Source organism: Dromiciops gliroides, chromosome 1, assembly GCF_019393635.1.
Source record: "Dromiciops gliroides isolate mDroGli1 chromosome 1, mDroGli1.pri, whole genome shotgun sequence".
Lineage (NCBI taxonomy): Eukaryota > Metazoa > Chordata > Mammalia > Microbiotheria > Microbiotheriidae > Dromiciops > Dromiciops gliroides.
In genome coordinates this window covers 704,515,002-704,758,794 of record NC_057861.1, presented here as the reverse complement: position 1 = coordinate 704,758,794, position 243,793 = coordinate 704,515,002, and the positions used below count along the sequence as shown (strand labels likewise).

Below are 243,793 nucleotides of genomic sequence, written 5' to 3'. Positions count from 1 at the left end.
TTTATTTTATGCATTTCAAAACACGATTCTGAGAAGGAGTCCGTGGGCTCTACCAGACTGATGGCCACAGGGGCCCAGGACACAAGAAGATCTAAGCATCCCCAGGCTGATGCATCTGAGGTCATATGGGTCCTTAGCAGTAGAACTAACATTCTAATTCTGGCCTTTTGCATCTTAAAGAATGTCCAGAGCAGCTCGTGGCACAGTGGATAAAGCACTGGCCCTGGGTTCAAGAGGACCTGAGTTCAAATCTGACCTCAGACTCTTGACACTTACTAGCTGTGTGACCCTGGGCAAGTCATTTAACCCTCGCTGCCCCACAAAAAATAAACAGATAGAAGATAGATAGATAAGTAAATAAATAATGAATGAATGATGGATAAATTAATTAATAAAGTGAATGAATGAATGAATAAATAAAGACAAGTAGACAAATAAGTAAGTAAATAGATAAATAATTAAATAAAGAGTGTCTTTTCCTCTACACCAAGGAGTCAGGGCCCCCCGAGTTCTAGTCCCACCTTTGAAGTCTAGATGGTCAATTCCCTCTGAAAGCAGCACTGGGTCAACCCTCAGCCCAAATCAGGCATCTGGCTGTCTTTCAGAAGTGGCCGGGCAAGTCTTCCTTTATCCTTATTTATGGTCTATTCATTCTTACTTTGCAGATAATGGCCCTAGGGTTGTTGTGGCTTTGGCACCAGCTCTTTTGGCCCTGGCCCGGCCGGGGAATTGTGGTAGAGGGGGTGCTCGAGTTTTCCTGAGAAAGTCAACATCTTTGGAAGGCACGAAGGCCTGGGAAAGACAGTAGTGACATCCCTGCCTCACAGAGAGAGAGTGATACTGGTAACAATAGGGAGAGAGCAAGAACTTGAGCCAGGGTAATCCCAGACAATCTGCCGGCTCAGCATTGAAGTTCTTTAGGTAGCGAGAAGCCCTATCAAAGACTGTCAACAGGGGACTTACAACAGGAGCAACCTCTGTTTGGTGTCAGGAAGACCTGGGTTCAAATCCTACCTCATACACTTGCTGCACTTGGGTTTTTCAGCTAACCTCAGCCTCCATCTCTTCATTTCTAAAATAGGGATAATACTTGTATTACTACACTCCTTATAACACTGAAATCATCATTCTGGTAAAAAAAAAATTTTAGTGGACCTCCCTCACAGGGTTAGTGGTACAAATGAGTTTTATACAAAACACTTTGCAAATCTAATGTGCTGTTATAAAAGTCAATTATTGGGGCAGCTAGGTGGCGCAGTGGATAGAGCACCGGCCCTGGAGTCAGGAGTACCTGAGTTCAAATCCAGCCTCAGACACTTAACACACACTTACTAGCTGTGTGACCCTGGGCAAGTCACTTAACCCCAATTGCCTCACTTAAAAAAAAAAGTCAATTATTGTGAAAGACATGTTTCTGGCTCTGTAAGAGCTAAATGTCTAATTCTTTAGAGGAAACTGAGGCCTGAGGAATTAAGTGACTAAGGTCATGCAGACGCAGCAGCCACTAAAATGAAGTAGACTACCGCAAGTCATAACAAATCAAGCCAGTATTTGAACCCAAGTCCTGACTCTAGAACTAGTGTTCTTTCCACTGTACTACAATTAAATTGGGGTCGGGAAGGGGAGGGGGAACCAGGAATAGTTTAGTCAAATCACTGACCCTAAGAATATCCTCCAAACCTCCTCAAGAGGAGTAAGAAACCCATCCCTTCTGCCTTCTCCCTCCCACTGGACCACCTGGCCCTCATACCTGGGACTGTACTGCTCTTCCTAGTCTCTTCCAGTAGTTCCTACAGACAATTTGGCTGCCATTGCAGGCCAATGTGGGTGTATGTTTATGTACTGAGATTATAATTTCCCATTGCATAAAAGCCCTTCCCAATTTTTGGCATGTTGCCCTTGGGAGGTCAGTATAGCGGAAAGGACACTGGACCTGGACAGGCATCCTGGCTCCAGCTCTTACCTAGCTGTGATCCTGCTCTGGGAGGCCCAGCTCCCTCATCTCTCAATTGGAATGCTTGCCCTTCCTATGAGGCAGGCAGGAGTTTGGTGAGGAGCCTGCTTGCAAAGAAATGGGAATCTGTATTATTTTTGCAGGTTGGCAGTTCCTGGGCTACATCAGGGCCACAGCCTGTGGCCTCGGGTTTCCAGAATGCTTCTTTGGAATAAACAAAAGAAATACATGAATACACACGGCCACAGTCCCAAATGACAACCTTCTGTCCCTAGTATAAACTAGATCAATCAAAAGCTTTGGCTCCAAATGAAAACAATTCCATTTGGGGGAGAGGAGAGGCTTAACGGTATACACATTAATTCATCACCCACTGAGAGCCAAGAGTGGTGGTATGTCCAAAAGATCATTGGATTTGGGTCTCTCTTGGCTCTGCTGACTTACTAGATGACTTTGGGTAAGTCACATTTACCTCTTCTATAAATGTCAGCCTAAATACCCCCAAAATATTACTTAACTTACAGGAATGCTATGAAAAAAGCACTTTGTAAACTTTAAGGTATTATAAGTATGGAGACCATTATAGCTAAAAAAAAAAAATTGAGTTGGAAGAAGTCTTAGAAGGAGTCTAGTCCCAAGACTCTCATTATACAGAAGAGAAAACTGAGACCTGAGGAGGTTTGCTTTCCTTGTGGCAGCACATAGTAGGAGTTTAATGACTAATCCAGTCAGTCAAGTAGATATCGAAGGATTAATCTTCTGATTTCAAAGTCAGTGGTTACTCAAGAACGTCCTCTAGTCTGTGAAAAAGCCAGAGCCTTAACTAGGAATTTTTACAGCTAGGCATTGCAAAGGGAGAAATGAGGGGGAAGGAACAAAGAGAGGCAGGAAGGAGAATCCATTTTTTTCCCCTTCTGTTTCTGTTTTTCATTTTTTTTTTTTTACTTTTTATCCGACACAAAATTATTTACAACACCCACACAGAATCCGATTCCAAAATTGAGATTTCCTAAAACCTGGTTACATGCAAAAAAAGATCTATGTTATCCAGAGGAAGAAAGCATACCCTCATATCAAATGAATAGATGGGAAAGGCTGAAGATGCTGAGGATATCCTCTGAATATGAGCAAAGTCCCAGTTGCCCTGCCCTAGTTACAACTCCAAGGATAACTATCTTATTAAGAATCTGATTTCTGAAAGTAAGCTGTACCATTTTTTTTTTACAACAACTTTAAGATCCATTGGATTTATAAAGGAAAAGTTTATTTTTATCTGTTATAAGGTGATTACAAACTTCTCTAAAAAAAAAAAGAAAACAATGACTTAAAAATATCGATATACATATTATCTAAAAAGCAAAACAGAAAAAAAACCTGCCAACTACAAACAGAGATTCATATCATCAAACATTTAAACACAAAGCTTGTATACTGCAAGACTGAATTACATGCCAAAAATCTTGTTCAAATACAAATAGTCCTGTTTGGAACAGTCTCTCATGGATTTTTTTTCTTAATTTAAAAAAAGCTGAAAATGTCTTAAAAATATCTTTAAAGTTTTAAAAAAGTTCAGATTATCCAGACAGATTCATGTTTGAAAGGAGGAAATAGGAAGATCCCCACTTTCCGATGTGCTAATCATATAGTCCCAGTTGCTATGATTTTTTTTAAAGGAACCCACATTTATTTTTTTAAGCCAAATACATAGACGAGATGTCACATCTGATGTAGCAAAACTCTGGAAGCATCAGTGGTACATTCACAATGCAACAATGAAGAAACAGTTTCCTATTGAAACGGGCTTTCGAGGGAGAACTTGGCCTGGCTGCCTCCAGCACCCGGGGAGGTCACCTCCTGGTGTTTCTTGTGGTTTTCTGCCCTTGGAGTCCTCAGTTCTCTGTCTCTGATCAGCCCCCAAATCCTCCGATTTGAGTGTCTTTTAGTCCATTTTTTTCCTTCTGTTTCTGTTTTTTGTTTTTTTGTTTTTTTTTACTTTTTGTCCGACGCAAAATTATTTACAACACCCACACAGAATCTGATTCCAAAATTGAGATTTCCTAAAAGCTGGTTACATGCGAAAAAAGATCTATGTCAGTTCAGTTTCATGCTTGCTTTATGCCTTGGATCCCCACTCTGGGAAGGCCTTCTCTGTCCTGAGTCTGATCCTTTCTAAATAATGAATGTCCAGTGGGGAAGGTATTTAGGTCTTACTAGGTGGGTCTTCCCTCATTTGCAATTGAAAGTACACCTGGAGATGCTGGTTGGAGATTGTTTCAAAAGTTCTGCCTCTGTGTCCCTGTTCTGTCTTCCATGACCCTTAATGGGTCCATGACATCTTAAAAACACAGGGACAAAATGGGGAGCCCTGAGGGCAAGGGTGGGTGGGCATAGGCCCACTAGCACTGAAGAGAATGCTCAGAGAAATACAACTTCCCAGTTTAGATTTGTTGCCTTAAGATGGGGAAGGGATACAGAAGAGCTGAGGGTGATAGGATCACTAGGAGTAGGAAGGGTATGAGGCAAGACAGGGGGCCTGGGGCTGGAATCCAATGGGAGGAGAAAAGAACAGAGTTCAAGAAGAGGCAAAGAAAGCATGGGAAGGGGTCCCATCAAATAGAGCCATATGGAGCATCAGAGAAGTGATCCTGAAGAGCTTGTAGAGAATGGCAGGTATACAGCTATTTTTAGTGGGCAATGAACTTGAACCACAGACAGGTCCACGCACAGGCAGACATAGTGGTGTAGATTATAATCAGCACCTCGTATCAAAACAGATAAGTAGGGAGCTATAACACTCCACTTTCTAATCACTACTCATTTTTTTTCCCAATGTTTGTCAGGCTTTTTCATTTGAACCACTCATGTTTTCCTCTTGTCACTGGGGTTATTAGTTGGACCTTACTTGGGTATATTATTTATTCCAGCTTCTGCAAAAGATGATTAATCACCTGGGCACTTTGGTTACAGTGACTGGTAGGACTGTGGAAGTGAATGAGCATCCATAGGGGGAAAAATGGAATAATAAATTCTAGCTTCAAGGAGAAGGCAGTCTAGCAAATCACAAAACCACGGTGCTTGCCAAGCTGGAGGGAACCCAACAGTAGATCAAAATCTACCAGCAGATCTTGAAGGCTTACATGTCCTAACAGGTACACTACATTACCATTTCTGGGGGTTGCCAGGATTCTCATTCTGCGGGAAGTGTCAGAAGCAAATTTCTTCCCCCTCTGCTTGCTGGTTGGCACTCTCCTTTCCATGAAATGAGACTTTTCCCATCTAGCTCTCACATTCTAAGATTTCTTTTGGTTCTAACATTCTCTATAGAAATATTCTCTGTTTTAAGGTTCCTTCTGGCTCAAACATTCCCTGTTCTAACATTCCTTCTAGAACTAACATTTTATGTTCTCAGGTCCCTTTGAGCATTAACATTCTAGAGTTTTAAAGCTATTTACTAACCATTTTTCAACTAATTCACTTTGTCTCAGTCCAATTTTCAATAGTATTAGGTGACAGCAACAAGAAGGCATTTGCAAAACGAATGAATGAGAAATAAGAATTGTGCTGTTTCATGGGACTTCTGATTTCAGATCAGGATCAAGCATCATTACCATGAAGACAGAGGTAGAGTGGTGGGGGAAATAAAAAAGCCTTGGACCCATCAATAGGAGACAGGAGACCTAAGTTCTAGGCCTGGGTCTAGCACTAACTTGATGTAGGACACTGAACAAGTCACTCCTCTCCCCATCTCTGAGCCTCAGTTCCCTCATCTGCAAATTGAGGGCTTGAACCAGATCATTTTCCAAGTCTCTTCCTTACAAGTTCTGACATTCTATGGATCTCTGGACCCTCTCTTTCTTTCTTTCTTTCTTTCTTTTTTTTTTTTTAGTGAGGCAATTGGGGTTAAGTGACTTGCCCAGGGTCACACAGCTAGTAAGTGTTAAATGTCTGAGGCCGGATTTGAACTCAGGTACTCCTGACTCCAGGGCTGGTGCTCTATCCACTGCGCCATCTAGCTGTCCCTTTGGACCCTCTGTAAAAGAGAAAGCTACTCATCTCATTTGATCAAGTTCATTTCAGCTAAGATTTGTTCCAGCGTCTATCTTTGATTTTCTTTTCTCTTCCCTGCCCCAATTATTCTCTTCCTACCTTGTAAGATCTCAAAACCTGGGGGCATCTCCCTAAAAGGAAAAATGATGAAGGCAGTGCATTCCTTTGGCTTATGGTGTTTCAACCATATCTGGGCCCCACACTATCCAGAAGGCCTATATATCTTATGTACTTAGACAGAGTTGGACCAGACTCATCAAAATGCTAATTTAAAGATTGATTTATGTGGATAAATGAATATATAAAAATTGACCATTATTACACATACTATCCAAGGAGTCATATTCTATACAGAAAGAACTGTGTAAAAGAGATCATGTTTGATGATGGGCAAAAACACCAAGGTTTCTGAAAATATCATCATCTGAGTAGCCAACCTTCCAGGTGCCGGCTGAGAGCTTTGTCTAGAAATCTTTGGTCTAGAAAAATGGCTGGCCTGAGGATCTTGAAAGATGAGATCTTCCTCAAGCCAGTCGCAGAATGTGCGAATTTAGGAAGGGCTCAGAACACCGCCATTTTCCACCCCATGTTTCTTACTTCCTGACCAGCGTGGTCAAAAGCAGTGGCTTGCCAGGTATAGATCTGGCTTGGGGGTGAAAGGGGATAGCAGAAGGGGCAACTTTTGTAGATGATTCACCCATCCCCAATCATGATGAAGAGTTAGATCACTGAAGTTTCACACAACAAATAGGTCACATTTCTACAAAGGAAACCAAGCTGGAGGGGAGGGGGGGAGGGAGAGGTGTTGACACATTTACAATCATAAATACCTAGAAAAATATAAACATAGTAGAATTGTTAAAGAGTTTGGATTATAAGTTACATTTGGCAGAATATCATTTTGGGAGGGTGGGTAAATTTTTAATGGGTGACATTTAAAACAGATAAAAGTATTTGAAAAGCACTGCCCTCCCTCCTTGAGCACCCCTCCAACAGAACATGCTCCAAACAGCTATCTGCATCTGGAGTCAGGGATGGGGGGCAGGTTTTCTTAGTGAGATCCTGCTTTCTGAGAATCCAGCCTTGTCTCAAAGTCAGGCTGGACTCTGCTACCAGGGCCAGAGTACCTTATCCCAGGAAAAACAGAAACAAAAACAAAAACACTTAATTTCATACAATGAGGTCATTGCATATGTGTGTGACACTTAAGAATTTTTTTTTGGTAATATACTCTGAACTTGGAAGAAATTGATTTGAATGGCACAGTTCAAGTTAGAAATGGGGCTGGTGTCTCCTTAGTGATGATTTTAAAGGTGTAGTACCATCTCTTTTGGTTCATAGTGGAACACAATTATTCACCCCGGAGGGGGTTGGGGAAATATCATCTTGCAGGTATTGGCTCCACTGAAAATCTTAATGCAAAAAAATTTTTTTTTCATTCTCCCAATCCTCGGTTCTTCTCTTTCCCCCTCTCCCACTTCTTTCCATCCACTATCTTGCTATGTAGTGTACGTCTAAATAACACATCATAAAAATTAGCGTTTTGCTACTGTAGCATCTACCTAAGGCTACCAAGGACTTTCACTTTAGGATGGGAATTTAGGCTGGATGCCTGCTCCCAAGTCCTCTTCTGTAGCTGTGAAATGGATCATGGTTACCCCCTATGACATTCCATTTTCTCTGGGACTGGGTAGGGCCAGGAGCACAGGCAAACCAGGAGGCTACTTCTTAGAAAGATTCTTTTAGCACTGCTGCTTAGAAGACTGAGTTGCAACACACTGCCTTCTGGCTGTGGCTAGATTTTGGTGGCCACTGGCTGTGGCTAGATTTTGGTGGGTGTCCAATGAATAACCCAAACAACCAGGAGGTAAGGAAATGACTATGCCAAAGTGTCTTACTAATCACTGGGGCATACGGCAGCTGCCTTCCCCTCCTCCAAACTCCAAGAAGACTTAGTTACAGATTCTGCTGAGAGGCTTCTATTTCCAAGTCTTTTAAACAAATACTTGGAGGTGGAAAGAGGAAGAGGATGAAATAAGACAGGGAAATGCTAGAAAGAGTAACAGCACATTGGCTTTTAGTGACTGCCATATCCCCAAAACCCCACTCAAAACCTCCCAACCCAAGGAAGGTCCCAAATGCACATATCATACTTCCTTTGGTCCACTCGCACTCTTCTCCATCATCCCTGCATCCATGTGACTCATCAAATGCATGGTTTGGTTTAAGAAAGCCACACCGTAATGGCGGGTTAGAGATTTATGATTTTTTAGGAATGTCAAGAACCAGGTATATTTCCATTAAAAAAAAGTAAAAACAAATTTAACAACAACAAGAATAAATGGGATGGTATGGAAGCAGATCTGGACCCTGCAGCTGAGACAAAACCCTTCAAGAAGCGAGGTGGTCCCCAATGATTTAGCAAAACCACCCCCTCCTCTTCCCTAGGGCTTCCTGAAACCTAAGCACACTAGAAGAAAGACAATTACTTGAATGTCAAGGCTGAATATGGACGAGCAATTCTAGAATAGCCTGAAAATTATAAGTGGGTCAGCCTGACAGTTGCCACCAAAACCCCAAGAGTTCTAGTCCCTGCCACTTGCTATCCTTTCTCCCCTAGCCCAGCCAGGAAGGCTGGTTCCATCAGGATGGAAGGAGGAGCCAATCTAGCAAAATGGCTTGTTAAGCAGAACTCAAGTGAGGGGAAAATCTTTGCCACTGATGAGTTATAGTAAATATCAGAAGACTACAATGCCTTTAATGGTTTCTAATTTCAAAGCATGATCACTATATTCAATTCAATTCTTTGAAACCATAGAGTATATTTTCTATTAATGAAAATTTCCAAAAGTCTAGGTTATGGTTCCTTTTTGACTTTATTTAAAAATATAGCTGAAACAGAGATTCTTACTACCCTTAGAAAGTCTTCAGTGACACTACTTCTGCTGTGAACTCCAAGACAAGTTCATTTCTTTTGCTGTTTTTGTTGGGGCTGGAGGTCTGTGTGTGTGTGTGTGTGTGTGTGTGTGTGTGTGTGTGTGTGTGCATCTCTGTACTCAGCTACAAATACAAGGATAATGAAGCTCTAACATTCAACCTTTTATTGGCTTTACTTCCAACGCCTCCTTGGCTCCTTCTGATGTGGCCCTGGCCAATGTGGCCTTGGCCAACAATGGCTGACGTGGCCGGCTGGCCAGGTCCTCTCCACCTGCCATTTTTGTTCTTGCCTGAACCACACTCAGAAGGTACTACACCTTTGAAATGCTCAGAATAGCGTTTTATTTTGCTCTTTGGGACAAATTTTAGCCCAGAGCTCTTGTGCATGACTCAACCACACCAGCACCTAGAGATTGCTTTAGAAACTGAATATATTGCTGGCAAGAAGATCGATTCAAGTGGTAAAGGTGTATAATCATAGCTAGGTATAAAAAATGACTAAATTCCTGTAATACAACATCTAATTTGATATGAAAGCTCAGTCTTCTTGGAGACGTCTGCATGTGGTTACCTTATAAAATAGTTTTTAAAAAAAATACAACACACACACGTGCGCACACATGAAAAATAACTTTCTCTGTGAGAATGAAAAAACAAACAAGGAAAAAAAATCCAATCCTAGTGCAAATATAAAGCTCTGTAAACCTGGTACTATGAGAATCTAAGGTTAGTAAACGGCAGTTAAAGCAGGTTTCTCCTCTCACAGAGAGAGCTCACATCATGGTCTCCACAATGATATGGGTGGGTTTCATGAGGTTGCCATTAGAGTTGTCCCTGGAACAGAATGGTGTGGACCCCTCAGGCTCATGGTGCCACCGATGTACATGCTTAGGGACAGTCGCTGCCTTCAACCTCTGAAAGAAGACACAAATACAAAGGCAGATCCATCAGAAAGGGAAACAAGATGAACTGAGGCCCTTGTTTGTGGAGCTCCCCTTATTCCTAATTTGACTAAGTCATAGCAACCATGGATGGAGTCTCCCTGTCCACCAGACCTCCCATTTAGAAACCTTCAATGACCACTGATTACCTAAATAAGAAAGCTCAACATTCTTTGCCTAGCATTCAAGGCCCCCCATAGCCCAGCTCCAGCTTATTCGATCTACAGGTTGGGTAGCCAGAGCAACTCAAGAAGCTCATAAAATCACCCAAGTCAGTGGTGGAAGATGTGTGCAAATCCAAGGCAGGGTTTCTTTCTCAGAGATGCTATTAGGGCCAAAGCATCAGCAAGATGATTGAATTTGAGTATGAAGATGTGCATTTAGCTTCCAAATGTGCCACTTAGCACCCATGTGACTCTGGGCAAATGAATCACTTGATCTGAGCCTTGGTTTCCCCCTTAGGAAAATGAAGGGATTGGACTTGAAGACCTTTATAAAGTCCCTTCTGGCTCTAACCCTGTGATCCTAAGAATTATTTTAAAATCTTAGGAATAATAACAACTTATTTTCTAAATTTCTAAATCACCTTAAGATTAACAAAATACTATCCTCAAAACCAACACACTTTAAGGTATATTGAAAAAATACTATCACTTCCATTTTCCAGAAGGAAAAATAGAGACACAATAAAGGAAATGACCTTTCCAAGGTTATAGAATTAGTGAGTATGAGGGAGTGAGCTGGGGAGTTCACTATATCCTAAAATAGCAGAGCTAAACGACATTTCTCATGGCAAATTCAATGGAGTGTAAACTATAAGCTGATCTCTTTCTCCAGTTCACACCTTCCCTTCCCACTTCCTCCCTCTCTCCTCCTTTGGATTTAAAGAGCAGCCACTTGGCTGGCAGATGACAAGTTGCCCCATGCTTTGTCTCAAAGCCAATCTCTAGCCTATTGGCTTCATGCCCCCCATACTCCAAACCCCATGCTATTTCCCAGAACAAGAAAACTGCTACTGTAAGCAGCTTTGCAGACTCTAATGAAAGAGATATCACAAGAAGGACTGGAAAGTCCAAGCCAAAGTCTATGCCACAGCTCTGCCTAAAGCAACAGAGAATAAACCCTAAGACCTCAGAGGCTAACCAAGCCTAAGTGTTCAAGGGAGGTTCTTAAGAAAAGTCAGGTTTCATTTTGCTTCTAGCAGGGGTCTCACTTTAACCAGAAACTGGAGCCCCAACAATTGTAAAGAAACCTCTTGAGGAAGACAAGAGGCAAAGGGGCTGCCCGGGAAATAAGAAAGGGCAGAGAGTACACAGTGTGATGCTGGCATGGATAAAAAGACCAGAGCTTCCTCTCACTCAGCCATGTGGGAATTGGAATAAGAATAACAAGAAAGAAAGGTCAGCTATTACTTTATTGCAGACTCACAAGAATTCAGTCCTTGGGGTCTGGAGGACTTGCAGGGTCACACAGCAAGTTAAAAGCAAAGCCAAGACTAGAACCAAGGTCTCTCCATCCAAGGTACTCTTCCCTCAAATAATTCTTTCTTTGAACCTCTAATTTTACCCTTGGTCATGGAACAGGACCTTTCTTGCAGGAGTAACAGGTCTACTTGCAGGTAGAGGGTGTTGTAGGGATGCCTGCCTGCTCCCCCCTGGGCTCTTACCTCAATGAGTGATCCACGTGACTGGGCAAGTCGGACAACCACCATGCCAGGGATGCATAACATGGAAGAGAGGGCTAAGCCCCAGCCTAAGCCAATGGCCCAGTCAGGGTAGATGTACACCTTGTTGTAGGTGAGTGGTGTATGTTCAACCAGAGAGAAAATGAAGCATCCCTGTGGAAGACAGAATAGAAGCATTAGGGAGGTAAGTTCTCCCAGGAATATTTTCAGGGGCTTATGGTAACCAAGACCATCCCTTAGTTCTACAATTCTTAACCTTTTTTGTATCATGGCTCCCACTGGCCATCTGGTGAACCCTATGAACATCTCAGAATCATGTTTTTAAATATATAAAATACAATATAGAAGTTTTCACAAGAAAACCAATTATACTGAAAGTTACCAAAATACTTTAAAAACAAATTCCCCAGGGGGCAGCTAGGTGGCGCAGTAGATAAAGCACCAGCCCTGGATTCAGGAGGACCTAAGTTCAAATCCAGCCTCAGACACTTGACACTGTGTGACCCTGGACAAGTCACTTAACCCTCATTGCCCCCAAAAAACAAACAAACAAAACCAAACAAGTTCCCCTTGGACCCCAGGTTACAAGGTTGTCCCAGGATAGGTATGGAACTTACTACTATTCCTAAAGAATGCTTGGCATTCCTTCTTGGAGAGGACCATGACATTGGGAGGTGATACCTTGACTTTCAGTGAATTGGATTTAAGCAAGGGAGGGCTGTGCAAAATCACCATCCTCACTCTCTCCTCCATAGCTTTCTGGGTCCAGTAGCAAGATATAGATCAGGATGATTGGAGATGGCCCCAAATGCAGTGGAGACCTTGGCCTTTTTAAGCTAAGATCTTCCCCAGGTCTCAGTTTTCCTGAGGCAGCACCCATTCAGTGATTAAAGCTGGGTAATAAATGAGGCAAACAGTGGCTTCCTTAATCAATATAAATAAATGAATAGAAGGGGCAGGGGCAAGAAAAGAGGAGAGGAGAGGAGAAGTAGACAAAGAGAAAGGAAAGGAAAAGAGAGGAGAGAAAAGAAGGGAAGGGAAGGGAAGGCCCTGAGGGTTTCTGGTCAAAGCAGAACCAATTGCTTATTTACACTCACTCTGAGCCATTAAGGGGCCAAACATTTTTTTGATAGAATGCTTAGTTTCACTGAATTCTTTTCTTGCTCTTCTTAAATTCCTTAGGGAGAGATGAAGGGAAGATACAGTGGGAAATGAAGCTTTTATAAAGATGAAAAATAATGAATAGATTTAGAAGCAATATGCTCCCTCATTTTATAGATGAAATAACTTAAGTCCTCACCAACTTTTGATCCTCCTAGTCCTGCTGAGGAACAGAAAGCCTAAGATGACTATTCGGATTCACTGGGACTCTAGGGACAACTTTTGAGCCAGACACATAGAATCTAGTTCATTCAGAGCATCAGAATGTAGTGTGTCTGGCTCAGGTCTAGATGGGAGATTTGACCAGAAAGCTACAATGCTCTATTCCTAGCTGCCAAGAGATCTAATGAGAGAAATGTGGATAACTCAATGCCAATCCATCCCAACCATTGAAGGATTTAAAGGGCCATGAGCAGATGGCAGGACAGAATAATTCAAACTTCCAGTTAGACCTGTGTCCCATTTGACCAAGTACCGTACTGAATTTCAATTATTTCCTGCTACCTTTGTCAGATCATGTTCAAAAAGAGAATCCTAAGACCACAGGCAGCTAGGTGGTACAGTGCAGAGAGTGCTAGACCCAGAGTCACAAGGACCTTAGCTCAAATCCTTCATGATTACCAGCTATGCGACCCTGGGCAAGTCAATTAATCTGTTTGCTTCAGTTTTCTCATCTGTAGAATGAGGATGATAAAAGCACCTACCCCTCAGAATTGTGGGGAGGATCAAATGAAAACATTTGGAAAGCACTTAGCCAACTGGAAAGCACTATGAAAATATTGGCTGTCATTAGTATTATTGAAAGGACCTCAGAAACCATCAAGTCCAATCTCTTCATTTGACAGATGAGGAAACTGTATCAAAGACAGATAAAATGACTTTACTGAAGGTGATAATTTGGTAATGATTATTTAATCTAATGCCCCCAATTCTGAGCTCTCCCTATTTTTGGTAGCAAAGCCCCCCACACTGAAAGAAATAATGATTAGCAGTATTGTTGGTACTTCAAAACAAAGCTATTTTTAAAAGCTATACCAGTGATTTCATCAGTGTTGGAAACTCTTGGGTGAGGAAAATTCCTCTACCAATGCCTATTAGCTCTTTCTCTAATGCACTTTTTTTTTTTGGTGGGGCAATTAGGGTTAAGTGACTTGCCCAGGGTCATGCAGTTAGTAAGCATCAAGTATCTGAGGCCAGATTTGAACTCAATCCAGGGCCAGTGCACCACCTAGCTGCCCCTTTCTAATGCTTGATAATCTTAGAATGTGGCCAAGGGCAATGAAATAGAGATTAAGAGATTTGACTGGGACTACCCAGATGGTACATGGAAAGGGTGGGACTTGAACTTGTCTTCGTGATTCTGAGCCCTGTTCCCTGTCAGGAGAAAATATGAAAGAAGATCTAGTAAGAAGAGCATCAATGAACCATTGTAAACCATCAAAATTTGTCAAGAGATTTTCTCAGCACTTTTGTACTGATTGCTTTCTCAAGAGCTAGAGAAAAGAGAACACTTAGAGACCCTTCTACAGAATGGTTCCCAGATTAAATGGACACAAAATTAGCAGCCACTGTTCTAAACCAACGAACACTCTTCCCTGTAGGTTTCTTGGACTTTTAAGTCCTGCCATGCTTTGTTGGAGCCTGGAGATGATCCTGGTTTCTTGAAAGCCATTCCAGTAGGGTACAAATTCTTCCAGAACCTATTCAATTAGAAAGGCTTCAAGCATGGGCTCAATGATGTCTGTCACCCATGGAAGAACCTAGTTAAGTGCAGAGGCTCATGAACTAGCATGGGGATCACAAATTCTTTTGACCATAGCAACTCTTGAATTTGAGTTGGCACAATGCCTGGTACCTAGCAGGAATATCATGAATATTTGTTCATTGGCTGATTTATAGCCTCCAACTAAGTCATGGAGGGAGAATGATACAAAGATCATTTAAGGCAAGTGTTCTTAACCTGAGATCTGAGAGTATTTTTTTAATAACTTGATAGCTGGATTTCAATATAAGCAGTTTGCTGGTTAATCCTGTGTATTTGATAGGGGGCAGCTAGGTGTTACAATAGATAAAACACCAGCCCTGGATTCAGAAGGACCTCCGTTCAAATCCAGCCTCAGACACTTGACACTTACTATCTGTGTGACCCTCATTGCCCTGCCTAAATAAATAAATCCTGTGTATTTGGTTTTGTTTATTTAAAACATTTTGAGAAAGGGTTCCTAGGTTTTACTGGACAGGTAAAGGAGTTGTGATGTTACAAAATGGGGGTGGAAGGGGGGCGATGAGTAAAAAGGTCTACTTTAAGGACCCAGGTATTTATAGATCTATGACAAGCCAGAGCTAATAAAAAACAACTTTAACGATCACTTACTTTCTACTGGATAATATAGTGTACATTTTTAGGTACACATAAAATCTACATGAAGTAAATATGAGGTGGTTTTGGTGGGGTAGTCATTAGCATCTGTGTTTGGAATAAGAAGCAGCTTCATGGAGGAAATGGCACTTGACCAGTTTTGAAGGTATACATGGGAAAAATTTTAAAAGGCTCTGGAGTCTGAGGACCACTTGGCCATTGACTACTCATGTGACTTTGGGGAAGTTATTTCCCCTCCTTGGCCCTTGATGATCTCATCTGTAAAGTGAGATGAAACATTTCTAGATGAATCTAGAAGACTTTGGAAGTCTTGTTCCAGCTCTGTTATCTCTTGATCCTAAGAAACTGGAGAATCTAAGGGAGGGGGAAGCTAAGGGGGTAAGGGGGAACAAGCATATATTAAGCACCTATAATATCAGGCACTGTGCTAAGTGATATATATATATAAACTCCTTTGATCTTCACAACAACCTTGGGCAATAGGGACTATCATTATTAATTATTATTATTATTATTATTATTATTCCCCTTTAAACAGTTGAGGAAACTAAAGCTCAATGACTTGTCCAAGGTCACAGAACAGGGAAATGTCTGAGACTAGATTTAAACTCATCTTTTTAACTCTAAGACCAGTGCTTTTCCACTACACTACTTAGCAGTCTAGGGATAGTGGTTGTTGTTGTTTGTCCTTCATTCTTGAAGAGGACTATGACACCAGGGTGATGTCATGACTTGCACTGAACTGGATTTAAGTGAGGAAGGGCTGTTCAAGGTCACCAACCTCACTCTCTCCTCCAGAACCATATGGGTCCCATGGAAAGCTATCTATCAGGATGACTAGAGATGGTCCTGGATATTTAAGGCAATTGGGGTTAGTGACTTGCTCAGGTGAGAATTGAACTCAGATCCTCCCTACTTCAGGACCAGTGCTTTATCCACTGTGCCACCTAGCTGCCCCAGGAATGGTGAAAGGTAGGGGTAAAGAAGGAGTGTACTCTAGGCCTAGGGGAGAGGTGGGGCAAAATCCCTGGAGATGGGTAATAAGCATATAAAAAATAGAAAGACCAGATTGTCTAGACCATGGATAGTAGTCCAGGAAGAGAAACTAGAGGCTATATTGGAGCCTAAGATTCACCTCTAACCCTAAGGTCCTCCATCAGGGAGTGAATGGTTGATTGAGACACAAAGGTCTCCTTCCAGAGATTCATAATTTTTGTTGTGGGCTTGGTCTTAAAAATGTAGAGAGCACCTAGTCACAGAGGGAGCAATATAATATCTGCCTGCTAAGCTTCCAAGCTCTTCTCTCTCTGACTGCCTTTGAAAATTTCATCAAACAACTCCATTTGGGCTCTTCAAATAGGAGCAGACAACTGGAAAGCAAATGTCTGCTCCCCTTACCAATAGTTGCAAAGGCAAGTGTTTGTTTCCATTGTGAAAATGAAGCCAATATTTAATATGAGTCTCTACTGGTGGGGAGCCCTGAAAGAACTCTGCTCATGACCTAGCAGAAAGGCTCATGAGCACAACAGAGTGACATTCCCCTGAATACAAATTTACCCTTCGAAGATGGCTGGCAAAGATAGCTTGCTTCTCTTTCAATGTACCAAAGTCAGGATGTGAGAAGAAGGTATTACCTAATCCCACTGATATAGAGGACTATGGTACATGTACAAAGATCATTTGAGTCCTCTTAACAACCAGGGGAACTTGGGTATTATAGCCCATAAAGAGTTGAACCTGGAGTCAGGATAGTCATTTAGTTGTTTCAGTCCTATCCAACTCTTCATGACCCTATTTGGGATTTTCTTTTCTTACTTTTTTTTGGGAGGCAATTGTAGTTAAGTGACTTGCCCAGGGTCACAGAGCTAGTAAGTATCTGAAACCAGATTTGAACTCAGGTCCTCCTGGCTCCAGAGCCAGTGCTCTATCTACTCTACCACCTAGGGGGTTTTCTTGGAAAGATACTGGAGTGGTTTGCCACTTCCTTTTCCAGCTCATAGACCTGAGTTCAAATACAGCCTCAGATACTTACTAGCTCTATGACCCTGGCATTTAACTTCTATCTGCCTCAGTTTTCCTCATCTGAAACTTGAGAATAACAACAACCTCCTTCACAAAGTGGTTGTGAGGATCAACTGAGATAATTGATGCAAAACTCTTTGCAAACCTTAAAGTGCTATAAAAATACATGCTATTATAGAATGCCATTTTTTGACCCAGCAGAAGGGACATGGTGACTTATAGCAGTGTCTTTTCCCAATTGGTATTCCCAGGGTAAACTTTTTAAAAATCATCATCAGGCTTTCAGCCAATGTAATCAAAACCTTTGGAGAAAGGGGTCCAATGGATCGGGAAGCTTTCAACTTACAGCGCAGAGAATTGGTGTGATGGCGCACCAGCTCCATTTCATCCAGGGGCTAGGTCTATATCCAATCATCTCCTCTATGCGATCATAAAGACGATCAGCGCCTGGAAGAGATACATTTTCAATTAATCGAAAAATATTCATTATATAGCACTTACTTACCATGCTCCAGGGCACTGTACTAGGTGCTAGGGAAATTAAGGAAGGAAGAAACAGGCCTTGTCTTCAAGGAACTTGCAATTCCATAGAGGAGAAATGCATATAGTAAAGAAAGGGCAGTGAGGTGGCACAGCAGACAGAGTGGATAGAGACCCATCTTTGTGAGTTCAAATCTGGCCTCAGATACTTACTAGCTGTGTGAACCTGGGCAAATCACTTAACTCTATTTGCCTCAGTTTCCTTATTTGTAAAATGAGCTAGAGAAAGGAAATGGCAAATCACTTGAGTATCTTTGCCAAGAAAACCCCAAAAGGGGTCATGAAGAGTCGAACCCAAGACTGAAACAACTGAACAACAATTAAAGTAACCTTAGACAAGAATGCACTAACTTTTTTCTCATTCATCTATTAAAGCAAAGTCTACTGTATTCATGAGTTGTGGGAAGAAGAAAATGTGTGACTGAACATCAACAGCCACAAAGCATTTGCCTATGTCTGACTCATGTATACATGGAATTAAAGGCTGCTGGGGTAGGTCTCTGCCCCTATGAGTATTACTGTCTCCAGAGGAGCTTGAGTAATATTGTGGAAAATGGCAAGCTCATTTGAATAAGTATATGGCTACATTGAAGGGGTCAGTCTTCATAGGGGTGGTGAATCCTGGTCTTTCTGTAAAATGTAAACCTGCTCAGACCACTTTCTAATCATATCTCTTCCCAATCAATCTTTGCCTTGGTAGTTTCTTATATAGCTTCTTAAAATGAGCTTTCTACCAAGGAATGGTAAGAAAGTGGTTTGGGCCTTTCACCCCAACTTGCCCTTCAATCTTTGACATAGCTGAGACTCAAGAGCCATGAGCTAAAACCGAAGACATCCTGAAACATTTTTTTTGCTGACAGTGAGCAGGTACCAGGTGGATTTCTTGAGTTCCAAAAGTTCCCAATACATCATGTAGTAATCCCTCCCCTTGACCTGACCACTTGGGGAGAGTGACATTTAAGACAACAGTTAATGTTTCGTACTCACCAAATACCCAGGCAATAGCAATACATTCAAAGAATGCAACCCACAAGAGGCATACACCGCTAGCTGCATAGTAGTCAAAGAGTTGAAACACATACATGCCACCCTGTGAGGAAATCACAAAGTAAGTAAATTTTCTGTGCATTGAGGACAAAGGGTGTAGTTCAGTGCCACCACCCCCTCCTATAGAAGCAAAAGCCTGATTATAGAGATAATTGTGATGACATGGGCTGAAAAGATATCCAAACCAATTTTTCTTTCCAAAAAAAAAAAACAAAAAACAAAACCTCAGATCAAACTTCTCTACTGAAGATCAGTTCTCATCTCAAAGTTTTCATGCACAAACTAGAGCCAAAATTAGGCTGCTTAGATTGTATGCTTCTCAGAGGAAGCTCAGGAGAAATATCTCCCTACCCCATGTTAAAAAAAAAATGTTCATTGTGGGATTTGAAGCAATTTGTTGATGTAATTAAATTGTTTTATGAAGGCTCTGAAGCAAGGAAATTCAGGAGGCAGGAAGCCAACTGTTAAACAGGACCAGAGATCGGCTCTCAGCATGAATATTTTCATTTCTCCTGTTTTAGTTTTTATTGAAAATATTGCTACTAAGCAGTTTGAAATAGATGAAAAGTGGTTTAAAAACATAAGAGTAAATTGACAGGCACATAGCTAGTTGAGAGGAAAGGAGGAAGGTGGAGAAAAGGAGAAGGAGGAAGATAAATGATAGACAAAGACAGAAATACAGAAAAACTAAGTAGAGAAATTTAGACAGGTAGATGGCTAGAGGATGAATTCCTTTTCTATTTTGCCACTTGGCTCACCTAACATAATACTGATCTATTATGCATCATTTCTCACCACATTGTCATTCATGCAATGGCTTTTGCCATTGTTCACAGAGGCAAAGGCATCCATTCATTCAGTTGCTTTTGCAAATGTCTGCAATTGGGATTTTACAGTGACTTTAAGATAAATATTCTAGGAAAGTATAGTGTCTCAAAAGCAGAGTCTGCCCTTGGTGTCTCTAGTTCGATTTCCCTCTTGGTACATTGCATCCTTCACTTTAAGGGAAGATTCAAACCATTCAATTAGTGATGCAATCTTCTAAGCACAATATTTTTTAGGGGAAATTATTTAAAAATTAAATTTCAACAGGAGATAGGTGCCTTCATCATGCAGCTGATTAGATACAAAAGAAGTATTCAGCTAATGACCCCTCATGGTGAAAAATGACACTTTGTGGGCTTTTTATGGACCCTGCAGGAGGCTTTAATCCTGTGAGATAGTTATAGTTGATGTAAGCCATCAGTACCAGACCCAAAGGATTATTTCAACTTTGATTTTTTTAAATGAATTTTGATAGTTCATGTTCTGATCAAAGAAATTTTCAATCACATTACAAAAAACTACCCACAGGATGCATTTCTCCCTGCAATGCAGCCCCAATTCAAAGAGAAGTGAAACAGATTTTATGTTTGAAAATTTGACTGGTATTTCGGGTCAGAAAGAGAAAAAAATCCAACTATAGGACTCAGTACCAGGGATGTTGAGTTATTTCAGCCAATTGTAATAGCAACTTGTAGCATGCTGAGGCTACAGTTATAGTGGCAAATTATATTTATATAGTGCTTTTTGTTCATTATCTCAGTTGGCTCTTAAGAACCAACAGTAGTTATCCAGCTGGCCAATTTCCCACCTCTAAGGAGATAAGACTTTAATCCCAGACTACATGAACTAAATGACTTTTGACAAAACAGAAATAGAATGTGTATCCACCAAGGACTGGAAGAAATAATGGAGTAGTAGGTAACCAAGAGTACTTACTTCAGTCACCATAGTAAGGCCCAGAAAGTAGCTAATGATACACACTATAGCAATGAAGATTTCCCGTCGGTAACCCTTCCTTAGGAAGGATGGGTACAGATCAACCAATGATGTGATCAGTCCTTCAACTTCAACAAACTAGAAGGAAGAGAAAAATGACAAAAATACATTGGATTGATTTTTTTCCTTTTCTTTTTATGCTGGGCAATGAGGGTTAAGTGACTTGCCCAGGGTCACACAGCTAGTAAGTGTCAAGTGTCTGAGGCCAGATTTGAATTCAGGTCCTCCTGAATCCAGGGCCAGTGCTTTATCCACTGTGCCACCCAGCTGCCCCCATATTGGATTGATTTTTGACTGTCCCTCAGTGATGTCTTCTAACATAATATCAGTACACTCCCTCTTCTTCTCAAGCCCACTCCAATCCCCAGCAAATCCAGTGTATTCGAAGGAAATTGGATTAGGCTAACAGAATCAGATCCCGAGGTTCTAATCCTGTTCTGCCCAAGATTTGCCCAATGGCCCTGGGGAAATTGCTCCACATTTTCTACCTCTACAAAATGAGGGAAGGGATGGATGGATGGATGGATGGATGGATGGATGGATGGATGGATGGATGGATGGATGGATGGATGGATGGATGGATGGATGGATGGGTGGGTGGATGGGTGGATGGATGGGTGGATGGGTGGATGGGTGGGTGGATGGATGGACAAAACAGTACTTACTAAATATTATCATGTGTCAGAAGCTATGCTAAAGTAGGGAGTAGAAATATAAACCAACAAACAGTCCTTACCCTCAAGGAGCTTATATTCTAATGGGGGAAGACAACATATATGAGAAGGTGGTAACCAGGGAGGAATGTAAGAGGGATGGGAAAAGAAAAGGCAAAGAGGGTTGGATTGAAAGATCTCTAAGGTCCCTTCCAGACCTGATAGTCTATGAACCTAATCAATCCATGTAATCCATGCCTTTTAAAGCTGGAAAATTCCAAGTCTAAACACATATGTTATTTAATTTGGAACCTGTTTTTCCATGAAAGAGAAAAAGGATTTCATGTAGTGCACGTTTTAGATAACTGAATAATTCCATGCCAGAAACACAGAAATATTATCATCTAAAGGTTATTTATGGGATGAAAATAGCAGGCTTCCCCCCCACTTTCTCTCTCTCTCTCTCTCTCTCTCTCACACACACACACACACACACACACACACACACACACACACACACACACACCCCAGGATCACTAGAAATTAAACCATTTCATCTAGGATTTGAAAGTAATTGTCCTCTCTCTGCTTGCCCTACTGACTTTGGAAAAACTGTATCCCTGTTCTGGGTTTCAATTTTAACATCTGCAAAATGTGAGAGTCGGGCCAAATGCTCTCTCAGGTTCCTTGCAGTTTTAACATGTAATGCTTTCATAGTCATGGTAATTAATCAATAAGGGTTTGTGCCTTTCTCAATATGAGGATATTAAGGTCGAGGAAAAGGAAGGTGAGAGTATTAAAACCCCAAAGAAAATGTCCTTACATTGCCTTAAAGCTTGAAGGGATTATAGTATCATACACTTAGAGCCACAAGGGACCTCTGAGGTCATCTAGTCCAATCCCCCACACATACATTTTACACATAAGGAATCAAGGCAGAAGGAAGTAAAATGACTTGTTCAGGGTCATGTAGCTAGTAAATATCTGAAGTGGGATTTGAACTTAGGTCTTCCCAATTAAAAGTCCAAGACTTCTATCTACCTCATCAAACAACATATTTTACCAAGGGGGCAACTGAGACCCAGAGAAGTTAAGGGACCTGCCCAAGATTACAATGATAGTGAGGGGCAAAGGCAGGACTAGAACCCAGATCTCCTAACTCCCAACTAAAGGTTTTCTACTACATGACACAGCCTCTCTCTTAAACACAAGATAGCATGAATTGCAGCAAACCATATGGTACAGGGCAGCTAGGTGGCACAGTGGATAAAGCACCAGCCCTGGATTCAGGAGGACCTGAGTTCAAATGCGGCCTCAGACACTTGACACTTACTAGCTGTGTGACCCTGGGCAAGTCACTTAACCCTCATTGCCTTGCCAAAACAAAGCAAAACAAAGCAAAACAAAAAAACATATGGTACATAGGGAAGGGGGAAATGGGCTATTTGTGCTGTTTAATCTGACAAACCATAAAGATAAAGCTTATTTCTTTGATCAGTTCTCATTTCTTAGAATTTGGTTCCTCATAAGCAGGAATTCTTACAATGAGAGCCGTTTCCCAGATATACATTCTGGGTGACTCAGTGGATGGAGCACTGAGTCTGGAATGAGGAGGACCTGAATTCATTCATATCCAACCTCAGGTACTTACTAGCTGTGCAACCCAGGGCAAGTCACTTAACCTCAGTTTCTCCGACTGTAAAACAGGGATAGTAACATCCCTTTACCTCATATAAGGTTATTTTAAGGATGTAAGAAGATAATATTTGTAAAGTTCCTGGCACGTAGTAGGAACTATATAAATGTTTGTATTTGAACGTGAGTTATTATAGTTTGCAAAGGAAACTTGGCTCTGACAATGGTTTAGTGAAAAACTGAGGGAGGCAAGAGTCCTTTAGGCTCACAGGAAGGAGAAATCACCATAATATAATTGTGGCTTGTGTTAACAGATGCCTTCAAAAATAAAGAGTTAGAGAATTAGCTGAGTCAATGGCAATGCACAAAAACCACAGGGCTTCGATTACTAGTGTGGAAGAGAAATCGCCAGACTGGGAACAAGGAGATTGGGCTCTTGAACTGACTCTTGTTATTTGCCCCATGCCTGGGTGACAGTTCCCTTATCTAGAAAATAAGGGAAACCCTTTCCCTTCCAACAGGCTATTTCACCTCTGTTCTGAGTCACCCTGCCCCCAGCTCTAAGGCTCCACATTCTCAGATCCATTCTAGCTCTGATATACTATGTTGTAAGGCATCCCCCAGCTTGAGTATTCTAAGTTCTTCGATTCCCTCCCTAAGTTGGTTTTAAATGTCTCTTTGGAGTTCATGTGAGATGTTCCCTGCTAAGCCCTAGACTGGACACACAAGGATGTTTACTTTGTTTGACGTTGGTAATTCTACTACACCTTCTGGCATCTTAAAAATGCCTGGGGTACATGGATTCCTAATGGTTATTTTAAAAAACCAACAGCCTGTGTGTTCACACTCTCCTGGAGCCTGTTCAGTCTTTTGCTCTCAGTAACACTTCACACAACTCCAAAAATGCAAGGAACACCAATGAGTAAAAATTGAGTTCTGCAAGGAGCAATTTCATTGTTACTGATCGCTTTCCATTCGCATAAGGGATTGGCTGTGAAGGGCCAGACTGGGCTTTTCAAAATGGAATTTGGAATAATCTGAAAGTTCTGGAGCTTCCGGATGAACAGAAGCGATACTGACAGCTCACATGGATATTGCAGACAGGTTAAATACTAGCTTTTCAGTTGTTGTTGAGGGGTGTGTGTGTGTGTGTGTGTGTGTGTGTGTGTGTGTGTGTGTGTGTGTGTGTTTTACCATTTTATAGATGAGGAAACTGAAGCCCAGAGAGATGAACTGAACTGTAGTATTGCTAAATGGATTAGCCAACATTACAATGGTAGTGGGTAGTGAGCAGGTCAAGAACAGTCCCTTCTAATTCTGGCATCCTTGGTTCTAAAGCCCTTTCTGGAGCAGTGGATAGAGTACCTAACCTGGAGTCAGGAAGACCTGAGTTCAAATCTGATCTTAGACACTTACTAGCTGTGTGACCCTGGGAAAGTCACTTAACCCTGTTTGCTTCAGTTCCCTTGTCTTTAAAATGAGCCGGAGAAGAAAATGGCAAACCATTCCAGTATCTTTGTAAGAAAATCCTAAATGGGTTCACAAAGAGTCAGACACAACCGAAATGACCGAAGAACAAAAGTCCTTTCTAACTCTGATAATGTATGGTCTAATGTTGGGTCCTAAAGTTCCTTCCGGCTCTAGACATTCTACAATCTAAGTTCCCTGAAGCTCTAATATTCAGTGTTCCTTGCCCCCTTCTGATTTTAACAAATCTGTCTTCTAAGTCCTCCTGTGGCTCTAATATTCTAGTATTCCCTAAATTGGTTAGAGAAGTGCTTCAGAAGGATTAACCATAAAGGTAGAAACATTTACAAATATCCAGTATGATGGGGAAAATCTGAAATGGAAAAATTCAGATTCTCAGAAGCATGTACCAACTATCCTTGGGAGATACCATATATATGTATGTATGTATGTATATCATAACACCCAATGTCAGATATGACTTAGGATCCAGGACAGCTTAATCTACCTGGAGCCAGGGTGTTTCCCTCTGCAGAGTTCCACAAATGTTTCAGCTTTCGTTGACTGTACTTCTGGCCAAATCCATCATTGTTCCCTATGCCCCTTCTTTGTGCCTTCTTTGTGCAGTTTGGAAACTTCTTTGCCACCACACCACCTCCTATTTACAGCACACTCTCTCCTGCCTTGGATTTCTGTGAAGCTGGATTTTCTTGTTTCTCCATCTGCTTGTTCTCTTTTGTCTAGTTGGCTCCTCTTCTCTCTCCAACTCTCTGTGAGTATTCCTCTCAAAGCTTGGCTTTTGGGTCTCTGTTCTCTTCACTCTTACCCTGTCCCTCCAGAGCTCATTCATCTTCAAAGCCATAAGGGTCATTTCTTAGCTCCCAAATCTCCATCTTTTGTCCTGACACCTGACGAGACCCTGTGATCTACAATCACACACTGGTCTTTTCTACTAGACTTTCCCATTGTCTTTAAACTCAATTTATACAGGCCCCTCTGTGCCAGCTTCTACTGTATGACTTTGGGCAAGTCATTTAGGAAGTGGCCATCAGGCTTCATCACTGGTCCTCTGGAATCAGGGCTTGTTATTGCATTGACTATACTTCTTAAGTCTTTCAAAGTTGTTTATCATTATGTTGTTTTGTATAATTTTTTCTCTTGTTTTTTTTTTTTTGCAGGGCAATGAGGAATAAGTTACTTGCCCAGGGTCACACAGCTAGTAAGTGTCAAGTGTCTGAGGCCAGATTTTAACTCAGGTCCTCCTGAATCCAGGGCTGGTGCTTTATCTACTGTGCCACCTAGCTGCCCCATCTCTTGGTTCTTCTTACTTCACTCTGGATCAGTTTATACAAGTCTCAGTTTTCTCTGATACCATTCATCATTTCTTAGAGCATAATAGACCATTATAATAGACCATTATGTACCTTATATACCATTATACACCTTTCTATGCCATCATATACCATTATATTCACATCCCCTAATTTGTTCATTATTCCCCAATTGTTGGGCACCCTCTTGGTTTTCAGTTCTTTGTTATTATAAAGAGAGGTACTGTAACTATTTTTATACATATGAGTCCTTTTCATCTTCCTTTGATCTCTGAGAATAAAGGCCTATTAGTGAGTGGTATTGTTGGGTCAGAGGCTATGCTCAATGGAACAACTTTGGGGGCATAGTTCCAAATTACTTTCCAAAATGCCTGCACCAGCTTTACCAACAAACAGTCCTAATGTCCCTGCCTCATTTTATACATGAATAAACTGAGGCTCTTTGCTGAATCTTTTCAGTCCTGTGCCAATTCTTCATGAACCCATCAGGGTTTCTCTTGGCAAAGATACTGAAGTGATTTGCCATTTCCTTCTTCAGCTTATTATTTTACAGATGAGGAAACTAAGGCAAACAGGGTTAAATGACTTGTCCAGGGTCACATAGCTAGTAAGTAGCCGAAGCTAGATTTGAATTCAGGAAGATGAGTCTTCCTAACTCCAGGCCAGGTGCTCTGTCCACTGTGCCACCTAACTTCCCTATAACTGAGGCCCAGAGAGTCACAAGAGAGGTGATGGACTCAAGGTACATTGGGCATGGCCAATGTGGGAATTTATTTTGCTTGACTATGCCTATTAGTTAAAAAGATTTTGCTTTCCTTTTTCTCTCATGGGGGAGAGGAGAAGTTGGAGGAGAAAACATAAATGTTAATTTGAAAAGTAAAATTATTAATTTATAAGGTAAACATTTTCATTTAAAAAGTAAAAATTTTAATTTATAAAGTAATTTTAATTAAAAAAATTTAATTTAAAAAGTAAAATCATTCATTTATAAAGTAAAATGAAGAGAGGGATTTGACTGAATGGCTTCTTCATTTCATCAATTCTTTGACTCCCTCAATAGCACTAGTGTTCTCTTAGACCTAGGCTTGAAACCCAGAGTCATTTTCAGTTCTTCCTTCTTCATTGGTACTGATATCTAAATCCTGTTGATTCTTCCTTTACTATGTCTCTTTTATATAGTCCTTCCCTTCTGTTCTCAATGCCAGATACCTCATTCAGAAATTAGGCCATTTCTGGATTACTACATCAGGTTCTTAACTGGTTCTTATATCTTCATTCTCTCCTTCCTCCAGTCCATCCTGTGTATTGCTGCCCATGAGTAGGAGTACAATGGCAAGCTCACTGGAGAAGATAAGGAGCCTTTGTTTAGCCTCTACTGCCTATTAAGACCTAAGGTGCCACAGCAAGTTCAGTTCTCTTTGGGTCAAAGAAACAGATGAGTCTCCAAGTCCCTTCCAGTTCTAATCTTCTTTGAAATCCATGTGGATCAATCTCCATACACATTCCTGCTGTTATATCAAATTCTTGTCCAAGGTCCTTGTCCAAGGACCAACCATGGTTTTCTATTTCCACTATATAAAATCTAAATTAAAATCCAAACAGTAGATAGACCATTGGATTTGGGGTCAGGAAGACAAGTTCAAATCCAGCCTCAGACACTTACCAGCTATGTAACCCTGGGCAAGTCATTTAAACCTTTGCCTCAGTTTCCTCATCTGCAAAATGGGGACAATAAGCAACACCTACCTCCCGGAAGTATTATAAGGACCAGATGAGATCATATTTTCTCATGTATTTAGCATAGTGCCAACATGTAGTATGCACTACATAAATCTTAGCTATTATTATTATTCAATAACAGCATTATTATTATCCGACTCTGCCTAGCTTTCAAGAGTCATAAACTGGCTCCATCCTACCTTATTTGAATACATTTCCTGACACTTTGGAAGGAATACGGACACATAGCAATGAGATAATCATTGTTTAAATTCAAATTTGAACAGTTTGATTCTACCTGAATGACCTTGGGCAAATCTCTTAGTTTTCCAGGGCTTGGTTTCCTTATCTATAAAATAAAGGGGGTGGGGCTGAATGACCTCTGAGATTCCTTCCATGAGTGGTGATCACTTCCATGTTGATACTTCCTCTAATGGTACTGATCACAACTTACCCACATAGCTTTTCCATGAGATCCCCTACCTCCTCCCCACTGGTCCCACTCAGTATTCTGGATGTCTTCTTCCTATTTGTATTTTCACATTGTACAGGGACCAGTAGAATGCCTATGCTACTTATCCATTATCCCTTGCTTTTATACATATCTAGCCCACCTCCCTTTAGAATTGTATACTTCCTGGGTGAAAGCACAAACATGTCTGACTCCAATAGAAAGAGAGGAATTTGGAATACCTGGGTTCAAATTCCAGCTCTGCTTCTTTCTACCACTATGATACACTGGATAAGGCTAAGTCACCTAACCTCTCTGGGCCTCAGTTTCATCTCTAAACATAGGATGCTATTGACAGCTATATAGAATCACAGGAAGAATCTTATTGTCACAAAAAGATGGGTCTTTTTTTTTCCAAAAAGATGTTGTCAAAATCTCTGTTCAGTTTCCTACTCTTCTTCCTACTCAATTTTGCATCCAGTTCATCTTCCATCTGCATAGTCTGGCCAAGGTATATGTACCAATGTGTAAACTCTGTAATTATAGCCTTCCAAATGTATGCCCAAATGTCTGGGCAGAGGTTATTCTTTATCCAATTGATTCTTCTGAAGAGGATTAGGCTGAACTTTTTGGAGTGATTATGGATCTCAGTTAGGAAGTTCTCCAGAATTCTAAGTCTTGATATAATCAATCATCCCAAGATTCTCTACAGATGAAACTATCTTTAAAACTTTGCTATCTGGGGGCAGCTGGGTGGTGTAGTGACTAAAGCACCAGCCCTGGATTCAGGAGGACCTGAGTTCAAATCCGGCCTCAGACACTTGATACTTACTAGCTGTGTAACCCTGGACAAGTCACTTAACCCTCATTGCCCAGCAAAAATAAATGGATGGATGGATGGATGGATGAATGAACAAATGAATGAATGAATGAGCAAGTAGATAGATAGATGATAGAGGATGGATGGATGAATGGATCCATGGATGCATGAAAGAATGAATGAATGAATAAGTAAATAAATAAGAAGCTTTGCTATCTTTTGGCCAATTCCTTTTTCCATTTGGAGTCTGGCTGGAAACCACCATAATAATGATAATGATGATAAGCATATTTGGCAAGCATGTCTCCTTATTAAACCTAAGTGTTAACAATATGAAAATTGATGGATAAAGTGATCTCTATTCTTGCATCTTCCCAAGAAATCTGGAATAACTATAACCATCCATGGGAGGACCTTGAAATGTGATCTTTTGCTTCAACAATTCAAATACTTTTTTATACTCAACAATTAATAAGCACAGAGGGATCTCACGTTCTCTGAGCCTTTCAGTCATAAAGAAATGGTACAGGGGACAGCTAGGTGGTGCAGTGGATAAAGCACTGGCCCTGGATTCAGGAGGACCTGAGTTCAAATCTGATCTCAGACACTTGACACTTACTAGCTGTGTGACCCTGGGCAAGTCACTTAACCCTTATTGCCCTGCAAAAAAAAAGAAAAAGAAAAAGAAATGGTACAACTGTAGAACTTCATTTATATAAGCTTGCTCATTTGTTGTATACTTTCATTAGGATGTATGCATTAAGTGTGGATGCTATCTTCATAAAGATTTTGCAGAGATGGGAGAGTATAGTTAATATTCTCTTAATAATCACTTTTGGGGGGTAGATAGAAAATCCTTCCTCATCCTCTTTCAGTGACCTGGAGAATCATCATTCAACTAATGGCCACAAAAGTATAGTATCCCTATAGGACTTTTTCTGGATATACTTGGTCTAGCTCAGCAGCTATTTCCATTTTTGTTTTCATTACTTAATTTTCTAAAGAATCCAGTATGGTTTCCTATGAGACATTGGCCAAGTATCTATGGCACACATTTCTCTACTCTACTCATCTATGCACTATGTACATGGGACACTTGTTTGTCTTCTAAGACCCACTTATCTGCATGGTGATTCCAAGGATGGTGATATGCCCTCCTAGCATTGACCATCTCCTACATCAGTCTGTTATGGTGCCTGGAATCATGGATGTTTAGTTATCTTCTGTCATGTCCAACTCTTTGCAACCCCACTGGGGTCTTGGCAAGTGAAGTAGTTTGCCATTTCCTTCTTCAGCTCATTTTACAGATGAGGAAACTGAGGCAAATGGGGTTAAGTGACTTGTCCAGGGTCACACAACTAATAAGTATCTGAAGCCAGATTTGAACTCAGGAAAATGAGTCTTCCTGACTCCAAGTTCAATAATCGTTCTACTGATGCCACCTAGGTGCCCTGTTATGGTATCTGGAATACTAATGATTCCTTCAGATCTAGAAGACCTTGAATTTGTAACCTGGAAGGGGTGATGTACTGCTAACATCTCAGAAAGGATTGGTTATTAGCCTATGAAGCTGGCCATGGGTGACATTTTGTTATGTTGAGGCATAAGACAATTACCTTTTCATCAGGGCATCAGGGAAAGAGTTCAGGGAAGCTCAAGAGTATGGATGATGTGTAGGAGAGCCTTATTCCCAGAAAAGAGGCACAGGAGGTGATCCTGGGTGTTTAGGTGCCCAGGAAGGGGGCATGAGAGAAGAGGTACACTCAAAGAGAAGAGTAGGGATTTCATTGCAGAACTGTCCCTTATTTCCCAATACCATCTATGTACAGTGCTATCTCTTACTAGAAGATATTTTGCTCATAAAGTGGTATAAGTCTCAGACAAATATTCATAGAGAGCACATGCGATAGCATAGGAATTCTTTGTTTATCTGGCATTCTGTGTATTACAGTTAAATAACTATTCTGCTCTTTAAACACTCAAAGTATGTCTATTTAAATCGCTTTAGATGTCTACCTTAGTAGATACTTAGTAGAGGATGTTGTCTACCATTTAATCTTTTCTTGATGGGTTCAGTGTTTTCATTATAGACATACATAATTCCTGTTATAGGAGATAGGAACTTAGATTATAATACAATGATACCCCTCAAGCCTTTCGAGATTTACAAGGCCATTTGTCCATACCCCAGATTGATATGCTTATATCCTCCCTCAAACTCTGCTAATCTTTTGTATACAAATGCTTGACCGAGGACTTGAGGCCATCTTGACCTCTAAATAAAGGGAACGGGCTTTGTAACAACTATTTCCATAGCTCAAGATCTTTTTAGGTTCTTGGTTGTGTTGCAGATGGTCAAAGTTGCAGGAGTGAAGAGGAGAGATAGTAACAAATAGTAGCCAAACTAGGGGCAGCTAGATGGTGCAGTGATAGAGCACGGGCCCTGGAGTCAGGAGTACCTGAGTTCAAATCCGGCCTTAGACACTTAACACTTACTAGCTGTGTGACCCTGGGCAAGTCACTTAACCCCAACTGCTTCACTAAAAAAACAAACAAAAAAAACCAAATAGTAGCCAAACTAAGAACCCTCCCACCTCCCATCAGACCCAGAGAATCTCACCTTTGCCCCCCAACCCCACTGTTCTTACTGACCTGGCTATCCAGTCCAAGCAACAGAAGCATAATAAAAAATAGAATGGCCCAAAACGTGGGCAGCGGCATCAACGACACAGCTTTCGGGTAGGCAATGAAGGCCAAGCCTGGACCTAAGGGAGTGAAAAAGAGAGAAGGGGAAGGGGGCAGAGGAGAGGAAAGTAGTCAGTAACCAAGCCTTTTGGAAAACCAAGACTTCCCCTGGAAGGTAGAAATCATTTGGGTCTGTTCAGCCACTCCCAACCCCTAGCAAGGGGAAGGACCAGGGGACCTCCCCTAGGGAAGAGGCTTGGCAAGCCCTAGCTGCAGACAGCATGAGATCAATTTGGAACCAGTCAGGGCCAGTTTTAGCATCTGTCTCCAACAGACCCCCATGAGACCCAAAGGAAGTAGCACACGTCACTCCAAGGTATGAGCTGGGATGGAGAAAATGAACCTGCTCCGCAGGAGAAGGTGGCTTTCAGGGAGAGACTGAAAAGGAGAAATCTAAGGCTGACTCCTAGGTCCTTTGCAAAGCAGGTTCTTCCTTTTACTAGGACAAACCAAGCTGTTTAACGAATGTAGTCTCTTGGTTTTCATTTTCCAGGAGGTGGAGATAAAAAAAAATCTGAAAATGATCTTGTGAGAGCCCTTCCCAATATTCAGAGGGAAAAAATGATACAAAGCCATTCTCTGGATAACTCAGGCTCTTGTTTAGTGGTGAAGAAGGCTCGTTGTTTCTGCCCTCTGCTTGTTGGGTCAGAGATCATTGTACAGGTTTTAACACACACACGCACACACTCTCTCCACCAGAGCAGAAAGACACACCACTGAGCCCTCTGGCCAAAGGACTAGCACATCCTAACAGATGTGACCGGATGTTTCTCTCTTCAGTCTCCTCTGCCACACCCACATCTGCCTGTCCTCAGCCCAAATCTCGGACTCTAGGCTCTGGGCCAAATGGTGAGATGCCGAGATCTACTCAGCAATAAAAACAGAGGTCACCAAAAAGTGAAATGTCAGGGTTAAGGGAGGTCACTCTCTCCTTTGCCCAATGGAAGAGGGGCACCCAGGTGATTCTTGGTGCCATGTCCCTGATTAAGGGTTTTGGGCTGGGAAGGAGAAGGGAAAATTTACAAATACAATAAGTTTGGGTTGTTTTGTTTTTTTTTTTAATTTAGGTGAGAGGAACTGAGCTGCTTGAATATAGGCTGTCCCAAAAGTCTTAGGGTGGTTTTAAGATAGTAAAGCTTAAAAGACTTTTGGAACTCCCTGTATTTTCTTGCCCTGGCTTGGGGAGGGGGAGAAAAATGAGAAATCTAAGGAAATGTGGATTTACTCCTCCTCTCACTTCCATGGACTTAGCTCAGTTGCAGGAAGAAGAGCAGATGCCCAGGAGTTCGGCCAACCAAGAGCCAGGAGAGAGGGATGCATGGAATTTAGGGGTGAAAAAGAGGGAGGAAGAAAGAGGGACAGAGAAAGAGAAATGAGTGGAAAGGGATGGTCAGATCAAGAAAGAAGAAAAACAAAGTTGCAATTAACAAGAAAAATATTTTAGGGAGACATGAATGGAGGAAGTCTGATGATCCAAGACAATTGGAAGATAAAATGAAGAGGGGAAAAAAAGCAAAGTTTTGGAAAATCAACAACCAGAATGAGTAAGAATAGAAAAGACAGACACTGAGAGGCTATACAATGTAAGAAAAATGTGACTCCTTTGGAAAGAGAAAGCACAACTTCCTAGGGGAATAAAGACAAAGTTCCTAAGGAAGGAGCCTTAGGGAGGCAAAGACCTCTAAATGGGAAGGAAAGGGTGGGGGTGGGGGTGGGGATGGCATTATTAGAGCAGAGGACATACTCGGGGGTGGGGTGACATAGTAGAGACAGCACTGGCTAAGATGAGAATCCATGTGGTACAATGAAAAGCAAAAGTTAGCTCAGAAGACCTGGATTCAAGTCCCACCCTCTCATGCTTATTGTCTATGTGAATGGGGACACTTAATGTTCCTAGCATTCAGTGTTCTCAAGAATAAAACTAGGAGATTGGACTAAATGGCTTCTAGCTATGTGACCTTGGACACGTCACTTCTCCTTCCATAAAAATAAACCAGGTGACTTTTTAGTTCCCCTTCCATAGCACCTTCCCATAATTCTGTCCTAGTAAAGGGAAAATAAGTCTCGCCCTTTCATTTAGGGAATAGTTGGTCTGAATGAAGCAGAGGAGAGAATGATTGAGCCCTGTAGCACTTTGACCCCATAGAATTTCAATCAAGAAAAAGGGAAGCAATCATATGAATTAAGCCCTTTGAGCACTGGACATGATTATATCACCTGGAAAATCAGTAAAAGGTCACCATAGCTAGAATTTCTATAGTGCTTTAAGAGTTTAAAAAGCATTTGAGATGTTACCTCGAGTGAAGTGATCCTCACAACAACCCTGTGAGGTAAGCACTCTAGGTGTTCTTATGCCCAGTCTAGGGAAGAGGAAACTAAGGCTCAGAGGAGTCCATCCATGGTCATGCAACCTGTGACTATGTAGGAGAGGTCAAATTCCAATCCACCTCTCTTCCTGACTCCAGAACCAGCCCTCTTTCCACAACACCATGACACCTTGCCAAAATGGGCATTTACTGATGAAAAGAAGCAAGGCTGCCATCTTGGAATGCACATCACATTAAAGATCTGACCATTCTGTGAAGTTAGAGGCAGTGTCTGATGGGGAAAGAATATCATGGTCTGGGTTCAAGTCTTGGTTCCTGGTTCCTTCTCCTCTCTGGCTTTAGTTTCCTCCTATGTCAAAGGAGTTGGTTGAATCAGATGGTCTCAGAGTTCCCTTCCAGCCCCCCAGCATGCTCAGATTCGAGGAATCTGTGCCTTCAGGGAATGCCTCTTACCTCAGTAGAAATCTAAATTTCCATTCAGGCTGTGGTAGTTAGATTGCACGTGTATAATCAATTCAAGCCAATTATGAGCCAGATGCCCAACATGTACCCCGCCCCCACCCCCAAACTCTGCACATTATCAACTCAATTGTTTCTGTATTTCCGTTTTGCAGTTTTTCTAGGAGAAGCCCCCTGAGCTTCTGAGTGGTTGGTTGTCTCTAGAAGCCAAGACTGCATTATCAAGAGAGAAGTCCATGTGAAGGAACCCAACCCCCTCCTGGTAACTCGAAAGACTGTGATGAGCATAAATCACTCCATGCTACATTTCATTTGAGTTCCCGTTCAGCTCAATAATTATCTCGTTCCAAGGCACTAGGCTCAATACGGAGCTTGTTAAAAGCTTATTAGAGAAATAATCAGACTCCATTTGTTGGCACTTCATAAATCACCAAGGAGAATAAATGATAAAGTCATAGCATGAAATCTTTGGCTAAGGATAGGAGGTGCTCAGACTGACACTGCATGGGGACATTCCTCCTCTCTACACCATCTTGCTGTGGAAGGAAACCCAGGAGGTTTTAGAAAGCTAAGCTCTTGCAGCTCCCAAGCTAGGAAGCACAGACCCAATGATGGGGATGTGCACCTATCATCTGAAGACCAACCAAGCCTTATCTGAGGATGGAGAGGCCCATCGTCACAGGACACCGATGATCAGCTGATGGATTCTTTTGACCAAAACAACCCATGATCATATCTGCTACACCATGAAGGATCTATTCACACTAGAAACCTCAAAAAACTTCAAAAATACTGGAGTGCCTCAACATCTTCACAATCTACACATATACTCACACATCTACCCATATGCATTATTTGTGCTTACACACACACACACACACACACACACACACACACACACACACACACACACACACCCCTACCCAAACCCTTTCCAGGTTCTCTAATGATGTTACATCATTAGCAAATTTTCTTGTAAAAAAAAAAAAAGCTGCCTTTATCTGATACTTCAATATAGAGACTTTCTCCATCTCTCTTGCACACAAATCCAGACAGACATTGAACAGATTCTCTGGATATAGCTAAACAATCACATGCTCTTGGCCTCATTTACTTGGAGTGTCCCAGCAACAACAAAGAGGCAGAAAATCTTGGAACCAAATGGATTAGAAAATACTCCCAACTTACAGTGTATTTCTATTATTGTTTTAAACTGGAGTTTACTAGGTAAAGACCAGGCAGCATTGCCTGGCCCAAATGGCAGATGAAAGCCAACTTTAAAGGAGACTGATAGATACTGGCCTCATCACCCACTGGAGCCTCATTTCAGGGGCAGGACTATGGAGCAAAAATTGGCCTTGGATTCACCAAGAAAATTCCAAGGAGGTCAATGAGAAAATAGCTTCCTCCTACAATGGTAAAGGTGGTTTGGAACCCCAGACTGGAGCAGTCAACAGGGGAATATCAGGAAGGAATTACGGAGATTTTTTGAATTCTTAGGATCTCAGACATCCTCAGACACCTTTGGGGAGTCGGGTATATCCCAGAGAGCCTCCCCTCAGTAAAGTGTTCCACTATGGAGGTAGAGTGCATGTCTATCACATGGGTGGGGGAAGTAGGAAAAAGAAGAGAATGGGGAGCTTTCCAACAGGAAAGATGGTTAGCATCCTTGGGGATTTGGAATGAGGAATTCATCATTTCAGGACATTTCTATATGAAATGACATGAGACTATGTGGGATAATAGAAAGAACATGAAGTCAGGAGATGCTCCTTCTTACCCCGTCTCATCCATTTGCTAGACTGGAACACATCTCTGTGCAAGAAGAGCTTGGAGAGACTTGAGAAGAAGTCGAGTGGGACAATAAGGCTGTCTAAATTTTTCCTGTGTACACCCCCCACTCCTTTAGAGTTGCAGCCAACCCTGTCCCCAGTTACTACCCCTGTGAGAGACAAACAACAGCACTAGCTTGATCACACTTTGAAACCACCTGTCTCTTGCCCAGAATACTCCTCAGCGGGGCCCTCCCTATCTGTCTACCTCTTAAACCTCAGAGGACCTTCAGGAAGGCAGCAGTTTCAACAGCAGATTAAGTTTCCTAGGGTGGATGGGTGCTGAGAAGCAATCAGAGAAATGGGCCCCCTCTGGGCTAGCTGACAACCTTCCTGAAGAAAAATTCTACCTGCCCATGGAAGGCGACGTTCTCCTTATAACCCATTTCAAAATGGACTTGTCACCAATAATACCAACTTCACGAGGGACGGCTCAAAGACAGACGGTGACCCTGAGAAGGTCTGATTTTCACAGCTAAAACGCCGAAAGCAAAGTGCAAAATACAGAAACCAAGGCTGAGAAAGTTGCGATCAAATTGCAGAACCGGCAGCTGATTTTGAGTTTCCAAATGGATTTACTTGAAGGCCCAGTAGGCAGCTGGGTGGCCTCTAGTTGACCTGATCGAGGGCTGACCCCAATTCCCTGAGTTGAGGAGAGGAAATCATCCTTTCTTCTCTGCCCCCACATCAACCAAACGGCTATTCAGATGTGCATTTTGAAGCAGTAGTCTCTCTGGTACTTAGGGGAAGTTTCTGGGGTTCATTTTGAAAACCTAAAATTTTCCTTTCCCCCCAGGCTAAATGCCTGCAGAAGTCGGCTCACACACTAGGTGGCAGTGCCCACCATCACTGCCACCGAAACCACCATACCTGACTCGGCCACATCTGCAATGTCCACCCCTTGTTCTTGTGCCATGAAGCCCAGGACGGAAAAAATTGCGAAGCCAGACACAAAACTGGTACCACTGTTCAGGCATCCCAGCAGCATACAGTCCCTAAGTCACACATATTTCATGGAGCAAGTTAATTCAAGGACGATTGAACCCCCGGTCCCTACTTCTTTTTTTTTTTTTTCTGTTTACACATCAGCGATTAGCTAAGTCACGAGCACCCCTGTGGAGGGAAAACTTGCCTGTAGCAGTTGTATTTGTAGTTGTTATAGCTCCCCAGTGAGATCATTGCCCCCAAGCAGATAGCATAGGAAAAGAAGATTTGGGTCCCAGCATCAATCCAGACCTGGAGGGAGAGAAAGGGAAGGGGAGAGAGACAGAACATTACAAGGGAGCTAGAAGTAGAGAAGGGACCAAAAAGAAAAAAGTTACCCAACCATCAGGAGAGAGGATCCGATGGGACTGGGGAGGCACCCAAGGGAGCTTTGGGCCCACCAAGCTGGCAACTGGGAATTATCTGAAGTCTTCACCAACAGCCCTCATTCTCCAAGCCACCCCCTTTCTCAGGCTCCCTTTTTCCCTAAACCAGGAAAAAACTCTAAGCCTGAACTCAGAACAGGCACTTCAGACTCAGGGCTCGATCTTGTCTTTATTAGTGACTTCAGACAGATGACAAGAGTGTTTGTCTCTCTCACTAGGACAAATAGGTATGGGGTGGGGGGGGGGGTTGCAAACCCCTTAATGTGTCTATGCCTTTTCAAGATCTTCTACTTTTGGATGACCTCAAGCAAGATGCTTCCCCTCTCCAGCCTCAGTTTCTTCCTCTGTAAAATGAGGAGCATGGGCTTGATGATCTGGAAGGGAATGCTCTAAATCCAATGAAATGCCCCATAGGCACTTAGAGTTACAAATCACATCTGCACAAGGCCACTGGGCCTATGACTCCATGAATTTCCTCCCTGTTTCTAGCAACAAGCCCTTCCAGTTGCCTTCCACGAAGCAAGAAAGAGGCATCGACCTCAAGCAGGCTGAGTAAGGGAAATCCACTCCTGTGTGTGTGTGTGTGTGTGTGTGTGTGTGTGTGTGTGTGTGTGTGTGTGTGTGTGTGTGGTTGTCTTGATTCAGCACTTCCCAAACTTCTGATGTTTTACTGAAAGAGAATTCAGTATTCTAGGGATCTGACAGAAAGCTGATTCTGAAGGAGGAGGTGAAAATTTAACCAGAATTTTCTCTACTTCCCATAACCTTTAGCAACTTTTTTTTCCAACTGAATTTTTACCCAAGTTGAGCTCTAAATAAATAAATAAATGAAAAAAAAAAAAGAGAAAATCCTATAGAATTTGAACCCAGGGCTTCAGAACGGAAAAAAAAAAAGCTGCCAAGCAAAACATGAGTGACCTGCCTGGGTCTCCCAAGACATTTCAGAAGATCGCCACACAAAAGGAAAGGGTAGGTTTCTCCCTGGGAAATAGGAAGAAGTGCATCAGAGAGAAGGGAAAAAAAAAAAAAGACTAGGCTGTGATTCGGGAGATCTGGGTTCAAATGCTGAATCTACCATTTCCTAGGTGTATGACCATGGCCAAGAAATTTTACCTCTAAAAACCTCAGTCTCTTCATCTGTAAAATGAAGCAGAAAAGAATAGGCCTCCAAAGCTGAAGTGGAGGTGTAGTCCCTGAATCCTAAAGCTCTTGTGATTCTGATGGGACACTGTAGAGACCACTGCCCTTTTCAGAGTTCCCCTTACCTCACTCAGCATCTTCCTCTGGAGGCCCCTGTATGGGATGAACTCCCATTCTTTCCTCCAAGCAAGGCTCTCTTTGTCCCCCTTTTTTTCTGGCTCTCCTTGGGATGGAGAAAGTTAGGGGGGAAAGGAGGGAAACCTATCCTCATAAAAAATGTTATCTCCCTTACCTTGTCCAGAGCCTAACCCAGATTCTATAATTGGACAGAGTCTACAGCCTCAGAATCCTTTGACATAAAAAGATATACACATGGAAAGATACATTAACACTTTCAACAATGACCTTTTCAATGAGACAGTGGAAAAACACAAGCCATTAGCATTCAGTGCTCTATTTGTGCCCAAGAGAGTAATGGAAAAAAAAAATAAAGTGCTCTCGACCACTCCACCTCCTCCCCAAAGCCCTGGAACCTGGTTCCCTTGCTCTTGGCTCCCTGAGTCTCAGGAGAGGCCATTGGGAGTTCCGACAGTACCTTACCTGTGGATCTACCAAACGGGAGACATCAGGATACAGATAAAACTTGATGCCAGACGCAGCTCCAGGAAGGGTGATTCCACGTAGTAACAGCACGAAAAGCATGAGGAAGGGGAATGTGGCTGTGAAGTATACAACCTTAAAATAGAAAAGAAACAGCAAGACATCCATGAGATGCCAATGGCTTTGAATCTTTTTATTCCCTCTTCCCTTGAGATGAACTCACCCATCTTTCATGACGGTTTGTCTTTCTGCACTGGGAGATTTGTGAGCACGTCATTTGTGAGCTCCCAAAGGAAAACACACACACACACACACACACACACACACACACACTTTTTTTTTTTTAATTCATTTAGGTGGAATTCAAAGAACCAAAGTTCTGGAAGGTCACTTTTTAAAATGTCATGTGAAATCAGAAGAAAAAAAAATTCCTCCAGTAATAGAGATGAGCAGCTCTTATAAACTCCCAGAGTTCCCTAAAAGTTGAAGGATCACACAACTAGTATATGTCAGGGACAGGACTTCAACCCAGATTTTTCTGACTCAAGGGTCATTGAGTCTGATTCCATTGAAGACAGTCTACCACCTCTCTGGAAGGAACCTTAAAACAAAGAACAGTAAGGCTGAAAAAGGAGCTAGGAGATCATCTCGTTGTTATCAGGAAAATTAAGACCTGAAAGATAGCTTCACAAGTGAGTGACACAGTTTGAACTTTAGCCCAAGTCTCTGGACTTCACTAAGTGAAATGTTGAGTAAAGAAGTTTTTGCTTTTGTTTTATTTGGGGGTTGTTGAGAGGGTTTTTTTTTTTTAAATTTGTTTGCTTTGGTTGTTGTTGTTGTTTGGGGGTTTTTTGGGTTTTTTTTGCGGGGCAATGGGGGTTAAGTGACTTGCCCAGGGTCACACAGCTAGTATGTGTCAAGTGTCTGAGGCCAGATTTGAACTCAGGTACTCCTGAATCCAGGGTTGGTGCTCTATCCACTGCACCGCCTAGCTGCCCCCAGTTGTTGTTGTTTTTAAGAAAGATCACTAGAGAAAAGGGTTTATAAGAGAAATTAAAAACAACCAAAAAGTCTTACTAACTTTCAGGAGAAGCCCTGGGGCCAAGACACATCAGTATCTCATTTCAGAGTTAGGTGGATATACCTAAGTGACCTTCTAGCTAGCTCAGGCTCTCATCTGATAGAGAATGCCTTTACTGTCCATCTGCCAAGTGGTCATCTTGAAGATCTTTATTGAGGGGGAGCCCACTAACCTCCCCCCCCCAACCCCAGGCAGTCCATTACATTCATGGATTACTACCACTGTCAGAACCCTCACTCCTCCCCTTTAGGCAATTAGGTAAGTGGATAGAGCCTTGGGCCTGGAGTCATGAAAACTTGAGTTCAAATACAGTCTCAGATACTTACTAGCTCTGGGCAAGTCACTTAACCTCAGTTTGCTTCAGTTTCCTCATGGGGATAATAAGAGCACCTGCCTTTCAGGATTGTTGTAAGGATTAAGTAAGATATTATTTGTAAAGTGCTTAGTACAATGTTTGGTACACAGTAAACGCCATATAAATGTTAGCTGTCATTATTTCCTAACTTCTAACCCATAGCTTTTAGGTCTCCCTTCCGAGACCAAATAGAACACATTTAAGCCCTCTATCATTCCACAGAACTTCAAATACCTGAAGATAGATATCATCTCCCACCCATCCTTCTCTTCTCCAGACTCAATTATTCCCACTTCCTTCAACCAATCCTCCCTCATATAGCAAGTGCTTATCTCTCCACCATCCTGGTCACCCCTCCTCTTTGTGGCAGGATATGAAAAACCTCCTTTTGCAGCTGTCTCTGGAAATATGAAATAATACCAAAAGCTGTTTCTAGACTTACATCTCTTCCCCCTTACAAAGAAGGGTATTGGATTGAAGACAAAAGGTCTATTCTTAAGGAAATGGATTAAGGATGAAAATTAAACTTTGGATACAGCCTAGCTCTTGTCTTGTTTAGATTGTTGCCTTCCTCAACCTGGCAGGTGACCGGACTTTTTGAGTCATCTTAAGAACGACTGTCTACATCTTTTCTGAACCACCTATCCCCATCTCCTGAAGGGGTGATGCTATGATTGCCTTCCCCTTACTTCTGCCCCTTGCCCCCCTCCCCACCACACACACACACACACACACACACACACACGTTTTCCTTTCAAAAAAGATCACACCGATAATGATCACTGGGAGGAGATTCCTTGAGGGGAGTGCTATAACTGGATAGTGAGTCTTTGTTAGGCAATGATTTTAAAACGCCTAAACTGTATTTTAAAGTATTGCGATTATTCTTCTTTAAAAGTCCCTATACCTCAAACTCTTTTGGGGGGCAGCTAGGTGGTGCAGTGGATAATGCACAGGCCCTGGATTCAGGGGATCTGAGTTCAAATCTGACCTCAGACAGTTGATACTTGCTAGCTGTGTGACCCTGGGCAAATCACTTAACCCTCATTGCCCAGCAAAAACCAAACCAAACCAAACCAAAACAAGCCCTTTTGGGAGAAGGGATATATCTGCAAACATAAGGAAACTCCAGTTCAGATCAATCTCTCTCCCCTCTCCCCTCTCTCCTCTCCCCTCTTCCCTCTCCCCTCTCTTCTCTCTCTTCTCTCTCTCTCTCTCTCTCTGCTCTTTTCTCCTCTCTCTCTCCTGCCCCTCTCCATCTCTGTGTCTCTCTCTTAAGCTAGAACTGACTTAGATATTAATATTAAACTAAATAAAATTGTTTCTGCCAAAGTCTAGCTAAAACCTGTTTTGTTGTTCAGTTGTGTCAGTTGTATCTGACTCTGTGACCCCATTTGGGGTTTTCAAAGCTACTGGAGCATTTTGCCATTTCTTTCTCCATTCATTTTATGGATGAGGAAACTGATACAAACAGGGGATAAGTGACTTGCTCAGGATCACACATCTAGGAAGTGTCTGAGGTTTTTCTTAATCCAGGCCCTCTATCCACTGCACCACCTAGCTGCCCTAAACACTTAATATGGTATCAATATATTTTTCCTTTGACATTTGTATACTCTCCACCTTTTGGGTATTCTTCCCAAAATTTAATTCCCAGGTTTTTAATCCAATACCCTAACCTTTTAAAATTCTGTCTTCTATCCTAGGCCATGAGAACACATGCTCAAAATGAGAACAATCTCATGAGGGAGGCAGAGAGGATAGCATTAGTTCCATCTTACAGATGAGGAAATGAAGTGATTTGGTCAACATCATAAAGGTAATTAGCGGTAGAGCTTACATTAGAGCCAGGGTCTCCTGAGACCCTGTGTGGCATCTGCCTCTAGCAGAGAGATTCCACTCCACATGTGACTATGAAGCAACGTGGAAATTTTAAACAGATTCCCAACAAGTAGTGAGACCAAAAGAAGTGCCTTCTTCAGCACTGAATTAACCCCCTAAATGCCACAGTCCTCTAGCCAGGAAATCCTGGAATCATCCTCCATTAGCCGAGTATACTTTGCTTAATTGAGGTAGGAACTGTTCACATGATCACATTATAATTCATATTCCATTCTTCTGCAAATTATTGATTTGGAGCTTCCACAGTGGACTTTAAATTAATTTAAAACATTTTGTTAAGCCTTATGCCTGCTCCATGTTTAGCACTGAACCTAGAAAGTAGATGTTGAGTATGTGTTGGAAGAATAAATACACATATTTATTTTAAAGAATTTACCATCTATCTGCTGTGACTTCTAGATGTATGGCCATTGGTATAAGCCATAACTCACAGGAAAAAACCCACAAACTTGACCAGACTAACAAAAGCCACTTGTGGTGAATGAGTCTGAGCAAGGAAGACTGATTCCTTCTCTAAATTAGGCTGATCTGAGATCCAAGTCTCTCGTCTAGTGCTTTGCACCTAAATGTTAGTCACTTTGCACTGCTCAGCAACTCCCTGACACTTGAATTTTGAGCTCCCCAATCAAATGAAATCAAAAGAGCCCTATTAAAATACAAATTTGTTAGGGGCAGCTAGATGGCGCAATGGATAGAGCAATGGCCCTAGAGTCAGGAGTACCTGAGTTCAAATCTGGCCTCCGACACTTGACACTTACTAGCTGTGTGACCCTGGGTCACTTAACCCCAATTGCCTCACAAAATAATAATAATAATAATAATAGTACAAATCTGTTAACCCACACTAGGTAACACACAACCCAAATAATCCTAAAACATTCAACAGGCAGCCATGTAAGGTGAAAAGACCTTGAACTGAAAGTCAGGAGACCTCTGTTTCTACCTTAATTCAGACTAACTTTCGATGTGACCAAGAAGACACTCGATCTCTCTGGCCCCCCATTTCCCTTATTTATAAGATGATGGGTTTAGACAGTATGATCTCATATCTCTTCCAGCTTTAAAATTCTCTAAGTCACCAAAAATCTGGTCAGAATAGTAACTTCACCCACTGCATGACTTTCTGCGGTCTCCATCTTTGAATATAGCACCACTGTTCTAGCTCTTACCCACCTCTCCTTGCAGAAAATCCTACCCTTAAAGGATTTAAGGCCCAGCTCAAATTTTAGTCCATGAAGCCATCCCTGAGAGCAGTAGCAAGAGTGGGTCTCTCCCCATTCTTGCCTTTGCATAGCACTTTATTGGCCCCTCCCTCACTTTCCTTTCTTTCTCTCTTTTGTATTATAGTTATATATCCAATATGTCATCCCCAGTTACTAGTCATAAAATCCTAATGGTCGGGGTTAGGTGGTGAAGTGGACAAAGGGCTGAAGTCAAGAAGATTCCTCTTCCTGAGTTCAAGTCTGGCCTCAGATACTTCCCAGTTGTGTGACCCTGGACAAGTCACTTAACCCTGTTTGCTTCAATTTCCTCTTGTGTAAAATAAACTGGAGAAGGAAATGGCAAGTCACTCCAGTATCTTTGCAAAAACAAAACAAAACCCAAATGGGGTCATGAAGAGTTGGACATGACTGAAAAAATAACTGAACAACAAAAACCCCAAATGTCTCATTTATCTTGTCTCTTCCTCCATGTCTAACACTATGGTTTAAATGGTGTAGGAAATTCATCCATGTCTACCATTTACATAGTTTCCCTTTCTCTAATGTTTTAATAATTCCAAAGTGCTTCCCATACAACCCCCTGTGAGGTATGGTAGCTTAGGTGTGCTGTTACCACTGTGTGTGTGTAGTGGTTAGGGAGGCTGTCTTTGAAGTCAGGAAGATACGGGTTCAAGTCCTACCTTAGACATTCATCAGCTCTGTGGCCAAAGACTAGCTGGTTAACATCTTAGTACCTCTGACAAATGGCTCAGACTCTAAGTTCTAAATGAGCCAGAATGGATCTCAGGATCCATTTAGTCCAGTCTTCCCATTAACAGGAAACAGAGATCCAGGAAACAAAAAAGCCTGACCAAGGTCATACAGTGGCCTCACAGGGAACCAGGAGTTCCCCAAGCTGATAAAAATCATGGGGAAAATTACAGATGCGGAAACGGGCCCAGAGAAGCGTGATAACTTGACCACGCACATACAGATGGTAAGTGACAGAGCAAGGAGTCAAACCTAAGTACCCTGACTCTAAGTTCAGGGTTCTTGCTATACCGCCATGCTGGCTCTGGCTGAATAAATGAATGAATTTTAAAAAACAAAAACAAAAACAAAACAATAAAACCCACTTTCTCTGAGCCATAAACAGAATGATCTCTAAGGCCCCTTCTGGCAACCAAATTCTATGGCTCCATTCTTCTTGGCTCTTGCAGGGTGGGGGGAACTCCCATAATTCCCTGAGGGGTAGCTGGGGTATCTTGCATAAACTTATGAAATGCTTGAGAGGAAAATAATCAGTAACACCCCCCCCCCTCAAGTCTCCTCCTCCCTTCCTGAGGACAGGCTTTGCCATCTCCATCAGTAGCCATCTCCTGCCCAGCCCCATCCCAGGAACCCTGGAGACAGGCAGACTGCCCAAAACAATGGCCTCTGGCCATGAATGGCCTCCTCAGCCGCTGCTGGGCAGGCACTTCAAAGCCCACAGGCTTCGAGGGCTCACCCCATTGTGCCAGGCAACCTCTGTCTGCAGTAAAAGGGTTTTGTGTCTAGGGTGAGGGGTGGTGGCGGCTGCAGTTATTGTTACTGGAGGGACAAGGGGGGCCGGAGAGCTTGTGATCATGAGCCTTCGGTTTTTAGCTTCTTCCGACTTGTGCGTGTGTGTGTGTGTGTGTGTGTGTGTTTAAACTGGAGTCAAATGGGCTCCCCTTTTGTAATTATATCCCCGTCGCCTCATTTAAAATATATTTTTGTTTTGCAAAATTTGCTGATCGGGAGGGAAAGCTCTTGAGATCCACTCTCCGGCTTTTTAAATACATCCTGGGGGAGTTGTGCCAGGAGAAGCCAAGGCCAGGGGCGCCACAATACCGGTGGCGTAAAGCCCATCAGGCTTTTGCACAGGGCATGGTATTTTTCCGTTCTATCAACCAATCCTTCACAGTGCTCTAAGTCTTTAGAATTGAAATACACGTGGCCCAGCTGAACAGGGAACTTACCAGGACTAGCTTTTACCCTGGTAATATGAAAAGGGAAGGACACCAGCTTGGGAGACAAGAGACTCGGGTCCAGTCCCAGGCTCGGCCAGTTACTGGCTGTGAGATTGGTTAGGTGAGTCATGGGAGTATGATGGACATTTGGAACTAGAGAGGACCCTTAGAGACCACCTGTTGCCATCCCCTCACTTTACAGGGTATGAAATAGTTTCACAGAAAGGAAATAACTGACACAAGATAACATGACTAATACAATAGAAGAGCTGGGGCTAGAACCCGTGTTATTAGTCACCATGTGATCTCTTCCAGCTACCTCCTGGGAGATAGAAGAGGGTTGGGATAGATTGGGGGTTCTTGGCATGGGGCCCACAAGGAACTATGATGGGGGGAGGGAGAATGCATCTGGATCTTCATTAACCTCTACTTTACAACATGATTCTGAGAAGAAAGGGGTCTGTAGGCATCCATCCACAGAATGCCAGAGGGGTCCAAGACACACGCGCGCGCGTGCACACACACACACACACACACACACAGAGTCCTTGGGCTCGAAGATGGATTCTTTCAATTTGAAAATTCTATGAAATATGAAGACTTGTGACTCCTCCTCTAGAGCTATTCTACCAATTGACTCTGAGTAAGTCACTTGCCCATTCTGGGTCTCCACCCCCACCCCCACCTACATCTGTTATTGTCGTTACTTGTCCTTTAATCCTGAAGAAGACCATGAAATTAGGTGATGTCATGACTTGCAGTGAATTGGATTTAAGTGAAGGGAGGCTGTGCAAAGTCACCAACTTCTCTCTCTCCTCCAGAGCCATCTGGGTTTAGTGGCGAGATATAGATCAGGATGACGGGAGATGGCCCCAGATGTTTGAGGCAATTGGGGTTAAGTGACTTGCCCAGGGTCACAAAGCTAGTAAGTATCTGAGGTGAGATTGGAACTCAGGTCCTCTTGACTCCAGGACCAGTGCTCTATCCACTGCACCACCTAGCTGCCCAAGTATAAAATGAGAGGGTTGGACCAGATGAGCTTTAAGGAGGCACTTGCTGGGTCTAAAATTCTATTCAAAGGGAGATGTGCCAAACTCACACCTGCCAAACCTCAGAGTGAAGCCCTAAAATCAGATAAAATATAACGGGGGGGGGGGGGGGCGCATGATTAACAAAATAAACAAAAACACAAGACAGATAATGGGATTTTGTGATTTCCCAAGCCTGCAGCCTGCTGGGATCATCTGTAGGAGTTTGGTACTAATGACCTCAGGCCTTTTCCAGTTCTAATATTCTGTCTTTTCAGGTCCCTTCTACCTCCAACATTTTGGTTTTCTGGGTCTACTCCAGCTCCAATATTCTCTGGTCTAAGGTTCCTTCAAGATTTACCATCCTATATTTCAAGGACTCTCCTAGTTCTATCATTCTAGTTTTCAAAGTCCCTTCTAGTTGGTGCAAGGTTCCTTCACACTGTAATTATTCTATAGTCTAAGGTCCCTTTCAGTTCTGACATTCTATGTTCTCATATACCTGTGTCAGGTCATTGAGATCCCATAATAGAATTTTTCAGGTGAACTGCCAATGTGCATTGGTAAAGGAAAGTTCCACACCTGGAGTTCCCTACATAGATAAATTCAAAGTCTTCGGGGGTTGGGGGGATCACTAGCCCCCACCACAATAATCAGTAATCTTTTGCATTCTTTTCACTTTCATTAAAACCCCAGAAAAGCCTTTAGGGTGTGAGAAGAAACAACTTAGTCAAACACATTCTTTTGTGTATATGTAACCACAAAGTCAAACCACACCCTTGTTTCCTAGGCCCAGGTTGCCAGAAGGTGAAGTAAGGAAGGATTGTGGGAAGGGATCTAGGGAGACATAAATTCACACCAGAGAGGGGCAGCAAAGCCTAGTGACTTCCTCTCTATAGTCATTTGTTCTCTGTTCCTGAGGCAGGTGGAGCGGAGCTTATCATCTGCGTTATTAGTTGTGGGGACTTTAAGGGCAGGCTGGTGCAATGTAATGAGCATGGGACTTGGCGTCAGAAGACCTGGGTCCTATCTCAGTTCTGCTGCTATCAGCTAACTATGTAGGGGCACACAATCCATTTACCACCCCCAGCACCTCAATTTCCTTATCTACCACTGGAAGAGAATGATATGTGTCCTTAGCACCCTTTTAAAGTAAAGACATGAGCTATTATTAATAAGTGACTTGCCCAAGGAGAATGAGGACTAGAACAATTCTCTATTAGCCCCTCTAAGGAGGCAGGAGCCTAGCAACTGCATCTCCCCCATGCCAAAGCAAGCGCGTGACTCCGAGAAGTCATTCACCTGGAGGAAAAAGATTTGTTGTCTGAACTCATGGGTCAGTTCAGATGCTGCCTTACTGAGGGCCAAGTATCTCACTTGGCAAATGAGCCAGCTCCAGCTGTTGTATGGTAGAAAGAGTCTTTACTCTAGAGTCAAATCTTTGACCATGAATACCTCTGACCCTGGGCAAGTGATGTAACTTCCTCTGGTTTCTGTTTCTTCATCTGAAAATTTAAATAGACTAAATGGCTTCCAGCATAGCACACAGTATGTGTCTTATCCCCACCATGCAGAATTAACTCCTATTTATGTAACATTTTAAAGTTTGCAATTTCATTTGACCCTCATTTTCACTGTGTGAAACAGGTGGCTCACAATAATCCCCAATTTACAGAGAAGGAAACTAAAATCATCCTCCCTCTCTGGGACTCAGCTTTCTCATCTGTAAAATGAAGTTGTCGCCTCTCAGTGCCCTTCCAGCTTCAAATCCAGGATGCTAAATGTCTGGGGCAAGAATCGATCCTAGATCTTTATGCTATGCATCTGCTCTGCCACATTTCCATGCTTTATTGAACCTTGCATCTCCCCATGTGCCCAGCATGGTACTAGGCACACTCACAAGAGCAGCTTGCTAAAGAACTCTTGGAAAAGAATGACATCCTATAGTCCTCTAGTAATCATGTAATGTTGGTGATGTAGTTTATTTTGCAAAAACACTTCACAAACCTTAAAGCTCTACATAAGTGTTAGTCGTTGTCAGGAGACCAGGGTGTGAATCCTGACACTGTTACTTGCTCCTTGGGTAAACTTAGGTCCCAAGTGCTGAGCTAAATGATCAATATACAATTGTCTTCTATCCTCACTTTACAGATGGGGAAACTGAGACTGAAGGAAATAAGGTAACTAGTCTGGTGTCCTATAATGAGTTAATGGTAGACAACTCCAACACCAGAACTCTTCGTTTCTGACCCTGAGCTTTGTTCACTACCTCAAACATTCAATTTCTCAAACTGTGGCTTTGCAAGAACTATTTGTTTTTAACACACAGTACCAATATGGGTCTCATTCTGTAGGTGAGAAATGCCACTTAGTCAAATATCTGTGACTCTCATAGCAGAAGAGTCAAGGTTAATTCCTTCTTTTAGCCAGTTTAGAGACCTCGAAGAACAGAAGTGTGCTTTAAGGCAAGTTCTGTAAAGAATCTAGTGTTTCTGGAGAGGAAAGGTTTAGCATGTTAACCAGTGGCAGGCAGATGATTGATTGCTCTCTGAGTGCAAGGAAATCCAAAGAACTCTGCTTGGATTTGTATTGGTCTTGCTCTACATAAGCAAAAGCAGAGTTATTGTTTGTTTCTTCCCAGAGGTAGCCATGAATGTGGGAAGCACACCCTTACCTCTGGGAGATTAGAATAGAAAATGCCCCCAGGGAGTCAGAGGAGGATACAGTGGAAAGGACTGGACCAGGAGCCCTAGGATCCAATCTTGGTTCATTATTAATTTGTGGTATAAGACCACGGACTTTGGCCAGTCATTACTATCCATCTTGTCTAGCATTTGACTTGTTTTTTCTTATCTTCCTATCTAGACCATAAGCTCCATGAAGACAGGCTATCCTATCCTTCTTTTAAATCCTTCTGAGCATCTAGCACATAGCCAGACAGAAGCATATGTTCCACAAATATTTTTCTTTGGTTTTATTTTTCTACAAGGTAGAAACTAGGGCACAGAGAGGATGGTACTTTAGCCAAGGGTTGTGGCACATCCACCACTAAGCAAGAAACAGAACCAGGCATCTTAAAGAGAAGAATTTTAGTAACCTTTAACTGTACTCTCAAATTTTTATGAAGAAAATCTAGGGCATTTAGAGAATCTGTGAATCTGTCTTGTGAGGTAGTGAGCACTCCATCATTGGACATGATCAGAGATTGGATGGCCATGGGTGGGTTATCATAGCCATTCAAGATAGAAGTGATCTTACAGTTTAAAAAATGAGGAAAATGGGGGGCGGCTAGGTGGTGCAGTGGATAAAGCACCGGCCCTGGATTCAGGAGTACCTGAGTTCAAATCCGGCCTCAGACACTTACTAGCTGTGTGACCCTGGGCAAGTCACTTAACCCCCATTGCCCTGCAAAAAAAAAAAATGAGGAAAACAATGTATAGAGTTATTCAATTATTTGTTCAAGGGAGATATGCCATCATAGCAGGTCCTGATTCCCAAGCAAGTATGATGTATCTTCTACATTATGCTGTCTCCCCTCAAGGTATGGAAGCAATTCCTTTACCTAGAGAAAAGTTGGATTAGATGACCTCTGGTTGCCCAGAAGCTGTGAGTCTAGGAATCTGGACTAGCCAGGCATTCTTAAACTTTGTGGTTTCCTGGACACCTTTGGCCATTTGAAGAGTCTTATGGGCCCCTTCTCAGAATCATGGTTTTAAATAATTGAAGGAAATGCTAGATTTTAGTTTGAAGCTGGTGAAGATCAAGATAGAATTCTTTCCCTATCAAAGTTCACAGAAATCCCTGAAATCTATTCAGGGATCCATTCTAGTTGAAAACCCCTATTCTCAATTTTGTGTGTGTCTGTGTGTGGGGGGCAATGAGGGTTAAGTGACTTGCCCACGGTCCCACAGCTAGTAAGTGTCAAGTGTGTGAGGCCAGAGTTGAACTGAGGTCCTCCCGAATCCAGGGCTGGTGCTTTAATCACTGCGCTACCTAGCTGCCCCCCTATTCTCAGTTCTTGCCATTCCAAAAGGCACTAGAGAATTTAGACTGGCAGATCTGTCTGGACTGGCCCATGTGTTGTGTGATCTGACTTACCCTAAGCCATTCCCACCACCCCCACCTCCCTCAGCTACCACTGGACAGGATAATTTACCCTTGGAGATATTAAAGGCCTTTCTTTTATTCTTATTAGGTTCCCCATCAGCAGGCAAATGTCCCCCCAAAGGTGAGCATCAGCTGAGTAGCCGGATCAATGAACATTTATTAAGTGCCTACTATGTGCCAGGCACTGTGCTAAGCCTCTGCATCATGGACACCAGGATGATTAGTGGGAGAAGGGCACTCACTGAAAATGAAGGTAAGAGAACACCAAATGCAGGTCACTCTTTACCTATGATTCTCCTACTGAGAATGTTGGCTTAAGATGACTCTCCTCAATGATCTGCTATCGAGAGTTATTTTATAAAGAGGTGTGTGTGTGTGTGTGTGTGGGGTGAATTAGAAGGAGATAAGAAGCAAATAACAAACAACCCCCCCAAAACAAAACAAAACAAAAGAAACACAGAAACCAAGCCAAGCATGACTTACTTTCCCAGTTGACTTGATTCCTTTCCAAATGCAGAAGAAACAAATTATCCAGACTAAGAGGAGGCAGAGTGCCAGGTCCCACTTCAGAACACCAACATGATCAATTCCCTTGGACAGGCTCAACACGTTTCGCCTTTAAGGTGTGAGAGAGAAACAGACAGAGCCAGAGAGAAAAGTCAGTTCATGCCCTTGGACAACTGGAAACATGATGAAGTCTCTGGGACCATCTGTGAGATGCCTAGAGTAAGTGCTTGCTGAGCCTCTGAGCCCACCCATGTTATCTTGCATATACTTTTGAATTTGCTCATCCATGTAGATGTTGTATTCCCCTGGAGGACTGTAATCTCTCTGAAGGCAAGAACTGCTTCTTCTAACTCCTAAACTCCTTCCTAGCACAGAGACATGATTAAAGTAAGCATTAAATGTTTGTTGAATTGATCTATGCAAACCAAATAAACGTTTAAGCTGGCAAAGACCTTGGAAGACATCTAGTTCTGTTGTTTTATTTCAGAGATGGTGGGGTTCGGGCCCAGAGAAGAGAAAGGATTAATCGCACAACTGCTTAACTAGATCACCTTAACTAAAGCCCCTTCCTACTCTAAATCTCTGAAGACTGTGACCCTAGTATTAGGGCTTGGATATGAACAGGGTATGGCCCCAAATATGTCATGTCACTTCATTCTTATCTATTTTTTGACAGTTGTTTGACTGATAGATCAGTAGACTATGGTAGACAGTTGGAATAACATTTTAACAAAGCTTTTGGTCAAGTCTCTACAGCCATTCTTGTGGGAAAAACAGAGCAATGTGGACTCAGTAGAAGTATTGATTGCAGAACCAGACCCAAGAAGCATAGAGGTCTCTCTAGTGTTACGGCCCAGGGACACGTGCTTGGCCCTTGGCTGGTTCACATTTTTAGTGATGACTTGGAAAAAGGGGCAATTAACATGCTTTGCAAATTACAGGCATACCTTGAAAATATTCTAGGCCAGCATAGTAAAACAAATATCAATGAGTTACATGAATTTTTTGGTTTCCCAGTATATATAAATATTGTTTGCACTATACTGTAGTCTGTGTGCAATAATATTATAGCTAAAGAAAACACGCATACCTTAATTAAAAACACTTTACTACTAAAAGTGAATTTTTAATCTCCTTCAAGAACTTTCCTTTGCATTCACAACAACTTGGCTAACTGTTCTTCACAAAAGGTCTAGCTTTTGGCCTGTCCCAGCTTTTGACATGGCTTCCTCACTGGGCTTAATCATTTCTAGCTTTTGATTTAAAATAAGAGATAGATGTATGGCTCTTCCTTTCACTTGAATACTTAAAGAGGCCATTGTAGGGTTATTAACTGGCCTAATTTCAACATTGTATCTAAGGGAATAGAGAGGCCTGAGGAGAGGGAGAGAGATGGGGAAGAGCCCATCAGTGGAGGAATCAGAACACAGACAATATTTATCAATTAAGTTCACTGTCTTATATGAATGCCATTCATAGCACCTCAAAACAATTTACAATAGCAATATTAAAGATCACTGATCACAGATCACCATAATAATAATAATGAAAAAATTGGACTATTGCAAGAATGACCAAAGTGTGACACAGAGTCACGATGTAATCAAATGCTGTTGGAAAAATGGCACCAACAGACTTGCTAGATGCAGGGTTGCCACAAACCTTCAATTTGTAAAAAAAAAAAAAAAGTATTATCTTCAAAGTACAATAAAGTGAAGGGCAATAAAGTGAGGTATATAGATAGCTAATGCACTGGATGACAGGATGCAAAATATATTGCAGGCTGCACTTCTGGGGAAGTGAAATGGGTGGATCCCTTGAGTTCCAGAGTTCAGAGCTGTAGTATGGCTAAATCTGACCTGTATCTATATTAAAAATCTAGCATCACTATGGTGAGCTCCACCCATACCCCAGCTCCCCAGGAGAGGACCACCAGTTTAGCTGGCCTCCTCAGGATGGGGCAGCTACGTGGTACAATGGATAGAGTGCTGGGCCTAGAGGCAAGAAGACTCATCTTCCCAAATTCAAATCTGGCCTCAGACACTTACTAGCTGTGTGACCCTGGACAAGTCACCTAACCTTGTTTTCCTCAGTTTCCTTATCTGCAAAATGAACTGGAGAAGGAAATGGGAAACCACCCAAGTATCTTTGCCAAGAAAACCCCAAATGGGATCAAGAATAGGTGGACACAACTGAAAATGACTAAACAACAACAACAAAAGAGGGGTAAACCCAGCCAGTGGAGAAGAAGAGCAGGTTAAAGTTTCTGTGCTTATCAATATCAGGAGCAGAGATGGGGGTGGCTGATATACTTCCAACCTTGGAGAACTAGGACACGGGGGCAATTCAAATCAGATGAAATTAAAAAAGAATAAATGTTTAAATTAAAGTCAGACACACTGTAGATGAAGGAAATACGGCTTGACAGCAGTTGGTCTGAAAAAGAGCAGGAGGTGTTCGTGGAACACAAATTCAGCAAGTACACAGTGATATAACAACTCCCAAATCCTAATGCAATATTAGGGAAGAGACAGTTCTATCGTTTGCTGCCCTCATGAGACCACACAGAGGGTACTGTTTTCAGGTCTAGGTCCTTTATTTTGAGACATCCAGACCAAACAGGGAGTGCCACTTTCAGTTCTGGGTCTCATATTTTAGGAAAGACATTGGTAAACTAGAGTGTCCAGATGAAGTTAACTAGGATGGAGGAGGACTTGACTTCTAGAACAAATGATTGTGGACCAGACGAAGGACATAGCCTGGAGACGACTTTGGAGGTCATAATAGCAGACTTAATCGCCCTCTTCAAGTATCTGAAGGTCTAGCCTTGGAAGAATAACGGGATTTGTTCTGCTTGGCAGAACCGGGGGTAATGGTTGGAAACTAAAAGGAGACAAACTTTAGGCTAAATGTCAAGGGGAAACTTACTGGTTATTGGAGCTGTCCAAAGTAGAATGGCCTGCCCTGAGAACTGGGAGCTTCCACCCCACTATAGCTCTTCAGGCACAGGTGACAAATGATCACCCATCAGTGATGGCATAGAAATTCTCAGTCAAGCACAGACAGGGCCAGCTGGCCTCTGAGGTCCCTTCTGGTTTGGAGATTCTATAACTCCCATTGCTAGAATTCAGGGATTCCAGCACAGTGCTCTTCACTCTTAAACAAGTCCAGGATGGAATTTTAGAATAAGCTTCTTAGAGAGGCGGGCACTTTCCAGATATAGTTAATATTACATTGCTAAAGTGATCAGTGATGGCTTGGCTCATCACTTGAGTAGGGAACAACTGGCTAGATGCCATTTGGTCCATGAAATCTCCAAGTGTCCTGTATTCCCCTCCCTGCCTAATTACCAAGACCCCAAGGGAGTAAGTCACCATCATCATTGTTTCCAATATTATCCTATTACCACTATGATGGGAAGTCCCAATCCTTAAGAGTTGGAAGGGACCCAAACAGTGCCATGGTTGGCTAGGCCTTCTTTTCCTATTTGGTTTTATTCAGATTCTCAGGGATAACTAATGAAAGTACAGGGTAGCCAAAGGATTATTTACATAGCCATATAAAGGCTTTAGAAAAGAAAAAAGGGGGGGAGACATTTACATAACTTTATTATGTATTTAAAAGGAATAGCAAATTGTACATAATGTACTAGGATACAGAAATATGTGTTTTATTCCATAATTTTAAAATAAAATAAAATATAAAAATTTAATTTAATTTAAAAAGCAGTCTACCCCTCACCCTTTTTGAATGTTCTCCCTTTCATCTTTTTTTTTTTTTTTTGGTGAGGTAATTGGGGTTAAGTGACTTGCCCAGGGTCACACAGCTAGTAAGTGTGTAAAGTGTCTGAGGCCGGATTTGAACTCAGGTCCTCCTGAATCCAGGACCAGTGCTCTATCCACTGTGCCACCTAGCTGCCCCTCTCCCTTTCATCTTGGCTTCCTAGAAGTTCTAGTTCCATTTGGGGTATAGTTCAAGCATTCCCTCCTTCATGAAACCTTTGCTAATCCCAAAGTATGTATTGTCCTATGCCAAGTAGGAAAGTAAGTTCATTAAGGTTGGAGCTGTTTTCATTTTCTATCTTCAGCACCTAAAACAGCACCTGAATTAAACTGAATTGAAGAAGTCAGCACAGGGCTTTGCAGGTCACCCGTTCTGATGGCCTCTTTTTTACAATGGAGATGCTCAAAGAAGGGAAGGGAGCAGCTTATCCAGGATCCCACAGGTAAATAAATAGTGGGCTAGAATTAGGATCCAGGTACTGGAACTCCAAACCTGGCCTACCTTCTACTCATCATATCACCTGTGGGGACCAATTTTTAATTGGATAAAAATTAATTCTTTACACACCTCTTCCTGGCACGCAGCCCTTACATGAAGGCCACCCCCAAGACTAGTTTTTCCAAATCCCCAAATGTATACACAAGTTGCAACCCACCTAAAAAGCAGTACAGGTCAATGCACTCTGAGGTTGTTGGCAAGTTAGCCAACTAAGCCTCAGTCTTCTCATCTGTGAAATGGCAATATTGATGTAGAACCACCTCTTTTCTAGGGGTGGGGGCGGGTAGAGTTTATTCTTAAGATAAACCAAGATAAGAGATGTAATAGAGTTTTGAAGTTAGAAAGTGCTCTGTGAATGAAAGGGAGTCTTTTTATAAAAATAAACAAATGAATGAACAGATAAATGAATAAATGAATAAATGAATGAATGAATAAATAAAAGAGCCTCTCCCTTGGTCAGACCCTGATACTGGTAGACAATATTTAAGAATTGAAAAGGACATTAAAGTTCCTCCTCCAGTAACCCATGTGTTGGTCTTGAGGCCCAAAGCCAGAAATAATTTATAGTTTCATAGGATTTAGAACTGGAAGGAGCCATTAAAGGCATCTAAAATTCTAGTCCAATCTCTTCATTTAACTGAAGAGGAAACTGTGGTTTTTGAATAGTTGGTTTAGCCAAGAGTCACATGGGAAGGACATAGCAGAGCTTGGGTTCAAAGTCAGGCAACTGTCTTCACATTCAGTGATCTTTCTGTGACACTAAACTGTCTTCCTAAGAATTCACCTAGAAGAAAGTGAGAAATCCCCCTTGGGTAACACCCCCTCCACTGAGGAGGGCTGACCACAACAGTGAACACAAACAAAAACCTCAAAGGTCCCTTCCTTTCTACCCAGGGGACCTGCACAGTGCATTTTAAAAATGGTTGGCCGGAATAACCCAGAGCAGCTGCCATTTACCCCAATTCTTCAAATAGCACATGTCACATGAGACACAGAAATACTATTGATTCTCGGGGTGGGGCAGCAGCCATTTCACAGAAACCTATGGTAGAGAGCAGAACACATCAACCCAGAGGCAGCTGGGGTACCTTGACTTCTGGGTAATGGAATATATAGCAAGCTCTGAGTAGAGTTGTGAAGATGGGTTAGTGAAGTTGGACTTTTCAAACTTCTGCACAGAATATTGGGTCTAGTTCACCATTTTTCAATGTAGTCATGCCTGCAGTCATGAATATCAGGAGTCATGCCTGCACCTTTTCCTGGAAATAAACAATCTGCATCAGCAATGATCCCAGAATGTTAGTACTAGAGGGGACTTGAGAGATGGTAGGATCATAGATCGCTATCTCCCTCAACCCTCTCACTATAAAGGAGACCAGTGGGGCCCAGAGGAAGGAAGGGACTTAGCCACAGTCACACCGTTGGTGCCAAAGCCAAAACTAGAATTGGGGTTTCCAGTGTGACGGCTGAAAGAGTCTCAGATATGACCCACTTTCTCTCTCCTTCCTCTCTGTGATCCTCTGCTCACTGCCAACTAAGTCATTTTCTTGATTCGGTGCTTTGGGGCCATTGGCTTTGATAAAGAGAATCCAGGTCTGAGAGTGGGCCAGATATTCATTCTGCTGCTGTATATGCAGTATTGGACTGGGCAGTCCCTTAAACCAAAATTGATGTACCATTCAATCCATCCTTCAAAGGAAAGCAAAGTGGTGCTTGTTAGGGAGAAAAAGCACTTTTTAAAAAATGGTAATAAAGCCAATTTCCATTTCAAGCTACTGAGGCTTTATTAGACATTCTCATGAGCATTACAGTGACCTTAGGGATTTCCAGAAGGCCCCCTTCCTTAAGAGAACTCAAAATTCTTTAGCCAGAAGCTTCTCATTTGATATACTCTTATCTACAATGGAATGCAGGGGAATCTCCCACATCCCCCATTCTTCTGAAAGACAACATCCAAAACTTATAGTCATCTCCTTCCAAGGAGACCATGTCTCCTATTTCTTGTTTTCCCCACCACCACCACCCACAGTTCCTAACACCGTACTGAGCTCACAGTAGGTGCTTGAAAAAAGGCTAGCTGAATAAGGACTGAGCTTAGCATTGACTGACCCAATGTTACATGTTTCTGAAAAAACAGTCCTGTAATCTACAGGATCCAGGATGGGAGGCAGGACACCTGACCTTTTCAAGAAAAGAACAAGGCCTCTTGTCCGCTGAGAGAGTCATAGAATCCTAAAGTTGGGATAGATCTTTGGGGTCACCCAATGGCAGCAGATAACATTTATAGGAAATTGGGTCTCCAGAGCCATAAGGAACCCTGAGAGATCTCACAATCCCAGATTTCAGATGAGGGAAGGGACATTTGGGGCCATCTAATGCAATCCTCCCATTTAACAGATGAAGAAACTAAGGCCTGAAGGAGATCAGGTGATTTTCCCAAGGTCAAAGGCAGGGTCTGAACCTTACTTAGGTACCCTGATTGCAGAATCAGTGACCATCCCCTTCTATCACAAAGTCTCCTTGGTTTCCTCCTAAGATACCACAATAGATGCTGAGATTGCAAATTTTTGAAAAAACACAATATTAACCCCCTGGCCTCAAGGAGTTTCTAGTTTAAGTCTACTGGGCTTGTGGAAGTTTACATAGTGGCCCAGTTCTCTACATGGGGGTGGAGAGGGTGGTCTTTGCTCTGCTCAAGGCACAGGTACCAGATGCAATGTTCTAAGAATCACCAGCCTTCCTCCTTAGCTATAGAAAGAGAGGCGAGAAAGCATCCCGGACTCCTGCCTGCCCTAGACAAGGGGCTGAGGACTTAGCTGTTTTCTTGTCCAAGAATAGTAATGATTCATCCCAGGGTGGATCCTGGAATAGTTTGAATGTCTGTTTTTAGTCGAATGGCTCAGCTGCCGTCCAGCGAGCACTCAACAATGTAAGTAAGTTCCAAGTATGGGTCAAATCGTTTCCTTTTGACCCCAATCCAGCCACATAATGGAGCCTGAGCTCCCCTGGAGAATAGCAGAGGTAACAATTGGAAAATACACACCCCGACCTCAAGGCAGTAAGTCTATACAATGTTTCCTCCCCACTCCGCCCGCCCTCCCCCCCCTTCCTAAAGTATCCAACAATTGGCTCGGCCTCCCAACAGCTGCAAGGGAAGATTGAGTATAATAAGAGCCGTTTGCAAATATGACTCACTCCTTTGATTCTAATAAAGCTAGCCTAATTATATGTGCACGTCTCTCCCCAGTGGCTTGTGGAAAGATCTTGGGATAAAGGACTCATGAGCTGCAGGTATTTCAAAGTCAGTTCCTTGGAGGGGTGGGGGTGGATGGGAGGGGGATGCACAGGCAACCCTGAGCATAAGGAAGGGTACCCAGTTAGCTTAGATGTGGTCATCGACTCCAAAGGAGGCCTTTTGGAGAGAAGGGAAAGGGGTCAGAAATCCTTGCCTGGGGGCCAGCTCTGTCCCCTGGCCGTGTGACCTTGACCAAGTTATTTCCCTTCTTTGGATCTCAGATTCCAACCTCTAGGGCTGGACTAGATTATCCCTTAAAGTACCCATGAATTCCAACATTCTGAGAGTTCCAGTGGCTTTAAGGATGGGATTAAACAGGATTAGGGAGAAGCAGGCTTCACACAGTAGGTGTGGCTTTGGGGGCTGAATTATAAAATCAGATGGGAACTGCTACCTTGTAGGCCCTGGGCATCAGAATATTGATGGTTTCAAGGTGAGAACTGGGGAAGAGGGCCTCCCCAAAGAATATGCAAATGATGTGGGGGATTATTTCTTTGGGAAGTGCTGATTTCCCTTAGAGAAGGGGGGATCCTCTCTGTTGGATATAGCTACTCCCCAGCACCCCTTCCTCAAAGGGGCTGTACTAATCAGGGTAGCAGAGCTACTGTCAAATCTCACAAAGAAAAAAAGCAGGATGGCAGCCATGCTTCACCACTATTTTCAGGCAAGTGTGAATAAATTATTCTCTTAACTAAGATTTCTCTATTTTCCCATGAAGCTACAGTCATGTGTCAACTTGCCAATTCTAACAATGCCCATTTATAGAGGGCTCAATTACTTTTGGGGATAGAGGAGAAGGAGCTTAATTATGATCACCCCATGTTCAGATGAGGGAACTGAAGCTCAGAAAGATTGAGGGGGTTGGCTAACACAGTTTGTAAGCAGCAGTGCCAGTTTTGGAACCCAGATCACCTGACCCAGTGGGTCTGAAGCTCTGCTAAGGTGCCTCTCAATAACTGGTCAATAATCATTTTCATGGTCTTAATGTGCACTTGACTATAATCGACAGGCATTTATTAAGCACCTTCTGTATGCCAAGAAAACTGCTATGGTCCACAGGATCAGCAAGGGTCAGACATGACTGAATGACTGAAAGATGACAACAATAAGCCAGCCACTGCTTATGTTGTATTATATGTTCCGTGTTGTGATGTGATGTTGAGCTGACTTCCAAGCCAGGTCCTATCTTTGACATGTATTGGCAGTGGGACCCTGGCAAAGTGTTGGGGTCAATGGTGAAAGGAGTTTCCTCACCTGGGAAGTCCCTAGACCAGTGAATCACAGGTCCAGTCACACTCTCTTTCGGTCACATAACTACAGTTTCACAAGCTACTTTGCTCACCCTTGGGAGCTCAAGAGTGCTAATATTTTTGTCCCCAATTTACAGAGGCAATGGAGGTCCAAGGACAGCCCTCACTGTTAGACAACTTGAGAGAGAGGGAGGAATGAGGCCAGATTTCCGGACCCCCAAACCCAGGTCTCCTCTCCGAGCTAACATCAGAGAGGAGCTCAGACTTGGCTGGAGTAGTGTTGACTTGGGTTCCCAGGCTGGCTGGAGCTTTGGTGGAGTGGAGCTCATGCCAGGCCAGGGGGGCCCAGCAGCCCTGATCCCATAATAGCAGGAGGATCCTTGATGTAAACATGAGAAAACAGGGTTGAGCAACTAACACAGAGTGTCCCTTTTCAGTGGATCATGTGAGAAAGAGAAGCCTTCCTCCCTCCTTCCTGATGAGAGAGATGTGTGAAGTGCTGGCCACCCAGGAAGGCCAATAAGGGAACGGCAGGACAGCCTCCCATGGAGGCTGGCCACTGTCAGAAATAGTGTCCTAACCCTCCTGCTTGTCTTTAAAGACAGCTTGCCCCCATCAGAAGAGGAACAAGAGAGCTCCAGCAAGTGTGTGACAGGCATTCTTGGATATGTTCAGACAAGGCCTGCTGGGAGTTCAGTCCCAAGCAGCCAGGAGGGTTGTGGGTTACGGGCACTTAGCCCCTAACTCAGTACCTTGCTGCAGGAGGACACTGGGGAGAAATTTTTTTTTCCCAAGCAGATGTCTGTCAGATGAGACACCAAAGGCAGGTTGTCTGACCCTTTCTGTTGGCAGCTCGCTCCCTGAGACTTAGTTGTTATTGGCATTGCAGTTAAAGGTTCTGCTGCCATCAACAGGAAACTTCACAGGGGCTGGTGTCCCTGAGCACTGTTTGCTGAAGGCACCTGGTGTCTCTGGAAGCCTGAAAGTGCTCCAATACACAAAGGTGGTGGCTTCCAGCCTGTACCTTTGGTTGTCCTTGGCAAGCTTCTCTGGGTCTCCTGACCCTCTCTAGGTTCATCGCCTCCAAGGCGGAGGAGGCGAGGGCACAAGTTAACAAAGCACACTCTCTGAGAACTGTGACCACAAGCGTCACCTGAGAGCAACAAATAAGAAAAGATGGAAACAGTGCAGGGACCACAAGGACATCCTCCAATCCAATGTGAATTCTTGGGAAATGACAAAAACAGCTTTCCAGAGCTACAAGAATCTCTCCATAATGATTATTTTTCAACTCTACCTAGATACAATTGTTTATAAAATAGGGAGCCATGTAATTACAATATTGAATGCATAGAAGCCTTCTGTCATATATTTTCCCCCTAAATCAAAGTTTACTATAAAAATAAATACTATCACATGAATTCTGAGATTTTTTTTTTTAATTTGTTGAGTTGTCTCAGGTGTGTCCTACTCTTTGTGATCCCATTTGGGGTTCTCTTGGCAAAGACACTGGGGTGGTTTGCCATTTCCTTCTCCAGCTCGTTTTTATGGATAAGGAACTAAGGCAAGCAGGGTTATGTGACTTGTCCAGGTTCACACAGCTGGTCATTTGCCTAGGCCCACACAGTTAGTAAGTGTCTGAAGCCACATTTGAACTCAGGTCCTCCTGACCCAGGGCTGGCACTCTATCCACTGCACTACCTAGCTGGCTACTTTTCTTTTTATGTCATCACACAAACATCCACATAAACATACACACAAAGTTGAGAACCAACAATACAGAAGGAAAAAATACTATTTAGAGTCAGAGGACCTGGGTTCAGTCCCTGGCTGTGTGACTTTAAGTGGCTTGTCATCCATGGAACTCATTTCCCAATCTGAAATCTGCGGGGACTCTCCTGAATGATTCTTCCTAGGTTTGCACTCCTAATCAAATGATAATAGAAACCCCATCAATGGCCAAAGCAAAGCTTAGGCCTTTTCCTCATTTCTCATCATTGGCAGCATTTAAGCAGAGGCTAGAAGACCACCAGTGAAGAATGCTGCAGGGTCAATTCCAACTCTGAGGGAAGTTGGACTTGATGACCTTTGAACTTCTTTCTAAGGTCCCCCAAAAATTCCATGGAGAAAAGTCCAGACACCAACAGTTTGGGGGCTGAGCTGACTGGGAAGCTAAGGATTTTCTTGAGGTCCATCCAAATTTGCCAAATCATACCAGTCCATTTGATCTTTTACTCAGCTATGATTGTGAAGCCTTGCTCAAGACAGAAGGGCTACTCCACTTTATCCTCCAGTAGCCAAGTGGGCTAAAAGTTGGCAGAGGAGCAGGACAACTCTATTGCTTGCCTCTCCTAACCCTTTTTGGACTTGACAAGGAGGTAAGATGAGGAAAGTGGCAAGAAGAGATTGTCATATTTCTGTAGTATAAACAAATCCAAGTCCAGTAAGACTATTGATGCCCACAAAGGATGAATGCTAGGAATAAAATGACAATGGGAGAAGGACTTGGGTTACAGCTATGGCCCCATGGTGGACTACCTTTTATGATCTTCCCAGTGTGATCCTTAGTCAAGGCTACTAGGTTTGTGGGGTGTTCAGTAGCAGAAGCAGGGCCAGGAGAAGGTGTCTGCAGAGAAAGACTTGGCCATGACCTTGGGGGACCTCTCCAGAGACTTTCACCAACTCTCCTTGGGTAAAAGACATTTCGGAGTGTGAGAAGGCAGGCCTACAGCTTATGCCAGAAAGGTCCAAGGGATAAAGATCTCAGGCTTAGATTTATGGCATGCAATATTAGTCTGCTGGGTCATTTATGGTTGGCTTTTTAACACTGAAGAGGAATGGAGAGTTTTCTAGTAAATCATTTCAGTTGTTCTGCAGGGTTTGAGAAGTTCTAAAATGTTCCCAGTGACCAGCAGGGGAGGGCTCGTCTTCCAGTGTCTGTGGGGGGTGGGCAGTGGATGGGTCGGGGTGAGGATGGAAGTGAATCTCAAGGATCAGCGAAGGACTTCCCTTATTTCTGGAAACCCCAGGGAATAGGTGGAGTGGGAAGCAGTAGGCCCACACACCCTTCCCTTTCTGTCTCTCAATTCTCCAAACTGACTCTTCTTAGGGAAAGGGCACTTCGGGTGGACAATAGCAGTTGCCCAGGCCTCAGGACTTGAGTCCCTTTTTCCCATGAGAGATCTTCTAAATCTCTCACAAAAGCAATCAAAAGAAGGAATGTATGACTTGACTTGTTGACTCCTGTAATGACACATTGGAAAATCCAGTGTGGAATGCCATCCCATTAACACCCTAACCTCCAACTGGGATCAACTTGCTTCCCTTCCTTGAAATGCCCTTGCTATTCCGCTCCACCTGCTAGATGCGGAGCCAGGGCAATTGGGTTCAAATCATGAATCTACCTCTCACTACCTCTACAGCCTTGGACAAGTCACTCATCCCTTCTTGACCTTAGGTCACCTATGGAGTAAAAAGGAGGGCTTTGGACTCACTTGGTGGACTCAACAGTATCTTCTAGTGCTAAATTTGTGATTGAGTGGTCTCATGAAACCTACTCATTCCTCAAATCCCTGCAGAGTCATCCCTGGCCCTTCCATCCTAGGCTGATCTCTCCCTTTTCTGCATATTTAAGCCTCACTATGTCTCTCTCTTCTGAAACCATAGCCTTTCTTGGCAGCATTTCACAAGTAATCAGGTATTACTTTAGAGTCATCTGTTTCATATACATGGAGCTAGCTTGGCAAATAAGAATTTAAATTCCCTGAGGACAAGGGGAGACAGTATGGTTTGGGGTATAGGGAGTACTGGAGTCAAAGACCTGATCTGAACACTATTTTCTGGTTATTTATTCAACTTTTGGCCAAATCACTTATTCTTTCTGGACCTCGGTTTCCTCCATTAGAACATGGACAGAGGACAGTGGGGGAGAGGTGATAAAATGATCACTAAGGTCTCTTCCTTCTCTAAATTCCCCCCTATCTTGCCCCCCTGCAACAGCTAACACAGGGCTGGGTACAGGATAAATGGGCAACAAATACTTGAATTGACCCATTAGAAGCTGTTGAGTTAATCTTCAGCTCATTCTACAGTATAGTCAGTTCATCTTGGAATTGGCTTGAGCTCTGACATAAGTCAGCCTTTTCCAAATCTAACATTTGCAGGATTTCTCTTGCATGGACACCATTCTTTGTCCAGCCTTTGGCTTATATTTATATATACAATTCAGAGGGACACTCAAGCTGTCTCAAGTAGTTGCCCTGGAATTCAAGTGGGGATTAAGGGCCCAACTGGGTGAGAATTGAGCACTGCGGTTATTCCTAATTGGCCAGAAGAACACAGCAAGTAAGGGGAGGAGGGGAGGTAGTTTCTGAACCTACTGTGTCCATCTGGATCTTAGAAGAGCTTCGGAGAATGTTTCCCAAGACTATCCAGTATCTAATGCCTCCCTTGTTAAGAGTGGGAGAGTAGGGACCTTTGGTGGGAACCCAGGAAGGCAAGGCCCACAAGAGTAAATGAGCTGAGTTCATCTGTGACTATAAGGAATAAAAGAGTTACATAGTGAGTCTCGGCTCGATTATTCCAGCCTCATTCCTATCAAACCAGATCAGAGTTGAATCCAAGTGGCCAAAAGAAGCATAACTGGGTCAATGGCTTTCTTCATCTTTGGAAGGGAGAGGCCAGGGGAGAGAAGAGGGATTGCGCTGCCTGGGAGAACTAAGAGGCTCCAAAGACAAGCAATAAATGAGGAGAAAGCCAAGGAGCTGGTTTAAGCCACTAAACAGGTAATAGGGTTTGAAATCATGAGCTGACTGTAGCTTAAAACAGATGACCCCTCCCCCCAACTATAAGGAGATGTAGGGGGGAGGGGGAGGCCAAATTCTTTCAAGAATTCAACAAAAGGTAGAAGAAAATTGCCTTTGGCCCCTTGCCCCAGTTGGGCAGGCACTATCCGTCTGTGCCAGCTTCCTGGGTGTGGTTCCCATCTCAGGTTATTGAGGCATTTGCCAGACCCGAACTGATGTGTTTATAAGAAAGGGAAGGGGTGAGGCCACCCAACCCCATTCAAGTGAAAAGAATTGATTGTCAACATTTCTATGAAAAATCTCTATTCTCTAGGCACATAAAAAAATGTTGGACCAAGGAGAAATATATATATATATACAAAATATTAATATGTAGACACATATAGATAAAATATATATTAATATGTAAACATTTATAGATAAAATATACAATGTTTTACATATATGGTATATAGATAAAATATATTTTACATATATGATATATAGATAAAATATATAATATTTTACATATATGATATATATTTAAATATATATGAACTAGCCTCTTGAAAGTTCCAAAGGAGAAATAAAAACCAGCCACCATTTGGAATGTTTCTTATAGGTTATAGTTTGGCTTGGGATGCAAACACTTTTTAAATCAGCTTATTCCTAAATCTTTCTCCTTAATGGTACCCTTCTCCCTTCTCCCTTCTCCCTCCCCCCTCCCCCCTCCCCCCTCCCCAGAAGAACAGTGCTGACAATGATATTTATCAAACAAAATGGAGGATGAATTCCAATGCAAGTAATTCATTCCACCCATTCCATCTGCAATGTCCCTCTCATTAGCCCCCAAAGGCGTCAGTGCTCCTGAGTGCCTGGGCCAGGGACAGGACCAGGGCCAGGGCCACTGATAAAGGCATCAGGAGACTTGGCTGTGCTCCCATGAGAGGGAGAGCAATCCCTGGTAAGAGGCCTGCTACGGGCTTCTGGGAGTCTCCCTGATTCCAGACGCCACATGAACATCAATAGAGTTATTCAGTAAAAGACAGCGCTCCTCACCTGGGAAAGAAAGGCCTCGGAGAACAGTTCCCCTCTAAAAGCCCGATAATTGCATCTGCTTTTTGGCATCCTTTGTAGTGGACTTACGGCAGGCACCTGGTGCTGGCCCCAGGGTGTTGGCTTCAAAGCTACCAACTCACCCTCACTGCTAGGGAAGGAAGGCATGTGCCCATCAGGACAACAGCATGGGGGAGGAAGGAAGAATATGCCTATTCCTGAAGCTGTGAGGGGGAAGCATGGGTGATAAGGGGAGGGGTCTGCAATGGTTCCTCTCTCCTATAAAGCCCATGTCTTGGACATTCAGAGGGATTTGATTTCCTGATAGACCTAAGGCCAAGGTGGATCCACGTTAAAGGGGCAGGGGTGGGGTGGGGTGAGATCAAAGGTGCTGTTGATGCCACTGGACTTCATCCCATTTCTGCTATGTCTTCCTGGGAATGGACATGGGTGCTTCTGGAAAGCCCTTGTTTTTATGAAACAGGTGGAAGGCACCAATTTTACACACCTCATTTTTTTTTTTCTGGGGCAATGAGGTTTAAGTGAGTAGCCCAGGGTCACACAGCTAGTAAATGTCAAGTGTCTGAGGCTGGATTTGAACTCAGATCCTCCTGAATCCAGGACTGGTGCTCTATCCACTGAACCACCTAGCTACCCTACACAACTCATTTTAGAAAAAGGGAGGAGGGAGGAGGAGGAGGAGAGAGAGGAGAAGAAGAAGGAGGAGGACAAGGAGGACGAGGGGGACAAGGAGGACGAGGGGGAGGAGGGGGACGAGGGGGAGGAAAAGGAGGGAAAGGAGGGAAAGGAGAAGGAGAAGGAGAAGAAGGAGAAAGAGAAGAAAATTAAACAGTGTGTCACAGAAAGGTTTTTGGACCAGATTACTGAGTGAGAACTAAATTGTTCCTGGTCTGGAGGGTGGTTGGGTTTTATTTGTTTTTTTAAATACACACAAGAAAAAAAAACCCAAACCAGTATTCCATAGAGACTCTATATTTAATGAGCAAGCCAGATCCTCTCCGAGAAAATCCAAGGGTGCTCATCTCCCCTGCTAAGATTCTGGGAAGGCAGCAGATTTGGCCTGTATTTCTCTGTGCCCCACTCTAATACCCCGTGTAAAAGCAGTCACCCAAGAAAACCATTTGTTGTCTGGGCAGCATTGTCTCTTGGGACAAACTCCACGTATGCCTAGTGCATTCCCCTGACCAGACAACAAAACCATCAAGTTACAAAGAGAATTTAAGTGTCTCCTAAGCAGGCTTGGCCTAGCTTCTTTGACAGACAGGGACACATTTTAAGAGCTTCTAAACATCCTGTTCTGGAAAGACAAAACATACCTGGATAGAGAGGCCTTGACAATTCACCAAGAAACCACTTAAAACAACCCTGTAAATAGGTGGTGCAACCTATATCATCCCCATTTTATAGATGAGGACAGCCAGGCTTGGAGAGTTTACGCAAAGGGTGACAGCACTATCAAATGAGGATTAGAACCAGTCCCCAGATGGAGGGCATCTAGCTCTCCCCACCTTAGGCTCTCCCTCTCCAGAATCTCTCTAGAGAAACCAGAGATGGTTTTTGTTCCCACCTGCCTTGCTTCATCTAGTTATTCTTAAGACCAAAATGATTCTTACTCCCAATATTCCGTGACAGGTGAAGTGTAGTTTGTATTATTGAGGGACATTAACGTCTTGTTCTTTCTCAGGTTGTCTTCCAAGCAATCTGGGGTGTTCCACTTCTGATGGCAGAGGGACCAGGGCAAATCTTTCTGAAATGAGTTAAACAGGTAGTAGACCGCCCATGCCAAGATGACGATGTAGTACACGTTCAGAAGGGAGACGATCACAATGGAGGCATAACCAATTCCTAGGGGGAGTGTGAGAGAGAGAAAGAGAGAGACAAGGAAACAATCAATTGCTGTGGCTCCCTATTGCATCCAAGAACAATTGGGGCCTTTCCCATTTGGCTTTTAAAGCTTTTCATTATCTGGCCCTTTCCTACCTATACCTGCCCAAGTCTTCTCGTGGCCCTGTCTGGTCCCTCACGCCCCTACCAGTCAATGCAAGTCAAGAGGTCACACTTGATGGTCTCTTGGATGCCTACCAGCTCCAAATTTGAGGATCCCAATGCCAGATGGCAGGGTTAGCCTATGTTCTAACTTAGCCCCTACCTGATAGAGTGGAAATAATAAATAAAACAGGGGTTCACATTCCATCTCCTACAAGTACTGCCTAGGTGACCACAAGGGAGTCAGCGGTCTTCTCTGCTCCTCATTTTCCTCACCTGTAACAGAAGTGGATCAAACTATTGAAATCTCTCCCAACCCTTAGTACATTCCTGATGTGTGTGCTCTTCTTTAAACAGTGTGACATGTAAAATTTAATGTGGTTACCTTATTTCTGTCCCAAGTTTGGGGAAAATTATCTGGGGTTTCTAACATATTTGTTACTTAGAAATTAGAAGCTTTAGCGCCAGTTTAGGGGCATTAAGCATTTATTAAAGCATACCAGGTATTAGTAAAAAGAGAACACCTGGATCAGAAAGTTAAGAAAAGGCCTATCTAGGCTAGAGATCCAGCCTGGCCTGCTTCTCCCTCCAAGTCCTCTGCCAGCACAAGAGCAGCTCAGAGAGCCTAAATGAAAGTAACTGCATGTGGAAATTACAATGACAACAGGCCTGTCATTTCCACACTCAAGTTACTTTCATTTAGGCTCTCTGAGCTGCTCTTGTGGTGGCAGAGGACTTAGAGGGAGAAGCAGGCCAGTTTGAGCTCTATTTTTCCTCTAGGCTATAAGGCCAGGCAGGTGTGGGGTTTTTTTTGTTTTTGGGTTTTTTTTTGGTGAGGCAATTGGGGTTAAGTGACTTGCCCAGGGTCACACAGCCTGTAAGTGTCAAATGTCTGAGGCTAGATTTGAACTCAGGTCCTCCTGAATCCAGGGCCGGTGCTCTATCCACTGCGCCACCTAGCTGCCCTAAGCAGGTGTGTTTTTTTTTTTTTTTTGAGATATTTTATTTTTTCCGTTACATGTAAAGATAGTTCTCAACTTTTGTTTATACATGCTTTACAATTTCAGATTTTTCTCCCTCCCTCCCCTCCCTCCCCCCTCCCCTAGACAGCAGGTAATCTGATATAGGTTATATCTATATATATCTATACATATACATATAGATATATATATATATACACACACATATATATATACTCATAATAACATTAATCCTATTTCTGCATTAATCCTGTTACAAGAGAAAGAATCAGAGCAGTGATGCAGAACCTCAAAATAGAAAAAAAAAAAAACAACAGCACCCAAAACAAAAGAAATAATATGGTTCAATCAGCATCTATACTCCACAGTTCTTTCTTTCTTTTTTTTTTTCTTGGATTTGGAGATCCTCTTCTATCATGAGTTCCCTGGAACTCTTCTGTACCATTGCATTGGTGAGAAGAATATAGTCCATCACAGTAGGTCAACACTCAATGTTGATGATACTGTGTACAATGTTCTTCTGGTTCTGCTCATCTCACTCATCATCAGCTCACGTAAGACCCTCCAGGTTTCTCTGAACTCTTCCTGCTCATCATTTCTTACAGCACAATAGTATTCCATTGTATTCATATACCACAACTTGTCCAGCCATTCCCCAATTGATGGGCACCCCCTCAACTTCCAATTCCTTGCTACCACGTAAAGAGCCGCTATAAATATTTTTGTACATGTGGGTCCCTTTCCCCCTTCCATGATTTCTTTGGGCAAAAGACCTAAAAGTGGGATTGCTGGGTCAAAGGGTATGCACAGCTTTATCGCCCTTTGGGCATAATTCCAAATTGCTCTCCAGAATGGTTGGATCAGCTCACAGCTCCACCAACAATGCATTAGTGTTCCAATTTTCCCACAGCCTCTCCAACATTTATTATCTTCCTTTTTTGTCATTTTAGCCAATCTGATAGGTGTCAGGTGGTACCTCAGAGTTGTTTTAATTTGCATCTCTCTAATCATTAGAGATTTAGAGCATTTTTTCATATGGGAATAGATAGCTTTGGTTTCTTCATCAGAAAACTGCCTGTTCATATCCTTTGACCATTTCTCAATTGGGGAATGACTTGGATTCTTATAAATTTGATTTAATTCCCTATATATTTTAGAGATGAGGCCTTTATCAGAAGCACTGGCCTCAAAAATTGTTTCCCAGCTTTCTGCCTCCCTTCTAATTTTGGATGCATTGCTTCTGTTTGTACAAAAATTTTTTAATTTAATATAATCAAAATCATCCACTTTTCATTTTATAATATACTCATATATATATATCTCATATATATATGAGTATATTATAAAATGCATTGATATATATACTCATATATATATCAATATATCTCATGTTTGGTCAAAAACTGTTCTCCTTTCCAAAGATCTGATAGGTACACTATTCCTTTCTCTCCTAATTTACCTATGGTATCACCTCTTATGTCTAAATCATGTATCCATTTTGACCTTATTTTAGTATAAGGTGTAAGATGTTGGTCTAAGCCTAATTTCTGCCATACTATCTTCCAGTTTTCCCAGCAGTTTTTGTCAAATACTGAGTTCCTATCCCAGAATCTGGAGTCTTTGGGTTTATCAAACACTACATTACTAGTGTCATTTACTACTGCATTTCCTGAGCCTAGCCTATTCCATTGATCTACCACTCTATTTTTTAGCCAGTACCAGATAGTTTTGATGACTGCCGCTTTATAGTAAAGCTCCAGGTTTGGTACCGCTAACCCACCTTCCTGTGAATTTTTTTTCATTATTTCCCTGGATATTCTTGATTTTTTGTTTTTCCAGATGAATTTTGTTATTATTTTTTCTAGCTGTATAAAATAATTTTTAGGTAGCCTGATTGGTATGGCACTGAATAAGTAAATTAATTTAGGCAGTATTGTCATTTTTACTATATTAGCTCTGCCTATCCATGAGCAATTGATATCTTTCCAATTATTTAGATCTGATTTGATTTGTGTGAAGAGTGTTTGGTAGTTGTGTTCATAGAGTTCCTGGGTTTGTCTTGGCAAGTAGACTCCCAAGTATTTTATATTACCTACTGTTACTTTAAATGGAATTTCTCTTTCTATCTCTTGCTGCTGGACTTTGTTGGTCATGTATAGAAATGCTGATGATTTATGTGGATTTATTTTATATCCTGCTACTTTGCTAAAGTTGTTAATTGTTTCAAGTAATTTTTGACTTGATTCTCGAGGATTCCTTAAGTATACCATCATATCATCTGCAAAGAGTGATAGTTTTGTTTCCTCCTTGCCTATTCTAATTCCTTTAATTCCTTTCTCTTCTCTGATTGCTAAAGCTAACATTTCTAGGACAATATTAAATAATAGGGGTGATAATGGACATCCCTGTTTCACCCCTGATCTTATTGGGAAGGCCTCTAATTTATCTCCATTGCATATAATACTTGCTGATGGCTTTAGGTAGATACTGTTTATTATTCTAAGGAAAGCTCCCCCTATTCCTAAACTCTCTAGTGTTTTTATTAGGAATGGGTGCTGTACTTTGTCAAAAGCTTTCTCTGCATCTATTGAGATAATCATATGATTTTGGTTGGTTTTCTTATTGATGTGGTTGATTATGTTAATAGTTTTCCTAATGTTGAACCAGCCCTGCATTCCTGGTATAAATCCCACCTGGTCGTAGTGTATTATCCTGGTGATCACTTGCTGTAATCTCCTTGCTAATATCTTATTTAAGATTTTAGCATCAATATTCATTAGGGAGATTGGTCTATAATTTTCTTTCTCTGTTTTTGCTTTGCCTGGTTTTGGTATCACCACCATATTTGTGTCATAAAACGAATTTGGTAGAACTCCTTCTTCACCTATTTTTCCAAATAATTTGTATAATATTGGAATTAATTGTTCTTTAAATGTTTGGTAAAATTCACCCGTAAACCCATCTGGCCCTGGGGATTTTTTCTTAGGGAGTTCATTAATAGCTTGTTCAATTTCTTTTTCTAATATGGGTTTATTTAAGGATTTTATTTCCTCTTCAGTTAACCTGGGCAGTTTGTATTTTTGTAAATATTCATCCATTTCATTTAGATTGTCAAATTTATTGGCATACAGTTGGGCAAAATATTTCCTAATTATTGCTTTAATTTCCACTTCATTGGTGGTAACATCACCCCTTTCATTTTTGATACTGGTAATTTGGTTTTCTTCTTTCTTTTTTTTAATCAAATTAACCAGTATTTTATCTATTTTATTGGTTTTTTCATAAAACCAGCTCTTAGTTTTATTGATTAATTCTATAGTTTTTTTGCTTTCAATCTTATTGATTTCTCCTTTAATTTTCAGGATCTCTAATTTAGTGTCTAATTGGGGATTTCTAATTTGTTCTTTTTCTAGCTTTTTAAGTTGCATGCCCAATTCATTAATCTCCTCTTTCTCTTTCTTATTCATGTAAGCATTTAGAGCTATAAATTTTCCCCTAAGCACTGCTTTGGCTGCATCCCATAGATTTTGGTATGTTGTCTCATTATTGTCATTCTCTTGGATAAAGTTATTGATTGTTTCTATGATTTCTTGTTTGGCCCATTCATTCTTTAGAATGAAATTATTTAGTTTCTAATTGATTTTCATTCTACTTTTCCCTGGCTCTTTCTTACATGTAATTTTTATTGCATCATGATCTGAGAAGGATGCATTTACTATTTCTGCCTTTCTACATTTGACTATGATGTTTTTGTGCCCTAATACATGGTCAATTTTTGAAAATGTTCCATGTACTGCTGAGAAAAAGGTATATTCCTTTCTATCCCCATTCAATTTTCTCCAGACATCTATCATGTCTAACTTTTCTAGTAATCTATTCACCTCTTTCACTTCTTTCTTATTTATTTTGTGGCTAGATTTATCTAATTCTGAGAGGGGGAGATTCAGATCCCCCACTAGTATAGTATTACTATCTAATTCCTCTTGTAACTCATTTAACTTCTCCTCTAAGAACTTGGATGCTATACCACTTGGCGCATACATATTCAATATTGATATTACTTCATTATCTATAGTACCTTTAAGTAAGATGTAATTTCCTTATCTCTTTTAATGAGATCTATTTTTGCCTGCACTTTGTCTGAGATAAGGATTGCTACCCCTGCTTTTTTTACTTTAGCTGAGGCATAATATATTCTGCTCCAGCCTTTTACCTTTACTCTGTGTGTATCTCTCTGCTTCAAATGTGTTTCTTGTAAACAGCATATTGTAGGGTTCTGGTTTTTAATCCACTCTGCAATTCGCTTCCGTTTTATAGCAGAGTTCATCCCATTCACATTCACAGTTATTATTACTGACTGTCTATTCCCCTCCATTCTATTTACCCCCTAGCAGGTGTGGTTTTAATTGGATTAACTAATGTGGTGCAGTGGACAAAGCACAGGCCCTCAATTCAGGAGGACCTGAGTTCAAATCCAACCTCAGACACTTGACACTTACTAGCTATGTGACCCTGGGCAAGTCACTTAACTCAGAAAAAGAAAAAAGAAAAAAAATTAACTTTAAGTGAGTTAATCAGTAAAGTCAGTCAATCCAATCAATCTTAACCCAATCAATCTCCTTGAACTGGGGCCTTTCTCACAATGGGAAGAATTGGTCTTGCTAACTGCTACCTTTCTGATGTGGTTTAAGAGCCCTCCCTGCCCCAAAATGTCTCCTTCACCAAACTACCAATGTCCCTTTAAAAAATTTTTTTTTAATCTCACTGTGAGAGTCTTCTGTGGAAAAGGGCATTCATGACCAATTTGTCAACACTTATTGCTGTCCTAAAGAGAGCTCTTGTCAGGGGTAGTAGAGGGAAGAAGTCAGGGGGAGGGGAATGGGGATGAAAATAATAATTAATTTACCTTCAAACAGAATTTTTTTTTTTTTGCAGGACAATGACAGTTAAGTGATTTGCCCAGGATCACACAGCTAGTAAGTGTTCAAGTTTCTGAATCCAGATTTGAACTCAGGTCCTTCTGAATCCAGGGCCGGTGCTTTATCCACTGCTCCACCCCCAGAACTTTCTTATAAAGTGTCTTCCTATCAATAGTCCTATGAGATAAGTCAGTTTAGCACTATTATGCCCATTTTGCAGATTTGAAAGTTGAGATTCAGAGAGGGAAAGCAGACTCAGATTTAGATTTCACAAGTAAGTAAACTTGAGGTACAACAAGGTTTAACTAAATAACCCAAAGGTCATGCAGAGCCTGAATTTGAATCCAAATCATGTGCCCCATGTCAAATACCCTTCTACCACACCATGACTTTCCTAGGGTCACATAGCTCTTTAGTCCTGTCCCTCATTCCTGTATAAAGTGCCCTTTCTACCACATCAAGTTGCTTCTCAAGTAGAGCCTGGAACGTGGTGCCCCTAGGCTTTAAGAGGTCTACTTGAAAACAAGGGAATGCTTTTTAAAGGAATCTCAGAAAAAGTGGGGCTACAATGCACTTACATGGTTAGTATTCTGAATCAACATTTGCCTTCTCTAGAGCTACTTAACAAGACCAAATATGTCACTTTCCCCCTCCCCCCCCCCTCCCCGAAGTCCAGGGTCAGGGGCAGATAAGTTTCTGTCCTTCATTACTTAAAACAGCAAAAAAAAGAAGGAATGGAATGTAACCCTTGACAGCTCAATTCAGTACAAAAGTACTCTGTACCTCACACAGAAATGGAGGTTCCCAGCCTTTGTAAGGAGAGGATCTCAAGTGGCTGTTCCCTCTTCAGATTATTGGCTAAACTAGGAGCAGAATACAAGAATCACAAAACTTACTGAATTTCAAAACCAGAGAGGTGGAGAATCGTGGGAACATAGAATCTGCTTATGAGGATTTCAGGAAAGAGTTGGAAGGAAGCTTACGAGGCCACCTTAGACAACTTTCCATCAAGAGAAGGAATGCCCTCCACAGGGTGGGTTGGGGATGGGGACGGTCAACCAGCATCAGTTTGTATGCTTCCAATGAAAAAGAATTCAAGGTGGGATCAGGACATAAAATGAAAAAGTGTCCTCCCTCTCTGTCCTTGCCATGGGCTCTATCTGCCTAGAATAGCTTTCTCCAGCCTCTCTCCCAGGGCTGACACATTCTTCAAGATCCCATTCATGAAAAGAGCATGTGACACACCGTGAGGACCTGGATTCAAATCTAGAGCCTTGTCATATAGCTTGTGTGACCTTAAGCTCGATGGGCCTCGGTTTCCTTGTCTGGAAAAAAAGGGCTTGGATTAGATGACCTCTAAGGTCTATACCAGCTTTTAAATCTATGATCTCAATAGCCTAACTCTCCCAAATGTTAGAACTCATGGGAAAGGGACTCTCGCACCTTAACCTGCCTACTGGGCCAAGGGAAATGAGGTCATGTTAGCTGCAGTGAGGAAGGCAGGGCAGTACATATGAAATGACACTAGGGAGCCTAGTCCTATTAACACATGCTACCCATACCCATAGCTCTATCTCTTAGCAGGCCCGGAGGCTCTCTGAGAAAGAACATAAGATTCTTGAGGAGAAGGGATGGTTTTATTTTGCTCTTTGTACCCCTAGGACCTGGACCACTTAATAAGTGGTAAGCACTTAATAAATGTTTGCTGATGGACTGTGGAAAGAGTGCTAGGCTTGGGGTCAGGAAGAACTGGGTTCAAATCTTGCTCTTCACATACTAGGCACATACTAGTGTTGCTAAGCACATAATGTGTTTATTCCCTTTGAGCCTCATGTTTCATCATCTGTAAACTGAGATAATAATAGCACCTACTTCATGGGGTTGGTGTGAGGACCAAATGGGACAATATATGTAAAATTCCTCTTTGTGGTTGTTCAGTCAGACCCCATTTGGGGTTTTCTTGGCAAAGATACTGGGGTGGTTTGCCATTTCCTTCGCCAGCTCATTTTACAGATGTGGAAACTGAGGCAACAAGGGTAAAGTGACTTGCCCAGGGTCACACAGCTAGTAAGTGTTTGAACTCAGATCTTTCTGACTCCAGGCCCAGGGCTCTATCCACTGAACCACACTTCTATACCTTGAAGCTATCCAGAAACAGGAGCTATTCTTAGTAGGACTATTCTCTTCTCTTGGAATGTGTCTCCTGGAATACATTCCCAAAGATTGCTCTTAATCTGAAGCATCTGGAATTTAGATGCTGCTGCTTAAACACCTTAAGGTAACCACACCTCCTAGAGCCTTTGAAAGGCACCTGTTTCAGTTGGATTCAAGAACAAAAATGTCCAGTGAGGCAGGAGCCAGTGGAGGGTCAGGGAGGGAGTTCTCTGCCTTACTAAGAGCTGCTGGACCAGTAGGAAAGGGTGATAAATCAGGAGCATAGAATGGTGGGAAGAGTTTTGGGCTGGGCATCAAAAAGTCCAAGATTCTCTAAACAGGCTTATGCCAACTGACTGACTGTGGGCAAGTCAAATTCCTTCTCTGAGACTCAGTTTCCTGCTCTGCAAAAGGAGGGGATTGGACTAGCTGATTTTCCTGCCTCCTCCTAGCTCTCAAATCCAAGAGTTAACAACCATCCCCAGCTAGTATACAAGCAAATGGTCACTTTTTGTCTTCATTGCTTCCTTAAAACATGCCAGCTGATTTAGGTCAGCAAAATGCCCATTTTCAAGGTCAAATATTTTGGAGTTCCATGGGATTACGGGAGAGCTGCTTCCAAAATTGATAGCTCTGTGTCTGCAGATGTGCACACACAAATTCACAATTTTCAGCATGGGGAGAGGTGATATCGAAAATGGTGTGCTATGTGTGTGGGGGGCAGGAAAAGCTCTACCCAATTCTCTTCTCTGGCACTTACTACAGTTCTAAGACCTTGGACAACTCTCAACTTTCCTAAATCCTGATTTCCTCATCATTAGCCCATAGCTGGGATAGGGGTCAGGAGGAACAAATAAAATGACATGTATAAAGCGTTTTTCAAACTTTACACATCAATTGTTATTATCCAAGACAGGTAAGTGTTGGCTGAGGTGATAGATGAGAAAGCCTATTTGACGAAATTCCTAACCGTGGTGAGATTGTCATTGCCAGCTACAAAAAGAATCAAGTAATGGGGAGAACTGGGTGTTGGTAACCCCGAATTTTCTCAAAACGATGTCTCACATTTCTCTTTTTCAAATATTGAAGCAGCTGTCCAATAAGTGGCCTTGGGTGAGTCCCTTTAATTTCCCTACATGTAAAATAAGGACCTAGATCTAAATGATCTCATAAATTCCTTTCTAATTTAAGAACCCAGAACTCAGAACTAGAGGAGACCTTTAAGAAATAATTAGTTCAAAAAAAAAAAAAAAGAAATGATTAGTTCAGGCCACTCGTTTTATGGAAAAGAAAAATGAGCTTCACAGAGGAAGATGATTTACTTAAGATCATACAGGGAGGCAGCAGCAAAGCTGAGATTCAAACACAGGACATTTATCCCCAAGTACAGAGCTCCTATCACTATACCAATTTTGCTCCCTACCATGAACTCACTTTATTCTGAAACTCTGAAATTCACTTAGTAATTTGAGTGACTTAATAACAGACATATATGTATATATACATATGTGCATATATGTGTGTATATATATATACACACACACATATAATAGGTCACTATGAAAATAAACACATATAAATTATATTTCTTGAGGTTGGCCAAGTAATTGCGATTTTATTTATTCTGTTTTTCTTAAAGCAAACTATAGACCCTTTTTTGGGGGGGGGAGGGCTGGGAAAGATCCACTATAGATCTTTTTTTTTTTTTTTTTGGTGAGGCAATTGGGGTTAAGTGACTTGCCCAGGGTCACACAGCTAGTAATTGTTAAGTGTCTGAGGCTGGATTTGAACTCAGGTCCTCCTGAATCCAGGGCCGGTGTGCTATCCACTGACCCACCTAGCTGCCCCTCACTATAGATCTTTAAAAAAAAAAAATTAAACATCTATTTGTTGTGCTAAAAGACTAGAGAGAGGCCAGCAGCTATCAGTTGGCTTTAAAAAATGGATTGGGAATGGGATGTCAATAAAAGTGTATTCCATGAATCTGTTGATCGTTTGGTGGATTTTAGCCTAAGAAAGCAGTGTGGTGTTCCAGTAAAATCCAGGGAGTCAGGAAATCCAGTATTTAACTCTGGTTTTGACAAAAGCTCTGTGTAACCTGAGGCAAAGATCTTTCCTGCTCTGGGCCTGTGCCCTCCTCACTTGGTATCATAATCTTTGGGATTGGTAAAGCTGACTTCTAAGGACCCTCCTTCCAGATATGACACCCTTCAGTGGGACGTAAGTCCACATTTCTACCTATCTGTGCATTTGAACCCATCTCCTCCTATGAAATGACATTCATTAATAAATAATTAACAATTAATAATTAATAATTAATTACTTAATTCTACGTGTACAGTCACCTCCCCAAGACCAGTCAGTAGGTGAAAGAACTAAAGCTTGACCACAAAGTCCTTTAAAAAAGGAAAAGTGGGATCTAAACACCGAAATGACCTTCCATTTCCTCAGTCAATAGCTACCTTTCCAGCCTTATCTCCCCATAATCAACAGAAGCACATACCCAACACTCCAAACAAAGAGTATTAACTTGTTAGGCTGTTCAAGCCTCCATTTGTCACCTTGTACCTTTGCTGTTGCCTCTCTAGCTGTTGAAATCCCACCAATCCTTAAAGGCTTAACTCAAGGCCAACCTTCTCTGAGAATAACCTCCAGTCTACTTCCACCCCTCCTTTCCCCCTTTTACTCTCCTAACATTTCTTTTTTGAACAACTGCTTCAGGATTTTCCACATTTTACCTAGTGTCATAGTTAATTATAAATAGAAATAATCACCCATATGTGGATAGAGAAGCCCTTGTGGCTTCTTAGGGTTTTGATATGGAAGAGACTCTTAGAGGGAGTGTACCTTAATCCCTACCCCTCACCCTTTCTTTCAAGGATAATGAAACCAAGGGTCATAGATGTTATGGGATTTGCCTCGTCATACACCTTGTCAGGTGAACCCATGTTGCTTTTGTATGTGTCGCCATCCTCAGGGAAAAGGACTGGATTCTTTGTCATCTTTTGATGATGGACACATGTGGATTGACAACACAAGCAACCACCCAATGGAGGTTGCCTCTTGAGAGTTTCCCATCCTTGGGCATTTTAGTCAAACCAAAAAGCTTTAGAACCCAGAGAAATGATGGTGATTACATTGCTCTGTCTCATCTGTGAAATATGCTAAGAGGATCGGACAGATGAAAAGAGAAGTCTCTGGTGGCCCACCACCCAGGGGAGGTCATGAATTAGAAGGAGAGAGGTCACTCACTGTCCATGCTGTCCTTCCTAACCCCTGCTTCCTGGCACAGGAAGCTCTCATGCCAAGTCTTTCACCCCCTTCTTGGTGCCTCCAGCTCCCTGTCACTGAACAAGCTGCAATTTATCTCTAAAATGACTTCATTGTTTACAGTGGTTTTGTTAACCTCGGATTGTTGTCTTCAGAGGTCCAGTTTATGGTGGCATCGGCCATTTAGGCAGCCATAAAGCCAGCCTCATCTTCCACGCGGGTGGTTTGCTCAGGCACCACCTATACAAGGTGATGAAATCAAACATTTTCAACTAAAATGGATTGCAAAACACAGATTTAGAATGGGAAGGGAACGTATGAGATCATGGGATCATAGGCTTGGAACTGGAAGGGACCCGAGTGCTCAGTTTCAAACTCCATTTTACAGATGGAAAAACTGAGCCATAGAGAGGTGAGCTGACTTAGGTCAGGACGACTAGGGTCATCCAAAGAGTAAATAGCAAGAGCTCAGATTGAGGATTAGGTCATCCTCTGGGTTCAAATCCAGGCCTCTTTCAACTGTACCCATCCACTTCTCAATCACTGGATCACTAGAGACAGACCCTGCTTTTCTCATGATCTTCCAAAGAAGAGTCTGTTCTTTGTAGCCTTTCCCTGCCCCCCTCCCCCCAATAGATTTTTACACAATTGAATTGCTCAGACAATTGATCTCACTCAGGGGTTAAAGGCCAAAAATATGGAATCTTTTTTTTAAATTTGAGTTGGGGTGAGGGTAGTGGTGAATGGGGATCAGGTCCAAAACTATAATAAAAGCTTCTCTCTAGGCCTGAGAGTCACTTTCCTACCTAAGAAGCATCAACACACTGACTCTACTCATTTAACTGGAAAGGAAGTTCCAGGAGCCCTTTGGAGTCAGGTAAAGCTGATGGATCCTTCTCTTAATGATGTTTTAAAATGCATAAAATAAAATATTTAGCATGACAATGGAAACCAGTTATATTGGGAGGGGAAAGTTGTATATAATGCATGTTTTTTAAAAGTTCATAGATCTCAAATTAAGATCCCCTGTTGTAGTACAGCTCTTAGCCTCAAATTGTTCAAGACACTCCCATAATAACAACCACTGACATTTATATAGCACTTTAAAGTTAGCAATATCTCCTTTTGATCCTGACGGCAACCCTGGGACTTAAGTGCTCCAGGTTTTATCATTCCCATTCGAGCAGTGAAAAGACTGAGGCTCTGGGATAGGGGTAGCTTGCCTGTGGACTAACTGCTTTCTCAAACTCTGCAGCTGACCTGGCCTCCTTTCTACTGGCCTCATCCTTCCTTGACTAAAATCAATGGAGCTGCTATAAATTACTGAGTGACCCTTAGTCAGTCCAGTTCTCAGTAGTCCATGTACTCATATAGGTACATTGCAAAGGGCTTTCTCCTCTATTTTCATGTCTTATCCTCAGAATGTGAAATGGATCCCCATCCTTTGCTTCCCCCACTGTGAGGAGCCAGGGTGGGTATTGTTATGAAAGGGAGCATGACTATTGGTGGAGTTGTGAACTGATCCAACCATTCTGGGGGGCAATTTAGAACTATGCCCAAAGGACTATAAAACTGTGCATACACTTTGACCTAACAATACCACTACTAGGTTTATATCCCAAAGAGATTTTAAAAAACAAAAAGGAAAAAGGACCTATTTGTACAAAAATATTTAGAACTATTCTTTTTGTGATGGTAAAGAAATGGGAGGGATGCCCATCAATTGGGAAATGGCTGAACAAGTTCTGGTATATGATTGTAATAGAATACTATTGTACCATAAGAAATGGTGAGCAGGATGCTTTCAGAAAAAAATTTGGAAAGACATCAATTGATGCAAAGTGAAGTGAGCAGAACCAAGAGAACATTATACATAATAGCAGCAATATTGTACAATGGTCAGCTGTGAATGACTTAGCTATTCTTAGCACTACAATAATCCAAGACAATTCCAAAGGAGTCATGTTGAAAAATGCTATCCACCTCCAGAGAAAGAATTGATGGAGTGTGAATACAGATGGAAGCATACTATTTTTTTTTACTTTGTCTTTTTCATAGGCTTTTTTTTTTTGGTCTTGTGTTTTCTTTCACAACATGACACATATGGTAATGTTTTGCATGATTGCATATGTATAACCTATATCAAACTGCTTATTATCTCAGGGAGGGAAGATGGAAAGGGAGGGAGTTAAGAAGAGAATCTGGAAAATAATTTTTTTAAATTAATGTTAAAAATTGTTTGTACATGTAATTAGGGGAAAGACATTATTAAATAAATAGATAAATGAATGAATGAATGGGAGCATGGTGCTATGAAAATGATTTTAGATTTTAGATTTTGGAGCTGGGGGATCACTCCACTTAATAGCTGTTTGACCTTGAGCAAGTAAGTCATTTAACCTCTCTAGACCTCAGTTGCCTCTTCCTTAAACTGAGGGGACTGGACACATCACATCCCAGATTTAGAGCTAGAAGACCCTTTGGTGTCTTCAAATCTGACTCTCTCATTTTACAGATGAGGAAATGAAGCCCAAAGAGGTAAGTGTTTGAGGTAGAATTCAAATTCAGGTCCTTCTGACTCTAAGTCCAAGGCTTAATCTACTATCCTCCTTCTGGCTACCCTCTTGATGACCTCTAAAGTCATTTCCAACTCTTAAAATAATGATGCCATGATCCAAGTCTCCAAGAGGCATGATGATTGACCTATCAAAGGCCAAATCACTAGCCCATCAGTAAGAATATGCTGCCTTACCAAACACCATTCTGAGTCACAGGTACAACTAAATATGACTCTGTAGAAGAGAATGGAACTAGGAGTTTGGAAAGCCTGGGTTCTAATTTACAGCAGTGGAGCTTACTGGTGGAATAACTGAGCAGATCTCTTCCTCTTTGGGGACCTCAGATTCCTGAGCTGCAAAATGAATGACCTGAGTGAGACGGCCTCTAAAATTCCTACCCACTTTTTCTCTATGCTCCTCTCGGACCTCTCAAGGCAATCACAATCGGGGAAGAATGACTTTCCCAAGGTACCCAATGGCGTACGTCAGACCCAGCTAAAACCAGGATACTCACCACTAAAAATAGGGCATAGCTTTTCCCAGCAAGTAATTCCACCTTCAGAGGTATACTGGCCTATAACAACCTCCAGGAAAAACACAGGCAAGCCGCCTCCAAACAGGAAAATGAAGTAAGGTATAAGAAAAGCACCTGTGGAGAGAACACAAAGAGAGGAAGGTCCCCAATCAGTGGGTCACAGGGATTCTGGAAATTGGCACGAGTGTGTCCAGGGCTTCTGATTGAGGGAGACTGTCTTACCATGGAGGGAGCTGGACATTCTGCATTTATGAAGGGTTGTGAAGCCTAACAAGTGGGCAGAGATTCTGGCCATCCACCCAGGCCCACACTAGGGCCTGAAGGACTGTGTAAGGCTCTCTCCCTGAGGCAATCCTCTGCAAAGTTCAAGGATGTTCTCAAGAGGGGAGTTTTCTGCTTTTCTTTTTCTAGCTAGTCCTTGAGATACATAAAAGCTCATTTCTCAATAAATAAGGACCACTAATTTCCCAAAAGTACATCTTAGCTTTCCTGACCATAGCATTTGGAGGTCTATAACACATTTGCCTCACAACAACCAAGAGCAAGTTAGTTGAGATGATAATTGCAAAGCACTTAACACAATGCCTGGCACATAGTAGGCACTATATAAATGTTAATATTACTATTATCATCATTTTACCAACAAGGCAAGTGATACTGCCAACCCCAAACACCACTGAACAAATGACCAAGTGGGCTGCTAGGGGTGTCCCACACAAGCTGACTTCAAAGGGAAGGGGTCTTTGCCTATCAGGTGTGATTTGAAGGCCACCCCGAAAATGCCTATTGCTTTGAAGTCTCATTCTAGCAGGCCTGTCCCTCAATTTAAAATTCTGACATTAGAAACTTATTTCTTCAAGTTAACAAGTTCATCTTGTAAAATGTAGATAACTCTGGAAGGAATAACACATTGAGCTGGCTACTTATTTGCATTTTATTTCTAATTAATTTATTCCATCCTTTCTTCTTAAAAGTAAGCTTAGATCTCTACTGGGAATATATATTTTGAAGATGAATGGGGTAGAATTTGGAACACTGAATAGTACCTCTATAGAAATAACACATGACATGATTACCCAACTTTCAGATAACACAAAGGTGGGAGGGATGTATAATGCATTGGACAACAGGATCCAAAAATATCTTGACAGATTAGGACCTTGAACCAAATTGAATAAAATTTAATGTCGACAAATACAGTGTTACACTTGGGTTCAAGAAATCAACTTCTCAAGTATCAGATGGGAAAGGTTTAGTGTCATCTGCATTGGTTTGTCAGACTATAATCTGGGAGTGGGGTTAGGGGACTGTAAGCTTAGAGTTAATAGAGTTGATTCAATTCACTGAGAGGCCAAGTGAGTACTGTGTTTGTTCCTAGGCACATGTTATTTAGGAAAGCCAGTGACTAGAAAAGGGGAAGGGAAAGAGAGAAGGGAAGGAGAAGGGCCCAGTTTCACACCAATATAATTTCTTTTGTTTCTCTATTCCACTTGCTAAGGTATTCATTTAGCATGAGATACTCACCTCCGCCATTTTTATAGCAGAGATACGGGAAACGCCAGACGTTACCTAAGCCGATAAAACCACCCGCCACGGACAGCAGAAAATCAACCTTGCTTGACCACTTTTCCCTCTGTGGTTGCTTCCCTTCTGCCTCATCCTCAGGCCGGGTTCCCGGGCTCTTGCCAGGGGAAGGCTTCAAGATGTCCTTGTGAAAATCTTTCAAACACTGCAGCTTTTCCTTGGTTGCCATTTCGACTTCTAGAGGTGAAAAAAAAGAAAAAAAAAGGATCTGGATTTAGCCAGGAAATGTGCAGACTATCCAAAAATCCCATAGTAGTACCTTCTTCCCTTCCCTACAATAGACCTCTACTCACCACATGCACATATTCAAACAATTGGGAGTGAGAAGGATGTTAAATCCTAAAAAGACTACAGAATCCCCTCCCTTTCTCCCACATAAATAAGTGAGCACAGAGGAGGACTTAGCCAGGACATCTCTGGAGTCTTAAAGAATCTCAGAAAAGCAGGAAATGCTCTCAAGCTCCTTAAAGTGGAATCGGAGAGATGATATAATCATAAGTGAATGCAGGTATGTGTTTATAAATCCTCCTGTGGATGCATGCCCGTATGCGTATAGCCAGTCCACCCAGATACTAGTGCTTCCTCATCCAAGGTCACCTAATGTCTGTTTTCTATATACCTTCTTTATGCCTATGTTTATATGATGTCTCAGCTGGGTGACGCTGAAATTGGGAAGGATCTGACCTCAAATCTCACCTCAGATGCTTACTAGCTGTGTGACCATGGGTAAGTCACTTGACCCCCACTGCCTTAAACATCCAGGGCCATCACAAGTCGTCCTGATAATACATCTTGCCACTAGACCTATATGGTTCTAGAGGAGAGAGTGAGGCTGGTGACTTTGCACAGTTCTCCCTCACTTAAATGTAATTCGGTGCAAGTTATGACATCTGTCAGACCAAGAACAAATGACAGTAACCTTGAGGGCAGAAATTATTTCTTTTTGCCTTTGTAACTTTGTAATTGTTTGTTACAATACTTCTCCCAGGGCCAGGGGACCAGGCACGTGGCTGCTTTCTCAGCCTAAGCCCTTTCATGAGGAGCTTCAGGGGCCTTGGAAAGCTTTACCAGGTTTGGGTAATGTGCCCAAAAGCAGGAAGGCTCATGCTTAGAGTTCCTAACAGTCCTAACAGCTACACTCCCTCCCATTCAGCACTGGCAGGGCAGGCCTTCAACCCAGATCTTCAGAACCTCAGACTGCTTCTTCCTTCTGCTATCACATGGCTCAGACCATCCCCAAACACTGGACCTGGCTCATGGATCTGGAACAAAGAGAGACCTCGGAGGGGATGGCTGGTTGGACCCCTTCATTTTACAGATGAGGAAGTTACAAAGCAGGCACTGAACCCATGGGCTGTGTGTGACTCCCAAGACGATCCCACCGGCACTAAGGGATGGGCAAGTTCTACAGATAAGCAAGCAGAGCCCCAGAAAGAAGTGATAAAAGACAGACGGGGTCACTCAATTACTTAACCCAAGTGATGTAGGAGGTCAGGGGGAGAAGGCCTTCACGGAAGAGAGAGGGCCCTAGCAACAGTACTCTTGCATGAAGCCCAGAGATGGGAGTCCACTGCAGGGAGTGAGCCTTCCGCCAAGAAGGAGGCCCACACATTTTGGGGCTAGACATGCCTCTGCTCCCCTCTCCTCCTTTTCCTGTACCTCTGTGAATGCTGGAGCTGGGGCTCCAGTGTCCCTGAGGGAGGTGGGAAGAGGGAAGAAGAGAGTTAGACTATGGCAATGGGTTGGTAGGGTTGGATGCCTCTTCTCCAGAAGGAAAGAACAGCCCCTGGATTTGAGCCGAACCTGAGCAAGATGGGCAAGAAAGACAATGTGGTACAACAGAAGAAAAAAACAAGTGCATTTGAAGTCAGAGGATCAGTTCATCCACTTACTACTCATATGACCCCTTGAGAAAATGATTGAACCTCTCTGGGCCTTAGCTGGATCAGCAATCGATCGGCTGAGGCCCTTTTCAGCCCAAAACTCTGATCATGGGATGCTTTAGGATTCAGGAGTGGAGAGGAGTTCATTTCACTTGGGAGGCTAGTAGTCAAAGGTTCAGGGATTTGGCCTTGGGATTGACTGACCAAGGACATGTAAGATCAATGAATGTCATTCTAAAGGCCTCTGGCTCTGCAAGGGCATAAAGGAATGGGAGGAGAGTCATTTAATGGTGAGTGGGGCCAAAGCTGTCTGTCTCTAAGGTCCACTCCTGATAATTATCTGCTGGAGCAAATAAATTAACCAAGAAATTCAATTAGCTTCCTCTCCCCATCCCAGCCCCCATAAAACGCTCCTACACTTTAGCACCCTATTTCACTAAGTTTCTCTAATTTGGGAACGTTGGGCAGTTATAGCAGAGGATGTATCGAAAAGGGGCTCCACGGGGCCACAGCAGAGAAGGCTTTGGGGAAAGACCTTTAAGAGCCATGACCTGAAATTAACGTTCTCCTTCCCAGACAGGCCTGCATTCAATGGGGTCAGCTCTCAATGGGCCAAAGGAGATTTCGGGATCCTGGGCAGCCGTTGTGAAATGTCAGTGACACTTGTGCTATGCTTGATTCAGTGAGGGCTATGTTGAAGCTTGCTTGTACAGGGGTCTCTAAAAAGGCCTTTACCAGCGGGCAGAGGGGAGTCTCCTCCCATATGGAAATATCCCAAAAAGAGAACCCCTTGCTCCTGAGATCCAAGACCCAGAAGCTCTGGTGTTATACTAAATCAGTGGTCCACTCTCATTCCCTCATATTCTCATTGGATCACAGTTTTAGCCCGGATTTGAACTCAGGTCCTCCTGAATCCAGGGCCAATGCTTTCTTTCTTTTCTTTTCTTTTCTTTTCTTTTTCTTTTTTTTTTTTTTTTTTTGCGAGGCAATCAGGGTTAAGTGACTTGCCCAGGGTCACACAGCTAGTAAGTGTCAAGTGTCTGAGGCCGGATTTGAACTCAGGTCCTTCTGAATTCAGGGCCGGTGCTTTATTCACTGTGCCACCTAGCCACCCCCAATGCTTTCTTTATCCACTGTGCCACCTAGCTGCCCCCGGGTAATAGTATTTTTAAAACAGGTCCTCTTTCCTCAGAATGCCATGTTGCCTCCCAAGGGTGGTCCTTGAGATCTCATTCTCCTTCAAAATATGGATTCTATTTTAAAGCTAGATTGTAGGAAACCAAAATACTTGGGTGATTTTTTTTTAAATAGTCATAGGATTTTAGAGTTAGTCCCTTGTCTTATTTTATAGAGCAAGAAACTGAGACTTCCTGAAGGTTATTTTTAAAATACTGGTGAAGCCCAAATTCAAAAGGAGTGACTTGCCTGAGGTCACACAGTAAGTGAGGCAGAGTCACCCAACCTCAGAGCCAGAAGCAACTTAAGAGGTCAACCTGTCTGTCAGGTACATGGTAAAGTGGATAGAATGCTGCCAGTCCTGGAGTCAGGAAGACCTGAGTTCAAATCCGATTTCAGATACTTACTAGCTGTGTGATCCTGAGCAAGTCATTTAACCCTGTTTGCCTCAGTTTCCTCATCTGTAAAATGAGCTAGAGAAGAAAATGACAAACCAGTCCTGTACCTTTGCCAAGAAAAACCCAAAAGGGGACATGAAGAGTCAGACACGACTGAAAACAACTAAACAACAATTAAAATCTAATACACACTTGAACTGAAAATTTCTTCTACAACATCCTCTCAAAAAGTGGTCACCAAAGACTTCCAGTGATTGATCACTCTACCTTCTAAGGCAGCCCATTCTATTTTAAAGTGGCTCTAATTACCAAGGGAATTTTTCTGTACATTAAGTTAAAAATCTGTCTCTCTTCACCTTCCACCCATTGCTTTGAGTTCAGCCCTGTAAAGCCAAGGAGACTCTTCCCCAGGCAGCCTTCTCTCAAAGTACACGTACCATATCCCTTCCAAATTTTCTTTTTTCCAATCTAAATATCCTAGTTCCTCCTAGCAGCAGTTGGGACTAGACATTGAATCTCCTGACTCCTGACCCAGTGCAGTTTCCCAAGCACCATACTGTCTCTTTGGTCCAAGAACAGCAAACTGTCTGTCCACAGCTCATTCTCACTTACCACAAGTGGGTCAAAATTTGCCCTCCCAAACAAGATATATTTCTGAACCAAGCTTTCAGTGGGTTTCATTACAGAAACATGAAGCAGAAGCCAAAGGAGAGAGAGAGATGAGGGGTGTCTCTACTTGGGGTGATTGGGTGGGGAGAAAGAAGAAAATAGAGGTCACTCAATGAAAAACATCTTTATTATTAAGGACCTGGAGTCCCACATCCTCCAATTATATTCTATTGAGTAATGCCACAATGGTACTTAAGAGATAACAATCAAATGGTCAGAAGGAGATGTTAAAACAATGCTCCGCCACCGCCCAGATCAGACCAGAAGAATGATGGGTTATTTTTACAGTATCAATTAGTGCAGGCAGAATCCAAAAGTCAAACTCCCTTGTATCCCCCCCAAGGGGATAAGGGAAAATAAAAGCCTGGGATTCCAAAGTGCAGTGATTCCAACACGGAGACACACGTCTGCCTTCCAGGAGACAAAGGTTTGGCCCCACAACTTCAGGAAACCTTGCCTGGGTCTGCTCCACAGCAGATAGCAAAACAATCACAATCCCCATGAACTCAAGAGAGCTTTGAAGGCAAAGGAAGAGCCAAACTTCCCCACACAGATCCCTGAAGCCCCCAAAGGAAGAAGGTGTAAGGGGGAAAAGGCGATTCTTTTTTATATTTTCCCTTCTTTGCTCTCAGCACATATTCTCTGTTCCCCTGGGATTTTACTAAGGGTTCTATCCTCACTTCCCATCTCCTCCCTGACTACCTAAATCTCCTGTCTAAGAGTTTTACTGCCACTACTACAGTGCCACCACTAATGACTTCTGCATCTGGGGCCCAGAGCAAGGGCAGGAGAAAGGGGGCAATGTCAGGCTCCCCTGGGGGGGAGCTGCTAAATGGAGAAGATGAAGTAGATGCTACCACTACTGTCAGCTCCCAGGATGGAGCTATCAGTATCTTCTAAATTCTCTGCCCTAAGACAAAGCCCTGATCACCCAATCTTAGTTCTGGCTCCATATTATCACTTCACTGAAGCACCATTTACAAGATGGTAGGTCCCAACTGTTGTTGTTTGTCCTTCGGTCTCGAAGGGTGATGTCATGACTTGCAGTGAATTGAAGTGAGGGAGGGCTGTGCAAAGTCACCAGCCTCACTCTCTCCTCCAGAGTCATCTGGATCCAGTGGCAAGATATACATCAGGATGACTGGAGATAGCTCCAGATGTTTAAGGCAGTTGGGGTCTTCTTGGGAGAACTCAGGTCCTCCCAACTTCAGGGTCAGTGCTCTATCCACTGTGCTACCTAGCTGCCCCTGGGGCCCAACTTAACCTCACTAGGATCTTAAAATTAGGACCCTAGTAATCAAGTTCCTGGGATATCTAGGTAGCACAGTGGATGGAGTCAGGAAGATTCATCTTCCTGAGTGCAAATCTGGCCTCAGACACTTAATAGCTGTGTGACTCTGGGCAGATGACTTAATCTGGTTTGCCTCAGTTTCCTCATCTGTAAAATGAACTAGAAGAGGAAACAGCAAACCACTTCAGTATCTCTGCCAAGAAAATGCCACACAGGGTTCATGAAAAGTCAGACACAACCTAAATGACTGAACAACAAGGACCAAATCCCTTCCCCAATTTCGTTTTTAATGTAATTTTATCTTATTTTGCTTTTTTAAAAACTAACAAGCATTAATTTTCTCTACTTTCCATTTAAAAAATAAAATAAAATAAAATACTACAAATACACATAGTCACCAGCAAAACAAATTTCCAGATCGTCTGTGTCCAGAAATGGGAGCTCCTTCAGTCCCCTGAGTCCATCCCCTTTCTCCCAGGAGGTGACCTTTCTCTTATTTTAGAAATAAGGGATTTGAGACCCAATAAAGGAACTTTCCCAGAGTCACACAGTAACAGACGCTCCCTTGGACACAAACTTGATCATTCTTTCACTAAATCAACTTGCCTCCTTTTGTGCTCTCGGCAAATGAGAAAACACAAAGCACCCACAGCCAAGACTCCCAGGACTTCCGGCCACTTCATTCTTAGAGGTTTAACTTGAGACTTTCTGCCCCTCTCCTATCTGAGGATAGTCACAAACACCAGCATTCCCCATGACCTAGGGCAAATTAAATTACTTTACTTCTCCTGGCTTTCCTTTAAGTCTTCCCTGTAAAATCAAGCTCTAAAAAAACAAAAAATAAATTCAGGCTCATAAACTCCAAAGCTAGAAAGTATCCTAAGGGTCATTTAGTCCAACCATTTCTAGGGTCAAAGAGAACAAAGCCCAGAGAGATTTAAGTGATTGGCCTAAGATTCAAATCCAGTTATTCCCACTCTAAGGTCAACTTTCCATCCCCCCCCCCCCAGTATACAATACTGCCATTGAATTAGTGATGAAAAGAAACTGAGGCATTAGGCAGATAAGCCTTGCTGAGGCTCATGGACCAAGAAAACAGGTTGGTATACTGGAAAGCAGGCCTAGGAAGAGAGACATCTGGTGAGTCAGCGCCAAAACTGTTCACCTATCCCTTAATCCACTGTTCAAATAGGCTGCATTTTTTAAATAATGGAAGGCAGTTAGGTGGTGCAGTGGATAGAGCATTAGACCTGGAATAGAGAGGCCCCAACTTCAAAGCCTGCCTCACATACCTACTTACTAGCTGCAAAGTCACAACCTCTGGTTGTCTCTGTTTCCTCATGTATAAAAAGAAGATAATAATAGCACCTAACCTCCCAGAATTATCATGAAGATAAAATAATATTTATGAAGCATTTTGTAAATCTTAATGCTCTATCTAAATGTTAGCTATTAATACAATTATTAATTATATTATTATTAAGAAAGTGAAGACAGTCTGGGGAACAAAGGATGCAAGACAAATGTGTTCCTGTCCCACGTGTACACCACCCATCTGCTATGTGACCTTGGGTCAGTCTCTTTTCTCTTTGGGGATCGGTTTCCCCCTTTCTGCAAAGTGATGGGGAGTTAACAAAAGGATCTCTAAGATCCTTAGTAGGATTAACGTTGATTGCTGACTGTACTCTCACTCTTTATTTGAAATCTTCCCAGCTACTTAAATTTTAAGGATGACAGCAAGTGGGTGCAAATTGCCGGCACCTTGGAGAAGAGAATCAGGGGAAAAAATTATGCCATCTCAATCATCCTATTTTCTAACTCCTCTCCCATCAACATCAAAAATAGGCCCTTCTGTTAATGCAGAATGGGCCCCCTCCTCCTGCTCCTCCTCCATGTAGTTAGAAACAAAAAGTAAAAAAAAATACAAAAACCTTACTGCAGCTTCCCACAATTCTCTATTACCAATTTACTGATCCCCACAATCCCTGGGAAGAGAATAAAACATGAGAGCTGAAAGGGAATTTTGAGGTCAGCTAGTCTTAGCCCCCTCATTCCACAGAAGAAGAGATCAAGGATCTGAGTAGGGATGTGACCTGCCCAAGGACACATCATGAGTCAATTACAGGGTTAAGTTCCTGACTAATAGTAACTGGTTTACACATATTATCTTGATCCTCACAATAACCCTGCGAAGTAAGTGGTATGATTATCCTCATTTCACAAAGAAGGAAACTGAGGCAGGCAGTGATAAAGTGCCAGCAATTAAGACTTAAGGGTCTGGGCAGCTAGGTGGTACAGTGGATAAAGCACTAGCCCGAGTTCCAATCCAGCCTTAGACACTTGACACTAACTAGCTGTGTGACCCTGGGGAAGTCACTTAACCCTCATTGCCCTGCAAAAAAATAAAAATAAAAATAATTTTTAAAAAAGACTTAAGGGTCTAAGGTAGAATTTGATCTTATGCCTTCCTGACTCCAAGCAGCCTAGTTGCTTCGCCCATTCATTCCTCACTAACGCATCACTGTTCACTAGTTTTAAGAGGGCATTTTCCTCAGTGATGGGGTCACCATCATTTGCCATTGGTCATAGACACAAAGACACAAAGTTGAGGCCATTAGTAAAATAATTTAAGCTCCTTCCTTTTGTTAAAATTAAAATCCTTCAGTTTTCTGACCTCAAATATCTGCATTTCAGGGCAAAGCGATCCCATTATTACTCATATTATTAGTAACAAGAATAGCAATGGCCCAGACCATTTTCATTAAATGATCTATCTTGAAAATGAAAACAACTTCTCAAAACCTCTTACCCACCATGGGTAAGGATTTTTAATTCTCCTTTGTTATACCAAGCTTCATAGAGGAGAGATTTTTCCCTCCTAGGGGCAGAGGTAAGATAAGAGAGAGGTCAGGTCTCCCAGGTTTTCCTGTAACTCCTACAATTATCCAATTCACAATTTGATCTTTGGCTATGTCTTTCCCCTCCCTATCATGGCCCACCTGATGAGTCCATCTGCTCCCTTCCAACCTCACCTGCTGGTTCCTTCAACAGTATCTTACATGGAAGCAGTGTCCCTGAAATCTTGGCGAAAAACGGCTTAGAAACAGGTATTCTTTTACACACATTCGAGAATCATGCCACTTCCCAGCTGTTCTCCGAGCTAGAAACTGAGCTATTTTCCTTGGCAGAAATCCCAGAGTTACTTTGCAGTTACTAAAATATATAATTCCTCATTTTTAGAGTCTTCTCTCCATGTATTAGCATCCACAAGAAATTTTCAAAGAACCAGGAAAATTTTTTCAAAGGAGTGGAGAAGGTAGGGAAAACATCTCCTCACCCACTTAAAAATCATAGCGTTAGAACCAAGAGGGACCTTGGAACTCATTTTGTCCAACCCTCTCATTTTATAGAAGGGGAAATAACTAGACCCCAGAGGGGCAAAGTAACTTGTTCAAAGCTACCCTGCCAGTTAATGTGAGATTTGGTTTCCTGATTCCCGGGGCAATATTGTTTCTCCATACCAGGTTGCCTCTATTAAAAAACCAAAAACGAATCTCTCTTAATCCCTGCCCTAGAGGCTAGAGCAATATTAAAAACTGCTTGATACCACTGATCCTTTATGTTTCAGTTCAGCCATTTTCCAGTCATGTCTGACTCTTCGTGACTCCATTTTGGATTTTCGTTGGCAAAGATACTGGAGTGGTTTGCCATTTCCTCCTTCTTCTTCTTCCTTCTTCCTTCTTCCTTCTTCCTTCTTCTCCTTCTTCCTTCTTCCTCTTCTTCTTTTTTGGGGGGGCAAGGCAATGGGGGTTAAGTGACTTGCTCAGGGTCACACAGCTAGTAAGTGTCAAGTGTCTGAGGCTGGATTTGAACTCTGGTACTCCTGAATCCAGGGCCGGTGCTTTATCCACTGCGCCACCTAGCTGCCGACTTTGCCATTTCCTCCTACAGCTCATTTTACAGATGAGGAAACTGAAGCAAACAAGGTCAAGTGACTTGCCCAAGGTCACATAGCTAGTAAGTGTCTGAGGCCAGATTTGAACTCAGAAAGACGAGTCTTCTTGACTCTAGGTCCACTGCTCTGTGCACCATGGTGCTACCTAGTTGTCCTTTACATGAGACCATGTAAATGGTTGGGAATGATCAGGCAAATGGTGGGAAATGTAGACTTCATATCTGACGAGTTTAAGTCAGATTTGTAAAGTGAGATGATTGAACTAATGAATTTCTAGGGTCTAGATCTATTCATTTATTTATTCGTTCGTTCAGCCTACAAATTTTCATTAAGCATCTATGAGTTATTATATGATTTATTGTAGCCACTACAAGACACTATTGAAACAATCTATTACTTTGTAATAACCCTTACTTTGTAAATTAAAAAACAAACAGAAGGAATATAGATTTAGAGCTGAATGAGATTACTGAGTCTCTCTCTTTTATAGATGAAGGAAAAGACACCCTCTTTTTTGATGAGGAAACTTTGAGTCAAAATGAGCTTCCCAAGGTCACACAAAAAAAGGAAGTGGCCGAGTCATAATTTGAACTCGGGTTTGCTCTTTCCCAGCAAACTACTTTGACTTGCCCAAATCCACAGAGCTGGGCCTAGAACTTGGATCTCTTGACTCCCAACTACCTTGGATGATTAGAATAATCAAGGCAAAGAGTGGTAATGCCTTAGACTGAATTTAATGCTTGGGTGACATCTATGCCAACTTGGCCATACTCTGTTCATCTTTAATTTCAACCCAGGCCTTGTCTATGCAACCAAATAAAAACCCTGGCTTTACTTCCAGGGGGAGAAAATGAAATAAAATAAAACATATAGGCTAATGACATAGGCTTTGCTGAACACCCCCTCCCACTAAAAAGTCCCAGCATTTATTGTCCATGCAACTCATCACATATAGCCTTGGGGTATCTCATTCTTTTGGCGTCTTGAACTGTCATCTCCATCTTTATATGTTTTCTGGTCCTTTTTGTTGTTTTTTAAAATTCTCCCACACGTCTGTCACCTCTGGCCAAATAGAGTACAAGTCCTGAGAGGAATGCATCTTCTATGAACATTCCCTACAGCTTCTCCATGAAGGAACTTTACATATACGTAGGTTTTCTGTGAAGACCTGATCATTTGATTGAATTGCAACCCTTGAAAAGCAAAGTACAGCAATGTCATCAGCCCCCTTTTGGCTGCTGTGTGACCTTAGACACGTCACTTCTCCTCTCTGCATGCTTTTGAGTTCTCCAAGATGGAGGGAGACTGCCTTCCCTGCTAGACACTTCACATGAACCTCCTTGGCATCTTGTGTGTTTGTGGCTGAAACAAAGAGTACCAGCCTAGGAATCTGGAGATGTCAGTTCTAATCCTGACCCAGACCAATGGGGGAGTGAATGAACAAATCATTTCCCCCCATCTCCCTCAAGAATAGGATCATGGACTCAAGTACTAGAAGGGACCTCGACAGCCACCTAACGTAACTCCTTCACTTTTTCTTTTTCATATGAAAAAACTGAGGCCCATGGAGGTTGAATAACTTTTACAAGGTCACATGACTAGTATGTATCAGAAGCAGGGCTCAAACACAAGTCCTCCTGCACCCAGGCCACTTTCTCTACACTGTTCTACTACCTAGTGCACAGGCTGCTGTTTAAAAAAAAAAAAAGCATGACATAAATCTGTCTTTAACCCAGGGGCAGTGTGAGAGCCTTTTAAACAGGCCCATTTGCCTTTGATGGCTGATCTTCGTGGTCACTCAGCTGAGTTCCTCTGGCAAGCAAGATTCTATAGCTATAGGAGGGAAATGCAACTAAATCTAAGAGGAAATCTGAGTCATCCCGAATTTCTTTAACAGACACACAAAGACCTTTGCTGAACATGAGGACTGTGTCCCAGAATTCACTGAAAATAGGAAAATTCACAAGTGCAGAGATTGAGGCTCTCCCACACCCTTACCCCACCTTTCAGCCCCACAACTCTTTGCTGTGGTGGTCTTTGCTTTTTTTATGGGTGGCACAAAGGAGGTGAAGGTTTATATTCACGCCCAAGACCAACTGAATGTAAAACCATCCAGGGTGTGTTGTGTTCCCCTTTCTCTCTCTCTCTCTCTCTCTCTCTCTCTCTCTCTCTCTCTCTCTCTCTCTCTCTCTCTCCCCTTTTCTCTCTTCTTTCACTCTCTATCTCTGTCCCCTCCCACACTTTTCCTTTCTCCCTTTGTCTTCTCTCTTCTCCTTTCCCCCTTTGGGGAGAAAGCCTGGGTTAGTGTAGAATATCTTGAAAAAAAATCATGGAATGCCAGAGCCAGAAGGAACAAAGAAACATCATTTTTCAGGGAAGGAAAGTGGTGCTCAGGAAAGGGAAGTTATAGGGGCAGCTAGGTGGTGCAGTGGAATCAGGAGGACCTGAGTTCAAATTTGGCCTCAGACACTTGACACTAGCTGTGTGACCCTGGGCAAGTCACTTAACCCTCACTGCCCCTCCAAAAAAAAAAAAAAAAGAAAAGGGAAGTTATTTGCCTAAGGTTGGATAGAAAATAAATGGCACAGGCCATGCTAGAACCCCAGCCTCCTGACTCTTAATCCCACTCCACCAGGATACTAAGAATGACCAATCGCCACCTTGCGACTCCCAGTGTTTTCAGTGGCCGTTCTCAGGAAGGCTCTCTCTCCTCATCTCCACTTCCTGACCTCCCTGGCTTCCTTCATGCCTCAGCTAAAGTCCCACCTTCTGAAAGAAGCCAATCCAGATCCCTTCAATGCCATTGAAGGTGAGTCTTGAAGGAAAGAAGGAATTGCAGGAGATGAAGGTGAACCCTCCCAGGCTGGGGTGGGGGGGGGCCGGGGGGGGGGCGCGGCCGGGGGGGGGGGGGGGTAGTGCACAGGCTAGGAGACAGCAAACAAGGGCCTCAGCCTGAGTGATCTGAAGTGCACAGGAACAGCCCTGTGCTACTCTAACTAGAAAACACATTCAAAAACACCATCTTAGAACTGGAAAAGGCCTCAAATCACAGACTGTGAGAGCTGGAAGAGGCCTTAGCAATCTTCCGGTCCAACGGCCTTCATTTTTCAGAGACGGATAATGAAGTTAAGAGTCTGAAAGTCCCCTGCTGCAACCTATATCACTTCCTCCTGACTTTTACCCTATCTCCTTTTTTATGACCTTAATTAACCTTTTCTTATTTTTTTTTTTGCCACTCCCATATTTTTCCTGGGGAGCGATTAGAGAGTCTTCAATTCTAGGATTATATTAGACTTGCTTCTATATTCCCATTTCCTGCTGATTCAAGACCATGGCTAACACCTGAAAGCACAAGTAAGAAAACACTAGAATCCCATCCTTAATCAAGATACTGAGAGTAACGCAGTATTAGGTACTAAGATAACCAGAATATAGCTGCTGATGAGAGATTGTCTCATTCTTGGTATTTGTAATGCTCTCCCAGGGCTGCAAGGTGGTGTAGTGGATAGAGAACTGGCCCTGGGGTCAAGAGGACCTGAGTTCAAATCTCACCTCACACACTTACTAGCTGTGTGACCCTAGGTAAGTCAACCCCAATTGCCTTAAACATCGGGGCCATCTCCAGTTGTCCTGATCTATATCTTGCCACTGGACCCAGATGGCTCTGGAGGTTGGTGACCTTACACAGCCCTACCTCACTTCAATTCAATTCACTGCAAGTCACCCTGATGTCATGGTCCTCTTTGAGGACAAGGACAAACAACAACAAACCATGCTCTCCCACCTGGCACATAAAAGGTACTGAAGAATGCTTCTTGAGGGGGCAGCTAGGTGGTACAGTGGATAGAGCACCGGCCCTGGAGTCAGGAGTACCTGAGTTCAAATCCGACCTCAGACTTAACACTTACTAGCTGTGTGACCCCAGGCAAGTCACTTAACCCCAATTGCCGCACTAAAAAAAAAAAATTGCTTCTTGACTGTCTGATAGTCATTGTCCTCAAAGAACATTGCACCCTCCCACAAGAGAAGCAAAGCATAAAAACCCCTTTTAAATAGTAGTCAAATTAAATCACAACAGAAGACAACAATAACAGAATATCACATAAGGTTCATGCCAAATGGGTGCAAGTGCTATAACAGGTGAGGGAAGGAAAAGTTCATTGAGGCACGGAATAATCTGGGAAGAGAACATGGAGATGGACTTTGAACAAGACCTGGAAAGAAGTACTAGAAATGAGGCAGATGACAAAAACAAACTCAGATGAGTTTCTTTGGTAACATGCAGTCTAAAGGTTAGGACTATCTGAAGGGTCTTTTCTTCAAACACTATAAGCCAACACTGTATGTGAAAGCCTGGGGCATTTTGAGATGAGGTTTAGGGGGAAAATAAATGGAAAATCTATAGTATTGGGCTGGACTGGAGTAGAAAGCGATTAGACCCTTTCTTTTTCCAATGATCATGAATTTATTCATTTGATAAAACTTACTGACATTAATGTGTAGGATTTTGTGTTGAGTTCTTGGAATGGAGTGACAAAGAGATGAGTCTTTTACCCCACTCTCCAAAAGTCCAAAGGGCCTTCAGTGGAAATAGGTATCTCTTTGTTTTCTGGGCACATATTAGGTGTGTGTTAATTAATGCTTAATTGACTATTTTCATATGCCCCATCTATCTTGTCATGGGTGTGAACTGAGCAACTAACAAAGGTAGTCAGGATTCCCTCAAAGAGACATGGTCTTGTGGGGAAAAACATTTATCTACTTCCAAGCAGGTATGGAAAGACAATTGGGTTGGAGTGAAGCAGGGATCACCCCAATTTTATATTAAGAGTCAGAATTGGGGCATCTGGGTGGCACAGTGGGTAAAGCACCGACCTTGGAGTCAGGAGGACCTGAGTTCAAATCCAACCTCAGACACTTAACACGCACCAGCTGTGTGACCCTGGGCAAGTCGCTTAACCCCAATTGCTTCACCCCCAAAAAATAAATAAATAAATAAAAGAGTCAGAATCCATAATACTTCCTCTATGCAAACTTCCTTACATAAACACACACACACACACACACACACACAGAGCCCCAAAAAGGACAGAAGAAAACACTAAAGGAGATGAGCTCTTAGGAAGACATTCCAAAGAAAGATCAAGTCACTAAGATGGGGATTTAGTAAGGGCCATGCTAGCTAGAGGTCATCTAGTCGAGTCACCCACTTTTTACAGCAAGGGGGAACTAAGGCTTAAATAAGTTAAATGGCAACCAAGGTTACCTAAGCAGAAAGAGAGAGAGCTGAGCTTTAAACCCCTATCTAATGAACCACCCTGCTCCAGGCTGAGCCCCACACAAATGCAGAAGCAGCTCTCCAAGGGCCATGGCTGGCCCTCTTCCCAATGAAGGCTAGGAGTGGTAATAAGGCCCCAAAAGGTGAAAGAGCTCAGGTAGAAAAGGTATGGGCTAGGCACTGGGTCAGAAGTCCCCAGCAGAGGGCAGCAGCATCGTGAGGCAAGCAGAGAGTGAGCACTTTTATTTCTGAAAAAAGGCAATCTACTGAGCTGTCCTTCCACCAAAATGCATTCATACACAAATACATGGACACGTGCTAACACATGCCAGCTATCACCTCAGCCATCTTTCCCTGTGCCCGCGTGAATGGGTCAGTAAACATGGCGGATCAAGCCCAGGAGGCACAAGATTTGACTTGGCTTTTTTGTGGGCTGTTGAGCAGTGGTGCCAAGTTTTAACCATGGATGATATGTCCTCACAGCCTCTTGGAGGCGGCAATGCAATCTTAGTCTTTGACCTTAAGATTCTCGACAAACAAGCACTAAGCGTTTATCGTCTATCAAGCTAACATGCAAGTTAGCACAAGGATCCCAAAGAGTCCTTGCTCTCCGGGAGCTTAAGAAACAGAATGAGCTCATTTATTTCATTTTTCCTCCTCCTCCTCCTTCAAGGATAGAGTTGCTGGGCATGAATTCAGCAGCACTTGCGTTTGGTTACTGCCTCCAAATAATCTTTACCAGTCATGTGACCCTGGGCAAAACACCTTATATGCTCCCAAGCAAACTCCTGGGACTAAATCTAGAAAGCTTTTGTTTTATTTTGTCTTTGTATCTCCAGTCCCAAGCAAAGAGTAGATGCTTAGTAAATGCAAGCTGACTGGAGGTCTGAATTGATAGAAGCATCTAATCAGGGAGTTCATTTCATTGAAGAAATAAATAATCAATCCTTCACATAATAGTATTGCTTTGAGGGGAAAGGCAGAGGGAGACACCAAGGATGTCTCAAGTTCATGCCCTATGAGGACCACTTGAAGGCACTGGGAATGTTTACAGAAGGGAAGACTCAGTGTTATGAACATGAGTGACTTGGAAAGATGGCCGTGTCACTTTCTCAATGGAGAATTAAATTTTTATGGAAAAATCAAAAGCCAGTGAAGTCATCTACCTTACCCTTACTTCTCTCAGTTATCCACAAGCCTTGGGCGGGGGGGGGGGGGGGGAAGCTTTCCCATTAGTCTAAGTTATCCTCACTGGGCACCTGATGGCAGCTACCCAATAGGCATGGTGCCCGGAAGAAGTTAATCCACACCTTCATAGTGCTGGACTTGCACTCTTAAATCTATTTTGGTGATGAAGATATCACATGGTGAAATAAATTCTCTCCCCCTCCCCAACCTTTTAGCTCTCCCTTCCCCCCAAATTAAGCTACAGCAATTATATTATTATTATTACATATTTCTATTTCCCTAAATAATTTACAAAGTGCTTTCTTCACAAAAGCCCTATGAAATAAGTAATGTAAGACATAATAATAGTGATATTATTAAGTTAATAATCTCTAGTACTTTCAAAGCATTTTATTTGCAAAGCACTTTATAAATATTGCCTCATTTGATCCTCAGAACAACCTGGTGAGTGACAATACTAAAAAGCACCTTGAGGTGGTACTTTAACCCTGTTCTTCTTCCTGACTCTAAGAATACCATCAATCAAGTGTGCCAAGACCTCTCCCCACTCTGCCCCTTGTCCCCCTCACTTTACAGATGATGGTACTAAGATTCAGAAAGGTACGATCTGTTCTTCAAAGTCACACAGCAAATACACAGCCAGGCTGGAATAGAATCCAGGTTTCTTGGCTTCGACTCCAGGGCTTTTCCCCATCACATCATGCTGAGTAAAAACTAATTCCACTTAGGGATTTCCTTTTTTTTTTTTTTTTACTTTTTTCCTCTCCTCTTAGAAGTTTACTGCCAGCTCTTACTTATGATGGGGATACCTGGAGTGACCCAGAAGTAGGATTTACATATTTGCTGATCTCCCCATCCAAGATACTGCCTATTGCCTTTTCCTTTACTCACAACTACTCTGCCAAGCCCAGCCTAATTCCCTGAGAGAGGGAGACGTGCATACTGGTGCACATGGGGAGCCACTGGGCTTGTCAGGTGCAGAGACCGGATGTGGCCTCGTGTTTATGAGCTATTTAGTCTCTATGCTCAATACAGAAAGGAAAAGAAAACACACACACACACACACACACACACACACACACGCGCTCGCACAGCACACATACATACAAAACAGGAGACCTATTAAAAGACCATTAGGGTGTTTCTAACATTTACCTAGTCCTTAAATGACCTTAAATCTAAAAGGCCAGTGGGAGTCCTAGAATGTTACTAAGCCAGAGAGACAAGTGTCCAACCTGTTCTTCCCCCTCAGCAGACCGAGATAAACTGGAGTTCAGTTTAGGAGATTCTGAGGCATTCAGGTTTCCTCAAACACACAGTGCCCTGCACTCCTTCCCAGACGAGCCAAGCTGTTTGTACTGTGGTCTTGGGTTTTATTACAATTTTTTAAAAATAGAGGGGTGGGGAGTGGGGTTGGTCCTTGATTTTCTGCCTCAGAGAAAGCAGGGTTCTGCCCTTCTTGTGCCTATCTTGGGGTGGGAGCCAGGATGGGAGCAGTGGGTGGAGGCAGTGAGGGGAGTAACCATCAATTATTCTATAAGGAGGAAAGGGAGGAGCACAGAGGAAGTGTTAAATAAATGAAGACTATGGGGTCTTTAAGATACTTTCCAGCTCAGAAATGCCATATTCAATTTAACAAGCACCAAGTCAGCAGTTAGAATGGAAAGGGACTGCCCTGCTAATACAAAAACGAGAAAACTGTACAATTCCTGACCTCAAGAAGTTTACATTGAGGGGACCGGGTTTAAAAAGAAAAAAAAATGAAGACAATTTGAGGAAAGACAGCTCACTAATAATAATGCTATGTTTTGTTTTGTTTTTTTAAATGATCAGGGAAGGCCTCCTTTAGGTGTCTAAACTGGGCTTTGGGGCAGTTAGGTGGTTCAGTGGATGGAGCACTGGACCTGGAGTCAGGAAGACCTTAGTTCAAATCCAGCCTCAGACACTTACTAGCTGTATGACCCTGGGCAAGTCACTTAACCGCTGATTGCCTCAGTTTCCCCAATTGTAAAATGAACTGGGGAAAGAGACTGCAAATCACTCCAGTGTCTTTGCCAAGAAAATCCCAAATGGGGTCATGAAGAGTTGGACATGACTTAAAAAATGACTGAACAACAAAAACTGAGCTTTGAAGGAATCTAGGCAGAGGTGAGAAGGAGATGTATTTTAGGAAGGTGGGAAGGCCTGCTTAAAGACGTGGGGACTGGAAAAGGAATGTTAACTTCATGCAAAAAACAAGTAGACCTCTCTGGCCAAAATGAAGAACTTATGAAGGGGTATAATATAATTCAGAAGAGGTGGCATGGACCCAGACCATTTAGAGTTTGCATCTGGTCCTAGAGGCAAGAAGAAGACATTAAATAAAGATTCTTGAGTTAGGCAGTAACATATTCAAACCTTTGCTTTTAGGACAATTATTGTAAGCAATTATGGTGAAGATAAAGAGATTTGTAAAAATATGTAAAACTATGTCTCTCTTCCCAACTTTATATTTTTTGTTTTGAAAAATAGTTCATTTTCATTTAAAATATTAGTGATGTTAACATGTAATGGGTTTTATTATTATTATTTTAAATGAATTAATATTTTACTAATTTATTTATTCTAATTACTAGTATGGTAAATATTAAAATATATGAGCAAAAGCTCTTTGGGGCTCTCAGTAATTTTTAATTATGTATAGGGTATTTGGACCAAAAGTCTGAGAACTGCCAAGTTAGAATGTCTGGTTATGTGAATGGAGACAAGGGGAGAAGAATATAGGATTCCCTGCTATCCAGTGGTTCTTTACATCTGCAGGCCTCAGCTCAGTGATGCTCAGGGTCTGCAAGAGATCCATGAACCCGTATGGCCACCAAGCATTGGTGATCTTTCTTAAGGTCCAATAAAATAGGTGGTGTGAGAATAGGCACACTTTGCATCTACAGTTTCATATTAATTATGAAATTATTAATTCACGATGTGCTTTGGTAAATAAACTCAGTTTACTTAAAGCTGTTACTGAATGCATGGCAGTTGTTTGTCCCTGAGTATTTTTTCCCCATCAAGGCAGATAGAACTACCATTAATGTAGGTCCTCAAAATTGTTTTCCGTTAAAAAGGTCTTCAAACTCAAACATTTGGGAACTACCACTCTAGTCCCCCACCCCCAACACACACACACACACACACACACACACACACACACCCTTCCTTGCCTGACAGATGAGGAAACAGATCCTGGGGATGAAATAGACTTCCTCATATTCAGAGAGCTCTGCCTTTTATCACCGACCAGACTATGCTTAACTTGTTTAATTTCTTGGGCTGATCAAGCCTATAAAAAGAGTGGGTTAGCTGAGAGGTCCCCTTCCAGCTCTAGATCGACCAACCAATCAACAAGCAGTATTCATCCAGGGGAAGGGAAGGGAATAAGAATTTCCATAGTGCTTGCTATGTGCCAGGCACTGTGCTAAGTGCCTAGGAGGGAGGGAGGTGCCATTACTATCCCGATTTTACAGTTGAGGAAACTGAGGTAGATAGAGGTGAAGTGACTTACCCAGGGTGACATGGCTAAGTCTGAGGGAAACAAAGCAGTCCACGACCACCAGAAGCTTACATTCTAGGAAGATGAGATGAAAGAGAGAGGAGGGAGGGAGGGAGGGAGGGAGAGAGAGAGAGAGAGAGAGAGAGAGAGAGAGAGAGAGAGAGAGAGAGAGAGAGAGAGAGAGAAAGACAGAAAGAGGAGAGAGAGAAAAGAGAGAGAAGGAAAAGAGGGAAAGAGAGAAGAGAAAGGGGAGAGAGAGAAGAGAAAGAGGAGAGAGAGAGAGAGAGAGAGAGAGAGAGAGAGAGAGAGAGAGAGAGGAGAGAGAAGGGGGAGAGAGGGGGAGAGAGGGGGAGAGAGGGAGAGAGAGGGGGAGAGAGGGGGAGAGAGGGGGAGAGAGGGGGAGAGAGGGGGAGAGAGGGGGAGAGAGGGAGAGAGAGGGGCAGAGAGGGGGAGAGAGGGGGAGAGAGGGAGAGAGAGGGGGAGAGAGGGGGAGAGAGGGGGAGAGAGGGGGGAGAGAGGGGGAGAGAGGGGGAGAGAGGGGGAGAGAGGGAGAGAGAGGGGCAGAGAGGGGGAGAGAGGGGGAGAGAGGGGGAGAGAGGGGGAGAGAGAGGGGCAGAGAGGGGGAGAGAGGGGGAGAGAGAGGGGCAGAGAGGGGGAGAGAGGGGCAGAGAGGGGGAGAGAGGGGGAGAGAGGGGGAGAGAGGGGGGAGAGAGGGGGAGAGAGGGGGGAGAAGGGGGGAGAGAGAAAGAGAGAGAGAGAGAGAGAAAGAGAGAAAGAGAGAAGGAGAACACAATGGATCTTATAATTCTGCCTCAAATCCCTTATGTTTTAGGCTCCTCAAAAAGCAAGGATTATGCTTTATTTACTCAGTGTATAAACAATACCAGAAGTAAGACCTCACACACTGTAAGACTAATAGATAGGTAGGTAGGTAGATACATAGAAAGATACAGATAGATACCTAGATACACACATAGATATAGAGATACATATATACATGCACAGATGGATGCACAATACATATATACACATGCATACACAGAAAAACACATATATAGCTACAGAGATAAGAAATCTATAGTAAAATTGAATTGAAATTACTAGTTCTATGACCTTAGATGAATCACTACCTGCTTACTGGCCTTTAGCTTTCTCTTCTGAAAAATGGAGTTGGATTATATCTGTGAAGTCTCTGCCAGTTCTAAGATTATAGGACTGAGCAGAGTATCTAAGTATTCAGTAAATCTTGCTCCCTTACTAACTATGCAAGAGCTAATGGGAGGTATGGCTAGGGCAGAGCAGAGGATGACCCCTCCAGTTATGCGCTGGGTGAACCCAAGGCCTGGGAGCAATGTGCCCAGCAGCTGCCTGGCTGGACACATCTAGACTGTTCACAAGGCCAATAAATACAACTCATTTTCTCACTACTAACAAGTCCCTCAGGACATTTCTTCCCAATGCCAAGGGTCATTCCCTTCCTCATTAAGTTGCCCTCAGTGAAACCTGCTCCCCAACAGGTAGACACTGCCTCTAATGGGAAGCTCCCCGCAACAGGCCCTTGAGCCTTAGACTAACTGATCAGCCAACATCTCTTCTCCCTAAACCCACCCCCTCAACATGGAAAGCCCCCCAGGTGACCTTCATCCCCCCTGGGCTTAGCTCAGAATTGAGCCCCAGACACCTCAAGGCTCTCATAGATACAGAATAGAATATTAGTACTAGACAGGGCCTGAGCACATTTTATGTCAAGCTACAAACTTGGGACATAAAATGTTAGAACTGGGAGGAATTTAAGAAAACAGAATGTCCTAGCCAAAAGAGCCTGAAAATACCGACTGTCAAAGATGGAAGGGACCTTGGAACAAGAACTAGGAAGGGACTTAAAACATGGAATTCTAGAGTTGGAAGGAGCTTAAAAAATGGGCTGCCCTTCAAAGAATCATCTGGTTCAACTTCAAGATTTGACAGATGAGGAAAATAAGATGTGAAAGGGGAGAAACGACAGGCCTCAGAGTTACGAGGCAGGGCAAGCACTCCCAGGTCAGTGTTCTTTCCACTACCTTAGATTGCCCTCCTCCTCATCCAGCTAGTGCTAGGCACACAGTAGGCCCTTAATAATTGCTTATTGAGTTGAAAAACCAGCCTCCTCCTTCCCAGGGGTGCCTAGGACTTGAGAAAGAACACCAGAGCCCACCTAGGGCAACCTTTTCATTTTTCTGCTGAGTAACTGAAGCCTAGGCAGATGAGACAATGACTTCCTAAGGTGACACACATCTTCAGCATCAGAAGCAGGTCCTCAGTCGACACAACCAATGGTCCTTCCACCCTAACACCCATCAGCCACAGGGAGCGATGTTGTTTGTTGGGAAAGCCATAGCAAGGGGTTCAGTAGCTTTGAATTTCAGCTTTGTTTATGCCTCTGCCTCGTGGTGTGTGACATAAGGCAAATTACTCTTCTTCTGGGTGAGTGTCCCAGGTCTGTGGGGATGATGGCTACACCCCAGGTGCCAGGGAAAGTGACCATATGGAGCTGCAAACAGAACACTGGATCTAACACAGTGGCTGGCACATAGTAGGTGCTTAATGGAGGTTTATTGAATTAAATTTAGAGTCAGAGGACTTGTATTCTAATCCTGGCCCTGTTGTAGCTCACAATAGGCAGCATGATGTAGAGGCTAGAGCACTGAACTTAGCCAGGAAGACCAGGCTTCAAATCTTCCTTCAGACCCTAGTTGTGTTACCCTAGGCAAGTCACTCAACTTCTCTTTGCTTCAAGTTTCCTCATCTGTAAAATGAAAGCAAATGAACTCTAAGTTCTCTCCTGGCTCCAAAGCTGTGATGCTATGTTCTCAATGATCCCTTTAGTGTCCTCATCCATAAAATGTCCTCAAAAGTCCCCCTCCCATCTCTGAAACCAGGAGGCAGAAGGGCTCTCTACAGGTGGAGATTTGAAGCCCAGCCTTCCTGCCCCTTTAATAGAAAAGGGGGAATTAGGCAACACCAAGCAGGCACCTGGAGATTCTCAAAACTCAGGACCATGGAAATGACATTAGAGAATGTGCTTTGTGTGGACGACAGGGGACGCCCCTCAGCTCCAAAAGCAGGCCTCAAGAGCTAATCAGACACTATAGAGCAACCCAAGAAAAGGGGAAAGCACCTGTCACCAGTCTGTTCGCATAATAACTCTCCAAAAGCACTTTCACAGCTCAGCTCGCTCTGATCTCAACTCAAAAACCAGGAAGGCAGGCAGGGCCGGTGTTAGCGCTCCAAGAGCTCGCAGCAGCACTTTGCAGGGAAGGGGCCTGAGCCCCAGAGAGGCCTCCCAATCACAGTGTTTGAGCTGGAAGGAACCTTGGGATTGTTATTATGAATGCATGGACCACCTGGATTGGAAGGAGCTGCCTTATTATCCAAAAGGATTTTATGAAACCCTGGATTTAATTAATAGGAGCAAAATGCCCTTTGAATAAATTCCAAACTTCTTTCCCCAGGATAGGAAGTCCCTATCTTGTAAAAATATCTGGGCATCCTTGTCCTTGCCAAACCCCCTTTTTGGGGGGGAACCATATAATCTAAGCATAATGTTTCCATTAAGTCAAACTATCGAACTGATTGATATTTCCTACATTCTTGTTATAACTGAAATTGATCAACTGATTTTTATTATCTCCATTGTCTATTCTTGTTATCCTATTTTAGGTTGCTTTTAGGTTGATTTATATCATGTTAATGAAACCGATAACACCCTGTAACCAGTGTTACAGGTATATATACCCTCAGAAAGAGTGAGTTTTTGAGCTCCAAATTCATAGCTACTTGTTCTTGGGACAAATAAACTGGTACTATGTCTTTTCCCTATCAGTTCTCAGATCTGTTTTGTTTTGGTAGGAGGGCAGGTACAGAAACAAAATTTGACAGGATCCGTGTAGTCCAACCTCCCTGTTTTATAGATCAGAAAACTGAGGCCTAGAGAAAAAAAAGACTCTGGCCTAGCTCCCTGGCTCCTTCATGATACTTTTTGGCCCCTCCAAGGTTCTTTCGTAACTGTCAGAAATGAGAGAATCCCATACCTCCTACCAGTTAAAATAGGGTTGTCCTCTAATTCTGATGAGTTGAGAGTGGCACAGGCCCTAGGTTCTAGTCCTGCCTAAAAGTGTAACCTCAAACAAGACACTTCCTAACTCTGGGCTTAATTTAAAAATGCAAACCTAGTGAGGTTGTGGGAAGAAAGAAGGGTACCCACAAACCCCAAAGTATTTGCCAGAAGCATTTTTTTATGGTCATCAAGAACTTGAAACAAAATAGATGCCCATCGATTGGGAAATGGTTAAACAAGTTGTGCCACAAGATTCTAACAGAATAAAGCAGTGTGGTAAAAAGAAAAGATGCATGGGAAGGATTTAGGGAAACATGGGAAGGCTTATAGGAACTGATGAAGAGTGAAGTAAGTAAAACCAGGATCACAATAGAATTGGAAACAGAAGGAACAATAATGACCCACCAGACTGAATTCAGATACAGGATTGCAATTGGCCCTGGAAAAAGAATCATGCACCTCCTTTACTTCTGTGGGTGCAGAACATTACATATCCTGATAAACTGGGCTGATATGTTAATTTTTGCTGAAATGAAAACTTTGCTATAGGGGTCGGCTCTGGGGTCAGGGAGGATGTATGGATGATGAAGGTCATGAAAAACAAAAGGTCGCAGTTTAAAAATAAAACCAATGAGAGGGTTAAACTTTAGCACAGTGTTTGGCACAGATTAGATACTTAATAAATGCTTGCTGACCAATTCAATTCTTAGTTCGACCGTCCTAGGAGCCAAGGTCTGGGTGCTAGGCCCAGATTTGCTACTAACCATCTAAGTGACCTCCTATCAGTGCCTTTCCTGACCACCAGTCAAGCAGCAGTTATCTTGGCATTGCCAGAAAGTTAACCTTTGGAGCGGAATCCATTTACTCTGCTTTTATTACCTATCCTCAGCATGCCCAAGTGGCTGGGGCTCTGCACTACACGTGCTGTCCCCTGCTGAAACGCGCAGGCCTCCATAACCTTCTCTGTGGGCCAGGAGCTCAGAACCTCATCTCACTGGATCTGCTCCTTATATATATAACCCCATGCCTCTTTCACTCAAGGAAATCTTTTCAATTTGAAGGCCTGAGCTACATGTATACATCTGTACATGTACATATTACAAGCATGTAAAGTATATTATGTAACAAATACCATGTAGTGTACTACTGATGCTATGAGGTGCATATAATATGCATATGCATATAAATCAACTGGTATATAAAGGTTCACATATAAATATTTTATGTATAAACAAAAATTATTTATGTATAAATAAAAATTACTTATATGTTTTATGTATAATAAAAATTTGACTCAAGTCCTCCCCAAACCAAAAAGATGCAGGTGTAGTGTAGCTATCAGAGGTATAGATTTATGTATATGTATAGGTATGCATACATATATTATTTCTGAGCCAAATTAAAAGCCTCAAAATTCCTTTGCTTATTTCAGGCAGGAAATGAAAGTCAAGAGTGATTGCTGATATGAAAACTAAAGAAAACCAGGAAATGTCTACTCAGCATCTGAAAAGCAGAAACTGATAAATCAGTTGAAGCTGGTAGTTGGAACTGGTTAAAGGCCACTCCTCCCGGACAATCTGTTCTACTTTGAATTGCAAAGGAGGAGAAAGAAAGGAGAAAACCAGGTCTAAATGTCCAGGATCTGCCCATTCAAGTTCAAATGAAAGTGAGAATTGTGACTTTCTTTTAGCCACCAGGAGGGGAGAGACTCCCAAAAGTCTCAGTGCAAGTTAATAATTGCTAACATTTATATAGAGTCTGGTGTGTCAACCACTAGGCAAAGCACTTTTCTACAAACATCTTGTTTTATCCACAACCCTGGGAGGTAGGTGCTATTATTATCCCCATTTTACAGATGAGGAAACTGAGCAGAGATTAAAATGACTTGCCCAGCATCATATAGCTATCAAGTATCTGAGGCCAGATTTGAATTCCTATCTTTCTCACTCCAGGCCTGGTGCTAGATCCACTGTGTCAGCTTAATAAAGGAGGGAGGGAAGGAGGGAGAAAGGAAGGGAGGGAAGGAAGAAGGGAGGGAGTAAAGGAAGGGAGGGAGTAAAGGAAGGAAGGGAGAGAGTAAAGGAAGGAAGGAAGGGAGAGAGTAAAGGACTTGCTCAGCTTTAATACCTTAAAAATGCACTGAGGGGCAGCTGGTTGGCGCAGTGGATAGAGCACTGGCCCTGGATTCAGGAGGACCTGAGTTCAAATCCAGACTCAGACACTTAACACTTAACACTTACTGGCTGTGTGACCACCCTGAGCAAGTCACTTAACCCTAACTGCCTCGAAAGAAAGAAAGAAAGAAAGAAAGAAAGAAAGAAAGAAAGAAAGAAAGAAAGAAAGAAAGAAAGGAAGAAAGGAAGAAAGGAAGAAAGGAAGAAAGGAAGAAAGGAAGAAAGGAAGAAAGGAAGAAAGGAAGAAAGGAAGAAAGGAAGAAAGGAAGAAAGAAAGGAAGAAAGGAAGAAAGAAAGAAAGAAAGAAAGAAAGAAAGAAAGAAAGAAAGAAAGAAAGAAAGAAAGAAAGAAAGAAAGAAAGAAAGAAAGAAAGAAAGAAAGAAAGAAAGAAAGAAAAAAATACACTGAGACTTTTGGACTGGTATGTATTTGGTGACATATATACCCAGAGCTTCCTCTCTGGTGTGAGACTTGGGGGGGGGGGGGTCCATAACCATTCAATAGTTACTTCCATGAAAAGCTGATTGATACTTAACTGAGAATGTGCCAGACCTCCAAGGCAGAAGCTCCATACTCCAAGGTACTTCCCAAAGGTAACATTCAATGAGTTTCCTAATTTGTAAGATGGGCATAAGAATACTAGAACTGCTGTCCAAACAGAGTCATAGTAAGAATCAAAATGAGAAAAGGTATGCAAAGCACTCAGACTACATAAATATAAAAGAGCTATTATTAGTCTAAGCCTGGCTTGCTTTGCCCCAGCCCAAAGGGTAGTAGTACCTGGGAGTGGAGGGGGACTGAAAAGATCTGAAGTCTTTCCACCATCTGCCCCCACCTGATCTGTGGGCTCTGACTGGATTGGAACATCCTTCTGAGGCCCACTCTCTCTGTGGGTACGGATATTTCTGGCCTGCTGCAGACCGACCCTGGGGCTCCATCTTATTTATAATCCCAACTTTTTGTGGCAGCCTCCACAAGACACATTGTACTGTCACAGTGGGAAATCAGGGGCTGTTATTCCTTCAAGAACCAGGCAGGGGGACTTTAAAAATCCTGACTGTGCCTTTTGAGATCCAGGTGCAGTTTCCATGTAGCTAAAAAAAAGAGATGGGGAGTGGGGGGAGGGAGAGGATGTCTTTTTGCCCTGCATTCATTTATGTGTGGTTGAACCTGTAAAACTAACATTTCTAAAGCAATTTAAATTCTGCCGAGGGCTTGACATGCATTTATCTCATTTGTGCCACATATAAATCCTAAGGTAGGTACCACAGGTGGTATCGTTATCCCCATTTTACAGATCAGGAAACTGAGGCCTGGAGAAGTTTTCCCTAGGATTTGGCCTCTGTCTCCTCTTTCCACTCCACCACACTTTCTCCATTTTCTGTTGGCCCACAAACTCATCAGCCCCAGGACCCCAGAAGGAAATAGTATTTAAATGACAGAATGTTAAGCTTCAGAGACCTAACACAATTCTTTTCATCTCTCTCTGTCCTAAGAGTAAGGTGCGGTAACCACCCCAGAGAAGGCCCTGACTTAGCCTCATCCATAAGACAATGAGAATTCTCTGAGAAGAGATGATCATCGAACCTTGGCCGGCATCCTCCTGGTAAGTCAGTCACTCCCTAAGTATTTAGTGAGGGCCCACTGACTGCCGGGCACCAGGATACAATGAAAGACAAAAGACAGTCTCCCCCCCCCCCCCAGGAGCTTGATTTAGTGGGAATAGAGAAGCAGGATTTCTCCCTGCCTGCTCTGGGGTCTCATTCCAGTCTCTGACACCAGTTACCTCAGGGCAGGAATACTGTCAGTGAATTTGGAGGGATAGAGGGAGGGAGAGAGAGAAGGAGAAAGGAAGGAAGGAGGGAAAGAAGGAAGGAAGAAGGGAAGGAAGGAAAGAAGGAAGGAAGGAAGAATCACTCAAGGCCTCCTCCTTCCCCCCAACCACCCCACTCCATCAGAACTCAGGGTTCCAGGGGCATCACTGATCTTATGTACATTGGAATTCACTAACCAAGATAGGCACAGATACAAGATGGACTAGAGATTCCTCAAGGTACCTTCCACCTTTGTCATTCTCTGATGTACAAAGCGCACTCATCTTGGGCTAGTGAGGGAGAAAGCCTCTCTGAATTAATCAACTCTAAGATATATCCAATCCAATCCAACAAAGATGACAAGCACCTGCTATGGGCACAGCACTGTGGTACAAAGGGGTGGAGAGAGAAAAGGATGGATAAGAAAGGGTCTCTCCCCTCATGGAGATTACACTCTGATAGTGCCCTTTCCCCTCCTGATCAACATGCATTCAGTAACAGATACCAAGACAAAAATAAAGCAAAGAGACCTGACGTTTCATTGGGCAAAACAATTATGCCCACATGAACGTAACCAAAGGAAATATACGGCCATTGGTGAGGAGAGGAAAGAGGAACTAGCAACCAGGGGAATCAACAGAGGCCTTAAGGAGAAGGTGGCACTTGGGTTAAGCCTTCAAAGGAAGGTGAGGATTCACTATTATAGAAAATTAACTATCATTGAAAAGAAAGCATGATGAGCAATGCAAACCTTTCTTTCCAAAGGCCAAAGAATTTGCATATTGGAATGTCATGGTTGTTGATGATTACATTCATCATATTTTTTAAATGAAAGCAAAAGAGGAACTGCCTGTAAAGCAATGTGATTTTTATGAAATTCAGAAGCTTATAAAGTAACCGGAGATTGGCTAGCAAAGTGTTTGTCTAGTAGAGGTACCTTTAGGGACCTGCTTCAATAGACACTGAAGGACTTGTCACTAGCTTCTCAAATGTACAGAAATGGGTGTCTTTAAAGTGCTTCGAGGATGTCTGTGAAATAATTCAGGCCTTCCTCTCTCATACTAGGAGAGGTCTTAGCTACTAGACCTCTCTTCACAGATGGTACAAAGGACTCAACTCTGGCCTGACCAGAATGAGCACAATTGGAATCAGTAGTTTCACTAGGGAAAATCTTCTGATTTCCCTCTTTCTTGCAATCCCCTGGTGTAAATGTTGCCAGAGTTAAGCAGCTTGGGAAGTGGTAGAACTCAGAAGCCTCAGAACCTGATGGTGAATCAGCAGCCACTGGGGTCTACTCCTGACCATCACTGACTCAGAGCAAAACTCTGGGTAAGTCACATTTTTTTAGGTTGACTTAGTTCCCCTTTGGTGAAATGGGGCCTGAGCCACTTAAAGTGTGTAAGGTAGGAGAAGAAGGGAGAGAGGGGAAAGGGAAGATGGGAGATGGGGGTGGGGCATAGAGCCCACTGCAAGGGATGCCAAAACATTCGGGTGCAAAGATAAAGCTAAATATTTTGGAAAGAACTAAAGGAATGAGCCCAGAGTTGGGAGACTTGGGTTCTAACCCCAGAGGTGTCACTTTCCTTGTCCCCTTCTTTGTGGAAAAGAAAACAAACAACAACTACAACAACAAAACAACTTGAGGGTTTGCCTTCTCTGGGTCATCTCTTTAACGTTCCCTCCCAGGCTTTACACTGTATAAAGCCTCTGTGTCTAAATAGAATTATAGTTCCGTTTCTAGCAACTTCCCCTTTGTGAAACCAAGGACAAGGTCTCACTCAGTTCTAGAAAACAAACACTCTGATTCTCTATGTAGAAACTAGAAGTTTAGGTTTCACTGAATCTTCAACTTTGGATGCCTGGGACACCTTTCAGAGTCTACCATCCAAAAGAACAGTTCCATATATTTCCAAATCTCTTCTCTCCCTTCTCCCTACCCAATGAGGAACTAGTCAGGGAAGGAAATTTAGGTAAGAGGAATTGGTTGGGCTGATTGAACTAGATATGTCTCTAAGGTCTCTTCCCATGCCACCCTCAAGTTCTAGGCTTCTAGTAATGGAAGAAAATATCTGGTGTCAGGGGGCCATAGACATTCATTCTCTCAGGGTATTAACTTCTTGTCATGGTTAGGGGGAATGTGCCTGGTTTATTGTTACAGCAATGCCCCACTTATCTGGCTGCCAGACTTCTGGTAACCTTAATCATCTGGAATAAAAAACCTGGAAGCAAATGGGGAGGGAAAGGATGGGGAAGAAGTCTCAGAGCATCTGAAATAGTCGCAAAGTTCATTGCTTTAAGATACCTGAGCCAATTTATTACTTTATACAAACTTCACACAATTCAGATCAATTTGGTTATGTGTGGTGTCTTCTTCCATTTGAATGTGTTCTCCATAAGTGTGGGGACTGTCATGTTGGCTTGTCCTAGCATCCCTTAGAGCTTGGTATATCTATATTATGAATAGAAAAATCACCAAAGTGGGTGGGGGAAGATGCATACCAGGCATACTACCAGAAAAGGAATAGCTGATGATCTTGCACTGAGGGAAAAGGAGTAATAACTATGAAAACCAGTCTGGGGTCATTTTGTAAAGGGGCAAATCGCTTCCCATGTACACCCTAACAGGCACTGAAGGAATCATGCATTGGATTTCTGCCAAGTCCATTCCTTCATTTTCATAATGAAGGCCCCAAAGTCCCAAGAAAAGATTCCATGGCATTCCGGATCATATATTTAAGAAGTCAGGGAAATGACTAATTCTTTAGAAAGATCTCTTATCCCAAATGGTTAAAATGTAAACAATGCTGGCATTTGAGAGAGACTTCACCTCTGAGGGCCAGCTCCCTTCTGAGTATGGTCAGATAAAAGAGATGCTCCTGGATATATTTTGATTTTACAAAATGAGTTTTTGGCCAAGAGTTCTTGGATCTCATTAGTCATCCTTTTCCTTCCACCAATCCTACCTTGTCTTTTCCATTTCCACATGTGGAAAAAGTCTAGGAATAAATGACACTTTCCTCACCGAGGGAGAGTCTGACACCACCACCACCACTACCACTCCACTGAAAGGGGGAAACATGCCCAGGAAGGAAAAGTGACTTGTTCTCCACATTCCAATGCTGAGTGACACAGGGTTATCATAAACTAAGCTGTTGTGGTTGCCCTTCATTCTCCAAGAGGACCATGACATCTGGATGATGTCATGACTTGCAACGAATTGGATTTAAGTGTGGGAGGGCTGTGTAAGGTCACCAACCTCACTCTCTCCTCCAGAGCCATCTGGGTCCAGTGGCAAGATATACATCAGGACGACTAGAGATGGCCCCAGATGTTTAAGGCAGTTGGGGTTAAGTGACTTGCCCAGGGTCACACAGCTAGTAAGCATCAGATGTGAGATTTGAACTCAGGTCCTCTTGACTTCAGGGCCAGTGCTCTATCTACTATGCCAATGGGCTGTCCTGATAAGCTAAGCAGTTTAATTATGAAGAACTCAATATATTGCAAACCTGGGTATACTGGATTCATAGCTAATTCTGGCAGGTGAGAGGTACTCTGGAAGAATGGTGTCCAGCACTCTAAGCCCACTTAGATGGTAGCTCCAGCTAGGTAGAAAGAGAAAACCTCACCTTTAAAATCGGTAGCAGGCAGTGAATGAATCTCAAACTTCATGTGGCCAGTAGAGTTTCTCATCCCCACCTCCTCTAGGGCCACTGACCTGCTGTTCCTCCTCTCTCTATTTATCCCCCACCTTGGGGATGTCTTGGGTTCTCCCTCTCCCTCACCTCCCACACGTCATCCGGTGGCTGCCTCCCTAGTCCTTGACATCGTCTCTCACTCTCATCACTGGCTGCATTCCTGCCGGACCTTAAGGGACTGCACCTGATACAGAAAATGTCTTCTACCAACAGAGGTTGGCACCATTACTACAATTTCTAACTTGCTTGCCTAGATCATCAAGAAGTGACTTGCTCCAGACCACAGAGCCAACAGGTATCAAAAGGTGGGGGTCTTCTTGGTTCAGAGGCCAATAAGCTCACGACCCACTATACTGCAAGCCTCTTATTCTCCAGGAACCCTTAAATGTTGTCTTATTTGTCCTCTACAATACTACCCTCCTTACCTTCCATTGCCATTGCTACCACCCTAGTACAGGTCTTCATTAGTATCTTTTCCCCTGGACGATATGGTACCATAACTTTCCAGCAGGTCTTTTCTCCCACCTCAAGTCTGTCCATGTCCCTTCATGACATTAGCAGAATAATCTCCCATAGTTTCCTACCAAATGAATTCAAGTTCTTCTGCTGGGCACTCAAGGCCCTCCACCAAGTGGCACTGTCCTAACTTTTCAGACTCCTCTGAATTCATTCCCCTACACTCCTGCCAAATGCAATCATTGTTTTTGGTCTGCCCTTTCATTTCCCATCTCCACACATTTTGTGTATCAGTTGTTCCTTATGCTTGGAGTTAGCCAGCTGTCCTTTCTCTTGAAGGGCTGAATTCCTGCCTAACTTTGAAAGCTCAACTTAAAAGGCCACCTTCTCCAGGAAGCCTTCCCTGATCTTCTCCTCACTAAGTGTCATGATTTTTCTCCCTACAAAGCACTTTGGGGGGCATCTCTCTACTTAACATGTAATACTGCATATTCCAATGATCATTATTTGGGGTTTATTATCCTACTATCCCTGAAGGTTATAGTCCCTGTTTTAACAGCTGCTTGCCCCAGTACCTGGGTCAATAGTAGTTAATACATGTTTGCCTATTAGAATTGAATTATGACTATGATCTCAGATTTGGAGAGCTCCCAGGGGCCACTTTTTAATAGGTATTTATTGAATGCCTCTGTTGACTTCCTCTGGGTAAGAATAGGAAAGAATGGAAAAGCAGATCAAAAAAAGCCTAGGAAGTTAATTATAAGGAAATATGTCCCTGACCCCCTGCTGTCAAGACCAAGGGCCACAATCCTTGCTGACCTTAACCCCAGCATCATAAACAGCAGTCATAGAATACAGCCAGGTTCATCTCTGTTGTTTTTCACAGATGGGGCACCATTGTCCAAAGGGTCAAAAGCGAAACTCCCTTTCACCTTCATCCCAGGCATTCCTTTTGCAATCTGGTGCCCCCCTCCTCTTACCTCACCTGCCAATTCTCCCCTCTACTCTAAGCCTAGACTCCAGCATTGACTAGTCTTATTTATTCCCCCAAACACATCTTGTATCTTCCCATCTCCCTGCTTTTTTTCACAGTGCTCCCTCCTGGACAAGGCATGCTTAGCATCCTTGAAATCTAAGCTCCTAGCCAACTTCCCTGTGATGCCTTTCTGTGACCAACCCAGCCCACACCAACCTTTTCAAGAGCCCCAAGTTGTAATTCTTTTTTTTTTTTTTTTTGCGGGGCAATGAGGGTTAAGTGACTTGCCCAGGGTCACACAGCTAGTAAGTGTCAAGTGTCTGAGACCATATTTGAACTTAGGCCCTCCTGAATCCAGGGCCAGTGCTTTATTCACTGGGCCACTTAGCTGCCCCCCAAGTTGGAATTCTTGAGGCCCAGGTTCACTGACTATCTGCTGTGTAGACTTGGGAAGTCACTTCCCACAAAGGGATTTAGTCATTTAGGGTTTGGTGTCTATGACAAGATTTGAAACCAGGTCTTCCTGACCTCAACTGGATAGAGTCTAGCATTCTTATCCACTGCATCATCTACGGCCTTGGAATATAGGACATTGTTGGAAGGGGACTTGGAAACTACCTAATTCAACTCCCTCATTTTATAGATAGAGTACCTGAGGCCCCAGAATGAAAAGACTTATCCAAGGGCACAAAACAAGGAAGCACACAACTGAAAGAATCAATTTGGACTAATCAAATCCTGCCTCAGGCACTCAGAGAGCCTGAGAAAGGTTTTAACCTCTTTGTGTGCCTCAGTTTCCTCATCTGTAAAATGGTAATAATAGCACTTGCCTTTAGACTTAAATGAGATTATATTTACAAACCTGAAAGTACAATATAAATGCTAGCTATTCTACTACTGATGTTATCATAAGGTCCCCTCTAGCTCTGACACTTTATATTTTAACTTTCTATACTGTAAGGTCCTTTCCAAGTCTAATATGGTCTATCTTCTTGCCACTTGCCACTCTTAACCTATTTTATTCTAAGGTGTCTTCCCTCTCTCATATAGCACATGCCCCAAGGGCCATCCAGCTCTCTCACTTCCCCTGTTCTAAGGTCCCTCCAGGGTCTCACATTCTAGGATTCTATGACTAAAGCTGAAGGTGTTGGCTAGCTGAGAGATATATGCCTCTGAGGACACTGGCTCCTGCTTCCAGTAGACCTTGAGAAGCCAATCTCCGGGCACTTTCCTTATATGGACTCTTGTGGGGAGGTGTGACTTCTCAAACAGCTTGACTCAGGAGAGGGGGATGGGGGGGAGGGAGAGGAGGAGAAACAGGGAGGGAAGGGGAGGAGAAGGCCAGGAGAGAGGCCCTGGCCAGAGACCTGCAGTGTCACTAACATGGGCATTGAGTAACCTCTTGGCACTCAGGGTATATTGACTGGCTGAGCCAGGGAGGAGAAAGGCAAGTTACAAAGCCCTGTCAAGGCCCGAACTTTGAAGAAAAATTGATTTGGGTTTAAACATTGCCCTAATTAAACAAACCGGGTAGACTGGCACCACAGTTGCCAACATTGTCCTGCTTTTTACTCTCCAGAAACTGACATGTGTAAGTGAACATCAGAGCGAGTCTCTTCTGAATGGAATTTTCCTCAAGTTTCAATTGCTGGGTGCCTCAGTGACTTAAATGTGGGAGGGTTTTGCTAGTTGTTGGTGAGTGTGTGTGTGTGTGTGTGTGTGTGTGTGTGTGTGTGTGTGTGTGTGTGTGTGTGTGTAAGAACACCTCGATGGGAATAAACATCTCATTCAGAAGCCATGCAGTCCATTGACCCCACAGGAGACAATTATGTCTCTGTGATTTTCCCCAACGTGGCTGCAGCTTAAGTTACACACAGGTAAATTCCATGTGGGAACCCTAGGAGGTTTACTCAGCATGAGACCCAGAGAAAGCCCGGAGCCCCCGCCCCACAGAACTAGTGTCAGAGCAGAACAAATTCTTCCCAATTTAAATCCAGAGGAGATTGGGGGTTTGGTGATAGGAAGGGGACAGAAAAGGAAGAAAGCATTTCTATAGCACCTATCATTTGTTGGGCACTGTGTTAAGCCCTTTACATTTCTTATCTCATTAATTCTCACAATAACTCTGGGATGGAGGTGTCATTATTTCCCCATTTTACAGTTGAGAAACAGAGGCAGACAGAGAAGTTAAGTAATTTGCCCAGGGTCACACAGCTGGGAAGTGTCAGAAGGCAGATTTGCACTCTGGTCTCTTAGTGCTCCATGCACTGCACCACCTACCTACCTCTAGCAAAATTAATGAACTCCAACTAGGAGCTAGATGACACAGTGGGTAAACACTGGGCCTGGCGTCAGAAGACCTGAATTTGAATCTGGTTTCTGAAACTTCCCAAGTTTGTTTTGAGGACCAAATGAGATAATATATGTAAAGTGCTTAGCACAGTGTCTGAGACATAGTAGGTACGATAAAAATGTTAGCTGGTATAACTATCTATTTGGTGGGAAGGGGGACAGTAATCAGTCCTATCATAGCATTGGTAGATGGGATTCCCAGTGTGGAAGCTCCCTCTACCAATACAGATGAATAACTGCTGGCAAGTTATTTAGGGTTTGAGAAAGTTAGCTGGAGCACTGGGTAACTGACTAGGTAACTGGGTAACGTATATCAGAGGCACTACTCAATCCCAGGGCTTTCTGAGCAGGGGCAGCTGTCTATCCAACATTAAGAAAGGGACTCTAGAGATGACTTAATCCAATCCTCCTCATTATGCCCGATGAGAAAACTGACGCTTAGAAATGTCTCCCCTCGTCCATACAATAGACTACAACAACACTTGTCCTACTTCACAGTTGTTAGAAAAAAAAAAGTATCTTGCACATCACTACCCAGATGTGACCTCTGGGTCACCAGTAACAGGATAATCAAACAGCCCTGCGAGGCAGGCAGAACGCCTCTTCAAGCTCCATTTTACAGATGAGGAAACTGAGGCTGAAGGAGATTAAATGACTTGCCTGGTATAAGTCCAAATCACTGATTCACCAGTAACAGGATAATCATCATCAAACAAAGATGACAAGGATGAAATGTTAACAATCGATCAGTTAATAACATTTACATGTAAGCTTTTAAGGCCTCCAAAGTACTTTACAGATACTATGAGATTTGATCCCTCAAACAGTGGTGTGACAGAGGAGGAAACTGGGGCTGAAAGGTATTCAATGACTTGCCTGGTATAAGTCAAATTCTCTTATTCACTAGATTTAGAGATAGGAGGCCTTCCTTTTGGATCTTACTCTGCTCCTTCTCATCCCCTCAAGTCTAACCAGAACCCAGGGCCTCCAATTAATTACTGGCCAAGTGTGTTTCCCTCCATCACCTTATTTTATAGCTTAAGAAACTATGTGCCAAATCAAAGGAGTTACTTACTCAACATCACTCAGGTAAATAACTAACAGAATTTGAATCCAGCACCCTTACCATGAAGCCAAACCTCACTTATTAATCTACTAGTGTTAGCCAGCACATCTCCCATACTAACCCAAAGGTTATTTTTAGACTGATTTCTCTTCCTGCCTTCAGAGAAAAAAAAAGTTCCCAATCTCAGAAAGTGTCAGACCCTCTCTCTTGCCTACCTGTAATGGGCTTCCTTCCTTTCTCCGCTTCCTTCTCCTTTCCATTCCCTCTCCCTTCCATTCAAGACAACAATCTTGAATTATTAACATGTTGGCTCTCACTCACCCAACCTCCCTTCCTTTGGAATGCTCTCCTGGAGGTAGTGAAGCACAAACCAGCAGATTCCAGGGCATTTCTTAATCAAAAGCTCAACTCAGTTTGACACCAGTCCTGTCTTCACTGCACTCAAGGAATGAACCAATTACTTCCCAACGACTCACCTTCCCTCAACTCAGAGACTTCTTGGGGTCTAGGAAGAGGGGTTGACTTTGGAGAAACAAAAACAGAAAAATACATGATCTGGGCTTTCCAAGGAGTGAGTGGAGGGTGACTCGATTTCTTTGGGGGAGGGGTCTTAGAAAGTCGTCTAAACTTTAATCAACTTAAGGGAGAACTAATTCCCAAAGCAGCCATCCACAAGAGCTGGAAGCTTAATTTTATTAGGCTGAGGGAGAGCAAACTCAAGAAGGAAAAAAAAATTGTCTCCCCATAGAATCACTTCAAGAGCACATGTTGTGGTTTCCAAGACAACGCTGAGGCTTATGACTTCACAAGGGTCGGAGGTCAGTTCCATAGGAAGCCAAGAGTGTTATTCATTAAGGGCACCCAATGTATGGGTTGTTTCAAGGTTATCCATAGTTAAAAGATAGAGAAACTGAGTAGGAGGTCTCAAGGAGCTTTAAACCCAAGGCATAGGGCATGAGGAGTCTGTGAGGCTCAGCTCTACCCCTTAAAACAGTTCAAACCCTGGAATCACAATGCACCTTATTAATAGAATTTTATGAGGTGTGTGTGACTCTTCTGCATATAAAAGGAGCTGGATACTGGATGTCCTGAAGAACCCCCACTAACTGTGGTTCGGGGAGGGCCAGCACTGAGATAGACTTCATCTTCCTAGGTAATAAAGGTTGGGTTTCCAGACAGACAGCATATATATTATAGAACAGCCTGCTACAGGCTCAGGACCAGGCTTTGGATGATACAGGAGAAAGTCAGTGGTCCTTTCCATCATCAAGCTTACACAGCTAGAGTGGAAGACAAGACGTATATTGTTGAAGAGTAGAGACAATACAGGTCCCTGAGAGCATTAATGGCCCTGGGTGAGCTTGGGAGCTCACTGAAGCTTCGGTTTTCTTGATCTATAGAATGAAGGGCTTCAATCACATAGTCTCTATGGTCCAGGGCTAAACCCATGATCCTGGTAAGGAATTAAATTATATGGTATAAGCTAAATCATTCAGGAGGCAGTGAGGGAAATCAGCGAAGGCTAGAATGGGCCTAGGGTCTTTTATAAACGAGGCGATGACTTGTCTCCCCCACCCCAGGCAAAGAACAGGGTTCAGATTTGGGATTCCTGGCTCAGGTCGCTGGCTCGTTTCATCCCAAAAGCCTCTGTGGAGGAGATGAGCCTTGAAGTGAGTCTTGAGACATCATCTTGGGTAGGAAGTGAAGATGTCCAGGAGCTATGAGGGGGGAAAGTGAGGACCCTCATTACTGGAGAGGAGCTTGAGCCAGGAAACTATTTAAAGAACAGAGAGAAAAAAGGCTGCAGAAGGAAAGTGAGGTCAGACCCTGGAAGGCCTTTCAAGACAGGCAGGAGTTTACATTTGATATGGAGAACAAACTGTTTTCTATCACTTTCAAAGCTCCATCTACATGTAAACATTCAAACTTGCAGTATAAGCAGAAGCCAACCCAGCTGAGAGCAAGGCTTTGAGATGCCCGTGAAAAATCACCTCGTCCGTCCATCAGAGCATAACTCCTCCTGGGCAACACCTTTTTTTAACCCAATTCCAATTCCAATAACATGTATGTGAATCTTCACGAGAGCTGGAAGAGACCTTGGAGAATCAAGGCCAGCCCCCTCGTGCTGGGGGAAACTGAGGCTCAGAGAGTGGAAGTGACTTTTCCGAGGTCACAGAGCAGACTTCTGGAAAGACCTGGATCTAGAACTCAGGTTGACTGACTGACTCCCTTCCTGGGATCTTGCTGTAAACCACAACATGGATTAATGAAAGGGCCTTGTGTGGACCGCCCCCCCCCCCCCCGCCAAACAATGGGCAAGATACAACTGCCCACTTCTGTGTGATAATCAGATTAGAGGAGGCCAGGATCTTGGAGCTAATAATAATAAGCACAACAGTAACTAACATTCATAGAGAGTCTACTATGTACCAAGCACTATGCTAAGAGCCTGTCAGATACAATCTCATCTGATCCTCCCAACCACCCTGGGAGATGGGTATTATTATTATCCCCATTTTACAGATGAGGAAATTGAAGCAAACAGAGGTTAAGTGATTTGTCTAAGGTCACACAGCCAATAAGCATCTAAGATGAGTGCTGAACTTGGGTCTTCTTGTCTCACATCCAGTGTAGTCCTTTTACTCTCCCCCAACATGGTGGATAAAATAACTCTGATAGTTTGTCCCTGTATCATTTTTATGACCTTCAAAAAAATCTCCAGGGTAGCTAGGAGGCACAGTGAATAGAGCACCAGCCCTGAAGTCAGGAGGACCTGTGTCTAAATCTAGCCTCAGACACTTACTAACTTTGTGACCTGGGCAAGTCATTTAAACCCAATTGCCTCAAAAAAAAAAAATATCTCTACAAGCAAAGCACAGATTACTCCAGGAACTTAATCTCAATTGCATAGTTCATCTAAAGGGATTCTGATCTAGAATATCTGCTCCCTCCAAAGCTGCTGGTCTATGAATGAGAAGGTAACCATCAATGGTTCCTCTCCCCCAGCCTTTGCCTCATTTCTCATGGTGAGATTCAGTCCTAGGGTCACTCTCCTCCCTCTTCTTGTGACCTTTCAGTAAAGCGACAAGTCTCTCCGAAGCCCAGAAAATAATCAGATTACTTGTCTGCATCACATGTTGTCATAAGGAGATCTCTCTGGAAATCTCAAAATTCTCTCGCTCCTTACGGACAAAGGAGACAAACAAGATTTAGGCCATGACTATAAATGGCTACCAGATCTATAATTTTTTTTTTCCAATCATTCTGGGAAGGGGGAACCAGGGAGGACATCCCCTGTCACAATTCCTATCTTAAGCCAGACTGTTTTCCTATTAGATTTTCAGATGGCCCAAATAGTAGGCAAACTATTTCTTTATGAACCGTATTTCCTGTCAAATAATAATAGGAATGATACTGGATAACATTTGTTTAATTAAACAAATTCAACACATATTGAGTAAAGTGCTTGCAATTTGTGAGGTGCTAGAACTGCGAAGGTAGAAATGAAATTGACCTGGTCCTCAAGGAACTTGGTCCCCCCTACTGGGAGGACATAAATTCAGAACAAAAGTTAATTGAATACAAAATATAGGGCACTTTTGAATCTTACAAAATGCTTTACAGTCAAGACCTTGAAGACCGGATGTGCTGTTCCCTTTCTTTCATCCTCAACATTTCAACTATTCTCCAGGTGAGTCTGTACTAAGAGGATGAAGTCCCATTAGGGCAAGTTTCCTCACAGGTCCTTATATTACATAATGGTCCCACATACATAATATCTATTAAATTCCCCATATATGTATATAGAGCATACATTTAATGTCCCCTAGCATATAAGCAAGTACATTATATTCAACTGTTACTAGATACATTAAACTAATTATTACTATCATTTATCTATATACAAGCATATCTTAACCAATAGTATCTCATAATAGTACATAACATATTATACTCAAATATTACATAAGACATTAATTGTTGGAGTACATAGACATATACATTTAGAGCTGGGAGGGACACTTTAAGAGAACATCTAGGGGCGGCTAGGTGGCGCAGTGGATAAAGCACCGGCCCTGGATTCAGGAGGACCTGAGTTCAAACCCAACCTCAGACACTTGACATTTACTAGCTGCGTGACCCTGGGCAAGTCACTTAAGTCTCATTGCCCCGCCAAAAAAAAAAAAAAAAAAGCCCAATCACCTCATTTTACAGATAAGGAAAATGAGGACTAGGGTGGTTAAGTGATTGGCCCAAGATCACAAAGGCAGCAGTGATGGATTTGAACACCGGTCTTCTTTTCTTGAAATCCTTTCTACTGTACCGCCACCTGGAATTTTCCAACTACTATATTTTAGTGGTTGCTTCTTTAGATCCTGTGAGTACTTCTCCTAAGCTCCCTGAATATTCAACCTACCCCCACCCCCTACTAGAAAAGTGGGGGTCCTCTTTTTTCTCAAAAACAAGGAAAGGTTTTTTAGGACTTGGTAGATCACTGACTACCTATAGGATAACTGAATATATATATATATATATATATATAATATATAAAATTTAGAGTACTTTGAAATTTACAAAGTGCTTTGCACAGATCATCTCACTTGACCTATTAGAAATATATGAGATCCTTGGTGATAAGAATCATGTGTTTGCCTTTCTTTGTGTCCCCAAAATTTCCTGGTACACAGTGAACCCTTTAATAAATGCTTGTTGACTAACCGATCTTCACAACAACCCTGTGAGGTAGGTGCTATTATTGTGCCCATTTTATAGATGAGAAAGCTGAGGTTGATAGAAGTCAAGCCCACAATGCCATTTAGCTGCCTCACACAACACATTCTTCCTTTACAGAAAAGCAAGAGCATAAATATAGCTTAAGTTGTTGTGGTCAGGAAAGAGGCTGTTTAATTCTCAACTCTCAGATGTTCAGAGGTATTTAAAAAAAAATACCCTTTGTCATAAAGCAACCCCCAGTGAGGGAATCTCCAAAACATCATTACTTGAAAGATGGGAAAACTTTTTAACTTTCCAAATGGTTAAAGACCCAACTAAAAAGAATCTTTCCCATACAGAAGAACCCTCAAAATGGAAGCTCCCATCCCAACTCCGCTCTCCACAATACCATTCCCCAGAGATCAGCTGGGCCTTGGTCAGACCATCTGCTTGCTGAGATGACTAATAATTTTTTTCAAAACAATAACTAATCCAGAGCTTTTCTCTGTTGCATTGGAAACAAGCAGGCTGGAAGAACTGGAGAGTATCAGGAAGCAAAAGCAAATTCACAGAAAGGTTATGGGGTAAGGAGCATTTGGGTTCAAATTTAGCATCCGTCTATGAACAGTAAAGGACGTGTTCACCCATAGAACTATCTCTGACTCTCTAAGGAGTTCTTCCTTCTTCCATTTGACTGTCAATTTAAATGTGAAAGACCTCACTGAATACCTGTGATGGGTGGTGTTAACCAAGAACAATTAATTCACTCTTGGAAGACATCTCTCATGCATGGATCATGGATTATAGCTGGGGCAAGAACCTTAGAGGATCATCCTGTCCAACCACCTCATTTCAACAGGTGGGGAGAAGGAGGCTCAAAGGGAGATTTGTCCAAGATCACTTAGGAAGCAAAAAATTCCAAGCCAGGTCCTCTTACTTGAAATCCAGGGCCCTTTCTAGAATCCCACAGAACTCCCCTCCTGCCTTCTCTGAGAAGTTAAGGTGAAGTCATTTATTGATCTAAGTTCCAAAGTGACTCAGAACTGATCCAGGTAACAAGTGTTGATGTAATCCAAAATGTCACCCACCATAAGGAAGCAGAGAGTGATGGGAAGAATACTGGGCTAGGAGTTGGGAGAACTGAGTCCTAGTAGTTTGTGTGTGTGTGTGACCTTCACACACACTCTCTATAGCTTCAGTTTGCATAGCTGGACCAAATGAACTCTCTCTTAAGTTGCTTTCTTGAACTTACATTCTAGGCACATGGGTCAAGTACTCAGGCTTCATTAAGAATTCCTGGAAGGAATCTTAGAATGAATATACTCTTTGCTAATAATAGGGATAGGAGACATTAAATATAAAAAGCTTTCACTCACATCTTATTTTGAAAAGGACCCAACTTTTATTTTATGAAAAAAAAATCTCTCAGCAGATTGGATTCACTCCTAGGTGAAATCAGCACATTTAACTCCCTAGGTTCAAAGGAAAACTGTTAGTAAGAAATAATACTCTGGGGCAGCTAGGTGGCGCAGTGGATAGAGCACTGGCCCTGAAGTCAGGAGTACCTGAGTTCAAAGCCGATCTCAGACACTTAACACTTACTAGCTGTGTGACCCTGGGCAAGTCACTTAACCCCAATTGCCTCACTTGAAAAAAAAAAAGCTTAAAGAAATAATAATTTATGATCTGCTTAGTGGCACAGTTCTTCAGGCATTAAGATAGGAGAAATGATTCCTTCTTCAGGGGAACCCCCTGGGTTGGTTGGGAGCAGGATTGCATCTAGTCCAGGAAAAATGGGCTTTTGCCTCAGGGCACTATTATGAGGACACAAAGGGTGTATGTCTTCCGGTAGCACCCCAGCTGCTGTCAGCCCTCTCTTCAGCTGCCACTTCTGGACTACTGAATGAACTAACCATGTCTCCCTAGGGTGAGTCGTGTCCCCCATGGGCTTCTGGCACCATTTTGCTCTCCCCCAACCCAGATGAAGCAAAGGTCAGATTCCCCCCTCTACCAGCACACCACTGGGTTCAAGGTTGGCCTTTCCTTTGCACTTTTAATGCCCACTACCTGACCCTCTGTTGTTTATGTCCTAGCTACACATAGTCCTAGTTGTAGCTGTTTGAGAGACCCAGAATGCCACAGTTCTCACAGACTCCAAGAACTCTCTGTGGCCAGGGATGCCATTAGCTACTTATTCCTCCCTCAAAAGGCACCAATCACATGGAAGTTTCTTCTAGTTTCCCTCTTAGCCCTAGCATTCTGGTAGACCCCTCCAAAGTAACCAGGAGGCACCTGGTATTTGTGGGCACAACTCCCAAGGACCATAGCAGTTCAGTCCCCAAGGAGCCTGTGGTAAAAATTATTTGTGGTGAAGATTAATATTCCTGTTTTTAGCTAACTTATTTGGGAGGAGCCACACCTATGCTACTGAGCTCAGGAAGGCAGCTTTTGAAAGAACTTTTGGGGAAGGAGAGATTGAATGCTCCCTGAAGGGAGGCAGGCTGCTTCTGGAACGCTAGGTGTGCTCTGGGACTCTGTCTTTTTCCTTCTTGGCCCTTGTGCTGGTGGCATGTTCACTCTCTACTATAATCTTGCCCGACACAATAATTACCAAGAGAATCGAATAACTCAATTGCAGTAACCAACTCAACTTCACCAGACATACAATATCATAGTATCTGTCGCTAATGCAAACAACAGCTAATAACGCTCCGTATATCAAATTTTGGCCCTCACAAGCCCAAGTCCTCTTAGGGCACTGCAATAAAGTGTGTGAGTGGAACAGAGAAGGGGAGAACGTTCATGGATGAACTTTCCCTCTCCAAACTGGGGAAGAATGAAACATGGTGGAAAGAGGGACTTAAATGGTGAGTGACCACTGGCCTACCAGTTTTTCCAGGTAAGGGAAAGTGATTTGAGGTTCAAATCTTTCAGCCAGACTTAAGGGAGAGGGTGGGGTTCATAAGCAAAGATCCCCTCTTCCACAAAACCCTCCTGGAGCACACCTAACCAGTGGGCTCTCTCCTTCCTAGAAAATCTCATAGTTCATCTTGTCTGTATCCCTCAGTGGACAGTCAATCACACAGTGCCTTAAGATATCCACCTCGCCAGGACTGAAGACTGCGCCTTGTATATAATAGAAGCATAATCAATTCTTGTCAATTAGAAGGGAAATCATTTCCTTAGCTAGTTTGTCAGCTCTCAAATATGCAGGGGCCAAATGCTCCAAGTTCTATTGCATCACAGACCAATATAAGGCCATGCACAGAATGGGCATCAGTAAATAGTTTATTGATTGAAACCAACAACCAGTTCTGGTCAGGAAGGGTCAGTCTCCAGAATGGGTTCAAGACCTTCTCCACCACAGCTTTCTACTCTGATAAATTCACTTCAGAGAAGCCTCAGATGTCAGAACTGGAAAGGTTCTTCCCAGGGGTTCTTAACTTTTCTTGTGGCATGTATCCTTTCAGAAGGCTGGTGAAGCTCAAAGAACCCCTCAGAATAACATTTTTAAATGCATAAAATAGATTAGATTACAAAAGAAATTAATTATATTCAAATACAATTACCAAAACATTAAAAAAGAAAGAGGATTCTGACCTGCCACATTAAGAATCCCTAGTCTGGGCAGCTCGGTAGTACAGTAGATAAAGCACTGGCCCTGGATTCAGGAGGACCTGAGTTCAAGTGTCAGACACTTGACAGTAGCTGTGTGACCCCGGGCAAGTCATGTAACCTTCACTGACCCCCTCCCCAAAAAAAAAGAAAAAGAAAGAATCTTTGGTCGAGTTCAACCCCTCATTTTACAAAGGAGAAAACTGAGGACCCCAAAATACACATGACCAACCCAAAGCCACTTAGTAGAATTTTCAGTCTCTTTCCCTGAATTCCATCAGTGGGCTCTTTTTCCATTGCACCATAATGTGCCCTCATTCTAATACTGAGATTCAGTTATTAACATTATCCAGAGCCTTAGTAATAAGCAAGTCAGGCAAAATAATTGTAGACTTCAAGAAACACAATCTATTATTTGCCAGCATATACTTTTCTTTTGCCCAGGATCACACAGCTAGTAAGTATCAAGTGTCTGAGGCTGGATTTGAACTCAGGTCCTCCTCAACTGCACCACCTAGCTGTCCCTAGCATATACTTTCAAAATTATTTTCCCGAAGTACATTTATGTGTATATAAATATATGTATGTACATATACATATATGTGTGTATGTATGTTTGCATGTAGAAACATACATGAGATATCTGACAGCTTGGTGGTATACTGGATAGAGTTCTGGGCCTAGAGTCAGCATGGTTTGAGTTCAAATCTGGCCTCAGACACATTAACTGAGTGGCTCTGGGTAGGTCATTTAACCTGTTTGCTCAGTTTCCACATCAGTAGAATGGGGGTAATAATAACACCTACCTCCCAGAGTTATTGTGAGGATCAAATGAGATAAACTTTATAAAAGTGTTTGGCAAAATTTAAAGTACTACATAAATGTTTTTGTTGTTGTATTATTATTACAATAATGTTGGCAAAGCACTTAGCACAGTGGCTACTGGCATAGGTGCTGTAGAAATGCTTCCTGCCCACCCCCACCCATTCATGAATATTCTTGACTTCCTGAAGAAAGCATCAGATCCTCTACTGCCAAAGGCATGTGGGGAGCCCCTGGCATTGGGGCAGGAGGGCAGGTGTTACTTGGTAGGGGAAGCCACCTTCACATTGGCACTTAGAACCAGACCCTGCAGTCACTAAACTCCTGCCAAGCTCATACTGTTCTATAGCACATTCGCTAAAGTCCATTTAGTGAATAATATAATAATCGATATGTGATTAATAATAATAATAAGTGAAAAATGGTGGTATCAAGAGGGCAGCATATTTCAGCTGAGGCAGCTGCACAACCTGGTGGGGCGGGGTGGGGTGTAGTCAGAACAGAAGGCAGGATGCCCAGACTCTTGGCTCTAGAGTTGGAAGAGACCTTGGAGAACGTTTAGTCTAGGGATCCAGAACCTTATTTGTGTCATGGAACCCTTGGGCAGTGTCTGGGGAAGCCTGTGGACTCCTCAGAATCATGTTTTTAAATGTATAAAACAAAATACAGAGTTTTACAAAGGAAACCAATTATAGTGAAACACAGTTATCAGTAGGAGGGAAGGAGGGAGAGGGAGGTAGGGGGAGAGAGAAAGAGAAAGGAAGGAAGGAAGGAGGGAAGGAAGGAAGGAAGGAGGGAGGGAGGGAGGGAGGGAGGGAGGGAGGGAAGGAAGGAAGGAAGGAAAGAAGGAAAGAAGGAAGGAAGGAAGGAAGGAAGGAAGGAAGGAAGGAAGGAAGGAAGGAAGGAAGGAAGGAAGGAAGGAAGGAAGGAAGGAAGGAAGGAAGGAAGGAAGAAAAGAAATCCATGGACCCGAGGTTAAAAATTGTTTATCTAGTCCATTTCCCTCATTTTAAATCAGAGGAAACTGATGTCACTAAGGTCACACAGCTAATAAATGTCTAAGACAGGATTCAGACCTGGGTCTTCTTGACAGCCAGACAATCTTTCCCCTAGGCCTGGTCCCAACATGATGTGACACAGGCATGATGCTTTTTATTCACAGGCATTAAGAAGTAGTTCTTTTTTGGCAGATGGACAAGAAGAGATGGAGGACAGAAAAGCACTGGGTGAGAAGGCAGAGGAGACCTTGGCATGGGGAAGGATCCACACCCCTCATGTCTCAGCAAGAGATCAGAGCCCCACCTCCTCTAGTCACCATAGCAACTCTAAAGACAAGTCATGAGATGCAGGGATGGGAATGAAGGGATGAGGAACCAAGAAGAAAAGAAAAGGTTGAGTGCATTGGGTTTGACTTCAGTCCAAGGAACTCCATTAGGGAACAATTCTAGACCCTACTTCCTCCCAGGTCTACCCTCCTGGGGCCAGTCTGGTGCTCTAGGGCTAAGAGCAAGGGCCAGACTTACAAAGATTTTCATCCATTTATAGAGTCCGCAATGATTTACAATGTGCTTAACATCCCTCATCTTATATGAGCCTCACAACAAACCCTACAAGATAGGGCATGTGGGTATTATTATCCCCATTTCCCAGTTGGAGGCAGAGAAGCTCTGAGAAATTGCTTGCCTAAGGACAGAGTTAATAAGTAACAAAGCCAGGATTCAAGACCAGGCCTTTGAAGGCATAAGCACCAACTTTAGGGAAAATTCACTTAAGTCAAGTAGCTCTTGACAGAGCCAAGATTTGAACCTGGACAATAGATAAGCAACAATTACTGGGGAAACTGACACATCCAACAGCTCCCACCTAGGCCCTGCCCACTGTAACTAATGTACAATAGAGACAATAGGGAAGAATACAGGCACACATATAAAGACTGGTGATGGATGGGATACCTTTTGCCACAGCACAAAATACGGACTGCAGGCAACAAGAGGAGATCAGATGCTAGTAAAAAATACATGCAACAAGAGAAAATCAGCAGCATAACTACAGAGAGCAGGGGCCCCGAGCTGGCACCCTGGGGATCCAAGGAAGACCCAGGAAGCAGCCAACTCAACGGAAGCTCACAGTCTGACATGCCCCTGAAGAATCGCCGACCTTCCTTACTACTTCTGGGAATTCCAGTGAGAAGTCAGGAGACAAGAGATTCTGATCAGCCCGGTCTTCAGAACCTGTTTCTCTCAGGGAAGAAAGAGGGCAGGAACAGGAAGGAGGAAAGTGTCAAAGATACGGAAGGCAATTCAAAGCCAACAGGGCACAAGGTGGAGGAGAAACCAAGGGAGCTAAATTAATCAGTAGAGGAAAGAGTCAACGGGAAGAGGATTACAAACTCAAGGTATTTACACAGATGAAGGGGATTCCCAGAAGTGCCCACTGATCAAAACATGGGAGGACAAGCAGCAGTGTTTGGAAGCTAGAGAATAAAGGGAGAGAGACAGACAGACAGAGACAGAGACAAACAGAGAGACAGAGACAGAGAGACCTGGAGAGAGAGAGAGAGAGAGAGAGAGAGAGAGAGAGAGAGAGAGAGAGAGAGAGAGAGAGAGAGAGAGAGACAGACCAAGAGAGAGACCCAGAGACCAGGCGGGAGAGGGGAAGAGAGGCAAACAGGTAGCAGGGAGAGAAGGGAGAGGGACAGACACAGGGAGGGAGGAGAGATGGGGGGAAGGACACAGAAGGAAAGTTGTTCAGAGTTCATCCACCAAAGAAAAAGCAGTCAAGAAGCTCTGACTGTGGGCACTGTAAGAGAATAATAAAAGAATTCATAGAAATTATCTAACACTAGTTATCCAAAACCCAAGAGGAGTTTTAGCTCATACTAGGTTGTTCCAGGTAATATTAGTAATGATAGCATCTCTCAGAATGTAAACTACTTTAGGACTCATAAGCAAGATGGAAGATGGGCTTTCACTGCTTGTTAAGCCCTCAGCATTTACCAGCTCACTGTAGCAAGAGTTGAAGGGTTTAGCTCTAGTACTGAACTCATGATCCCTATGGGTGAAGATTTTTTTCTTCTCCCAGTCTTTGTATCCCCCAGAAGAGCTGTCTGATATCTAGAAGGAGCTCAGATAGAAGTCCCCAGATGGAGTTCTAGGGCCTAGTCATCAGATGATTACTCTAGTATCAGGGTGACTTGGTTTTACAGAGATGACAGATGCTAGATGCCAGAAACTAGCATATACTTTAGCCCAAAGGGGTAAGCTAAGGCAAAGCCCCTATTTCAAGAAATGAGAGTTTCTGCATCCACTCCCCACCCTTTATTTCAACTTATATTTAATTTTTAAAAAAAATCCTAAGGTGACTGTTTGGCCATAAAACCTTATAACTACATGAAATCTTAAGAGATTACCTAATCTGATCCTCTAATTTTTGAATTAAATAACTTGAGGCTCCCAAAAGACAAGAAACTTACTGAAGGTGATAGAGCAAGCTAATGAGAGACTATAAATTACAAAATTTAAAGCTCAAAAGGACTTTTGAAATCCATCCAGCTCTACTCCTTCATTTTATGAGAAGAAACAGAAGTCCAAAGAGAAGTGATTTACCCAAGATCACACAGCTAATAAACAGCAAAGCCAGGAGAAGAGCCCAAATCTTTTTGTTTATTCCAAATCTGATGCTTTTTCCATGACTATATTCCATTCTACATTTTAGTTCACTCAAGAAAAGAAATTAACCAAATCAGCAAGAACCAAATAGAAGCAATTGAATTCTATTTTGCTCCTTAAAAATGGGTATGTGTCCTCACAAGGTTAACTCTTCCAAGAGCCAACAATAACTCCACTAGCCATTCATGGCTTATGACCTCTTCTCATTAAGGATGAGAAAGAAGAGGCTGTTTCTTCAGGGTAATGGGATGGGAGGAGGTGGCACAAATGGAAAATAATTCACTGTAGGAGAAACAGTTCTCTTAAAGTGATATTAATTCCTACTGAAATCCTCTTCCTTCCAAGCCTACCTTAGGAGCCACTTCTTCCATGAGGCCTTCCCTGATTCTGCCAACTAAAAGCAATCTCTCCCTCAGGTTTCTCTAACAACTTATCAGAATTCTTGTTTTGTTTTGCCATATTACATTCTACTTTCATATATGTGTGTGTGTGTGTGTGTGTATGTGTATGTATATATGTATGTGTGTATGCTCATTCCACATACCCTCTCAGCAGACTATAAATTCCTTGAAGGCAGGGACTGTGTTGTTTTTCATTTTTGTATTCCTGGGGCCTAATATACAATAGGCACTTAAAAATATTTGTTAAATTGAACTGCTGGGGGCAGCCAGGTGGCACAGTGGAGAAAGCACTGGCCCTGGATTCAGGAGGACCTGAGTTCAAATCCAGTCTCAGACACTTGACACTAGCTGTGTGACCCTGGGCAAGTCACTTAACCCTCATTGCCCCATAAGTAAATAAATGAATGAATGAATGAATGAATGAATGAATGGATAGATATATAGATAAATGAATGAATGAATAAATTAATAAACAAATGAATAGATAGATAAATGAATGAATGAATAAATAAATCAATAAATAAATTGAACTGCTAAGATCACCCCTCACAAGTGGCTCCCCCTCCACACTATCACCTAACAAATGATCTTTCAGTAGGTATTATTAGAGAAGGTTTATGGTAAGGTGTCAAGAACACTAGATGTAAAATGAGAAATAGAGTAGGATATGGGTTTGAATCCTGCTCTGCCACTTACTAGTTACTTGACTGTAGGCACATCACTGTAGTTTTCTTGGTCTCAGTTCCCTCATCAGTAAAATGAAGGGAACAGACTAGATAACCTTTGAGGTTCTTTCTAGTTTCCCAGTCTCTTCTCCCTCTTCTCTTTTTCTCCTCTCCTCTAATCCTATGGACCTTTAAAAAGACAAAAGACTGTCAGAGGGGCAGCTAGGTGGCGCAGTGGATAAAGCACCAGCCCTGGATTCAGGAGGACCTGAGTTCAAAGCTGACCTCAGACACTTGACACTAGCTGTGTGACCCTGGGCAAGTCACTTAACCCCAATTGCCTCACCAAAAAACAAAAACAAACAAAAAACACCTGTCAGAAAGGAAGAATGTGCTAACTGGAGGGCGTGACACAGCTCCCCAAATTCTGCTACCTCAGTGTCTTCCCTGCCACCTCAGGGAAAGATGCGGTGAAATCTTCAGCAGGTTCACTCTGGAGAGTACGTGCTCCTGGGTCTGGGAGCTCACGTTGCCATCAAGTCTCATTCTCACAGTCAGCAGAATGAACTCATACGCCTGTCTGGGAGTTCATAGAGCTAAGCAGCTTCACTCTTCAGAAAGCTTCCACCCCTGGGACCTGGAGATTTCTGAAGGCCTTATTTCCTTCAGCTTATCCTCCCTTTTACACACACACACACACACAGACATACAAGTACACACATACATGTGCACACTCGTACCTATATGTGCACATATGTGCACACATGTGCATACAGACATACACATATGTCCCTGTGTGTGCGCACACGTGTATACATACCTATCCACACCTGCATATGCATACATATGTAAATTTCTACTTGCACATATCTACACATACACATACTCACACACATTCCTAACGCCCTACCTGCTAGGAATAGAGAGCTTGCTACCCTACAGATACATCCAATCTAACCCTGTCCCTTCTTTCCAAAAGACAAGAAAACTAACACAGACTCAGCACTTGTTTTACACCTCTCCTATGCATTACTTAAAAAAAAAAAAACCTGGGATTTCACAGAAGGGGGAAAATATATCTTCTGTCTCCAACTGCAGCCTCTCCACACCTTGTACTTCATTTGCTACAAACACCTTTGTGTCATACACGTTAAAACTTCACTTAGACTTGAAGCAGGTCGTGTAAGTTTATATATAAAAAACAAATTATAGAGCTGATACTCACCTTAATAGTCCCAGGGACCAGGTGGTTAAGTTTTTCTGGGTAGGAAATAGGACTAGAAAGTCATGTGACTATTAAAAAAAAAGCCCTACATCCTACAACAGAACCACATTAAAGAGGAGTGCCTCCTCCCTCCCCCAGCCCCCTTAAAGGAATAAATTCCCCTTTTGGAAACAATGGCCCAGAATCTATGTTAACAAGTGTGGGGTGTGTCATAGACAGGAAACTTTTTAAGGGTATATACTGAAATGGGCCCCTCAGGTCCTTTCCAAGCCGGAGATATAGTGACTCCTCAGAATCACTGTCGCTCGATGGTTTTGTTGTTGCTGCTGTTGCTATTATTGCTATTATCGTTGTTTCAGTATGTCTAAATCTTTTAACCCCATTTGGGGTTTTCTTGGCAGAGATTTTGGAGAAGTTTGCCATTTCTTTCTCCAGCTCATTTTACAGATGAGAAAGCTGAGGCAAACAGGGTTAAGTGACTTGTCCAGGGTCACACAGCTAGTAAGGGGCTGAGGTCAGATTTGAAATCTACAGTGTGTTGAAAGGCTGTTTTGCCATTTAACACCTGTGTGTCATAAGACAAGTCCCAAGGGCATGCTCTTCTCATCTAGAAAAGGAGGGGGTTGGACAGGAGGCCCTTGAGGCCCCTTCCAGCTCAAAGTTGATGATCCTCTAGCTGGGTAATCTCTAAGGTCCCAGAGAGCTCCCTGATCTACTATCCATAGTCCGTGCCTGGGCTAGGGCCCCCTTCTAACTCAGGAAAGAAAAATTCCCTCAAGAGAACAACTCGGTTTCTTTGGCTCCCATGAACCTATGGACTGAAGAAGTAAGAGCTGAAGGAGTCTGTTAACACAACCATCTTTTATCTAAAACCAGAAAGCAACAACATTCCAGTCCCACAATATTAAAGGTACTTGTTACCACCGGGCTACATATTAACCAGTGGAGTTGCTACATCAATATCATATAACCGTAATTCAAGGATGTAAGTTGATGGGGGGAAGGGGATGGAAGGGAGAAGTCACTACATACAAATGCATGGATTTGTGGGATCTACACTGTCCCAAGCACCAGTAGCCTTTTCCAAGTCAACAAATGAATTCAGGCTTAGACGCTGTGCCAAGGAGGTCCGGGGCCACAAACAGCACAGATATTTTTTCCCCTTTGCCCAGAAAAGCAAATTGCCACTGGACGGGACCTGCTAAGTATTTGTTCACTGTGGAGGAAAACCAAAGCAGAAGCTAACTGTTCAGATTAAGATTAAATTGGAGGATCTTTACATGTAACGGAAAAAATAAAATACCTCATACATTTAAAAAAAAAAAGATTAAATTGGAGGCCAGCCATTTAAAGAAAAGGTAGAACTGCATCTCAGGTCTGAGAGATCCCTTCTTCTCACTTAAACCTGAAAATACACAATGCTGGGTGGACTCAGTATCCCATTTCAAGGAACGTCTATGATGGCTTTCATACCTCTCACAGAATTTCAGAGCTGGAAGAGACCTTGTAGCATAGAATGTCAGAGTCAAGTTGAATCAACAAGCATTTACTGTTCTTTTTAATTAAATTTAATTTTTAACTTACAGAAATTGTTGTTGCTGTTGAGTTGTTTCAGATCTGTCCAATTCTCCATGACCCCATTTGGGGTTTTCTTGGCAAAGGTACTAGTGTGATTTGCCATTTCCTTCTGCCGCTTATTTTACAGATGAGGAAACTGAGGTAAACTGGGTTAAGTGACTTGTCTAAGGTCACACAGCTAGTAAGTGTCTGAGGCTGGGATTTAAACACACGTTTCTCCAACTCCAGGACTGGCGCTCTATCCACTAGCACCACCTAGCTACCCCAAGCATTTATGAAACACCTACTATGTGCCCAGTGCTAGGGATACAAAAAAAGGCCAAGACAGTTCCTGCTCTGGAGCTGCTCAATATTCAGCAACTCTATATAAATAAACCATATACAAGAAATATTGGTGTTAATTCTTAGAGGAAAGGTGTTATCACTGAAGAAGGTGCGGGAGTAAATTGAGTATTTAAGTTAAATGACAATGTATGGTAAGACACTAGAACCCATTCCTCATAACCCAGAGAGTTGAAGGAAAACCAGAGTGAGATGGTCTAGGTTCACTTCAGTGGTAGTCTACACAATCCAGAATTCCTACCGAAACCACTAGTCTGTACTGTGTAGACAAAGGACCAAGTAAATATTGCCCAAGACATTTTTTTTCATCATCTGAGGAGGGGTGGGAAATAATCATTTTGCCTCTGAACAAACAAGGAAAAACCCTGTCACAAATTTGCAAAAATCCTACAAAAGCCAGAAGGAAATGGTACTTACATTTAAAAGTGTCTTCAGAATGGATAGTTTTCTTTTTCTTCCTACTGCAAGAGAGGAAACAGAAAGAAGAAATGGAGAAAAAATTAAGATGCCATCAGGATAATTCTACACATGTGATGTGTGTAATCATCAGCCATGTGACCCACCCAACTTTTTCTGTACAGTGTGTTCACACTAAGAAACTCACAGGGATCCTGGGAATCAGTGCCCCACAGAAACTGGGCAATGTACACCAGTCATTCTCCTGTCTTATGGGCTGCACACTGTCCCAGAAGTTGTGCCAAGATTTGGAAAGCAGACTAATTACAGCAAAAATATGTTCTTGCTGGGACCAAAATGACATAGGAAGGCAGCCTTTACTTCCAATTAGACAGGGAAAGGAGTCTTTAATTGCTTTCAAATTTGTGAACTCCCAGTGTCTGGACTCCTCCTCTCCCAGAGATGGCCTGGGGCCTGGTAGCCAGCCAAGAGCACCCAAAGATTCACTCTTAAATCAATAGACTAGCATTTAATAGGGCTTACCCTACCAAGTGTCAGACACTGTGCTAAGGTCTCAGAATACAAAGAAAGTCAAAAGACAGTCCCTGTCCTCAAGGATCTTATAGACTAAAGGGTTCTAAGATGCATGATTTTACATCATTCCCAATCATTTCTCCCTTAGAGCTGGTCTTACCTAGGCAAACTAGGTAGTCACTTCTGCAAGGGAGATGTCAAAAATGCAGGACAAAGGATCCCTCTTCCCAAAATATCCACCCCACTTACTATCATCCCACACATGACACACCACCATGGGTGTATGGGGGTGGTGGGGGTGGTTTTTTTTGGGGGGGGGGGTTGAGACTTGGTCTCACTATCATGCCCAAGCAAGTTCTACAGCCATTTCAGGGCCCGCCCCCACTGATGACACACACGGAAGTTTTGACCTGTTGTTTCTGACCTGGGCCAGTTTGCCTCTCCTCCAGACAGTTTGGTCTCATCCCGTACAGCCATCCCCCATATTGAGACCAGACTTAGTATAGTCACCAGACAGACTCTGGCCCTACTGTAGTTCAAAACTTTTTAATTTAAATGATCTCCCAACCTCCGTCTCCCCTAGTAGCAGCAACTACAGGCATCCCTACCCACCCAATCATTTGAATGCATCTTAAAACTTTCCCAGTATGTAAAGGCTCCTAGGAAAAGATTTTAGCTAGAATTGTGAATTCATCAGTAAACTAAAGCAGATGAGCAGCATCTTTTCTAAAATTTTCAGAGCTGCCAAGGGCATTGAAAGGTTAAGAGACTTGCCCAGGGGCAGCTAGGTGGCCCAGTGGATAGAGCACCAGCCCTGAAGTCAGGAGTACCTGAGTTCAAATCCGACCTCAGACACTTAATACTTACTAGCTGTGTGACCCTGGGCAAGTCACTTAACCCCAATTGCCTCACTAAAAATAAAAATAAAAAAAATAAAAAGAGACTTGCCCAGGGTCTCATAGTCAAATTCAAACTCAGTTTTTCCTAACTCAAAAGCTAACTTTCTATCCATTATGCCATGTTGCACTCAGAAAAAAAAATGCAATTTAAATAAATTAGTATTGGATTAAATAGTTAGGGCTGAAAGGAACCTTACAAGACATGGGGCTCAGGATGACCATATATCAGGACAGATATATCAAGGGACTATTAAAGTTTAAACTGACTAACTAGACATCAGGATGGACAAACCTAAGAAGAAAGGGGAGACAAAATTCTAAAGCAGGAAAGTCAGTTAGGCAGGGCTACTACCTGACTAGAGCCAGGAGACAAAGATAACTCTAGAGATGAGAACCATCATTCCTGAAAAAGAATCCCCCTCAACTCTCAGGAATGACAGGCATCCAAGCTTTCCCCACCCCACCCCCAAAAGGAACTTTCCATTTCCAGGTGGTCACCCTATCTATCCTCTCTAAAATCTTTTGCCTTCCTTCTGTTCTGGGAGGAAGATGTTTCTAAGCCTCTTACTCCTCAGTCGCTTTCTCTAGCACCAAATAAAAGACCTAATTGCACTGTGTGAAAGAGTGCAATCCTTTACAGAGGAATACTGAAGAACCACCCCCTTTCCCCGGTGACATTACAGATGTAATAATCCAATTTCTAGCCCCTCGCCCATTTCAGATATGCAAGAACTGAGGCCCAGATTAAGAAGTAGCTGACTGGGGGCAGCTAGGTGGCGCAGTGGATAGAGCACCGGCCCTGGAGTCAGGAGTACCTGAGTTCAAATCTGGCCTCAGACACTTAATTAACACTTACTAGCTGTGTGACCCTGGGCAGGTCACTTAACCCCAATTGCCTCACTTAAAACAAACAAACAAACAAGAAGTAGCTGACTGGATTCACACAGCTAGTGAACAGCTTTGCTGGGGCCTACTCTTCCAAGTATACTGTATCACCTTTGAAGAAATCATCCCAACAAGCCTTTATCAACCACCACCTTAACAAGGAAGAGAAAGCATGGAGCACAAACTGAGAAATTAAGAGTAGGAAAGGGTGTAGGGTAAAGAGGAATGAGAAAGGGGGATGGGGAAGAGAGTTAGGAACGAACCTCACCAACTTCCCTAACTTAGGTTCCGGCCTTATTGACATCTGTCTGCTTCCTCCTCTCTAAGCCACAGAGACCAAAACATGAGCCCTTTGGGCCCAAGAGCCAAGCGCTTCCCCCCAAGAGACTCAAAGAGTCAGTGTTCCCAGGCAATTTAGCCAACCAACAACACCCTACTGCAACCTGGGGCCGGTCATCTCTGGCAGAAATCATACAATGTCCAAGCACCGTTCTCAGTCACATCCATAGAGACTGTTGTTGGCATGCCAACATTGACGACCTGGCAAAAGCCAATAGCCCAGTCAAAGTGTACAGCTGATTCAACATGCCAGAAGCTGAAAGTGGCTTTGAATCCTGTCTCACCCTACAAGCAACTTACCAGTGTCTAGACTTTCATAGACAATGGAATGGAAGTATGATTACTGTGTTGGTGGAAAAGAAAGCACACTGGGCTTGGACCCAGAAAACCTGGGTCTGTATCCTAGCATCAGTACTGGCCAGATGAGTTAAAACTGGACTAGGCATTCTGCCTCTGGGAGGCCTGGTTTCCTCCTTTGTAAAATGAAATAAATATTCATGCTGACCCAGCTTACCTCATGGTGGTTGTGAGAAAAGCACTTTCTAAGACCCCAAGAGCTATATAGGTATGAGTTACTGTTGGGAGACTCAAATGAGATAAAAAATAGTGCAGCTGGCAAACTTTCAGACATTCTTAGAAAGGTACAGACATGATTTGTGTCTAGACTATTAGCTCCTTGAAGGAAGGAACAATCTTGTCATCTAAGTTTTGTATCTATTTCTAGTCCAACACAGTATGCTGTATACAGAGGGCATTTAATAAATTTCTATCAATTTGTATTTGGATTAGGAGTCAAGAAACCATGTTCTAGTTAAAACATACCCTCTAATAAGTGTTGTGACCTTGGCGAGAGTTACTTCCTTTCTCTGATGCAAAATGAAAGGACTGATGTAGATGACAGTGAGTTGAGTTCCCCTCTGCCTTTGAGGTCCCTGACTTCAGGCATAATGCATAATGCTAGGAATCCCCCACTACATTCTACTTCCAGGATATTCAAACATTTGATCCTTCTTCCTGGCTCCTAAAAGAATGGCATGTGTAAAAAGGCAGGTCACCAAAGGTAACTAACTATAATTGTTTTAACCTAGGTCTTGGATATGAGAATACCATCATGGGACTTGAAGGGTATTTTTTTTTTCTCCAAATGACTCTTAAATTGGGTCAGGCACATCACAGTGATTTTCTGCCACACTTCTGCAGTCGATCTAAATTACGCATGGGGCTAGGTTAACACAACTCCCTGTGGTCTTTATTCTCAGTTATGACTCATGACTGATTTTCTGATTGTGGATGAGCCTGAGGGCTCTGTCTTAGACCCCCATCTCTTCTCTATCTAAACTGACTTTCATTGACCTCATTGGCTCCATGGATTAAAAGTATCCTCTCAATGCAGATGAGTCCCTTTCATGAGTTCTTATCCTGAAACACCAAGTGCTTGCTGGACATGCCTTATGGGCATATCCAACTCAACATGGCCAAAATAAAATTCATTATGCTTTCCCTGCTAGGCCCAGTCATCTTCCTAAATTCTCTGGATCTGCCATGGTCATATCGCCATCTTTCCAATGATCCACTTCAGAAACTTAAAGCCATCTACCACCTTCCTCTCTCCCATCTAATAAATGGGCAAGTCTTGTCTTCACTCACATGACCATGACCTTAGTTCAGACTTTCATCTACTCTCACATGGCCTCCAGCAATAATTTAATTGGTCCAGTCTCCCTTCTTCAATGCACACAAGCTGCAAGAGAAATGCTCCTAACACACAGACCTGGCCATGTCATCCCTCCAAAAGCTTGGTAGCCCCCTAATTGCCTCAAGTATAAAGTATACACTGCTCTCTTTGATATTTAATGCACTCGACTTTGATAAACACCCATATATCTTTCCAGACTGACCTCCCCCCCCATCCCCATGCCTACGATTCTTTTGCCTCTTGACTCTCCCTCTCAGAATTCCTAGCTCCCTTCAATGCTAAACTCAACAGCGGCCTCCTTTAGAAGGTCTTTCCCAATTCTCCAAATTGTTCATGTTTTTCCCACCCCACCTCAACTGGCCCAAAGTCAAGTAGTCTCAAGTTCAAATCGGGCCTCAGACACTTACTAGCTGTGTGACCCTAGGCAAGTCACTTAACCTCTTTGCCTCAGTTTCCCCATCTATAAAATGAGCATGATAATAGCACCCGCTTCCCAGGACTGATGTGCAGATCAAATGAGATAATAATTCAAAGAACTTAAAACATTCTATAAATGCCAGCTCTTATTTATTTGCCTATATGTTGTACACCCAACAGAAGGAGGCTCATGTAAGTCTGAGACTTTTTGTCTTTCTATCCATAGAGCCATGCAAAGGAAACATTTAATACGTGTTTGATGATTGAACTGAACAGCACTGAAATGAATTGGACATTGGATCCACATGGACAGTGGCTCCCCCAGAAAGAGGACAAACACCATTCCCACACATCCCAGACCTCAAACCCAGAATAATCCTGTGCTTGTGGCCAGCCAGAGGTCAACTCCAACATCTCCCTGCCTTTGATTTACAGCTGATTTGGCTCCTTCAAAAGTCTTTTTAAGACTTCCAGCTGTACTATGTAAATTTCTCAATGGGAAGATGCTTTCCAACTCCCAATCCTCTCTCCAGCACAATGTGCAGACAGCCAAGACAAAGAGAATGGGCAGGACCACAGAGTTACAGGTCGTAAATGTAATGAAATTCTGTCTCTGTTGATACTGTCATTCAGTGAGAGTGGAAGGGAGGGTAATGAACTGCTTCCCCCCTACAAAAAAAAGAAGACATTGCAGATGGTCTGCCATTCAAAACTAAAAAGCCATAGGTTTAAGAAATAAAAAACATAATGGAAAGCTCATTTCTCAGCAATACCACTGCAGTGGGGATTTCTAACTCTGCTGGAACACGATGACAAGGAATGAAGTCCTATATACAGTCAAAGATTGAGTGGTGATACAATTGGACATAGGATCATCACTGGGGAGCTGCATGGGGTCTCAGAGGCCATATAGTCCAATCCCCCTCATTTTACTAACAAAGAAACTGAGACCCACAGAGATGGAGTGACTTGCCCAAAGCCACACATGTAGTCAACAACAGAAGGGGAATTTAAGCCTGGACTCTGGAGGCTCAGTGCCCCGCCACTGTAAGACAAGCAGATATATACGTATATATGTTGTGCTTCTCAGCTCTCCTCCCCTCATTTGCACTTTACTGATTTTTTTTTTTGGTGAAGCAATTGGGGTTAAGTGACTTGCCCAGAGTCACACAGCTAGTAAATGTCAAGTGTCTGAGGCCACATTTGAACTCAGGTCCTCCTGAACCCAGGGCTGGTGCTTTATCCACTATGCCACCTAGCTGCCCCTCATTTGCACTTTAGAACAACTTGGTGAGGGAGGAAGGGCAGATGAGAATGAAACTGAGGCCCAGAGGGGTCACCAAGTGTGACTGCCAGTCCATATTAAGTCACAAGATTTAGAGCAAAAAGAGAACCACAAGATCATTGGGTGTAATTCCCACTATCTTTCTTTTTTTCAGATGAGGAAAATTGAGACCCCAAAAGGGTCAATGACTCATCCAGAATCATAGAAGTAGTAAACACTGGATCCAAATTTGAAACCAGGTCTCAATTCCAAAATCCAGTGCTTTTTACACTATAGCACCAGGCTCCCTATACCACAATGGCTCTCTTAGGAAGCCACATAAACATAAATTAATGAATAAATAAATAAATATATATATATATATATATATATATATATATTTTGGTGAGGCAATGGAAGTTAAGTGACTTGCCCAGGGTCACACAGCCAGTAAGTGTTAAGTGTCTGAGGCCAGATTTGAACTCAGGTCCTCCTGACTCCAGGGGCCAGTGCTCTATCCATTGTACCACCTAGCTGCCCCTATATATTTTTTAAAGAACAAACACACACACACACACACACACACACACACACAAGGTGTTTTCTCTTTTGTGCCAGTTACCAAGGCACTTTAATCTCTGTGACTTATTTCCATATTCAGGCAATTGGTTCCATCACACTGATGCCACCGTTTTACTCACATATTTTCTAAGTTCAAAGAAACAAATTACTTTCTGTGCAGAACAATGAACCTAGTCCTGAAGTTCCTGGGTTCTGAACTTCAAAGTATGAGTGGGAGCAGCCTGGTACAGCTTCAAAGGCCGCCAACCTTTCTGCTACTCAAATGCTCATACCGGACTCTATCTGCATTTTCGGAGAAGCTAGCTGTGCATACAGAATGACTTCTCTTAGATCAGACGCGTTTAAAACATTTCCCAAACCTTGGACTGGTCTTTGTGGAGTATAACCTTGATCTGAACCCCCTAAAATACCTGTAGGTCAGTGCTGAGAACAAATCTCTATCGCAATCTTTGATCTTAAATTGTGGTCAATTCCTATGATCTTAGGAATATTGAAACCTGGGGTTTTGTTTTTTTAAAAAGAGAATAAATTGTAGGTTTACAAATTTATCCACGGTATCATTTCATCTCCTACATGGAAAATATCTTTGCTTGAGGGAAACTTCTCTGATCTTCCCACAGCTTCCCAGTCCATCCCCTCCCCTACCCCAACACCAATCTCCTCCAGACATCTCTTTCAGCACCTCAGCAGGACTAAGGAAACAGAATAATAGCATATCGGGGAAAGTATTGAGAAAGAAAAAGGTTCAAGTACAGACTTAGCCTTGAATACATTTGGTTTGCAAACGGCTCTGAGAAATACATTTCCCCTCCTTTGTCCTCAATTTCCCCATTTGTAAGATGAAGAGACCTTCTAGGTTTACCTATGAAAGGACTACTATTAATTTGATGAAAATTTCATATTCTCTTCTGTAATTGATATTTAGGAATATCTTATTTCTTCTACCTACATTTACATTTTGTAAAAAACAAAAAACAAAAAAAACCTCAAGGCAGGGCACATTGTGTCAGTACCCCCACAGAACCTTCTATATAATTAGTGGTTAATTTTTTTTTTAAGTCATTGAATGAGGGATTGTTGTTGTTTTGATTTTGTTTTATTTTTTTAGGAGGAAATTTGATCCTGGGATTGACAGCCCTCTCTTCTCAAACATGGCTTGTGTCAAACCTTACTGTGACCTATAATAAACTATTTTTTCCTTTCAAAGAAATCTTGTTTAAGATAAAAGTAGCCTCATTGGATTTAGTGAAAAGGAACCTTGGAGCTTAGTTACATTATAGGAAACTGAGGTCCAAGAATGGACATGTTGGAGATCAATTACATTTTACCCATGAGAAAACTAAGGCTCACATGCTTAATTAAAATCAAACTGATTGTGGGTGGCAAAATTAGGATTCAAATCCAGGTCTTCCAATTTCAAAGACAATCCCCCTACCCCAGTACCACAATGCCTTTAATCAACTCAATACACATTCAAATGGAATTTACACCAGGTTAGGCTACAAAAACTCTTTCTGTACCTAATCTCACTTAAGCCAGAGATTTAGTACAGGTATCATTATCCCAATTATATAGATGAAAATACAGAGGCATAATTTGAAGCCAAGTCTTTCTGACCTGGAGTCCAGAACTATGACCACTGCAAGATGCTACAAGACCCTTAGCACCTAGTCCAGGTGCTCAGAGCAGCCAAGCTGTTGCCTCCAGTGGTCATCATCATGGACGGCTGTAACATCGCCTGCTCAATAGCGGTCTTAGATCTGATCTGGGATAGGAGGAGGCTCAGAACAGGAATGGGAAGAGAATGACTGCAGTTGGTTATTGGGTGGGGAATTTATGGATTAAGACCCTTGTCCCATGCCAGACTCCCCTTAGAGAATTCTATTGTCTATGGATTTATTTTTCCTAGAATTTGACTCAAGCTGGGGCCTCCGGTTATGAGAGATTTACAAGGAACCCTGTAAGAAACTTGTAGGGTTTCAGTTGTTACCAAGACAGGGTCACTTATTGAAGTTCAGACCTGCAGCAGTAATGTGGGTCCTCATTAGAAGATATGGAAGGCAGGCGACTCAGCATTGGCCCTGGCACTTCCATAAAATTTCTCTCTTCTCCGAGTGGCACTGAACCTTGGACTCCTATGCAGTCCCCAGAAGAGGCCTCATTTTGCCTTTCAGCCATTGACCATGGTTCAAAATTCTTAAGATCTTGTATTCATTTTTAAGCTCCCCTACTTTTTTGTTTGTTTGTTTAAGGTGAGACAAGAAGGCAGGTTAAATGTGTCCTAGATGTGGGGAAGTGAGAAAAGAAGCTGCTATTTATTTATTTTCTTAATAATAGCTCCCACACATATCTGCCTACATGGTTCCCTAAAGTAGTCACTGGCAAATCTAATAAGACCAATAAATCATAGACCTTTTCCCAAGCTGTAAAGGTTGCTCAGAGGTCAGCTAGCCCAACCCTCACATTTTTTCAGATAAGGAGAAGGGTAATGATTTGCCCAAAGTCACCTAGTTACTGATAGACCTTGGATTAGAATTCAGGTCTACAGATTGCTAATGCAAGATAGTCTTTCATTTTTTTTTTCATGGCCTGCTCTCATTTATTTTTATTTATCAATAGTTCCACTACGGTATTGTCAGTGATGCTAGGTGGGGAGAGGGACCCCATGAACCACAGAATGCCAATTCTTGGAAGAAATACTGGAGTGGTTTGCCATTTTCTTTTCCAGAGGATTAAAGCAAGTAGAGGTTAAGTGACTTCCCAAGGTCACACAGCTAGTAAGTGCCTGAGGCTGCACTTGAACTCTGGTCTTCCTGATTCCAGGCTAGCACACTATCCACTGAGCCACCTAACTGCCTCTCAGTAGAGATACTACCAAGTCTCCCTGTCTTTTTTTTTTTTTTTTTTTTTGCGGGGCAATGGGGGTTGAGCGACTTGCCCAGGGTCACACAGCTAGTAAGTGTCAAATGTGTGAGGCCGGATTTGACCTCAGGAACTCCTGAATCCAGGACCAGTGTTTTATCCACTGTGCCACCTAGCTGCCCCAAGTCTCCCTGTCTTCAAGGCTAGCTCCCTACCCATTAGGCCACAGTGCTTTTTATGTTCTAATTAAGAATGGATGTGAACGTTACCTAAATTGGTGATGAGGTGGGTCAAAGAGGTACCAAGGCACTGTCCAGATTGAGGGTCAAACTTCTCCCCACAGGTGACCCCATACCTCTGCTCTGCTCAGGAGTCTGGCCTCCTAGGTTCTAGTCTCTGCCCCTGTTCAACATAACCTTGGGGTGATCCAATGGCTTGAACAATCGAACGTTTACAGGTCAATCCTGATCAGTAATCGGATTATTAGAGGCCAATCCGATTTGGTCATCTCAACTGGGTTATTTTAGTCATTCAGACTAGGGCCTCCTAAGCTTGTCCATTGTGCAGCACACCTGCAAATCCTTGAAACTGTCAGGGAAAAGATGGGATGAGTGAGAAAGTGAAGACAGCTGTTAGTAAAGCACAGTGCCTTTGGATCAGTGGGGTCAAACAAATAGAATTCTTCCAGGTCACTTACTAACTTAGAAAACCATAATTTAACACCATCGATGTTATATTGCATTTTCATTTATTTTGTTATTAGACATTTCCCAATGACATTTTAATCTGGTTCACCCTCTGGCTGAGTTTGACACTTTTGCTTCTGATCATAGGAGCTCAAAGTGATCTTGTAGGTAGAAACCAAGGTGAAGAGAATTAGGTGATTTGCACAAGCAGGAAATGGCAGGGCAATACTGAACCCAGCTCACCTGCCCTCAGATATAGTGATTTTTCCACGGTGGGCACTCCATAAATCTTTGTTCATTGAAAGAATTGGTCAAATTGGCAGCCCATTATGCCCTGTGCTATTTCTTCTCATATACAAAATATAGACCCCAAAGGAAGTCAGAGTGGGCACCTAGATAATTTTATCTTCCCATAGGCAAATGAATGTAAGCTCACCAAGGACAAGGAAAGGATCTCTCTTTTATCTCTGCATTACTTCCCCAGTGCCAAACACAATACTTTGCATATGGTAAGCATTTAATAAATTTTTCTTGAATCGAATTACTATCTTTATGATCTGGAGCAAGTTGTTGGTGAGTTGTTTTGGTTGTGTCTGACTCTGTGACCCCATTTGGGTTTTCTTAGCAAAGATACTGGAGTGATTTGCCATTTACTTACAAATGAGGAAACTGAGGCAAACAGCGTGCAGTGACCGGCCCAGGGTCACACAAGTAAGAAGTGTCTGAGGCTGGATTTGAAGTCATAAAGTTGAGTCTTCTTAATTCTAAGTCCAATGTTCTATCCCCTAAGCCAAGTTACTGTACTTTATTTCCCTGGCCCCTTCTGTCAGTAAAATGAGAGCCTTGGACTCGATGGCCTCTAAGAATTCTTACAACTCCCAATGCATGATCCTATCAATCAAACTACAGCAAGATGACCTTAGTGCAGTATAGCTGAGTCCAAATTAGTGCAAACAATGAATCTCGTGGAGTGGTTGCATTATTCAGATTCACACTGCATATTACCTTTGGGCTAGAAACACAGAATCCTAACTTCACAAAATGAAAATTCAAATACACAAACCTAGCACTAGATTCAGTGTTTGTACTAACGAGGGCCTGACTGTATTTTAAAGGTCTTCTCTTACTGGGAAAGGGGAGGGAGGAGAGAGAAAAGAGGGTATAGAATGTAACTCTTCTGTACCCAGGCAGATCCGAGGCCAAGAAACACCTAAGTCCATTACCAACCCTATATTCCAAGCCTTTCCAGTTTGCTAAGTCCCTCCAGAGATTGAGTTCCATAGGCATAACCTTTGATTGCTCAAGGTCACTTTTATCCAATAAAGAGCCATGGGGGGAGGGGGGAGTCCTTAGTAAAAGTCCGACAGTAATCATTGCAATGATTGATGATAGAAAAAAAAGTGATGACCCCAAAGAATGGAGCCTTTCTAAACTGTCAGTGGGAGATAAGTTACATTTGATCCAGACTAGTGTTATTTATTTTAATTCTTTGAAAACTTGGAAGCTACATAATTGTCACAGGAAGTCTTTAGGCTGAGATGCATTCCTTACCATCAGAAAATTTGTACTGGAGAAAAGCCTAATAAATGTCATGGATGTTGGAAGTCTCTAGTGCTTCTAGGATAGAATACATGCTCCTTAGCTTGGCATTTAAAGACTTTCATTGTGTGCCTTACTCCTTTTCATGTACGGTTCATTTCAGCCAAACCAGTAGACTTGCTCTTCCCTGAACCTGACATTGCACTTCTTGCTCCCATGCCTTTGTTATATAGAGACCAAACTATCTTGAAATCCTAGAATGCACTACCACCTCACCTCATAAGAAGTCGTTGCTTCTTTTGAGTTTGACTTTCCATGTCACCCATGGAAACCCTTTCCCGATTTCCCTCCCTTCCCCCTGAGCTGGTTAGTGGTCACTCCCTCATCATCATTTCCTTGTATTTATCTGCTCCCTTATACAGCTATCTCATCCCTGCCATAGACTATAGATGCTCTACAGGGCGAAGACCTTTTAATGTAGTCATTGTTGTCTCCACAGCACCTCTAACAAGAGAGGTTTTAAATTAATGACTGCTGAAGGCATGCAGGAACTATATGGTCTCTGTTAACCAGAATGTTGGATTAGCCAAAACACCCATTCCCCCAGCATGCCAGTGAATTGAAATGTGACTCTGGCGTTTCTTAAGAAACTTAAAATCTAAACCATAGGACAGAAGCATAGAATGTTAGAGCCAGAAGAGACCTTTGGGATTTTCTAATCTAGCCTCCCTTATTTGGAGGAAATGAGACTTAGGAGAGAGGAAGTGACTTGCCTGAAGTCACCAAGGCAGCTGTAGGACTTCGAGCACCCATGTCCGCTTATTCCCAGGGCTGTGTTCTTTCCTCTTTCCTAAGCAAGGTATAAACATATACTGGCCTGACACAGATCAGCAATCGATCTTCCAAAAGAGCAGCCCCAGCAACAGATAGGCTGGAGAAAATAAAGGTCCTACTTCCGGGTGGTCATAATTCACCTTAGGTACTTTAGCCTTTTAACTCCTGGCTAAAATCAAAGGGAACTGGGGAAGTTAATTAACTCTGCAACTCTTAAAATGCATGTTTGGAGACTGCCCATGGGTAGAAAAGACTTCAGGGGAGGTCTAGTAGCAGCTTATTATCATACTGAGTGACTGCTACTAGGGACAAAGGGAAGGCAGTGCCAGCTCCCACTAAGGGCATGTGCCAGCCTGGCCATTTTTCTCATTAATCTGGAAATCCACACCTGGACCCCTCACTGAGTCTTCAACGGAACAGGCACAAATAAAGGCTTTTGCAAAGAAGGGTTGACAAACATCGCTGAGTCAGCTGTTGCCGGAAAGAGCTGTTTTCACTGTTGACCGTCTTCAGAGGGAAGTGACAGAAACTTGAACTTTGCCAGTGTTGGCGATTTCAGAGGAGAGCCGGAGCACCCCCAGACAGCCTTGGCTGAGTCAGCCAAGAGATGCTTTCTGCTTGTTCGGGACTCTTTTCTTCCTCTAGGGATGGGCTCACTTAAGGAACTCTGCCCCTGCCCCCCTCGCCCCCAGCCCCAAAGTGTGGCATCAGTCTTTAAGTAGCAGATAAAAAACAGTACAACTTGGGGGAGAATTAATGGGGCCCTCAAAAGGCCTCTCAGCCTTTGACCCCTCTTTTTACACAAGGTATAGGCCGATTGAAATTGCTAGGTCACCTGGGCACAAAAGAATGGCACCTGAGAGGACCTAGCCATGACTGCCACTGAAGGAACTCTATCTGGGAATGAGGAAAATCCAGGGAGGAACTCTTTACAAAACTGGTCTCTTAAGTCATAGTTTTGCCAATAACTACCTGTCTGACCTTGGCCAAGTGACTCCTCTACTTCCCCAGTGCCTATAAGAGGCTTAGTTTCATAAGCTGTAAAAAAAAGGGGGGGGAGTGGGGGGGGCTGGAGTGGGGGTAGGGAGGAGATGGCATGGTCCCATGGAAAGATCAGTAACTCTAAAGCTGGAGGACATTGGCTCAAATGCTACTTCTTGACATTAATTACCTGTGTGACAATGGGCAAGTCACTTATCTCCCTGTGCCTGTTTCCTCATCTGTACAATGAGGGGGTTGGAGTACATAGACTCAGAAGCCCCTTCTAATTCTACTTCTAGAATTCTATAACTAGATGTTCTCTGAGGTTCCTACCAGCTCTGACATTCTGTGCTCCTAATTATTGTCTATTTTGCATCTGTGGTTTTTTTATTTCTAAAAAGTAACCCCAATTCAGCTATTACATCCTGACTTCCAGAGGCACCCAGCACAGTACACCAAAAGAGTACTAGAAATGGTGTCAGGATATCTGGATTTGAGTTTGGGCTTTTCCATTTACTAGCTTTGTGACCATAGATAAATCATTTCAGTTCTTTGAGCTTATAAAAATGAGACTAATTCATACCATAGCTAGATGGCAAAGTGGATAGAGTGCCAGACCTAGAGTTAGGAAGGCTCATCTTCCTGAGTTCAAATCTGGCCTCAGATACTTCCTAGCTCTGTGACCCTGGGCAAGTTACTTAACCCTATTTGCCTCAGTTTCCCTATCTGTAAAGCAAGCTGGGGAAGAAAATGATAAAACACTCCGGTATCTTTGCCAAGAAAATTCCCAAAGGGGTCAGACACTACTGAACAACTTTCCCAAACACAGATCAATTCTCAGAGGCCATATTATGTGATACAAGGAAGCCTTGACCTGACAGTCAGGAAATATGACTCCACCACTAATAAACCATGTGACTTTGGGAAAATGATTTATTTTCTAGGCCTTGGTTTCTCCAACTGTAAATTAAGAGCACTGAACCAGATGATGACCTTTTCAACTCCAACCTTCCATAAAATAGAAAAACTACCACCAGGATTCCCCACCCCAAATCTCTAGGCTCCACCCTATTAGAGTCCTTGGGATGTATTGGGGGGGAGAGCATAGGTTTTGAAGTCCAAGGTCATGAATTTGAATCCTGGTGGTTTAAGTAACTTAGACTTTCTGGGCTGTTTTCCCCATATGAGTCTACTGAGTCTATTGGAGTTTATTGAGGCAGGAGAGTGAATCAGACAGATCTGGGAGGGGGGTTGGATTAAATGACCCCTCTGGCCTTCCACCTCCAGATCTTTGATCTTCTAGACAGCAGGTCGCTTCACACTCTGCCTCCAAGATCTCTCTGTTCCTATTTCCTCACCTGTAAAACTGAGGGGGTTGGATTATTTGACCTCTAAAGTCCCGTCCACCTCTCCAATGAAAGGATTCTAATATTCGATAATAAAATTGCATTTTGGAGCAGAAGCAAAAGCATCCAGAAAGTCCCTTGCTGTTCTTTTCAAAATGTTAATAGCTCTTTCCTTTCTAGGACTCCTCCCCCTCCCCAGTTGGTCTTCTTAAAACTAGAGCTTTTTGCCTTTATCGATACATTCTGGGAGCATGAAAGAATGGCAAAGTCGAGCCTTTCCCAGACGATGGCTTTTCTGTTCACTGGCCATTCTACAGTAACACTCAATTTCCAGTTGCTGTCTGCAGCAATAACCAGAGAAAGCACTGACTCCCCAACCTCTTCCAGGGTCCTGCTGTTCTTCCCAGATCTGTCTGATTCACTCTCCTGTCTCAATAGACTCCAATAAAATTCCTTTATTCCCACCATCACCCATCACCCACCAACCTCCTCCCTCACTTCTCCTAATGCCAAAGGAAGGCACTGGTTGCTAGGAGCTAGCCATGTTCCTCTCACAAAAATAAACTCCTCCTCCCCTGAGTTTCTGTAAAAGATCACCTTCCTAGTCGCCATCCTTTGGGAAAACCCTTCTCCCAGAGTTTAATTTGCGCACACACATTGCCAAAAGTTGTCCAGCTTAATGAATTCCAAATCTAGAAATACAAATCCTGACAGCCGATCACAAATAGGGTGTGTGCCTGGGAACCCTGACATCCCCAGTATCTTGGGAGGTTTAATAGGCTGATGGGCATGGGGGTACACACGCATTCACACAAACCCTAAAGTAGCAGAAATCTCAACTAGAGTGGACAGATGGGCACAGGGCCTGCAGGCTGGCATCGTTGGGTTTCTTTTTTTTCTGATCCTTTTCCCATGATGCTTGTGAAGCATTTGGAGATGTCCACCTTGCCAAAGGGACTACTGGTAATACCAAAATAGCGCTTACACCCGGGTGCTTCGTCCCTCCTCCTCTTCTACCCACTTCATTAATGCCTTCCTACGGGGCAGCTGAGATCCATCGAGGAGGGCCTCCCCCCTTTTCTGACAAAACTGGCCTCAGCAACTGAAATCTCTCCAGTGTCCAGATGGGTTTGTCAAAGCCCTCTTCTTACGTTTGAGGACTGTAGTGTGACCTCCTTAATTCTGTCAGGCGGCACCCAAACTGTTATTTGGGAAAGGAGACATTCAGGCTTAAACACGGACTACCATTTCACCTTGAAAACCAGAGGTGGGGGAGGAGGGAAGAGAAAAGAGAAGGGAAGGGGGTGTCGTCTCTAAGGAGCGACAGCCTCTTTTTACCTTCCCCCAAAGAGGAAACGATTATAGGTGAGTGGAGAGAGGCAGAGAGACCGCTCTGATCTCGGTAGTTCATCTGCCACACACAGAAAGACAACTTCCCTCCCACCTCCCGCTCCCGGTACTCGGACCAGAGCTCCGTCCTATCCCCGGGGTCACAGACCTTGCTTCTGTTCACCATCCCCAGTATGTAAGCAAGCACCCATGTGTCGGGGTGAGGGAGGGAGGTGTGGGCGCAAAGCGAGGCTTGCACGTAAGAGCAGCCAGTGCTTCCGAGGTTCCCGGCTCGATGCTCCGAGATGCCTCCCTCCAGCACCACCTATCTCCCCCTCCCCTCTAGCAGAGATGCAGGCGGGCAGAGCCTCCACTAAAGCCCCCCGTGAGAGCACTGCGGGCTTCCTTGCCAAAGGGGAGCGAACAGACGAGCCGTATTGGGGAGCAGGGGGGTCTCTCCGTACCAGAACTAGAGGTCTGCCTCCCCACTCACCCACACATACCTCCCCGCCTTCTCTACGCCGTCCCCCACCCTCAACATCAAAAGACATTTTTTTAAAAATTGCAATTTACCAGGGAAACAAAAACACACACCACTCCCAGCTCCCCTCCCTCCCTCCCTCTTCTCCCCTCCTCTCGTCACCGCTACCACCCCCAAACCTAAATGCAGCCGAGGCTGGGTAGGGGGGAGGGGGATCAGGACCCATCTAGGGCACCGGGTGCCAGGGGGGAGGAGGTTATCCTCAAGCAAAGATGATGTGAGGCGGGGGCGATGAACAGGGGCTGCGGCGGACCGTAGGGTGGGAGGAAGGTGGGCAGGAGGGGGCGGGAGGGCATCGGAGGCGAATACCGGCGGCCAGGGCGCAAGGCAAACCCGGCCAGCCGCGGTACCTAACGGGAGGACGAGCGGAGCCGAGCGGGAGGAAGGAGCCCGGCCGAGCTGCGGGGTGGCCTGCCCGTGGCCAGGGAGGGATGCGGGGCCGAGCCGGGCGGGCAGTTCCGCACCTCGGCCAGGGTCACAAAGCACGCTTCCGCGCACGCCGGGGCGCACACAGCTATTGTCTGGTTCGGCTGATTTCCCTTCCGAGCTGCCCGGAGAATAAGAACCTCCCGTCCTGGGCTAGCTCCCGGGGTCACCCCACTTGTACGCTAGCTCCCCGTGGCCCCTCTCTTTGCCCCCAGAGCTCCCCGCCTACCTTCCTTCGGCTCGTCCTCCCCGCGCCCGGGTTCCAGCAGCCGCGACAATGCTACCTGCCGCTGCCGCCGCTGCCGCCGTGGCTGGTGCTGCCGCTGCCGCCGTCGCCGCCGCCGCTGCTGCTGCTGCTGCCGCCGCTGCTTTTGTCAAGGAACCGGCGTCTGAGAGCGCTGCGAGCCGGGAGCGTGCGTCCTGCTCCTTGTCGCAGTCCAAGTAGCCGGGCTGCGAGGGAGGAAACGGTAATTTATAAGCGGTTTCTTCCTGACCTCTCGTGTCTGTTGTCTAATGAGGGAGCATTTAGCATCACCCATCCTGCTGGGTGGAAAAATACCAGCTCGGCCTCTTCTTTGGGGAAGGGGCGGGGAATGTACTGGGGGGGGGGAGAGGGGGGGGACGGAGGGAGGGAGGGGCCAGGGTTCGGGCAACCCTCCCAGGCACACACGCGCGCACACAAGCACACACACAGGCGCAGACACACCACACACACACACACACACACACACACACACACACACACACACACACACACACACACACTCCGCGATCGCTAGCTTTTTGCTCGTACACCATCGAGAGAAAAGCAGGCAGACGAAGGGAGCTCGACTAGGAGGTGGCTTTTGCTGTGAGCTCCAGGAAGGGACTGCGACCAGGACTCCCCCCGGGGGGCAGCCTAGCCTACCCCAGCCCTACCCGAGAAAACTGCGGGGAAGGGTCAGAGACAGCGGTCGGCCTAACAAGCGGCCGCCCCAATGTCTTTCAGCGTCTGTCAGTCTTTCTCTGCCTCTCCCTTCTTCATGAGCCTTTCTCTCCATCTCTCATTCTAGCTCTCTCATTGTCTCCCGCATTCTGTGTCTCTTACTCTCATTTTCTGTGTCTCATTCTCTTTCCCTCATTATTTGTCTTTTTTTTTGTATTATTCTAGCTCTCATTCTGTCTCTGCTTCATTGTTCTCTCTCTCTCTCATTTTTTCCTTCTGCAGCTCTGATATAGTCTGTCTTGGGAATTGTGTCCCCTGGACAATAAAAGGAAAAACATACACACACTCAAGCTTTCCTTAAATGCATTAAATAAGGTAGGGAACCCCATTCTCAAATGGAGAAAGGTACTCAATATCCATTGGTAGCATAATCTGAATTGAGTAATTAAAAGGACAAAGGCCAAGGACTACCTAGTCCCCACATCTCAGCATCCCTCTCTGCAGGTCCTGGGGCTGAGAACTTGGAAAACTAACCTAGAACTAGCTAATTATCAGCCTTATGGCCTTAAGCAAGTAATTGAAATGTTTCCCCCTCAGGGTCCACATATATAAAAACTAAGATCTTTTAGTGCTGGTAGGGGCCTCAGAGGCTAACTAATCCAAAACCCTTTACTGAGAGGAATCTGAGGCTCAGGGAAGTTCAATGACTTGCCCACACTCATACCGATAATAAAAGTCAGAGGTGGGATCCTGGGTCCTCAAATTCTAGCTTCAGTGTGCCTTCCATTTTACCATGATGCCTAACCTGGCCTACCTTGCAGGGAGGGTTTGAGGGAAATTTGCTGGACCGTGGAGTGGTAGGACCTGGGTTCAAATCCTGACTCTGCACTTGCTACCTGTGAGATACTTGACAAGTCCCTTACCTCTCTGGACCTGTTTCCTAAGCTCAAAATATAAGGATGTCAAACTAAACAACCCCTATGATCCTCTTTCCATCTCTATGAGCCTATGAAACGAGACACTGGTATAATAAAGAATTCTGTAAAATATCAAACACGGCCTAAATACAAAGCGTCACACCCAAGAAAATGAAGGTCCCAATCTTTCCTTCCTTCTTTCTTTCTTTCTTTCTTTCTTTCTTTCTTTCTTTCTTTCTTTCTTTCTTTCTTTCTTTCTTTCTTTCTTTCTTTCTTTCTTTCTTTCTTTCTTTCTTTCTTTCTTTCTTTCTTTCCTTCCTTCCTTCCTTCCTTCCTTCCTTCCTTCTTTCTTTCTTTCTTTCTTTCTTTCTTTCTTTCTTTCTTTCTTTCTTTCTTTCTTTCTTTCTTTCTTGTCCAGCTTCACTCTCTCCAGTAGAGGGAGTAGGTCATATGTAAATCCTGATTAGGATTGGAATGGGAGAGGAAAGAGAGATCCTATAAAGGAGCCATTAACACCCCTTCCCCTCCCTCACCAGGGAAGCTACCAACGGGATGCCACATAGCTGGAATCTAGGAATCTAGGAAGGTTCAAAGACATCCCGGAAACCTAGACTAGGCCAAGGAAAGGCAGCAGAGAGCCCAGACTCTGCTCTGTTTCCCACCCTCACTCCATGAATGAATGTTTTGGAATACAGGACCAGAGCTTCATAGGCCCTGAGGTGAGGTGGTATCCAAGAGGAGAAGGAGGAAGAGGAAGAAGAAGAAGAGGAGGAGGAGGCAACAAAAGAGGAGAAAAAAGGAGATATCAGAGAAATAGGAGGGAAACTAAGGAAACTCAGAGAAGAGTTTCAGAAAAAGTTAAAGGACAGGGTTAAATCTGACAGTAAGATGGAGGGTAATCAGGACTATTTGATCTGATAGGAAGAAAGCCACAGTGATCTTAGGGTAGAAATCTCACTGAGAATAGAAGTTCTAAAAAGAGATGCACCATTATTTTTATTAAAAATTTTTTGGGCGTGGGGCAGCTAGGTGGCGCAGTGGATAGAGTACTGGTCCTGGATTCAGGAGGACCTGAGTTCAAATCCGGCCTCAGACACTTGACACTTAACTAGCTGTGTGACCCTGGGCAGGTCACTTAACCCCAATTGCCTCACCAAAACAAACCAAAACAAAAAAACAACAGAATTTTTTTTTCTCCAATTACATAGGAAACCAAATTTTAACATTTGTTTTTTTCTTTTAAGTTTTGCATTCCAAATTTTGTCCTTCCTTCCCTCCCTCCCTTCCCCCTATCATTTTAGCATATCAATATATTAAGAAGAAAAAGTAATTGGTATGTAGAGCACACAAAACAATCCGGAGACCAACTTCTGCTGAGTAATTCACTGTCTGATCTTGAAAGAGTCACTTCTGTTCTTCTGCCTGCAGTCTACTCACCTGTCAACAGGTGGGTTGAATTAAGTGACCTCTAAGAGCCTTTCAGCTCTGATAGAGCTGGTTCCCAGGTAGTTCTCAAGCTCCTTTTTCTAAGGCCCCTCACAGCTCAGATAGTCTATGATCTAAGGTCCTTCCTGGCCCTAACTTTCCATGTTTTCTTGTTATTTTTCTGGGGTCCCTCCTGACTCTGAACTCCTCTAACTCTGTTTCTGTGAATGAGAATCTATAAGCAAGCCACAAACACAGATTAAGTGTCTCCTATGCACCAGACCCTAGGCTGGGGTACAAATGAAAAGTAAGACAGCCCCCTGCAATCCAGGAGGGACCTCCAAGGGTTTCATGTTTTCAACTCTTAACAATCACTTCCTTAACTTAATGGATTCATTGATTAACAGCTCTAAGGCAGCTGCCGGCACTTTTAGAAAAATGGATTCAGGGATTTAAACAAGCTCTTCTGGCTCTGCCAACCAAGGTCATGGTTATTCAATCAGTGGCTAAGTACCTGCTATCTTCTGTGTGCCTAGCCCCAGTGTAGGGTGTCAGAAGGGAGCCTTGCCTGCCCTTAGGCAGTTGTTGGAGGCTCATCCAATGGTATATGGCAGCTTGTAATCAAGAGACTTACAAACAACTAATACAGTACAGAGAGAAGGTGGTATGGGAAGCAGTTCAGGAAATTAAATGAAGTTTGGAGTGGTCAGAGGAAGGTTTGGACACAGCTGTGCCAAGGCAGGAGGGAGCATAGCATGTTTGGAAGATCAGGAGACCATCAGGCAGGCAGCACCAGCCTCTGCACTCACAGGCTTCCCTCTTCGACAACAACCCTGCCTTAGCTGGGTTTCTCACTCTCCCTGCCCCAGCACCCATAGCCTAGACAGAGGAGGGGGGATATTATCCTTCTTGGGTTGGGATCGGGTGGGAGGGGACAATGGTCAATTTGGCCTTCTGTTCCCTTTAAGAACTGAATATAGGGAGGCAGGAGACTTAAGGTGGAACAGAGAGAAACAAAGTCAGCTTTTTCTGGGATGAGACAAAGAATGGGGAATGGTTTGTCTTTGTGAAGAAAACAAAATATTGTTTTGTATTCAGGACTTGAGACTTGCTTCCCTCCCTACCTTGTGGGTAGGAATTTTCTGTGTATCCCCAGAGTAAGAAAGGATAGCCTAGGATCAATATGAAGATCATAGAATCATGGGATTTTCAAATCAGAAATCTTAGGGTTGCAAGTGACCTCAAAGCTCCTCTTGTCATTCCTCCCACCTTGTGCTGAGAATCTTCTTCAGGATATGCCTCACAGGTAGATGGTCTTCCAATCTCTGCTTGAATACATCCAATGACCAAGAGTCCAGGATTATTAGCCAAGGCAGCCCATTCGGATGTTGAATAACTCTTAATTGTTAGAAATCAGCTTAGATGGAGCTGAAATCTTCCTAATGCTACCCTGTGGGGCCACCTAGATTAAGTATACTCTGTCTTCCACATGACAGGCTTTCAAGTATTTGAAGGCTGCTATCATGTTCCCTCCTCCCTAAGTCTTCTATTCTCCAGACTAAACACCCCCCAGCTCCTTGTATAACCGGGTTTCCAGACCCTTCACCACCTCTGGTCATGCTCCTCTGGATTCCATCCAGCTTGTCAATGACCTTCTTTAAAGGTATCTCCCAAAACTACACCCATTATTCCTGGGGTGGTCAGATTTCAGGATCTCGAATTCCAGTTCTTTTGAGAACAGCAAATCACAAGTCCCTGCTCTACACCAAAGGAGAATGTTAATGCTGGAGATATAGACCTACTTATGATGTTAGGTAGTAAGCTTCTGCTATGAGATTGTAAGGTTCTTGAAGGCAGGGACTACCTGTTTTTGTATTCCCATTGCTTAGTACGGTGCCTGGCACACAGTGGGTGTTTAATGAATATTGATTGATTTCTGTGTAAACATGCACAAGCATCCAGTTCCACGAGGCACAAACATAGTGTCATTCACTCAACAAATGTGTGTGTAACATACAAACACTCAAACAGAACACTTGTATTCAAGTACCAACACACATACAGACGTATACACTGTAAGCACAGATGGACATATGCATATACACACACATATATGTATATATAATACATGTGTATATATATATATATACACATATGCATATATTAAAACATCTACAACTGGAAGGTGTAAGGGGCTAAAATTCTAGCTATACTATCTAAAATATCTAATGAGTGGTCACCATTAAATTAGAAGCTTTAGCAAGAGTTTAGACTTTTAAGCATTTATTAAGGAGAATAAGAATTTAGTGAAGAGAGAGAGAGAAAGGCCTAGACTCAGCTGTCTATCTCAGGGAGCCAATGTCTCCTGCTCCACTCTCCATGATAGTCCTGATGAAAAAGAAAAAAGCACCCCTCCTTCATCCCACAAGCCTCCTGTGAAACTGGGAACATCCCATACACACACACGGACACACAGACACACAGACACACACACATATACATAAATACCCCCACCAACACCACCACCATGAGAAAAGTGGTTTCCAGACCCAAGTGTTGACCTACAAAAGCACACACAAAGGTGTTCACAACCCAATCAGTTCAACAAGCTACCCATTCAAAAGATTAGATGTTGAAAAAGGATGAGGAGGTACTAGCAGGAGGAAACCAGTTGAGATAGTTAATTAAGTAGTTAGGTTGAATGAATGAATTAAAAAGCACTTATTAAATGCTTGTTGGTGGTGGTTGTGTTTGACTTTTCATGGGTGAACCACATCTAGTGTTTTCTTGGCAAAGATACTGGAGTGCTTTGCCATTTCCTTTTCTAGCTCATTTTACAGATGAAGACATTGAGGCAGATAGGGTGAAGTGATTTGCCCAGGGTCAAATAGCTAGTAAGTGTCTGAGGCCCGATTTGAACTCTGTTTCTGATTCATGCCCCATGCTCTATCCACTGAAGCCATCGAGCTGCCCTGAATAAATTCTTACTATATATCAGTTACCTTGCAAAGTTCTTGGGATACAAATACAAAATCAAAGATAGCCCTTGCTTGCAAGGAAATTATATCCCAGTGGGAAAGTAGGAGGGGATGTAGGTGTCCTTGTAGGTGGATGGGTAGAATAGGGAGACTCATTGGAGAATGGAGTGATAAGAGCTATGAATTTTTAAAATTTTATTCAGAAAACCTGGGTTCAAATCTTTTTTCTTCCATTTACTTCCTCTAGAAATTCATTATTTATTTCTCTTCTTTGGGCCCGTTTCCTCCTCTATAAAATGAGAGGGGAGGGGTTGAACCAGGTGATTTCTCAGGTCTTTTCCAACTCTAAAATAATCCTGAGGGGGGGGTGGAGAGAGAGGGAGAGAGTGATGATGCTGGATTTTAATGAGGGCTACTAAGTGTCTCTTACCTTTCCAAATTAATGATAAGATCAATAACCTTCCATGTCCTATATTCCCAGCCTTCAGTGGGATGAAGTAGCTCTCCAGGGTTTCTGAAATGCTAAGGCAGGTCAGACAGTAGTCTGCTGGCATGAAATGCTGCCTGGTACCCAGTAGACCCTTGATAAATGTTGATTGCTTGGTTGGTTGATTGACAGCATCTAACAGCCATCTCAGATACCACCATCTTCGGGAAGCTCTCCTGTTGCTGGCCTCTCCTCTGAGGCCCTACAGACTTTTGAATGGAGAGCACAGTTGAGCCACCTGACTGATTGTCAACTCTTTGAGGGGTAGGGGTTCTGCCTTTTCCTTCTCTATCTCCAGTCCAGCATTTAGCTGGATGCTTAGCAGTTAATCCAAAAGGGATGGGGAGGTGGGAGAAAAAGTAAATTGACCCAAAAAATCCTGATGCACAGAGTGGTGGGAAACAACTCTATCCCTGAGGGAAGGAGATTTGGCCTCTGGTCCCAAGTCTATAACTAAGAAACACCTGAGCTAATGACTTCACCTCTCTGGAGTTTCTCCCTGTATTAAATGAAGGGCTAGGGTGAGCTGAAGGGTGAGACTCCAGACTCTTAGCAGTATCTGATTCCATGCTTCTGGACTTCCTGCCTTTCCATCATGCAGAGAAAAGTCTACTTTCACAAGGCTCCAAAATACTATTTGTCCTTTCCCCTTTTCATACCAGGACTGGGCCTTTCATGGAAGTTACTTTTTTTTTTAAATTTGGTTATTTTTTTCCCCTCCCCAAACAAAACAATTCAAAATATTTCTAGCACTCAGACAATAAACAAAGACCACAGAGGCAAACGCAGTGACAATTTTGTTCCCACTTATGGCCTGATCCTGGAGCCCTTGGCCCTGATTGGATCCCCAAAAGGCGTGTCTTTTGAGAAGGGAGAATTGGGAGAGCAGTGAACTGTGCCTGTACCTAGAATTGTATGGTCTTAGAATGTCAGGGCTGGAAGGATCCTCGGAATGTAGAAAGTTAGTGCTGGAAGGGGCCTGGGAAAGAAGACTATTGGAGCTGGAAGAAACTTTAGAGATTAATTGGCCATTTCTAAGTTCAAACTCTTCATTTTACAGCTGAGGAAACTGAGCCCCAAAGAAATGAGGTCATTCACCCTAGATTACATAACCAGTTAATGGCAGAACTGTGCCTAGATCTCAGCTCTCCTGACTCCAAGTCCAGTGTTATTTCCACCACCCCTCCACTCCTACTGATTCCAAGTCTTAGGGACCCCACCTCAACCCCTGGTCTTCTCTCTGCCTCAGCTCTTGGGGGTAGGGGCAGTGCCTGTCCTTGGACCCATAAGTGTGCTGGTAAATATTCAACAACCAGCTCTCTAGGAAAAAGAGGGAGAAAAGATGCCTGAGACACACTTTTAAGTTTAATGTGTGTTATTAACATTTTCTCCATCAGTTTTTAAAGTCTAGACAATCAACAATAAATCAAGTCATGATTGGTAGCATTTGTCCATTTCCAAGGTGTAAATTCTCACAACGACAATTTCAAACAATCACTTCCCTGGCTCAGTTGGCTCCAGCACACCTATTCCTTGACCAATCCCCAGCCCTTGTAGATGATCCCTAAACTAGTCAGAGGTATGGAGTTCCATGCTATGATATCAGGACTTTAAAAAACTGAGCCTGCTCCCAGAAGAGTCCACACTAGCACCTGGGGGATGAGTTGTGTCCACCATTTTGTTTTACTACATTCTCTCTCTCTCTCTCTCTCTCTCTCTCTCTCTCTCTCTCTCTCTCTCTCTCTCTCTCTCTCTCTCTCTCTCTCTGAGGCAATTGGGGTTAAGTGACTTGCCCAGGATCACACAGCTAGTAAGAGTTAAGTGTCTGAGGCCGGATTTGAACGCAGGTCTTCCTGAATCCAGGACTGGTGCTCTATCCACTGCACCACCTAGCTGCCTCTACTACATTGTCTCTTGATCTGACCTATTCATTCACTCGTTTATTCAACAGTATGCCATAGGGTAAAAAGAAGCAAATTTAGACACATGGGTCCAGGGCTCAAAAATCACTTACTGCCTCTGTGACTTTGGCAAAGTCACTTAAGAGGGCCTCAGTTCCCCCCCCCCTTTTTTTGTTTTTAACAAAATGAGAACGTTGAATACAATGATCTCTAAAGAACCTCCCAGCTCTGACCTTCTGTATTTTGACACACTAAGCTAACATTGTGTTCTCTAAGGCTCCTGTGAGTCTGGAGGAGCAGTGTGCTATAGTGGGAGTAGCATTAAATCTGAAGTGAAGAGAAATGAATTCAACTCTCATCTCTTACTTTCTTACATTATTCTAACTTTCTGAGTGACTAAGATCACTTAGTACTAGGACAAAGCTAGGTGGCACAGTGTGTAGAGTACCAGACCCAGAATCAGGGCAAATCCAGCCTCAGTCATTTACTAGCTGAGTGGCCCTAGGTAAATCATTTCACCTTTGTTGGCCTCAAGTTTCCTTATCTTTAAAAGGGGGATATTAATAGCTCCTACCTTCCAGGGTTTTTGTGAGGACCAAAGGAGATGATATTTGTAAACCGCTTTGTAAACTTGAAAGAGTTAGATATTTTCCTTTTTTTATTTTTATTTTTTTTTTGGTGGGGCAATGAGGGTTAAGTGATTTGCCCAGGGTCACAGAGCTAATATCAAGTATCTGAGGTTGGATTTGAACTCAGGTCCTCCTGAATCCAGGACCAGTGTCTTATCAACTGAGCTACCTAGCTTCCTGAAAGAGTTAAATAAATGCTTACTACTACTACAACTACAACAACAACAACAACTACTACTACTACTACTACCACTACCACCACCACTACTGCTACTACTACCACTACCACCACCACCACCACTACTACTGCTACTACTACTACTACCACCACCACCACCACTACTGCTACTACTACCACTACTACCACCACCACCACCACCACTACTGCTACTACTACCACTACCACCACCACCACCACCACTACTACTACTACCACTACCACTACCACCACCATCACTACTGCTACTACTACCACTACTACCACCACCACTACTGCTACCACTACCACTACCACCACCACCACCACTACTGCTACTACTACCACTACTACCACCACCACCACTACTGCTACTACTACCACTACCACCACCACCACCACTACTACTACTACTACCACTACCACTACCACCACCATCACTACTGCTACTACTACCACTACTACCACCACCACTACTGCTACCACTACCACTACCACCACCACCACCACTACTGCTACTACTACTACTACCACCACCACCACCACTACTGCTACTACTACCACTACTAACACCACCACCACTACTGCTACCACTACCACTACCACCACCACCACTACTGCTACCACTACCACTACCACCACCACCACCACTACTGCTACCACTACCACTACTACCACCACCACTACTGCTACCACTACCACTACCACCACCACCACCACTACTGCTACTACTACCACTACTACCACCACCACTACTGCTACTACTACCACTACCACCACCACCACCACTACCGCTACTACTACCACTACCACCACCACCACCACTACCACTACTGCTACTACTACCACTACCACCACCACCACCACCACCACTACTGCTACCACTACCACTACCACCACCACCACTACTACTGCTACTACTACCACTACCACCACCACCACTACTACTGCTATTACTACCACTACCACCACCACCACCACCATTATTAACTGGATTACAGATTTAGAGCTGGAAGGGATCTAAAATATCCTCTAATCCAAACCATTCAATTTATAGATGAAGAAATTGAGGCACAGGGAGTTATTTATTTGCTTTAGCATTTAGTATTTTATTACCTGTCAAATAGAGATAATACATACACTTTCTCACAGGTTTGGGGGTGGCATTGAAGGGGAACATTCTGTAAACTTTAAAAGTAATAGAAAAATGTAAGTTTTTATAAATACATATGCATATACACATGTATGTGTATTTATATGTGTATATATATATATATATATATATATATTGTTGTTGTTGTTGTTATTTTTGTTTGTTTGTTGAGGCAATTGGGGTTAAGTGACTTGCCCAGGGTCACACAGCTAGTAAGTTTCAAGTGTCTGAGGGAGGATTTGAACTCAGGTCCTCCTGACTCCAGGGCTGGTGCTCTATCCACTGCACCACCTAGCTGCCTCTATATGTGTATATATATATATATATATATATATATATATATATATATATATATATGTGTGTGTGTGTGTGTGTGTGTGTGTGTGTGTGTGTGTATACTGGGTTGGGCAGCTAGGTGGTGCAGTGGATAGAGTGCTAGGCCTGGGGAGAAACCCACTAAGGAATCAGGAAAACCTGAGTTCAATTTGGGCCTCAGATACTTACTAGCTGTGTGAACCTAGGCAAGTCACTTAACCCTGTTTGCCTTAGTTTCCTCATCTGTAAAATGAGCTAGAAAAGGAAATGACAAATCATGCCAGAATCTTTGCCAATGAGTCACAAAGAGTTGAACTTGACTAAAATGACTGAACAACAACAAAAAAGGTGGGTACCTATCACACACCCAAGCCCTGTGTTAGGCCCTGGGGAATATAATGTTACAGTGCAGTGCCGTTATCCCTTTCACATCTCAACTTTCTCCATTGTGGTTTCACTATATCACGGGTCAGCATAAGAAAGTAAATGGGAATGTTTTGGGAGTTTTGTGGAAGCCCCAGACAACACAGAAAAGTTTAGAAACTCAGAAATGCATAAAAACATATGTAAAGTACTATATAATATCAACCCACATTTTATAATAAGGTATTATAAATATCCCATAAAAGATCAGGAAAAAAATTCAGACTTCTCTATTATGAAGGGAAGGCCAAAAAATTTTGCAAGGATTTCCAGATCATAGTAGCTATGTGCCCCTAACCCCCTCAGTGTGGAAGGTATAACCGAATATGCTATGTCCTCAATAAGCTGAAACAACTGATCATTCTGGGCTGTAGTGATCAGGGGAGGCTACCTGGAAGAGGTGACATTTAGTAAATTGTAGTCTGGTTTATGACTGTTAACAGGAATTCAGAGAAGCAGAAGATCAGTGAGGGTGACATGGGGGAGGCATCATGGAGAAATTGGCAATTGAGCTGGTCATATAAGATTAGATCAAAAAGCCTTTTAACTCATTTCATCCTTCTGTCCTCATTTTAAAGATATGAAAACTAAGGGCCAGGGGGGATGCTGGATGTGTCCAGGGTCACACAAGTGATCAGAAGATCAGAAACAAGAACCTGGTTGCAATGACTCCAGCCCTGGGTTCTTTCCATCAGTTTTATAGAATTTTAGAATGAGAGGGAACCATGAATCTTTTAACTAAGGCACATACATACTTGACAACATCGAACATGAGCATGCCTTCATTTGCTGAGGCACAGATGAGGGTAAACAGAATGGGCTAAAACCAGAATTACAACACCTGGAAAGTCACAGGTGCCAAGCCCTGAAACACTCCTGCCCCCAGTGCAGCTTTCTGATATTTTATCACCTATAAAATGGGAATAATCATACATATAATCTTCCTAAGAAACAGGTTTATCTGTTATTCCCCATGTTCATGAATCTTCAATGGCTCCCTATGGCCTCTCAGAAACTTCTCAGCTAGGAATTTAAAGCCTTTCAGAGCCTGGTTCCAGACTAGTTTCACATTATTTCTGTTCTTGCATTCTCTATTCCACCCAATTGGCCTACTTGCTGTTCCTGGGCTTAGTTTTCCATCTTCCACCCCACCTACCTGAAATGTACTTCCCCTTCCCTCCAAGCTTTTGGAATTAGAATTGTACTTCAAGGTAGAGCAACCACATCCCACTGGAAGAATGTCCTGATATCTCCCTACTTGTTGGCATTATAACTCCTCAGATTATCTCATAATTATCTGTGAATTAGAAGAATTAGGAAGGAAATTTCTTTTTTTATTTTAAAATTTTATTTTTTCCCAATTACATATAAAAACCATTTTAAGCTCTTCTTCTTCCTCCTCCTCCTCCTCTTCTTCTTCTCCTTTAACAACTTTGAGTTCCAAATTCTCTACCACACTCCCTTCATGTACAGTCATGCAAAACATATTTCCATATTAGTCATGTTGTAAAAGAAAGCACAAACAAAACTGAAAAAGAAAGAAAGTAAAAGAACAGTATGGTTCAATCTTCATTCTGATTCCATCAGTTCTTTCTCTGGAGGTGTATAGTATTTTATCATAGGTCCTTCAGAATTATTTTGGATCATTGTTGCTGAGAATAGCTAAGTCATTCACAATTGATCATCATACAATAGTCCTTCTACTGTGTACAATGTTCTTCAGGTTCTTCTCACTTTAATTTGCATCAGTTCATGTTTTCTGAAAGCATCTTGCACATCATTTCTTATAGTACAAGAGTATTCCATTACAGTCAAGCACCAAAAATTGTTCAGGCATTTCCCAGTTGATGGGTATCTCCTCAATTTCCAGTTCTTTGGCATAATAAAAATATTTTTTGTACACATAGGTCATTTTCCTTTTTAAAAAAAAAAAATCTCTTTGGGATACAGACCTATATGGTAATAGTGAATCAAAGAATATGCACAATCTTATAGCCCTTTGGGCCTAGTTTCAAATTGCTCTCCAGAATTGTTGGATCAGTTCAGAACTCTACCAATGGTGCATTAGTGTCCCAATTTTCCCAACATCCCCTCCAACATTTGTCATTTTCTGTCATATTAGCCAATCTGAGAGGTGTGAGGTAGAACCCCAGAGTTATTTTAATTTTCATTTCTCTAATCAATAGTGAGTTAGGGCATTTTTTCATATGACTATAGATAGCTTTAATTTCATCTGAAAACTGCCTGTTCGTATCTTTTATGAAGTTATCATTTATCAATTAGTGAGTGACTCATTATTATAAATTTGACTCAGTTCTCTACATATTTGAGAGACAAGATCTTTATCAGAGAAACTTGCTATAATTTTTTCCCCAGTTTTATGTTTTTCTTCTAATCTTGGTTGCACTGGGTTTGTTTATGCAAAAAACTTTTAAATTTAATGTAACCAAAATTATTCACTTTATATCCTGTAATTTTCTCTGTCTCTTATTTGGTAATAAATTTTTCCCTTATCCACAGATCTGACAGGTAAATTCTTTTACACTCCCCTAATTTGCTTTTGATATCACATTTTAAATTTAAATCATGTAACCATTTTGACCTTATCTTAGTATATACAGTGTGAGATGTTGTTTTCTACCTAGTTTCTGCCAAACTGCTTTCCAGTTTTCCCAGCAGTTTTTGTCAAATAGTGAGCTCTTGTCCCAAAAGTCTGGATTTTTGCATTTATCAAACACTAGATTACTATGGTCATATAACTAATTTATTCCACTCATCTGCCACTCTATTTCATAGCCAGTACCAGATTATTTTGATGATTATGTACAATTTGAGATCTGGTACAGTATTATTTTCTCCCTTGATATTCTTGACCTTTTGTTCTTCCAGATGAGTTTTGTTATTCTTTCTTCTAGGTTTAAAAAATAATTTTTTGGTTGTTTTATTGGTATGACACTGAATATGTATAGTAATTTAGGTAAAATTGTCATTTTTAGTATATTGGCTCAGCCTACCTAATATGCAATTAATATTTTCTAATTGTCTAGATCCGCATTTATTTGTGTGAAGTGTTTTTTAAAAATTGTGTTTATATAACTTTGGGGTTTGTCTCAACAAATAGACTCCCAAGTATTTTATATTTATTTTATGATATATTTTATGATATTAATCTTACATTTTATATTAAAATACAGTTATTTTAAATGGAATTGTCTTTCTATTTCTTGCTACTGGACTTTGTTGGTAATATATATAGAAATGCTGATATTATGTGGGTTTATTTTGTATCTTACAACTTTGTGAACGTTGTAAGTTATTTCAACTGGTTTTTTAATTGATTCCCAAGTATACCATCAAATCATCTGCAAAGAGTGATAGTTTTGTTTCCCCATTGCCTATTCGAATCCCAGCAAGGAAACTTCTTGAGAGCTTTGCACATAGTAGGTGCCTAATTACAGTATTTTGATTGATTGACTGTATTATTGGGGGGAAACTGCACATTTTTAACTTCCATACTAATGTGAGCTATTATTATTATTCTTTCTAAGCCCTTCTCATTGTGTTATATATAGAAAGAGTGGCTGGGAAGCAGGAGTTATGAGTTCTAGTTTCAGCTTTGTATCTAACTATGTGACCTCAGGCCATAATAATAATGAGGATAATGAGGATAAGAATAATAAAAGTTGACATTGATATTCTGTGTTTCAAAATAGGCTTTTCACATATTCTCTCATCTAAACCCTACAGCAACCCTGTGAAGTGGGTGCTTTTAGGCTAAGGAAATAAAGCTATTTGTCTGAGAAGGAATTGGAGCCCGGTAGGTTTTTGTGCCTTCAATTCATTATACTCTGCTTGTGATACCACACTGCCTTCTCTCTGAGCCTGAGTTTCCCTTTGTAAAAAGGCAGAGTTGGATGAACCACCATCTCAGATCCCTTCTAACTTGAAAGAGTTTTCCAGACCTCCCCCACTCCTGAGAGGTCACTCCTGTAGTAGTCACCGAAGACTGTTCACCCTCAGGAATTTTTCCCAAGGGTCCAGTCTAAATTCTTATCCCATTACTCCTAGCTACAGGGGCAGCTTAGAGGTTTTGGCTCTTGCTTGTTCCTTGGCTGATCTCAGCTAAGACCAGTCCCATTAGCTCACTGCCTCAGTTTTCCTCGCCCGTAAAAGGGCACAATGGGTAGGCTATACTCAGCACTCGGACAAAACCCAGAGATGCTTCAGTGTTTTTCTGGTGCCCCCCCCCAAGCCTGGCAGGAATCACGTCCCACCCCTCCTTATGACCCTCTCTCCTCCTAGATATTTCGAGACTAGAGGCATGTTTGCTTGGCTGTTATCGGCCCTTTCCTTAGTCATCACTCAAACCAGCGGGTCAGATTTAGTTCCTTTAATCTTGCCTCATAAATCATTTCCCAGGTTTTCCCAATGCATGTTTATGGTTCCTCTCAGCAATCACTCTGCAGGTAGGCAGGCTGAGCCCCATTTTCCAAATAATAAAATCCTCAACCTGGAACAAAATCTGAGGCAGGCTTCTCCACTGCAAGGTCAGTTGGAAGTAAGGGCATGCCTAAAGGAAGTAAGGAAAACTTGAGCAAACATGGGACCAATGTTTCTCTGTTTTTAATAAAGGATCACAGATTAACAGTTGAAAGGGACATTAGAGGCCATAAGTTACAGTACGAGACTCTTATTTTACATATGGATAAACTGAGGCAGAGATGAAGAGAATAGCCCAAGGCTATCCAGCTCATAAGTCTTATATTGCATGTGGTCTTCCCAACTGCAAGCCCAGTGACTTGTCTGCACCATCTTCCAGCTTGCTTCTTACTGAGCTCCACATAGGAGAACAAACACAAATGATCAGGTATTTGCTCTTAGAGACCCTGAATGCTAATAAAGATAAACTAATTTTTAAAGAATAAACCTGTGTAGCTAGCCATTTTTCTCCTATTTCTAAGGAATACTAAAAGCTTGTCCTTGCATAGTAATTTTGTAATAGGGAGCAGTTTGGGACTGCCATGATCTTTGAACCCAAAGGTAAAATAAAATTATGCTCCAGAATCCTTAAAGGGACACACACACACACACACACACACACACACACACACACACTATTGAAACAGACTGTAAGGAAGGAATAAATACACCAGGAACTGTGCAGCAATATCAACATTGGGGGAACAACTTCCCAAGCTGTGCCCAGGAGTTAATGAGTGGAGCTGGCAAGCTTAAGTACCACACTTTTTTTTTTTATTTGCTGAGGCAATTGGGGTTAAGTGACTTGCCCAGGGTCACACAGCTAGTAAGTGGTAAGTGTCTGAGGCCGGATTTGAACTCAGGTACTCCTGAATCCAGGGCCAGTGCTCTATCCACTGTGCCATCTAGCTGCCCCAAGTACCACACTTTTTGTGGTGACAAAGAATTGGAAATGGAGGGGATATCCGTCAAGTGGGAAATGGCTGAACAAGTTGTGATATATGAATGGAATAGAATGCTATTGTGCTATAAGAAATGCTGACCGGGCTGATTTCAGAAAAACCTTGAAAGACTTACGTAAACAGATCAATGCTGAGTGAAGTGAGCAGTACCAGGAAAACACTGTACACAGTAACAGCAATATTGTGTGATGAACAACTGTGATAGAATTAGCTCTTCTCAGCAATAAAATGATCCAAGACAATGCCAAAAGATTCATGGTGGAAAATACTCTCCACATTCAGAAAAAGAATTGTAGAATCTGAATGCAGATTGAAGCATACTATGTTCACTTTGTTCTGATGTTTTTTGTTTCTTCTTTCTTGTGGTTTTTCCCTTTGTTCTTATTCTTTTCTCACAACATGACTAATGTGGAAATATGTTTAATATGATTGTACTCTATAACTTAGATCATATTGCTTGCTCTTAGGGAAAGGGGCAGGGAAGGAGGGAGAAAAAGTTGGAACTCAAAATCTTATAAAAATGAATGCTGAAGGGCCCTGGCCCTGGATTCAAGAGGACCTGAGTTCAAATCCGACTTCAGACACTTGACACTTACTATGTGTGTGATCCTGGGCAAGTCACTTAACCCTCATTGCCCCCCCCTCCCAAAATGAATGCTGACAACTATCTTTATACATAATTGGAAAAAATAAAATATTAAAAATAGAAAGGCACAAAAAAAGAATAAGTACCATAGGGGCAACAGAGAAAGGAAAAAGTGAAAGAGGGGTCATTGGCCTTTTCCTGGTAGAAAATCAGAGCCAAAGGCTAAGGCTAAAGCTACCAGTTGTATTCAACTCTTCAAGAGCTGAGAGAAGTTTCTTGAAAAAGGTTAGCTCTTTCCCCAAATTCCCCTCCACTACTTGCCTGCCTAGAAACAGACATTCCAATATATTCTACTAACTTCTTCCACCTAAACATTTCCCATAGCCTAATTTTTGCCTCAGACAAAAATAAGCCAGCTGACCCCTAATTTAAATGAGAACCTAAAGCCAAATTTTTGCTTGCATGTTAAGAATTTTCATAACCCAGGGCTCTGAGCAAATGAGATTGTGCTACTAACTTTTAGTTTGCTAGTGTAAGAGGCCATTATATTTCTTATAAGCTAATTGTTATAACATAGAGGGTGCATCTGATTAAATCTGCAGCAAAAAAGAAGATAGGAGAAAAGGGTACTAATGAGAGATGTCAAGGGTATCTGACGCTGCATGCACACACAACCACAAATATTACACTTTTAATTCAGTTCAACAAGCAGGTATTAAACACCTTACATGGATAATGCCTACTACAAACACTGGGAATACAAAGACAAAATATAAAAACTTCCCCTACCCTCCATCATTCAATCTATCAACAAGTGTTGACTAAGCACAGAGGCTACAGAGACCAAGATTAAAATGTCTCTGCCCTCATGGAGATTACAATCTACTAAATGTAGATATAATGAAGCAATTTAAGGAGGGAGCAAATAGCAACAACAATAACTGATACCACTATACTGTGCTACATAGGCCATATCACATGTGCATCACAACCACATCCTTTGTGAGGTTAATTTCTGTGGCTTTTACTGCCACCATTTTGCAGATGAGGACATTGGCACTAAGTCATCAAGTGACTTCCCCATGGCCACCTACATCATAGAATTGGAACCTAGATCCTTCTGTTAGTTATATGGATGCTTCCTTTCAGCTATACATTACATTAGATGGCCATTGGGGTCCATTCCAACTCTCAGATTTTGTGGCTCTGTGATGTTAAATTCAGAAAATGCATCTACTATGCCTTGCTGCCTCTCAACAGAAGGCCTCATTGATAATTAATTAGAATTTATATAGTGCCTACTGTATGCCAGGAAATTTACAAATATTATCTCATTTGATCCTCATACAACAATCCTGGGAGGTAGATACAATTATTATCTCCATTTTACAGATGAGGAAATTGAGGCAGACAGAGGTTAAGTAACTTGCCTAAGATCTATCTGAGGCAGGATTTGAACTCAGGTCTTCCTGACTCCAAGCCCAGAGCTCTATCCACTGTACCATGTAGCTATAGTGCTAGAATGGGTGACAATTTAACTGAGCCCTAAAGCTAAGGATTCTGAGGAGAGGCACTAATAATTGGCTGTATTTTAAGCACAGCCTGAGCACAGTCTGGGAGGGAGATAGAGATGGGGGCTAGATGGTGGGAATTCCAGAAATAGCCAAGATTTAATGCAGTGCTGGGGACGCAGTGAGGAATCAAATGTAGATTGATTTGACTGGCACTTAGAACATTTAAAAAGGAGAATATAAAATGAGTTTGGTTGCAGGGGACTTTCAGTGCAGGAGGAAGAGTCAGACTTTTATCTTCAAGGAAAGAGTTCAATGCCATGGAGAAATATAGTCAGATCTGGAACTTGGGAAAATTATCTTGGCTGCTGCCCAGAAGTAGGGATTGGATGTGAGGAGCCCTATTAAGAGATGACTGTGGAGGCAGCTGGGTGGCACAGTGGATAAAGCACTGGATTCAGGAGGACCTGAGTTCAAATCCAGCCTCAGACACTTGCCACTTACTAGCTGTGTGACCCTGGGCAAGTCACTTAACCCTCATTTTCCCAGAAAGAGAGAGAGCTGTAATAATCCAGGAGAGAGGTGATTCCAGGGCCAGAACCAGGGAAATAGATAGATGAAGAGAAGGAAAATATGTGAGAAAGGTGTGGGGGTACCTTGTGAAAGACTTGGCTATGGATGGGTTTTGGGGGTAGGGAGTGAGGAAGAGGAATGAATCCTGAGGATGCAAAGCTGGGGGATGAAAATGATCATTGAATCCACAGTAATAACCATTAGTCATTTAGCACTTTAAAGTTTACCAAATACTTCATATAAATTGTGCCATGTGAGCCTCACAACAACCCAGTGAGGCTACTGAGATTATTATCCTCATTTTGCAGATCTAGAAACTGAGGCTCAGAAAAGTTCAATGATTTGGCCACATTCACACAGCTAGTAAATGTCAGGGGCTGCATTCTGATCCAGGTCTAATTAGCTCCCCATTGGGCCAGGCTCTCTCCTTAATAGGCTAAGACTTGTGCCACCTGCCTCATGGGTCTGTCAGGAGGAAAACGCTTTGAAACTTTAGAGCGTGGTAGAAATTCTGCCTACAGTTTGGAACAAAGCCCAAAGGGCTATAGAACTGTGCACACCCTTTGATCCAACAACACCACTGCTGGGTTTATATCCCAAAGACGTTCCCCAAAAGAGTAAAAGACCTATTTGTACAAAAATATTTAGAGCAGCTCTTTTTTGTGATGGCTAAGAATTAGAAATCGAAGGAATGCCCATCCATTGGGGAATGGCTGAACAAGCTGTGGTTTATGATGACGATATAATATTATTGTGCTATAATAAATGACAAGCAGGATGATTTCAGAAAGGCCTGGTAAGACTTATATGAACTGATGTCTAGTGAAGTGAGCAGAACCAAGAGAACATTGTGCACAGACAGAAATATTGTTTGATGAAGAACTGTGAATGACTTAACCATTCTCAGCAATACAATGATCCAAGATAATCCCAAAGGACTATTGAGGAAACATTCTATCCACCTCCAAAGAAAGAAGGAATGTTGATGGAACACAGACTGAAACATGCTACTTTTCACTTGCTTTCAGTTTTTCTTTTATTCAAGTTTTCTTGTACAAAATGACTAATATAAAAATGTTTTACATGTATAACTTATATCTGCTTACCACCTCAGGGAGGGGGAAGGGAGGGAGGGAAGGATAAGTTTGGAACTCAAAACTTTAAATAAAAATGTTTATTATTTTTTTTGAGGGGCAATGAGGGTTAAGTGACTTGCCCAGGATCACACAGCTAGTCAGTGTCAAGTGTCTAAGGCTAGATTTGAACTCAGGTCCTCCTGAATCCAGGGCAGGTGCTTTGTCCACTGCACCACCTAGCTGCCCCAAAATGTTTATTATTTTAAAAAGAAATTCTGGCTACTAGATAGCACAAGCTTTATTATGCCCATTTTATGGATGAAGAAAATAAGGCTGAGAGAGTAACTAACTTCCCCAGGATCAGACAGGTCATAGAATTTGCCATAGGCTATTTTCAGCAACAGAGCTGGAATTCAGACCTCAGTCCTTAGACTCAAGGTCAGTGCTTGTTTCCCTGCTGTCATAAAGATGAGGTTACAGAAGAGATGACAAGATTTCCTTCCCTGAGGAAGTATCTGCAAATGGAGAGAATGGAGGAAGTCTTTGACATTGACTTGAGCTTTCCCTCCCATAGGGAAAATTCTCTCTTTTGCTCCTCCTCCTATGTACCTTGAGAAAAACACTTCACTTCTTAGCCTCAGTTTCCTCATTTGTATAAATTAGATCTTGGCTTTTGCAACTGAATATAGGGATAGGGTAGGTAAGGTAGGCAGCTGCCTCGAGTGGAAAGATGTAGGTGGGAAGGAGAGTGAAGGGGGGGTTCAACCAAATGAGTTTTAATATTGCTTTAAAAAAATAAATTCACATTTGTAACCAGAGTTGAATGACTTGCCCAGGGTCACACAGCTAGTAAGTCATTAAGGCTGGATTTGAATTCAGGTCCTCCTGACTCTAGGACCAGGGCTCTATCTGCAGCACCACCTAGTTGCCCCTCCAAGTGTAAAACCTGAACAAAGCCTGACCCTGAAGTGTCACCATTCCTCAGAGGTGACACTGAGTCTTGAGGGCTATGCCAGCACACCCTGGGACTTTGAGAAACCCCCAGTGAAGCCCATCACCAGATTGGCTGCAAAGTGATGAATTATTCAGTCAGGGCCACCCTCCAAAGAACATTTACTAAGTTAGAGAGCAGTTGTGATTTGCATCCCTGGGGGAGGACCAAGGCTAAGTCCTTCAAGTATGGAAGTCCTAAGTTATAAAGATGCGCATTTTTAAAGCTATAAAATTCTTCTCAGTTATTTATTTTGTGATCATTCAGCTTGCATGTGCTACAGTCAAGGCCGAACTCTAATACAGCAGGGGCTGCTTGTCTAGAAGGCACAGAAATGAACGTTTTATCCAGGCCCTGATTAGATCAGAAGTATTAGTTGAAGGAGGCAGCATGTCACAGTGGCTCTAGAAGATGCTGAATCTAGAAGCAAGGTTTGTTGTTGCTGTTTAGTCGTGTTTGACTCTTTGTGACCCCATTTGGGATTTTCTTAGCAGAGATGCTGAAGTTGTTTTTGTATTTCCTTCTCTAGCTCATTCTACAAATGGGGAAACTGAGGCAAATGGGGTTAAGTGACTTGCCCAAGGTCACACAGCTAGTAAGTGTCGAGGCAGGATTTAAACTCAGGAAGATGAGTCTTTCTGACTGCTGGCCCAGCACTCTATCCTCTATACCATCTGGCTGCCTCAGAAGCAAAGGACTTGGATTCAAATTGGGCTTTGTGTGAATGAATTTAATCCCTCCTGAATGGGGTTTTCCAGGGTCCTACTTGAAAAGAGAAGACCTGCAGACAGGTTCCCGGGCTAGTTAAAGAGGGCAGGAGGGGTCCTACAGATATTAAATATGTTCCCTTTCACATTTCTGAACCTTTTGGGTAAACTCCTGATCTGTTACTTCTCCTGGGGAGAATCACAAGTCCTAAGAATGCTGGGTGAGCAATAATATGTTTAGTTTTGTTAAGAGGCAAAGAGAGTGGGGAGAGGCAAAGGAAATATAGAAATCCTTCACTTCAAAATACCCAGTGTCCATGCAGATCTATTCAGGTTTACATCAGGGAGTGAGTGATAAGGTCCTTAAGCCTACTGGGGACACAGTAAGATGAACTAGTAAAAATGACCAGGAAAGACATTCAAAAAACTGGATGGCTTTTTCTCTAGCTTTGTTCTCTTCCCAGTATGCCATTCACAGGGTCGTGCACACAAGCAAGTGTTCAATAAATACTTGGGTCTAGAAAATATTTGGAACATGATTTGTATCACTAATTGGCCAAAAAGAAATGAACACATTCTGAGAGAGGCTGACAGTGTTTCTCTTTGTCTCTCTCTGTCTCTCTCTGTCTCTCTCCATTTTGGTTGAGAACTGTTAACAGAAGAAAGAAACAACAGATTAGTGAGGGGGAGGGAGCCTGGTATCAAATAGAGGGTGTAAACTGATCCTACATCATGAGTTTTAAAAGGTTGTTTTTGTTTTTCAAAACACACCTGGCCTTCCCTGCTTGCTCACTTTCCATCTTCCTTTTCCCTCCTTCCCATTCCTTCCTATGTCTCCGCCTCTCACTCATTCCTTTCCTCCCTAATAGGGGAAAGTTCTATGAACTTAACAAAATAGGAGTATGCATCACGAAATGGCAAATGTGGGGAATTTAGGGTTAGGTGGGAAGATATTCATAAAATAATCAGACTCAGAAGAACAACTGACACGATATCTACAGTCAACAATGGGAATGGAGAAATAACTAAAGTGGAAACTCTCAGTAAATACAGCATGGTGGCTGGAGCATAGAGCTTAGAGTCAGGAAACCTTGGCTTCAAATCCTATGGCAGATGTTGACTGCGTGAACCTGGACAGGTCAACTTACCTTTCTGGGCCTCAAGAAAATGAAGGGGTTGGACTCCATGACATCCAAGGTTCCTTCCAGCTCTAAATCTTCCATCCTGTGATAATTGTTTAAATGGATAATTGCCCTCCCAAACAGTAAAACATACAGCCACCCCCTAAAACACACACACACACAAATACACACACACACAAAGCTGAGAGGTGAGGAGCTAACTCTAATAATCTTTGGCTTTGGTCTGTTTTTGTTTTTGTTTTTTTGTAGAGCAATGAGGGTTAAGTGACTTGCCCAGGGTCACACAGCTTGTGTCAAGTGTCTGAGGCCAGATTTGAACTTAGGTCCTCCCGAATCTAGGACAGGTGCTTTATTTACTATACCAACTAACTTCCCCGAGGAGCTAACTCTAAAGGGAGAATATTAAATAAGGCAGCTAAGTGGTACAGGGCATGGCATCCTGGGCCTGGAATCAGGAAGACCTGAGTTCAAACCCAGCCTCAGATACTTTTTAGCTTTGTGACCCTGGGCAAGTCATTTATCCCTCAGTTTTCTCATCTGTAAAATGAGCTGGAGAAGGAAATGACAAAGCACTTCAGTATGTTTGCCAATACAACCCCAAATGGGGTCATGCTGAGTCAGACATGACTGAACAATAACAAATGATAGGCTAATTCAAAGGTAAAAATTAAGTTTGGTCTTAATTATCTGGGTATTTCAGTATCCCCCAAAATGATCTCAGTTCTCCCCATTGCAAAATCTAAACTGGTCAATTAGAGCATCCAGAGATGTAGGATTTTTTTCTTTTTGTTTTATCCCCCTGGTGTATAGGAAGGAAGGGTGTGAATAAAAAGGGATATCTTGTTATGGACTTTACCACTTAGGAGCAGATGCTAGACTTGAAAATCTAGAGTCAGGAGGCCCCAAAGAGTCAGAGACTGAGGTAGGCAGTGTTCACATCAGACAGACAGTTAGGAACTGGAATGTAAGACAAAAGGGCAGAGGGAGGGAAGGGTTAGGAATCCAGGTCTACATTGGAGTAATAGAAGCTATGATGTCAAGAACACTGAATTAGAATCAAAGGTCAGAGAGGAGCAACTGGAAGGAATCAACTCCCTCATTTTACAGTCAAAGAAACTGAGGCCCAGAGAGGTGAAGCAACTTGAGAGACAATCTTGAGAAGCAATCCAGTTTCTCATCCTCATCTCCCACACCCGATCAGCTGTGAATCTACCTCTTATGGATTCTGTTCCAATGACTTCTGTCGCCTTCTCTCTACTCACATTGCCACTGCCCTAACTATTATCTGGACTGTAATAGCACCCTCCCTCCTCCCCCTACCTCCAACATCTCCTTTCTAATCTATTCTTTTTTTAAAACATACTTCCATATTAGTCATGTTGTAAAAGAAGAATCAGAACAAAAGGGAAACCTCACAATAAAGAAAAAATAACAACAACAAATAAAGTGAAAATAGCATACTTTGATCTGCATTCAGGCTCCATAGTTCTTTTTCTGGATGCAGAGAACATTTTCCATCATACGTCTTTTGGAATTGCGTTGGATCACTGCATTGCTGAGAAGAGCTAAGTCTTTCACAGTCTCATCTAGTCTTTATGCAGATGCTAAACTCATCTTCCTGATCAATTTCTCTTCCCTTGACTAAGGCCCTTGAATAGCTCCCTACCAGCTTTAGGATAAGATAAAAATTCTTCAGCCTGTCATCCAGTACCCTCCACAATATGGCTTCCACATTTTACATCCTTCCCTTTTGCACACTCTATGGTCTAGCCAAATTGGACTACTATCTGCTGCCTGAATTTGACATTTCATCTCCAACCGCCATCCATTCTCCTAGAGATCTTCCATGCCTGGAGTACACAATGTCCTTCTTTCTGCCTTTCTAATTACTCTTCCCTCAAGGCTCAGCTCCTGTGCCCCCTCTCTGTGAAACTTTCCTTGATTCTCCTCCTCCCCCAGCTGAAAGAGCTCCATCCTCAGATTTCTTAATGCATCTGCCCTTTGCCCCCAACACTCCCCACCTGAGATCAATGAGTTTGAAAACTCCAAGGCTGAGGGGACACAGTAATGATCCTCAATTATATGAGGATGGAATATTATTTCTGTCTGTTCTGTCACTACATAGCACACAGAACCTTGGACAGAGCCCAGACTGCAGCGGGAAGGTTAGTTAGGTGTGACAGGAAGGAGTCTTCTGCCTGGAATTAAACTGTGTAACAGGTTGCAATATATCCAAGGGAATCACCAAAACAAATTGCAGTCAGTCTATGGGTTGGTTGTTGCCTTGTTCAGGGTCCCAAGTCATTAAGTGTCAGAGGTGGGATTTGAACCTGTGGTCTTCCTGCTTCCCAACTCAGTATGGTAGCCTCTATATCATAGCTCTCTCTATAGGAGTAGGTTTTTGGAGAGGAAAGGGAATCTCCTCTTCTAGATACCTTTCAGAGAAAGGTATGTTCCTTCCTGTCTCAAGGGCTTTGGATGGATATCTCAGCCTGCCCAGGGAATGGAAATGATAACTTTTTCAGGGCTCATTTGAGAACAATAAAATGGAGCCAGATCCTGACCTCAGTTACTCAATCTGACACATGTCAACAATGGATAACTGGAAAGAATCCATGCACCTGTTTAGTTAGGAGCCCTGTCCACTCATTACCGCAGCCTAGAAAGAATGAAGCCTGCTCCTTTGCCCTTTGGAGAGTGTCTTTCATCTCTTGGCTTTGCATATATTTGGTCTGGTGCTGAAAGTCAAGAGATCAAGTACCTGCCTGGGGGTGTTTTGGGTTAGAACAGAAAGTTCCCAGTTCTCAAATTCTGTTTTTTGGACCTGAGACCCATGAGTTTTCTCCCTCCGGCTGACACTGTGGGTGACTAACACCATGGTTCTGCTTTCCAGGAATTACATGGGTGGGGATGAGGGTGGGGAGCTCAAATTATTCCATTATCAAATCACTGAGAGGAGTATAACTCTACAGTCAGTTCTGTTTTCGGAATCAAAGATGTCCATATAATACTGGGAACAATAGGGAACAGAGTGGAAATGGGATCGAACCTATGGTAAATCAGAGCCAGGGTAAAGCAGCAAGTCATGGAATCATACAGGGAGAAGCACATGGAGGGACCATTGAGTTCAACCTTTGTTTTATGAAGGGGAAAATGAGAAGTGGCATGAGTTGCCTCAGGTCACACGGCGAGTTAGCAGGAGGTCCAGAGCTACACACCTAACTTTCAGCTTTAGCAGTTTGTGTCCTCAGGTGCCTTTGAATGCCAACATTCTAGGTCAACTAGACTCATACTCCCCCTCATCTGCAAGAGCCTACTTTGGAGATCCTCTCTCTGACCCCGAACCCTTCCACTCCTTCCTATGCCTCACTCTTCAACCTAGTCTTCCTCCTTGCCATGATCCCCCATGCGCCAGGGTTCCACCATCTGCTCTATTATAACTACTCTTCCCTGAACTCCCAGTCTTGAAAGCTAGTTAACTGGCCCTAACTTTACCGTGTTCAATAAATCCCTTGCCCTTTTGTCTTCTTGGTCCTCATACCTTTTGTAACGAGAAACTGGCCATTTAGCCTGGTCCTTAAGAGCATGTGCACAGTACCTCTGAGTGAATCCTCATGTGGACTTTAGAACTTGTACAGATGTTACATAACAGGTTCCAGTAAGCTTACGACTAGATGAAGAGGAGATGCTTTGATTGGCTGGATAGCCTGAGTGGCATTCAAAGGCACTAGGTGAATAGAACCTGCCCTCTTTTCCCTTTGATATGAAGCCTTCCTGCCTGGCAGCATTGCGGTAAGAGAGGAGAGACCCTTCTAGAAGCTTTCTAGATCCTAGAAGATCCTTCTAGATTCTAGAAGAATCCCTGTTCTCTGTCCAAAGCTGACATGTGGTCTGTGAATATGGGCCTTGGTTCTTTTCTTGACATTTTTGTGTTTTCTTTTTCCTTTTGTTTTAGGCAAAGGAGATTGGAAGTTATGACCTTGTGAGTTTCTAAAGGTCCTAAGAGTAAGCCCCAAGCATTAGAGTTGGTGCTGGAGTTTTCACTATTGATTCCCAGAGCAGCAACCTTAGGAACAGAGCCTAGTGGTACCTAAGGTACCAAGTCTCATCAGGCAATGATGCTGAATTTGGAAGTGAATATGCTGGGACTGATGCCATGTAGAAGCATCACTAAGTCTGAGCCCACTCTCTCCAGAGACCAATTGTGGTAGAAGATAGAGTCTGCCTCCCTGGGTGCTGAGGAAAAATGCTTAGACTTCTGTTATTAATATATCTTCCAGGTAAACATCTCTTTGCAAAAGCTAATTGATATTAGTTGGTTAAATGGAACTGGGCTGCGAGTTATTGGCAGTTAACAATAGAGAGACCATACCAGAATGGGGGGTCAAGCCCATATCATTAGAGAAGAGCTATCCTAACCCTCAAGGGGACTTCCTAGAACCTTAAGAGGGTGATATAGTTGGCCTTGCTCTAGGAAAAGGAGACCAGGGTATTCACTATGCTTACAAAAGCCTGAACCTGTATCATAACTACCACCTACCTCTTCTACTTCTATTCACTGCACTATTTTTTTACAATTTTAATTTTTTTTGGTGGGGAAATAAGGGTTAAGAGACTTTCCCAGGGTCACAGAGCTAGTAAGTGTCAAGTGTCTGAGGACATATTTGAACTCAAGTCCTCCTGAATCCAGGGCCAGTGCTTTATCCACTGCATCACCTAGCTGCCCTTCTATCATGGGACTATTTGAGGTATTGGAGGAAGTCACATAGTGGTGCTGACTCGGTCCAGAATAAATTTGTTCTTTAATATCACTTGGACCCTCACTACCACAATTTACTCTTTTTCTTCTCTTTTCTTTTTTGTGGGGCAATGAGAGTTAAGTGACTTGCCCAGGGTCACACAGCTAGTAAGTTTCAAGTGTCTGAGGTGAGATTTGAACTCAGGTCCTCCTGAATCCAGGGCCGATGCTTTATCCACTGTGCTACTTGGCTGCCCCTGACAAAGTCTAGCAAAACAACAAGAAAAACAAACAAATACAACCCCACAACTCTGGATATCATTCACCATTTTCTCCTTCTTTGCTTCAGTTTGATAAAGAAGTGACCTTTCGCCTTGCCAAGGTCAAATGTCCTCCTCCCAATTGTGCCCTTTTCCCCTCCCTTTGTCTCCCTTCCCCTCTGGAAGAGTACACAATAATCCCATCCCTCTCTCTTTCTTTCATCTTCAGTCTCTCCTTAACTTCTGTGTATTTTCCTGCTCCCTAGAAACCTTCCCAGTTCTCTCCTCCATTTGCCTGATTAGGCAGCACAGGGGATAGAATGCTGAGCCTGGAGTCCAGAAGACATGAGTCTGACCCCAGACACTTACTACGTAACCCTGGGTACAACCTCAGTCTGCCTCAGTTTCCTCATCTCTAAAATGGGGATGACAATGGCACTTACCCTTCAGGGTTCTTTTAAGGATCATATTTGTAAAGCATTTAGCACAGTGCCTGGAACCTACAAGGCACTTACCAAATGCTTTGCTTCCTTCCTTCCTCCATCCTTCAGAAATCTTCCTTTAGCCCTACCATCCCCTCAAGCTATCATCCTATATCCTTTCTTTCACAGTCTAACTCCGGGAAAAAGCTGCCTATTGTGTCACCTCCATTTCCTTTCCTGTCACGTCTCAGCCCTGAAAAATCTGACTCCTAATCTCATCACTTGATTGAAACTGCTCTCTCTGAAACTATGTGACAATTACACTCTTAATTGTCAAAATCCAGTGACCTGTTCTCAGCCCTCATCCTTCTTGACCTCTGGGTAAAATTTGAGACTATTGCCCACCTTTTTGTCTGGATTAAAACTCCTCTCTGGGTTTTCATGACTGTTTTTCTTGGTTCTCCTCCTACCTATCTGACCATTTTTTCTCAGTCTTATTGACAGATCTCCATCCATCTCTAGCCTTCCTAATATAATTGTATATGTTTGTACTCAAAGATTCTGTCCTTGGCCCCATTCTCTCGTCTACACACTGTGTGATATTATTGGCTTCCATGTATTCAATGATTACCTCTATCCAAAAGATTCTCTATATACTCTTTTTTTTTTTTTAGTGAGGCAATTGGGGTTAAGTGACTTGCCCAGGGTCACACAGCTAGTAAGTGTTAAGTGTCTGAGGCCGGATTTGAACTCAGGTACTCCTGACTCCAGGGCTGGTGCTCTATCCACTGTGCCACCTAGCTGCCCCTATATACTCTTTATACTCAGCCCTAGTCTCTCTCCTGAGCTCCAGATCCATATCACTAATTGCCTATTGGGAATCTCCAGCTAAATGTCTCCTGGGTATTTCAAATTTCAAATTTCCCAAGCAGAACTCTTAATCTTTCCTATAAAACATACCCCTCTTGCAACCTGACATTTTTTTCAAGGTACCCACCATTCTTCAAGGTACCCAAGTTTATAATCTTGGAATCATCCTCAACTTTTCACACTCCTTCCCTTTGCCCCCAGTATTCAAGTAATCACCAAGTTTTATAAATGCTACCTTTCCAATCTCTTTTACAGCCCCTTCTTCTCACTCATCTTACCACCATCCTCATTGGGACTTTCACCACCTTTCACCAAGACTGTTGCAATAATCTCTTAATTGGCCTCCTTGACCCTAGTCTCTTCCTCTTCTAATCCATTCTCCATGCAGTTGCCAAAGCAATATTCTTAAACCGCAAGTAAGACCACATCACTCCTGTGCTCATTAAGCTCCTATTGCCTCTAGGACAACACACAAATGCTTCTGTTTGGCATTTCCAGTCCTCTACAACTTGGCTCTAATCTTCTTTTCCAGATTTGTTAAACATTAGTCCTTACACCCTCTATGCTCCAGCCAAATCAGCCTTCTTTCTGTTCTCTGTCATAGCTAGTAATAACTACTATTTATTTAGCACCTTACGGTTTGCAAAGTCCTTTACAAATATTGTCTCATTTAATCCTTGCAACAACCCTAGGAGATAGGCGATATTATTATTCCATTTTACAGATGAGGAAACCTAGGAGACAGCAGTTAAGTGGCATATATTCCCCAGGGTCACCCAGCTACTAAGTCTGAGGTCAGATATTAACTGTTTTTGAAAGCTGTCTGAGGAGAGTGAATCTAAAGAAAGAAAAAGAAAGAAAGAAATAAAGAAAGAAAGAAAGAAAGAAAGAAAGAAAGAAAGAAAGAAAGAAAGAAAGAAAGAAAGAAAGAAGGAAGGAACAAAGCAAAAAGAAATCCTTTTGTTCATTTCTTAATTCTTTTCCAGTCTCACTCCTGACTCTCCAGACTTCTTTCTCCACAGTACTCTTCTCATCCAGGAAGATCCTTCTGCCCCTGAGACCCCTTCCTCTGATTGACTATTTCCTCCTGGACCCTTCTTTTTTTTAGGAAGGGCACCCACGATCCAAGACAATCCCAAGGGACTAATGACGAAGCTTATTATCCACCCCTATAGAAAGAACCGATAAAAAGAGCACTTGTGGATTGTACATATATAACCTGGTCTGGTCTTGTGGAGGGGGGAGGAAAGGGAGGAAGGGAGGGAGAAAAATTTGGAACTCTGAATCTTATGAAAATGAATGTTGAAAACTACCCTTACATGTAACTGTAAAAAATAAAATAAATATTAAATAAAGGAAGGGCACCCAGACCAGCCATGCTCTCTCCTTCCTTTCTCTCTGAGCCCCCTTTCTCCACCCTACCTCCACATAAATACCTCCCCCACTTTTCAACTCCCCCCTTTTATGACATCATCACCCATTAGAATATAAGCTTTTTGAGGACAGGGACCATCTTTCTTTTTTACTTCTAATTGTATCCCCAACACTTAGCAGAGTGGCTGGCACACTGTAGTCATTGTTGACTTGGCTTGGACCAACTTCTGGCTTTGTCATTAGTTCTTCCAATTCTTAAGTCAATTAGAAGACAGCCCCTTATTCACTCATGGCTAGAATGTAGATACAGCAAGCCTCCATCTTTTGCCTCAAAACCAGGCCATATGTAATCCACTGGGAGGTCATGTTCACATAGCATGCTCCAAGGACTAGGCCCTCATTGGTTAGTCCACCATTACATAAGGTTCTTTCTTGTCTTACCATTCTCAATCCTAAAATCCTCTTCAATGCTATCATCTTATGTTCTAAGGCCCCTCTTAACTCCAGAATTCCGTAATTTAAGCATGGTACAATGATGAAGGTGCTGCATTTGGAGTCAAAGGACCTACCTTCAAATTGCTACTTGGCCATTTACTACCTGTATGATCTTGGGCAAATCATTTAACTTAACCTAGGCCTCAGTTTCCTCATCTGCAGAAATGGGGGGAGGTTGGACTAGATGACCTTTAAGGCCTCTTCTAGTTCTGAAGCTTCTCCAAGCTCCAACATTAGATGCTAGAAGGTCTTTTACCAGCTCTGACAGTCTCGTGAATTTGATTCACTTCACCCCAATTCTCAGAAGAAATTTAACTTTCCCTATTGAACAATAGGAGAAGCAGACACATAGTTGGCCTGGAGCAACAGAAGATAGGATCTTCATTCTTTGGGGGTTGTTTAACTCTCACCGACCTACTCCCTGACTGATGGGAAAAGCCTGCCAACTCTGGGTTTGCCTGTTGTTTATAACCTTGCTTTTGTACCAAGTTCTACCAAAGGTCCACCAAACCCGTCTCTGCCATTCTGTGTTCTGTGTATAAAGGTCATTGGCATCACAAAAATATTATTGCAGCCCAAGCCTTTTAGCTTCCTCCTTGTCTCCTCCCTCTCCCCCTCCCCGCCCCCATTTTGTTATAAAAGCCATTTCTGGGGCAGGAAGTGGGAGTGGCAGTGCCCTGCCACGGGAGAGCACCGGATATCCAAGCCTGTACACCACAGTGGAGCTGGTGGCAGCAGACCTCGTTTTTACTCCTTACCTTGTGACCTTAGGCAAGTCACCTTACTTGCTTAGCTTCAGTTTCCTCTATACAGATGAAGAGGTTAGAAAAAATGATCTCTGAGGTCCCTTCTGGACCTCAAATTCAGGACAACTTATCTATTCCTCAGACACAAGAGGGAGGGGGGAGAAGATGCTGGAGCTAAACATAGAATGAATCATTGAGAATTGATGGTGATATTATTAAGCACCTACTATGTGTCAGGCACAGGTCTATGTGTTTGAGAAAAGTGCCTTTATCCAACAAATATGTATTGTTGCTATTGAGTCATTTTGCTCATGTCTGACTCTTCGTGACCCTATCTGGGGGATTTCTTGGCAAACATGCTGGAGTGGTTTGTCATTTCCTTCTCCAGTTCATTTTATAGAGGAGAAAACTGAGGCAAACAGGATGAAGTGACTTGCTCAGGGTCACACAGCTAGTGTGTGAGGACAGATTTGAATTCAGGAAGATGAGTCTTCCTGACTCTAGGCCCAGCACTGTGCCACTAGGTGGCCCTATATATATTGAGCACCTGCTATATGCAAGACCCTATGGTAGATACAAAGCTATATACAGTATAATCACTGGCCTTTTGGGGCTTATAGTCTTCTAGTTGGAAAAATAGCTATCAATAGACAGAATGCTGAAAGGACCAAATAGAGTATGAACTACTCAGTTCATATTCTTGTATTGCTTTAAGGTTTAAAAAATGATACAGAAGGTCAGAGGGAGAAATTATAAAATGCTGGTCCCTTGTGGGGAGGGTCTTCTAATTCCAGTCCTCTGTTTTATAGAGGAAAAATGTGAAACCCAGAGGAGGAGAAATAATTTGACTAATATTACATAGCTAGAAAATTATAGAACCAGAAGCAATGATACCCCCCCTCCCCAGCCTCCTCTTCCCTCTCTGATTGGAGGGCTAGAGGGTAGAGCACCAGGATCCTCCCAATGACTTACTATACTCTCAGCTCACTCCACTGTGCCTGCTGCTCTTCCTGGTTTCAACTCCAGGGAACAAGATGCTCCCACCTCATGCTAGTACCCCTGGTCGCTCCCCAATCCTTTCCTGCCTCCTTTTGTATATTCACTTTTTCTTTAGATTGTGAGCTCCTTGAAGTCAGGGACTGGCTTTTTAAAAAATTAATTGTATCCCCAGCATTTAGCACAGTGCCTGGCATGAGGTAGGCACTTCATAAATGTTTATTGATTCTGATTCTATTTGGATCTGATTGTATTCTAGTCAAGTACTTATTCTCCTCAATAGAGAAGGCTGTTAGATAATGGAGTGTAATGGGAGGCAGTTCAATATAGCATCTTCTACTCTATCGTGGAGTATAGGGGGTGTTAAGGGAGCACGAGCACCTCTAGTGTGAGGGCTGCTCATCCACCTTTGGTTTCCACCTGTCACCCAGCTCTCATCTATGACTCCAAGAAGCTGTAGCACATGAAATGAATACACCCCAGGAAAACCATCTTGGCAGATGGGCTAAACCAAGTTGAGGATAACAAACGGGTCTCACACCCATTGATGAATTAGGGGAAATGTCTATCCAAAGCATGTAAAGACTTCCCCAGTGGCATGGGCAGGTGAGAACAGGTTTTTCCCAAAGGCCATTAAGGCATATTAAGTGCTTGGTCAGACATCAAAGACACAAAGGTCACCCACTGCATCCCAGGCCATCATCAGTCGTCCTAACTTTTGCCCTGCCACTGGTCTTTCATGACTCTAGAAAAGAGAGTAGACTGATGACTTTGGTTTTGTTTGTTTGTTTGTTTGTTTTTTTGTGAGGCAATTGGGGTTAAGTGACTTGCCAAGGGTCACACAGCTAGTAAGTGTTAAGTGTCTGAGGCCGCATTTGAACTCAGGTCCTCCCGACTCCAGGGCTGGTGCTCTATCCACTGCGCCACCTAGCTGCCCCAACTGATGACTTTGTGCAGCTTTGCTTCACTTAAATCTACTTCATATTCAAGTCAAGACATCACCCATGATGTGATTGGTCCTTTTTGAAAATGAAGGACAAGGGGCAGCTAGGTGGCACAGTGGATAGAGCAACTGCCCTGGATTCAGGAGGACCCGAGTTCAAATCCAGCCTCAGACACTGGACACTAACTAGCTGTGTGACCCTGGGCAAGTCACTGAACCCTCATTGCCCCACAAAAAGAAAAAAGAGAAAACAAAAAAGAAAATGAAGGACAAACAACAACATCATCTTGCCTTCCAATGCATAAAAGCTATGTGATCCTGGGTAAATCACTTAACCTCCTAGTACTCTAGGTAGCTCTCTCAGACTATATGTGACAGAGGTACCAACCAGCATTGGTAGAGGGCATTTCCTGGCCTAGAAGTTACCTGTAAAATGAAATTATAGCTCTAGCCCCTGTTCATTCTAATTCTATTGTGTCCCATTATCTAATGGGTTATGTAAATATGGACAAATTAACTTCTTGTTTTTTTTGTTTGTTTTGTGTGTGTATGTGTGTGTTTAGTGAGGCAATTGGGGTTAAGTGACTTGCCCAGGGTCACATAGCTAGTGAGTGTTAAGTGTCTGAGACCGGATTTGAACTCAGGTCCTCCTGACTCCAGGGCTGCTGCTCTATCCACTGTAATTTTTTTTTAATTACCTCTTCTGGATCTACATTCCAGAGCTATTTTCATTTTTTTTTTTTTTTGGTGAGGCAATTGGGGTTAAGTGATTTGCCTAGGGTCACACAGCTAGTAAGCATCAAGTGTCTGAGGCCGGATTTGAACTCAGGTCTTCCTGACTCCAGGGCCAGTGCTCTATCCACTGTGCCACCTAGCTGCCCCGACAAATTAACTTCTTACTGGGCCTTGAACAAGATAACTCTCAGGTTCCTTTAAACTCTGGTCAATAGGGGCAGCTAGGTGGCACAGTGGTTAAAGCTCCAGCCCTGGATTCAGGAGGACCTGAGTTCAAATCCAGTCTCAGACACTTGACACTTACTAGCTGTGTGACCCTGGGCAAGTCACTCAACCCTCATTGCCCTGCAAAAATTTAAAAAATAAAAATAAAAAGTCCTTTTAAGCTCTGGTCAATCAACAAGCATTTATTAAGCACTTATTGCATTCCAACACTGTGCTTAGCTCTGGAAATACAATGAAAATGAAAATATGGCCTCTGTCCTTAAGGAGCTCACACTGAGAGACAACGTGCAAATGTGCACACATAAGACACTCACTTTGTAAATGTTAGATAATATCAGAGGGAAGACAGTAGCAGTCGGAATTACCAGGAAAGGCCTTTTGTAGAAGGTGAGTCTTGAAGGAAGTCAGCAGGAGGAGGTGAGGTGAGAGGGCATTTCAGCCATAGGGAACAGCCAGTGGAAAGGCAACTGAGTCAGAATAGGGACCATTGTGAAGAGCAAGAAGTCCTGGAGGAAAGCCCAGTGTAAGAAGGCTGGAAAGGTAGGAGGAGACCAGGTTATGAAGGGCTTTAAAGGCCAAACAGAAAATTTTATATGTAATCTTGGAAGGGATAAGGAGTTAGTAGCATTTGTTGAATAGATGTGGGATTTGGTCAGATCTACACTTTATGAAGGTCACTTTGGCAACTGAGTGGACGATGGGTTGGAATGTGGAGAGATGGGGCAGGCCAACCAAGCAGCAACTAGTCCTGGCCTGAGGTGATTAAGAACTTCACTAACACCTCATACTTATATTCCTTGACAACTGATAGACATTTATTAAATGCCTACTATGTGCCAGACACTGTGGTAAGTAAGTACTGGGCACATAAATAAGAAAAATAACAATGATCCCTTCCCTCAAGGAGCTTACAATCTATTGAGGGAAGAAAAGAAGATGAAAAGGTGGGTATGGGGACAAGTGCGAGGGACTGGAAGATACTCAGCACAAGGGCATGATGTTCATGGAGTAGAAACCAAGGGGAACAGGTGGTGGAAAATGAAGAGTTGGTTGGAAATTCTGAGCCCTCTAGAAAGTGAGGCTTTGGAAAGAGTTTTTGCTTTGCCCTCCAATTAAAGGGGATGGGCAATTGAGGGTACAGCTGAAGCAATATCCATGATAATGAGATCTCTGATGATGAGCTGATCCTGGGGGAGTCATCATATTCATAGAGCAGGAAGCAAGCAGAGCAACTGGTGAGAAATGAGAAGAAACCAGTCTTCTTCCATCCACCATGGGTGAGGCAGGATAGGGATTATGATCAATATTAATGGTCCAGGTGTGAAGTGATGAGTGCACTGCAGTGGAATCTATTTGAGTGGAGAGAAAGGCAAGAATATAAGATGTTGTGATGGTAGAAATGACAAGAGCTGGCAAAGTATTGGATTGTGGGGTATGATCAAGTAAGACATCAAGATGAAGATTAAGATGGAAGCCATAGGTAACTGGGAGGGTAGTGGTGCCCTCACTAGTAATAAAAAAGTTTGGAAGAGGTTTTGGGGGGAAAGATAATGAATGTGCTGTGTTTTGGTTACGTTGAATTTTAGATGCCTGTGGGATATCCGATTAGATAAGTACAATAAGTAATCGGTGAGGCAAGACTGGGGGTCAGAAGGAAGGTCAGGTCTGGATAGCATTTCATGGTTTATTCATCCATCCATTCCCCAAACTCATGTTGTATTCTTATAGTGATTCGTTACAGAGTATTGTTTAAACATTGCTGCAATGCATACAACCGCAATGCAATGCTTGGCCCTTGATTTGAATCAAATGATACAGTGTGTTTCAATAAAAATTCTACATGGCTAAAATGTCTATATAACACGTGGGAAATTACCCTCTCTTGCATGTGGTACACCCAGAAAAATGACCGTTGGTTCAAGCTTCTTTCTAGTCCTATATCCATTTAAAACCATAATTTATGGGGCCCTGACAATATAGTTACTTTTATGAGGCAGCCAGAGAATACAATTAGTTCAAAACAAAGTCATTTAATATAATAGCAAAGGGAGAAAAATTGCAATGCAATATAGCCTCCATAAACCTGGGTAGACTTTCCTACAAATGTTCATATGATTAGTAGAAAGAGTAAAAACACCCAGGGAATACATGGCAGTGTACATAAAGAAGATGCTCAAGTACTCATATGAAGGGGAACATAAGGAAAATTTAGTGGCATGGGTGCACACATGGAGAAGTACACACACATAAAGAAACATGTCAGGGGCAGCTAGGTGGTGCAGTGGATAAAGCACCGACCCTGGATTCAGAAGGACCTGAGTTCAAATCCAGCCTCAGACACTTGATACTAGCTGTGTGACCCTGGGAAAGTCACTTGACCCTCATTGCCCTGGAAAAAAATGAAGAAATAAAAAAGAAAGAAATTAAAAAAAAATAAAGAAACCTGTCTGGAGGGGCAGCTCACACTTCCTTTAGGACTCACTGTCCCTGCTGGTCACATATTCTCTGCTAAGTATTTCACATTTGAGCCATCAGGTTCTGGGCTTCAGTTAAGAGTCCTTAGCTGAGGTACTGTCTACTGTCCATAAGAGAAGGAATTGATTCTGCCAGTTTTCTTTTAGATCACAGCCTGGAGGCTTAAGCTTCAGCTCTATGGGACAGAGAAGCATACCCTCCCCAAACCCTGAGAGAAAACCCTAAGCTATTGTCTCTTTATAACTAGAGAAATCTGTTACTTTTGAGAGTCTTAACCTGTACATGTGGTTGCTTTCCAAAAGGATAGTCAGCCTTCAGGTGCCAAGTTCTTTTTAGAATAGAAAACAGCCAGATATCTAAGCAAAGTCTACAGGCATTTAGTATTTTTTCATGCCTACTTTCTCTTACTCACCAAGAATCACATCTCTGTCCCAAGCTTCTATTGGACTTAAGATTTGCAAGTTCTTGAAAGTAAAAAAATGTCCCTGTGTGACCCTGGGCAAGTCACTTAACCCTCATTGCCCTGCAAAAACAAAACAAAACAAAATAAAAAGTAAAAATGCCCATTGGTTAGAGAATGGCTAATGTGGTACATGAATGTAGTAGAATATGACTTTGCTTTAAGAAATGACAAACTGGATGAATAAAATACAAAGAAGAATGGAAAGACTTACATAACTCATGCAAAGTAAAATAAGCATAGCCAAGAAAACAATATATACAATGGCTACAACAATATAAGTGGAAAAAGCAGCAACCAAAATACAATTAAATATGAAGCTAGAAAGTTACAAAGAAAAAACCTTGCCCAAAGAAGAGATATGAGATGATACCACCCTCCACTCCTTTGAAAAGGATGGGCTATGCACCAGCATGGAAAATTATATATATTATCAGATTTTTAAAAATATATTCATCAGTTTTGTTATTTTATTCTCTTCTTCCCCCTTTTTTCTTTTCTTTTTTTTCTTTCTTTTTTTTTTTTTAGTGAGGCAATTGGGGTCAAGTGACTTGCCCAGGGTCACACAGCTAGTAAGTGTTAAGTGTCTGAGGCCGGATCCGAACCCAGGTATTCCTGATTCCAGGGCTGGTGCTTTATCCACTGCGCCACCTAGCTGCCCCTATTCTTTTCTTTTTAAAAATTGTCATGTGGGATGGCTTTCTGGGAGAGGAGAAGGAGGGATGCAGGGGGAAATTTGTGGGATGTAGAAACAAAAGATACCAATAAAAATTTATCTCTAAAGAGAGAAAGTCTCCTTCAACTCCCATTAATTCTTGATTGCCATGCTGCATCCATTTAAAATCATTTTTAGGGGCTTTCTACAAATCAAATATTATGCAGCTCTGAGACCCTGTGGTTTTCCTGAACACCACCCACCCCCTCCTTGGCTTTGGTCTGTCATGTAAATGAAAGGGAAGAGGGAAAGCAAGAACAAGAACAACAAAGTAACCCCCCCTTCAAACATACATTTAACACTGATTAGAAATAGGAGTTACTTGGCTCAAGAGGAGTACCTCTTTGTGCCCTGTTCCCCTTGTCCAGGCTGAGCCATTCTTTGTTGTCTTCTCACATTGTCATGAGCATGACATTTTCTGTAGTCATTGTCTTCACTCTGGAGAGGTTGGGGACAGGGAAAGAATGATGGGGTTCTTTATGCCTGCCTAGGAGAACCCATGGATAAAGGGAATTGTCTAAGGATGCCTCAGAGTGGCTTTCTTCTACTTCTGCTCACTAAATCTCCTCCCAACCAGAACCTGTACATTCATCCTTTGTCTGGAGGAGTCTAGGATGGTCCAGATTTATTCAATCTGTTACCTGTTTGGGGGGAGTTATAAATAGATAGATAGATAGATAAATGGATGGATGAATGAATGATTAAATAAACAAATAAATGAATATATATATATATATATAATATCTTTAGTTCATTTCAATCCTCTAGCTGATAATTCCAGCAATTAGAAAGAATTTCCTTCTGTGTGGGTATGTGTCCTCAAAAGACCATAGCCTCCCATCCCACTGCTCTTAACTGTCCCCTCCTCAAGACACCCCCCCACACACACACACACAGACAGAAAGAGATCTTAGAAAAACCACTTTCTTTTGAACTCAAAATAAGGAAGAAATTTCCAACAATCAGAGCAGTCCCCTCAATGGAGCTACTGACTTCTTGAGGTAGTGAGGTCCCCATCACTGGAAGTATTCTACCAAAAACTGGGTGACTCATCTGTTAGGGATATTGTAGAGAGAGGCTTTCTGAACCAAGAGGTGCACAATCACAAGATTTAGAATTGGAAAGGATCCTAAGATTATAGTTTTAGAGTTGGAAGGGACCCTATCCAGTCCAACATTCAATTTACCAATGAGGAAATCAAGGTCCAGGGAAATGAAGTCATTGGCCCTAGGATATACAAGTATTAAGAGGCAGAGCTTGGTGAAAGTGAACTGGGTCTTCCTGAGTTCTTTCCAGTGATCCATGCTGCCTCCCCTAGACTTTTTCCTGTCTCTCTATTTTTGCACAGACCAGCCCTCATTCCTGGAATTTTCTGTAAGTTCCTCAGTATCTACCTCTTAGAATCTCTGACTTCCTTCAATGCCCAGCTCAGATGCCATCTTCTAGGGACAGCCTTTCCTGATGCCCTTAGTTGTTAGGGCTTCTTCTTCCTTCCCAAATTATCATGTGCAAATGAATGTTTATATGTAATATATTCCCTTCATTTAGCAGAGTTTATGCTACGTGAGGGCAGGGACCATTGTTTTTCTCCTGTGTATACGTAGATATAGATGCATATGCATACACACACACACATATGTATTAGTGAAGTGCTTTACACATAGTAGGAGTTTATAAATGCCAGTTAGGATGGCGGGGAGGATTTCACTCTCCTCATTGGAAGTCATCAAGGAAAAACTAGATAACAACTTAAAGAGTATGGCATAGAAAATTTTCAGGAATGGATTATCCACTGAGGTCCCATTCCAAATGAACCTCTGTGACTCTGAGATTCTTTCCACTGTCCTGGGAACAGAAGTGTCATGCCAGGTGCCCAAGAGCCAGCCAAGAGGTATTTTTTTTCTCACCCAACTTTGACTTTCAGTTTCCCAGTGGGCTTTTAGAAATGGCTGGATGACCTCTGACCTTTAGCCTCTCTGCTCCTTTGTTAATACTGAGCCAAAGAGGGGATCTGTTTGAACTTTAATGAATCAGCCCCAGTCCCACCAAACTCACTTCTTAAAGGTTGTTTGTATCAGAAGTTGGCTCAAGGGGCTCATAAGGCAGTAATTTTCCCTGGATTGCTTTGGGCCAAACGGACTGAGAAACATGATCTCCAGGTTCAGTTGTTTTTATTCTCCAGTTTGGGGGCTGATTGATCAAACACATCCGCAAATCCTGTTCACAACTTACTGTTGGCCTTTTAGGACTGGTGACCCTCTGCTGTGGTGTGAGGGACCTATTCTAAGCAACAAAGAACTCACTTGTAAACAGAAGGAGAGGCAGTATTTGGGTAATAAAGCAGTGGATTTGAAGTGAGACCATCTGTCTTGAACTCCAGGTCCTTATTTGAACCCATGGTGTCACGGGCAAGTCCCTTTCTCTGTGAAGTTCTCCTGGCTATTGCTGTGAAATGTGCCTCCCTGGTTCCCTTCCAGTTTTTTTTGTTTATCGTTTGTCCTTTGTTGTTGAAGACAGTCATGCCATCAGGAAGGTGATGTCGTGACTTGCAGGTGAATTGGATTAAATTTTGTTTGTTTGTTTGTTTTTGCAGGGCAATGAGGGTTAAGTGACATGCTCAGGGTCACACAGCTAGTGTCAAGTGTCTGAGGGCAAATTTGAACTCAGGTCCCCTGAATCCAGGGCCAGTGCTTTATCCACTGTGTCACCTAGCTGCCCCCTTCCATTTTTTAAAAATGATTTTTTAAAAATGATTTTTTAAAATGATATGACCTTTAAGATGTGGTCATGTAATCATTCTGCCCCCTTCCATTTTTTAAAATGATATGACCTTTAAGATGTGGTCATGTAATCATTCTGAGTTTATTATGGTAAATGGTCTAAATTATATTGGCCTAATCCTAGATCATGTGACTCCAACTCCAGTATCCTTTCCTTTATGTCATGCTGCCTCATATGAATCCTAATCTTGGGGAGACTACAGGACTTCCCTAGGCAAGGGAAGAGGAGGCAGGGGTGGCTTTTGCTGGGATTCTCATGGTGATCTGATATTGAGGAAGAAACACTGGACTCAAAGTCAAGAGACTGCAATGAACTCTCAGCTTTATCATTGGCTAGTTAGAAAGTTATTGGCAGACATTTCACCTTCTGAATCTCACTTTCTCCACCTGGAAAATTGGGACTAACATGCTTGACGACCTGCTTCCCAGAGGTTTTGTGGTCAGGGTGTCTTGTAAGTCTTAAAGCACTGTAAAAATGTAACCCATTGTAAAGAGTCCTAGATCTCAGAGACTATTTTGTCCAACCATCTCATTTTATAAATGAGGAATCTGAGGCCCAGAGTAGTTAAGCAATTTGCCCAGAGTCATACAGGTAGAAAGTATTAAAGGTGAGATTTGAACTCAGGTGCCCTAAATCCACTTGTTTATCTATTTATTCATTCATTTCTCTATTTATTTATTCATTTAAATATTCATTTATTTGTTCATTCATCTATTTATTTATGCATGTATGTATCTATTTACCATTTATTTATTCATTCATTTACTTATTTATTCATTCATTTATTTATTCATTGATTGATTGATTTTGGGGCAATGAGGGTTAAGTGTTTTGCCCAGGGTCACACAGCTGGTAAGTGTCAAGTGTCTGAGGTTAAATTTGAACTCAGGTCCTCCTGAATCCAAGGCTGATGCTTTATCCACTGTGCTACCTAGCTGCCCCCAGGTGCCCTAAATCCAAAGCTAGTGCTTTCTCAACCTCATATAACTGATACAAAGTCTCACCTCTCAAAGAGTGAGACTTGGAATGCTGCTCTAGCAAGGAAAGTTTATATCAGGCAAAGCTGACAATTCCTATACATATCTCTATACATATATCATAGTCTCTCCCGTGTCCCAGCTTTATCTAATCCCCTATTTATTGGTCCTGGTCTCCAGAGGTTAAGCAGTACGGACAAGGTAAGAACCTGTTCATGTAGGCTAAGTGAGACAGGACGGAAACATGTAAAGATACCAGGTGAATAATAGTAGTCCTTAGTTATGGTCCAATGAATAGTGCACCACTTTTTTTTTTTTTTGGTGAGCAATCAGTAAACATTTATTAAGTATCCATTATGTTTTTGTTTTTTGCAGGGGAATGAGGGTTAAGTGACTTGCCCAGGATCACACAGCTAGTAAGTGTCAAGTGTCTGAGGTCAGATTTGAACTCAGGTCCTCCTGAATCCAGAGCCAGTGCTTTATCCACTGCGCCACCTAGCTGCCCCCCCATTATGGTTCTTAATAGGCAGTAGATTAGTTGACATTTGGTAATACAATTTTTTCTTTCTCTTTTCTTTTTTAAAATAATAATAATAAACATTTTTATTTAAAGTTTTGAGTTCCAAATTTTATCCCTCCTTCCTCCCTCCCCGTCCCTCTCCCTGAAGTGATAAGCAATCAGATATAAGTTATACATGTCGAATTATGTAAAACATGACCATATTAGTCATTTTGTATAAGAAAATTCAAATCAGGGCATCTCTTTGATTTCCAATTCTTTGCCCCTACAAAAAGAGCTGCTCTAAATACTTTTGTACAAATAGGTTCTTTTCCCTTTTTTTATGTCTTTGGGATATAGACCCAGAAATGGTATTGCTAGATTAAAGGGTATGACCAGTTCTATAGCCCTTTGGGTATAGTTCCAAATTGCTCTCCAGAATAGTTGGATCAGTTCACAATTCTACCAACAGTGGATTAGCATCCCAGTTGTCCACATCCCCTCCAACATCCAACACTTCCCTTTTTTGTCATATTAGCCACTCTGTTAGGTTGCACTGAATTTTTGAGTCAGAAATCCTGAATTTGCAATCCCATTGTGCCATGTTTTACTTTTATGACTCTAGGCAAGTTTTTGTCCTTCAGAGATCTCATTTTCCTCAAACATAAAATGAGTGGTTTGGACTAAACAGTCTCTAAAACTCTCTAGCTCAAAGTTCTCCAAACTTTTGGTCCACAGTAATGGGCTGGGAAGACCAGAAATAGAATTAGAAGCTTAACTTGGTGAAACTCTCTGGAGTTCCATGATGGGAATAACAAGGAGAAGTCTTGAGCAGTTGTTACAACCTGTTAGAAGTCTTCTGCTGTCTTTTCCTCAGGAATAGCCAAAAGCCTTGGTGGATACCAGCTCAATAAGTGTCTTTAGTAGGAAAGCAAAAAAGCTGTGCATGCTTTCTTTCTCTTTCTTTCTTCTTTCTTTTTTTCTTTCTTTGTGGGGTAATGAGGGTTAAGTGACTTGCCCAAGGTCACACAGCTAGTAAGTGTCAAGTGTCTGAGGCCGGATTTGAACTCAGGTCCTCCTGAATCCAGGACTGGTGCTTTATCCACTGTACCACCTAGTTGCCTCCATGCACATGCTTTCTTGCTGTTGGACCTAAATCTATTTGGCTGAGCAATTGATGTTAGTTGTGAAGTAAGACAAAAAGCTAACTTTCCCAAGGAATATGTTAAGCCAGAATAGAAATTGTTTACTGTTGGGTTATTCCTGGGAGCATCTCTTAACAAACAATCTATTAATCAATGAACTGATTCCATATTAACTGAACCACTAATGTGTGCCCACACCAGGTGCTAGGGGTTGAGAAGAATAAAGATGAGGGGCATCTAGGTGGTGCAGTGGATAGAGCACCGGCCATGTATTCAGGAGGACCTGAGTTCAAATCTGGCCTCAGACACTTGACACTAGCTGTGTGACCCTGGGCAAATCACTTAACCCCATTTGCCTCACCAAAAAAAAAAAGAAAAGAAAAAAGACGAACTAAGTTCCCTCTACCCTCAGGGTTACAAGTCTCATGCCTTCTGCACCTACCAAGTGCAGAATATTGACATTGGATCTCAGGGAGAGAAGGGCTCCTCTCTATGGGACAGTAAGGGAAAAGGCAACCTTTGGCACCTGAGGAACTGGCTTCGAATCCACTTCTGCTACTTTTTCCTCATGTAACTGTGGGCAAGATGCTTACTTTTCTTGTCCCTCATGTGTAAAAGGAGAGAACTGTACTAAGTGACCTCTCAGGACTATTCCATCCCTAAATCTGTCGTCCGGTCCAATCTAAATAGCTGTGATGCTCTTCCAGTGCCACAAGTGGTTACAAAGCCTTGGCTTAAAGATCTTTAGAGGATGGGCACCTCACTATTTCCCAAGACAGACCATTCTACTTTCGAACAGCTTAAATTACTAGGAAGTTTTTACTTACATAGGGTAGAAATCTGCCTCTGGGCATGTTTTAACCATTCCTAACTAGGGCCAAGCCAACCAAGTCTAATCCCTTTTCCCTTTGAATGGCAGCTATCAGGCCTCCTTTAAGTCTTCTCTTTTTTTTTTTTTTTGACGGGGCAATGAGGGTTAAGTGACTTGCCCAGGGTCATACAGCTAAGTAAGTGTCAAGTGTCTGAGGCTGGATTTGAACTCAGGCCCTCCTGAATCCAGGGCTGGTGCTCTATCCACTGCACCACTGAGCTGCCCCTAAGTCTTCTCTTCTTGAGACTAAATATTCCCAATTTCTTTTACTGATGATATAAGAAGAGAAAAATCTCACTCCCAAGGAGAATACAGTCTATCTAAGGCAACACAACTTTACATTTTACATTCATAAAGTCTAAGAATCCAAGGACTAAAATTTAGAACTAAATGTGATTTTCAGGCAGTAGGTGTTCATTATGTCTCCCTGCTGGAAGGGGCTGAGAAGGCAACCAGAATAATTGCTCTAATAAGCATATGGCATGCTAAGGTTCAAAAAGTACTTTACCTACATCATTTTCTTTGAATCCCACAACAATTCTATCTGGAAGCAAATAGCACCAAGGTCTCAGCTGTGCTCATAAAATAATGAGGAATTTTTGTTGTAGTAGGGACTTAGGCCTGGTACTCTTCACCTCCCTTGACTCCTTAGAATTAGAGGTAATATCAAGATAGGGTAACTACTTAGCAAGATAGAGTCTGGTTAATTCACCAAGGAAGTCAGAAGCAATGCTTTCGTAGGGGGAATGTCTCCATGTTAAGAGTAGGAAGTGCCCACTTAGTTTATCATAGACCCAATCCAGATTGGGTCAGCCAGGTGGCACAATAGCTAGAGTGATGGGTCTGGATGTCAGGAAGACATGAGTTCAAATCTAGTCTCAGACACTTGCTAGCTGTGTGACCTTGGACAAGTCACTTAGCCCTGTTTGCTCAGTGTCCTCATCTAGAAAATGAGCTGGAGAAGGAAATGACAAACCATTCCAGTATCTTTGCCAAGAAAACCCCAAATGGAGTCACAAAGAGTCAGACATGACTGAAAAGGGACTGAGCAACAAAAAATCCAGAGAGGTGATCCTTATGTTTACCCTAGATCTAAGGAAATGAAGCAACATGTCAGTTTTTAGGAGGTTTTAGAAAACACTTTCTCCTAAGGTTGTGCTTCCTGATGACATTATAATCATTGTTTGGTAGCTTTAAAAAAACCTTTAAATTATGTTATCTTTATTTTTATTTTGCTGTGGAATTGTCTTTCCCCCCATACAATTATTATAAAGTTTAAGTTGCAATATGCTTGGGCAAAGAGGGAATTCTGATTAACAGAATGAACTCTACCATTCTACACTTTTCTTCAAGCAGAAATATTTGTGTATCAATAAATTGTGTGTGATAAATCTTGGTTAAAATGCAGAGCACAGATCATTCCCTTCTATTTCCATAAAGTAGTTGCTGTAGGCATTATTATTCCCATTTTACAGATGAGGAAAATGAGGCTCATAGAAATGAAATGACTTGCCCATGACCACATAGGGCTGTAAGAATAAAAGAAGAGATTGGAACCCAGGTCTTTCTGATGCCAAATCTAGCATTCTTTTGTATTATGTTGAATCTTTATTGAATGGTAAAAGGTCTGCAAATTACCTCATATGAAGAATGGTTAAAGGAAAGAAGAAAAGTTAGTTTAATAAATAGAAGACTTGTGAGTCTGGGATCTTGCTGTTATGTTATGTTAAGATCTGAAGATCTTTAACTTGGAAGAACACTCATTATAACTACCCTGACCCTGAACCACCATGATGGGCATCTCCACCTTCCTCCACCTGCCCCCCACCCTACACTTTCTACCTCTAGATCTGAAATCAGTAATCAAGTCAACACTACCATTCCTGGAAAAACATGTCAATCAAATGCCCTTTGATTTCCCTTAGTATCCCTTCAATTTCCCTGACTAAAACATTCCTCCCTGGGGCAGCTGGGTGGCACAGTGGATAAAGTACCGGCCCTGGATTCAGGAGTACTTGAGTTCAAATCCGGCCTCAAACACTTGACACTTACTAGCTGTGTGACCCTGGGCAAGTCACTTAACCCCCATTGCCCTGCAAAAAACAAAACAAAACAAAACAAAACAAAACAAAAACCCACACTCCTCCCTGGCCATGACTCCCTTATGTATATTTTTTTCTCTATTAGAATGTAAACCTTGGGGCAGCTAGGTGGCACAGTGGATAGAGCACTGGCTCTGGAGTCAAGAGGACCTGAGTTCAAATCCAGCCTCAGACACTTGACACTTACTAGCTGTGTGACCCTGGGCAAGTCACTTAACCCCAATTGCCTCACCAAAAAAAAAAAAAAAAAGAATGTAATCCCCTTCAGGACATGGGCTACTTCACTTTGTATTTGTACCCCTGGTGCTTAGAAGAGCTCCTGAAATATGATGATAGCTTAATAAATGCTTTTTTATTCATTGATTCATTCATGAAAAGCAGGCTTGTTCTGTATGGTTCCAGGGGGCAGAACTCAGACCAAAGTGCAGAAATTTCAGGGTAGCAGACTTTATCTCAACATGCTGCCTTCTCCTATACTGGGGTTATCTAGCCCAATCTCCTTCTATTTATAGTTGAGAAAACTGAAGCTCAGAAAAAAAGAAATTAATTGTCCAGGGTCACACAGCTAATGAATAGCAGATGTGTGATTCAAACCCAAGACCTCTGAATCCAAATCCAGATTTTTCTTACTCCAATCCATCAGAGATCCCACAAGAGTCTGCAAATCTATAATTCTGAGAAACAAGACTTGATCAGGGACTTGAAGAGTAGGGAGGCTTTTGACTGGCTGTCAAATCGAAGGACAACAGCTCCCGAAGGGACATTCTCTCTCTCTCTCTCTCTCTCTCTCTCTCTTCTTCTTCTTCTTCTTCTTTTGCGGGGCTATGGGGGTTAAGTGACTTGCCCAGGGTCACACAGCTAGTAAGTGTCAAGTGTCTGAGACCGGATTTGAACTCAGGTCCTCCTGAATCCAGGGCCAGTGCTTTATCCACTGCGCCACCTAGCTGCCCCCTTTCTCAGTTCTAAAGACAATTCAAATGTCTAGCACCAAAGTGACCACTGGCAATGTTATCCTGTTCATTTTTTAAAAAATTATATTAAATTCATTTGTGTTGACATCTTTTTATCACCTACATTTCTCAATATATCTCTCCCTCCCAGAGAACAATCCATTATCATTATTATTATTATTATTATTATTATTTTTAGTGAGGCAATTGGGGTTAAGTGACTTGCCCAGGGTCACACAGCTAGTAAGTGTTAAGTATCTGAGGTCGGATTTGAACTCAGGTCCTCCTGACTCCAGGGCCGGTGCTCTATCTACTGCGCCACCTAACTGCCCCCATTATTATTATAAGAAGGAAAAAACAGTTCAGCAAAACTAAACAAAATATCAGAAAAGCCTATTATATCTATCATTTATCTATCTCTATCTTCTCTATCATCTATTTTTCTATTATCTATCTGATATTCATCTATCCCTCTCTCTATCATCTATCACCTGTCCACCCTTTTCATTTCTATCATCTATCTAATCTCTATATTTCTATATATTTATCTATCTATATCTCTATATTTCTATCATCTATCTACCTACATACCTATCTATATCTCTATATTTCTATCTATCTATCTATGTCTATAAGTGTCTATCAATCATTATCTCTCTATCTATCCATCCATCTATCTATTTATCACCTAGTATTCCACACCTTTAGTCTCTCATTTCATCTCTGTCTTTTCATATCATTTCTTTGGGGCCAAGCTTGGTGATTGTTACAATATCATAGAGTTCAGTTTTGATTGTTCTGTTCTTCTTCTTATTTTCCTCTATGATATCAAAGCCACTGTGTATATCTCTTTCCTGTTCACATCTACTCATTAAAAAACAGGGCAGAAAAGCAGTTATTCCAAGTGTCTACTTAGCCCTTGAATTGCAGGATCATCTACCATATATTTCTGTCACTGAAACTTCTTTGGTTGAGTTTGGGTTGCTATCCGATTGAGATATTGAGGCCAGGCGGGGTTAAGGAAATCATCCAAGGTCACCCACAGTGAATCGATGGCCCCTATCTTTCTGGACTTGCTGCAGTCACTGGGCTTTTCTCAGTGCCTGCTGTTACTGGCACCGTTAGGCACAACAGCTCATGTCACAAACATGTACTTACGTCATAAGCAAGGACAAGCTAAGGGATCAGTAACCAGAGGCCTCAGGAAAAACATGCAGCCCTCTCTTGCTCTTTTTATAACAATCTACCAACCAACGCCATCAGCCGACAGTTGCAGAGAATAGGTTTCCCAGCATCCTATGCTCTTCTCTGGCATCATGTCCTTCTATAGCTCAGAGGTTGTTGCAGTTCAAAAGCTGCCCCCTCCCACAAAGAGAACCCCTGAAGCTTACAAACGATATTTTCCCAATGATGTCAGCTACCATCCTGCCCCTGACAAGACCAGAGAGCTGCACTCACATTTCGATGAGTCTCAGGCTCTGGTGCAATGAAGAAATCTTCGATAAAGATGGTGAAAAGTGTAATAGGCTGGAGGAAGCGGGGCAGAGATCTGGATTCTAGTCCTAGCCCTGATACTGACTGACAATGTAACTGGGCAAATCATGCCCCCTTTTGGAGCCTCATTTTTCTCTTCTCTAAAATGAAATGTGATGCTAACCAGATCTCTAAAAGGGCCCACAAAGCCCTAGACTTCACCAGCTCCAGTTTACTCTGTCATCAATGCAGAGCTGGAAGGATCTTAGAGGCCATCCCAGCCAAGCCTTTCCTCCTTTGTGGAGGAAAGATCCCAAGAAATGAGGGTGACTAGCCCAAGGTCTCAGAAAGTCTGTGGCTGAGGTGGGATTTGAAATGAGGCCCTCTATGCCCCACCCAATATCCTCCCACCCTGAGTCAGTGGTTGTTCCGAAGCATCCAGGTTCTTTGGGGTTGCAAATTAAGAAGCCCAGTAAATAACAATGCCTAACCATGTCACTGTTATTGTGGGAATCAGGTATCTAAAAGGTTGAAGGCTGTGTGTGTGTGTGTGTGTGTGTGTGTGTGTGTGTGTGTGTGTGTTTCATTGACTCCAGGTCACCTCTATTAAAATGGGCAAAACCCAACAAGGTGGAAAACTGTTTGCATTTCGAGCTGCCTGTGTTGCTAGGAAACAGTTTTGCTGCTTCTCACCCCCTCCTCCCTCCTCATGCATTCATTCAGCAAACATTTAGCAGATTCTATCATCTCCTCCTTCTGGAAGACATGGAGGATATGGAAAGAGAGAAATGCAGCTCCAGTCAGGTGAATGTAGGACTCAAACACTCCTGGTGTCTCATCAGGGACATGCCCCCAAAGTTAGGTTCCATCCATAAATATTTATTTTGCATTTATTGTGTTAGCTGGGCAATGGGAGATGCTAAGAAAGGAGACTGTGCCAGCCTTTTGGAATTTATTGTCTATGGCAGGAGTTCTTGACTTTTGTGTGGTGGGCTCCTGGGGCAGTCTTCTGAAACCTGTGGACCCCTTCACAGAAAAGCATTTGAAAATGCATAAAACACATAGGATTACAAAGGAAGCCTATAATATACTGATAAACAATTAAGAACATATATTATTTAAAAAATCCACACGCCCTGATTTAAGAACCCCTGACTGATATCGATAAAGTCTTTTTGATTACAAAGGATTTTTTTCTCCTTTGAATCTCCCAACAACTGTGTGAATTAGTATTATGCCCATTTTATACATCAGGAAACTGAGGTCAGAAAAGAGAGACTTGTCCAAAATTACCACTAAAATGACAGAGCACAGTTTCAGACCAGTCTTTTGAATGCTTGGTCCAGTGTTCTAATCAACCAGTCAACAAGCATTTATTAAATGCCTACTGTGAGAAATGGGTAGTTGTCTCCTCTCAATGTGGATATAACAGTCAGTCATACTTCTCTGACCTGTTTGTAGGACAAAGGTCTCAGATCCCCTTCTCCCCCTCAGGTTAGCAAGGTCACATGGTTCAAGGAGCCCTGGTCTCAATTAGGTCCTCTCCAGAGTTCTGTCCATATAAGGAAGTATAAGGTCCACTCCTGAGTTATGCCCATACAAGGAAGAGGGGTGGGAATACTACGTTCCGATTAGCTAGTTTTTGCCCGTAGATTGTAACCCTGACCAGTGATGAAAAAGGGGAAGGTCCATTCGAGTTAGGGACTAGGGTATAAAACAGGGCCTGCGAGCCCCCTTTCTGGGCACCCACTAGCTGCACACTAGGGTGCCTCCTTCTCATGAAAAGAAAATAAAGCCTTTGTCACCTCGCTGCTGAGTTCCTGAGAATTATTGAGAAGAGGATGGATTTTTCCCTCACACCTACTATGTAGCAGAGTTATTGATACAAAGATGAAAATGAAAGTCTCTGCCTTTGGGAAACTTCTTCTGAAAATGCAAGACAACTTTATACAAAACAAGGATACAACTAGTATATAAAATGAATACAAAGGACTTAGTTACAAGCTACCTTCTCTGTGGGGGAGAGATGTGTCAGAGCCCTCCTCTGACTCTTCATCATGCATGGGATGACCTCAGGTTCCCCAAAAGCTATGGGTTCCCAAAGGCTATAACTATGATACACAAACTTTGATGTTCTCTCCCAAGTTGGAAAGGTGTTAAATCCAGTTTTGGTGACAGATTGTGCCTGCTGTCAGAGAACCAGCCAAGCTGAGTAGTCAGAGTCATCTCCAGAAGGCTGACCATTATGCTATGATTTATTTGGCCATGGTGGTCCCCTGAAACAAAAATACAAAATGGCCCCAGGCCAGGAAAGTCCCACAACCTTTCCATTCTCATGGAGTGGCTAAGGCCAAATAAGGAAAAGCAAACCAGTTCTTTTTTTTTTTTTTTTTTTTTTTTTTTTTAGTGAGGCAATTGGGGTTAAGTGACTTGCCCAGAGTCACACAGCTAGTAAGTGTTAAGTGTCTGAGGCCGGATTTGAACTCAGGTACTCCTAGCTGCCCCAAGCAAACCAGTTCTTAGGATATTATTTTAGCAAATATTAATCTAACTGTTGTTCCTTTAATGAATGATTTTTTTGCACAAAGACCAACAAATTGAGACAGTTGGGGACACTGAACCAGTGAATATTTGATGGACTGAAGTGTGTATCTCTTTATATATGAAGGGGAAGAGAGAGAGAGACAGAAAGACAGAGACAGAGTGACACAGGCACAAAGACACACAAAGAGAGATGTGAGCAGGGGAGGGAGGGAGAGAGACAGAGAGAGAGAGACAGAGACAGAGACAGAGACAGAGACAGAGACAGAGACAGAGAGACAGAGAGATGTATATAATAGACCATAAATGTGTGTGCACAAATGCAAGTGTTTTTACATGTTTGTGACATCATCATCATTATAATAGCTAGCATTTATATAGCACTTTAGGGCAGCTGGATGGCATTGTGGATAGAGTATCAGGCTTGGAATGAGGATAATTCACTTTCCTAAGTTCAAATCTGGCCTCAGATACTTCCTAACTGTGTGACCCTGGGCAAGTCACTTAACCAAGTTTGCCTCAGTTTCCTCATCTGTCAAATGAGCTGGAGAAGGAAATGGCGAGCCACTCCAGTATCTCTGCCAAGGGAACCCCAAATGGGGTCATGAAGAGTAGGACATGACTGAACAACCACAAAAGTCCCTTCTTGGTGGTGCCCCAATTCCTTTTCCCCTCAACAAGGCTTTGTGTTCCAAGGTGTCAGGTCTCTCTCCAAGGTCTCTTTCCCACCCCAACTTCAAATGAATTTCTCTTTAAGAGGTTTGAAGATTCCTTTCATGCTGCTTGCCCTTGAGGGATGACAGAATTATTAACTATAACTCTGTGGTCTGGTGTTTAGGATTGTGAGTGGCATTAATGAACAGGGGTGGATAAGCTCCCTTCTGGCCTGTCAAAATTACACCCATCCTTAAAGGTCCAACTCACAGGCCCTGAGGCCCTCACTGGATGTGCTTCTTCTGTCTTCTGAATTGACTAAAGACTTTGTTTATATTTATCTTCTCTTATGGCTATTATTACCTTCCTCCCAAGCATAGAGGTGACCCTGGGCTTTTTTTTTTTTAAAGACTATGCCAGCAGAGCACAAGTCCTGGCAAGTTCTAGCAAAATTAAAAGACTTTGAATCTAGGCCCAGGAATGGACTGTGTGTGTCTGTCATCCAGGAACCAGACTCGCTAAATTTAGCGGGCATCATTAGCAGAAAATTGGTCACCAGGTGATGATTTTCTTAAGCTATAGCAACACATGAAGCCACCTATTCAAGGGATAGAGGAGTAGCCCTCTCCATCAGTGGCAGGAGTGGCCATTCGGCTCAAAATACAGATAGTCTGAAGTATTGGAGAAATTCTTTGTTTAATTGCTGTATTCCCCTCCTAGACTCTAAATTCTTGGAGAACTAGGCCCATACCTTATTTATTCCTTTATTTTTTTTGGTCTTGTTTTTATTCTGAATTTAGCAAACACCAAGAAAGATGAGCACCTCCCTAGACCAAGGAGAACAGAAACAAGAGGATTGTGTGTGTGCACAATCATGAATATGTACCACTTGGAGCTTGCTTCTCCCTCCAGGTATACCGGAACAAATTCAATGTGTTGTTTGTTTGCTCCTAGCTACTGCCCTTCTTTCTGTTGTTTTATGTGCATTTAATAAAAAAATACTTCAATGTCTTTCTTATCTCTCCTTGTTTTTGTTTTTGTTTTTAATTTTGGCAAACCTATTTACTTCTAAGTAGAAGTAGTACTGATCTCGAAGTCAGAAGAGACTTGGGTTGGAATCCTGCTTCTGACAGTTACTAGCATTTACTAATGTCATGGGGGGCAGAGCACCCCAGAATTTCTCTGGGGCACACCGAGGAATCTTCTCCTTGAGAAACTAAACCAGAGGACAGATAACGCCTAGAGGAACCAAATCGGACTGAGCTAGCTTGGGATTCCTACCCTTCATTCTGGTCTCCCTTACCCTGGGGAGATAAGTTTGGGTGTGGCTGCGGCCTTTGTGTCCTGAAGAGGGATCCGTAGCCACCCCTCACCCAATTCCTCTAGTCACTACTAGTGGGGGATGGTCCTCCACTCCTCACCCAATTCCCCCAGCTACCACCAGTGGGGGATGGTCCACCTTCATTAAAGGAACTTTCCACAGGCAGATGGTCCACCCCCATCAGGCCTCTATAAAAGTACCTTCCAGTCTCCTGTTCGAGGAGATTTGGTACCTCTGAGCCATGTGCTTTATGCCAAATCTCCCCATGAAAAGTCCAAGGATTTCTTTCATGGTTTCCCTCCCCCCACCCTTCCCTTCCCTTGTTCCTAAATAAACTATCACCTTATTCTAACTATGTTTTGTGTGCAAGAGGGTGTAATTCTTTAAAGAGGAATTCCCAAGAACCCCAACCCCAACCCGTACCCATTCCCCACTATATCACTAAGTATGTGCCAGGTGCTGTGCTAAGCATTTGGGATACAAAGAAAGGCTAAAGATAGTCCCTGTCCTCAAGGAGCTCACAGTCTTACAGTGGAGATGACATGAAAATAATTCTATAAAAACAACCTATGTACTGGATAAATAGGAGATAACAACATAGGGAAGGGGCTAGAATTAAGGGAGATTGGGAAAGGCTACTTGCAAATGGTGAGATTTAGTTGAGACTTGAAAGAAGCTCAGGGGAGTCATTAGATGAGGAGGGAGAGAATTACAGGCATAGAAAGTAAAAGAATGAGAGAATTGAAGGATTTGAAAGTGAAAGAGAGAGAATTACAGGTATATAAAGTAAAAGAATGAGAGAACTGAAAGAATTGAAAGTGAAAGAGAGAGAATTACAGGCAAGAAAAGCCAGTGAAACTCCCCAGAATTGGGAGATGAGAGTATCCTGTGCAAGGAACAGCAAGAAGATGTGTGTCATTAAATGGAAGAGTACTGGGAATGGGGGGGGGGGGAGGGGATGGTGGTAGGTGTAAGAAGACTGGAAAGGGGTGTGTGTGTGTGTGTGTGTTTGGAGGGGGACAGGTTATGAAGAGCTTTGAATGCCAAAATTATTTAAATTCTCAGAGCCTCAGTTTTCTCATACATCAAATGGGGATAATAATAGCACTTACCTCACAGGGCTATTATGAGGATCAAATGAAATGATGCATGTAAAGGGCTTTAGAAACTCTTTAAGCTTTATATAAATACCAACTCTTAGGTACAGTGGAAAGAGCACTCGCTCATTTCTCAGGGGAATCAGGTTCATATCCCATTTTCACTCCTTACCACCTGTGTGATCCAGGACAAGTCACTTGATTTCCAGGGACCTCGGTTTCCTCAGCTGGAAAAGGAAGGGATTGGGCACACTCGATGATCTCTGAGAGATCCCTCACCATCTCGTCTCCCATATTGCTAACCCAAATCCCTAGCCCATATTAAGTGCTCAGTAAAGACTGATGGAAGGAATGGGGCATTAATCAGTAATCAACACTTATTCATTGAGTTTCTACTGTGAATTGAACTAGATGCTAGAAAGCACAGAGAAGTATTTTGCTTAATCTGCAACTCAAAAAATAGATTTAGAGCTGGAAGGGATGTTGCAGAACATCCAGTGCAACTCCTTTTTTTTTTTTTTTTTTGCGGGGCAATGGGGGTTAAGTGACTTGCCCAGGGTCACACAGCTAGTGTCAAGTGTCTGAGGCTGGATTTGAACTCAGGTACTCCTGAATCCAGGGCCGGTGCTTTATCCACTGCACCACCTAGCCGCCCCCCCCCCCAGTGCAACTCCTTTTGAAGAGGAAATGGAAGACAGAAGAGGTCCCAATGCTTTGCCCAAGGTCATGCAGACAATAATTAAGAGAGCTGGGGTTTGAACCCAGGTCCCCTAGACACAAGTCTGTTTCTTCCTGCTCCATGATTAATTTCCATCTCTATTCATATAACTGAGCCATTGACTCATCCCACAAAGTTTGTGGCCTCCCAGTCAGCAGTTTGTGGTCCCATGGAATCCCATCTGTAATTCAAATGGTCTGTTATCTGTCCTTCATGCAACATGATCTCTCCCATCATGTCTCTTAATTTGATGAACTACTTCTAGTGCATCTGCCATACCCTACCCAGTTGTTCAATTTTTCATGCATCATTTCTATAAGATAGAGGACAATAATGTACTAAATTGTACAGCATGGATAACCATGGTTGGAGGAGCAGAAGGAAAAGGGAGAGGAAGAGGAGAAGGAGGAGAAGAAGAAGAAAAAGAAGAAGAAGAAGAGGAAGAGAGAGAGGGAGAAGACAAAGCAAAAACATAAACCAAACATTTTCCTCAACACCTGAGGGCATGACCTCCCTCTATCCTCAGTCTGGGGGAGCGGGAGATTTGGTGATAAATTTAGCTCAACCCTTTATAGCATTGGAACCACCAAGTTCTTGTCCAAAGGTGGCAGCTAGAGGAGCCCTTCCACCAAGCTGGGACCAATGAGAACCAATGAAAAGGCCTAAAAGATTTTCATCTCTCCATGGCCATGTGGTCTTCCATAAGGTGTCAAGCATGACACCACCACTGAGGACAAGAGTAGCAACTAGAATTGGTTACAGAATGTTCATGCATGTTGTAGTTCCTCCTCTCACCCATCATCACAATTCTCTCTAGCATCCTCCATGCAGAGGTGCCATTTAGGGGAAGAGAATAGGCATTTATGTAGCACCTACCAAGTGCCAGGCACTGTGTTAAGCACTTTTTAAATTTATTATTATTTTTTTTTTACAAATATGACCTCATTTGATACTCACAAAAACACCCGGGATATAGGTGTTATTATCCCCATTTTACTGATGTGGAAACTGAGGCAAATGGAGGTTAAGTGACTTATGCAGGATCATACAGCTAGAATGTGACTGTGTTCAGATCTGAACTCAGGTCTATCTTGACCGACATTCTATCCACTTTGCCACCTCATACCTCTATATAGCAAGGTGATAGGCTTTTCACATATACCAGCCTCCCATTATGCTAGCCAGCATTTATACCGCAAGGTTAGAGATGATATCTCATTTGATCTTCACAACAATCCATTGAAGTAGATGCTATTATTGCCCCCATTTAAAAGATGAATAAACTGAGGCTGAAAAAAGTTAAATGATGGGGGAGGGGGAGGGGGAAGGGGAGGGGGAGGGGGTGTTGGGTCATACAGCTAGTAAATATCTCTAGACACATTAGGGAGACAGTAAATCCCAATTCTATTGTCTAGCTTGGCTAATAATAGTTGATATTTCCAGAGTGCCTTATGGCCATTCTCTCATTAGATCCTTCCAGCAACCCCAGGAGACAAGAGCTACCTGTATTCTATTTGCAGATGGAGAAACAAAGGTCAGAAATGTTAAGTAGCATTAAATGGGAGTTCCTTTAATCCCCCCTTCACTTTGCACCTGAGGCAAATGAGATCATGGGAAGTTAATGGACTTGCTCACAGTCACACAGACATAGCCAATGTAGAATTTGAATACAAGTCCCAGTTCTCTCTATGACACATTCCTTTGCACCAAACTGCTTCATAAGGTTTTAGTCATGAACTACAAACAGCAATAGACAGCTGGAAGAGCTGCCTTCATTCCTCAGGCTGCGTATTGGACAGAAGAGTAGAGAGATCTGACTTTATTTCTTTCAGTCATCCCCCATGGTAGACACTTCCCTTAGTTTTTATAGGAAGGACATAGATTACTTTAAATGTTTGACCCACATGGACTTCTGGGGGCTTTTTCTTGGTGATCAGTTTTAAAGGGCATCTGATATTTTAAGAAATGCCTTTTTGCAGGGAGAGGGGAATTCAGGTCATCGCTCCTGGCAGACTAGAGAAAGAAAGAGATGTTTTAATCTGGGAGGACGGTTTGTCTTGTATCATAACCAACCTCTCATATCTTATCAAGCCAGCCTCCAATCGAAGGCTAACGCTTCTCATTTTCATTGTCCAGCTGGGCAGAACTGGGGAGCTGCTCAGCAAAGTGGAGGCAGTTTAGCGATGGAAAAGAGGACTGGATTTAGAATCAGAATAACTGAGTTCAAGTTTCAAGGTTTTTTCCCTTTTTTCCCCCTGACTACTTGTGTGACTTTGGACAAATGACATTATCTTTGGACCTCATTTTCCTCATCTGCAAAGTAATAAGATGGAGCTATCATCTCTAAAATCCCTTCTGGATGAATTTTATGATGTCATCAAATCCCTTCTTTAAAATTAAACACAAGTTTTTGCTTGGCACAATAACTGTTGTTTTAATTGGGTCCCAATGTAAGAGTCCCTGGCATTTCCAGTAGGTCTTTTAAAACAGCTAGGTGGTACAGTGGATAGAGTGAAGTCAGCAAGCCTCATCTTCATGAGTTAAAATTGCTAGCGGTGTGACCTGTTTATCTCAGTTTCCTCAACTGTCAAATGAGCTGGAGAAGGAAATGGCAAACCACTCCAGGATCTTTGCCAAGAAGACCCAAAATAGTCACACAGAGAGTCGGACAGTACTGAAAAACGACTGAATGACAACCAGCGATGGACTTTGCCTAGTGATTTATTCTATCTCCAAACTCACTTATCTTGAGGCATAACCCTAATTTATGGTAAAAATAGATTCTGCTTTTCAGATGAAGGAATTTTAGACACTCTGTGCGACCCGTGAGTTGGAGAAGTTGAACTATTTAGCAGCCCAAAGACTTCTTGTGCTATCCGTCTGCAGGCTTACCAACAGACAGCAGGCACAGAAGAAAGAATTCAAAGTATTAGGAAAGTATTAGAAGTCAGGAGACTCGAGTTTCACATGACCTTAAATAAGTCATTTCCTTTCTCTAGACCTCAGGTTTCTCATCTGTAAAAATGAGAGAGCTGGATTAAATGTCTAAATGTCTGTTCTCTGTTCTCTCTCAATTCCAACACTGTATGTTCTAACATTCTCTCTCTCTCTCTCTCTCTCTCTCTCTCTCTCTCTCTCTCTTTGTTTTTTGGTGAGACAATTGGGATTAAGTGACTTGCTCAGGGTCACATAGCTAGTGTCAAGTGTCTGAGGCTGAATTTGAACTCAGGTCTTCCTGACTCCAGGACCAGTGCTTTATCCACTATGCCACCTAGCTGCCCCCTTTAAGACCCCTTCCTGTTCTAACATTCTAGAAGTCCCTTTTCTAGCTCTAGTGTTCTATGTTCTGACGTTTTATGTTCTAACATCCCTCCTGGATCTAATGGTTTATGGTCTAAGGTTCCTTCCATTTCTATGCTTTTGGGTCCTTTCCAATGTTATACAACTGCTTTTAAGTGCCTGGTGACCTTCAGAGCTGCTGCAAAGGAGGGCAGAGAGGGGGAAGGTAGAGAGAGGACAAGACCAGCCAGCGGCATCCTTGCATCCTCTTCCCTCTTTCCTCCCCTGTAACAAATGTTTCTACCCCATGACTGGCTCAATTAGTGTCAGAATATCTAACTAATAGCCTGATGGCCCTGGCATGCTGCAGTCTGGGGTTGTGAGTAGTTGTTGTGGCCTCAGGAGTCACGGACACACAGAGCCTTCTGAGGGAGAGAGAGTCCTTCATTGATAGGGCAGGTCTTTTACTCCTGCGCACTATGTACCTGAAAACTGGAGGGAAGTCTGTGATCTTATGGGCTAAGGGGCAAAGAAAAAGCCTATTGTCCTGCAGATATTTCCATCCCCTCCCCCCTCTCCCAGGATCTGCACATACTGTGACGGCTTCCATTATTAGAGAGACATCCTGAGGAAATGGAGAGCGCGTCACACCTGGAGCCAGGAGATCTCAAATATAATCTCTCTTTGTCTATTAACAAACTGTCAGTGGCAGCTAGGTGGCGCAGTGGATAAAGCACTGACCCTGGATTCAGGAGGACCTGAGTTCAAATATGACCTCAGATACTTGACACTTACTAGCTGTGTGACCTTGGGCAAGTCACTTAACCCTCATTGCCCTGCAGAAACAACAAACAACAACAACAACAACAAAACCTGTGACTGCTCACCCTCTATTTACTTTACTTTCCTCTTCTGTAAAATGGAGTTACTCATACTTTGCTACTTACCTTACAGTTCTATTGCAAGGATCAGATAAGACAGTAAAAAATCCTTGAAATGTGTAAACCCTGTACAAAAGTTAGGAATGAATAACATGGAACCCTCCATTGGCCCTTCCCAATCTGGACTTTTCTTACCTTTCCAGTTTTCTGGCACTTTATTTCCTGCCAAACTATTCTATGATCTAGAAATAGTGACCTTCTCACTGCTTCTGGCACAGGGCACTCCATCTCGGACTCTGCTCTCCCATTGGTTGGCTGGCCCCCATGTCTGGACACTCCTCACCTCCTGGCTTCCCTCAAGATTCAGCCCAAATCTGACCTCCTGCCCGTCTTCTCCCAACACTCCCTCTCCCCCTTGCTAATGCCTTCCTTCTTCGATTACTTTCCATTTACTCTGTAGCACACGGTGACCTCTTTCTTTCAGAATGAAGCCCACTGTGTCTCTCCATCAGTGTCCTAGGAGTAAGCTGAAGGGCTTGGGGGTGTCTCTTCTCCAATACCATTGGTTTAAGCTCACACTGTGGTCCCCATATTATTAGGTGCCAGTTCTCTTTACCCATTTAACATCAATTAAATTAGCTTTTAGAAGCTAATATTTAAAAATATAGCAAAAACAAAAATCCCAAGAGGTCAGGAGCATATACAACTGGTTTGGCATTCAAAGCCCTTTGGAACTTGCCCCCAACCCCAAATGAACCTTTCTAGTCTTCTTAACCCCCAACTTCTGGCCTTTTTCATTGCATGTTATACTCCATCTCTCAACTCCAGGCATTTTCTCAGGCTGTTCCCCGAACTTGGAATGCTCTCCTAGAAAAAATCCTGCCCTCTCCAGAAAGCCTTTTCTGATCTCCTTTAATTCTAGTCTATTCCTTCTATTGATTATCTCCTATTTGTCCTATATAAAGCATGTTTGTATGTAGTTGTTTGCATCTTATCTCCCCCCACCCCTGCTCCAGTCTATGAACTCCTTGAGAGCAGAATCTGTCTTCTGTGCCTTTCTTCATATCCCTAGTACTCGGCACATTGCCTGGCACATAGTTGGTACTTAATAAATGTATATTGATCAGGGGGTAGTTAGGTGGTATAGTGGATAAAGTACCAGCCCTGGATTCAGGACCATCTGAGTTCAAATCCGGCCTCAGACACTTGACACTTATTAGCTGTGTGACCCTGGGCAAGTCACTTAACACTCATTGCCCCCTCCCCCCAAGTTTATTGATCGACTCAGTCTCTGGAGGAAATAGGCTTAATCTTAGCATAGTTTCTACATAGCACTGGTCCCCCTGAGTTCATATCCAGATGTGGCATGACTGCCAGATGAGACGATCAGTGGGCTGGGTTCTGAAGGTTACTCTATGCTCCTTGGGTCATGGCTACAAACCCCACATGGATTCCAACTCCTGGATTCCCATAGGATCATTCTACTGACCTTTTAAAACTCACAAGGTCAGAATTAATATCCTTTACTCAGACTAGAAAAGATCAAAGAGAGGGGCCAAAAGGTCAGTTCAGTTCAGTTTCCCTTGTTCACATGTTGGCTTCAGAGGGGAGGAAGCCCAAAGCCTCTCCCCTTCTAGTATTGTCTCTCACCATGATCAGTTAGGGAAGGGGTCAAACCAGGAGAGGGCAGCTAAAGAAATTGGCCAAGACACTGAAGACATCCTCATCAGTCAAATACCCTCCTGTTGACTATGTAGTTTGCCTACCAACCAAAACCAGTTTTAGGATGTCTACATATGCTCTGTACATTGCCTCTCCAAGACATTTCCATCACTGTCATCATGATTCTCCCAGAAGCTGGCACCTCAGCCTCTCCAACTGGGAAATAGCATTAGAGGGACTCTGCAGTCCCCAATAACATAAGTACATCTTGTTTGAATGGTGTCTCCCCCATTAGAGTGTAAGCTCCCTGAGAACAGACATGGTGTTTTTGCCTTCTTTGTATCTTCACTATTTAGTATTGTGAAAGGTGGTAGTTAGTTCTTCTTTTGTTCGTTTGTTTTGTTTTGTTTTGTTTTGTTTTTTTGTGAGGCAATTGGGGTTAAATGACTTGCCCAAGGTCACACAACTAGTAAGTGTCAAGTGTCTGAGGCCAGATTTGAACTCAGGTCCTCCTGACTCCAGGGCTGATGCTCTAATCCATTGCACCACCTAGCTGCGGTAGTTAGTTCTTAATGCATGCTTACTGACTGACTATTCATGGTCAGTATCTCTCAGCATCTCTTTTAAAATGCAAAAACCCTATAAAGAAAAAAAAATCCTTTAAAATCCTTTAAAGCCCAGTCTCCTTCCTTCTTCCAGCTTTCTTAGCAAACTGGAGAAGTAGGACAGACCAGATGTTTGGGCTGGGAAAAAATTGAAAAGACAAGAAATTGATGATGAAAGCACAGACTGGGGCTCACAGAGACAAATTTGTCCTCTGTCCTAATTTGTCCTCTGTCCCATTTTGTCCTAAAGTCAGTCCACAAGCAATTATTAAGCACCTACTGTGTGACATGAAAACAACTATATGCAAACAAGTGTAGACATGCTAATTGGAGATAATCAAAAAAGTACCTCCCTTCTAAGAACTCACATCCCAAGTAAACTCAGCCCAAGTCAGATCTTCGATCATTAACTCATAGCAAAGAAACACTCCAGTGTAGAAGGAAGCTTTCTCTGAAGTGTGTTAACCAGTGAGAATTCAGGGACTTCTTGTCCAATTGTGATAAATAGAGACTTTGTCTTCACCCTGAAGTGATAGAGACATTAATGGGAGCTACACAGATTTGCAGAACACATCTCTAATAACAACTCTGAGGGGACTAAGTATCATTATTCTCATACTGTAGATGAGGAAACTGAGATCAATAGAGAATAAGTCACCAGCTCAAGGTCATGCTGATGGTAAGTGGAAGAGCTTAGGGGAAAAATCCAGTCTCCACTGGAAAAAAAAAATCCAGATTCCAATGAAGATCATAAATTCATAGAGCTAGAAGAAATCTTAAGAAAACTTGTTGCTCATTTTATAGATGATGGGACCGGGACTATTTAATTTAATGTTTTTGGGGTCAGGGCAATGAGGGTTAAGTGACTTTCCCAGGGTCACACAGCTAGTAAGTGTCAAGTGTCTGAGGCCGGATTTGAACTCAGGTCCTTCTGAATCCAGGGCAGGTGCTTTATCCACTGAGCCACCTAGCTGCCCTAAAAACAACCACTATTTTTTTCAGTTGGGCAATGAGGGTTAAGTGACTTGCCCAGGGTCACACAGCTAGTAAGTGTCAAATGGCTGAGGCTGAATTTGAACTCAGGGCCTCCTGAATCCAGGGCAGGTGCTTTATCCACTGCACCACCTAGCTGCCTCCTCGTGACTGTGACTATCGATTATTTTTAGTAATTTGGTTTTGCTGTTGAGATTTGCCTAGGAAGCAGTGATCAAACCAGCAAGTCTATGCTTACCTCAAGCAAAGTGTCAGGAAGGGCATTTGGATTTACTAATGGTTGCCAAATTTACCATGTGTTCAGTGCCCTGGCTGCTTTTATGGTCTTTTACTGAAGAAGGCATGAAGATATGGCTGAAAGAGGCCACTTCCAAAGTTCCAACCCTGGCTCCCACTCTCTCCACACAAACCAGAATTCCTCAGGGGTATTAACTCTCAGCAAGCTGACCTTCAGCTAAGTGGGAGCTGGAGAGTTTAGCTTGTAGATGACCTGAGTCCAAACATTCTTAAATTGGCAAGTTGATAAGGCCCATACATCCCTCCTCAGAAGAATTTTTGTAGCCTGCATTCATAATTGAAGGAAATACAAAATTTTAGTTAGAGGGTAGTAAAAATAAATATATGGCAGCTAGAATTGGGAGAATTCCCCTTGACCAAATGCACCATTTAATTTCAGTGCCTTTTGGTTCTTCATCCAGTGGTAGCCTTCCAGCCCTTGTTTACGAGGAGGGGAAGACCTCAGGCCCTATTCGCGTAGTTTACGGCTGACTCTGACTCCTGAATCCTGCCCTCCTTCCAAGTGACACATTCAAAAAAAACTCAGATGTGCCTTATTTATCTCCGTACATTGTGTGTGTGTGTGCTAATTAGTGTATTCCATAATTGTACTGAAAAAGTGGTTCTGAGGCTGGGCACAGGATGTAGGAGTGGGAGGCCCAGCCCAACACAGTGGAAAGAGAAGCAGAGGTTGAACTAGCAGCTGGGAGCAGCAGCTGAAACAGCAGGAATTTCATAGCTCCACTTCCTGGTGTCTTCTTATTTTGAACACACACACACACACACACACACACACACACACACACACACACACACACACACACACAAACCCCCCTCTATGACCTGGTAGCCAAAAACAGCCTGGCGGGCCACATCTGGGCTGACTACCCCCAACCTTCCTTCAAGGTAACATAATAACTTGAGAAGCCAAGAGGAGAGTTTGTCTCCTGCCTAACAACATTGCAGCCTTTGATTCAGTAACTGCTGGGAAGGGGTATTTGTTTACTTTGGACTTTTTCCTTTCTTTTCCCTCACACTTCCATGGTGTCTCTCTCTAGTAATACTGTAGTCATCCAGAAACATTAGGGCATGAGCAGTTCCAAATATGTAAACTAAATAGATAACTGGAAATTCTTCCCAACCACTGCTTAATCTAGACCTGGGTCTTCTTATACCTGATCCCTGGAAGCACCAAAACTTTTTTAAATTTAAATTTCAACTTTCTAAAATGTATTAAAGAGTCAGACATGATTGAACAACATAATGGTACTGGCAGAAAAGGGCTGATTCTAGAGACAGAGAATTTAGATTAAAATCCTGCCTCCTTTGACTTTCCTGGAAGACAGAAATTGGTTTCCTTTTTTTCTTTGTCTTCTTTGATGCCTGGTATACAGTAGGTACTGAATAAATGCATATTGATTGATTGATTGATTGCTACCTCTGTGACTGTAGACAAGTCACTCACCTTCCCAAGGCCTCAGTTTCCTCCTATGTAAAATAAGGGCAGTGGAGTACATGGTCTGAGGTCCCTTCCAGCACTTGATCTATGGTCTTGTGTGTCAGATCTTGGCCATTCCATCTCCACAAATTCTGTCCCATAGATCCCTGTCTCTCCACTTACCCAATCGCCACCTTATCCTAATTTCAGGCCTTTCTTACCTCTTACTTGTGTAGTGATCTCCCTAGTCGATCTCCCTTCTTCAGGCCTTTCCTCTCTCCAATGAACACAACAACCAAAATAAGGCACTGCTTTGAGGATGCTGCTCCCATCTTCAAAGGTCTTCAGAGACTCTCCATTGTCTACAGGATAAAGTATGAACTCCTTTGCTGGGCATTTAGAGTCCTTCACAGTCTATCTCCCATGTACCTCTTCAGTATTCTTTTATAATATTCCCCTTCAGGAATGACACATGCTTTTAGTGAGTAAAATACTGAACTTGACTCAGGAAGACTGATGCCTGGATTCTGCCTCTTATTAGTTGTATGACTATTAGAACCTCTAAGCCTCGGTTTCTTTATCTATCCAATGGAGATAATAATATGTATAGGTCCAGATTGATCAGGCAACTTCTGATTAATTTAGGTTCCTTAACCAATCTGTTGAAGTTAGAGAATGTAACAGACTGCTTACAGAGACCATTAGGTGTTTTTCCCCTTTCAGACTTTATGTGGGTCTTTCAGCATATAAAGTCTTGAATAGTTAGTTCTAACACAGAATGACCTCTCAAAGACTTGTAAAGGGATATGAAACTAGAAGTGAGCTATTTTCACCTAGCAAAGAATTCGCCCTTTTCAGACCTTGGGGGGCATCGTAAGGAAGTGTTTGTATTTCTTTTTACTCTTTTAAGGAGGTATGAAGAAGTTCCATAATCATCTTGATGGAATATAGAATGGCCTACTGTTGGCTGGATGAATAATTGGCTACACCCCTGGAGGCCTCAGAAAGCATAAGAAACTTCTGAGAAGGGAATCTTCTGAGGCGGATGGGTATAAGGAAAGGATTTAGCTCTCTCCCCTACCTAACAGCAATGGTGTTTTGTATCAGTCGTAAAGCAAACCCAGAGAGTCTGATTACAGAGTTCAGTTGAATTCCAGAGAAGAAAAGGTCCAGGTACCCATTCAGAATGTCGTGCTCAGCAGATAAGCCGGGTAAAGAGGCAATAGTAGGAAGATATGTAAAAAAAAAAAAAAAGACATCAGGGCACTTCAGTGCCAGAAGTGTGAGCTAGCTCAGTCTTGTGTGTTCTCTCTTTTTTTAAAAATGGGGCAATGAGGGTTAAGTGACTTGCCCAGTGTCACACAGCTAGTGAGTGTCAAGGCTGGATTTGAACTCAGGTCCTCCTGAATCCAGGGCCAGTATTTGATCCACTGCGCCACTTAGCTGCTGTGTGTGTTCTCTTACATGTGTTTCCCCCAACTAGTGTTTTCGATGTGCATGTCTGTTTTTCCCACTGATGCTGTATATATTTGCTGGAAAGAATGCCCAAGATTCATTGAGGAAATATTTTGTAGCTATCATTCTTACTGTATCATTTCAGTAAATGCCTTTGCTTTGAACTAATAGTATCCTCCAGGTGGCTACAATAAAGTAAGTGCACCAGGGGGGGCTCATGAATTATAGTTTCATAGGCCTAGAGTTTGTAGGACTATGAACCCACAGAACGCCTTGAAGTTAAAGATCTAATAGGCAAGTATGAGTAAATTGGGGAAGTAGCCTCAGACAGGGTAGTACATAATCTGGAGCAGCTACTTCACAGGGTCATTGTGATGATCAAATGAGATTATATAGAGAAAGTATTTTGCAAACCTTAACTCACTTTGCTTTTGCCTATGGGACACATCATGTCTTCAGGCACACTCTAATGTTTCCCTCATATCTGATATTTTAGGTCTTATTTTAAAGTCTATATTTTAAATGTTTTGTTCATTATTAAAGTGCTTAGTTAGGGGGCAGCTAGGTGATGCAGTGGATAAAGCATTGGCCCTGGATTCAGGAGGACCTGAGTTCAAATCCGACCTCAAACACTTGACATTTACTAGCTGTGTGACCCTGGGCAAGTCACTTAACCCTCATTGTCCCACAAAAACAAAACAAAAAACAAACAAATAAAGTGCTTAGTTAAATTTTAGTGTCTATAGTTTGATGAATAAAAATATCCTTGATGATTGGGTGTTCAATAAATATTTGCCTCAATGAAATAAAATTCCCTGGGCACAAATCCTAATGAAATGTGTCACACACATCCATGTATACAAATATCAGTGATTATTATGGTGGCTGTTTTGATAGTTATCACTTCAGTCAAACTGGCTAGAATGGTCCACACTTAGTTCAAAAGAATTAAGAGGGGGGCAGCTGGGTGGTAAAGTGGATAAAGCACCGGCCCTGGATTCAGGAGTACCTGAATTCAAATCCGGCCTCAGACACTTGACACTTACTAGCTGTGTGACCCTGGGCAAGTCACTTAACCCTCATTGCCCTGCAAAAAAACCAACCCCCCCAAAAAAAAAAGAATTAAGAGGGTCTGGACAGTCATCTCAGAATTCTAGTTCAATTTTCTCATTTTACAGAGGAGGAAATTGAGGCACAAAGTGACTTACCCTAAATATCACACAAGTAATAAGTAACAGGACTGGGGACTGACAGGGTCCTTTGAAAGGCCGGGCACTTTCTTCAGCACCACACTGCCTTTGCTTTATAAGGAAGGGATCCAGGGATGAACAAAATCATCTCCAAACTTAAGCAGTTTATGGTCTAAGAGTGGAGAATGAGACAGGTGTGCAGAATTCAAAACAAAAGATAATGCAAATCTTAACTTCTCTAAGTCCATGGATAGAGAATGATGCCAAATACTCCTGGCAAAGACCAGGTTATAAACTGTGAGCAGCTAATCACAGTTATATGATTCACAGCACTACAAACCTGAGAAATTAAGGATTAAGGTGTTTCTATCTCAAAGAGTCTGACAGGCAAGAAAACAAGCCATAGCAGGTCTCTTGGACAATACTTTCTGTGTATTACTCAGCACCTGAGCTGGTAGAGGGGCAGGAATGCAAAAAAAAAAATTTCCAGGAAACCCATGGGTGGATAGAGATGAGGGGTGGGGGCAATGGCATCAATTTGATGCCTCCGAGGGGGGTTGGCCATTGGAATCATAAATGAACACAAACAAATCTCTCCCAACAGAACAATGATACGTCCTTGACACCAAGAGAGTCTTGCTCAGAATTCCCTCTGCTAACAGTCCAAGGGTGACCAAAAACTTGGGAACCGTGAGATGAAATCATTAGCTTGCACAGCGACTTTGGGCCAGTGGCTTCACCTATCTAAGCCCATGGATCCTTCCCTATAAAATGTTGATCAGAAGAAACTCTGGCTATGGCTCTCCCCAACTCTAGTCTTAAGAGAATATAGAAGATCATAGATTTAGACCTCAAAGAAACCTGAGAGAGGAATTAGTCCCATTTTATGAGAAACCCAGACTCCAGAGAGCTTAAATAACTTCCCCAAGGAATTTAGCTCAACCCTTTCATGTTACAAAGGGGGAAACTGAGTCCCAGAGAAGGTACTTGACTGCCCTCTAGTCACCCAACTCTTAAATCAGCAGTCAGGATTCAAAACCAGGTCCTTTGAATTCAGGACTTGCACTCTTTCCACCGTACCACATTTCCCTAAGACTCAGAGCTGAAAAGGACCTTAGAGAATCCCTGGTTCAATTCTCTCATTTTTCAGGGAAGGAGAATAAGTGTCAATTGCATGGCCTGAGGTTGCACAATTTATAGGAAAGCCAAGATTAAAATTTAAATAAACTAAACTCAATAAACCTATTTTTTTGTTGTTCAGTGGTGTCCAATTCTTCATGACCTCATTTGGGTTTTCTTGGCAAAGACACTGAAGGGGTTTGCTAATTCCTTCTCCGGACCGTTTTATAGATTGAGGAAACTGAGGCAAACAGGATTCTGTGTCTTGCCCGGGGTCACACAGCTAGTAAGTGTCTGAGGCTGGATCTGAACTCAGATCTTCCTGACTCCAGGTACAGTACTCTATCACTATACCACCTAGCTCACCCAAGGGAAGTCTATTTTTGAACCTGGGGGAAAAAGTAGGTCAATTTTTATCTCCATGAGATGTTATCGGAAAAAAATGTAATAGCTCCAATCTATACAAGTGCCTTCCTCACGACAACCCAGTTAGCAAGGAAGTTCAAATATTATTGACTAGGAAGTTATGCCTGAATTAACAAGAGAGAATCATTCCTGGAAATTTCAGACTCATCTACACTCTAAGCATGAGGAACTACTTAAAGAGGAGTCATTGTAAAGAGGAGTCAGTCAGAGGGACTGAATGTCATAGTAAAATTTAGGAATTCTACTTCATATGAGTGAGACTGAGGCCCAATCCCCTGTGGTTGGCAGATACCATAGGCCCCAGATTGGCAGTTTCTCTGGACATGAGCCATGTCTCCTAGGAGACCAATCTGGGGAGACTTGGGTTGGCCAGGCAAGATATGCTAAGGGGGATATCAGCAAAGGCAAAGGATAACCTCATAGAGGCAAGATATTACCTGGAATGAATGTAAACAGACCTTAGTTGTCATGTTTGGGAAGCTGGATCAGGAGACTTTTGTGCTAATTTTGTCTCTGCTACCATTCAGTGCAGAAAAAAAAAAATAGCCTGGAGCAACATTTCTAGAGACTGAAAGAGAGGGGTACTTCTATGGATACTAAGAATGTAGGGAAAACTACCTTGCAGATTGTTCCAGAGCTTGACAGGTGACTCTCTGCAGACACAGAAAACACTGCCAACAATGGTGGAGGTGAGGCAGGTGCTCCTGAGATTTGAGGATCACAGAAACCAAAGGACTTATCCTCAGTAGGTTCAGAACCTTCCCTACAGTGGACCACAGGAACAGAGCTGTCCAATAGCACCACCATGACTGGGCTATGGGCACAAAATCCGAGACTGTCGGCTAAGAGATGGAGCAATGCCCCATCCTATTCTCCATGAACAGCTAGAGGACCAGGGACATGAGGATACAAAAGCCTGAAATAAGAACACCTCCATCATAATCATCAGAGGCCTATCTTTTGTTTTAGTTGTGGATAAGATAGCCGCACTTATATTGGAAGTACTAGCAAAGACAATGCAGCATTGCTCATGAAGAAGGTAAAATCTTCTAATTCAGCTCTGGGAAACCAGAATGGGGCCAAGGTAGGAGGTCATCTCATGCCCTAGGGGATAGTGACATTGACCTTATCATCACTTCCTCGTGGGTCTACCTGGACTCATTGAACTTCATGTAGAAGTGACCATAAAAATTGAGAACATGGACTGCAGTGCTCTCCTGGACAGTGGATCTCAAATTACCATCATTCTCGCATCTTTTTAGTACAGGTATATGAGTAAAATACCTTTAAAGCCTATGACAAGGCTTGGGCTTAGTCATTTGAGTTATTATTATTCATCCTTTGTTTTTGAAGAGAATCAATGACATTGAAGGGTGATGTCTTGACTTGTGTGGATGTTGACTATCCATACCTGGTATACATCCATATAAACTTGAATTTTCCCAGAGAATTCATTTGTATAAACAGAAAGGTGGACATAGTATATCATGACCCTCTAACATTCACTGGAGTATAAATACTGATTGGAACTAATGCTGGTCTCTTCAAAATTCTAGCAGGGCACTGAAAGTAACAAAGAGACATGTAGGACCTACACACTTTGACCATCTGTGCAGACTGGGTGTAGAGGAAGGAGGTCCCAGTATATATCCCAGGAGCCTTAAATGTTTGTTGTATCTCCCTCTGAGTTGGATTCTGAGGTGACTTTAGCCATTCCCCAGTACCACAGGAGTGGAAGGATAGGTTAAGGCTGGGACTTTATCTAGATGTCCCCTAATAATAATAATAATATTTATTGATTGATGCATAATAGGTATAAAATTTATGTAGAGTATTTTAGGGACTATACCTGGAGGAATAGGAAAGACTTTATGTAGAACATGGTGACTGGACTCTGGAAGGAAGAGAGGGATTTTGTGAGATAGAGGCATGAAGGGAATATATTCGAAGTATGGGTGACAGCCAGGGCCAAATCATGGAACCAGGAGGTAGACTCGTGATGGCACAGTACAGCAAGTGGGTCAGTGTGGCTGAATCTCAAAGGAAGGGAGTCACTCATTAATAGACCAGACTGTACAAAGGTGCTAGTCTATGAAGATAAGCAGAGGAGTTTATCTTTGCCCCCAGAAGCACTAGGGAGCCACTGGAGTTTGTGTTCCAGGCCAAATGTGACTCATGTCCATCTGGTGGTTCAAGTTTAAGACTGTAAGAAAATGTCACAGACCATAGTGATGTTCCTGATTTAAAACAGCAATAATGAACAAGAGTAGTACTAGGAACACCAGGGCCACAGTATAGGTAATGGCATTTCTGGTACAATCACTGACCCTCATTCTAGGTCAGAGGCATCTGTAGCAAGGTAGTCCAGCAGTCGTTAACCTCTTGTATGAAGCCTGTCACAGGTATGTCAATAATGAGACTCCTTCCATCACATCACCTAGTCATTGTTTCCTAGTCCATAAACCAGGACCTCCCTTTCTCTGGGAGGCCCACCATGAGGGATGATGCTTAATTTTTTCCCTTTTAGTGATTCTGTTGAGGAACTTCCCCTTTATTCTGAGGGGTATTGGAAGAAATATAGAAACAGTCTCATCTGCTTTCTGTTGTTAGAAAACAAGGCAAACAAACCTCCAAACAATTCAACCTCTTTGTCCTCAACATTCTTTATGGGAAGGAATTCTATGGGTCTCTGTTGACTTCTGGGTATTATATTAGCAGCAATGTGGGGGAGCCTTCTCAGGTCTAAATTACAGTAACCAAAGGTTACCATGGACCCGCGTGTGTTGTTGTTTGTGCTGGTGGCTGAGTCACTGGCTGACCTGCTGGGGCCTTTGTTGATGCTTACCCCACTGGGGATCTGCTCACTCCTTTTCACTGGGGCCATGATATTGCTCCCCCTCTTCAAGCTGGTGTGCTTCTGTTGTCCCATCAGTACCAGAGTGCTGCCTCTTTCTACTGGGGCCCAGGCACTGTTCTGGGCATTGCTGCTGTCCCCAAGTACTGCCACTGCTCCTCTCTGTCATGGCCAGCCACTGTCACCTCTGGTGGATCTAAAGCTGCTATCGAAGTCGCCACTCCCTAGGATGCTGCTATCACTTCCTCTGCCTGGGGTTGAGTCATGTAGCGAGTACTCTACGACCTGCTGTTTTTGTTTGAAGGCCAAGGCATCTCTGCTTCTAGACGTGTACCACCCTAATGAGGTCATGAATAGCCCCAGTGTCTATTCTAGAAAGATCCATAGGTCAGGTCACCTTCTTTTCCTGATTCAGATGAAGGGACTCCTGCTGCTAGTCATCTCTGACTAATATAGCTGGGCATTCTCCACCTCTTGAGATCACTAGGCTGTGGTCAACATGAGGAACCACTATCTCAGGATCACAGTTTATTCACATGCTCAGGAAAAGATACACAAAGCTCAAGATGAAGCCAGAGACTGATCTAGGCCAGTACACATATTCTAGCTGCCATGTAACCACTTCAGGTGGAGATGAAAAGGACACCTGAGCCTTTTTCTGTGGCCCGTTTGACTTTTATCTCACCCATTTTTCACCAGAAGTCAGACAGATATACAGACATTTTGCTTTCTAACTCTCCCAGGTTAGCAAGGACCTCTTCTCCATCCTACTGAGAGGATTGGAAGCATTGCTAGAAATTCAGCAGTCACAAAGGGGCTTAAGGCTCTCATATCGGGAGATGAGACTATCCAGGGCTCCCTTCTTCCATATTGACCTTTCCCTGTTTCAGCCACAAGGTCGTTCTGATCCATTCCTGCTGACTAATGCCTGATATTCTAGATCAAGCCTGACTCAGGCCCATCTGGTGATTCAGTTTTAGAGAGAAATTAAATGAGATACTCATAGACTGTCAAACATTTAAGAAAAGGAATTTTACTTAAAAGTAGCATGAAAGGGATAGTTAGCCAGGCTACAACATTAATTTATTTAGGCAGAGCCCCACTGCTTTCACATTTGCCATGGGACATGCCTAGTTATAAGCACATATTGAGCCGGAGGAGCCCTCAACCCCTCATGGGATGGCCTTTTGTACTTAAGTGACAAAGAAGCTACAGCAACAATTTGAGCCTTAATCCCTTGGATCAATTAAGCTTTGAGTATGTTTTCTTGGTTTTTTAATGAAAAACAAGCCTAACCTAAGTGGCACAAACCATGGGAGACATTTTTTCATACCACAAGGAGTAACATGGATAGACCCATGATTTAGGAAAATCACTTTGGTGGCTAGATGTTGAGGACTGATTAGCATAGGGAAAGGACTGAGGCGGGAAAGACTAGTTAGAAGTGCACTATTAAAAGAAGTGGGAGGTTATGGGGGTTTGAATGAGGGTGGTGGTTGTGGGTAGTATGGAGAGGAATGTATGCAAGAGATGTTGTAAAGATAAAAATGACAAGATTTGGCAACTGATTGGATATGTGTGATGAGCGAGATTGAGGAGTCTAGAAAAAAGAGTGAGGTTTTGAACCTGGATGACTGGAAGGATAATGATGCCCTTGATAGTAAAAGAGATTCTTTAGAAGATTGTTTGCATTTGAGGGAAAGGGTGGGGGTGGGGGGCAATGAGTTCTGGTTTTGCAATGTTGTTTGTAATGTTGCTTTGGAGATGCCCAGAAGTATCCAGTTTGAAATGTTCAGTAGACAGGGACTAAAGCTTGGAAGAGAGACCAGGGCTGGGCTTGGGAACCATCAGCCTAGAAATGGTCATTGGACCCAAGACAGCTGATGAAATCATCAAATGAAAGCATTTAGAAAGAAAAGACAAGAGAGTCCACAATAGGACCCTTGAGGCACTCAGGATACTGTGGGTATAGGTCGTTGAGAAAGGCTTTGAGGAAAACAGGGAACCAGAGCAACTCCTTGAAGGATGGAGTGAATTTTGGATCAGTAGATAAGGGGAGAAAGGGCATTCCAGGAAAAGTGAATAGGATGACACTTGAGGTCCCACTAACAATTATTAAATCTAAGCCTGAGTCAGGCTCTTCCCTCTCCTGCCTCTAGTTCGGACATGTGACCCACAAAAAAGGTTTCTGTTGCCATCAAGGCAAAGCCCACTGTCTCCCTTCACTTCCCCCTTGCAGAATGCATTGCTTCAGTACCTCCTCCCCTCCTCCCTCCTTCACTCATTGCCCTCCCCTTGGAGGTCTAGTTGCCATAGAAATACATGGTCCTTCCCCTCCTCCCTCATGATGGTAGGATAACTGCAGCCCAGCACTGGGGCCACAACTGTCTCTGCTTCTTGTACCAAGGAGGGAGCGCCTGTATTTGCTGAGTCATCTCATAGAAAACTTGCATGATTTCAGACCCCATTTGAATCTTCTTAAAGGATTCTCACTCATATGTGTGAACACCTAGAGATATAAGCTTTTATCCTCTCTACCCTACCCTGATTGTGAGGTTAGGGTTTGGGGTGGCACATTATCCCCATTTGACAAATGAATAAGCTGAAGCCCAGAGAAGGCAAGAGAAAGTGATGTGCAGCGTTAATGATGGAACCAACCAGCAACTATAAGGTACAGACCTGAGGTGATGAGGGCCTTCACTAACAGCTTATACTTCCACTGATGTATAGGAATAAAACTCACTCTGATTCCTGTGCTCACCCTGTGCTGAAGATAGAACTGGGATTTTGATCTTCTCCATCTTACAGATAAGCAAACTGATGTTCAGGATGGTCAAAGACGTTTATCCGAGGTCACACAGCCAGTAAATGGTGTCTGGCTGACCCTAGAAGCCCAGAGCTCCAGACTTTAGGTAAATTTTTTCCCAATTAAGTCCTGATCCCTCTTAAGACTTGTTGATGATTGAGAGGGAGAAACCTCTGCTCTCTCCTTACTCAATTACCCCAAGAGTAGGGTGAGGCAGCTAGGTGGCAAAGTGGATAGAGCACTGGGCTTAGAATCAGAAATATTTGTCTTTATGAGTTAGAATCCAGCCTCAGACACTTACTAGCTGTGTGACCCTGGGTAAATCATTTAACCCTATATGATCTGTAATGGCAAACCCCTCCAGGATCCTTGCCAGGAAAACCCCAAATGCGGTCTGAAAGGGTCAAACATGACTGAACAACAAAAGAGTTGGCAGGCATTCTATTCCCATTCAAAAAACCAAAAACAAGTGGGAAAGATTACCTTGTGAGATAGGTGTTGTTTTTGGTGTGGGGAGTCAGGGGGGAGGAGGGCAGGGGCACAGGTGGAGAGAGTTCTCTCAACGGTCTGGTATGCTGTGCCTTCTGTTCACCTGTACCAGCTTGTTTCAAACTTGCAGCCTTGAAAAGGGCCCCCCAGCTAAGGTATTAAAGCGTCCCTGGCTGGGAAGGGAGGTACAGAGTACCCCCCTTCCTTCTGTGGGCCTGAACAACAAATGTCAGCTAAAAGGAATGGGAGGGGGGACTCATACAATGTACCCTTCCTAGCTTCCAAGAAATGCCAAATGTCAGAGCTAAAAGAGCACTCACAGATCAAGTATCCTGTGCCAAGAGTTCTTAACCTTTCTTTGCAGCATTGACTCTTTCTGGGGAAGCCTTACAGACTCCTTTCCAGAATCACACTGTTAAATGCACAACATAAAATACAAAGGATTACAGAAGAAACCAAAAGTCAATGAAAAAAACATGTACTGATTCTTCCCCATCTAAGTTCACAGACCCCCTGAAATCTACCCATGGATCCCAAGGAAAATTCCAGATCTAGTCCAAGTTGTCCCAAACAAAAATCCTTCCCACCGCATCCTTGATGGGTGTCTGTCACCTTCTGTTAGAGAACTTCTGGCCTTAGGAGAGCTCACTATCTTCAGAGGCAGCTCCTTCTGCTTTGGGGTGGCTTTGTTAAGGAGTTTTTCCTCACTTGGAATGAACAATAACAGCTAGCATTGATCTAGAACTTTTTGCAAAATGCGTTGCATGATATTATCTCCTTTGATTAGCATAACAATCCAGAGGGGTAAGGGCTGTTCTCTGTTAGACAGTCAGCAACAATGATCATGATAGTTAACATTTATATATGATCTACCATGTGCCAGGCACTATCTTAAGGGCTTTATAAATATTATCTCATTTGATCCTCACAACAAGCTTGTGAGGTAGGTGCTGTTAAAACCCCCATTTTACAGATGAGAAAGCTAAGGCAGAGGGAAGTTAAGTGACCTGCCCAGGATTACACTGCTAGTAAGCGATTAAGTCTGGATTTGAATTCGAGTCTTCCTGACTCTATCCACCCCACCTATTAATTAATTAATGTGTGCCAGGCTTACAGATGTGGAAATTGAGGCACAGAAATGTATAGTGACTTGCCTAGGGCCACATGGCCAGTACATAATTGTCTGAGGGAGAATTCCTGAAAGCAAGTTCTTCCCTCTATCCCTTCTAGGTGTTTCTCCAGAGTTTTCATCAATCTATCAATCAACAATAGTTTATCAAGTTAATAAATAAGTCATTTATTAAACTAGTCACTGTGTTAGGTGCTGAGGGTACAAAGACAAAGATGCAGCGGTGTCTTTGTTCACAAAACTTACATTCCATCCATGACTCCTAGTTCTGCTTTTCTAGGAGATCCTTGATTTTACAGGGGGAGCATATCTCTTAATTTCCCCAGTCTGCCCCCACCTCCAGTTACATATCCCATTCCTTGCTCTGGGCTGACTGTCTACTAATCCCCACTCAAAACTTATAGGGGTCTTGGGAGAATCCATTGAGATATGGAATGTGAAATCACTTTCTTGTGTGACCTCAGATAAGTCTATTTCCTTCTTTGGGACTCAGTTTCCTAACTTTCTTCCTCAAATGATTATGTATCAAGGCCATCACCTACATGTAGGATGAAGGTGTACTATGTGGCTCAAGGGGAGACAGAATAGACATCTCTAACCTCTTATTTTCTTCTTCTTCTCCCAGGGATGTTTTAATTTTAGCAGAAGGGGAAATAGGAGGTTGAGTCTAGAAGCTTAGCCGCTCTGCTCTTCTCAGAGAAAAGGGGTGCTGGGCTAGAATTCTGTCTCCTTGCTCCCTTAAATATTATTAGTCTAGGGCATGAGGTTTTCAGCAAGCTAACTTTGATAGCTGTTTCATTATTAGAGTAATGAGGACCCCAAGTTTTATATCCAAGGCTTGACTCCCTTCCCACCAAATGCCAATTCTACAATAAACATATATGGTAGGTAGCAAAGAAAGTCATGTATCTGAGTTGATAGAAAGATCACAGAAAGTATACATAGGAGAATCTATGTGTACATATACATATATGTATATGCATACATACATATACATATGAGTGTATTGGCATGGTCCATCTTCTCTCTTGAACCTGGAAGCCAAAGGTACCTTTAATGACTGAAGGATACAAAGATACTGAAGGGACCTGAAGAGAGAAAGAACTCAAAAGAGTGAAGGCAGCAGAGTTCTCTTCTCTACTACTCTCATCAATTCCAAATTGACCCTCATGCAAATGATGTGAACTCTATCAATGGGGAGAGAATCCCCTACCAATGGACTTTGGGACTCAGGTTACAAAGAGATTGGGCTAAACAACCTGTAAACTTCCTCCTGGGACTAACATTCTGTGTTCTTTTATTGTATATCCCAAAGTTCTTTCTCAAAGTCTGGATAATGCACGTTGTGGGACATTAAGGACAACTCAGGCTTGAAAACATTAGAAAAAACTCTGGCTCCAGAAAAAGACAACCTAGCTAGGTTTAAAGTCCAGGCTCTTCCACTGACTAGCTATGTGACCCTGGACATGTGGATTAACTTAGTTTATCCTAATTTTCTAGATGGGACAGTGGATAGAGTGTTGGTTTTAGAGTCAAGAAGACCCAAGTTCTAACATACAACATAGATACAACATAGATATAAACTATCTGATGCTGGGTAAGCAACTTCACCCTTAGCCTTTGTTTAGGTGTTGGTACTTAGAAATGGAAAGAATATAATAGGTTTGAATGGGATGGGATGGGATGGGATGGGATGGGATGGGATGGGATGGGATGGGATGGGATGGAATAGAATAGAATAGAATAGAATAGAATAGAATAGAATAGAATAGAATAGAATAGAATAGAATAGAATAGAATAGAATAGAATAAATAGAATAGAATAGAATAGAATAGAATAGAATAGAATAGAATAGAATAGAATGTTGTATTTAAAATAGAAACATTCTGTACTTAGAATTAGGAAACCGGGTTTAAATCCTGACTCAGGTACTAACTAGCTCTCAGACCCTGGTCAAATCACTTAAAAATCTCTTGGCCTCAGTTTCTTCATATGTAAAATGGGGATAATAATAGAACCTATTTCACAGGGTTGTTGTAAGGCTCAAATGAGATAATATACATAAAGTATATATATATATATAGCTAGATTCTTCTTTCTTCTTCATTTGTTAAGTGAGGAGATTGAACTAAGATATTCTCTAGGACCCTGGAAGCCAGAAAGGACTGATCCTTTCCCCTTTCCCATTGAGGCTCCACTCTAGACCCAGTGTGGGGTGTGATATGGCCAGTGGCAGAGACCCTAGGCCACACAGCTGCTGTGCTCTCGGGGCCTGGCTTCCCTGTCACACCTGCAGGCCCTTGCTGGGTCTCCCCAGAGGAACAGTCTGGAGGGGGAGGACCACCCTTCAAGGCCCTTTCCCCCCTATCACCCCCAGCTGCTGTTCTCTACTGCTACTTCTACAAAAGGACAGCCATCCACCTGGGCGATCCGTGATTCTACCAGGATTCTCTGTGGCTGAGCAAGGAATTCGCCCAAGTCCGAAGCTGACCTCCCCTTGCTCAGCCAGAAGCGAGATCCACACGGCTGCCTCCCACAGCCAACTGCTAGAACCCTAGCCTGGGACCCACGTTGAAGGCCTTGTAGGTGGAGTCAGAATTCAGAGAATTCAGAGACTCACTAGTCATTCCTCACCTATCCACTAATTGATGTCCTCCGGCCCACCTTTCACAATCCCTCCTCGGTACAACTTCCCTTGGAGCCTCCCTTCCTGCAATGAAAGAGCTCGCCCAACTTCTGACCCCCACAGTGGGGTGAGGGTGTGCTGAGAATAATGTTGGCACACCCTCCCCAGTCACACTTGGAGACTTGGGACTTGGAGGTTTTATGCCCCAGAGCCCTTTTGTATGTGTGTTTTTTTTTTTAAAATAGGAATTAAATGTATCCCTTTTGCCATAAAAAAAAAGATATTCTCTAGGGTCACTTTCTGCTCTACAACACAATGTCTTACCCTTTGAGGGGAGAATTTGTATTGTCTTAAGCTACTTGGGAATTAAAAACACCAGACCTATAAGTGATATAAAGCATAATCTTTCTGTCAAGTCAAATCTTTTTTTTTTTTAAATGGGGCAATGATGGTTAAGTGACTTGCCCAGGGTCACACAGCTAGTAAGTGTCAAGTGTCTGAGGTTGGATTTGAACTCAGCTACTCCTGACTCCAGGGCTGGTGCTCTATGCACTGTGCCACCTAGCTGCCCCATCAGGTCCTCTTGAATCCAGGGCTGGTGCTTATCCATAGCTCCACATAGCTGCCCCTCCCCAAGTCAAATCTTAGAGAGTAGCCTAGAACAGGGCTTCTTAAACTTTTTCCACTCGAGATCCCTTTTTGCCCCAGAAATTTTTGTGTGACCCCGGGTATAGAGGTATATAAAATAGGTTTACATAACTTTTTACTGTTGCCAAATGTTTTTCAACCTCCACATTCAGTTATGTGACCCCACATGTGGACACCACCCACAGTTTAAGAAACTAGGCCTAGAGCACTTAGAGGGGGTGAATTGTCCAGGGTCGTACACTAGGATGTGTCAGAGGTGCGACAAATGTAGCTTAATAAAACCAGTGGCGATAAACCACTCCCCATGCCCTGCCCCCATAAGCTAGAGGTATATTTTCCCCAAAATATACATATATGATTTGTTTGTGTATATATTCATACATATGCACATATATACATATACACATAAACATCTCTATATGAATTATATATACAATCATACATACACTTATATACATTAGCAATTTATATTATACAAAAAGTATATGTATATGATAGTTTATATTCATTGTGGGGTAGAGGATGGGGTGGAGGTGGGGAAAGATGTGTATGGTTGTACAAAAATACATACAATAAGGTATCAAAGGATTAATGGGGTTCAGAAAGAGGAGTGATTCTTCCCAGCTACAGAAGGGATGAAGGCATTTCACAGAGGGAAGGGCGTAGGAGCTGGGTCTGGAAAGATAGAGAAGCACAAGATTGAGGCAATCCAACAGGGCCTGTGCTGGGAATAGAGTGAGAGCGGAATGATTGAGTGGGGCCTGTAGTGGGGCAGGAAGTGCAAGAGAAGGGACAATGACTGGGTAGGGTAGAGGAGTGGAGAACACAGATTCTTCTTCCAGGTCTGCCACTCATGTATTCTGTGACATTGCATCTAGCTGTAAGGTCCCTTAGTGACCAAGGCAATTCAAGATTCCTGAACACAAGGCCTCATGTCATTCTTCTCCTTATATTTATTTATTTATTTATTTATTTGGTGAAGCAATTGAGGTTAAGTGACTTGCCCAGGGTCACACAGCTAGTAAGTGTTAAGTGTCTGAGGTCAGATTTGAACTCAGGTCCTCCTGAATCCAGGGCCGGTGCTTTATCCACTGTGCCATGTAGCTGCCCCCATTCCTCTCCTTATAAAGAAGAGGCCTCACCTAAGTATAAGATCTGTTAAGAGAATTGCTCAGCAGAGTGCCCTGGACTTGACTTTAGTCATCATTTCTCCCTTTGGAGTGGATTCCTCTTAGAGGCTGTGGCTAAGGCCCTGAGACAAGGAGGAGGAGCTTAAGAAGAAAGAAACCCCCACCCTGACCCCTAGACCCAAGGACCTTTTCCACAAGGCTGCTTTCTCCCAGGTCAATGGCCTTTCCACTTCTGACACAATCAGAGAAAGTTGTTTGCTTTGGGTGAAAGGTTCTGAAGAGATAACACTGTGTTAACACTTTGTTAACACATTAACACCTCATCACCTGTATTTGGGAGGAGGAGGGGGAAAGGACAGCTCCCCCTTTTACAAATTTACTTTATATACATATGTACATAAATATATATGTGGGCACTTAATAAGTGTTTGACAAACAAATACAATTAAGAAGTGACAAGTCCAAGGTATCAGAAGACAGTATGAGGGTCCTGCCTGGGTCTTTACTCCCAGAACAAAATCATGCTTGGTATGAGTCCCCAGAGAGGGCAACATGTAGGGGCAACCAAAATAAACTTTTCCTCTCTTGCAATATGGAATTCTTGACTCACATTATCTCAAAAGGGTTACAATAATAACGGCTCACATTTTTTTTAAACCTCTTCCCTATCAACTATGTTGTTTTAGCCTCACTACTATCCAGTGAGATAAGTAAATCAAGGATTATATTTCCATTTTATTTTATTTAAAAATTTTTTTTGTCTTTTTATTATGAACTTTTTTGGGGGCAGGGCAATGAGGGTTAAGTGACTTGACCAGGGTCACACAGCTAGTAAGTGTCAAGTGTCTGAGGCTGGATTTGAATTTAGGTGCTCCTGAATCCAGGGCTGATGCTTTTATCCACTGCACCACCTAACTACCCTCTTTATTATGAACTTAAACATCAACAGAGCTGAACATCAAAGTACACAAAAATGGCAGAAGAGCCCTGTATAGGAAACTGTGAGCTTGTGTTATATGCAGTTTTTTAAAAAAATGTATGTTATATTTGACAGCATAACATCAGCATTCTTCTGCTTGACCCTCTCTATAGATAAGAAAGCTAAGGTCTCATCTGCAGATGGAGGTAGGAGGGCCTGGAACCAGAGTGGTAGAATATAATGTTGTTGTTGTTATTGTTGTTGTTGAGTCTTTTCAGTCATGTCCGACTCTCTTTGACCCCATTTGGGTTTTTCTTGGCAAAGATACTGGAGGTTTGCCATTTACTTCTCCCATAGGATTGTACATTTAGGGGTGAAAGGGACGTTAGTGATCACACAGCCCAACTCATTCATTTCATAGAAAAGGAAATCGAGACCCAGAGAGGAAAGGAGACTTGCCTAAGGTCACTCAGTGGCAGGGCTGGTTACAAGTGCTCCCTGATGAGAACTTGGGCTCTGATTTTGGAGGACTTCCAGGTGAGGATGAGAAATTCACAGAGAATTTCATACACACATATATGTCTATACATGCATGTATACAAATGCACACTCACATTCAGACACACATAGACTGAACTGCTCTGAACCTGTAATTTCATGCTAAAACTCTCCTCCAACACAGATGAGGAATTCCTCTGTAGTTCATAGTCTTTGAGAATTATCTGGGGGCATTTAGAGGTTAAGTGTCATGCCCATGGTTATATAGGCTGAAGGGGTCAGAGGGAAGACTTGAACCTGGACATTCCTGGATCCAAGGTTGGCCTACATCCACTATTCCTCCTGCTTCTCATAAACATCTATAAATCCAGAGAGACTGACTGCCTTTAGATATGCAAGTGTATCTACAGAAATTCAGAGGAAAGGTTGCTTCAGCCTTAAACACAAGGCAGTTCAAATTTGAAGCAGATTAAAAAAAAAGTCATGTTGAAATTCATTCAGCTCTTGCCGAGTTAAATCATAATAAAGTTAATAAAGAGGGTGTTTGATAAATGCTTACTGAATGAATGAATAAATGATGCCACCTCATAGTTCAGGTTAAACTCAGCAGAAAGTTTGTATTTTTAGAAATCTCATTGTTGTTTTTTCTAACTCACTGCCTTTTCGTTCCCTAAAGTTTTACTTACTGATTTAATTTGTTTTGATGACAATCAAGCAATCAACCAGCACTTTCTGAGAACTGTAGGCAACTCCAGCCTTCTGCTCCTCCCTTTGGGGCTGCATAGAGAGAGAGAGAGAACACCCTGTCCCTGTCCCTACCCTCAGGGAACTCACAGCCTGGTAAGAGAGATAAGACTCCCTCCACTTGGGAAGAATGGTGAGGGGAAAGAAAAGGGCAGAATGCAGTGATCAACTGCATGTTCTGATTCTAGGTCTTCTTAGAAGTTCATAGAAGTTCACCGAAGAGAGAGATGTGAATCAAAAGTCAAGGAGTGTCTTCATGAAGAAGATTGAACTCAATCAGAGATCTGCTGGAGCCAGCTCTATTGGACTGGTGACAGCTAATTATTAAATTTTCAGTGTGAGAGTTTACACCTTGGAAATCTGCAAAAGCTACAAACCTAGGTTTGATTTATTGTTGCGTTGCTTTTTAGACTTAAGAAAGTTATGGGAGAAATGTTAATAATGCAGGTTAAGCTTTAAAAAGTGTCAAGTGTGTATTTTTTGGTCATTAAACATTTACCAGGAAGCCCTTGACACTCAACCTGTGCATTGAGGTAGAATTTACCCAGGCAAACAGCAAGGGAGAAGATCCTCCTTCCCTGACTCACCAGACTGTGAAAGGGGTCAATGACACAAAACAGGTTAAGGGAAAAAAAATAATAAAACAGCTCCATTAGTATATAAATTCCTGGAGGTCAAGGATTGTCTGTGCTTTTGTATTTGTAAGTACTTAATACATGTTTCATTCCTTCCTTAGTTCTTAGTCTACAATCTGATAAAGGAAAAAGAAAAAGAAAAGGGATAAGAAAAAGTGTCTCAATATCTCTGCTGAGAAGGGTTTACCTAGAAGACTAAAGGCAACTCAAATTTGGGGTGGACCTCAGTAGCCATCTAGTCTGACCCATCCTGAATAGGAATGACCTTTTACAATATGAAAATAAAAGAAAAATGAATAAAAAAGAAACAAAACATAAACAAATGAAAATCCTCCATGCCATCCCAGATAAGAGATTATTTAGCCCCAAATTGAAGACCTCCAGTGATAGGAACCCAGGACTTCCTGGGGCAGCCAACTCTCCTTTTAGGAGGCCTTTACTATGGTTTAAGGGCAGCCAGGTGCTGCCATAGATATAGTGCCAGGCCTGTAGTCAGGAAGCCTCATCTTCCTGAGTTCAAATCTGGCCTCAGATACTTCCTAGCTCTGTGACCCTGGGCAAGTCACTTAACCCTGTTTGCCTCAGTTTCCTCACCTGGAAAATGAGCTAGAGAAGGAAATGGCCAACTACTGCCAAGAAAACCTCCAATGGGGTCACAGAGAGTAAGACATGACTGAAAAATGACTGAACATTACTATGGTTTTCCATTAATTGAACCTAAAATCTGTCCCTATCTTCTACCCACTTCTCCTGGTTCCACCCTTCAGGATCATCCAGAACAAGTTCTATTCCTAATCCACAGGAAAGTTTTTTGAATACTTGAAGTCAGCCATCATGACCTTCCCACCTCGACCCTAAGACTTTTCTCCAAGTTAAATATCCCTACTTCCTTCCATTAATCAAGTATAATTTTATTTGTAATCTAGTCTCATTCTCTTTACAAAACTCTCTAGCTTAACTCTCTTTACAAAAAAGAAAAATGATGTCCAGAGAAGGAGTGTGACCTGCCTGATTTCAAAGCTGAAACCAGAACCCAGAGTCTCTTATTGCAGATTCAATAATCTTTCTCTGCTTTGGATCTTAGCCCAGTGCTTCATTTATACCAGCTTTGGGGTTGTGACCCACCTTGCCTCCATACCTCCCTACTCCATGTTTGCGTCTTTGCTACCTTCTGCTAGACCCCTTGGAGCAGCTAATCTATCTGCCTGCCTAGACTTGTACTCATTACCATCACCAAATGAACTCCCCTGCCTGGGGCTCCCCCCAACCCCACCTTACCCTATACAGTTCCCCACACCTGTTTATTCAGAATCAGCTCCCTGTTTTTTCCCTCTTGCTTTGGCTGATGCCTCAAAGGCTGATCCCAGCTTGTTTACTTGGAATCAGCTTCCAGCCTGCCCCTATCCCCTGCCTGCCACTCCCATGCCCCTCCCTATAAAAGTTGAACTCCCAATCCTGGCCCTTTGCCTGAACCCTGGACATACCCACAAATCCAATTTGACTGCCAGTGCTGGACTTTCTGGTCCAGTTCTGTCCTGCATTCATCCTGGCATACTTTCCTTCCCTGTTTGGATTTTTACATCCCAATACACTGGGCTCAAATCATGTTTGCAATGGGAAGCACATTGGAATGATTGGCTGGCACCTATTTTTTTTTTGAAAAAGGAAATAGTATTGGCTGACCCAAAACACCAGCAGAATCCTCAGCACATATTTGACTAGGTTCCTCCCCACAGCCCACATACCATGTTGTTTTCTCATTACTGCTCTTCTCTTGGACTAACTGCAGATTAAAATTCTTGTTCAAGAGTCATCTCTTCATGGAGCCTTTTGACATAGCCACTCATGAACCCACTGCAAAACTGCCCCAAGGCTTCAGCATACCTGGAGGGAGTTTGGGTCCAATCAGTCATAGAAAGTCAGAGCTGGATGAGTAATTCTTAGGATATAGAATGTCGAGATTGGAAGCGACTCTAGGACATAATGTTAGAACTGGAAAGGACCTTAAAACCCAGAATGTCAGAACTAAAAGGGACATTAGGACAAAGAATTTCAGAGTTGGAACAAGTCTTAGAACATAGACTATAATGATGCCCCAAGGCATCATTAGGGTGTGTAACCATGGAATTTTATTTATTTTTAAAAAGGCAAACATTTATGGAATACTCAGTTAGAAAGGACATTATTATTCTTTACCAAATTAAATAAATCAAAACAACTTATTTTTAAAATTAACTAAACTTTAAAAAATTAAACACAAAATACCAACTTTGAGAAATTTATGTGTCCTTAGGCAATACCTAACATACTTTGTAAACATGCCTACATTTACTTAGAGCACAGACTGTCAGACCTGGAAGGGAATTTAGAACCTACAATATCAGAGCTGCAAGTAGCCCCAGAACAGAGAATGTCAGAGATGGAAGTGCTATCTTAGTGATGATCTGATATATTTTCCTTCATTTTATAAAGGACAAAATTGAGACCCAGAAGAATGGAAGTAACCCAGAAGGGCACAAAGTGAGTTAGTGAGATAACTAGTTACAGAACGCAGGTCTACGGAATCTTAATCCAGATTCTATTTTACTGTGTTGACTCCCCCTATTGGTTCTATTGAAATTCTAGAAGCCTCCATACTCAAAGGAAGTAGTTGGGTTGTTCAACTTGTATATGACTTGTACTCATTATATATGTGACCTCCTGTTGGCAAATCCCAGATCCATTTCAGCTAAAAGCTGATGGAGAACTTTGCAAAAAAAAAAATGACAACGACAATAACAAAAAAGGGAAATGTTGGATGTTGGAGGGGATGTGGGAAAATTGGAACACCAATCCACTGTTGGTAGAGTTGTGAACTGATCCAACCATTCTGGAGAGCAATTTGGAGCTATGCCCAAAGGGCTATCAAACTGTGCATACCCTTTGATCCAGCAATAGGTTAATATCCCCAAAAATCTCCCCAAAGAGAAAAAGACCTATTTGTATAAAAATATTTATAGCAACTTTTTTTTTTGTGGTGGCTAAGAATTGGAAATCAAAAGAATGCCCATCACTTGGGGAATGACTAAACAAGCTGTGGTAGATGATTGTAATGGAATATTATTGTGCTATAAGAAATGACAAGCAGGGTGATTTCAGAAAGGCTTGGAAAGACTTAAATGAACCGACACATGGTGAAGTGAGTAGAACCAGGAGAACATTGTGCACAGTGACAGCAATATTGTTTGATTGTGAATTGTGAATGACTTAACTATTCTCAGCAGTACAATGATCTAAGACAATCCCAAAAGACTAATGGTGAAGCATGCTATCCATCTCCAAAGGAAGAACTGTTATTGATTGAACACAGACTGAAGCATGCTATTTTTCATTTGCTTTCATTTTTTATTTGCTTTCTTATATAAAATGACTAATATGGTTATGTTTTACATAATTGCACATATATAACCTGTATCTGATGATTTGCCACCTGAGGGAGAAGACAGGGGAGGGAGAGAAGGAAGGAGGGTTAGAATTTAGAAATCAAAACGTTAAATAAAAATGTTTTTTATTAAAAAAACCAGAATGTAATGTAACTAATTACAAATAAATCAAGTAAGAAGCTCTCTTTCCACCATTTCCTGAAACTATAATTGTATAAACCTGCAGAAATTGGAGGCTTAGAGTCCCTTCTGTTGTGTTTCTTTAGCCTAATGGGAGAGGCATACAGGCAGTTTCACTCACAGCACAGGGGTTAAAATCAATGTTAGAATTAATCTCTCTTTGGGTGGGGGTACTTCTCTTTACATTTCACAACAGCAATGTAAAGAAGTGCTGGAAAAATGGAAAACAGAAGTTATTCTGAGAGTACTGTCCTTCAACCCAGGTTCCAGATGAAAAGAATATCAAGGCCAGCTCTCAGATAACATTCTCCCCTGTTTCTGTTTAGCCACCCCATGTTAAAAACTACTGAGCTCCATAGAGTGTTCTGGAAGATGTAATTTCCCAAAAGAATATGGAATGGATACCCTCATTCTCCTATTCTTATATTATTTGAAATTAACACAGCAAGTCTGAGGGGAAAGATGTGGAACAGTGTATTTAAGATAGAATATATAGGTTTAAGTCCCAACTCTGTCACTGACCAGTTATATGATTTGGGATTATTTACTTTATATCTTTGAACTTCATTTTCCTTATATGTCAAGTAAAGATGACAATATTTCTTTCTTTATTTTTTTGCAGGGCAATAAGGGTTAAGTGACTTACCCAGGGTCATACAGCTAATAAGTGTCAAGTGTCTCAGGCCAGATTTGATCTCAGGTCCTCCTGAATCCAGGGCTGGCACTTTATTCACTGTGCCACCTAGCTGCCCACCAAATGACAATATTTTTACGGCTTACCTTATAGTATTGTTGAGAAAGTTAAATTGCATGTTTGTAAACTACTATACAAATTCTTATCAATTTTGGAAATTCATATGGAAAGCAAGGAAGAACTCATATGATATGAATTCCTTTTAGTAGAAATAAACTTTTTTCCATGTGTCTAAAATTTCCATCTCTAAGATCTGGAACTATCATTTCATATCCTGAGTGATGAAATACAAAGAACAACGGTCTAGAAGTCAGCTAAATTGAATTCTAGTCCTTTTTCTGCCATTAACTCACTGTGTGACCTTGGATGAATCACTTCATCTCTATAAATTTCATTTTCCCCATATGTGGCAGTTTGAGTAGATGATCTCTAAGGTCTCTTCCTGCTACTTGATTATAAGTTCCTTAAGGTTAGGGTTCAGAGGATACAAAGCTTTATAACTCTCCCATTATTTATCATGGTGTTTTGCATGGGGAGAGGGTGGCAATGATGACTGTCTTGTTTCTGTTCAACAATAAGAACCAGGTGCTGGATGATCTCACAATCACACAGGCAATTTTGTACTTTGCCCAATACTAGGGTGATCCTGGGGAAAACAACAAGCTCTTTCTGGTTCTTAGAGAACTGTACATTTTCTTTCCCAGTTCTGTCCTTTTGTGTGTGGCAAAGCTTACTTCCTTAGTCTAGCAGTGTTAATTGTGTGGCTTTATCCAATTAGAGTCTTGCCTTGAGCCCTCACCCATTAGGACAATTACATATTTCTTTCTGCTGTAGTTCTGTCAATGGACTCTAAGTAGAAAAGCATGGCAGAAAAGGGTTGATCAAACAAAACACAGTTTACTTGTACACAGTGTCTTTACTCATGACCAAAATAAGTAAAAAGAAAAGGAATGAAATAAAAATATATTAAAACAACTATCAGGGGTAGCTAGGTGGTGCAGTGGATAAGGCACTGGCCCTGGATGCAGGAGGACCAGAGTTCAAATCCAGCCTCAGACACTAGCTGTGTGACCCTGGGCAAGTCACTTAACCCCAATTGCCTCACAAAAAACAAAACAACTATCATGGGGGCTATTTGTTTGTAGTTTCTCCCAGACCTACACAAGCTTTAAGGACCTAGGAAAGTCTCCTAGGAATTTCCTAAAACCCAGGACTTTGTGGTACAATT

The 243,793-nt window shown here is 42.6% G+C and overlaps 1 protein-coding gene across 1 annotated transcript; it reads right to left on the bottom strand.

Annotated features, from left to right (window-relative positions):
• Positions 1-6,900: 6,900 nt before the first annotated feature.
• Positions 6,901-155,073, bottom strand: SLC6A6 (solute carrier family 6 member 6). Its single transcript, XM_043975912.1, has 15 exons — positions 154,737-155,073; positions 137,369-137,412; positions 83,870-84,106; positions 82,325-82,459; positions 67,557-67,788; positions 51,233-51,365; positions 39,084-39,218; positions 37,106-37,209; positions 36,844-36,968; positions 31,263-31,375; positions 20,475-20,612; positions 18,654-18,756; positions 17,473-17,573; positions 11,546-11,716; positions 6,901-9,852 (listed from the first exon to the last, which is right to left on the bottom strand). The coding sequence occupies exons 3-15, from the start codon at positions 84,096-84,098 to the stop codon at positions 9,712-9,714; spliced, it is 1,860 nt and encodes a 619-aa protein (XP_043831847.1). The 5' UTR covers positions 84,099-84,106; positions 137,369-137,412; positions 154,737-155,073; the 3' UTR covers positions 6,901-9,711.
• Between the last annotated feature and the right edge of the window lie 88,720 nt (positions 155,074-243,793).

Bases quoted from the DNA above. Each gene is read 5' to 3' on its own strand.
- SLC6A6 (XM_043975912.1), bottom strand. From the start codon at position 84,098: ATGGCAACCAAGGAAAAGCTGCAGTGTTTGAAAGATTTTCACAAGGAC. The intron at 37,210-39,083 runs GTAAGGTACTGT...CTCTCCCTCCAG, and splicing joins CCCGTTTGGTAGATCCACAG to GTCTGGATTGATGCTGGGAC. The intron at 20,613-31,262 runs GTCAGTAAGAAC...TCTTCCTTCTAG, and splicing joins TGCTTGGACTGGATAGCCAG to TTTGTTGAAGTTGAAGGACT.